Source organism: Uloborus diversus, chromosome 10 (genome assembly GCF_026930045.1).
Source record: "Uloborus diversus isolate 005 chromosome 10, Udiv.v.3.1, whole genome shotgun sequence".
Lineage (NCBI taxonomy): Eukaryota > Metazoa > Arthropoda > Arachnida > Araneae > Uloboridae > Uloborus > Uloborus diversus.
Window position 1 is genome coordinate 52,264,583 of NC_072740.1, and position 288,358 is coordinate 52,552,940.

Below are 288,358 nucleotides of genomic sequence, written 5' to 3' on the forward strand. Positions count from 1 at the left end.
AATATAAATCATATGTTATTGGAGTCTGACTGAAGACTACCTCTGTCAGACTAGAAATATTAATTCGTGAGCGGTAGGGGAGGGTTTATTATTATTATTGTATCAGAGCATAGGATGCATGACTGTGTTGATTGTTTGCTTATTAGCTGCCTAATATTCATTCCTTCACATTAATATTTAAAAATCGCATCTTTGTTTGCAATAATTAGACTAGAATGTACGAATTATATCCCTCAAATGAATGTATATATTGTATAATCCAGTTACAAACAACAATATATCATCTATTATTGGAGTCTGATGAAGACTACCTCTGTCAGATCAGAAAAGTTAGTTCGTGAGCAGTGGGGAAGGTTTTTTTTAAAAATTATTATTGCATCGTCGTGTGTGCTTTAAATGAATGCGTATATATGTATTTCAGTTTCATAATACATCGTTTGTTTTTGGAGTCTAGTGGGAACTAATCTGTCAGCCAGAATTGCTACTGTGTCCAGCGGGGGGGGGGGGAGGTGAGCAAGAAACTCAAACTACTCTAACTGTCGATAAACTCTATGAAACTAAAGTTTCTATTGAAGTTCTAATAATTATGACGCCTTGCTTTCAGTGTGAAAGCTTTTTTTTTCGGAGTGGAGGAAAACTGCCTATTTTCAAAGAGCTATAGCAAGCTTGTTATTTGTGCTACAAAAAAGATGTAAATACAAAAGTTGTAGGAAATTTTATGTTCTTTAAACTTTACATTTAAAACTTTTTTTCTAAGTTGAACCATTTCGGAGATATTTTGGAAAAAACAGAAAAAGTCATAAATTTTTGGGGGTTTTCGGCCCCCAAAAGTTCTTCCGGGGTCTTTCGTGTTGGATAACTTGGTTTTGCCATGTCGGCACCAATATGTACAAATTAAAAAAATAAAATCTTTGACCCCATTTTTTTGCAAGGTAAAATGTATCTATTGACTGGACTAACAAACCTCTTCAAAAATGATGTTGTTATGTCCAAAGCCTTCAACATAACAACATAAACGTAACTTGGTTTACCAAACCTTTGGCCTATATTGTTTTTGGCTTCTCTTTGATTCATATGATAACGCCACACATATTATTTGCAACTTCACCATGCTAGTTCTCAGTGTAGCTAAAATAGTTTTAGCAAAACTACAATTTTTGGGCGCATGTGTTTTGGGAACACCACGGATCAAAAATTGTTTTTAATGTTTGTTTTGTTGTGTTTCAGCTCAAAATATACGGGTTTTCTTGTACAGTAAGTTAAAATGTTTACAAGTTTGATGATAACATGTGAATAAAATGGTGCTAGGCCTAGGCTCAACACTAGGCCCGAGTTGAATGAACCTTTTTCTGTAGATGATCAAGTTGGTTTTCAAAGAAATAAGTGAATCTTGAAGAGGTTGGAGTCACACATTTAGTACCTAAAGCAACTATAACTATTTCCGTACTTCTTATCATTGCATTAGCTTTCAGAGCAGAATATTAATTGGACCAGATACATTGAACGAGCTGTTTGATATGCGCTTGTAGTTATACCCTGACATCTGTAGCTAACTCTTTACTACGAAGTGAGGCTAACTTAAGTCATATTCATCCTTCTTTGTGGGACAGCCTGAAATCGTTTGTCTGGTGCATACAACGATTGGATTTCACGCTCTTATGACATGGATTTTTTTAAATAAATATGGTTATAATGATCTAAAGCGGAATAATGTTTTATAAATAATGCAGTAATAACCCTAAATTTGTCATTTTTGTACTTATATAAGTCTGGCTCTGAGGTACTGATCTTAAAGCTTATCAGGATTGGATCTCCTTATCTAAGCGAGATGCGTTATGTATGGGATATGGGGTCACTTCTAGTTTCTGTAAAAATTCTTCGAAAAAGTATTTATCTTTGGTACTAATCAAAATCAATAGTGAATCAAGCAATATGTTAAAATTATTAATTTTCTTATAGCAAGGATCTGCTTGAAGCACAGTTTAAGCTTTATTTTTAAACCAGCTATTAGTTAAACTGCACATCTCTTTCCAGTGCGTTATATACAAATTGACTATTAATTTAACATTTTTTTTAGCTTTGTTGTTTTTTAAAATGCAATCATGCAATAAAAATTGATGCTGTTGAATGGGACGATAAACATGATAATAATAGTGACACGCTTTTTCCTACACAGAGAAAATGTTTTTTTTTTTGTTATTTTAAATTTAAAAAAAAGCACTTCTCTATTCTTTTGAAGTCATTTTATCAGAACTACTTACACAATTTTTATTTATTTTAAAGCAGTAACTAATATTCTTAATAATTCTACTTAATTCCAAGTTCCTGTATGATTACTCAGCTAAAGATAAAAATCTAACTAGCACAACAATACGGATGAATGTATCTCAAAACATGCGTTTCAAAACGTTTCCAAAAATGATGTCAATTTTAAAGTTGTAGATTGTATAAAATTTTATTTTAAAGCATAATTTCGGAGAAAGCTTAGGCATGGTAATATATCAAGTCATTTTATGCTTTTAACACTACTATCGAATACATAATTTTAGTTTTCACCTTAAGATGATCAATACATTTTAGTTACAATCTAAAATACTTGAAAAAATAAAAGGTGTAATCAAACACTTATAGTAACATTTACAAAATTTGCATACATTGGCTGATAAGTAATACAATTATCCTGAACATTTGGAAAAAAAAATCTGGTAAACTAAAAAAAGTTAAACAAATAAATAAATAAAAAAGTGTGTCATTCACTAGTAGTACTAGCCCCTACTATTGCCCTACTGTAAGAAGTGCCATATTTTTTAACGCTATAAACTTCTTACAGTTTACAAGACATAACTTCGTCCCTTGTCGTGTAGCTCAGGGTTCCCCAACTATACTTCCGCAGTTACCTTAGCGCTCGCTGATCGTTTAAGTGTGCCAGCTGCTGTGCAATTGCGATACAAAACATTTCAGTTTTCAATAAAATGTCGTGTACAAATTATCTCCCTTTTAATGATTAATAGCTAAATTTAATTAAAATTTAAATGTCATCAATTCAAGTGTCACATTTTATATCAATCATTTTACGTACCAAGTACATGTAAAATAGTTAGCTACTTGCATTTAGAGCTAGTTGCAGTAAAAACAAAATAACTGGAGATTGAAATGTTGGCCATTTAGAGTGAGGCGACGTAACCCACAAATGGTTGAAAGAAATGTATTTTCATTTTTATATTATTGAAAAGAGCAGCAGAGAAAAAAATATCGTTCTTGGGTTCCATATACGTGTATGAATCATAGTTTTCAACTATAAACATCGTAAAGTTTTAAGCACAGATCACGACTTATAGATGAGCTCTTTGGTGATTGCTACTCTCATATTTGCGAAGTGTTAGACAATGAAATGCAATATCGAAAATCATATTGACTTTGAAATTTTTTATTACTATTTTTTTATTGTAGTGACTTTCATTCAGAGAGGACTTGCCCAAGATCAATGTTAGAAAAACTATATTGCAGAATATTTATTAGGTAATTATTTGAATGTTTTTTAAATATATTTTTAACAAATACAATTAATTTTTTAAGCTTGTTTACAGTTTATGAAGAAAAAAAATACGATTTTTTAGATACTTTCTAGAGACTTTCCAGTGACCTCCTTGGTTTTATTTATATTTTTATATTTTTCTGTAATTATTACATCCAAAACAGTTACATCCAAAAAATATAATTTACATAAAATACCAATGAATTGAATGATTTTTTTTTTTAAATTGTAATGTCTGAAAATATCAAATTTGGGGCGTAAAAAGTAAAAATAGTTGAGAAGTACACCACCTTAACCAGCAATGTACTGAAATTTCATATACGAATATAAAAAAAAAGATATATGTAGTTAAGAAAAAATTACTTTTGCTGATAAAATAGTGCTTACGAAATAAAAAGTAACTTAAATTTGATAAATTATACTTAGCGAAATTTAATTAGTGCACGGGAAAATTGATTCTTTGGCCTAACATCTTGTTATTTACCTTTATTGATTCAATAACAGAAGAATAACTTTTTGTCATTTAAAGCAGTGAGATTAAGAGTGGTTTGAATAAATTTTTCTCGCAATTTTAAAAATTTAATTATGCTTACAAAACGGGTACTATGCTACTCTTATTCCCATTTGCTTAGTTCAGAAAAAAATGCATTTTATGCGTAACTCATTAAAAAAATGCAACTTAAAAGCTTCATGTATTAGTACTAACAAAAAAGATGTGCTCCAGAGATTTTTATTTCAAAGGGAAAGTTTCTTTTGTTCAACTGAATTTTCTCTTAAAGTATAAAAGAAATTTCAGTATTTGCTCTTTCACGCTTTAATGACTTCTTCTCTAATAGCCAATTTAAGTGCATCAAGGCGTTTTTTTAGTGTTGCTCTGGGAATTGTCCGACTAACCTTGAAGAACTGATCTGAGTTTGAAGAAGAGTCTTAAGCATATATACGAATGTGAGTACTATTTTCTCTCGATTTTATGGATGAAAGTAGTCACAATTACAAAACATTAGAGAAATTTCAGTTCCGAGTCAAGTTTATTTTATATTTTTATGCTGTTTTGTTTCATTTGTAGAATAACTTACTCTACGTAAAGTAACCGATAATTTAAAAGCATTCCCATTAACAAATAGGTATGATGAATTTTCGGGTAAAAAATTCGGGCAAATAATAAGTTCAGAAGACATTTTACTTATCCTGGCACGTAACAGGCTGGGACACTCCAGAAGTATTAATTGCAAATGTTAGAGAAAACGTATAGTGATAAAAACAACGCTATTCAGTAACAACTTTGGGGCTGAAAGGAGCCAACATCAAATTTAAAAAATGGCAGTTTTCACAATCATTAATTTAGCATTGTGCCGAAGATATTGCCCTGATTTAATCGGTTATTATTTAAATACATAAACATAAATGAATATGAATTTTTAAAAAGTACTAAAACAGTCTCATATAACACGGTTTCGATATAGCACGGTACAAATTAACCATATTATACGAGTGGCACCTGTATACCATAGTATACATGCAAATATGTACGGTAAGATATCAGCTTTAATCGATAACCCATTGAGTACTTTAAGCATTTTCCAAGCAGAGAACACCTTAATTTCAGGTTTATATAGATATTTCATATTTTATGAATGTCATAGATGAAAATCACCACAGAGAACATTTTTCAGCTGCGAAAACTTTTAAAATCTAATAGTCTATTATAATCCTGTGTGTGGCAACTAAAAAACAATTCTATGATACCCTTTCTGGAGGAAAAAAAGTAGCAATCGGTGCATGAACATTACATTTTTTTCACATATATTGAAAGTAATTACTTAAATGAAATGGACTAAGTCGGTAAAAATTAAATGATCGTAAAAAATATATCGGGTTATAAACAACATATTTTAACTTTAGCATTTGGTGAACATATTTAACCCTTTAAATGGTTATAGTCACCATTTTTCTAAACAAAAATCTTTGAATAATTGACATAAATAATAAAAAATATGTCTTGTTACATTTATGAAAAAAAAATATCATCCAAAATCAATTAACTTGGCCCATTGGTATATTTCTACAGGAGCATATAAAAAATGCGATCATATTACGAATAATTACTCCTACTAGTGTGTACTAGTATTAGTAATTATTTCCTGAAACCACACATTATTTTTTCATTAAAACATGTTTAAAATCATACACAGGGAAAAAATCATAGATCACTAATTGATTTACAATTTTTTTAATGTTATTCGAATAATTACTTTGTGTGTGTTCAGATTTTGATAGAAATAGAGATCTTAAAAGGACTAGCGAATTTCATCGTACACATATGGTTACCTGGTATTTTTCATTTCTTTTCACAAAATCAAGTATTCATTGAAAGCCAAAACATTTTTTGTTTACCATTTTCTGCAATCCCGTTCAATTACTTTAAAGATTAAATGTTTATAATAAAATCTTTTTTTTTAACTAACTGCTAGAGTCTGTGGAAAAAGAGCAATTTCTATGTAAACAAGTGAATCAATTAATCTTTAAACGACAGTGTCTAATACGTTTATGCTAAGCAGTTTTGAATAAAATTTCCAAAATACTTAAGAATTGTGTGTTTAAGAATTCTTGAAAAATATATTTTAATAAATCCATAAATGCTCTTTTTTAATAGTTTAAATTAAAATTTGCTATAAAACTGTTTACTGTACCCCGTATATTGTAGAATCTTCGTAATCTTAAATTAATTAGTTTTCAAACTCAAAAAAGAATGGAACATTTTTGTGCTGTTGGTGTTTTAAAATACCATTTGCATATTTTTAGATGTAGTCATGTTATACTCTTAAAAGATTCACTTACAAAGCGGGGCAATGCATGAATAGTTGATGTCAATGTATTTTTCTAATTAATTTATTAAACTACTAATAAACGTTTTTAAAAATTCGGCTGATATTTTGAAAACGGTTCAAAAATTCTTTTCAAAATGGTATTAGATTTATCTGAAACTAGGAAATGAAATGTAAAGAAGTATAAATTCTTACATATCATTTGGAAGAAGTAACCATGCGTACCCGCTTAGTTCAAACACAAATTAATTTGCTCATTTACGAGCATACAGTTTTGTACATTAAAGTTAATACCTTTAAAGAGTTGCATTAAAGAGTTGTTTCTTTATTTATTAAAGATGTTCATGTGTTCGAAAGAAAAACACCGTATGAAATGAGCGTAAATTTAATTACAACTCTAATTGATTCATAATTTATATCTAAACATTAATTTGCTGCGTACCTCAAACAATGTTAAATATATTCTATTCGATTCAGGATCTGTAGTAGCACTTTAATTTTAATATTAAATTATTCTGTACAGTGTTCAAGGCAAATTCTGTGCGAAAAAAAAATAATTGCTGTAAGTTCTGTTTAGAAGCTGATGGAATGGTTGTGGCTCTTGTAACAATGAAACACTTGTGTTGTCTATCCTTTTACTTGATGTTAGTAAAAAATACTATCATATCAATTTCAAATATTTCTATTTTTTAATTTTTTTAATTGATTTTGATTTTCCATGAACTTATTATTTTTTTTTACTTTTTTGTTCAGGAAAATACGAAAAACAATATAATATGGAGCATGGCCAATGAGAAACACATTAACTGTATTATAGCTCCATAGACATGACTCCATAGACACGTTCTGAAATTCACGAAAGTATAGATAAGGAATAATAGTACAGGCGTCCCTCGTATAACACAGTACTTCTACAACACGGGTTCGATATTGCACGGTACCAAATTTGCGATTTTTTAACACTGTTTCGACATTACACGGTACGAAACTTGAATTTAATGCTTCATAGTTTTGGTAAAACATGGATGTTATCTTTAAAAAAGATGGAATTTCATTTTTGTTTAATACATTCTGTTAATTTTTGTTAATAACTCTAATACTTTACTTTCTTTTTATGAAACTTGGTTTCGATACCACACGGTACACATCCCTAGATTTACATTATTTCTAAGTCTCGTATAACACGGTTTCGATATAACATGGAACACGGTTTCGATATAACACGATACGTCTTAACCTGATTTTTCTCATGCACATACATGATGAGTATTAAAAAAAAGTTATTTAAAAAAAAGTATCTTATAACACGGTTTCGATACTACACAGAACGAATTAACCGTGTTATGCGAGGGACACCCCTGTATACCTGTTTGATGAATTAATTGTACAAATCGAATTTCATGGTAAACAATGTCAAAAAAAAAACTGCTTTAAAACAATACTTTTAAGTTAGGAAACTGTAAGAAACATAGGCGGTGCGAGATTTTTCTTTCTTTTTTCGTTTTTTGGTAGAGGAGTAACTAAAACCCTCAGAAGTTTTTGTCTTAACTCAAGTTACAAATACTAATACGGAAGTTTGTATATAGTAACCGCTGTTATGACTGAATCTTCCTTGTGATAGTTTAATTCAAGTTGCGTTAGTACCTCGAGACCAGTTTCCTAAATTGTACCCTCTCCAAAATTGTACCACCTATGATTTCCGAACAGAAATCGAATGTACAATGCCCTCTAACAAATAAATATGAGAGTTTTGTTTATGTTGAACTGTATGCTAGCAGAAGTAGTTGAGTGTATGCGTTACATTTTACGTTCCATGACTTTGCACACTGAGGGGACAAAAATCATATTGGATAAGTATATAAAACGTGTTCCACGTAAAAAGATTAGCTACGTGTGCGTATAGTTGCCAAGATTGACAGACAAATAACTCTGCATAAAATACGCGCAAGAATATATGTACGATATACGACGGGCATGTCCGTTAGAAAAGGACAGCGAAATTTGGCCTTCATACGCTTTGGTCTTCCAAACCAGCATGATATCTCCAGCAACACTTCACTTGGGCTCATTACCGTATTTGCAAGAACCTAGACGGCAGGAAAACCAGAACTTGGTCAGTAGTGTTGAATGATTTATGTTGATATGAGTTGATGAGTGGGTATGAGTATGATGCAGAGTATACGAAGCCATGAACCTAAGTCGTCAATGAGGCACTTCGCAATCTGGTGTGTGTGGGCTGTTTTGACATGGCTTGGACTGGATCCTCTGGACCAGCTAAACCTACGGCTGACTGAAACTGGTTATACAAGCAACTTTAAGACCACTTACAGACTTTACAGAAAATGATTTCTCCCTCTAGATCACCTGATATAAACTCCATTCCTCGACAGATCAGCTCGTGCAAAAAATTCTGCAACGGCAACATTTTTGCAATTATAGACGCTTATAGCGGCAGCGTGACTCAATATTTCTGTAAAGAACTTACAACACCTTGGTTAGTCCTTGCCATGTCAAATTATTGAATTTCTACGAAAGAACTTACAACACCTTGGTTAGTCCTTGCCATGTCGAATTATTGAATTTCTACGTGCAAAAGGAAGTTTGACATAATATTAAAAAGTATCTGCTGACTTCTGTCTCATCAGTGTAAGTTTTCCATGTAGGGCAAAGTTGAGCACATTGTTACCCGGGACACACTGTTGCAATACATATATCTCCATATATGTCTTTCATTTATATAATACTGGTATTCATGTTTATCAATCTCACAAGCAGCCACTTTTAAGCAGTTGTCTATGTTGCGGTTTGTATCGCGTTCAAAAAATAACAAACGAAAAATGTTTTTCTGTGATCAAACGACGAAAAAGTAGATTTTAAGTTTTTAATTTTTTTCTGAGCGTATTATATTTAGGTAAGTGATATGGATTTTCTTCTTTTTTCTGTATATTTAGTTATAAATTACCGTTAAGTAGCTTTTTGTAAACGTAACCTATAACCACTTAAATTTTCTTTTTGGTTTGCCTCTACGGGACTTCTGTGTGACACTGTATTGACACATTAATGACAAACATTGATGATAATATAAAATTGACGTTAGCTATTTGAGTGGAAATGGCAAAGTTGATAATCAATTTGACTTTCCATTTGAATCCAGTATGGCTCTTGTAAATGTTACAGTACGAAAGACCAAGCGTCAGGCAGATGTTTATACGTTTCCCAAATAATATTTTTAAAAAAATGTTAGAAATGTTTACTTTTCTCTTATTGTTATTTGTTCGATTATTTTTCTGTTGTGACATTCTGCAGCTCACCCCGTAATAGAGTACCTCAGATACGGGGGCTATCGACTAATTTTATTAAAAAGCAATTTGACTTAAGTAGTCACTAATAATGTTCATGTTAAAATAATTTTCATTAAAGAGAGATTGTTATAGTTTATATTCATGCCAAGAATGAGCCGATTATAAAAATATTTTCGACGCTACATTCTAGTTTTTTTTTTTTTTGTAACACTGTACCCCACCTTAACCTAAATCTTGAACAGTTTCGTTTAGGATCCATAAAGAATGAAAGACATCAATTCCGTCACAGTGGATCAATATTTCTGTCGCAAACTTCTAACAACTTGAGTTCTTCCCTCTGCTAGTTGTTGAATTTCTCCGCCAACAGTTTGAGGTAAGTTATATATTTGTTAGTCAACGATTTATGTTACCTAATATGATTTATTTCTATGTAACATGTATTCATTATAAGAAGCAATTTTCTGTTCTTTAAATTGATTGGTTTTCAAGGCTGGTGCGGGTTAGAGTACCGCCACAAATATATTAAATGGATAAAATATTATACTTCATTATAAAACTATTTCAAATACTATAATTGACAATATATTGGGATAGACAAATATTTAACGTAAAAACTGGTATTATTCAGGCAGTATTATCTCCACACTAGGAAGATTGCAACCATTTAATAGAGAGCTGAACATGTTTATATATTATTTGACCAGCGCATGTGTCCTTATGATGGTCAAAGCTTGTTTTTGCGGCTATTCCAAATTTCGAAAAGGCGCAGCAAACGGATATGGATCGAACCAATATTCATTCCTGTTCTATGTAATTAACTGGTTAGGGCTTTCATCGAGAAAATAAAAATCCTTAATCAATTTACACCATGGGTCACGGCTTAGATTTTCCCTTTTGCCATGACACCCAACCAGAAAAGTGGGATGATGGTAAAGAAAAAAAAGGGTGGTCGTGAAAACACATTCATATTAACTTTGATTCTCAATCTTTGGGCCCCAAAACCTCAAAACTGAGCAGTTGTAACAACTGAGCCGCTCTCAGTTCTGTTTCTATATTTAGCCGAGATCTATATTTGTCTTCAAAGAAGCCACAGCAAAAAATCCAGTTTCACAAAGGTAGGATGTTGAAAATGGTAATAGAATGAGAAATGCCCTTGTTTTTAGTGCGAAAAAAGAATCCTCTGCTCCTGACCAAAATTCAAATCGTGAATTGTTATTAAATTGTCTTTTGGTCTCGCTACTTGTCTTAAAGTCTGGGAATTTTTCTTCCTCATCAATGGAGAGCCCTTCGGAAATCTTATGAAATGGACCGCTAACCCACTCATAACTAGCTATCAGTTTGTTGTCAGCAAGAAAATACTTTTGAAAACCTTTGCCAGCATGGTTGATAAAATAACATTTTCAATGGTTAAAAAAACAACTTTTAAATGTTCTTCATCTTCGAAAATTTTAGTAGTTATAAGAGGTTGATAATCAACCTCATCTAGGTTCTGGATTGCTTCCGATTTATTTGAATTCAGTTCTATAATTTCCTATGTTCTAATAAGACTATGCTCAAAACTAAGTCATTCGTAGTAATATTAAATTTGTTTACGAAATTATCAATATTTTTATTCATTTACCTGCTTCAACTATCCCAACTAGGTTCAGTTTCAATTTTCGACTGTGCCCCCGTATTGATGGGGGGGGGGTGAGCTCTCGTTAGTGTTCAACGGGGGGCGCAGAGCCTAAAAGGTTGAGAACCCCTGTATTAACCCCGTCACTGGTACCAAAAATTATTCGGAATTTATCAAACTGTTTATTGTATTGGGGAGACAAATTGTGTATCAAATGGTCAGGTCATGGTCCGGAAAGTTTTATTTTACAATACGTACTCTCACATTGTAATAATGTATAAAAAAATAATATTAGTAAAAAAATTAAAACACAAAACATTATATAAATAAGTAATAGTTATTATAATATACTCTTACGCAAAGACGTATCAAAAGAGCGATATGAGGTTTTAAACAAAATCTATTTTTTACATGAACAGTTAAATTTCATTGCACTGTAAGGTAATCAAAAAATTACTTCATGTCTCTTAGAAGAAAAACACTTTTGAATAAACTCGTGGACTAATAAATGCAAATACAACGCCATTGCAATTCTTAGTCTTCTGCGATCAATGAAGCTTTTTTTTTTTTTTTTTTTTTGCTTTTGAAATGTTACAATGGCCTTTATCTTTAACAAAAATGCATTTCCGATAAAATTGATTTTAATCTGATTTTTTTTTCTACTGAACAAATCTTTCTTTTTTCGAAAGTTAGAAAAACCTTACACATATTTAAAACGTAGGAAAACATTCATTTAATTTTAAGGTTTGCGAAGATTTGTTTTTGCTTTAAGTACTCTATTTTTGAAGTGAAAAAAAATTAAACAAGCATCAGTGCTTTATGAGCTACACTACATTATCCGAAAACATGTTTATTCTTTACCTTCAATGCAACAATAAAATGTGCTAAGGGCAAATTGACTTTCATGCTTTATAATGCATGCATCAAAAGTATATTTTCTTTTTACTAATTCAAAATTAAACAAGCAACGTAAGTTTGAGTACTCTTAGAGTATGCCGCAGGTTGTAAGATTCGATTAAAACACTTTGTTTTCCAAGAGATTACTTTATGGTGGAATAGTTTGCTTTGTTTGCGGCTTTATGTATGTGTCAATAAAACACTACATGATGTTTTTAATGTGACAACACTGCATGCAGCTTAGGTTTTATATTTAAGTAACAGATCGGTTATTTTAGGCTAAAGTATTTTAGAAAAAAATAATGACTCAAAAATACCATTGATGTATGATGTTTTTTATAAAAAAGATAAATCGGTATATATGAATTGGAATCTACATTTTTGATGCCTAAGGCAATGATGTGATAAAGAAAGTAGTTCTTGTAAAATAATAGGTTCTTGACGAATGGTCATTAATGCGAAAAACATCAATGGAAGAAATATTTTTAAATTGTGATTATTTCACGCTTGAAAATAACTTTAAAATTATGGAAATTTAGTTATATGTCCCTCGCGCATATTGTTTTAAAGATACGTGTTTTTAAAAATGGTTATAAAATAGCTGAACGCAAAACGACTAAAATTTTTAAAAATATGTTCTGGAGGCGATTTCTTCGGGAAGGAGGACTTTTTTTTTCAGATGTATTTTTTCAGCTGAGTACTTGGATGGATTACTATAAATTTTACGTTAATAATTACACTGGGCATAATTCACCCCCTTATTTATACGTTTCGCTATATGGTTTAAATTTTTACCAGAAAGGTTTTATCGTCCGGCATATTGCGAATAAAATGCCAGGTTTAGTCAAAAAAAAAATCCCATCTGCTTTATTCATGTTTGTTATAAAGACTTTACATCTCTCACATCCATAACGCTTTAATGTTCAATGTTCTGCATTTGTTTGCTTGAAAAACAAAAAAAAGTTGGTATTTGAGGAAAACCTTTTTTATTCTGTTCAAAACTTTTTATTATTGAACAAAAAAATCTATAATGAAATCATTGAATAAAGAGCATCAAAAAGAAAAGAATGAAGTAGAGCGTGATTAGTCTTCACACATTTCGACCCGTGAAGGAAATTCCTATTTTAATGCAGCATTCTCAATGACGAGCGAAAATGATCAATAGGTTTTGAAGACACGATATACCTCAAACATACTTATTATACAGGGTACTCCGTTTCAATCTGCAACACGTTTATTTTCGCAACCGTTAGTACTAGATGTATACTTCCAATTGCAAAAATGTTCAAAATCAGATGCAGGGTTAAGATACTGAAAGTTTGAAGCGAAAATAAAAATGAGTCAAAAAATACAATATTTAACATTTTATACGGACCCCAGATCCCCTAACTTATGTTTAGGGAAATAATCTCCATTGAAAAACAATTCCAACGCGAAAACTTTGAAAGAAGTACAATAGTATCCACTGAGATATGAAACGCAGCGTTTTTTGACCTATACCACTTTTCACTCGACGTCAAAAACAAGTGTTTAAAATTATATGTTTGTATAGAGTATGGTTTTTTAAATTGTTCCAGGTTTTGTGGTGTACTTTTGCGTATCACGGTATAACATTTGCCTTTATTTTGATTAGCAATGAAAAATATGAACACCTTGTTTGTCCTACTTTGACGACCTGTCACTCTTCTGAAAAGGCGATAACTTCCAATCTCATCTCCTGTATGGTCCCTTAAAACTTTAAATTGTAATATCTCCTTGAGTTTTGGTCGCACAAATGTCAAGTTTTTTGTGTCAGTAATAGTTTTCAACAGAATTATTTATCTAAATATTCGTTAGAGGATCTAGGACCCGTACAAAAAGTTAAATTTTGTACTTATTGATTTTTTTTTTCATTTCAAACTTTCAGTATCGTAACTCTGCATCTGATTTTGAACATTTTTGAAATTGGAATTATACATCTAGGACTAACGGTTGCGAAAATAAAGGTCTTGCTGGTTGAAACGGAACACCCTGTATTCATTAATTTATTAATGCAATAAAATAGAAGGTTAGGTCTGTTTCTGCAATATTCGTAAACTATTAAACTTCTCTCTCCCTTCTTCAGATCAGTCATCTGTTTAGATGTACTGATTTATGAGCATTCATACACTGTAAAAAATCTCGGAAATGTCTCTGAATATACAAAAAAGCTTTCCGTAATAAACAGATTCGTACGCCCTCAGCAGTTTTCTGCTCTTATCAAATACCTTTCCGTTTAACAAGAAAGTAAGAGTCGACGCCTGCGCAGCTCACACGGCAATTTTATAGTCCAGCACCAAACCCAAACTGAAACTCGTGAAAGCACGCAATGAAAACAAAGAATCTTACTGCGCAAGAAAAAAAAAATCTGTAATTTTTTTTTTGTTTCAGAGAAAAATTCTTTGGAATAAACAAAATCCTCCTGTCAAATGCATTTTTCTGTTCTAAAGCAATAAGTTGTTCTTCTCTCTAGAAAGATGACTCATGTGCGAAGTAATACTCAGCAAGGTCATTAGTAGAAGTTTTGTTCCTCGCATGAATTTACTGAAGATAATTTTAAAGTCCTATATTTTCTTGCTAATGTATCGTCATGAGATTGAATTTGAAGCTATGTCACTTATTTTTAAGTACGAAGTGCAACTTCTCAACGCATGCTCGCGGAAGGAATACAAACTGAAATTAAAAACCAAATAACTGCCGAGAGGACGCCATGTAAATTCGTTGCGTCGCATAACTTGTGTAGGTAATTTACTTTTTTCTTGGATACTTTTCTTCTTTCTACCAAATGGGTAATTTTTGTAGGCAGAATTTTATTCTGTCATAAAAATCACCTTTTTGGTGACCAAAGCCTGCAAAAGACCACCACCGACGAATAGGTAAGTCGCTTTGCAACTCTATTACTTTAAAGTGATTTAGTTCATATAAATCTCGTTAAAAAAACTATTTTTCCTCAGTATCATTTTTTCGTTGTGAACTATTGCAATTTGAAAATATTTTACATTACATAGAACACATATTTAAAGTGCAAGTGTGTCTAGTTTTATTCTGTAAAATTTATGAATTGAAGATTATAAAAAACTTTAAATAAGTGTTATTGTGTACTTTGTTTTTATGTGTCAATCTCAGTTAATATTTGGCTGAACATTTATGTATAAAGCATTATGAATTAAATGTTATAATATGCAAATTGTCAGGTTTGATAGTTCGTCTTTAAGGTTGCATGTTTTCATTCTCTTGTAAACAGTGTAGCTAGATTGTAAAGTAAAAAAAAACTATCTCTTGTAATTAGGAACATAGTGCTTCAGTATTATCTAAATGACGATATCTCTTTAAATATTTGCATTAGCGAAACGCTTTAAATTAGTTAAATGTGTATTAATTTCTTTAACAAATAGATTCATATATGTATTTAAAAGTGTCTTCATTTTTTTCGTTTTACGAGCCTTAATTTTACCAAAAGCAAAAAAAAAAAAAAAAGACTTAATAAAATAAATATTTTTGTATTTTTACCCCATATTAAAGTATTTGACTTATAATTTATATGATACTTTGATTTATATAATGTATATGATACTTTGATTTATATAATGTATATGATACTTTGATTTATAATTTATATTATACATGAAATATTATTTATCTCAGCAGAGCTTCATTAGTACGATTTATTTTAGTTGCAATGTACCTGCCCTTAAGGGAAAGAAGCTGCAAATATATCAAACAAGAATTATTTCTCAATAATATATTTTTGTATATATATGAAATACCAAGCAATGAATAGCAATGAGAAAAAGAAAATTAAAAGTAGCAATTATTAGAATAAAGTTGAAAGGTTGAATTCGGAGCTCATCAGCCGTGGAAGATTCGATAAATAACGTTTTCAAAACTTTCATGAACCACAGCTGCACAGAATACTCAGAAACATTTCTGGAAATTACGGAAAGAGGATTCCGAAATACTCAGAAACGTTTCTGAAAATTACAGAAAGAGGATTCCGAAATACTCAGACACGTTTCTGGACATTACAGAAAGAGGATTCCGAAATACTCAGAAACGTTTTTGAAACTTTCATGAACCACAGCTGCACGATATACTCAGAAACGTTTCCGGATTTTTTTTTACAGTGTAAGCTTAAAATAGTGAATTATATGAAAAAAAAAAAAAAAAAAAACCACTAATGTAGGGAAGTCAAGCCTGGACAGAGATCCTAAGGTAACCTCCCCCCCCCAAAAAAAAAATAAAACTATTTTTTTAATAAGAAAATGGCTGTACTGCTTATAACACATGTATCTGAAGTGCAAAATGGCGTAATTGGCACGGACTACCTTGATTCGTTCGCCATAGCTTACATTAATTTACCTTTTAACGAGGACTAGTTCTAAATTGTAGGTCAGAAGGTATATTTATTTACATTGGTTTAAATTTTAGAGCTTTGAGTTAAAGTACGTATTATGAAAGCTTATCTCCTTCTTATTAACCAATTTCACTTTAATTCACTTCAGTTTAAATGAGTTTAAAAAAAAAATATTTTTCGTCATGTAAGTGGTGCTCATATTCATGTCCCGATTGAGAAAAAAAATGTGTAATTCAGTTCGGTGCTCCAATGTTTTATACAGAGTGTTCATAATTAAACGATCCTACTTGAAAGTTGTCTAGCAGCGAAAATAACGTTCAGAAATTAATGGCATTTTGTGTAAAACATAACGAAGAGATAAGACTTTGTTTGAGCAAATAAGAAAATACATGATTGAAAATTTCACTACCAGATGGAGAACTTTTATGAGTTACAAATTTATTACACATTTACGATGGTTTTAAAACTAATCTTGCATTAAAACAACATGACGGCAATTATTTTTTTTTACCTAGTAGAATCGGTAAGGCCCTGCACTTGTAATCGGAGGGTACCGGGTTCAATGCTAGCGGGGGTCGAAGTTCCACCTTCTTCATTAATAGTGACTAGGGGCAATTAAAAATAAGCTCGTGATCACCTTAAATTCAAAAAAGAAACGAGCGAAATGACTATCGTAGTTTGTAGATGAATGATGTCAGAATAACGTAATATTATTAACAATCAAAAAAAAAAAAACCCTGGTGTTCGACTAATCACAAGTTACAAAACTTTTTTTTTAGTAATGTACTTATCATTTTTTTTATATTTTAAGCCCGTCTGCGCCATGTCGCTTCACTGGGACTAATTAAAAGTCGGAGGCGTTCATGTAAACACGAGTAAATGTGACATAGGTATGCATCGCCGCTTGCACAGCATGGGGGGGGGGCATACGAAGGCATCACCCGCTTTGGACGACCTACCCACTTTGGGACACCCTCCCCTGCTTCTCATTAAATAGAGAAACCTTTGAGTGTTTAATTTCTTGATTAAAATGCATTCAATATGCATCTATGCACCTTTAATAAGTTACAATAAATGATCTAGTGACACACTCTCTAAACTATAGAACATATCTTTTACCATCTTTTATTAATTTCGGAAAAAGAAGATATTTTACAAAATTCTATTACTGTGTCGATTTTCATCACACTTTCCTTCTGAAAAGCTTACTATAGGAGAAATAACCTCAATGTATTAAAGAACTTTGCTGCATGGCGAGAGAAGAGAGTACCAAAAAGACTCGTTATCAATTTTCTATTGTGCAAATTTTTCCTTTGAATATTCTATCAAGGTTGCTATTATAGCAAGCTATGGTAAATCCAACGAAGAATCGAAAAGAATGCTTCTTAAATCCCCTTACACATATTTCTTATCCCCTTTCTCTTTCTTCTCAATCAATACTTTTTGATCCTGAAAAGGAATAGGGAAAATTTACTTCTTCATACTTCTTAAGAAAGTTTATACTTTGAGTAAAAATCTAAGAGCCAAATTCAAACACAGATGTTGGGCGTGTGAAGGTTTGGTAAATAGATTTTATCTTAGAGACTAAATAGAAACTTATGTATGTGGAATGTTTTGAGGACAGGGAGAGGAAATAATACATAGTAGTTAAGACTCTGTACTCGATGTAAAGTTCTCGAATTATATTAAAGTACAACTACGTTGCATTAGAAGTAAAGATTTATCAATGGATAGGAAGCGATTGGTGCGCAACGTATTTAAAGTGGAAAAAACATCTACGCACATGTTTCATTACTGCTTAAATCTCTAAAGTTTATCTTTATATAAATAACACACAAACTGAAAATTTGTATGTCCGGGGTGAATACGAAAACTACTGGACTGATTTTGTTGAAAATTTTAGTTCTTCCAGGTTTTTGCTGGGAAGATTTATAGACCAATTGGAAAAAAAAAATCATTCTTTTTTTTTTACAAAATTTAAATTTTTGACTCGAAAATGAATGTATCTACTCAAAATGATTTTCGTATCGACTCAAATTTGGTCTCGTTGGAAAGAACGGTAAAAATTAATCTTTTAGAATGTTTTTCCCCCACTGTAAAAAATAATGTGGTTTTACAGGTTAAAAGCAACGAAACATAAGTCCTTTAAAGAGCAGATATTGTTTCTGGATGGCTATGTTGGTAAACATACAACAAAAGTTACTGTAAAATAGTGAGTGTCCTTGTGCAGTGCATTTCAACCGGTGTGCCTCGACAAGGTCCTTGGTGCGCCCCGGTATTTTTTGAAGTTGTAGAAAATGGAAGATCAGAGATGCATTTTACATTCAATATACCGACAGCCCGGTTATCAAATTTAGAGACCGCAGTTTTGTCTTGTTATGAACTCATCAGTCTGGAATAGGGAATAAGCGAGCTGGAGGCAAATATCATGTCATCATGTATCTCTGCCTTAGCTCTATCTTAGGGGCGGTAATTTTCTGCATAGAGACGTTTTTTTTCTGACTATAATCTTGCTAGTGTAATCAATTACAAAATCGCATTGAAATATACATACCAATGGTGAAACATTTATGTTACCAGCGTGTAAAGAAATAATACGGGGAACAATAGGTTCCAATGCAATGAATGTGGTGATTAGAGTGCCGATTCCAGACAATGTAATCAAGCATCGAATTAATGAGATGACGCGTAAAATCAAATAAATCTTGGTTCATATAACATAAATATTAAAATTTTTATTTCAAGTGGATGCCTCTTGCTAATAAGGACCGCATTCAAGATCAATATACTTTCTGGATTTTTTTTTCTCTGCTTGCAGTTTGGTAATTAAATGTTCAGTGTTACAGCTAAATAAATAAAAAGCAACAGGGTCCAGTATTACAACTGCATATGCGCTTGCAGTGATGGAGCAGTTGCTATGACGGGGAATGTCGAAGAGTCCATATTGAATGCAAAAAATCGAATTGCAATTTTTAAATCAGTTTGTGGCGGCAGAACTTTTGGTCATGATTAAAGTTTAAGCAGAACTTCTAGTTGACTGGCATAAAACAATATGGGTGGGTTCATGATCTGTTGACGCATCAGCAAGAAAATTTCTTAAAAAGCACGAGATCAAGTTATAGACCTCAGGTTCGGCCGCTACTTAATACTAGGGTTTAGCCTTTGTTCGCATATTGGATGTTAATAAACAGTGTACCTAAAAATCTCTGTTTACGTTATGCAAGACCTGTTACTGTTTTCATTTAAAAAATGACATGGGATTCTAGCATTGACACTTTCAGAGAACTAATATCATGCCTAGATTCTCGATTTAAAAACTTCGTGTAGCTATTCCCAACATACAGCTGGATAAAAAGTTCCACTGTGCCTCAAGACAAGCACAAATGTCTTAATCGTGTTAAGTGAAAGTTTTGGATTTTCGCGCAGTAATAAGCACTAAAATTCATGATAAACTTCAATTACATTTTTAAAAAAATTGAAATATTTAAAACATATTTCATACATTTAAAAGAATAATTGTTATATCCTTATGGACAGGGTTTTCTTTTTCTCTTTCTTGTCTTGTCTAGGAAATGATGAAAGCATTGTTTATATTGACACATAAAATTGAGTTCAGTGTGCCGCAAGGATTGAGACAACTACCAAATGCGCCGTAAAGTGAAAAAGGTTGAGAAGCACTGTCCTAATGCATAATTAATATAAAATATAGACCGATCAGTGAATAAATAGCTCGTATTTAGCAGTGAGTTACCGCCCCTAAGCCAGGGCTAAGGCGAAACTGCATGCAATATACCAGATACCCCGGTTATCGCATCCAGAGACTGCAGTTTCGTTCTTATTAGAACTCATCAGTCTGGATTAGTGAATAACCGAGCTGGAGACAGATGCCATCCTATTGAAGCAAAGAGTGCTAAATACCCAAGCTTTGCCTTCAATTCAATAGTCGAACTGCACCATGCTGCGGACACTCGCTGGTGAGATAAATTCTACCAGTTTGTTGACACTCTCAGCTTCAATGAGATGACATCTGCCTCCAGCTGGGTTATTCACTAATCCAGATTGATGAGTTCTAATAAGAAGAAAGCTGCAGTCTCTGGATGTGATAACTGAATTATCTGGCATATTGCATGTAAATAACTCGTAATCTGTTGTTTTTTTTTTTGTTTTTTTTAAACCGATTTTTCACCGTTCAATTGCACTTTTTTTAAAGTGAAACGTTTTAGGCAAGGGCTTTGAAATTCTGATCCGCCATTTTTTTTGTGTGACGGAAGTGACGCAATTGTTTGTGCAACGAGGAGTCGTATAATGCGCTCTTTTCGCTTTATTTTTCCTCTCGTTGTCCGTGGTTGCGTGTACTGCGCTGAGATGACAGGGTGATCACGGATCACAGCTGTGATCACAGCAGGGTGCTGTACTCTGATCTGTGATCACAGCAGGGTGATCACAGATTAGAGCACAGCTGTTGGTTATCAGCAGGGCATTCGCTGAAACACGTGTGTATAAGCAATTCTTTTCAAGTATTGATAGTGTTTTCGTTGTATTATAAACTGTTTTCCAAACTAAAATGAGCAATTTTGATAAAGACATGCTGAAAAGTCTTGGCCGGGACCTCATCAGGTGTTCTATTGGTATAAAGCTTAGCGCTCGACCGACTGAACCACTGTTATCGTCTCATATTGCGATGTACGGTAATATTAGTATGTGTACGAAAAAACACGTTGATTTTTAAAACAAGTTAGGTATGAAAATTGGGTTCTTAATGGGAAATAATTCTCGAAAAGCTGTTATTTACTTTAAGAAATAAGTAACCTTGCCATATTTGCTGAAAGTGCATTTTACTCAACCCTACATCAGTTATTTTTACGACACAGCAATTAACGATTATAGAGCTGCCATGGGTGGTAAAAGTTTTTTTTTTTTTTTTTTTTTTGCATTTTTATTATCTATTGTATGCTAGCCTTATAGTACAAGCTTGTTGTTTGGGCTGAAAAAGAAAGCCAAACTCCAACATTTAGCGCTCTTGTAACTAAAATGAATTAGCGATCGGCCTAACCTCTGGCCAGTTTCAAGGACGAGTCATTGCTTCGTCAAATTGTCAGAATATACAATACTTCTTCTTATTTAGTAACTCCCTGTAAAACAACATTTTTGCTTCGATCGTGTGTCTTTTCAACACACCGTAGTTCTGCAGTTTTTTTGTAATTTTAATTCCCTTCCACTCAAAAAAAACCTAATCTAAAACCGTAAAATAGGTGCCGATCATTTAAAAATAATATCATCAATTAAAATGTGCCAAGCTTCTTGTACCAAATTTGACACTTCTTAACGATGTTACGATTTTTTGAAAATGAAATTGAACTTGAGTGATCTTTCATTTGTCGATCGTCCCAACACGTTGTTTAAAATTATTAAAGCAATATTAAAATAAGTAATAGTATAAGGTTTCAATTAATATTTTTTTACTGCTACCACAAATGTACTAATGATTCTTAATTTTTGAGCAAAAGTGTTCCTTCCAGAAAATGTTTTAGTGAATCTGCAGCATTTTACTCAATAAGCAAACAAATAAATAACTAAATAAATAAATGTACTACAAATTATCAGTTACGTCTCTCTAATATTAAAAACAAAATGTATTAAAACACTTTTATAACATAGAATATGATAAAAAAAATGGAACAAACTCAAGCAATCGAAATTTTATTTAATTTTCATTGGAGTCTTTATTGCTTTGCTGAAACAGTATCATTCAACTTGATTAAAATGGAGGGTAATTTAACCCGTAAATTAATTGCATGAAGTTGAACTAAAAGTGCGGGCTTCTTTGTAAAAGGAGAATAATGAGCGTATTCAAACACTTTCCAGGGTAAGTGCAGCAATAATGAATAATATTCATTAATTTAATAGGAGAAAACTAGGCTGTGTCGTGAATGATAAATTTTCAAGCTTAGTAAAATTAAGTATAGGTGCTTCTTAAATTTTCATTTATTTGTTTAGTATTGAAGAAAACTTGAGTTAAACGATTTTTTGTTGCGTATTAAACAATACTTGACCAATTAGATAAAGATAGTTATCACAGAGGTAAAAAAAAAAAAAAACAAAAAAAAAAACGTTATTTGTTTTTCAAAAACAAAACAATATAATAATAATAAGTAAAATTTTGTACTTTCCTTTATTGGTTTAAACTGTGGATAACAACTTGCAAAATTTTGTCTTGCTATTATTTAAAAAAAAAATGTTGGCTTTAATCATATGGGGAAAAATAAAATCCAATTCTAATCTACATTGCTTTAGAATCAAAATTATTACCGATCCTTTGTTGTTGTCAATGTTATACAAATTAATACAAGTTAAAGGGTATTGATTCGAATCTGTCTTTGAAATTATGTCCATGTAAAATTAAAGTATCAAACTGAAATTGTTCGCTGTGAAAGCATGCAGGAGACCAAATAAATAAATAAATAACAAAAAAAAAAAAAAAAAACCACCTCAAATGATTAGAAAGTGTAATTCAAAATAAGAGAAAAACTAATATATGCTGTTGATTTTCTTCCCTTTACTTAAGAGCATTGCAAATTGAGCGTATTTAAACGAATTTAAGATTCTGGCACTTTTTATTTCAGTTCCTTAATTTGTCAGTAAAATTACTTAGATTCTTTCAGAATTAAACGAGCCCAATTTTGCGTTGCTTTCAACTCAAAACGATTTCAAATACTATTTTTCCTCAGTTAAAAAAAATATCAAACAATTTGTTAAGTCAAAAATTTTTGATCATACTTTTATAAAAGAATTAGTTTCTACGTTCAATTAGTTATTTTTCTGTGAGTTTTTAAAATGTGTCAAGGACTTTTGGAACATATTTTTATCTTAATATCCTTATTTTATGCAATATATTAAGGAAATATCTTATTTGATGCTTTATTTTTCTAATTTGCTTAGATTTTTGCTGGAAAAAACGTAAAACAGAGTTTTTCAATCAACTCTTCGAACTTATTATAGATTACACGTTCAACTAAAATAATGATTTTTTTTTTTGCTTTTATTAGACCTGGGGTTAGACGAATTGATATTCTAAAACAGAACTTTTAACAGTAAAAAAATAAATTACCAGAAAATGTATAAAAATCTTTTAACAAAATGCTCTACTTTTTCCTCCGTTACAAATATACAACGCATATATAACTTTAATACATATGAACAAAAACATTTTTGCGAAAATTCTCTTAAAATAGAGAATTTTATTAACTCCTTCTAGCGAAAGGTTTTCCATTTTCTCTTATGAAAATCTGAACATGTTGAGCCAAAAAGAGAGACTCAATATCCTATTGACATACGATATGATAAACATATTTTATTTAACTTGCTCCCACGAAAAGCAAAAGGTTTTGTTTTACACCCGTAATAAATTTCTTGAAACTTCACTCCAACGAAATCATGAGAAGAATGCCATAGCTTGGATATAAAACGAATCGGAAAAAATCCGCATTGACATAGGAATAGCAGCGTAGAAATAGAAAGAAAGGGGGAGGAATGGGGAACTTTGCTTTTACTTTTCATGGAGATCAGATGAATATCATTTAATGTTTGGAGTATAATAAAAAGCTGGACTACTTCTTGAAATTCCAATATGTTTATTCTATTTTTTTTCTTGCATAAAACGGGAAAAACCTATATAAAATGAAAATTGTCACGTAAACACGATTATCTAAGCCAAATGATTTGGCAGTTCTCAATACTATTCCATATTAATAAATATTGATGCTAAAATTTCGGAAAGAATATAAATTTAACATTCAAATGCATATGCTCGAACTAATTACTGTTGTGTCATTTGTACATATTTTAACACAAAACCGCTACCAATAAATAGAATTTGCATGATTTGCAAAATAATTTAGAGTTAAAAATTAAAATTGTAACTATTTACCGAAAAATGAATTTTTTGTGCACATTGTATAATAGAAACAAGCGGCAGTTAAAATCGAGATATGAAACTTTAAATGTAGGATTTAACTTGTATTCAGTGGTAAATTGCTTGGATGTTGCACTTTTTTCTGAGGGAGATCAAGCGGGCACCAAATTTAGTTCGTGCTTATGCTTTTGAACGGGAATTCTGCTTTGTTTTCATGCAGCAGATCATGTGAAAGCGAGCTAGAGCAAAATGTGCAAGTGATTGCAAACCAAATCACGCCAACAAGTCCGGATAATAGTGTATGCTATGCCAAAGTATAATATCTAGCAAGTGTAAACTTGCTCAATATTCCGTCAATGTTTTCTGAGCTGTCCTAAAGGGACGATTTACGCATATGTCATCATGAAAAACCAACGTTATAATGGAAACTGGAGGTCATATCATTAACTTTTATAACAAATTAGAAAATTATACACAAAGAGCTGCAACAATATTTTAAAGCTTACTTTAGATCTGTAAACGAGGAGGCATTATTCATGTCCTCACTGCAAAAAGTTAATCACGGAAAGGAAGATGCTAATTTCCGTCAGCCAATCTGAAACTGCAATGTAAGGAATTCGAGAAGGACCTGTTTTTCAAACTCAAATTCCAATATCTAAAAATTGTAAGGAAAAGGCTCAACATCTATAACATTACCAAATATCGTCTACAACTCCGTTTTTGAAATTACAAGTTCAATTAGAATTATTTTTTCAAGTTAATGCTCCCATTGTCCCTCTGAAGCATGTTATACCAAAATGAAAATGTCATTCATTAGTTAGTGAATAGTAGAAATCTTAGTAGTAAGGAAATGTTGGAATTTATCGTTTTTTTCATGATTTATTTTTAGTGGAAATCAAAACAAATAAGCAAGCTTGTACAATGAAGCTAAAGTACAATAGATGACAAAAATGCAAAAAAAAAATAAATAAATAAATGAATAAATAAAATAAATAAATGAATAAAATGCAAATACTGCTATTTATTTTTCCACGACAAATATTATTTCATGCTGTTCTGGCAGATTTTCAATTCCTCTTTTTTATGTTTTGCATTATGCTTACATTTTTCTTAGTTCTTTGTTTAACTAGTTTATGCATAAAATGACATTAGTTAAGCCAATCTATGTAAAATTTATTCTCAACCCATTGAGTTAACCTCCAAAATACGTCTCTACCTACACACAAAAATACACAGAAAGAAAAGAAAACACTAAATAATTACTCTTTCACACTTCTGTAAGTTTTCACTTTGTAGTAAAACAAAAATTTGACACATTTTTATGAACAATTCATAAACAAGCATCAATAATCTTCAGTCTTTGATTACTGCATGCTTTACGAAAAATAGTAATCGCTCCTCAAAAGGAAAACTTCTTTATGCTTAAGACCCTGCCGCTAATAAATTAGTTTAATGTAGAGGTGTGCAAATCCTTGACTAGCTTCAAACTTACGTCTAATAAATTATGCATTGAAAGAGCTAAAAAGGATAATTTTGTCTTAGTTTAGATAAAATATTCATAATAAATTGGACAGTTACTTTAAGTTTTTGATCATAGAATCAGTTGTTAGTGAAGATGTTAAGAATGAGTTATTTAAAAATTCATACTTTCAATGGATAACATAATATTTGTTTTATATTTTACAAAATGTTCGCCCAGAACTGAATAAGCATACTTTGCTTAATACGAAAACTACTTTTTCGATAACATTCTGATTTTTTTAATATCTCAACAAATTCAAATATTCAATTATAAGTTCTGTATAAAATATGTTTCCTATAATATATGCTCTTAGATTTTAGGGAAGTTTTTGTAGAAACGAGCTGGTGCGCATCACACAACTTCCTTTTACACCAATTTAATGTCATTTCCCCATTACTGGCAATTTTAATGTGATTCAATAGTTTACTCTCTAAATATCACCACCAGTGGCCAAATTAAAACAGATTTTAAAAAGAAAATCGCCAAATTTGTCGTAAAGTTGGCGACAAAGCTTGGAGACCAAAAGACTGGCAATATATCGCAAAGTGTCCGACAAATTATAACACCACTTGAGTTTACATCGAAATTAACAATGATTTCCCCCCCAAAATGAGCAAAAGACCCCTTTGGAAACACCCGAATGCAACCAAAAAGGGAGGTGCACAACTAGACCCTACTAGGAGTCTACGTACCAAATTGCCACTTTCTAGAACCTGCCGTTCTTGAGTTATGCGACATACATCCGCACATACATACATACGTACATACAGACGTCACGAGAAAATTCGTTGTAATTAACTCAGAAATCGTCATTACGGATATTTCGCGTGTCTATACGTTCTTAGGCACTTATCCACTAGGGTGGGCCGAAAAAAGCCGAAAAAATTTTTTTTTCGAAATCAATTTTTGGATAGCGCGCAAAAGTTGCGTGATGAGCTAGTTAGCACTCACAAAAAATTTCTTGGATATTAAAAAATATCTAGCCGGCGCTATTTGACACTAAAAAACCGAAAAAAAATGAGAAAAATGAATTTTTGTCGAAATTTCTTTTATAAAACTAAATTCCAAATATATTGCTGGAATGCACCGAAAATGTTATATAATGAGCCAGTTCGAGCCCATAAAATGTTTCATTGATTTTAAAGAGTATTTAACCGCTCCTTTCGGACATCAAAAAATTGGAGAAAAATGAAAAAATATTGAACTTTTTAAAAACCATTGTGAAAATTATTTTTCAAAATTAAATCATAGACTAATTAATTAAATAGCACTATTAATCTTAGTAATTATTATCACGCAATAATATCATACATTTTCTAGAATTACATATAAAGATAGTAAAATTTTGAAAAAGAAATCTTCAAGTTTGATTTATAATAACTCATGCATAATGAATATTAATTTTTGGAATAATATTGTCCCTTGTTATCAAATGATGGAATTTCTTTCCTAGCTTGAAGTTTGGGACGAATGTATCCATCTCGTGCAGTTTCACCACGAACATTTATTGCAGCTTCGGTTTTTAGTTTCACACAACGTTCCACAGCTTCCGTGTGACAGGGAAATTTCTCGAAAGTGAACTCTGTAGGCTGTTCTTTGCACATTTCTTTCAATTGTTGGTCTTTTAGATGCATTGTAAGAGGTGGCTCTGTTGCAACACAGTTTGCCCAATGAACTAAATCAACATTATCAATGGCTTCAAAATTGAGTTTAGGACGCTTAAAAAATCGTAACCATCCGAGCTCTTCATCTTTTTATTTCTAGAGTTCAGAATGCACCTAACAGCTAATTCCCGAATGTATTTTCTTGAGTCAAACAACATTGTCAACAGTAGCTGTTCAGGATGAGCGAAATATGCATTATTTGTTACCTTATCCACTTTTCCAATAGCCATTTTTCTTACTGTCCTTTGATCAATTAGAAATTGTTTTTCTCTATCAGGGACTTATGCTTTTTTTCTGCAATTACACGAATATAAATCTGCGCATTTGCAGGCACAAACGTCAAACAAAGTCGTAGCCTCTGCTTTAAATTTGCCTAAGCTTTGATTGTAAAAGTTGCGTCTTTATATTTTTAGCATTTTTTGTTGCGCTATTCGCTATTATATTTAGAATAATAAGATAAAATCATGGTAATCACTCTTCTTATCGAAACAAGGGGAAGGGAAGCACGCCCCCAAATATTAATAACTTTTTTTGCAACTACAGCGGCCACACTTGCTGAAGATGGTTGCTTACTTCCTTCTCCCTTTATTTGCATCTTAGTGATTTGATAACATCTGATAATGTCCTCATATGTTGGAAGAAATAAAACATCGGGAGAAGACAAATCTCTTCCAGGTCCAAATAGAAGACTACTTGTGCTTGCTCGCGTTATTTTCTTTTTCGCGCGTTTCTACATAACACTCGTGTTGTATACCAAAACAAAGATAATAATGCAATGACATTCGAAATGTCCGGCTCCCGTTTAAAAGACTTCAGAGGATTCACATTTTTTTAATACTCAAGGGCTCTATTTGTCAAACATATATAAAATATTTATAACATAATCTTAGGAATAATAGAAGCAGTTGAGCGCCGTTTATTATCCAGGAGAAACAATTGGAACCGAAGATTAAAAAATTAGCATCTTATGTAACTATTTTTTATTTGAGTGTGTGCATTTTTTAAAATTGGCGTACAAATGTCGCATAAAATTGATTGAATTTTCACTGTTTTTTCTAAGTAACGTATTGCGTAACATTTCAGTATTTACTTATTTTGAAACTACTTTAAATTTTTTTTTTTCCATTTTTCCCTTGTGTCAGTCTTAAAGGAGCGTAGCTAAATATTCTACGAAATGTATAAAAGTCTTTGAGGATTTCAACTAATTCACTGACAGATACTTCTAATGTTTGCTGAAACTAGCTTCAAACTTTCATTTTTAACCCCCCTCCCATTTTATTTATTTATTTATTTTTGAAAAAAGTGCATTTTTGCTCTTTTTTTCAGTTTTTCAAGGTCAAATAGCGCCGGCTAAATATTAAACAAATTTAGCGAAATTTTTTATGGGTAATAACGGGCCCATATAGCAACTTTTCCGCACTATCCAAAAACAGATTTCCAAAAAAAGCTTTTTCGGCCCACCCTATTATCCACGTCTGGTCGAGTCGAAAAAAAAAAAAAAAAAAAAAACCTCAATATTCATTCGGGGGGGGAGTAAAATATTTTAAGACTGTCGAAACTACTTTATACGTCAGAAGATATTTATGATCTCTACAAAAAAAAAATTCTTTATCATCTGAAATGCACGGGTTTAAAAATGCGTTAGTTTAGTATTATAAGTGTGGCGTTTCTTTACAAATTTTCAATTGCTTATTGATAATGATGTGTTAAGTTAATTAAAATATCGTTATAATAAACACTGTAATATATTATCTAAATTAATATGGAGGGTGGACCAAACTTTACTCTGTGTATCAATAAGACTGACCCCCCATTTTTCAGAGTGGGAGAGCAAAAATTCACTAGATTGAATTTACCGTTAGCAGAAAGCTTGACTGGTGATAAACCTTATCAATAAGCAGTTTGATATTACCAATCAAAAATGTAGTAAAAGTTACTGCAGAAGAGTGTAGTCAAAATTTCCTAACCTTATTTTGCAAGGAAGTTTGTTTCTTCATGATTCACTGTAGTTCAATGATGTAAAAGTGCTGTTAATAAATTATTCTACAGAACCAAAGTTTTTGCAGTTGACGATTTCAAACTGAAAAATAGTTGTGTACCGTTAATTTTTACTTTGATTTGAAAACCCTACAAAATTAGATTGTAGCCCAATAATTCCATAATTGGTTCTATTAGAACGACGGCGTCCTTATTAAAGGGCCTGGTAGATCCGACCCAAAAGCAGAAAATATAACTATGAGAAACCGAATGTGACGATTATTTTTGTTCCTTCAATTGAAGCATTTGAGGTTTTTTTTTTTAGTTTGATAGAAATTTTAGGCCTTTTTTTTCAGATTGAGTCTTGCTAGGGTCCGATTTCCTAATAACAACAAATCTTCTTCTTTTATTTAAATTGCTGAGAAACATAATTGAAAATTTTTACCCGGATTTTTTTTTTCTAATTTTTGTTGGTCATGTGTGACCTTAGGTTAGCATTATTTGGTGCACTTACCTTAATAAATAGTTTGCAAACCGTCATGAAAGTGTTTTTAAAGAGGAAAGCCCTTATTCGTATTTAGCAATCATAATAATTTATAACAATAATTTTATATCTTCAAATATGCAATCGACTCACAAACGAGATATATATGATAGTGTTAATGCTTAAAAATACTGCAATATTTTTGCAATAAAATGATGCAGATTGATGAAGCCATCTGAATCTAAAAGTATTCTTAGGCACTAACTATAACGTTAAAAGCAATATTATCGAGCGGATTTTTTTTTCTTTCGCTTCGTTACACCTTATGTGTTTCGGAGAAACTGCTTTCCAATTCCATCACTCTCTCTTAGTAGATTCATTGCTTTAGCTTTTATATCAGGTACTCGTATCTTAAAGTGCTCTTAGCCTATTATGTTTAAAAGGACAAAGTTGTCCAAAAGAGTATTTTATACCTGATATTGGTAAAATTGATGTAATGTATACAAAGCAAAGTAGGACCGTTTTTGGTAATTATTAATCTTTATATAGCCGTTTTCTTTCGGTAGCGATTTCTCCTCTGTTTGTGAACCGATTTCTTTCATTCTTTTTTTGTTCGGTAGTTATTGCCGAGTTTTAGTGTGATCAATAAACAATTTTGAAATCGAACGCTAATTAACGGAGATATTAATAAAAAAACGCATTTTCGTCCTGAATGGCTCTTTCTACGCGAACGGATGGTCCATTTTTTTCATATTTGATATGGCTGGAAAGGTCTTTAAAAAATACACCTAATGAAGAAAGTGTCAGGGCGCCCAAGGTCCAATAACCTAAATCCACTAGAAAAAAAGTTATAAGTGTTTTTTAATTAGCAAAACTAAAAATTTTTAATTTTATCTCTTTTCCATTGTTGAAATTCATTGTTGGAAGCGTGAAACATTAAGTTTTAATTAATTTTTTAAACCGCTTTTTCTACACGAAAAATGCATTTTAATACTTCGAGCTTGGTATGGTTGGAAAGCTCGTGCACTGTTAAAAATTCAGGAAGACTTTGAAACACGTTCTACCCGGTTTTACCGAGCGAAAACGCCAACCGGCTAGAAGCGCTAGAAAAAGCGCTAGAAGCAATTAAAAGTTAGTGTGAAAATTCATTTTTATTTGCTTTTTCACGCGGCACAGCTAGCGTGAAGGAATTGCTGGATAATATTGTGGTGTTGCCAATTCTCGCTTGAGCATAAAGAAATAAAATACTTGCATTTGTTTTTATTATTGAGGCTTTTTGGGTAACTACGGGCATTTAAAATATTTTCATTTTGATTATGTTTTCGCGATTTTAATATTTAAATAAATTATTTTACGAAGTGAGGGCGAGGGACGACTTTCAGTTCTAGTTCCCAATAATACCTGCATTTGCTATCACTACAAACAGATCTCAAGGTGAAACTTTTGATAAAATTGGCGTATTATTACGACGTCCAGTGCTTTCGCATGGACAATTACATGTTGCCATGAGTAGAGTTTGTTCATTTGATTGTTGGAAATTTTATATTTAACGGTAAGATTATGCCTACTTTTGCAAAAAATATTGTTTGTACAGCAGTTTTACGTATTATAGGAGCTTTGCGGCATCATTTCATTCAGAACGACTTCTATAATGGGGTGATTTCCTTCAGTCAAAAGTACTACTTTTAGTCATTGAAATGGATAGAATAAGCAAAAAAAAAAAACATGAACCCAGAAATTACTTTCATTTTCCCAACAGGTTTTTTTAATTATTTTTTTTTTAATGTCCGATTTTTCAAACAAGGCGTGGTCTTTATGACGTCACAAATGATGTAATTTGGCGCATCTTTCTACTACGTTTCCACGTTATGATAATCAAGCAGCGAATTAAAATTGCACTCTACGCTTGCTATCAACCATATCGCTACCAATACACGTGAGTAAGGATGCGAATTAAATATTTTGTTCTGTGAAAATGGCAACATGAAATGGCATTTCATCATTTGTGATGTCACACGACAGAAGTGTAAACAATGAAAGCGCAACGATTTAAGTAATTTTTTAAAAATATTAAACTGAAATAAATTATTTAAAAAATGATCAGATCCTATGTTTTTAAGCATGCTCTTACAGAAAAAAATACTTTAAAATTTTGGAAACGACCCCATTGTGAAATTGGCGAACTTTATACATTTTGGCATCAATGCCAAAACGAAAATTCTTTTGCATTCGTAAAAAACGAGTACAGATATGTCTATTTGCAAGGAACTGACTACGAATGAAGTCCCTCTTTAAGGTGGGGTTCATTAAATTGTAACCGTTCGTGACAAGGCGGAGGAAATAAATGACAAGTGGAACATACAATGGGGAGAATGGGGCATCAAGCTTTTTTTTTTTTTTTTTGATAAGAACGTTTATGAAAAACAGTGTGATATGTGGCAATGGTAAGAGGGTGAAGTGTGAAACTGTGCGACAAAGAGGAGAGAGATCAAAAATTTTGAAAAGTGCATTTGTCAGTTTTCCCCTAAACCGTAAACAAATCACAAACACGATTTTTAAAAAAAAAATACACTATTATTGCGACGTCCAGTGTTTTTGAATGGACAATTTTCAATGTAGCAAGTAGGATTCGTTCATTTGACTGTTTGGAATTTAATAATTCTAACGGCAGAGGTCAAGGCAACTTACTCAATAATATTAATCTTATTAAAAGAAGCATTGTTCACGCAGAAGTTTTACGTATAATCTGAGTTTTGCAGGGTTATTTCATTCGGGAAGATTTTGATAACTGTTAAATTGGCGGGCGCTCTTCATCTATTGGCGTCAAACTTTTGGCACCAATTGCAGCTCGAGAAATGTTTTTACTTTGCGTACGAAAACAAAGAGTACGGAAATGTTTATTTGCATACGGTTGCCACAGAATAGGGGCTGTCCACGAATGAAGTTCCGCTTTAAGGTGGGGTTCACGAAATAGTAACAGTTTGTAACAAAAGGGAGAGAAAAGACATTACAAGAGGGGCATACAATGGGGAAGAACGTGACAACAACCCTTTTTTTAATAGGCACGTTTATGAAAAACAGCGTGACATGTGACAAAAGGAAGAGATGGTATAGTAAAGTGCAAAACATTGTGACAAAGGGGGGAGAGGGTCGAAAATGTCGAAAAGTGTGACATCGGTTATGCACCGCCCTTAACCATAAACAAATCACAAAGTCGACCTTTTTTAAATATTGTACTATTATTACGATACCCAGTGTTTTTGAACGGACAGTTATATGTGTACACGAGTCGAGTTCGTTCATTTGATACCTGGAAATTTATATTTCTAATGACGAAGAAGCAACTTACTCAATAATAGACTCAATAATAGTATAAGTAACATTGTTCACACAGAAGTTTTACGTATAAATTGAGTTTTGATGCATCATTTCATGTGGGAAGATTTCGAAAATTGGATAATTGGTGATTTTAATCCATTGGCGTCAATTTTTTTGTTTCCAATGCCAGAGCGAAAAGTGTTTTTCCTTTGCATTTATAAACAAAGAGTAGGGAAATATTTATTTGCATAGGGTTAGCACAAAGCAACATGATATCCAAAATAAAATTATTCAAGCCAACAATTTGTCGACCACACCAGTTTCTCAATGGGGTTGTTTCCTTCAATCAAAAGTACTACTTTTAAGCACTGAAATAGATAGAATAAGAAAAAAAAATGTTGAGCAAGAAAAAACTTTTTTTTCTCAACAGTTGTTTTTTAAAAACCTTTTTGAATGTCCGATTTTGAAATAAGGCGTGGTCTTTATGACGTTATAAGTGATGTACTTTGACGCGCGACTCCATTGCTGGGCTAAATATTTACGATTTGCTCTCAACCGCGCTTTCGGGTTACGATAATTTGCGCTGTGCACTAATGGCATCAATGAGAGGCATTTTATCGCTTTGATGCCAAAAAAATTAATTTCAATCTGCGCACCGATTAAAATAGTTGTTAAAAATATTAAATGTTTTCAAATTATTTAAAAAATGGTTAAAACCATTGTTTTTAAGCATCTTCTTTCAGTACAAAATACTTTGAAATTTTCGGAAACGACCCCATTACCGAAAGATCCCCTTTCATCCATTTATTTTGAGATTAACAGATAAAAAGTAAAATTGGAATAAATTATTACTGCGGTATTGTGTGTCCGTATAAAAATTGTATATTTTCAGATATGCAGTAAACATGAGTAAGAGTAGAAATAAAAATGTTGGAACTAGTTAAATTCATACAAGTTTTCTTAAATATTCATTTATGAATGTGGTCGAATTTGGACCCCTGGGCGAACACTAGTAATGATAAAATTTGTAATGCTACACATCTTAAAAAAAAAAGGATGCGACGGTATATTATAACTAGAAGATCAATACATTTTCTTACTTTCAATTGTTTAAACACATTGCATTGTAAAAACACATTCGAAAAGCTTCTGACATCATTTTTGCTGATTCTTATGAAAAACGATCCCCTAAATCCTAATATGGCCGCCATTTCCCACCTTAACGTCCCACATTTTGGAAATTAAAGCCCAGATTTTTTTTCAACTTTTAACAGTTTAGTTTCAATTATTTTTTTTCGAAGAGAAGGAAGACTTAAATTTACCATTAACATTCTTGCAAAGGGCTATAGTGGTGAACAGCTCAAAAACATGAACAGTTGTAGAAAGTTTTGAGAATGATACCTTCTTTTCCCTCTACTCAACGTTACCGAAAATTGTAAAATTGCGGTTTTTGAAATCAACTTTGAAAATATCACTTGGAAGGGAACTAGAACCCCTTCTCCCGATTCTTTTCTCCTTATGCCTTTATGGATCCACCAATTGAAAAATTTCCGGGGGAACTAACGAGATTCCTCCCTTTCCTCGTGAACTTCTTATGTTGTCAGTATAGAAGCCTAAATAAAAAAAGATGTGCCGTTTCAGACTTATAACTATTGGTATCCTCCTTTGAACGCCCATAAAAAATGTGTAAGTGTTCGCTTTATTTTACATTTCACAATTTTCTTTTTTTAGAGCTTTAAAGTGCGCAAAAACTGATTAGATCATGGTGTGGGTTACTGGTGATGGGACTCAATCCGGTCCGCAGTCACCTGGGAGTCTTTTCTTCGGACAGCATTGTCGTTATAGTAGACCTCTGTTGCAAACGTCGTTCCAGCTCCAAAATGCAGAGAACATTTGAACAACGTTGCACGATTTAGTTTTGTGTGTAATTTGTTAAATTGGCCTCAAAGGTGTCAGAGATGTGTAAGCAAGTGTTCGGAGGTAATTGTCTGTTAAAGGCACATGTGTTTCGGTGGCACAGGTGTTTCAAAGATGGCCAGGAGAGCGTCGAGAATGAATCTCAAACAGGGTGTCCTTCAACCAGCAGATTGTACGCAAATGTGGAATGTGTGCATGTTGTGCCAAATTCGGACCACTGGTTAAATGTGAGAACGATTGCAGATGAAGTTGGACTCGATAAAATGAGAGTTAATCATTGCTGAAAACTTGAGAAATGTTGGAAACACCTGCTTCATTCTCCAAGACTTCCTTGTCAATAATGCTATCTCTACGCTTTTCCCATCCCTCCTACACCCACTATTTAGCTACAGCCGACTTTTTTCTATTCCCGAAGATGAAAATATCACTAAAAAGGCATCACCATAGAGCTCTGGAGGCCGTGAAAGCGCTGGTACAAGACTTTTAAAGACATTTCGGAAACGTTCTATAAAGCAGTCTTTGAATCTTAGAAGACTCGCTGAGATAAGTGTGTGCTAGGCCAAGGGACTTCTTTTGAAGAATTTTTATTAATATCTATATATATGTATATTATTATATTAATATCTGCAATAAATTCTTGAAACACAGCTCGGTTTCATTACTTTTTATACAGACATTATATATATATATATATATATATATATATATATATATATATATATATATATATATATATATATATATATATATATATATATATATATATATATATATATATATATTATATATATATATATATATATATTATATATATATATATATATTATTTTTCGTAGTGAAATATAATGAATCATGTTCTTATACTTTCATTTATGTTGTCTCGAAATTCTGTAAGATAATAGAATCTATCATTTTATAAAAAAGGTTTAAACTTAGTGTCCTAGATTTTAGCCCTGAAAAACTCATGAAGAGTTTGATTGTAACAAAAGATTGTTTTTTTAAATGGAACTACATTTAGTTCTTCAGAAAAAAAAATATATTACCAAAATTTCTGTATAAAATGAAGAATATGAGCGTTAAGGATTGTAAGTCATCATCGATTTTGCTGTAGATGACGTGCACCACCGTGTAGTAAAACTATTTCGCGGAAACCTGTCATTTAAAGTTTTATCAGGGCTGGAATTTACCGAGCAAGTTCCCATGTAAGATGTGCGAAACACGGAAAGGGTTGATATAGCTCAGAATGTATAAAATGTTTGACCGTTGGCATTGTTTGCTAAACCTTTTATATACATACATTTGTTTATCCAGTTTGTTTAAGCCATCATATTCGCTTTGTATTCCTGACAACTTTTAAAATAATTTAAAGTTTCAAAATTTTTTTACTGGAAAAATGAGAGGATCCGTACATTTTAGTATTTTTTTTATTTACTGTAAATTATTATTAAATATAAGTTTACTAAGTTATACGTTATATAAGTTATATAAGTTAACTAGAAAATTCCTCATCAATAAATTTTCCAATTTTTTTTTGCTATGGTCACATACAACGAGGATGTCAGACGACTTCCTCTTCCACGTTATCACCTTTTTGGCCTGCTTAATCCCCTGATTTGTCTCAGATGAGGTTAAAGGTTACAGAAACACTGCAACACAATTTTTCTTTTAATTGCATATTTTAGAATGCATTATCTAAGAGAAAATACAAGAAGAAATAAATCTCTGTATACTTAATTTATGAGTTCAGTATTTTTTGAAGTAAAGTCATGTTTGAATGACTAAATTTATCTATCTTCGACCGAATGACATTAGTAAGTTTTTTTGAATTTCCTATTTTTTTTAAATGAAAAATATGTGTCGTACGGATTCTGTGCTTGTATACTTGAAATGCTAAAAACGAATCAATATCAAATTATCATCATGATTTGCTTCTCTTTTTTTTTGTTCCTTTCGACAATTTCGAAAAAAAAAAGAGGTCAAAAAAAAAAAAAAAAAAAAGGTTTCCAGTTTACTCTGACACAAAGAGAAAATATGTTCCTACTGTGTAGCGCAGAACACACATTTCAGTAATTGATGCATAAGGTTTTATACAACATACTTCGTAATATACATATTTTTCATATAGAGTTTTTACCCTTTTGCTTCACTCATTTTCATCCACATTTATGCTAGTTCTACCGCTTCGCTTCTCTCAGTTTTGTGAATTTTTTTTGCTTGCATGTAAATATAGCATTTTATAATGAATACCTGAATCATTCCCGCGATTGTAATCAGTGTCCTATTCAGCTAGTTTTGCGGTTGGGTGCAGAAATAAAGCAGTATTTAGTGCAGTCATTAAGAAAGTACTTAACGCGAAAACTGGAACTTTGTCCCCGTGAAGTGCATTGGAAAGAGAAATGTACATCCATTTAGGCTGATAAAGATCTAATGGCAAAGGTTTTGAGGTAATATATAGTGAGAGAAACCCAAATACATAAATTTTGACTTGCGTGAGTTTAGCCTCTCAATTTTCTTTCAAATCTTTCCAGTGATGTAATTACGAACTTCACGACAACAAAGTTCAGTTTATTTTGCTAGAACTATTACTGGTGAGGTTTTTTTTCTAAATTCTACTTTTGTGAATTTACCCTTAAAAGTACTTAAAGTATGTATACTAGAAAATTCCTCATCAATAAATTTTCCATTTTTTTTTTTTTTTTGCTATGGTCACACACAACGAGGATGTCAGACGACTTCCTCTTCCACGTTATCACCTTTTTGGCCTGCTTAATCCCCTGATTTGTCTCAGATTGAGGATATGTGGAATCACTTTTGACACTAGTTTGGACGGCCTACGAGCTTGCTCGAATTAGTGGCAGTAAGGTAAACCTACGAACAGTGGCTAGTGCTTCAGTTGTGGTCACTTCAAGGTTCTTTATATACTTTGAAAAAAAGAAATTACCAATAATATTGCGATTAATATATTGGTATTTAATGTATTTATTGTATTGAATCAATTTTATTCATCAGTTATTTAAATACGAAGTAAGTCATGTAAATTCTTTGGAATGGAGAATGTCAGATGGCCACTACTGATATTTTCAGATTTTAGATAAATTTGAACAAATTGGAATTCTATCATTTTTAGAAATGGGGACGATTAAGGAAGAGTTCGGCTATAATATGCTCATCGAGTTTCAAGAGGGGTAATTAATATTGTAGAACCACAGTTGAAATATATACTTCACTGTGACTACTACTAGTGATTGAAGTGGCCACTACTAGTGTGTTTACCTTAAATGTAGTACGAGATGACGTAGGCCATCGTATGATACTTTTAAGTCTCAATCTTCCCTTGTATCACATCGTGCTTTCATGCAGGGAGCGGCCCAACAGGGTATTAAAACCTACATTCAATTAGATATTTTCCTGTAATAAATGGTCATTTTACTTTTAATTTGGAAACACTTCCTTATATCAATTTTATCTTCATGTAAATAACATTTCGTTTGATTCTAAAAGCTCCCCTTCGGTTCATCGATTTTTTTCTATAGTGTGTGTTTTAATAGTGATTTTAATTGGTAACAGCCAGTAATTTCAACATTTACTACTCATTATATCGCCTCTGATGTAGTGCAATATGGCAATGCACCTTCTATTATTACGTAGTTCCTAAGTTGTGTCTGATGAATTGCAACGTGCCTAGGTAAATCTTGTTAGACATATTTGTAAAGGATATAGATTGGCCTCCTATGTTGACTGATTCAGACAGTTATATCATCCCATTCTAAGCAGTTAAATATTTATTAGTCTTAACCTAAGAGGTGAGATCTTCACTTATAGGCAGTTGCGCGGAACATTTAGTATAGATTTACATATTGAATTTCTGCAACTATTGTAGAAATGTATGTACTTTTACTAAGATTAGAAAGGATTTTTTCTAGTAGTATAAAGACAAGCATTAAAACACGTTAGAGGGAGGTATAATTATTGAACACAATGGTTATTTAGAATTATAACAAACCACTCTAGAAATGGTGGACTTTATGCAATTTTCATTGTATAAGGATGCAGTTTCTTACAGGCATTAAACGTTATGTCCTAGCAATAGGAATGAAAGTTGTAATATGTAACGACAATAAAGAAACTGTGTAGAAGGTGGCTATTTTCTTCACATGGATTTTTTTTAAAATTTGAAAGAAAAACTTCTTGATTTTAAACTTAGCAAAATATATTTTGGTTTTGCTAAGTTTGTATAATAATTTCTATTTAAGTATGTACGATAGTACTTATTTTGACACATTCTTTGAAAAATTATGCAATTATATAAAATAGGCGTAGTTTTTAGCAAATTATGTTTTTTTTCGCATTTTGTTTATGATGTTTTTGACGAAACTTTTAATATATATATAAAGTTTTTTCTGATTTACCAACTTTTACAAATATATATATATATATATATATATATATATATATATATATATATATATATATATATATATATATATATATATATATATATATATATATATATATATATATACATATATATATATATTACGGTGGTCCTTATTTTTGAAGTTGTAGATATTTTACGCGACGCCCCCTCAATTTGTTCCATTATACAAATAAATGATCCTTGCAAAATTTTAAGACAATCCATGAATATTAACCCGTGTCCCTAGGGCCCTCTTTTTTGAGTTTCGAAGAAAAAACTGAGGATTTTCTTATTTTTATGTAAAAATATTCTTACGTTTCATATTTAAAGCCATTAAAAACCTCTTGCTACTTCCAGACCAACCATTCTCTCACTTTCACTCTATAAAATTTTACATGTTACAGAGGGTGCATGTACACCAATGGCCTTGGGTCAGGCATACCGCTATTCTGTGCTCGTTTCAAGCCAAGCGGCAGAGGAACATTTCTTTCCACTAAGATGGACACAAAAGATTCTAAAGGCCATTAATGAATGGCCCAGGTCTTTAATGAATGATCTTTGACAACAACAAATTGCCTCCTCTAGGCTTTGGAGGTGTTGATTTACAAAATTTTCTGTTTATGTAATAGATGTAGCAAATAGGGTCGCTAGGTTTCAATGCTATACATATAAGTAATGGCAATTATATTTTAATTCGTTGTACTTTAGTTATAAATATACTTAAATGTTCATGCAACTTTTAATTCTTAAAATAAAAATTTTGAAAAATCCTCGATTGCTCTAACATAAAAATATACTGTATTTTCCATACCTAAAATATAAGTTAAAAAAATTCCAGATCGGAATAATGTAAAAAACTATACTTTAAATTACTTTTCTTCTATTTCAGTACATAGTCCTTTATTGTGATGAAATTCTCTTTGCAATTCACAATATTTATAAATCGAAATGGGTTTATGTCCTAACCTGTTCGACCTTTTTTCTATATCTGCTCTACCGCAAAGCAAAAAAGCTTGACAACTAGTGATATCTGCTCGCCTTTCATCACTGTTAAACAAATACCACATTAGAGACAAAGATGCTGTTCATTTATTAACAGCCTATGTAGATGCAGTAAATTTAAATAAAAATGACCTTGTGATCAATCGTACATCCCTGAGATATTTCTTCAGTTGTATATGATATCTTAGATTGCTCTTTATTGCTAACTGTTCAAGCTGTAGTGTTCGATACAACGGCTTGCAATACCGACCGTATTAGAGCAAAAACTGAATGATGATTCATTACATTTGGATTGTCATCATCATGCACTTGAAATCGTTCTGCGGAGTATGTCTTAAAAGAAATTCTTGCCTTTCTTAGTTCTTGACCCGATATTCTATTATTTAAGGGCTTCAAAATTTTGTGGAAAGATCTCCATCATTCAGAACTTATAACATTTCAATTAAGTACACATACCACTTAAATTCTAAAAGACGAAGTTGATGACATATTATTGTTCGTAAAAAGCGGAAGTGAGAAAGATTACAGAGAATTCTCATAACTTATAATAATATTTCCTGGTGAAGTCCCTCCTACAGGGATATGTTTTCTGCAACCTGGAGCTTATCCCTGAACCAGATGGGTGGCAAAAGAAATTTATTGTTTGAAAATTTATATATTTAGGTAACAATTTAAATTGACCTTACATGAAGAGAAAGCCCGTAAATGCTGTTTTACATTTAAATGCTGTATGAAAATATGGTTTTTCGCAGCAACCCAACCTAGGTTCCTTTAAATATTATAATGTGTCTAAAAAATTAGCAGCGTACAAAATGATGACAAACATGCAGCAGAAGCAGTGATTGGAAAATTTATAAATCAGTTATGGTATTTAGGGGATTAACTAGTAGCTTTCTCCGTATTGGATGAAGGAAATAACTTTGAAGATAGGAAAATACTACTCCAAAAAATGCAAGACATGTCTGATGACTGAATAAAAAATTTCAGATAACAGTAGATGATTTGGAATACTTCCTTAGCAAAGATTTTCCTTTTCATAGAATCAATTACGTCAATAAAACTATTTGATAAGTTACAAACATCAAAAGATGTTTTCCTATTTGATCCTGATTCATAGCAAAATAAAGGAAGCTATTTAAAGTGAAGAGATATGGTTAAAATGCTGGAAGCTGTGAATGATAGTATTGAAAGAGGAGCACAACTCATCGAAGAATTTCACAGTCAATTTGCCAAATAGGAGTCACAAATCTAATTTATTTTACAGACAGTCCAAGATTATCGGAAAAAAATGCACACGATTGAGATATATTGAGAAAAGCGTACGATTGAGGTAAAGGTTCTAAAGTACTATTTAATTCTTATTCAGTATGAAAAATGTTTAGATGATATGAAGTTATTAAAAAGATCAACTTTTGTGCTAACTCACTGTAAAAATATTTTTTAAACTTAGGAAAAACGATGTACGGGGTTTGAAGTAAAAACTCGAAGATTTGTGGGAAAATTGTCAAAAATGTTAAAGTTCAACGCCCTAGGGGCACGTGCTATTATTGACCGATCGAGTTCAAATTTTGCACAGATTACTTTTTATTATAGTGTCACAAAACTAGGGGGAGTCACTTGTTGAATTCCGAAAAGATATTTTCCCTATATAAATAAGGACCACCCTAATAAATAAATAAATAAATAAATAAATAAATAAATAAATATATATATATATATATATATATATATATATATATATATATATATATATATATATATATATATATATATATATATATATATATATATATATATATATATATATATATATATATCATTTGGAAGAAGAGTGCCACAATACGAACAAATGAAGTTTTATAGAAGGAGCGCTTGAAGTTTAACTCTTCCGGCAATTTGCATTAAGAAAAGTAAGTTTGCTGCGCACTCCAGTGGTTAATATTCGAACAAAAAAATTTGTCATTATTTTTCAAAGAAGAAAACGTCCTTTGAAGGTCTTTAAGAGAAGAAATAAATAAATATAAAAATTCGTATTTTGGCACTCTTCCTCTAAACGAGCGATATGTTTTTTTTTTTCTAGAAACAAAAAAAAAAAAAAAAAAAAGAGAAAAATATTTACAAAATAACAGACTACCTTTAAACAGTCAATCTTCAAAATGTGGTACATGTTTTCTTCATCTTTTTGAATTTTTGAAATAAATTTGTAGATTAATTTGAGGCGATAGTTTTTATAACATACTGAATCATTCTCAGAATGCATCAAAAATTATGACGTTTGTATTATTAAAACATTGAAAAAAAGGTGTTGGATGAATGACAGAATCGGAGAGATATCTTAAAGAAAGGGCGCAGTGTCTACGAGTCTTTAGGTCTTTAGTAAAACGACTATGACAGCAACATCCTAAAAGCAGTTATTTACATTTTAAAAATAGAAATAAATGCAGCTTTTTTTCTTTGTACCGTTTTTAAACACACGCAACTGAAAACTACGCATATTCTTAAGGTACGCCGCGCCGTGCCCCTTAAAATAATCAAACTAATTTAAATTTTATTTACTAAGTTAAGCTTCTGAATAGTAAATTGTGTATCTTCAGTTCACGTGGCTGACGTTTTCGGTCGTTCGTCCGTGCATGTAGTGTTTTCCTTTTTGTAGCTGCTTTCCTTGTAATAAGGTATTTACCTTGTATTCATATTACAATTACTTATGCATACATTTTCCGTGCTTTTAGTTTTAATAAGATGACAGACTTTTTTTCCTACTATAAAAAATTCAGTTCAAAAAAAAAAAAAAAAAATTGAATTTTGACATCTTGAATTCAAATTATGTTTTTCGCAATCACGAGTGTGTGTATGTAGGCGTGTGTGCTTGTGTGTGGGGGGGTATGTGTGTTTGTGGGTAGGGTGTATGTGTGTGTAGGCATGTGTGTTTATGTCTGTGTGCTGGCATAAGTGTGTGGGTAGTTGTGTGTATGAATGTGTGTGTGTGGGGGGGTTATGTGTATGTGTGTGTAGGCATATGCGTTTGTGTCTGTGTGCAGGCATGAATGTGTGGGTAGTTGTGTGGGTGTGTGTGTATGTTGTGGTGTGTGTGTGTATGTGTAGGTGTCTGTATATGTGTGTATTCGTTTGTGTGTGTAGTTGTGTATGTATGCGTGTGTGTCTAGGATATGGATGCAACCTGGAGACGGCTTTCGCTATACGAGCAGCATCGTGAGGAGCCGGTCGACGGTGATTTTGCGGAGGGTGGGGGTGGGAAAATAAAATGATAGAGCACGCCAAAAACAGTCAAATGAAAGCAATAAGCAATCGTGATTGCTCAAAAAAAAAAAAAAAAAAGATTAACATTACCTAAACAAATGACAGAAAGAATGCACATTAATAATACAGATGGAAAATAATGGAATAATAGGCAGGAAAGCGTTTATTAAATGCTGAACACAAGTATTTGAAAAGTGGGAATTTGAAAAAATTTAATTTCCAAAATGTAAAAATGGGAAAGAAAAAGAAGTGGTAAAAAATTGACTCACTGAACAACAGATTCAAAATTTCAGACTGAATTTTTAGAGTAGAATTTGGTAATTACTCTATACTCTAAAAATACTGTATGATTCCTTGAGAGGGGTAGTTATTGTAAGAGTATTGTTGAGAAAGTTATTGTAAGTTCCACTCTCATTACCAAGTGCGTTCTTCGGTGGAATTTCTCTCTTTCTAAATTTGTCCATTTAGTGCTAATATGTGCTCTGTGACACAATTTACTTGTGGAATATACTAACCACAGAAGCCGCCTGCCTTGTCTAGTGGTCAGAGAAGTCTGACTGCGACAGGAAGGTGCGGGTTCAAATCCAGTGTCGGGAATGGACGTACTTTCTCTTTCCTGTCCTTGTCCTTTCTTTGTGTGAATGTGTTAGACTGTGAATGGTGTCCTCATGGCATGTGTGTACTGTAGAAGTCAGACTTCACACCAAATTACGGAACAGTAGAAAGAGTGAAGCAGCGCACCCCATATTGCCAGCTTAGCTGGCACACGACAACAACAACGTCAACTACAGAATAACAAAGAAAAAGGCGTTGATAGAGAACTAATAAATTTTATTAATTTTTTATTTAAACATTTCTCAAATGCATTTTCCCAGTACGTAAATAAATCTTTCTTTAAAAACAGTTTCTTCATAAATTCGTGTCTTTTACAGTTCTTCAAAAATGGTTTGCATGTAAATCTACAGTCATAATATGCATAACTTTAAAATGAAAAAACTTACAACTAAGTATGATTCTAAATATGATTTTGAATTTAGCATTAAAATACTTATCCGTACATCTGTTACATTTTGGGAGAAACTAGTTTTAAAAAATACTGTCAAGACAAATTCAAATGAAAAAGTAAGATAATTTTGCATGTTTTTCTTGCTAAAACGATTAACTTTTTGGTCGCTTATTTAAATAAATCAGTTGAAGGGATGAATGTTAACTATGAAGTTAGAAACATTTATTTTCCACTTTTGGATATGTACTTATGTGACTACTGAAGATATGACTTTTTACTATCACATGACAGTATCACTTGACAAAATACAGTTTCGGGTATATGTAACGAATGACAGGAAAAGTTACTTATTTTAAATAATACACAGCACATAATAAAAGTAAGGCTACATTACCAATGCTTTGAAAAAGGCATCGACACTTGATTTTGCAAGAAAATAAAAAATAAAAAGTGGTGAAAATTAGTGTGAATTATAACGTTATTGATTCATCTGTTAGTGACAATTGTAGAGTTTTTAAAATAGGAGAAAACTATTTTCTAGGAATATATGAAGCACTTTTTCCATCATTTTATAACTAAATAGTTAGTTATTTCAAATTCAGCCAATCAGTCTTTTCGAGTTGAAAGGAACAATATCACACGAAGTACGGAACGTGTACAATAAATTGTATTTAACAAAGCAAAGTTAGATGTAATATGTTTTAACAAAATTAGTTGTTTGACTTCTTATTCGATTTCATTTTATCTAGAACGCTAGAATACCTTAAAACTACTTTATCATATTGGACGATAAAGATGTGTAATGTATTATTTTATGATGAAGCACTTGAAGTTCCTTTTAATAGCTTAACCTAAGCTGTTTGGGTTGTAATACATAATTCTTATCTTTGGTTTTGACCACCGTCTATATCGTTTCTTGGAAAATGGTAAAACAATTTACTAACTAGTTATATTTGTTCACTTCCAATGCATTGCCTCTATCTGTTCAATTTCTAGCTATTATTTTTTTCCCTGTTGATTTTTTTTCTTGTTTATTATTCGACTTATTTTTTATTGTAATCATTATTAACTTTTAAATGGTTTTGCTAATTTTAAGCAAGATATAGGTTTACATTTTTTTTATCTGATAAATATGAAGAAGACTAAATGAAAACTTTGCTTATGCAAAAATTTAAATAAATGTATTTATCATACTTTAGTTTTATAAACAAACATAACTGATGCAAATACTATACAATACAGGATTCGATAACATAAATTTCTTGTTTTAAAATATTAATAAACCTACTTTATAAATCAGAATGCTTTTTTTACATACTTTTTTATGTAAGATTTTATCTAACGTTTTTATTTACAGTTTAAAAAAATAACTCCTGATAGGTTACGCCCCCCACTCCATGAACCTTGAAAAAGATCTTTTTCCCCACAGTTTGATACATTTGCCTAATGAAAAATTTGGTTCTAACACGAAAGAGAACGGTTTACACTTCAACTGCATCAATAGCTGTTATAAGAAAACATTTTCTTTAGTTTGTTATGTCAATAATGCAACTATATAAGTACCTAGTCATCTTTGCCGATTTGGCACCTCGCCGTTTTTTTCCCGGCATTTACGACAACCGTCTAAGTACTCCACAATACCTATAGATTATCCAGGGAGAAATTGTAGAAGTCATGCGAAACGCAAAAAATTGGGAGTATTCAGTACAAAAACAACAGCTGAATTTGTGTGTAAATATGTAGAGCAAAATTTTAGATAGGTACTTAGATTAATAAACATATAAAAATATTCCGATTCACAAATGGAGTCTTAATGCGTTTTAAAATAAGAAAGTGCAGTAGGGGAACACATGGGTCAAAGTGAAATAGTGAAATATTTACTCTACTTCTAGCTCCACCTATCTGTTATTATTTTAACTATATAGTACCGTATGTAGTCTATTCCAGTCAGAAAAAATATACCGGCGAAGATTAAAGCATTTGGTAATGCAGATCTAATATTCAATGCAGTATTAGCAAAGTTAATAATAAGCTTATTTTCATTTTAAATAAATTGTAAAAATAGTCAAATACATACGGGGAAAGTGGAAGGGATAAAGTGAAAAAGGTTTTCATTTACTTACTCAAGGATTTAATATAAATCTCTTACGTTTTCATTTATTAATTGATTCATTGCATTCTTTCATTTAGTAATTAACTTATTCATTCATTCATTCACTTATTTTCTTATTCATTCATTCCCTTACTTGATCATTAATTTTTGTTCACATATTAATTGATTTATTCATTTAATTATGTATTTATTGTTTCATTATCTTTTCATTTATTCCTTTTACCTTTTATTTACTGATTTTTTTATCAAAAATATATTTTATAATCGAATAAAAAATATTTTATTAGAAAAAATATTTATTTTTCACTTTGCCCTAAGAAAAAAAAAGTGAAAATGTTCATTTCTTTTTGAAGACTTAAATTTACTGCCAAAAAAAAAAAAAAGAAAAAAAAGAAAAATACTGTTTCAACGCAAGTTTTCTTATAAAATGCAATGTTCTTTCTTTATGTAGTGTAATTTTCAAAACAATTTTCCGATTTATTCATTTTGAAAAAAAAAAAAAAAAAACCTCAGTGATCTTAACCATTTCACTTTGCCCCACATACCCCTACTTATTGATGATGTTCAGAAAGATATGTCTTAATCCTACTCTGTCCTACTCTGATGATAGTCACTAAATTGTTTAACGAAATGGAATAGTATTTATTAGAGTAGATGAGTGACGAAAACTAATGGTCCATCAAAATCAATGCTTATCATTGAATTGAAAGAGATGATCATCTTCATTTTATTTTTGGACATGTCTAATGATGCGGCGTTTTAATAGAGTTAATTTTTACTGTTTCATACTGAAATCAATATTTTTTATAGCTTTTATGCAACTATTTTTAAACATAATATGTTTGGACTGCTATAAAATACAGCATAAAACAAAGTGCGCATAAAAGATGGTTGAAGTGAATGTAAAAGAAATGTAGAAATAATGTGTTTAATCGTAAAATTAAATTTTGTTAAACAGAAACAGACAAAAATGTTGCGCATTGCTTCATACACTGGGATATTTGTTAATAAAGATGTTCGAAGATCTACTTTTCGAGACAAAAGTTCTTCCAATCTGATCTTTTGTTCCTTAGTTCAAAAATATTTCTTTACATATTCTTTTTTTTCGTCGCATGCGTATTTACATTAAACTGTATATGTAAGTTGCGATTATGTTGTTAAACCGTCAAATCTTGGAAACTTATTTGATATGCAATGTAGTGACTTTTGATTTTTACAGGCATTTAAATTAAGTTAAAACTCAAAGTAACAGAACCAATAACTAGATATAGGATTGTTAAAAATAGTTAAACGTTTTAGGATTAAATACAGCATAAATCTATGTCCCTCTGTTAAAAAAAACGGACAAAGTTCTAAAAAACTGCAAGCAAAGAAAATTTAATAAAAAACTATGCCCTAATATGTTTTTATTAAGACTACTGGAATAGGCACATATCGTCAATTTAAAAAAAAAATAGTCTAAATCCCCCCCCCCCAAAATGGACTGCTTACATAAACTTGCTTGAATGCTGCAATCGCCTTCAAATTCATACAATTCTTTAGTCCTTTCAAGTTAATTTTTACAGTTAAACGTTTTATTATCAAGGTTAATGTTTAAAAAAAATAACACCTTAACATTAATAATATACAGTTTCAGTTTTAAGACTAAACTTACCGAGTAATAATGATTAAAATAAACGACGGGAGGAAAAACTAAATATTTCGGGATAAAGGGCGTTTGCGTATGGCCATTAGAGCTATCTCGTGGCCTTGAATGCATCGTCAAAAATATTGATTTTCAAAAATGCTTAACTTGGTATAAGTCGCTGAAGAGAAGTCGATTATTAACATTAAGACATCTTTGTTGATTCGTTAATCTGTTTGGAATATTTTGTTCAGTACGTTTGAAAGGACCACGGATTTGTACAAAATTCAGATTTCGTGAGTTTTGGTAACTTTGATCTGATAAAGTCTTGCATCCACCTGTCACGAAACAAATGTTTAAAGAATCAAAAAATGCGATTGGGCTATATTGAGCTGCTAAGAACCTAATAGTCCATCTCTTATGAAAATAATTCTCACCTAACCGCAAAATAGTTCTTAGATTAGGTGACCTTCTCATTACGTTATATTTAACTCTCATGATAAAAATTTATACAATATAAACTACATGAAACGTTAAAATGTAAAATAAGTGTTTTTTATTTAATTATTTTAATTCTTCATATAAATCTCAGGAATTGCTTAACAAATTCTGACAATGAGTATCGCTATACTTAAAACATAATAGATTCCAGATGAAAACTAACTTATATGCCTTATCTTAAGATTTTTTTAAAATTTCAGCCATAACGAAAATATTTGCATTAAGTATCATAAAATTCATATTAAAGATTAAAACATATCATTAAAGCGTCCAAAATCTTCAACTTTTGAAAACAGAGTTTTTTTCCAACAACAACATTAACATTTTAATCATCACATTTTTTTTTTCTTTTTCTCAAACACCAAAAGCATTGGGGAGATAACACAAACAGCAGTATTTCAGCAGGAATTATATATTATATCTTTTTAGCACATGAAATACAACCAGTAGACAATATTGAACCCAATGAAAAGAGCAGGAAATACCACGCGGCTCATCTTGTCAATTCGTTTGGCATGCAGCTTTGTGTCAAATCTTGCAGTAGTTTGAACTGGTGACACCACGCCAGTACCATCAGCCTTTTCGGAATCCACGGTACTCTAAAAATAAATTGCTGACCTGTAAACTTTGTTTCTCAAAAACCGTTTTTTTTAATTAAGTGTTTTTGTAACTATAATACAAATTATCTGATTCTGTCAAAGGCACAAAATGTTATTTATAATCAAACAAAAAATCATTTAAAATGTAACACAAATAGCAGCAGTTTGGTAGGATAGATAAATTTAATACTCGAAATACAGCCAGTATACAATACGGATTCGAATAAAAATATTGTTATACTAAGTTTAATTTGCTAATTTGTATTGTAACTTGCAGCTTAATGTCAATTCGTTTACGCTCGATTGACAATACCATGTCTGTACCATGAGGCATTTAAAAAAAATCTCCAGTAAGGGGAAATAGTAATGAATGACTTTTTATCCTCTAATTCATATAGCTTTTTACATTGAACTTTTATTTTTATTATTCAGGATAATTTCGATACACGTTATGAAAAAAAAAAAAAACAGAGAATGTTAAACTTGAATGAAACCTATTTGAAATGAGCAATAATTAAAAAATAAAGGTTCACTCTCGCCACATTCAATCCCTCGTATGGGATGAATGGGTCACTGGTGGCAATGAATAGGTCGGGAACTATAAGTGAAAAAACGCTCTAGAAAATAATTATTTCTCTTGTATTCACAAATTGTGGTATGAATAATTAGGAAAAAGATATTTTGCTTATAGCTCAAGATGGAAAGAAATCCTAAAAAATATATACGTAAGCCATTGATTAGCATAACTAGTAGTTCTCGAGTAAATTTCATTGTAATCTCTAGCTGTTTTCAACAAAACTTGAGCAACAAAAAGGTATTTTCATAAATTTTTACCTGGATTTTATAGGAAACAAATATCCATCTACCAACATTTAGATTTCTTTCCATTTGAAGTTTTCGATTGACGGATTTTTAAATACATCCAAATCGACTTTTCATTACTTTTATAGTGCTTCTTCCGCATTAATATCATGATGTTTGTCCTGAAAGCATATTTGCTTAATCGCACCTTCTTTAATTTATTGTTCGGATCAACTGCATGACAAATCTGTAAAGTGTAGGGGAAGCTGCTGTACCCACGGACGGTTGTACCTACAGACGTTGGTCGGGACATTCCGGGTATCGTCGAGAGAGATCATAATTGGGGTTCAACGTGTGTGTCACAGACCTCTCCAATACCCCAGAAAGTTTCAACCCCATCAAACGAACATTTAAGATTCTATCACATTTTTTCGGTTTTTGTAGGATCTAAGTAAAAAATAACATGAGCATTTTCTTATTTTTTTTTTCGTCCATCGTGTATTGTATTATTCATTTTTGTTGTAGTTATCATGATTCCCTATATTTTGAAAGTTTTGTTTCTGATTTTTAATGTTGAAAAACTGGTCCTGTCGATGTGACTGGCTTGCAAAACCAAAATGGCATACCTTTGTACCCAAGGACACACAACCATGTGTACCCACGGAAAACAATTTTCAGTCTCCTTGGGTCACACTTTAGTCTCCTTACGATGTGAAGTACCTCAAAATGGTGCCTTGTCATCAATGTTCGAAATTTGCTTTTAACAATAATGATGAATTTGAAGTAGGGCTTGAAGATATAGTGTTGAAGTAACCTCTCCTGTTGTTGGATCTTCAGACGGTCAATCCCACCTGTTTTCATTTGATATCGACTTTTCTAGGTTTTTGTTGATTCAATCTAAACTGAGTTTTTTGTGATGGGTGAATTTTAGTTAAAGGTTTCAGTTTGCATATAAATTGAAGCTATTATGTAAGTACATCAAGAGTCATACTATCATGAATCTAGTTTTTTTTTATTTAAAAACATCAATTATGCCTAACATCATTAACTCTCCTTAAGACTAATGACTTTTTTAAAGACTTCAGCTATTGTACCCATGAACATATTAAAAAAATAATAAATAGGTCTGAGGAACTAAATTATACTCAATACATATTCTTAAGCCATTTTATATTGAAATACTTCAAACATCCATTGAAAATAACACTAAACAAAGAAATTCAACAGAAATCAAACTTTGAAAATTAAACGAATAGCTAAGGTTTTTTCCATTTTTTAAAAAAAATTATCCTTAATTTGTAATACCAGTGAATTGTTTAAAAACTATATTATTCTTAAGATAGCCTAATATCTTTCTAAACAAAAACCAACTAATACATGACTAGTACTATGGCTTTGTATGTACCTTTATAATGACTTCAATTTATATGAAAATTGAAACCTTTAACAAAATTAACCCATTACAAAAATCTCAGTTTAGATTACTCCAAAAAAAACCCGGAAAAGTCGACTTCAAATGGAAACAGCTGGGATTGACAGTCTGTAGATTCTACAACACGTGGGAGTTACTTCAACTCTATATCTTCAAGCTTTACTTCAAGTTCATTGTTGAAAGTAAAATTCGGACATTTAAGACAAGAAACCATTTTGAGGTATTTCATATTGTAAGAAGACTCAGGGGCGTCCCAAAGACACTAAAAATTGCCGTCCATGGGTACACATGATTATTGTCCTTGGGTACAAAGACAGGCCATTTTGATTTTGCAAGCCAGTCACATCGACAAGACCACCGTTTCACAACATTAAAAATCAGAAACAGCATCTTCAAAACATAGGGAAACATGATACCTACAACAAAAACGAATAATACAATCCACGGCACACAAAAAAAAAGAAAAAAAAAAGAAATTCTGCGATATTTTTTTTTACTTAGATCCTACTGACACCGAAAAATTGCGATCGAGTTTTACTTGTTCGTTTGATGGCGTTGAAGCCTCCTAAGATACTGGAGAGTGCTGAGACACACACGTTGCATTTCCCATCTGATTTTTTGTGACAATGCATTTAATTTCCCGACCAACATCCGTAGGTACAACCGTCCGTGGGTACACCAACTTCCACTACTTTTAAATAATTACTGGTTTTGAAAGAAAGTTTAACTTCTTTTTCAAGCAGATTTTTGTTTACTCTACTCTCAGATAAAAATGGATAAACTCTAACAAACATATTTTTTTCTTTTTTTTTGTTCAGATTACTAAAATTGTTACTGCTGGAGATCAGCACAATTTTTTGGACGCACCATTATACAAATTGGTAGTGGCCTCAGTAGTCCATGATTTGTGTTCCAATTTTATAGAAAACCTGCAAGTATCTCATCGAAAGAAAAGTCATATTTGTTTGATTCTTGCAGCAATTTAAAGCCCCTAAAAAGCTTTGACCGAAAATGAACTTTATCCGAATTTTGAAAGATAACCTGAACACTCCGTAAACCTTCATATTAATTTGATTTAATATTAAAAATCGAGGCTTAGCTTCATTTTTAAAGTTTCATCTGCGGTTTCTGTTCACAGAATTAAAACTAAAGTTGAATTCCTGATTCGTAACAGACGTTATTTTTGCGAAGAAAAGTAGTAACGAAAAATAAATATGAAGAATTATATATATATATATATACGGACCCCAGGTCCCCTAACTTATATTTAGGGAAATAATCTCCACTTAAAGATATTACTAACACAAAAAACTTGACATTCATGCGACCAAAACTCAGGGAGATATTCCAGTTTAAACTTTTAAGGGACAATACAAAAGACGAGATTGGAACTTACCACCCTTTAAGAAGAATGATAGGTCGTCAAAGTAAGAAAAACTAGATATTTATATTTTTCATTGCTATTCAAAAATAAATGCAAATGTTATGCCGTGATACGCAAAAATACATGACATAACATCGAACAATTTGAAAAACCACACTATATGCACACGTATATTTAAACACATGTTAACTGCTATATTTTCCCGCAAAAGGCGTTATTGACGGCGAGTGAAAAGTGGTATAAGTAACAAAAAGCTGCGTTTCATATCTCGATGAATATTGGTCGTACTAATTTCACACTTTTTGTGTTGGAATTGTTTTTCAATGGAGATTATTTCTCTAAATATAAGTTAGGGGCATGAGGCCCGTATAAAATGTTAAATTTTGTATTTTTTGACTTATTTTTATTTTCACTTCAAACTTTCAATATCTTAACTCTGCATCTGATTTTGAACATTTTTGCAATTAGAAGTATACATCTAGAACTAACGGTTGCGAAAATAAAGGTCTTTCAGGTTAAAACGGAACACCATATATATATATATATATATATATATATATAAATATAGTTATCATTCGTAATAAAACATTGTCTGTTTCGTAATAATAGTTATTTGTAGAAAAATGAGTGAAAACTTTTTATGTATTCAAAAATAATGATGGATTTAATTTTAATATATATTTTTTAAATATGTATTGCACTTTCTATTGCTTTGATTTTAAAAGCTTTTGTGGAACACAACAAATTGGCAAAATCCTGTTAAGTTGATGTACGTTAGTTTTAAAAGTACTTTTTGTCTAAGTATTTAAATATTTTTCTGAAATTTTCCAAACAATGCTAAATAATACATGCGAATTCATCTAACTAACAATCATAATTCTTACGAACAGGTCAACGTGGAAAGATCACGCCTGATGCTAGTTAATAAATAAAGATGAATGAAATTTTGGGATTTGAAGAATTCCAATGAGTTCTAAATTTAAACGTTGAGTCGGAAAATTGATTTTTTCTGCACATTGACGGGAAAGTTTACTTTTTGTTTTGCCTAAATTGCTGAACATGCGTCACTTGACACATTTTTTTTATTTTTGAGGTAGACCGTGTAACGCCGGGAAACATGGTGACTGGGGGGACGTTAAATATGCTAATGGTCACAAAGCCTTCAAGTGATACCTCTAGGGGTGTTGGACAGGGATTGCTTGGTTTTTGGTATGAATTAAAAAACCAGAGCTGTCTTCAGGATTCCATCTAAATACAAATAGTGGTAAGAACGGGGGACCTGGAGTGAGAAGGGAAAATTCCGGGCCAATGCAGCAAGTATTGTATAAGCCAGGGTTGCCAACCTTGAAGGAACAATTTGAGGAGCATGTGTGGTGATTTTGATTAGCAATTTGAAAATTTGAGGAGCAGTTCGGTATTTTGTACAAAAATCAATAAAAATAACTAAAATCGCTTATCTAAAAATGTTTTAGAACTTCATTAATCATTTTAAGTACTATTATAAAAAAAAATATTTATAAAACAGCTTCAAACACTTTCTCAATATTTGAGTATAAGCCTTTTCAATTTCTTATATTTTCATTTTTGACATGATAATAGCTAAGTATAAAGTTGAAAACGTTCGACTGGGAAATGCAGATCAAAATAACTTCTTTGCGGAGCCGCAGAGTTTCGCCATGTTTGCGGAGCAGTTGGCAACGCTGGTATAAGCCTTTGACTTTTTTTTTAATAAATATTCTTGATCAGTGCACGACGTTATGGAAACTCTGTATATTTTATTGAATGTATCATTTAGAAGGAATCATTTGCTTCTGAAATCGGTTAAGCCTTTCGTGTGTTTTTCTGTTAAATTACTTTAAAACTACACTGTTAAAAACTCAGGAAACTTTTATGGCAAATATTCTGTAAAATGGAGTGCCTACAGTATAGAATAATTTACAGTAAATTGGCCAAAAAAAAAAAAAAAAAAAGCAGCTCCAATTGATACACCGCGTGACTTACAGCGTGTAGCACATAACACTCCCTCACGCGATGTGTCCCAAATGGTATGGTGGGCAGCAATGCCGCCTGCAGTACGAGGGTTCCGAGATCGAACCTGCTGCTCCAATGTTGCGTTTTTTCTCTCGTTTGTTCTACCGTAAAATTGACCAGTAAAATAGGATTTTACGGTAAACATTTCTGGCGACATGGATGCCAGTAACTTTTACCGTAAAATTTTAGGATTTTTTTAAACATTGTATAAGTCTCAAATTGTATTACCAAGGTACCACTGACTTAAAAGCAGCCATCTTTTTACTCAACTTGAATTACCTTTCAATTAAAAATTGCCATAAAATACCATGTAGAGCATTCAGTAATAAAACATCCAGTTTCGAGATTTTGCAGAAATAATAGATGCAGAAGGTGACATGTTTTCTTTTGACTAGATGCAGAATCTAATAAGCGCTTTTGCGCTTTATCACATTAAATGGGAAATTGCAATTAGCCAGAGTAAGCTTCCTTGTTCTTCTTTCTCAGAAAAGAAAATCACTAATAACCTTATTTCTCCCTTTATGTATTTTATTAAAAATATAATCAGAACTATTTATTTTAATCGTCTTAGCCAGATGAAAGGGGATAAAAAAAAAGGAAACATACATAGCGAAAAAAAAAAAAAAAAAAGAACCGCCAATGTCACATATAATTAGTAATTATTCTATTGTTTTTCTTTGAGATTTGGGAAAAAAATACGTTAAGAATATGTAAATAACGCAATGTACAGCAATAGTATACTGGATATCAAATAATGAGTTAAAGAACCCTTCAGTAATACACGAACTTAATTTAAAAAAAAAAAAAGGCATAAACTAAAAAGTTAACAAAAGAAATATTTGCCAGATATTTTCCAAACTTGAAAAAAATGTACATTTTCTATTGAACGTGCATTAAAAAACAAATTAAAGAGTGTACAAAAGAAGAAAAGGATAACTGTTTTGTACGCTATTTTCTGTATTAAGGCGCAGTACATGGTCTCTCGCTATTAATGCAGCAATAAATTTGAATAAAATAAATATAATTAATCTATTTCTACAATTTTTTATGCATCGCTTGCCAAATAAATATTAATGCAGTGAATAGAAAAAATTGATATTCACTGTTTTTTTTTTTAAATGTATAATGGCGTTGTATTAGAAACGTATAGTAGTTAATTCAACGCTTATACCGTGTGATATAGAATCCGCGTTATTGCAACGCCAAATTTTATTCCGTGTAAAATCGAAACAGTGTAGTTCAGGTACTGTGTTATACGATGGAAGCCTGGATATTTCAAATTTATTTCTTTTTTACCAAATAGTGCTAAATTAAACCAGTTGTATAATATACATCACGCGAGAGACATAAACTGGTAGCTAAGATAACATCTGAATTCTTAGGGCTGAACTACATTAAATAACTTTTTTGCTACTGGAATAGAAACGGTTCAGCTTTGGATTAATTATTGTAATCGAGATGATGCACTTTGTGCTTTTCTTTATTAATCGCACTATAATTAAATGATAGTTTTCGTAATCTTAATGATTTTATGCATTATAATTCTGTTATAACATTTAAATCATATTTACTGCTGTATGAATGTTAAGCCAATAAAATTAAGCCATGTTAGTACATTAACATTTTATGACTTAAACATCTAATTATTTAAGAACGCGACACAAAAGGGCAATCTGGCAAAAAAAAAAAAAAAAAAGAAATGAAAAAGGAAATTGCTAGCATTTTTTTCCTTATCTTCACATGCCGAAAACAATAGATTTATTATCACAGATTCAAGTTGCATTAAGTTTTGAATTGATTGCTCATTTTAATACATCATACGTAAATTATCATACTTGCAAACTCCAATAGTGGTTAATAACGACAATTGGCATTTATTTATGACTAGCGGTACCCGCACGGCTTTGCCCGTAGTAGAAAAAATGAAAAGGTCATTCGGTTCGCCTGCATATTTACAAATAACAGATGATAAATTTCTTGCCAATAGGGAAGTTGCAACGTATTAAATGTTCATATTGGATTCACTATTGCATATTGTTAATTGACCCTCAAAACTAAAAAATTCACCATCGCCGAATTTTAAAACACCGTGATTGATTTTTAATGAATTTTTAAAAATCTACGCGCAAAAGTGCGCTCTTCTGAAACGTCACGAGCTTACGTCACAGGGCACTAATGGGCAGCCTTCCGCCGAAGATGCCTTGTTTTCGCTACGGACATTTTGAGCGCGCTGATATTTTTATTTTTTAGAAATTTAATGATCCTTTTGAACATACTATGGAGGCCGGATTCGTTAAAAAGCACGATCTAACAATCTTCCTCAAGTAACATCAATGATGGTATTCGAATATTTCCGAGAGGGATGAGAGGTTTTATGTTCCAGAAACGCGAGGAGTTAAATGCGAAGAGGTAAGCCTTACGCTTCGTCTTCGAAGTCAACTGCATGTCCTTTGACTTCTCCCGCGGCGGAAGAGCGCATGACATCACTTCCTGTGCCATTTGACGTCACAATCGCTTGAACTTTAAAAATTAATTAAAAAAAAACTACTTATCGTATCGCAAAATTTTTTTCACCTATGATGTTCATACATGTTACTCTATCATATAAAAATAAAATTGAAAAATAGAAAAACTTCCTTATTTGCTGTGTTCATTTGCTCGCCCGTTATGACAATTTGGTAATTTACTCATCCACGGTATGATAATTTGCTCGGTAAAATGTTCTTAAAATTAAAATAGAAAAAGAACAAAATCGCATTTTCGAAAAATCACTTCGAGGTGCGCACCCCGATGCTACGAACTAGCTCTGTGCCAATTTTCATGAAAAGCGGCCGAACGGTCTAGGCGCTATGTGCGTAACAGACATACAGAGATCCAGACATTCAGAAACACAGGCATCCAGAAATCCAGACATCCAGAGACACAAACTTTAGCTTTATTATTAGTAAAGATAACTGATGAAGAACTTTATCATAGCACATTCTTAAAAATACAGTTGGCTCTCTGTTTAATTACTTTCCAGGGACCATAAAATATCGTCCTTAAATAGAATGCTTTTAAAACTATAGTGGACCTTCTAAGACCGTGAAAAACCGTCTTTAATTAGAGAAAGTCGTTAAATAGAGCGTCGTTAAACAGAGAGCCAACTGTACAAGTATCTTTGCATAACACATTACATTGCAAATTTTACCTTTGATTTAACTGTTATAATTGGTGTTGACCTTCCAGGAAGTGTCTCAGGACGTTTCCTCCACATGTAGTTTACCAAAGTAAATTCCAAAAGAGCAGCAAATACAAAGGTGGTGCAGGCGCCCATCCAAACGTCCATTGCCTTCACGTAGGACACGGGAGGCAAATTGCTTTGAATGCCAGCGCCTTTGGAAGAGATCGTCAGCAAAGTGGTCACCCCCAGGGTGATACGAGCTGGAATGGCATTGACATCCAGCCAGAATGACACCCACGAAATAACCACTATCAGGATGGTTGGGAGGTAGGACTGGACTAAATGGTATCCTACAGAACGCCTCAAGTAGAACTCAGCTCTCAGGCAGCTGTACTCTCCTAAGAAAAAAAGATTTACTGGGAGAGAGTTAGTATTCCTTGTGACTACTTTGCTACAGTTTCAACATTCCAATTACATACATAAACTACAAAATTACGAGAAAATACACTTGTCTAAAATTAGAAACTAAACAAAATGAACTTGCAGAACATTAATAGCCTTAAATCGTTTCAAGTTATTTCTGTGTATAAAAATAAACTATAAAACTACTTATGAAACAAACATGCATTTTTATTGAGCAGTAATATTTAAGAGATAAATGCTAAATTTATAAGATAAAACTATTTAAAAAGTTTTTAAAATAAATAGTATGTAACTCAGATAGGATCAGTTGGTGTAAAAGGAAGCATTGGGTAAATGGAAACATGGAGTAAATGATAATCAGTCAAGTGGAAACATGGAGTAAATGGAAATTCGGGTGTCCACGGGAGGGGTTCAACTATGCTGCCTGGAAAGACATTAATGCTTAGAAATACGTCATGGTCAGCAACAGTCAATGCCATAGAAACCAGTATCGATGTTAATACACGCGGCATGTAATCATATCCTAGCTATTTTTTTTTCAACTGAATGTGGTTTGCAATTACTTCTAGGGGAATCTTTGCTCTTCTTAACGCTTCTCTTCATCTTACGCTACTTGAATATAATAGCTTGCATATCGTCGCCTCAGAGCCACATTAAGACATCTAATCCCGAAAATAACACTAATAAATCCTACTGTTGCTTTGAGGCGACGGTATATCATAGTACACGTGTTCATGGACATAATAGGTACTACAATATAAATGAAAATTTTGCTTTTGCTCGAATTTTGCAAAATGAAAATTTATAATTTTAAATTAAGGGTTATATTAAAGGAATAAAGTCATACACATTTCTATATTTTGCGAGACATTCCTTAACTTTCTAAACCATCAAATCGAATTTACTGCATCCGGTCTCTCACCGCTTCTACTTTTATTCTCGCCCCAAAGAAGATTGAAATGCCAGTGTGTAATGTTGATACCTGTAAGTAGTTTCAGTACGATACATATTCATGGTGATTTAGCTTGAGCCGCGCATATTTATTTAGCCAGAACGCATAAGGCATTGAGACTGAATATTTAGTGTATGGGGACATAATTTCTATCAGGATTCAAATAGGTCAATATGAAAGTTTGTGAATAATTGGAGTATTGCATTGATATCGCCATTTATCAATAGCATAACTAAACTACTTACGATTGAACGTAGATTATGAAGGGGACGTGAGATATTTTAAAGTATATTTGCGTTTTGAGCTCTGGTTTGTAGTTTCTACAGCTAAATGTTTCATTACATCCTTTTCGTGTTTAAAACTAAAAACCACAAAACAGTAATTGTTCAAAACTATTTTTTTTTAAAACTGTTTTGGAATGACCTACGTTCATCCATTTTCCGGTTTTAATTTTCTAAAGAAGCTTAATTAAGATTTTAGCAAAGCAAAATAGTCATTACTTAAGTAAACATGATGCTGAATATAAGAAAGAAGTCAAACTCATTTTTTAATACAAAAATTCTCAAACAAATAAGTAAACTAGTACACAAACAACAAGTAAAAAAACAAAACAAATCAAGTAAGATAGAAAAGATAAAATATCAAATTGAGAGGAAGAAAATGCTAAGTATATCTATCGCTCTACGTAATTGCATATATAAAACGAATCGAGATGGACAATATAATATAGATTCAAAGATCTTTTCTAGGACACATCATGCGTTTAAGAAATCTTCATTCTCTATTGATTACTTATTAAGTCAACATTATGTAAAAAAAAAAGAGAAATTCGAACCCTAGATTAATTCAAATCATAGAAATAATTTCCTTCCGACAAAACGCATTTGAAAGAGCTTTTGACGCAGACCAGGAACAAAAAAGGATTTTTTTTTAGATTTCTTATTCTAATACCGAGCACACACATTACTTTTCTTTCAAGAAATATAAGAAAATTGGGTACAAAAATCAAACTAAATTTCTTTGCAGACTAAATAGTGACGAAGATTTCAATAATTTCTTTGACGGTTTTATTCAATTCAAATAATGCGTTTCATGTTTCACACAAAAGAAAAAAAAACTGCACACGCATTTATTTTTGGTATTAATAACTATTAATAGGTTAACAAGTATTGCCATTCGTATATTTTAATTTTGTTTTGTTTTTGTTTGTTGAGTTAGACGGATAGATTAACAATACTACAATTTTTAGAGTTTTATACCTTAAATAATATGTAACATTTAGTTTTGGAATTATATCATTGAAACCAAAGCACATTCCTTAAAAATTGCATTTTGAAATTGTTGCAAAAAATAAAATTCCAGTATTTACTATAGGTTAGTTTTCCAATTTACAATTATAAATTTTACATAACGTAAGATAAATTTTACATATTTCTCTTACGCTTTAAAATTTAAATACCGAAACCATCTATTAGAAAGTACTGAAACATCACGTTTTACGCTATATATATATATATATATATATATATATATATATATATATATATATATATATAGTAAATAGCTAATGTTAACAAATTGATGTTGAGGTAAGGGGCGGAAAAAGGCCGTTTAGTTCTGAGAGATTTTTTTTTTTTTTAGTTTCTCTCTCAACTTATTGGTAAAACTGATAACTGTTATTGTTTTTGATATTTCCTTAACAATCATTATAGTCATTTAAGGAAAATTCTTGAGTTTCTTGATATCAATATAAGAATTTTTTTTTATCTAATGACCTGGCTGCTTTAATAGTCAAAAAGTACTTTTATAATAGCAAATTTACAAGAAAGTAATTAATTTTATTAAGTATTATGACAAGAAAGAGCTTTAAGTTCAGATTTTAAATCAATATTTTGTATGTTTTTTTTTAAAACGTTTGCCAGGGAACGCAATAAAAAAAAAAAAAAAAAAAAAAAAAAAAAAAAAAACTGGGTATGTTTAAAGTTCATATAAGCGAAATGAGGTTCACATAGCATGTTAAAATGTTTTTATGATTTTGAGACTGGCAACTAGTAACTTTGAAGAAATCCACTCTCTAGTACACTCCCCAGATTTCACAAATAAAAGAGAAAAGTAAAACTTCAGCTGTCTTTTTGTCTCTTTTCCATGCCCTTACAATAATAACAACTCAAGAATAATTAGATGTTTACCGATGTGGAATTTCTCCCGGCATAAAGATGTGTTCACTCTCTCAATCTCAAATTGCGGTAGCTTCAAATTGTCATAAAGCATAACTGGTTGGACATCTGTCCACTTTAGGTGAAGTTCATCAGTTGTTTTAGAAACTGAAACCAGAAAAAGAGTTTCATTACTTTATTAAAATAAATTTTAGCTATTTCAGAATCTTTAATAAGACATGCATGTATTTCAAACAAATCAAATAACATCACTGATGCTTAAAAATTTTGCAAATTTGACTTCAATGGATCTTTAATAATGATAAGTATTAACGAAGTGCGCTTTATCAATATAATATTAAATTGTGCACTTAACAGTTAGCTATCGAGAAATATTAATACTATAAACTGAAATGAACAATCCTATTCAAATCTGTAAAATGTATTTTTGTGAGATATTTAGAAGCATTAGAAGATAAACCTCTTTTTATATTATAAATAATAAAAACTAATCAAAAAATTAAACATAAATATTGAATCAGTTGTTCCCGCGGTCCCCAAACGTTTCTGTTTCGCGAACCGCTTTCTAGAACTCTACCTTTTCCCACGAAACCTTAGTCTATCTCTATCATACGTTCGTTAATGGAAACCATGGACACATCATGAAACCCTTCCTCTTATTCTGTGGCAGTCACATTTGAAGCCCTTGAGTTATTCGATAATTAAAGTATTAAGCCTAACGAAAAGTGATATTTTCTATTAAAGGATTTTGTGCAACGTTTAAGAAGTAATGCGAGTGAAGACAGAGAAAAAAATGAAAAAAAAAAAAAAAATATATGCCGAGGTACACGTTAAGGTTCTTCAAAAAAAAGGTAAATAATGTTTTTATTTCTTAAAAAATGGAATACTAATAATTACACCGACAGTTTGGTTGAAGTCTTGTTTGCGATACACTATATCGTTTAGAGACAACTTTCATCTTAATCTCCCTGTCCTTCAATCCAATACAGTGGGCATTAATTCCTAGATTGAGACCAGATGCTTCTGTCTGGAATTCGTATCAACGGGGATCAACATGTCATGTTGCATAACTTTATCGATAATTACATTAGTTCTCCAATCATCACCAGGGTTCAGGAGCTCGTAAAGATGATAATTCGCATACTTTTTGCCAGCAAATAGTGCTTTTTATGTACAAAGCTTTGTGTGCGATTTGAATGTGGGATAAATTACACCCTTGTGCAAATTAATTGAAACAAATTCGAAAAATCGAGAAAACTAAGAAGAAATGGTATTTTACTTGAATGTATATAAAACCAAAACTTTTTTGTGCACAATATGATGTCTAGGACTTTTTACTAACATTTAGACATGATTCCGCGTGGAATCCGCCATTTTTTACAATCATTTATAATGTTTTAGTCCTTGTCCCAAACATGAATTAGAGCAATTTTTGGCTTATCCATAGTTGAACAGTTCGTATGTAATAGACAATTCTTGCCTATATCCCAAAGATTTTCAATTGGCTTGATATCAGGAAAGTTCCAAGACCTTTCCAATGTTTCAATTTAGTTCTCAGACATAAACTTCTTGACTATTTTGGAAGAATGGAAACGATTTAAATCCTCCTGGAAAATCCCCGTTCCATTTGAGTATCGTTTTTTCAACTCTTGTAAAACCTTTTCTCCTAGAATGGTAATGTATTGCTCAGAACGCATCATACCCTAAACAGGCTGCAAAGAACCAACCCCATCGTAACCGAAACAACCCCAGAACATAGTATTTTGAGGATTGTTTTAGAAATTGGACCATGTTCTTTCGCCCGGAAATCTCTGCACTTGTTAAGTTCTCTGGCCTAGGGCAGTCAAATTGCTTTCGTCGCTAAATAGTACTTTCCTTCAGTGTTGGGCATCAACTAAAAAAATCAACTAAATTTGTAATTGATTGATTAGTTGACTAAAGTAATCTGACTCCCATTTAGTTCAGACTAATATTTTAAAAATTTAATTCAATTGCAGACGAAGATTAACGTTAGTTTAAACTAACTCGTTAGTTGATTAAAAAAACTAATTTAGTTCAGATTGATTTAGTTCAGATTAAATTAATCAAATTGAATTTAGTCAGATTAAAAGTAATCAGATTAAAAGTAATCAAATTGATTTGATTACATTTTAAATTCAGATTAAATTCGTAAAATATGAATGTCACATGAACAGAGGCACATTTGTATTTCTACGTGTATGTACATATTTATGCAAGCATACACGAGTTAATACGTGTATATACGACTATGTGCGTGACAATACGTATATAAACGTGTTATCCCGCGTATATTCGTGTACGGAGGTATATTTGAATTTTTAAGTGAAAATACATATTTATGTGTGCATATACGAGTAAATACGTGTATATACGAGTATGTACGTGTATACAAGAGAATATGCATATAGATACGTGTTACCCCGAGTATACTCGTGTACAGAGGTAAATTTGCTTTTAATTGTGTATACACATACTTATGCATGCACACAAGCGAAAATACGTTTATATACATGTATACATGAGAATATGCGTATAGATATATGTTACCCCGAGTATACTCGTGTAAAGAGGTACATTTGTATTTTGACGTGTATATACATATTCAAGCATGCATATACGAGAAAGTACGTGTGCATACAAGTATGTTCGTGTACACACGAGAATATGCGTATAGATATGTGTTACCCCGAGTATACTCGCGTAAAAAGCTACATTTGTATTTGTACGTGTATATAGATATTTATGCGTGCATAAACGAGAAGGTACGTGTATATAAAAGAATGTTCATGTACACACGAGAATATATGTAAACATACGTGTTACCCCGAATATACTCGTGCACGAAGGTAAATTTCTATTTAAACGTGTATGTACACATTGATGCATGCATATGCGAGAAAATACGTGTATATACGAGTAAGTACGTGTAAACACGACAATAGGTATATAGATACTTGTTTAACCCGAGTATACTCGTGTACGATGGCACATTTATATTTCTACGTGTATATGCATATTTATGCGTTTATAAACGAGTAAATACGTGTATATACTAGAATGTACGTGTACACATGAGAATATGCGTATAGATACGTGTTACCCCGAGTATACTCGTGTAAAGAGGTACATATGTTCCTCTTTACACGAGTATACTCGGGGTAACACGTATTTATACGCATATTCTCATGTGTAGACGTACATACACGTATTTTCGCTTGTGTGCACGCATAAGTATGTATATACACAATTAAAAGCAAATTTACCTCTGTACACGAGTATACTCGGGGTAACACGTATCTATACGCATACTATCGTGTGTACTCGTACATAATCGTATATATGTATTTACTCGTTTATAAACGCTTAAATATGCATACACACGTAGAAATATAAATGTGCCTTCGTACACGAGTATACTCGGGTTAAACACTTATTTGTCGTGAGTACACGTACTTACTCTTGTATACACATATTTTCTCTTATATGCATGCATCTATGTGAATATACACGTTTAAATAGAAATTTACCTCTGTACGCGAGTATACTCGGGGTAACACGTATGTTTACATATATTCTCGTGTGTACATGAACATAATTGTATATACACGTACCTTCTCCTATATGCACGCACAAATACGTATATACACGTACAAATACAAATAAACCTCTTTACACGAGCATACTCGGGGTAACAAATATCTATACGCATATTCTCGTGTGTACACGAACATATTTGTATATGCACGTACTTTCTCGTATATGCACGCTTGAATATGTATATGCACGTCGAAATACAAATGTTCCTCTTTACACGAGTAGACTCGGGGTAAAACTTATCTATACGCATATTCTCATGTGTACACGTATATGCACGTATTTTCGCTTGTGTGCACGCATAAGTATGTGTTTTCACAATTAAAAGCAAATTTACCTCTGTACACGAGTATACTCGGGGTAACACATATCCATATGCATACTCTCTTGTGTACACGTACATACTCGTATATACACATATTTACTCGTGTATGCACACATAAATATGTATATTCACTTAAAAATTCAAATATACCTCCGTACACGAACATACGCGGGATAACACGTTTATATACATATATTTACCCACATAGTCGTATATACACGTATTAACTCGTGTATGCTTGCGTAAATATATACATACATGTAGAAATACAAATGTGCCTCTGTTCATGTGACATTCATATTTTACGAATTTAATCTGAATTAAAAATGTAATCGAATCAATTTGATTACTTTTAATCTGATTTCTTTTAATCTGACTAAATTCAATTTGATTAATTTAATCTGGACTAAATCAATCTGAACTAAATTAGTTTTTTTAGTCAACTAACGAGTTAGTTTAAACTAACTTTAATCTTCGTCTGCAATTGAATTAAATTTTTAAAATATTAGTCTGAACTAAATGGGAGTCAGATTACTTTAGTCGATTGAGGATTTAGTTGACTAATGCCCAACACTGCTTTCCTTCAATATTCAGCAGTCCAATTCTTATATTTTTAACTCCCATAAGTAGCACTTTTTCTTCATTCGTTGGGTCAGAAGCTGTTTCTTCATCTGCCGATAGGCTGCAAAAAGGTTCCTCCGAACAGTAAAGGGACTAATATTTATTCCATTCTCTTTTTAATCTTTATTAAATGCTGCGCTAGTTTTTCGAGGGTCTTCTTTTGCTATGAATAAATAGAAAAGAGTCATCTATTGGTATAAATTTCGATTTTCGGCCATATTTCCCTCTCCGTTTCGGAAACATGTATCCTGTTTCTCTATTTTATTTTAGAATTCGGTTAAAAGTTGCAATACTAACGCCAACTACCTTTGAAATCTCTTTATAGGAGTTCGGAAAGAGTAACAATCTTTGTACGCTTTCGCGGTGTCACATCAATCGTAGATGATAGTGAAATCTGAATAAACGTGATCATAGCTGCAGCTCTCATCTTCAGAAATTATTGCACATGCGCTCTCAGAACCCCTCTGATTGTTGTAAATCAATTTCAGTTAAAGGATTTTTTCATCCCATAAGTATTTTTACAAATTTTAGTTTGATTGGTGAAAAATACTTGGAATAATTTTAAAATTAATGAAAAAAACTATTTTGTTTCAATTAATTTGCAAAAGGGTGTACATGCATAAAAATATATTTCAACTAGAACATCACCCGTCAGCGTGAGACGTGTGAAAATTGCTTCTACATTTGAACGAAGCAATTGCCTGTTTGGTAGTTGAAATTTTAACCCTAACTCCAGTGGATTAACCCTAAATTTCAGTAGATAGCTTTAATTGCTGAGCCAGTAAAACAGTTAAGTTACCGGATCCAGTTCTTTCTTTTGTCAAAATAAACCATTTCCCTGAATGTCAAACATTACCACAAAATATTATCAAATTGTCATGCCTCGGCGCGAGTTTCATTGTTGATGACGTCAGGAGCGTTACTCGAGCAGTAAATTCGCTATTATTTATGTGAGGATATCAAGAAGCATTTGAATAAAATAAGAGAGCGATCTGTCGAAGGCTTTGTCGTGCCACAAGCTGTTTTTAAAGTTTTATATGTATTCTTTTGTATAGATAAGTAGCTTTTTCAGAGTAATACTAGAAAATAAAACTTATATTAACTATTCTACACTTACATGATTCCAGCTCTATTGTACAAACTTGAGAATCCATGGGATAACGATAAAGGTCCATCATGCATGAAAATCTCAGCTTTAATCTGAAAAAAAAAGATCATGAAATTCCCTTGATACAACATTGTTTGGTTTTTAGTAAACATTAAACTGAGTCATAAACTCTTATGCATTAATTAATTCATTAAACATTTTTATAAACAGTAAAAAAAAAAAAGTAGGTTTCTGTTAAACCATATCCTAGATAAAATAATTTAATAACGTTGCGTACGTACCATTGTATTTCACGCAGTGAACAGTAACAAAGAATGACACTGTTGCATTTTTGATATGGGGGGGGGGACTCTTGTTTTATTCTTTTCTTTTGTTTAGAGGCAACTCTCCTAAAATATAAGTAACACAAGACTGTTGTGTGGAAAACGCTAAACAATTCGTCTTACCTTTTAAGGCTTCTAAGCAAAATGTTCTTGAAACAGTGGAAAATAGTGTAGAATGAGCTATTCCTCAATAAAATTTCGTCAAAATAATACTTTTAAACATGACGGAGCTTATTGGATGAGACATAGGCACAAAATGGAAAGTTAAATTATAACGAAAATACTTAATTGATATATAATTTTCAAAGAAAATTTGAGCTCATGCTAAAGAACTAATGTAAATCTTAAGATTCATTTCTACATACATTGTCTACAGGTGTGAATGTGGGAATTCAGCCCAATTAAAACGAAGAATAATGGACGAAACACATTTAATGATGATTAACGGTACATATACGAACATAAACAGGAACACACACATCACAAATATAAGAAAAACAATCATTACAGTTCAGTGTCTAGGGCCGTCCTTACACTACAACATCTTCTTCGTTCTTGTTTTTCTCACGCTCCACTCGAGGCGGTTTTGCGGTGCAGTTAATGTTAAGATTATGAAGCCCTTGGCCCATATATATATATATATATATATATATATATATATATATATATATATATATATATATATATATATATATATATATATATATATATATATATATATATATATATATATATATATATTTGATTATCTACATTACTGATTGCTCGATAATGAAAATAATAATTACTTTAAGTTAAGTAACGAAATCAACCCAAGAAATATGTGTCATATAGAATCGTTGCACGATTTTCATTTAATAAGTATTTCTGTAAGCTTGCATTAAAATGTAATTTTACTTTTGAATCTTTTCGTTATTACATTTGAATATGGAAGCATTGATTCGTTATATTATTTTACGTTGGACATATTTTTCCAAAGATTGTGTTTTACATACACATTTAAAAAGCTATCATAGTTGCGAAAAAAAAAAAAAAACACATTAAATGAATCTTTTGCTTCTAGAATGATAAAATGTAAAACTGATATCAATTGACAGGCATTACAAAAAATTGGATTAGCACAAAATGATTGGAAGTTAAGCAAGATGTGTGATTCCGGCCTAAAAAAAATGTACCTTATTTTTAAAATAACCATAAGAAGAATATATCTTAAATTGATTCAAACGTTTTTAATTTTTGAGTAACAGAAACCAAGTTGTACAAAAGTGTCTCATATAGTTTCAGAAAAAGCAAAAGGGCACTTTTTCCCGAGTTTTATTTAAAATACAGATTATTGAATGTTGTTTACTATCTAAATCCATACACTATAAAGCGCTTATAAGTTAAATGCTTCAGCACGCGATTCGTTTTTTGTGCATTGAATGCTACAGTTTTTCAAATTAAAAATATACTTTTTATGGTTCTGGGGAAAATATTTCATCCAGTAAAATAAATCAACCAGGTTATTAAATATATTTTTAAAAATACGAAACAAATTAGATGATAATCAAGGTTAACGCTTATAATAATAAAAAAAAAATGCTGCGACTATATCCGACGAATTCGTGACGCTATTAGAATTAAATAAAATCACATTAGTGGAATGATTTTAAGTCATTTTTTTTAAAAAGGGAACGGAAAGTTTTTGACAAATTAGTGTAAATTATATCAGCTCGTAAAATAGTTTCGAGTTCAACACTACTGCAATGTGTTTTTTTTTTTTTTTAATAAAGAAACCTTGTATAAATAAAAAGAAAAAAATAGAGAGTACAAGCAAAACTTCACTTACCTGAGCATATACAGGATTTCTCCTGAAGGCATGATTCTCACCAAAACGTTGGGGACAGTTACATATTGGAACTCCGCATGTTTAGCATTGGCAAAAAATACTTCTGGTTTCCATATTCGTTGAACAAGTTTCGGATCGTTCAGATCAAGCGGTTTCACCAAATGTGGTTGTTTTAGGCGATGATCGTACCAGGTTTGGCGTAGGTAAAGATCCACCTCATAATCCTAATAAGAAGGGGATTGATATTTGTATATTGTTAACTTACAGTTTGATAATCTAGATAATTACTTATTTTGGCATGTTCGCATCTATAAACGGTTGAATTATCATCAATATAAAATCTAAATTACAAGGATTTCTGTCGTCGTAATGTTTTTAATGATTTTGTGAATTTCTACTCTCTCTCTCTCTTTGTGTCTGTTTGTGTAAAAACTCTAAGGATAAACTAGGGAAAGCTTTAGGTTGAAATCTTATTACAACGGACATAATTTAAAAACAAATGATATTAAGTTATGCAAGTAATTCCTCTTAAATAATGTATGCAATTTGAACGAGCAAATTAAAATATTTTAAATTGTTTGAATTGTTTCGAATTTCGTATTCACTCAAATATAAATAAAAATAGTTATCTGTGATTTTTTTTAATATTTATCACAGAAAATGTAGCAAATGTTGCCAATACTCTTTCATATCATTTCCCCTAACAAACAAATATAGAAACTTACGTAGTAAAATTTTTTATTCTTTGTTTCATAAGAATATAATTTGGGCTTTAAAACGACGATAATAAACAAGATAACGATTTAACCAAAAATTGAAAGAAACTACCTTTTACTAGAACAATTATTAGTTTTTAGTTAAAATGCATATTATTCATTCGTTGATAAGTCCAACAGTTTACCTCACATTTGTAATGCAAGTTGCTTACACGTTAAAGAGCTCTTTATTTCTGAGCAATAAAAGTAAATTATCTGAATATTCTTGCCATAAAGTAGATTTATAAATCCAAACGAAAGGGTTTACGATTTCATTGAATTGTTTTTTAAATGACAATCTTGATTTATAAATGTAAGTAGCCGTCATGATGATTATAGTTTCAAATAAATTCTACTACGCTTAAAAAGTATTGCTTAAAAAGTAAGTTTTAAAAGAAAACATTTTCTTCCTATTTTTTTATATTTTTTTTTAACTTGAAGTATTTCTTATCATATCTTAAACTTAAATCTAAAACCTTATAATTACCTTAGCTATTTTTGCAATATTTAGATGTAGAAATGCAGTTGAAAAAAATAATTGAGAAGAAAATTGCTGTCATATGTACACAAAAGTAACCAAGTAGAAATGGAAAGGTCGAGTTTCATTAACATTTAAAAAAACTCTAATGTATCGTTTGCTTCATTCGTATATTTGATTAACTTGAGTCTATTCATTATTATTTTTGTAGGATTTTCGTCACTAAAAAAATCAACATCAAATTAATAATAATTTTCAAAAACTGATTGTGGAAACCTATTCCCGAACTCTGCCTTGGAACAACAGCTACCAATGCCATATCCTGACAAAATTTAATTAAAAATAAAAAAATGCGACAAAACTAGCTGACATCGAAAAGCATTCACGCAGAAAATTTATAGCCCTGCTTAAAAAATACCATGGTCAAGTAAAAGCACCATAAAATTTTAAAATGTATTCCCTACTTCTCTAAAAAAACTGATAGGCTTTCTGAGTAAGAAGCGTATATATATAATTTCTGTTTTTTTTTTATTTATACTAAACATCAAAAGCGCAGTTACATGGAAAGTATAAATTTCAACATAAGCAGGAATCATGATCGGAGTAATGGAAGTCGTGACCATTCCCCTCAAAGAAACAAATTTACTCAAAAGTAGCAATTTGAGGACTTTTATTTCGAAACATTTGCCCCAGACTCAATATTTGTGCCCGAAAGTTTCACTCTGACATTAAATTCAATTTTTGCACATTTAATCTCATGTAAAATTATTCGTTCAAATTTAATAAAAAATATCTAAAAATATTTTTTGAACATGGCCCTATTTTTACTAAGTCTTACCCTTCCCACGCAGAATATTTTCCGTAGCTTTATGAGATAGGGTTGGTTGGCGGAAGTGGGTCATTGGGGTAAGTGGGTCACCCCCTAAAACTGAAATAGGGATATGGTTTTTGTACTTTTGTATACACTGATTATGTCATACATTACCACATTGATTGGTTTTGCATATATTTGGGCTTCGTGGATTTTTTTTCTAGATCATAGAACTTAGTCAAAGAAAATTCTGAAACATATTTTTTTGCGAGTTCAAGCAACATTTTTCAAAGAAGTGCTTTCAAGTAAGTTTTTATATTTTTTATGGTCATTAGAATTTCATATTAACTTAAAGTGAATACTGCATTAAAATTTTTCGCATAAACTAATCTTAAAAAATGTTTAAGAGGCGGAGTTCAACTTACCCCGTAAACTTTCGCTATACGGGGTAAGTCGGTCCGCCTTTAAGTGAAGATTTTAAAATCAAAAGCAACTGTGATGAAATATTTGTATAAGTGAAATAAAAGACAAATATGATGACCTAGTAGGAATTGGTAGTTCAGCGGCAAAAACTGCTAAAACTGGTGATTATGAATTTGTGAAACTTACATCAAAGATAATCCTTAAGTATTATGTAGGTCTAATGCTAGAAATTGATGGTACAAATTTAAAGAAAAAAAAACTGCTAAATTTGCAAGAACGAATAGAAATAGTGACACTTTTTATTGGCCAGGTTCAGATGATGTTGGAATTATTACTGAGGATGAAGTACTTTCTTAGCCAACTTTAAATAGACGTAGCCATTTAGTGTTTCCAATTCATTTGCAACTTATAGTTTTGCCTAATTTACCAAAATTGATCTTAATTAACTTTCGATACATTTTACAGATGTATTTTTTTTTAATTTTCCGTCATAAAGATTTAAAAGACAGTAAATCTCACATAAATTGATGCATTTACAAAAAAATAATCCAGACTAAAAATGTAAACTTTATCAAGAAAACCTATTACCCTTTTTTAGATTAATTTTATTTATATTAACATTAAGAGAGGGTGACCCACTCACCCCTTATTAAGGATTAAATGGGACACCCAACTGATTTTAAAAAAAAAAGTAATCGTTAAGAATATTTAAAGCATTGTTTTAGAAAATAATGAGGAACTAACTTTTATTTATTAATAATGTACAAGATGAAAAAAAGACAAAAGTCTATATTTGCTTTGTTTCAAAACTTTTGTAAAATGTTTCAAAAACGAACTCTTCTCAAAAGGGGTCCCACTTACTCCAACCAAACCTACATAAATTTCTTAAAATGTATTTGGACAATTCTTGAAAAAAAAAAAGTCCCTTGCTTAACGCTAAGTTTTTTATTTTATTCAAGTAACTATGAATTCAATATGGGATTAACAGTTTTTCTTTGATAGCATATTAAAGCATGTATTATTTTCCAACACCATATATCTTTGAAGGTTTTTGTTAGCTGGAAAAAATAAAAAAAATTAGCGTTACGCACGGGACATTTTTTCGAGAATCGCCCATTTAATAAACAATAACTATTTTTCATATTAAAAAACTATGTCTAAACATGTATTTTTTCTCTTGTAAAACAAATTCATATTAAGCAAAAGGCTTACATGGCACATTTTATGTCATGGCACATCGCGTTCTTGCATCTTTTGTGTTTATAATACTCCACATTTTCGTCTTTGAATACGAAATTTTGTGTACATGAACACCAATACCATTAAAGGATACTTCGGACTTTCTTCAACCTAAAAGGCAGCGTTTACCCAATCCATTTAACATATTCTACAACGCACTTCTATATCCTTTCAAAAATCCTACCATTTAAATACGCGACTCTTGATGTTCAAATATTATAAAGAAACTTTACAGTTTCCAAAGTGTATTTCAATAAAAAAAAAATAATAATAGAGGCACCCATATACTCAAAATTTAAAAACCCATGCATTTAAAGCATGGAATTTATTTTTCTTTTTTGCTGTTAAGCGTAAGGATTTTTTGAACTTTTAAATAATAGTTTTCTATGTTTATAGGTTTTGTGTGAGATAAATGTTTGTTTTAAGTATTAAATTTAGTGGTTTCTAGAAATACTATATTTTATGAAATACGCTAAGCCGATTGAAACGAAAAATGATCACGTTTACACTGTAAAACAAATCCGAAACGTTACCGATTACTTCCGTGGAACGTTTCGAGATTTAACAGGATTTTTATTCAATTACTCTGAAAATCAAGTATCTTAATCAACATTTTTCTAAATTGCTACAAGTGACACAAATGCAAACTTCTCACTGTTGGAAAAACTATTTTCAGCTACCAGTTTAAAAATTACCTGAGCATATTTAACAAGAGCATCGGCTTCAGTTCGATTGCGGCCCGTCCAGTTGACTAATCTCCCAATGAGAGTGAATAAGTCTCTGGATTCCGTAGCTTTGCCAGAATTGCAAGCGAGTAAGATTAATGGTGCTTACTTGTATTTCTAGCTTAGCTTAGGCCATGTTTGCAATACCGTTTTCTTAGCTTTCTTCACAAATCAGGAAGATGTTAAGTTATTATAGGTAGAATCCATGACAATTCAACAAGGGTTGTGACATGATGGTCTCGGACTTTTTTTAATTTAACATAAACTAAAACTCATAAAAATTAATAAATACCTTTTTTTTGCCCAAAAATTTCCTGGGCCGAGATACAGGCCGCCAAAGATGGCGCTCCTGTCATGATTTCTCACTTGGGAGTTTCATCAAAATCTTTAAAGTACATTATCTCAGGAACAGTCGAACATTTTGTTGCAGTTTGTTTTATTTAAAAGGATATTTTTTCTTGTTTAAAAACATATTCAACATTTTAAAATATGTGCTTTAGATTTTTTTTCCACAATCTTTTGAAAAATAAAATGTTTAAAATAACGTTTTTGATTTTTCTCAAATATGTCAATTTCAAAAATTTTCATTTTTTTTACAGCTTCTTAGTAAACCTACCCACGTTTTCTCGAATGGTTCCATAGACATGAATGGCTTTAACTGGTGAAATTACTGAGTTCTTCAAGAAGATTCCAGAATAATTTAAGGAAGGTTACTGAATTTTAGCGAAAAACATTCCTGTTTTTTTGCAAGATATGCTACTTGCAGAAATTGGGCTCATTAGCCCAATATCTACTATGATATATTTGCCCTATAAATATCAGTTTATTATGCACCTTTTTTTTTTCCTGGTATGGCAAATTTAATGGCCAGTATTATACGTTATCGTTCTATTTTATAAGAGATAATGTTATTATTACCATTATTGTTACTATTATTATTAAAATTATTATCATAGTTTTTAGTTTATAATTTTAACTGGTAAACGTAGATATAAAAAGTTTTAAACACTTAAACTGAACTAGAAAAATGGAGAGCGACAATGGCGGATAGTGTAACTTAATTGAAGTTAGCGCAAAGAAAAGTATGACATCTTCGATCTGGAAGTACTCCTTTTCAAAATTGCAATGTGTAATAATGCGTCAATAATTGTATGCGATATATGTCTTAAACGGATATTTTATGAAATTCTATGTTTATAATTAGTTTTTTTTTTTTTTTCGTTTTGATACTACACTGTAAAAAAATCCGAAACGTTACTGAGTATTTCCGTGTAAGGTTTCAGAATTTCAATGGTTTTTATACACTTCCTGGAAAAATCAAGTATCATAGTCAAAAAGTTTCCTGAATTGCTACAACTTGAAAGAATGCAGACTTTTCACTGTTGGGAAAAATATTTTTACCTCCCAGTTTAAAGATTAACTGAGCGTATTCATAAAGTGTATCGGCTTCCGTTCGATTACGGCATGTCCATGCTATTTAAGCTACCAAAGGGAGCAAAAAAGTATGAACTGCGTTGGCTTCGTAAGAATTGCAAGCGAGTAAAATTCTTGATACTTGCTTGCAATTCTGGCTTAGCTTTGGCTGCCTTAGCAATACTGCGTAAGGAACTTTCTTAATAAATCAGGAAAGTGCCAAGGAATTATACTATACCTCGCTACGTTTACTCTAAAGTTACACAGAAACGAGTGGCTTAAAACAGGATGATTTCTGGACTTTTCAGGAAGTTTCCGGGATAATTTCAGGTAGTTTACTGAGTTTTAGCGGAAAACATTCCTGGTTTTTGTAAAGTATTTTACCAGCAGAAATTAGACACATCAGCTGCCCATTATTTTCCAGGAACGTTTCTGAATCGTTTTTACAGTGTAAGACATTTGTAGGTCTAGCTATAATTATCAACAATACCTGTCCCGTTGCCTTTTCAATGCATTTTGTGGTATCATGTATCTGGTATTTTGAAACAAACAAAGAAAAATCACTAAGAATGAAATGATTACTATAAAACAGCTAATATGAAGTAAACTACTCACTTTACCGATTACATTTTTGAAAATAATTGAATTAACTGAGAGAGGATCGCTCAGTTTTACTTACCTTTTGAAAAATGTCATTATCAAACCTGAGCTATTATTTATAAAAAAACACTTACTTCAAGGTTATTTTAAAATGTTTGCCAAGCCATCCTACTCATTTGAAATATAAATGATGATAAACGTTTATTTGATTTTTATATAAATATAACAAGCACCGCAAGTTCAAAAGAAGAAGAAATTTACCACTATTCCGTTATCACATTGAGTAAAATGCATTGAAATAAAATATATTTAAAACTTTTTAAATAGGTTAAAAGTATTGATCTAATTTTAAAGAATTTGACTACTTAATTTCATAAGGCATTTTTCTTCCTAAACTTTAATAACTGTTTTAAACTAATCCTTAAATAACATATTATTTATTGTAACGTTAATGGTTTAGTGGGGTGCATGTAACTTGAAAATTATCCTTCTTGAGCACTCTATAAAATTTAGCAACACAAAGTAAGAAAATGTCGAATTATTTTTGTGTTATTTAACTAATGAAAATACAACAGTAATAAGTAACATACATATTACAACGCAGTGTGAGAAATATAAAGCTAAAATAGTTAGAACAGGTGGGTGAAGAAAAGTTGTGTACCTATACCACTAAAAAAAGTCTTAAATTTTAGCAGGACCTAATAATATGTTTTGATTCCAACGGCTTGATAAAAATTCAAGATTTTAGAAAAGAAAAAGTTTTTTTTTTGCTTATTTTTCTCAAAAACAGAACACTGGAATAAACAAAATGCCGGACCTAAAGCGTTTTGCAGCTGTACTGCCTGAAAACGTGTACAATGTAAAACTAATCGTTCCATATATTTTGCCTCCTATGACGATCGGCGGAAAAATCAGCAATAAGAAGAAAAAAAAGTTAGTTTCTGATCAATGTTCTCTATGCCTTTCTAAAACATCAACATCAATTAAAAAGGAAATTATTTCTCCAGAATAAGTAACAACTACATGAAACAGAGCCAGGTGTACTCATAAAGCCTTGAAACTCTGCTTAAAACATTTTCTTGAACGACAAGTCAGATTTTTCTGTAGATTTATAAGCTTATCCATTAATTACATGAGGGGAATTTCAAATTCTACACTCTTAATTCAAAAGAGCGAAAAAATAACTCTTAAAAAGAGTGAAATCTATTGCGGGTGCATTCATTCTTTCTGAGTGCTAGCTTTATCGAAAAAAGACGCTTTACGAAAAAACCAAGACTAAAACTTTTCTTTATTCGCGTGAAATTCGGAAACACTCCGTTTGAGGAGCGAAATATAAAAACATTCTTTAAAAGAAGGACTCAAAAACATTTTCATTGGTTCGATTCTGTCACGTGATTTTGTTTAGGGAGAATCTTCTATACCTCCACGTTAGGCTTACCCAACGTTGGTCGCGAGTACCAAGTGGATGCCGCTATCTAAATGTCTTCATTTAATGAATTTAAACAAAATTTGTTGCCGAATGAGGTTTCTGAAGGCAGTGCACAAAAACTGCATGGTAAGTGCGAAGAATTTTCTTTTTTATTAAAACTTGTAACTGTTAATATTTCTTGAACTGCTCGTATATCATTACAAATCATCCACGTGCAATGTTACGGCGAACTTTTTCTTCCAAATGAATGAAACTTTCATCAACAATTTTATTTCGATCATCGAATCAAAAATATGACATTTGAAACAGTCGTTACCATCTTTGGTGCGTGTGTAATGTATATATATTTTAGGCAGGTGTTACAGACCCGACCATGCGCAAATCTATAGGTCGGATACCGAATCCGCTCCCGATGGTCGGAGCTCCAACCACTGCGTATATTTTAAATTAATCAAACATTGTTTTTGTGTATAATAAACTTTAAAGAGTATCATAAACTTTGTATAATACACTCATTCATATGTGTAACGGGCCATTCATTAATTCAGGGTCCTGAGGGGGAGGGGGTGGAAAATTCTCTACATACCCTTGCTTGGAGAGGGGGGGGGGTAGATCCATTCTTACGTAATATTTTCCAAGCCGATATTTTATATTAGAAATCCGCGGTCAAGTGGTTTGGCAAATATTATATTTCATTTGCTTCAGGAAGGTAAAAGTATGTATTATAGGATGAGCTGTTTTTTACTTGTGTTTCAAAGAATGAAACGTGTAAAATATAATAAAAGAATCGCACTGTGTTTTGCATGTCTTATTTTTAATTATTATCGCATCATATACAAAAATTATTTGTCAAAAACATTCGGTCTAGATTCCTTACAGAAAACATTTCTTTACTCAAAAATGTTTTTAAAAAAATTTAAAAAAAATGATAGTTAATTTAAGAACGATCCCAGTGATGTAATATTTGTTATTTTATTATTGTGAAGAAAAAAAATAATCTTACCTAAGATGGGGGGGCGGGGAGTCTTACATACCCTTACATAGGTGGAAGGGAAGGTCAAAAATTGCCAAAAATTGTCCTTACGTAATGAATGGCCTCGAAGAAGCAAAATTGAATTCAAACGTATCTTGTCACAATTTATGAGTGACTTTTTAAATTAATTTGAACTGATGTAACTTTTAAAACATTATTAATGTTAAAAGGCACACCGAGAATATCAATATAGAGTTTCAATATTTTAAATCTATTTATTTGGAACTGTGTGGGTTTTTTAGTTTTATTTCTATCTTTAGATTCGGAAATGTACGTAATATTGCACGTGGGTGATTTGTAACGATGTACCAGTAGTTCAAGAAATATTACCAGTTAAAGTTTTAATAAAAAAGAAAATTCTTCGTATTTGCCATACAGTTCTTGTGCATCCTCTTCGGAAACACTAAAAACATTTTTTTTTTTTTCATTTTCTAAATTAAAAAACTAATTTTTTTTTCAAATGAAATAAGTTTTAAAAACAGTTTTAAATTCAAATACACAGCATAAGCACATGAAAACACGTTTAAAAAACAATTTCACCAAAGGAGAGTGAAATGATTTTACCTATTTTATTCTAAAAAAAGAGTGAAATAGCGGCTTTCCAAAACAGAAAGCAACCACTCATTTAGGATATTAATTTAGTCTTAAAAAGAGTGAAAAACACTTATCAAAAGGGAGTGAAATAAGCTTATCCAAAAGGAGTGAAAATAACCGCTCCGCAAAAGGAATGAAATTCACTCCTATAAGGAAAGTGCGTTTTCGACACTGGAAAGGAGTGAAAATTTACTCAGTCTGAGTTAAAATCGCTGGAATTTTTTAAGAGAGTAGCAACTTTTCTCTCACCCTTAAATGAATGACTGTCTCTGAACTTTACACAAAAGGTAATTTTATAGTGAAATAAATTTAAGCTGAGAGTATAAATGGTTGTTAAGGGACGAAAAATTATTATGTATCAATAATACGACATCTAGACTGTCTTCTAAGAATAAGAACACTAAACAAAACTGCACTTTTCCTAAAAATTGTTTAACTTTTCTGCCGATTGTAGAGGGCAAACGACAATGACTAATAGGTTAATGGTACTTAATCGGCGGGTACTGTTAAAAAACTTTGTAACATCTTGCTATTTTGATCCTTCGAGGTTTCTGTTTTTTCGGAAGTTATAAGAAACTCACTTTTTTTCAGAAATCTGTATTTTTAATCAAGCCATCGAACGATAAAGGTATTTTTTGATCGTGCAAATTTTTTTGATTTTTCCTAGTAGTATGGGTACAAAACTTTTTCGCATCCGGCTTGTCCGGTCCTTTGAACTTAGACGGGGACGCTAGGAACTTGTTTTTCCATAAGAAACATTTGTAAGATTCTTTTCCCATGTAGCGTATCCCCGTTTCACCTGCAAGGTACCCTTTGATTTCGCAACCGTTATTCCTAGATGCATATTGCATACTTCCAACTGCAAAACAAATCAAAAAGGGATGCTGAGTTAAGATAACAAAAACAAATAGAGAAAAAAAAACGAAATCTTAATTTTTATACGAACCCTTAGTCCTCTAACTTATATTTCGGGAAGTAATTTTCATTAAAAATAGTTCCAGCGCAAAAAAAAGAGAAACATTTTCGACCAAAACAAGATATGTAAAATTTCCAGAAATTTTGAAATGGTGAAACAAAACCGTTTTTCTTTCCGGAAAAATTGGAAAAAAATGGAAAAATTGATTTTTTTATGAATAAAAATAGGGTTTAATAGCTATGTGTTCCTTGGAACATATAAAGGATTAAGCATTAAAAAATATATGCAATCCACACATCTTTTTCTGCTTGACAGAAATACACATAAAGGTAAGTTTAATTAGAAAAAAAACTTTTTGTTTTATAACTGAGAGCTTATTCAAAGCCAGAAATAAGTCAAGTCGTCGTACAACCAATAATATTGGAACTAACTTTAACTTAAAATAATAATTGTTGTAATTTTTGACTCTCAAACATAATTGATATTGTCTGAAAGAAAATTAAGTATAATTTCCCTTCCTTGTAATGTTACTTTACTGTCTGAAAATGAAAACTATTCAGTTTTGATTTTTTTTCAATCCAGTCTAAGTCCAAATCAAAACTAAAATGTTTTTTTTCTTTCCAACAGAAACCGCAATCCAAAACTGCGTAATGGTTTCCAAAGCTGAACCAAAACTTAAACTGGAGTTTCAGTTTACTCTTACCGCCGTGTTAAGCACAGTAGTAAAAGCAGTCATTCCTGCTCTTTGAAACAAAACTGAGTTATTATAACCAAGTTTTTCAATGTTTCGTATTTTACTTAATAAATAAAATGTTTTAGTGTTATTTGTTCAAGAGCTATTTGTTTAACAAATTATGAAAAAAAGAAAGAAAAAAGACAGATCTGAATCAAATATATGGAAAAGCCAAACTTTAAAACACAATATCTCTGCTTGATCTTAACTGCATATCCCACTTTTGTGCTAAGCATGACAGTATACAGGGTGCGGCAAAAAAAAAAAAAAAAAAAACTCGGATAAAGGTTGCATCATTGAATGGAAGTAAAGTACTAATTTCATTTTAATGAGTGTCTTATTTATTTTTCTCTCTCTCTCTTTATTAGAAAACAGTTTGCAATATAGCTTCTAGTTTGTGTATTGTTTTTCGGTTTTCTTACAATTTTAAGCAAAAGACTTGCTGTTTTAAAATTTCTTAAGCAAGTAGAACAACAGTTCCATTATTTGTTGTGCCTCGGAAAACAGTATTTGATGCGCTATGCAGCTTCAAGTGGCTTGGAAATGATAATCAGTGTCCACAAAGTGTACAAAATTTAACAGTGAACATTTCAGTTAATCCTCAGGTCATCCAAAAGTGAGTTCGATGAAATCCTTGGGTTTCCACGTGAGATGTCGCTCGTAAGACGGGGGGAGAATTAGTGACTGATAAAAGCGACTAAGGGTAAAAACAGCTCAAACAGAAATTTTTCGAGTTCCTAAAAGTTCATGCTTTCGTATGACTCCGAAGATCCCGCTTGAGACGGGCCACAAGTCGACATTGGAAAGAGATACCTTTTACTGATTTAACCGCTCAACCAGCTCATAACCCCCAGAACAATAGGATTCGGCCTGTAGACACTCCAAGCACCTTAGAAAATGTTAAATCTAGCTACATCATCGCTAAAATCTGAAGCCAGGCTTTGTCTGTGGTGGAATGAGCACAAGAGACAAAAAATCTCTGGTTTTTTATGGATGAGGGCCATAAAATGAATCAAAAAGTGTACCAAAGGACATTTTAGAAGCTGATGTACTTCTGTGGACCTAATGGTAGACTGGAAATTTAAAATTGACTCCACACCAATTCATACGGTCAAAAAGACAAGAGTTGTGCAAAGGCGTATTGCTTTGACATGATATCATCAATGCAGTGGACGCTCTACTCGCTAGACTTCAATCACATTTATTACACTGTATGGCCTGTTTTAGTGTCAAAAGGTCTACCCTAAACTACACATAAGTTTGGACTTTCTAAAACAATTTCTTTATAGGGTATAGGATTGATTAAAGGATTTGCGGCCCTTAAATGAAAATTGCAATAAGCAGTTGCACCTCTGTATTACTTCAAAAGGCGACCAAATTGAAACCAATTAATTTATTGGTTGCTAAAAGTCTTCTCATATTATTATTTTGGGTGTTTTGTTAATTTGTTTATTTTAAATGAAGTTCCATGGAAAATTGCTTGCCCGGGATTTTTTAAAAAAAATTTTAATTGCCTCTCCCTGTACATTTGGTTCGCACAGTCAGCAGAAACATATTCATGTGATTAAAGTTACGCTTTTTTGTTTTATGAAGACGGAAAAGAAATTCTTCACTAAGTATGTTGGTTATTTTATTTTATATATGCTTTTTTTGCAAAAGGTCTTAAATGTTTTTTGATCTATATGCTAATTATATTGTCATACAACAACTTGCATTATCAAAGTTAGACAGTATTTTAACATACAAGGAGGGAGTGGAGGGAGGAAACTGCATCAGAATTTAAGTATGAGGAATTTCTAACCGCTTTTTGCTGAAAATTTCAATTAGAACTTGATGAACATTTGAAAAAAAAATCTTTTTTCAATTTTTCCATAGTGAAAATTTACTCCTTCGGAAAAAAAAAATCAGTTTTTTTCCGAGTTTTTCTGGTTTTCATCTCTAACCAAAACTCAAGGAACCAAATTTCAAGAGAATGTAAAGATGAGGTTGGAACTTATAGCCTTTTGAGAAGAATGGCTGGATTTTGAAGTAAAGTCACAAACTATTTACATTATATATTGCTATTAGTTGAATTTCTTATTTTTTTCACTAACTTTCTTTTCACTACAAAATTTCAATATCATATCCCTGCAACTTATTTTGATCAATTTTACATTTGGAGGTATGCATCTAGCACTAACGGTTGCGAAAATAAAGATCTTGCAGGTTAAATGGAGCACGATGTCTCTTGAAGGAACTGAACCCGATGCTGTCCTTTTAATTTTTTGCAGTTGATTTTTATTAATGATTTTCGCTCCATCCTGCTACAGTGGTGCTCAGAATTATAAGGACACACAGAAAATTGCATAGAAAAAAATATTTGTAAAATAATTCAGTGACATTTATACACAAAATGCCTTTTTATGCTAGGAATCATTATGCAATGCATAACATTTGAAAATACAAAGTATAAATGTTTTACCGTGATTTATAAACAAAATTATATTGATAAAACTAAGCAAAATTATAAAGACAACAAGCGGTTTCCCGTTAAAACCCCCCAGTAATCATTAATATCAGTCACTTTTCAGTCTCTTTTATCAGTCTTGATATTATGGAAGTTGAAGAACATTTCTGGACATTTTTATGCTGACTTTTTCGATGGTGAAAATAAACTATTGCTTGTTTCGATATTGAACACCATTTTTTTATCATACTTCGGATGCCAAAATGCCTCACGCATTTTCCATTCAGCTTCAATCGAGCCTTTTGTCCGGCTAGTAGAGTAATTTATCGAAATAGTGCAAAGAAATCATTTTGAGGTTTGATAAACATGTAATTAGGCATTATTCTGCTGGAACAAGTTGTTTAAACACGTAATTAACGTTTTTTTTTATATTGTTCAGTACATCAACATTACCCTCAGAATTCCTTCTGATGTGCATAAAAAAAATTGGTATAATTTTTCATCCGTTTAGAAACTTCGTCAGACCATTACGGAGCCGCCTCCATGTGTACGCTTTGAGATTTGTTTTTTTCCTTCACCGGCATCGTACCAGAAGCAGCAAAAACCATATAGTCCATCCTAATTAAACTTTTTCTCATCAGAAAAGATTACATTATTCCACTTTTTATCAATTAAGGCCATTTTCGGCACGCTCAAACCTTGGTCTCCTATGAACTTTTTTATGAGTCGGTCGTGACATACACTGGTGTGCAAAAATTAAGGACAAAGTCGAAAAATTAGCATATCAGCTGAACGAAGAGGCAGAGTGGACAGAAAGACCAATCTGGAGATTAAGTAAGGTGATGTACAGTAGCACATGCGCAGAAATGCAGGCAGACGTAATGGGGGAGTGTCTGAGTAGTATAAAGCATGTTTTCGGTGTAAAATCAGTATTTCTGGCAAAGAGATTGCACGCCGTATAGCAGTTAAAATCGCACCGAGTTGCTGCCTCAGCGAGAAATGGCGAATAATCAATCTGTTAGACGACATCTGGATGCTTTTACCCGAGGTCGAATCATTGGGAAGTTGGAGGAAGGCCGCAGTGTGACAAGTGTGGCTGCAGAGTTCGGAATTGCTCACAGCATCGTTTCACGACTTTGGAGACAATTTCAAACTACAAGAATAGCTATCCGGGGGTTCAGTCGTCCACGAGGAACCACACCCGCAGACGACCTATATATTGTCTTACAGGCCAGAAGAAACAGGCGGCAGACAGCGGGAGAAATCGCTAGACACACGACACAGGCGACTGGACGACCGATATCGCGTTTTCCCGTGGCCAGAAGACTGCACGGTGGTGGTCTGTTTGCACGACGCCCTATGCGGTGTGTACCTCTAACGCCAGCCCATCGGAGAAGGCGTTCTCTGTGGTACCGGGAACACCGGAATTGGAGAGACAATGAATGGGGACGAGTACTCTTTACGGATGAGAGCAGATTCAGTCTGAGTAGCCGCAATCATCCCTCGAACATCATTGAAAGGGACAGGTATGGAGGTCGCGGTGTTCTCGTTTGGGGTGGCATTATGCTTGGTAGTCGTACAGACCTTCACATCTTCGACGCAGGTTCAGTCAACGGCACCCGTTATTGTAACGAGATTCTTCTTCCATATGTGCGTCTTTTTAGAGGCGCTATGGGTCCGCAGTTCCTTTTCATGAATGACAATGCACCATGTCATCGCACAATAGCTGCCGAACAGCTCTTAGAGAGTGAGGATATTGAACGTATGGATTTGCCGGCACGATATCCGGATCTCAATCCCATCGAGCATGTACGGGATTTTCTAGGCAGACGCTTGGCAGCTCGTACCTTACCACCAGTAACGATTTGGGAGCTCTGATTGGCGCTGCAAGACGAATGGGCAGCAATGCCTCAACAACTCATTGACACCCTCATTCTCAGCATGGGCAGACGCTGTGAAACCTGCCTAGCAGTCGGGGGAGATCATATCCCCTACTAAAGACCGGATGTTTCTTGCTGGACACCCATCACAGGGATGTTTCGACCTTCAGTCGCATTGTGCTCCATGCTACTTTTTCAATAAACCTTCTTTTTATCCCTCTGATTTCTCTTTTAGTAAGTGTTGCTTACATTACACATGTCCTTACGTATTGGGGATCTTACAATATTAAATGTGTTGATTTGGAAAGCTTTTGTACAAAGTTATATTGAAAAAACCGTCTCGTCCTTAATTTTTGCACACCAGTGTAGTTTCACATCATGAAACGTTTTCTCTTTTCGTAAAACATGTTGATCAGTTCGAGAATTTCATTGTAACTTGAATTCCCATCTAATACCTCATTATGTTGCTCTTTAGACCAAACTCGTCTTATTATCATGTGTTTCACACACACAGAAACAGAAGATCTCCTATCTGTTTATTTTTGTGTACTTATTTGCCGTGATTTTTCAGAAAACTCTAAATGACCTATTTCTGTCTATTCAGATTTGTTGTTATTTGACTTACAGTAAGTCGTGAAGTTTGTCAATCAATCACTTTTCTTTCTCAAACACTTTAAGTTTAGTACCTAGCGGCATTATTGTAAAAATAGAATGCGCAGTCCCCAATCACTTAATAAGCATTTAAATCGCTCTGTAGTGCAGTGTGCAGAACAAAAAACAAGCAAATTTTGCTTTTTAGAACACAAAATCTGATTGTCTCTATAATTTTGTTCGCATGATAGGGATATCTTAATTCAAACTTAATTCTATGAATATTAAATTCCTGTGTATTTCCAATAAATTTAATAAAAAATTTCTCTTTTGACATTAGTTTCCAGTCATAAAATCTGCATAACTTTCTCAACCAAATGCAGTCAGGATTTTGGGAATCGTTTTTTTGTTTTTATAATTTTGGCCCCCACTGTAGTTATGCATAACAAGCAATGACAAAACGTTTGAATGCAGAAGTCCAATTTTCAAGAGTACAACAATGCCCTTCTCACCAGTTCATAGTTAAATAGGAGTACTTAAATTAATACGAGGATTGATAAGATTGGAATTGACATTCGAGGTCTTTCAGCTGAACGTTTCAGGACTTCTAACACGGTTACGAGACACGATGATGGTTAGGAATCACATAGCATTGCATGTTGAAAAGTAGTTATTTATTCGGTTGAGACCATCGGGCAAAACCCAGGTAGAAGAAACAGCAAGACTTTACTACGTGCGGTAGCATACTCTTGAGAACTCTGCATACCATTTCATAGTTAGTGGAGAAAAAAATCTAAAACTTCAAAAGGACGAAAATTCTGATTGCCAATTAATCAAGATTTGCACCGTATTTTCTAGGATGTAATACGCAAGTAGTATGTACTTATATTTAGCATTATGTTTTCTTGTTATAAAGCTTTTTCCGAGCTGATTTAGATTTTACGGTTGATTTACCTGGAAGACTGTTTTGTTTCTTTGACTTGTGTCACAGATTAATTGGTAAAAATTCTGCTACTAAGGACGAGACTTCGAAACTCTAAAAACTTTTTCTTTGGGTTATATTTTATTTGAAATACAGGGTTAGCATAAAAGAATGTCCCGGTTTTAAAAATTTATATTTCATAAACTATCACACTTAACACTATAAATGATACATAAAAATAAAGATAAACTGTGCAAGTTTTTTTGAACGTACGTAACTACTTAAAAATGAACTTTCCGCACTAGTGGAGCCAGAAATTCCTTCTAAAGGGGTTTTTTTAGTCACAAAAATCCTTACACGTGTATTAAGTATTATATTAGGATTGGTAACAATGTTAAAATCAAGACCTCTGGGGGGGGGGCTATCCCCCCTCCCCACTTTGCTGCGTCACTGACGTTCCACAACGCTGGCTTGGCCGTGCAGGTGATGATGATTTACCCTTGATGAGTTTGCCAGATAGAACCCCAAAACTAACCCCATGTATTTTTTTATAAGGTTTCGTCAAAGACGGTGTTTATACACCACCATTGACTACAACATTGCAAGAGCTGAAAGATCGCATTTGTGTAGCATTACGAAAAATTTACAGTGAAACACTCCAAACTGTATGTCGGATGTGCGTCGCGCTAAGAAAGGCGCATACATCGAACATTGGTAATTGAAAAGAAATTTGGACGGTTAATCGTTATATTTCTGTATAATTCATAGTGCTAAGTGGAATAGTTTATGAAATATAAATTTATAAAGCTGATATATTCTTTTATGCTAATCCTGCAGTTTATTTTATTCAATAAAGTCAACATCGTGAACACACAAGAGCTGCAAAGTTGCTGCATGCGCAAGTATTTTAACAATGATGAACTATTTTTTCCATGCAGAAAAATTCTTGAACTGAAGACGCTAATTTACAGGACTACGAACGCAGTAAGTATACCTTTTGTTAGGTGTTTAGTGTTCGAAAGGTAAACTTTCCGAAAACTAAGTTTCCAAATGGTACCTAGAAAACGCCAGCGTCCATGGGTGCAGAATTTTTTTATCACCAATTCGTGCAGGCTGAATACTTTGACGTGGGTTTAAAACCAACTACCAAAAAAATACGAGATCAACACCATACCACTACGCGACCCAGCCGTCACCTGTTGCTATAAGACAGCAGATATTAGCTATATCCAGTCTTTCATGCAGTGGAAATACAGCGTCAGTTATCTTGAAAACTGTTTGGTTCTGGACTTAAGACGCTAGTATCAGTCTTTAAACAGCTATCCGATTTCTTTTTTTTAACATTCTTACCACCACTAAAAGCCAAAGACAATAAGCTAGAAAAAGCAACAAGTCTTTACCCTCGCTTTCCTTTAGACTAAATGCTATAATGGTAATTTTTTTTTTGATTTGGGGTCCGTGTAATTATGAGCCTCTTTTCATGCTACAAATAGTAAGAATGTGCTCATATTTAACTTTTTCTTCTAAATTTAAAAGTAATAATTTGTTAAAGAAAAAGAATGAAACACTTACCATGGTGGAAGGGTTAATTGATCCAAAGCTTCTTATAAATATTCCACAAGAGACCACCGTAGGTACTCCTAAGGGAAATTTATTTATTTTTATTTAGGAACTTACTATAAGTCACTCATATGCAAAAGAGATAAATATATCTACGCTGCCGTGGGAAGACAAAGGGCATTTATCAGCAAATTTTTCTACCCTTTTTTTTACATTTTTATAATCCATTTTACCTTTTGCACAAGATTGCTTATTTGGTTTCCGCCGAAAATAAAGTGCGAAAAAAAAGTCTAACATTTCCTTAGTGTGTGTATGAATGCTAAAATGTGTTTCTTGAAGCATCTCATAAACTCATTTCTGCAGATGCTGCCGTTTACTTTCCTATAGAAGTATATATGAGATGAATAAATCAGCTGAATCCTTTTTTTTTAATTTTTTTTTCAGGGATGCAAAAACTGTTTCACGCTTAAACTTAATTTTTGAAAGAAATTTATCTTTAAATAACGTTTGGTGTACTACTTAATTTTTTTTCAAAAATAATTAGCAGTACTGTGGAGTTAGCTATGTTAGTATTAGAAAAAAAAAGATAGATAAGATTTGGTACATTTGTTAATCTGTGGAGAGTAAAATCCAGAACTACTGCACTTATTTGAAAAATTATTTCACTAATTAAAATGCTTAACATAAAACATCTAATATGAAAAACACATAAACTAGAACATTGTCATACTATTTCTTAACTAAGACCGAAAAGCGATAATTTATAACCGATTTTTTTAATCGTTGCCAAAAACAAAAGGTGAAAATTAGTAATTTAAAGATTAAAATAGTTAATAAATTTAGCAAAGTAATTACAAGGCCGAACTTAATCAAGCATAAAAATGTATAATATGGATTTATGAAACTCTTAATGCTTTGCAAATAATACAAGTTCTAGAGGATTTCCATCATTTAAGTCTTGGTGCCATCATGTTCAAAACCTACTGTCTATTCTTGACAGTCTCCTTTTCCAACTGAATAATATTGACAAAACCTACCAGAACCAGGAAGCCGCTTGCACTTAGGCCGTTAAATTAGGCCCTGATCTCCACGCTTCCATCGAATTATTATCTCATTATTGCTAAAATATTCATTTCGTAAATTTTACAAAAATTTCAAAATTCATCTAGAATATTTCTGTCCCAACTTAAGAATCATGTATACTGCTGCAAAAAATTATAACACTGAAGGGAAGGTGAGGTCTCACAGACCGCTCCTTAATAATGCAATAAAATTTAAACCAAATGCACTTTCCAAAAATATGCTGATAAGCAAGTTCAAGGTCACAAGAAATATATAAAAAAGCGATTGAGAAAAACCATTTATTCTGACTAGACAGTATGCCTACTAAAGTCCCTTGTCACACTTTCAATTTCGGGGAATGGCCTTCTGCTATATTTTTAAACGTGGTGTTTAGGTGTAGTAAATCGGATGTGCGCTACAGAATGAGACGGCTCACAGTGCCACCTAATGGAAAACTGTGGAGTTAGCTTTCGTGTAAGATAGGGAAAAAATGAATTACAAAGTTATAGAGCGTTATCTATGTAGAACTGAAAGGAAACTCATTGAAATGGATGTAAAACATAGAACAGTTAAAACGCGCATTTGTGTTTTCGTGATTACGTAGTTTGCGAAGGGGACAAACAAGGAAAGAAAAAAGAAAACAATGATTTATAACATTATACCTTTATTTGAGATGTTCAAGCTTATCATCGTCAGCTGCAATATACATTTGAATTCTCGTTTAAAGTTCACATTTCACGCGTTGGAGCATAGAGAGTGATCACGACAATTCAAATGCAAGTTTTAACTGTTTTATTTTTCACATCCATGTGAAGGACGTGTATTTCTGTACAAAATCGATAACCTTCTGCAAATTTGTAATTTACTTTTCTCTCCTATCTCGTTGCGTTTTCGAGACACGAAAGCTAACTCTGCAAATTTTCACCAGGTGGCACTGTGAGCGGTCTCATTCGGTAGCGCATATCCGATCCACTAAATCTAGACACCACGTTTATAAAGAAAGCAGCAGCCGTTTCGAATTTAAGAGGGTGACAAAGGGACTTTAGTGGCTTTCTGTATATGGAATGGGGTGGTGGAATGAACTTTTGAGAGGTCTGTGAGACCATACGTTCCCTGTTGCGTGTTACTGTCAAACAATTTTAGGTACTGAACCTCCAACTCTCCTTTGTTGCCTGCCTTCCCCAAAAGATGCTTTAAAATATTTTTCTAAATGAGAAAACCAAGCTAAAAATTGGTCAATTAGTTCCTCCGTTAGTTAGAGGGAAAAAAATCAGTACAAATATAGCTACTCAAATGAAGAAAATTTTGGACAAAAAAAGGCAAATGTTATCTTTGAAAGTGCCATGTTACAGCTTGTGTGAGTGGGAAAATTACTAAAAAAATATAGATGTATTTTTTACATGAAAAAATACTTATGCGTAGGGGACACATACCTATAACTACTTTTTTACTTGTGAAGTATTTCGGAGAACATTAAAAAACAACCGAAGCAAGATATGCTTTACGTTAAAGCAAGAATTCTCTGAAAAAATGATGGTGTGTTTTACTTTATCTGAATGATTTGTATAAAACATTTGGCCCTTAGATTAATTATGATCCAAAGCATAAGCTTACTAACACAAGCAATCTTGTAGAAAGCAATATATATATTTTTTGAATGTACAAATATAGCGGAGGGTGGCCCAAAGCGGGTAGGTTTTCGAAGAACGCTCGAAAATTGTAGTTTTTGGATTTAAATGCAACAATTTCGGTTTTATTTTCTAGCAGGATTCTTGAAGTTTAAAATAAAAAGCGATTTTTGCGTTATTTCAAACCCAATATTTATTTATTATCAAACTTAACAAATATGTGAAAATCCCGCTTTGCCCTACCGTTGAGACCAAAGCGAGTAAGCTTAACTAATTGTGGTTTGGTACATTTGCCAATCAAATATGAAGTTATAAATGATTAAAATAGTTGACTAGCTACCTGCTATTATATAAAACAATATAAAACAGTTGTACTTATCCAATTTAAAGTGAGTACATTTGTTTATAAAACATGAAGAAATAACTGAGTTCAGTAATTAATTGCCATTCTAAAAAATAACTTTTGAAAGTTATACCTATCCTATTTAAAGAGAAAATCTAAGTCAACACACGAGTCAAGAAATTTTAAATAAATATATGATTAAATCCTATACCCGCTTGCCCAAAGGCACGTTTTCTATTTCAATAATTATAATCTTAAATTAATTATTAAAAAAAATAAAAGACGGAATGACCATCTTAGTGTATAGGTGGTTAGTGTCAGAATAAATTAATATTGTTGGCAATCAAAAAAATTAGTTGGTCTTCGACTAATCACAAGTTAAAAAACTTCATTTTTTTCAAATGTATCATTTTTTTTTTATTTTAAGCCTGTTTGCACCATGACGCTTCACTGCTGCTTCACTGGGACTGATAATAACTCGAGGGTGTTCGTGTAAACATGACATACGTATTCATCGATGCTAACGCACCATGGTGGGGGGGGGGGAGCATACGATGGTCGCTTTAAGCGACCTATCCGCTTTGGCCAACCCTCCCCTATATTATTTAATATTAAGTAAATATTATGTTTTTGTTGTCCGAATCACAGTAAATTCACCCTTAATATTTTTTGGCACTGTTTAATAATTACACAATAAAGTAAGCCCAGTAGGTTAATATTAAACCTATAAATAAGCAAATAAGGGAAACATTCTTCGAAAAATGCTTTAAAAAATATGAAAAACATAGTTTTAAGCTTCAATCGAACTCCAGTTAAAGTGCCACAAATTATAGATTCCAGATGCTTTTCGAAACTATTTTCAACTCTTTCCTAGCTTGCCAGCTATAAAGGTCAACATGTTGATAAACAAGAAATCTTTTCAACAAGTTTTCTCCCTCTAAGCAAGGAAGACTTTCTTTTTTCAAACGTAAATGGGACGTAGCAGATATTTTCTCCCGTTCGTGAGCACTAAGCAATTGCTATAATGTAGATAAATGATATTTTTCTTGTAAACATACATTTGTTTAAAAAGAGGGAATTGGTAAGGTAAAATTTTCAGGTTTTTATTCTTTTAAAAATTTACTAATTTAAATGTGAAAAAAAAAATGCACACTCAAATCTGTTTTTGTGTGGCGGATAGGAACCGCATAAAAAAATCGCATAAAAAATCGTTCGTTTTAAATTTAACATCGTTCGTTTTAAACATAACTTCGTCTGTTTTATAAATAATTTCATTAGATGAGTCTTAATCTGATTGAAATGTTCATATACCGCATAAAAAAAATTCGTACAAAAAAAAAAAAAAAAAAAGCTAAATCGTTTCAGTCGTTTAAACGAAACAAGAAATATTTATGACAGCATAAGTAAAGCAACTAAGTGGATAAATCTTCATTTTTAAAGGCATAATCACTCTTTCAGAGCTTTGAAAGAATATATATATATATATATATATATATATATATATATATATATATATATATATATATATATATATATATATATATATATAAATTTTAGGTTCTTTAGCTTCAAGCTTAAGCATTTTTCATTTCTATGACTGTGCGCCATGTGATCATGCTGTGCATGTAAAGTTAATGATGTCTACGGTCTAAACATTGCAAAATTAATATGAGTACCTACCTTAACTGTAAACAATAAATTTTGAAGTTATATTTAGGTAATTTTAAGCCATAATGGCACTTAAGTATTTATATTTATTAAGTTAAGTGTAAAGTTGCGGAAACATTTCTTAACTGTGTATGGGAGAAACTCAAGATCGTGGGTAAAGGAAAAAATTTAATATTAATATTTGTATGATAGACGTTTAATTTTATTCCATATTTTTGATATGTAATATTTAGGCAGTGGTGTTTTTTTGGACAAGTAGTTTTAAATGGCTGCTTATTATTTTTATCTTTTTTATATAGCTTGAATGTTTCATATATCAATATGGTTGCGTTTTACAATTGTTTACTCTGCTTTTTATTTGCACCAACTTCTGAAAACTGTAAGTGCAGTTCAACTGTTGACTCTACAGCCACTTCGTTGGAATCCCCCCACCCACCCCAAATACCACCACAAAAAATCAAAAAGACGTATTATTTCTATCTATTTAGATATATTCAAACAAATGTGTCCACGTATTATCAGTGAAACTAAATAAATTCGCTTTTAAGCATATTGCAGAAAGCACAAAATTAGTTGAACTTTGAACAAAAATGCATAACTTCACAAATTCAACTACTTCAGTCCAGCGTAATTAAAAGTACGAAAATCATTTTAAATAAATAATATGGCTAACTCTAAATTGGAAATTTATGACGTGCGAAAGGAGGAAAAATAGTAAGTGGAAGAAGATTCAATAAATGAAACTTGATTTGGGACAGTTTAAGAAAAAAGAAAGAAAACACGTGCCTTGATTTTAAACTTATAATGACGAAAAACATTCTTTTACACTTTTATAAAAGTTGCCCTGATCAGAATTTAAACGACCCCTTTTTACACTCTATCAACAAAAAATATTTGCACCCAGATGGAGACGAGCTATCTTCACAAAAATTTACATGTATGTGGTCTATAGAATGATTACAAAATCGTAACCACAATATCTTTTTATGAAGAAGGTATGACACGAAAAATGTTGCATAACCGTGAAATGTATAGCCTCCTCTGGTTGCTATACAAGGGAAAACACAGCGTTACATGGAATATGAGGTAGTTCTCCTATGACCCGTGCGGAGGATCATGCCATAATACTTGCAGTTGGGCTGTTAACTAAGCAGTATTATGGGATGGCATTAACCTAACCTCCTCTACACGCTTGTGACTACTTCATGAGCACTGAGAAAGAATCGGTATTTATTGTTGAAGATCACATGCCTCCTGTCAGACACAATCCAGCTTGCCAAGTGTGGCAAAAATGTAATCGACGCTACCTGTGATGTGGGTTCAAATGTAGGTATCATAATGGACACTATCTCGAGTTACCAACGTCTTCCAGTCATCTTCGGAAGTTTTCCCCAGACAGAAGCCAGAAAGTTTTTAAATGGCTTCGAAATAATATTAGCAACGTTGTTGGTATGAAAGTGTCTGCACTTAAAACAATTCGATCCTTAGCGTTCATTTGTATTCCTGGAACGCCCTAAACATTTGATTTTTTTAAAATAAAAGCCTTAATATTTCTGGGTACAGAGTCCCTACTTGCTCCCCCTTCTTACAAAGAAAAACAACTTATTTTATCATTTGTATGGAAGAAGAAAATTAGATTCCTAACAGGTTTTATTATCTTTTAATCGGAAGACAAACTACTATTGTAAAAATCACCAATTTGCGCTCTTTTTAATAAACCACGTGAAATTGCTTGGTTAAAAAGATGACACAAAACTAAAAACGTCACGAATACTGAACATATTACCGTGAAACACATATGTAGATAGATTAATTAAAGCTATGTTTTAGTGTATATTTGATATTGTTTAGTTGAATATGGTACATAAAATCTTACTTTAATTTTTCTGTTACATTTGAAGAAAAGTTTTTTTCTTTCAAAAAAAAAAAAAAAAATGGCCACAATTGCAGCTTCTGCGGCATTATTTAAAATTATGTGAATAACCCAATATTTTCCTGGTATTAGTTTTAGACTAGTTGTAAAAAATAAGGGGTAAGACAAAAGAATATTACAACTTTGCAAGTTTAGGAAAACGGAACGAACTATAACGAAGACGTTTGATTAGCAAAATAAGCTCGTAAAAAAGCCAGATTTGTGTTAGAGGGGAGAAAAAGGAAAAAAATGTAACAGGTGCAGATCACAAACGATATACAATGTAATGGTCACTAGTAAGAATCATTCATATATTCTTAAATGTTAGTTGTTTAATATGACTTCCAGAGCACTGTTCAACGTAACTAAATAAATTCATGGCGTCAATTACAGTTAAATGCATTACATCTGAATGTATTGAAAGAACGCCAAAGACATATACAATGTAATCTTTTAGTTTAGCTAATGTTGAAGGGGATCAATAATAATCAAGTAATTTCAAATAGCCCCACAAGGCAGAAGTCAACCGGTGATCTTGGTGGACATGTGTTCTTGTAGTTCCGGTTTATCACCATGTCTTCACCAAAGGCATTCAATAAGACGCGTTCACTAGATTGACAAACTGGTGTTGCACCTTCCGGCATAAGACGTACTATTACAGATAGTGCTCCTCTTTAGTTTAATTCAATTACGACTTCATGATGCAAAAAATGCATAATTGTTTTAACTCTCTCACACGACCAATGGCATTTTAAACTAAAAAAATAGATAATAATAACATTTCAAAATGTTTGCTGCTTAAAAAATCTGACTTTCTAGAGAGCTCATTTTTGCAAAATATGATTTTTGGAAATTTTTATTTCCAATATGGTGCCTTGCCTCATCTCCTTACTTCCAACTCACGGAGTTAACTTTACGTCGAATGGTTTAGTTCGCTCTAACTCCGACGATAACTTTTCCCTAACCTAGCTTAGTTTTGACTCGAGTCAAACTACACTGTAAAAAATTTTAGTGTACGTCAACACCAAAAATGGTGGCAACTACTTTACACCAAGTGTCGTGTAGTGAAACACCACAGATAATTCTTGGTGTTTGCTAAAAAAATTTTACAGTGAACATATTATACAAGTTTTAATTTCCCAATTGATTATTAACAACACAAATACACATAACTATTTTGTATATGAAGATTCTCAACTTTTATTTTTAATACGAGGAATGGACATTTATGCCTATAAGTTGTTCAAAAAGGTATCTTTCAAAAACACTTAAGGAAACTAAAATTATCTGTATATTAGAACAATAAAATTAACACTTTTCAAAAAACAACATAAAAATGGAACAGTTTAAGATTTCAATCCAATTTATTCAAGAATATTTCTTAATCAGTCTTAAAAGTCTGGTATAAATAAAAACGAATTACAAAAACAAGCAGAAAATAAAAATTTCAAAAATCACGATACAATAACGATAAAGTTTCTCGCTCCTCAAAAAAAGTTATATTACAAAAAAAAAAGTGTTTACTAGGCCTTACCGTTTTCCCGGAAAGCGCGCCACACACATACACACACAAACATGTTGTTTTATTATGAATTGATATACCGTAAACCCAGCCGTAAAGCAGCCATGATGAAAATGGCTGCTAAAGTTGTAACGATCATTCATAAAAGAGTAGATTCGTTAGTTTATCTTTCGGATGGACTAAAGACTTTTCTAACAATGGTGCAAAGTAGCTTTGATTTACGGTAATTGACATTTCATTACAAATAAAATTTAACATACCTTTTGAAAACTTATATCCTGTGCACACGACGATTGTGTGTTGACGACGTTGCAACGTCCTTGAGACTGATTAATGTTTGGTAAAAACCGGCTTTTTTCCAATCTTACACCAAAGTTGATGTCAACGGATCCTCAAATGTTGTTTGCGCATGCGACGTAAGTGTAAAAATTCACCAATATCGGTGTTTGGTTCCAGTTACACCACTTTTGGTGAATAGGAAAGCTAGATATGGTGTTGACTTGAAATAAAGCGTTGATTGGACAACTTTTGGAGTTGCTTAACACCAAACTCGGAGTATTATTACACCTCAGTTTTTTGCAGTGTACTTAGTACTGTGTTATGATTTATGCGTATTGTTAATGTAAAGTGTTTGTAGATCGGACTGGTGTCGTAATAATCAAAACTAAATGTTGTTAAACATCAGCCTCGTTATGCATTGCTGATAGTTCTTAGAGTGACACGGTCACTACATATAAACAAATATCCTCTCCTCCAAGTAACACTAAGAATGCATTGGCGACTAGTTCTGTTGAAAAAATAATCTATCAGAGTGCCCATATTGCTCTAAATGTTTCCATAAATTCTGATAAATAATTTGTCTGGACCTTTTTTGGGAGGGGGGGGGGGGACAAGATTTACAATCGTTTTGGTATCTGGTTATTCATATACTTAACCTTTGATAAGGACAATTAATATATATGCACTTAATCATTAGAAATAATTTTCAAAAAATGTCATCAATAATTAATTGAATATTTGATTCAATTAATGACACGGTTATTGTTAAGATTTCCTTCGTTTAAGAATTTTTTTGTGAAAGTTGCATACCTTCTGTACTAGTTGGCAGTGCCCTTCTGTCATAGTGCTTCAGAACTTCGTCAAGCATATCAAGATCGTGTATTTTGCTGCTGTTCATGATTCTGTAAGACAAAATTCAATCATTTTAATGACAGCAATAAAAAGATAATAATAATAATAGTATGAAATGAATAAAAAGCACGTTAATAGTTCCATAAAAATTGTACAGTTTCACCTAAATTACCAAGGTCGAAATTGAGGATCGCTGGCAGCATGCGGTACAAAGCAAGTACCGAGGCGTCATCTTATTTTTGTGTAAATACCGTAGCTTAAAGATATCGATACGCAGAGTTCTACTATGCTCAACGAGTCGCGTATCTAGTGATTTGCATAGAAATTTCTCAAGGTACGAAAAGTAAGGTACGATTGGCACTGATAAAAGGGAATTGGGGCGTATATTAGCAAAACTGACCATCTACATAATGGCAAATTCTTCTGATGCTCGAATAGTGCATACCTGATGACTCTCTCTGAAAGTTTTTTTTTTTTTTTTAATTTCTCAAGACATTATTTACAGTAGATGCGTGCGTAATGCAAAGAAAATCTAAAATGTTATGTATAGAGCAGCAGTTGGCAACTGGCGGGCCGCGGTCCAGATTGAGACCGTGAAAGGTATACTCTGCACCGCCAAAAATGTTTTGAAAGTATGAATTACACAAAGGAGGCAGTGAGAAGCAAAGGGATGTAAGTGGACTTTTTCAAGTTTTAAGTAAAACGTGTTAAAAGATAGGGTCCTAGGTAGGCTTTCATTGAATTTTCTCTCTAAATCGTGCTGTATAACGCACCTACCAATGCTACTAGTACTATATCTTGCATTAAGACAGATGAGAGGTTAACCTACCGTTTGTACTGGTTATCTCCAAATTTTTAATTTTGTGACTTACATCCTTTTTGCTTCTTAGTGCCTCAAATGAGGTATTTAAAAGTATTTTTATCTGAGCAACTTTTTCATTAAAGCCGCAATTTTATATTATTTCTAGTATTTTCAAAGGAATTGAGTAACGTATTTAAGTTTTCCATGGTTAATATGGAATATCAGCGCTCTTTTCCGAACCTTGATGAAAAATGTTTAAAACTACCCTGATCCCAACAAATAAAATGGCTAGCCCTGGTTCTGATATAGAGTTTCAAGTGTGACTTATTTCTTAAAAAATATATTAAAAATGATAAATTAGGACCACGTCTAGTTTTTGGACTGTGGTAAAACGTATCGGTCAGAGACAAATATCATTCGGTATACAGTCACGCGTTGTTTATGTTGTCTTTTTTTGGAAGCAATCAAATTCCTAAATTTTTCTCTTGAGATATATAAGTGAAGCGGTTATGAAGCTAAAGAAATTAAAACATAAATGCCAAATGATAATTTAAAACCATTTTTTTGAAAAAATCATTCAATCACTTCAATGGAACCAGATATTGACGTACTGGCGCTACAATGCAATTTTAACGTTTTTACATACATATCAATTTAAATAAAATGTATTTATTGAAATTTTTTGAAATACTTTAAATTTGGCGTACATTCAAGTTAATTAAAACAATTTTTAATTCAAATCATATAAAGTATTATTAAATATACATCAAGCAACGTTTTACTTGATTGCGTATTAGCAGTTTTCAACTACGTTAAGGAAAGTGATATTAACATTATTAAACCTTTTTGAAAAAACTGGAGAACTAAATGAGAATTAAATCGCCACAAATCAACGATTATTTGCTTCTAGATAAAGAGAATGCGATACATTATTGTCTTTTGTATATATAATTATTCATTGTATAGACCTGTTTATTGCATCAGAATAGTGAAAGCTAAAGTCATTTCACATCCTATGTAATGTTTATATTTCTAGCTCTTATTGCTAAATAAGCTGGACATCATGTCTGTTGATGATCTGGACGCAATCATGAAGCTTATAAATCTGTCAACAGAATTGGCAATGAGATAATGGAGAAATTGTGTAAAAGGACGCAACAGTTAAGGGATACATTCATCCAGTACAGGGACGGATTATACCAAAAATAATTATTGTTCGCTATTTGATATTCAAATTGACTTTTAATTAAAGCAAAACTAATAGGTAATGTATTTCAAAAGTTTAGATAATTTTTAAACTATGATAATTACATTCGTAATTACCACATTTTTGTAAGTAATCATAGTTGTTTTGTATTTCACCAATACAAATATTTAATCAGAGCTGCTTTTGATTTTGAAATCCCCATTATTAAAGGGGGACCCACTTACCCCATAGTGAGGGTAACCACTTACTCATATAGGAAAATTTACGGGTCTAAGTGGTACTCCTCTTCTTAAACACTTATTAATAATATTTTATGGAGAAATTCTTGTTGCTGTATGAACTTTAAGTTACACTATACGTGAAAAAATAATTATCACAAAAAATGTTGCTTGAACCCGTAATATATATATATATATATATATATATATATATATATATATATATATATATATATATATATATATATATATATATATATATATATATATATATATATATATATATATATATATTGTCTAAATACTATGACCTAGAAAAAAATTCCAAGAAACCCAAATCAGTGCAAAAAAGTTTTAAACCTTTATCCATATTTCCGTTTTAGGGTAGGTGACCCACTTACCCCAGTGACTCACTTCTCCCAACCATCCCTAAATCAAAATTGAAATAGTGAAGTTTTCACAGCTATAAAAGTGCAATTTCTAAGCTCTCACACCGCGAAAGCAGTTTTTTCCATTAACTAGAACTGCAACTTCACCGTCCAGCAGCAGTCCAAATGGAATAAAAAATCCCTAAACCATGCCCATAACTAGTCATTTACCCTATATACCTACTTAACAGAAGAAAAGACCCACAAACCTTTGATAATTAGAAAATACACAGCTTCTGCTATTTTTTCATTGAAATACTAAACCATATTAACTGCTACATAATGATAAAAACCGAGCCAAAGGGATAATAATTATTTTAGCTGTAGCGTTTAAAGCCGTCTGATTTTGTTCTAACGTATTTTTCTTATCTTATCTCAAAAGTTATAAAATATAAAGACTTTTGCTTCGTTAAGCAAGGAGATAATGGTCGTAATTTATGCTGCTTAGTTTTCGGGTCCTTAGTACATTCAGGTGATTTAAGAAATTCCTTCAAATATTCATTGATGAAATTTTTATTTTGTAATCACTCAAAGGAATTTCAATTTTGAAACTTATTTCTAGTTTAATCTCTTGATTTACGGTGAACTATCTTGCTCTAGTAGCTTTCAAAAAATCCCTTGAGAGCTTCTCTTTTTTTCTCGGATTAAATTATTTTTATGTTCGTTTGGAGTTTACAGATTTATTGTAAAGAAATATATAAAAGTATATACAGATGTACTATTATTACGGAGACATTTCTGGGTTCTCTCTGTAAGCATTTACGTCACAAATAATGTTATTTTTCTCAGATAGTATATAACTATTTTGAACCTGAAACTATATTACTGAGAACGCTCAAGCAGTTAAGTTTTAACTGCTTGCGTAATCTTGCCGATCATCTAAACAAAATGAAGAACAGGGTGTCCGAAAAGTCCTTAACACATTTTAAAATTTCTAAGAAAATCAACAATATATCGTATAATTGTTTGTGCCATAATACTTTACACGTTCAAAAATTTTTTATCACATCGTAAAAAAAAGAGGACAACAGAAAAAGGAAGAAAAAGTGTAATTATAATTAAAAGCTATATTTTCACATTAAAAAAAAAACTGTCGAAGATTTAAATTATTCTAATAAACATAAAACAGTTATTCTTTCGTCGTTTGTGAACAGGGTCTGACTTACGTATAACTAACATGTCCTTGCTTAGGGCCTCTGCTTTGTTAGAGGCTCCCAACTGTTTTATTTTCTGCTGCTTTTTAATTTTGAAATCTTTAAAATTTGGAAAGGTGTGACTACAAACTACAAATGGGAGGAGATTAAGGGGATGGAATGCCAAAAAATGTTAAATTCAATTCTTTGCTACATCCTGCATCAATAGTCTCAATATCATGGTTCTTATGTTTCTGAAACATATAATTTGGGATACTATAATGTCAGAGAGTGACTGGTAAATACACATATAATTTCATAAATAATTTTAATTGTTCTAGAATTCTTGAAAATAATTATGTAAGTCTTTGAAAATCCTAAGCTTTCTTATCAATTGTTCAATTGGGCAGTATGTTACTCTCTTGTTATCTATTTTCTAAATTTTTACACCATTTGTTTTAATGAAATTTTTACTATTAATCATCTACTAATATATTGAATACTATTACTATTATCTACTTATATTGAATTCATTGTTGTATTTGTCTGGGGATTTAACGGGTAATCAAAACCTAATTGTACTAAAAGTCGATGTGAGCAAGTAACAAATGTTTGCTGTCACTGATTTGTCGAACAAACGAGCTGATGTGTGCATCACATGACTTCCTTTTACTCCAATTTAATGTCATTTCCCCATTATTCGCTATTTTAATGTGATTCAATATTTATTCTCTAAATATCACCAACAATGGCCAAATTGAAACCAAAAAAAAAAAAAAAAACACTCCGCCAAATTTGTCGCCAAGTTGGCGACAAAACTTGGCGACCAAAAGACTGGCGATATATCGCCAAGTGTCCGACAAATTATAACGCCACTTGAGTTTACATCGAAATTAACAATGATTTCCCCCCAAAAAGGTGCAAAAGACCCCCTTAGGAACATCCGAAAGCAACCAAAAGGGGAGGTGCACAACTAGACCCCACTACGAGTCTATGTACCAAATTTCAACTTTCTAGGACATACCATTTTTGAGTTATGCGAGATACATACGCACATACGCACATACGCACATACACACATACGCACATACATACAGACGTCACGAGAAAAGTCGTTGTAATTACCTCGGTGATGGTCAAAATGGATATTTCGCGTGTCTATACATTCTTAGGCACTTTTCCGCATGTGGTCGAATCGTAAAAAAAAACTCAACATTCATTTGGGGGTGAGCAAAATGGAAATTAAGGGCGATTTTTGAGTGAAAATTTTTTCGCGAATACAATACTTCCTTTTTTGTAAAAGGAAGTAAAAACAATTTTTATTATGTAGGGTAGACCTGGGCACGTTTACGCAGTGCCCTTCTTTCAAAACGAATTATAACTGGAGACCCAACAGAGTAATCACATATTGAAGCTAATCCTTAGCAAATATTCGCACAAGTTTTTGAGCATTAGTCAAACTTCGGTCCAGCATGCAGAAAGAATAATCTGTTTTCTATCAAGTTAAGTAAATTTTGTGTTGAACGTTTTTCTGCTTATTGTGCATAAATAATGCTTTGTTAAAATAAAAAAAACCAAATATAAAATTAAGCAGAATTTTATTCTTTTTTTGAGAATTGTATTTGTATGAACTGAAATGTTATTAAATTTTTTTGCACGTTAAAAATAAATCCAAACTTGGCGATGGGGCAAGTTAACGCGTTGAACGTAAGAGCACCTTTTCGATCGTTCTTACTGTAGTTACTTAAACGTGCTCCTGACACTTTTTTCGCTCCAAACTGTCTCAAACATTTTTAATATTTTCCGGCTATTTAGTTTTTAAAATTATCATTTAATTTTTAATTAAGTCACATATTCGTATCTTATAGCTTACGATCATATAGTGCTGTCTTCATGCCTCTTCAGCTTCAACTTTATACACACTTTAATTTTGTAATAAACTTGTTTTATTTTAGCAGTGGTAAGACATTATGTTCAAAACACTAACAGAATCCTGTTAGGTGTCAAAATAAATCTGCGTAAACGTGCCCCGTGTTCGGGGTAAGTGTACGCAACCGACTTGGACTCAAAAATATTTTTTTGATGGCTAAAGACACAAGCTGAGCAACAACTGAATACAATGAAACCTGTGTAAGTTGACCACTTGCGGTGCACTACTTTAGTGGTCAACTTAAACAGGTGGTCAACTTATAAAGGTTGATTTATATGATAAGGGCTAATTATGTGCCTGAAAAAAGCGGTCAACTTAGACAGGTGGTCAACCTACAAGGGTGGTAAACTTCACAGGTTTTACTGTATACCAATTTCGACTCCATTAACTGCTTCATAAAATCGTCATGTCTAAAATGTATTTAGTTAAAACATAAAAATTAGAAAATCCATTGAAAAAAATCGACATAATCGTGCCCCGGGCTATCCTACTATTTCAGTCGTAGTTGCGGGCTAAAGTGCATAATTTGCTGTAAAGGTTATAACATTCCATCTTTCTTAGAGTTTCGTATGAGGAACGTGCATGACGAAATAATTTATATTGAAGAATATATTCTTGTTTTATATGTGGCTTAATCTTATTCCTAATTTAAGAAGTTGTTCTGTTAATTATAGTTGTAATACATGCATAAACAAAAACATAATATTTACATAATTTTACACAGAGAAACATTCATTTTACTAGCATACGAAGTCTAGTGCACGGAAATGTAATTGAATTTACTGAGATTTCTATGGGGTTTGGATCAGCATGGTCGAATTTAAGTCAGTAGAAGTAAGTTGCGAGTATATTTATTATTGGTAAGTGGTGCATTAAATCAAAAGAAAGTGCTAAATGGTTCGTGTGACCTGGGGATGTAAACCTAACCATGGTTTACATCCCCAGGTAAAAAACCGCAATGTTTAAAATTTCCTAAGTTAAAACATAAAAATTAGAAAACTAATTGAAAAAAGTCCTCGTAAACGTGCCCCGGTTTTCCCTACTATCTTAATTTCCGAAAGAGTGTAACTTTAAAAAATCTTCGTTTGCTATTTTTATCCTGATATTTTCGTGGTTCCAATTACCCGTTTTGGGACTTAAAAATGCTGAATTTAATATATATATATATATATATATATATATATATATATATATATATTTCAAAATTTCTTCCGGTAGAGAAATCCCAGGGTTCCTAAAACTGGGGATATTCTATTATTCACTTAAAGGGGAGCCCTGCATCACTATCTTGATACCATTACCCCTCTTAAGATCAATCCAAGAAGGATAGCAGGAAAAACACATTAAAAACGAAAAAAAAAAGTAAATCATGGCTGTATGTATCAGAAGAAAGATACAAACATGGTAGGTAAAAGATTAAAAAAAAAAAAACCTTTACACCTCTTTTTAACCCTTTACGACTATTTCGCCACCGAAAGAAAAGTTGTTCAGATTGCCAAATGGTCCCATACCTGAAATGACTTTGGGTGCCGTTAAGTCTAAATCCGACGTTCTTAGTAAATATGGGATGAACGTAAGTACCTTTAAATGTGGTTCAAGCAACATACAGTACAAACATCGATGTCTGGTAATGAAAAGTTTTGCTTTTCTATACATATAATAAAATAAGATGTTTGTGTGTGTGTGTGTGGCGCGCTTCCCGGGAAAACGGTAAGGCCTAGAAAGATGAAATTAGGTATACAGGTACAGTTTCTGCCGGAGATGTGCATCTCGGGCTTCGATTTTTGATATTTTAATTAGAAAAAAAGTTATTTAATGTTTTATGTGTCTTTTTGCACTTTTTACCTCACAGACCCCGAACCAATCGCACGACACAAATATTTTTTGTACTGTAGTGTTGGAAATTTCATTTTAAATACGATGAATGAAAGAATTTTGAAGATAGAGCAATTTTTGTATTTTTTTTGAATTTTTGAAAAAACCTTCAAGATGCATTTTTTCCTGGGTTTTATATTTTTCTAATATCATCCTGCGAGAAGTATCACAGCCTCATTTCTAAAATTTAAGTTGGTAACAGTAAAAAGATTTCGCCCTCTTCAGAAGGAAAAAGTTCTTAAAAATACGCAATAGTTTTTTTTTTTACAATTTTTTTAATGCTGAACATTATGTCTTTCTACGCATCGGTCGAAAAAAGCGTTCTTCAATCTTTTATGCCTCTGACGTCACTACTTGGATTTCGATTCGATATTTACGACGGAATCTTAATCGGAAACAATGTTATTTTTTTTTTTTTACTATATAGCTTACTTCTACATTTTATGACGTGATGACCACGTGTTTTTTCGGCAGCGCTTGCTTTTTTTCCTTCCTTTTTTTTTCTTTTGTTTAATTTAGGGATTGCATTTATTTTTTTTTTCCATTCCCGCCCCCCCCCCCCAAGCTGGACTTTTTGCTGTATATTACGTTACATTTCATAGATGTGCGCATTTAATTCAATAAAAACAGCGATATTTTTTTTTTCTTCGTCACTTACGAGTACTTTACTTCGTTACTTTTTGCACACTACGGGAAATTTTGGAGATAACTTTTTTTTTTGCTCTATTTAAATAAAAAAGCGGTTTTTTGAGTGATCTTTGTTTTTATTAGGAAATGAGCGGGGAAGTTAAAATAAATAGAGATGGATAAGAAAACTTAGAGATAGATCGTAAAGGTAGATAGCCGCCGAAGGCGGCATTAGGTAGATACAGAGATTGAGATGACAAAATTTTTTTTTTTTTCGAATTAATACTTATATAAATAAAAAGGAATATAAATAAAAAGAGATTGTTAATTACTGTCAGAGATAGATATGCATAGATCGTATAGATAGATAAACAAATATAGAGGTCGATACAGTAAATGGACAGCAAAGAAAGAGACATGCCCGTCATTTAAGGAACTTCAACGACGTGTCAATGCCCCCCCCCACACACACCATGACTTCGAAAAAAACAATGCTTTCACATAAAAGTGGAAGTGCTTTTTGTTATTTTTCGACAAAATTTGCAAGAAGAGTACGCCGTTTGTGTCTCCCATCCCCCTCCTTTAATAATATTCCAAACAACGGAACTGGAGATAGATCTAGAAAATATTTTATTCAAACTACTAATGATATAGATAGATATAGATTGATTGATACCGCCACGAAGTTTATTTAAGCAGCCGCCGAAGGCGCCAACCCTGGCACAAAAAGGCGAATGGCGTAAAAAGGCGGACCAGCTGGTCGCCGCAGGCGGCTAGTTGTTTAATAAAATGATCAAACAGCTGTTAGGGCGGGTTTTTTTTTTACTGTTACACACCGATTACTTATCTTTATGCTTTTTCTTTTCCTTTTTTCCCCCCTTTTTCATTTTTTCAGAGAAATACAACAAAATCTGAACCTGAAAACTATTATGGCTTTTTCAAAATTTAAGTTTTGTACGCGTCAAAGCAAAAAGTACCCATATTTGGCGATTTTACTTTATACGTATTATTTTTAAACATTTTAAACTGTAACAACTATTGGAGGCTTTTAACAAAAGTGAGTTATTTTACAGGTGAACACGGTGAACATAGATTCATGAGAAACTTAAAGGTAAGTATTTTGCTAAATAAATGCTTTTGTCTTCCTAACGAAAAATGACCAAATCTTAGATTAGACAAAAGAACGAAAGAATAATAGATTATAGAAACTTTGTTCCAATTATTCAAATGTTTGTACAAAAGATGCTCTACTTAAAATGTTTCTTTTTTCTCTGATAATGATGCAGAACATTTGTTGCGCCAAAAGTAAAAAGTACTTGAATGGTCAGCAAAGAAAACTTTACTATATCTGTAATTAGGTAACGTTCCCATTGTTTTTATGGAAAACTAATAGTCTTGAGACAAAGCTGTTTTATTCACTCTCAGTACGTTTTTTTTTAACATTAGATATCACCAGGGAACAACGTCGCCAGTAATCTAATTTTTCAAAGTATCTTGAGACAAGATGAAAATTCCTTTCGATGCCGAGGTCAACATTATGAGCAAAAAATAATGATAGTGTTTGCTTTTGCTAAATCAATGGTGGCTTAGCTTTAATCATTCACAATTCCTGTATTTATTCTACCATTTATTGCAGTCTGTAATTACGTAATGAATTTTATTTTATGTATTGCAAAAACATATGACAATATCATTTAGTATATAATTACAGACTGAGATAACAATCAAGAAATAGGTTGCAATTCAATTACATTTTTATACTAAGCAAAGCTCTTGATAATTGTAATGATTATAATCAAATAAATTATATTCGATTTTATTTTTACTCCTTCTTCCTATGTTCCATTCTATTACTCCTACGATTTTATATATAATTTAAGTTAGTATCTTGTGATAATCTTATAAAGGGTGTCCCAAAATTAACGCAAGATTTGAATTTGCCGCCATTTTTGCAATAAATGGTTGGCAACCCTGAAAAAAGAACAATTTGACAGCTGAGAGTTTAGGGTGATCAAAAATGGAGCGTTATACGATACAATAACGCGCTTTCATTATTGAACAATTGTTTCAAAAATAATGAAAGTTGAGGCTGGTCAAGCAGTTACTGTTATTGGCGCTCGGTATCGCAACACGGTAATGCACGGGTGGTTGTGGGCTTGTTGACATATACCTTTGAATTCAAATAACCCCATAAGAAGAAATTTAAAAATGTTAAATCACACGATCTAGGGTGCCAATTCTGATCACCGAAATGAGAGAGTACGCGACTAGGAAATGCCTTATGCAGTAATTTAAATGTTTCACTCTCTCTAGCTGTATGGTACAATAACACCCTATTTTTACTAACCCTAAACTCTCAACTGTCAAATTGTTCTTTTTTCATGGCTGCCAACAATTTATGGAAAAAATGGTGGCAAATTCAAATCTTGCGTTAATTTTGGGACACCCTTTATTTAAACGGTATTAGTCCAATATTAGTTGATTTGTTTTTAATAAAAAATTTAGGTTTAAAAAAAATTGACGAAAACATACAAGCATTAAAAATGTTCGTGTCTTTATCAATGATTTGAATTAAAACGTATTGATCATTATTGGCAAATTATGGAATGCTGTTTATTTATATATTTTTTTCAGTTCATTTCAATGAAATTCTCATTGCAAAAAAAAAAAAAAAAAAACCCAAAATCAAACAGGCTTTTCGTCAGATAACAAACTAGTTATGTGACATACGCTTTTCATAAATAATGAAAATGTTAAGATGTCTTTGAATAAGAACTACTTTTATACGCTAAAAATAATATTTGGTCGTGAAGTTTTGTTTTACATATTGAATATTTTCACTCGCTTAACAATTATTTGCCTCTAATTAAAAGCGTTTGCGAATACCATAATAAATATCGAAATTTCATAAAATAATTTTAACTTGAAGATATGTATACTTTTCTCTGCAGTTCAATACCATCTTATCTTAAATTGAAATGGCACTATTCTTCGAATTTCTTTCAAATCCACGACGGTAGTTTTATGTATTTAATATATAAGAAAAGAATGCTATGAAACGAAAAATAAACTTGAGAAAAAGAAATGAGCTCCCAACGTTTTCTATCAATGTGATAGAAGATATTTTTTAACTTGATGTTCTTCTTTTACTTCAAAATCACGTTTTCAGCTATGCATTTTAAAAAGAGTAACGAAATGAAGTGATTATTTGTTTAGATAAAACTTTCTTGGGATAATAAAGTATTTGACATTTAACGACCGGCACTGAATTGGATTTCGTATATTGATCCGTCTGCACTACTTCAAAGACGGTCCGATAGATATAAACAATATTTAGAGTTTAAAAGAAACAAAACCCTTTAGGGCCATAACTCAATGTTAGCAAACAAAAACTTACTTTCTTGGCTAAATTACACTATGTTTATTGTTTGGACATTTTTCTAGTTATTCAAGTGAATGTTATAAAATTTTACTTTAAATATCGTTCTTGAGTAGCAAGTTGATAAAATTTAATTAATAAAGCGAAAACTGCAACAGTTGAATGAAAAAACAATAATGCTTCAAACCGGCTTATTTGCACTCATATATACCTACTGTTCATTTTTTTTTAAAGATTGAAGCAGCGCTTTTGGGGAACATGTGATTGATGTTAAAACCAATATTTTATTTTATTTTTCTTATTCGAGTATTAAAAGATTTTGTTGTAGAGGGACAGAAAGTCGCATGTCTTGTAGTGGTATTTTTAGATCTATAAGAAATTATCTGCCACAAAAAGAGCGAACCTATCTATTGCTGTCATGGTATGTATTGAAATATCATTTAAGTTCAAATACTGCATTTGTTACAGGTAACTTCTTTATACATTGAAGGTAATATATGCATTGAGACAGTATCGATGTAGATGCTGACTGCTTTGAGTTTTAAGAACTGCACACGTAAACTTACTTATTTAACTAGAAGGCTAAAATATAGTTAAATATCCTGGATTGTTAATTAAGCTCTGATTCTAGTTATCAAGTTGATAACTAGAGTATATAGTCAGGCTTTGGTAAAACGATGCACGACCTTGCATCATTAATGTTTTTGTTGAAAAGAAGAAATTCTTAGATTGGAATAACGCATAAATACATAAAAATTGTACTCATAAAAAAACTCAAGTCATAAAATTGTAGTTGTAAAATGTATTTCCGCAACCCTTGTTTATCAAATGAAATCTATTAAGTTTCAACTTATCGGAAGTGAACTTATCAGAGCCAAGCTATAGTAAGATGTACAAATAATCACTTCTCGGTAAAAATTCGGATCAACTTCGGTGTCGTTTTCGACTCGATTGCGTGCCGAATTCGGTATCAGATTGGTGAATTTGGTGTAATTTCGCTCTAGCGGAAGATAACGTGTAGAAACGTGACCGATATGAAGACATTTCTGAACTGTTGGAAGTTGTCAAAAAATAAGACAAGGGGCACTTATAATTATCTTACAATAACACACAACATTTGTTAGCCATTACTCATGCAGAAATGAATAATCACGTAGAATTGTTAAGCTTTGGAGTTTAAGCCTTTTTCATTTAATCGGTACACTAATAAAAATACTACCAGCTCAACTCCTTCTTACTTATCTATACTTTTTAAATACGTGCTATTAGCTAACACTGCTTGCTAAAATATTACATAAAACTGGTTTACTAATGGTTTTTAATTCAAAAGCTAATTAATAAAAGCAATTAAGACTTCAAAAGAGGCCAAATTGTTGGAGCGGGTCTAACTGGAGCAAGTGCAACTGAAATATCTCAACTTTTTGGTGTTTCTAGAGGTACAGTATCTGAAGTCATGACAGCATACTCACAACGCGGTACGACAAGCACGGCAAAGTAAAATAGTGGACGGAAAGCGAAGCTCAGTGAAAGTAACCGACGGGTATGGAAGCAAATTGTAATGTCTAAAAAGCGAACACAACAGCAGCAAAGGTGACCACATAACTCAATCACCATCTGGATTCACCAGTGTGAGTGATTGCAGTCAGAAGGCAACCTTATTTACCGAACATTTACAGCAGAGTAGTCATTCCCAACATACTTGTCACAAAGTGTTTCCATTATTTTGATATTTACATGTATGTGCTACACGTGATGTGTGACGAGTTCCTTCTTTGTAATATGATATTTTCAGGGCCCAATTAATATAATGGATGAATCTAAACAAACATTTTCCGGGGATCCTATGCTGTCAAACCTTATAAACGTAAGCATTAATGGAGGACCAGGAGTGGTGGTTTCAGGGATGTTGAGGTGCTAAACCAATCGTTATTGGGCCGAAAAGTTCGGCTTGTACACCTAAAAACAAGTAAAAAAAAATAAAGGAGAGTACTTTAATTTTCTGTAATTATCTTAAATATTAGACTCCTACAATTTTAGTCTTTTGGGGCCCTTGAAAATTCGGGATCCATGGCCGAAGATCCATAAGTCTAGATGGTCCGTTTGGACATTGAGCTCTATTTTATTTGTAAAATACAATAGAAATAAAATTTCCACATTCCGTTTTTAATTTTATCTGTGGATGTAACTTAAACCCATGTCACATATATTTCAATGTAATATCTTAGAAATGTGAGCTCTTGTGCAAAAACTGATGTCATATGGTACTCAGGGTTCCAAATTCATACGAGATCATCTCCAAATACCCGTGCACCAAATGACTGTTCCCCTGTGTAACCATCATATATATAATAGCGAATGATCGAGTAACGCTCCTGACGTCATCTACCATGAAACTCGCGCCACGGCACGATAATTTGATAATGTTTTTTGGTAATGTTTCACATGCAGGAAAATGGTTTATTTTGACAAGACTGAACTGCATCCGCGGTAACTTAAGTGTTTTACTGGTAAAACTGTAATTTAAGGAGAGTGAAAAAACGAAAAAGTGGTCAACAATGAACGCTATCTACTGGGGTTGGCGGTTAATCCACTAGAGTTTAGGGTTAAATATTCAACTATCAAAATATCATCAAACATGCAATTGCCTTGTTTAAAAGTAGAAGCGATTTTCACCCGTCAAACCTTGATGAGCGATTTTCTAGTTAAAAATAAGACTGTAAGCTATCTGTCAGAAGCAACTCAAAATTATTCTGACGCCATTTTTTTCCGATGCGTCCCCCGATTTTTTTCAGTTTTATATCGTTTCATAGCCATTATTTATGTTTGGAAAGACAGGGAGAGTTATATTAAACATTAACAATCTTCTGAATGGCTAGAGCTGTGAAAAGCTCGAAAGCATGTACATTTTCAGCAAGAAGAGAGACTCGTGGGGATATTCACCCTTAAAATGTTTTTTAAAAAAATCAAAAACGATACTTTTCTTCTGATTTTTTCCCCATTTCTTTTTTGGTGAAAAACCAGAGTACCTATCGGCCTTACTCCTATGATTCTCATATTCGAAACAATTCCGGGTTGTAAGATTAAAAAAAATAATAAGGCTTTGACCATGCTGGCTTGTTGCATACAAGACGCATGCCAAATCTTCAGTAAAACTCTTTCCGTATTATTTATACTAACTCCAGTTATATACACAGACATATTGAAATAAAAACGCTATGTAGCTTACTTATAATATAAAATTAATTCCTCTTTATAGTTCTGAACCCCATTTTTATCACTTCTTGATAAAGTGATAAGCAAGAGTTTTGAAAGGTAACTTGTTAAAACGACTGCGGTTTGTTTATGATTATTATAAGGAGTCTTAGACAGATAAATTAGCATAACATATGGCTTTGTCTATTGCCTGATTAACTAAGATCTTGAAAAATAGGGTGGTTCCTTCTATTTTTCTACCTAGTGACAGTTATTTTGGCTATCAGCAAGTGTATCTACAATTTCTGTCCATATAGTTTATGTCTTTCCTAATTCTACGTATAAATATAAACCTCTAGGTTATATTGCTTTACAATCAGAAAAAGATAATTAAACTATCTGTAGCTTTTGAAATGATTTAAGTTACAAATATATGAAATCACCATTCTCTAATTAGGTAAGATAAAGTACGTTTATATATTTAGCTTGTACCCAATACAATCAGAAGGATACTTTGCCCTGGGAAGCAGCCACATACGCACAAAAGTACTTTTATCCATCGTAATTTCAAATGTGTGCTAATATGTGAAACATACGTAAAATTAGCAAAACAAAATTTTAATACCTTAAAAAGGGTCAAATTTAAATTAGCATGAACATGAGCAGCTCATTTACTTTAATTCAATCCTTAAACATCATATGAGAATTCTTCAAAACCCAGGGAAGGCGTTTTTACTTTAGTCTCTCAATACGTTTTGTTTTTTACAAAAAGTTACCCGGACAATTTTTGTTTTGCCAGCCGTATTTGGATCATGTTTTTCTAAAGAGCAATTCAAACATTTTTGAACATATTGGATTAGTTTTGCAGCACCTTTTATCATTTTTTATAAAAATATTTTTAAGTATGTTGACTGAACATGGTGTTGTTATCTTTTTCTTGTCACCAAACCCCTTTCGCTTTGCAGAAATTGTGAAATTTATATCGAAATTAAGTTATATTTTCTTAACAGCTGATTTTGAAACACTTGAAATATTTGCTATCGTCATTTTGAGTGATCTGTAAGCAATAGAATCGTTTTTATTTTGTGTACTTTCTGATAAGAAAGATTTGTGCATCGACATATAGTTATTGAGCAATAAAAGTTCTCTAGGAAAAATAATATTTGCGAGAAAAACCTCTTATTGGTTGACTAGTATGCGTGGGAACACGTTGTGAGTCTAGGAATTTGAACCAACAGATTGATAGGGTATGAATTCCGTCATTAAGTAATTCGGAAATTTTACGAATTTTACAACAAAAATTAAAATCATTATTGTTTCAAAAAATGTAAACTCAAAACTAAAAATAAATATTTATTTACCTAAAATATAATATCCGTTTTCGTACTAAAATAAAGTTTACGATCAGTCAAACCACTAGTAATCACAGGAAATGTACATGAAAAATAAAATCATGAATTTTCATGGAGCTCACAATATTTTGGCACACCACTGTAAATTCTAATAAATTATTCTTCATCCAATGATGGCAAAAGGATAAATAAGTACTTTAGAATAATTTGAAATTGAGGTTATACATTTATGGTATTAATATATATTTTTAAATTATGCAAGTTTTTGTCCAATGTGAGGGTATAGATGTATTATGAGGATTTGATGCATAAAAAAGTTGGTTATAAAATCGTGTATAAACCGAATTGATGAAAAAATAAAATCTTAATCAAATGAGTAATTTTTTATAGTCGAGAAACCATACATGTAGCTAAAAATGTAAGAAATGTATTTTTGAGTGAAAAGAAAAAAATGGAGGAAGAAAAGTAATTGCAATGAGTTACATTTAATTTTGTGTATAGCGACTTCAACATATTCATCTTTAAAAAGCTTGTGATCATTAAATAATAAAAAGCTTAGTAATTACATTATTTATTCTTTATTGATGCAACGCGATATTTTTTTTCAATTAACATTTAAACACTGCAGCCCTAAAAGCAATAAATTTATCAAGACAAAGTTCTTTCTTCAAAGCGGCTTGAATACTTTTGAAGCTATCTTTCTTTAATTAGTAAAGTAGAAATGCAAATGAGTGCTCTAAAGAAATGAAGAGACGTAAGTGCCCCCTGTAGACCCATTCCATTAATGCGTAATCCTGATGAAATGGTTTCTGTACTACCCAGGAAACGTTTTGCTGATGGATCTTCAACGGAGAAAAACCAGAAGCGTTTGCACTTTTCCCCATCTGAAAAATTGGAGAAACTTTCCAATGGCCAAGTGGAATTTCTTTTCCAGTATGGTTTGAGATTTAATGTGCAGTCTAATTGTTGTGTGCGAAGCTGTCTTTTTCAATTACTTTTATTAATAAAACCGAAATAAAAGTCCATTTTCCACTGTCAAAAACTCGAGGAGAAACATGCCTTTATTTCCTTTAACTTGCAGCGTTTTATACATTTTTAGACAATCTATTATTTCACTTTTAGACGCTCATAAGGAACTATTTTTAGCCATGATAAATTGTGTGCATTGTTATAAAAGAAAATTAAAAGTTTTAACATGCGTACGAGTTTGATTCTGAATTTAAATGTGATTTAAAAGACTCTGTACAAGTGAAATAAGTCCATTTTAATCATACTAAGCGAATTTTTTTTCCAAAAAAAACTAAAGATCCCTTCGACTAATTTCCTCACTGACAGCAAACACACAGGCGTACATACACATACCTATACACACACATACCCACACTCATGCCTAGCACACAGACACACACGCCTACATACACACACACTCGTGATTGCGAAAACATAATTTGAATTTAAGAAGTCAAAATTATTTTTTTTTCTTTTTTTTTATCGTGCAGAAAAATCTTCACTTAATGTAGAATAGCGATACTTGATCGACTTACTGACGTGTTCTTGCTTTTGAAGCTCGACGTTGTTATAACACACAATTTTGATACCAGTAACATTCTGAGCCTGGCACTTACCTGGGGATGTAAACCATGGCTAGGTTTGCCTCCCCATGTCACACGACCATTTAGCACCTTCTTTTGATTTTATGCGCCACTTACCAAAAAAATATGCTCGCAACTTACTTTTATTGACTTTAATTCGACCAAGCTGATCCAATCTCCATAAAGATATCACTAATTCAATAAATTTCTTAAATTAAAAAAAAAAAGTTAAGTCACATATCAAACAAAAATATATTATTCAATATAAATTATTTTGTCTTCCTTATACGAAACCCAAAGAAAGATAGAATGCTATGATACAGCAAATTATGCACTTTAGCCCGCAACTACGACTGAAATAGTAGGGTAGACCGGGGCACGTTCACGCGGATTTAATTGAATTTTCAAATTTTTATGTTTTAATTTAAGAAACTTTAGACATGGCGATTTTATGAAACAGTTAATGGAGACAAAATTGGTGTATTCAGTTGTTACTCAGTTCGTATTTTTAACCGTTTGAAAAGTTATTTTCGAGTGCAAGTCGGTTGCGTAAACTTGCCCCGGACGCGGGGCGCATTTACGCATATTAATTTTGACATCTAAAGTGGTTCTGTTAGTGTTTTGAACATATTGTCTTACCATCGTTAAAATAAAGCAAATTTGTTTCAAACTGAATAGTGTATAAAACAAAAGCTATATGGGTATGAAGACAGCACAGCATGATTGTAACCTATAAGGTACGAATTTGTAACTCAATCAAAAAATAAATGGTGATTTTCAAAAATAAATAGCCTCAAAATACTAAAAAGGTTAAAGACAGTTTGGAGCAAAAAAAAGCGTCAGGGCACGTTTAGAAGTAAGACACCGTAAGAACGTGCGTAAAGGTGCCCCGTCGCCAAGTTTAGATTTATATTTAATGTGAACAAAAAATTAGTAACATTTCTGTTCATACAAGTACAATTCTGAAAAAATATAAAGTTCTGCTAATTTATATATTTGTTCTTTCTTAACTAAGTATTATTTTATTCACAACAAGCTTCAAAACGTTGAACTCAAAATTTACCTAACTTGGTAAAAAACAGATTATCATTTCTGCATGCTAGACCGAAGCTCGAATGATGCTCAAAAAATTGTGAGAATATTTGCTAGGGAGCAATATCAATCTATCATGACTGTTGGTTCTCCAGTTATAATTCGTTTTGAAAAAAGGGCACTGCGTAAACGTGCCCCTGTCTACCCTAGTATTTCTTTTTTTTTTGTCTGGTTTCTTCTAGCACCCACATTTTTTTCTAAATTCTTTAAAGTATGCACATGATTCTTTAAAACGCGAGTACTCCCGACACATGCAACTAATGCATTTTTACATAGTTCTCTCTCACCCTAGTTTAGTGCTTAAATCCAATTTCTTACTTAAAATGGGGTATTTTGGAAAACCCTTTTATTTTGCATTGTATCATTTTTCAAGATCCTCATACATTCATTTGCTACATACAGTGGTCTGAAAAACTAATTTTTTTTGTATTGAACTACAACTACAATTACTTTAGCACAAATCGAGTTAACTACAACTACAACTACTTTTTTCAAAATGTAGCAACTACAAACTACTTTTGAAATGCAGTTGCTACTTCGCTACTTTTCAAAAAATAAACAAATAAATAACATACACATACACACCGTTTGAGGATTGAATAAAAAAATTCAAAAAAATGTTTGGATTGATATATTGGCTTTTTTGAACGTGAAATATTACTATAAATTCTTTATTCTTTCTTTCCTTAATGAAACGATTCGTCAATCCAAACATTTTTTATGATTTGCACGAATATTCCCTGCAAGAAAGGATTTAACAGTGGAAGGAATTCAACCTTCAAATTTTTAATCCTTTCCTGACTGTAAATATTTCATTCAAGAAGTGTAACTCGGCTTCTTGAAATTGAGATAAAGCCAGTCATAATTTAATTTAAATTTTACTTATACATATACATAAAATTGATTTCGATGATAAAAAGTATCTTTTAAACCAAAGAGAAAAACTTTAATTTTAATTATATGAGTTAATATTGAACATTTAATAATTGATTTTTAATCTATTAATATATCAACACTCAGTCAATAAAAAAGAAAATAAATAAAGAGATAGGAAAAATATCCCAAACGGTACTACTAAGTATCCGAAAAATGAAACATAACTAAAAATGCTCACTTTACTTCAATGTGCAATTTTTACATCAGTGGACTCGGGTTACAATGCAATTCGACTAACGGCTACACTACAAACTACTAAAAAATGTAGCTACTACAGTAGCTTCGCTACTGTAAGCGCACTACTTCCATCCACTGGTTACATATCTACTTAAACTGTAGTGGAAACTTTATTTCTAATACTAGGAACATTGAAAAAGCTCTTTTAATGAGCATAAGCTTGAATTTGAATAACGAGAAGAGACCACGTTACTTAACAGTTTTTTTGAAATCTATTGAACAATCCAAAATGCCTTTCAATGCTGGATTAAGATACTGTAATTTCATAGTATTTGAAATACTCTTGTTCTGATGAATGCTTGCTATAAATATGTCATTAAACAAAATAGATTTGTGCAAATTTACGGAAAATAGAGGTAAGTTCACTCTAGGCAGCTGTACTGCATTAGATATAGAATAATGTGCGGACGTTGGATTTAATTTAAATTTTGGTTTTGACTTCTGAAATTCGAGATAATTTGACGTAAATCAAATGTAAATTCATCGGATGTAGCGGACAAGGGGTCACAATGGGACACATTGCATTCTATTATTTCCCTTTTCTCATCCTTGCATTTTTTTTTAAATGTTTCTTCATTATTTTTAATGAAACAAACATTATTTTACAAATGGTTTTTCAACTCTCACATTAGAACTGTTCTTAAGCATTGTTCTTTGAAAACTGCTTTTATGCTTTGAGCATTTATGTTTGTATACCTCAACTTATGTTTAATAGTAATAATAGGTTTTTATTAAGGGCTGATTTTTATGAGTCTTTTTCAATGTCCCACCGTACCCCATACCTAGTTCTACTGTGCCCCCACACGGAGCATAGTGTGACAAGTAACAACTTGAGAGATTTTCGAAAATCGATTTTTTTTACGGAATGTAATAAGAAAATTATTAAAACAATGTCAGTTATAGCTAAAGAATTCCACATTCAAGTTTAGTTCTAAAATTTCTTTAGAACTAAAATTATAGAAGTTGTAAAAGAAACCGTCCCCATAAGCCCCCCTCCTTTGCTATCATTCATTTATTCTTGCTTTTAATACAAAAACCAATATAATATTTACTGCACGCAATATATACTGAACTAAAACATAGTTTAACTCTAGTTACATATATTTACAATATCGCTCTAAAAATTTTGAGTTTTTTATTTGTAATATAGTTTTAAAAACCTGTTGCCTTAATTTTGTATGTTTAGTTTGAAGACATCGTTTGGGGATCTTATAAGAATACGCATTACACTGACTATCAGACATACACATTCGGAGTGTAGCACTGTCAAATTTAACTGTTTCATAGAAAGGTATACCAACTGCTTCTACGAAACAAAGCATTATATGGTGACAAAAAAAAAAAAAAACCATAATGTCGATAACTATTGGAGTGACATTTATCAATTTAAGACAAGGGTCGTACAACGACAATCAACAACAATTATTCAACGTAATCTATTATCCCCGGCTTAAACCTTACTGTTTAATATCCTTCCTATTCTCCCAGTTCCCCCTAGAACAATGATCAACAACATTTTTTTCTTCTTTTTTTTTCCAAACAATTACGATTGCTTATTGTTTTCCGTTCCAAATAATGTTTTTTTTTTCTATGTTTTATATAAAAATTCCTCTGACCACCGCCCCTCCCCCTTTTTACACACCCACTTTAGAGAAAAACAGCAACCAGCACACATTATCTAGCATCCACCCTTAAGCATCTATCTCTTGGCATTCATTTGAATTTTCATTTCTTGAATTTAAATTATGTTTTTTCGCAATTATGATTGCAATTGGAGCCATTTGTAGAAACCAGAATCTTAACAAGCAATGGTTCAAAAATTGGGAGCAATGATACAAAAATGCAAAATATTAACATTTTTTAAATATACAGGTAGTTATCAAAATAATGGGAACACTTTGTGACAAATATGTTGGGAATGACCATTCTGCTGTAAATGTTCGGAAAACAAAAGTGCCTTCTGACTGCAATCACTCATACTGGTGAATCCAGATGGTGATTGAGTTCTGTGGTCACCTTTGCTGCTGTTGTTTGCTTTTTAGACATTACAATCCGCTTCAATACCCGTCGGTTACTTTCACTGAGCTTCTCTTTCCGTCCACTATTTTATTTTGCCGTGCTTGTCGTATCGCATTGTGTGTACGCTGCCATGACTTCAGATACTGTATAGCTTGACCACGAAAAGAAGGCGGATGACCTTGAAGCGAAACATCATTTGTATCATTTTTTATAGGTAGAATCTGCCAGAAAGCTCTAAATAGTAAGCGGCATGGTCTCGCTAATCCTATCTATTCCAAAATAATAACAAACAGTCTATTACAAATGATACAAATGATATTTTTGCTTCAAGGTCATCCGCCTTTTTTTCGTGGTCAAGCTATACCGCTAGAAACGCCAAAAAGTTGAGATATTTCTGTTACACTTGCTCCAATTAGACGCGCTCCAACAATTTGGCCTCTTTTAAAGTTTGAGAGGTCCGATATTTCACGCGCTTGAAAAAAATCCAAGTCTTCCAGAACTTCAATTAAGTCACCCTGTACTAACAGAATATGTACAATGCTATTTATTATTTAAAAAAAACATACCTAATTTTGTTCTTTATTACTTACGAAGAACATTCAAAAATGTCACTTTTATTCATAGGTGTTTCCATTATTTTAATAACTACCTGTAAATATTCAACCTTTTAGCGGAGCTCACTTCAGAATCTCCTTTTGCTATCAGTTTTCTTAAACGCGCCAATAAATAACCCAGTGATGATTTCCCGCCATTTCTGATAGCTCTTGTTTGTGCTTGAATTCTGTATAGAAGTGTGCATAGCATTGTTTAGACGTTTTATTTAGGATGGATTTAATCCATTTAAGAACATTAAGGAAACGCAGTGTTACTTCAATATCTATATTGTAACTGTTTAAATACAGTATACTATGAAACATTGATTAGCTTCGCTTGAATAATGGTGCATAAAACAAATCTGAACTTGGAGAGCGAAAAGCTAAACTTACGCAATTTTGAACCCTATCTTTCGAAATGATGCATAATTAGGAGTTCGATAGAACTGAACTCGAAGATTTAGTCTCATTGAAGGAACTTAAAAGCAAATTGAAGATTCTTCAAGATAATTATTATTTTTATCTTGGTAATGATGAACTTACCTAGAAAATTAGGAAGTGAGAAGTATCTACTTTTGCATAACGGATTTAAAGGTAAGAATCAGAGTTCAGTTCATTTATTTTATGCGTATAAGTTTAAATCTGTATTGCACATGTTTAAACAAAAAGGAAAAGTAATTCTATTTAGTTATGAAATTACTTTATGTACCTTTACCTAATTTTAACATTAAATATGACTATATGTTTGTTTCTAAAAACATTTTCTGTGATTCATTTCTGAAAGTGATAAAACGAAAAAACTGTAATACTTAACAGCATAACTTAACTAAAGCCAAAAGGATGAAACTTAAGATTTATCGTATAAATCTCCTATAAAGGCGTTAAACAAACGGAAAAACATTATATTGTAAGCAAAAAATTTATACAAAACGCTTAACGAATCTGCAAAAAGCTAAGAACTCTTCTTGATAAGTTATTTAGACCGATAATTTGTAAGGCCGACTTAACTTGAAACTCCTAAACTTGAAAAAAACTGTTGCTAGAATTAACAAATCCTGTTGATTAACATTGTTTTGTAAAATCTTGACCACAAAATAAGTAAGCAACTTAAACTTTTAACTGTGAAAAAGTCTGCTTTGAATAAATTTAATTTATTTTTTAGAAAAAAAAAAGGATCTCATATTCTGAAAAGTTTGTGTGGCAAGATTTATAACGTTCTTAAGTTATACATAAATAAATGTAACGGATCATATGAAAATTAAATGAAAGGTAAATGCACCACCAGTAGTTGACACTGTACGAGTAGTTGGCACTCATACAAAAATAGTTATTATCATCAACAAGATATAATTTTAAATTGTACAAAAATTACTAAGTTTTAAAATGGTGTTCAATTTGGCAATGCTTGTCATTTAGCAATTTCTTAACTTATCTTTTCTTGCCCGTATTTTTCTTGTTATTTTAAGTTCATACTTGTCAACTACTAGTATAGTCTCATCTACATAGTTGTGGTTTTACCAGTAAAATCAAAGTATATTAAAATGTCCTTAACTTACATTGCAGTTTACTTTATCTGATTGATGATATTAATAAAGTAGATCCCACTTTTAAAGTCTCCTGAATTAAACATTTTTAATAATTGACTTGATTTTTTTTCAATGCTATTAATGTGATTTCTTTTCGTATATTACGATTTTTATTCACCGTATTTCTACTTTTATTGTTTTACCCCAATTATAGAAACTTGATTTTGCTCCTTTTGACATGATACATTCGAAATTAATTTTCTTTTCAAAATGGAAACATGATTATAACCATGACGAATGATCTATTTCCCAATTAAACTTATTTCAAATGGTATAGGGAAAAAATAATGTGTTCGAGGCAATGCTTTTCATTTTTTCTTTGCGTGGAAAAATGTAAATTAACACTGCATCAGTCATTGCTTCATGAAATGGGGATTACGCTGTGTAAAAATATCAATGTATGATAAAAAAAAAATTAATGGATATTTCGATGTACTTTTTTTTTCTTAAAATATCGCATTTATGATCTCAAACAAGTAACACGAAGAAGAAATCGCTACTTAATGCCAAACCAGTTTTCAAGAAAATATCAAGTAATTTAAGAAAATTGTTTCGTGATGATGATCTTTGAGCTTATATGGGATGGTTTAGAAACTTAAGGTGTTAGATGTTAAAAGTTGTGGATTAGGTTTTTTCCTTTTCTTAGGTTAACTTTTACTAACATTCTGACAAATGGGTTAGAGCTTTCACGCTATAGATTAAGAAATGCACATATTTTAAGTCTCATGTTCGTACATTTTAAGCTAGTGGTTATTGAAATATTTTTTAAGAGTTTAAAAAGCAACACGATAGATGTCGCAGAACAAATTCTGTCGTAACTTGATTTGTCATGCAACGTTTATTCGAAATATTTGAATTTCAAACACACTTTTTTCAATTACAGAATTTACACTTCGCATGCCTGTGAAAAAAAATGGCTTACTTATTATAAAATACGACCAGCGATGACTTTAATGTATGAAGAATGTAAAAAAATTCTTTTTTTTGGAATACAGCGAGATCCGGTTACAACGAATACCAACTGAACGAAACAATACCTTGGGGTGTTTTTTTTTTTTTTTTTTTTTTTTTTTTTTTGAGCTAAAGTCCAGGACACCCCGTATTTTTTTTTAAATTTTTTTGACTGACTAATAGTATTATGCTATAAAAGTTTTAGCTTCTTACTCAAATTTTAAGAGGGGGCTCAATGACTCCGTCATTTAACATTAGCCGCAATGTAAAAAATGCGACCAGTTTAGAAACATTTAATTTCCCCAGTTGTTTTTTTTTTGTAATTATTTTAATGCAATGTATATGCATATTACTAGTGTATATTGTAATGCGTAGCGTTGTTTTTTTCAGTTCAATGCATTTTTTTTTAATCCCATTTCCCAAAGATATGAAATTTTAGGGATTTGGTTTGGCTCCCTCTTTCAGTTGAAAAAAGAAGCTAAAATTCTTCCAGTATATTACTAGGCACAAGTCTAAAAATATTGAGTGTGCCCCGTTATCTAGGAGATTTTGTTACAGATTTTTTTTAAACCACCCTATAGTACCTGTTTATAAGAAACACATTTTGAATGTCAATTTAAGTGAAACTACATGGTTTAAAATCCCTTCCAATGAAATTTCCTCTGTAACGGACAACATTTGCGGTTCATGGAAGTTTGTTGTAACGGAGATTCGCTGTATTTTCTGTTTTAACACACTTCGTGCAAGAGTTTCTTTGCACCAGCTTTTTTCATATATTTTGAAGCAATATTTCAAGTCCTAAAAAAATGGCTTTACGACATACGATCAACCAAGCATAATACGAATTACATCAAAAACATTTTTCACCTCAAATGACCACTGAAAAAAAAATCTCCTTTCACTTCTTCAGTTGTATGAGCGTGACATCTGATAAATCGGCACTAGACAAACAAACTTATGAAATACAGTGGAATGATTTTCCTTATTCTCTAAGGCTAAATTCGATTTTCCTTGTTACGGAAAGACTATCAGAACTAGGAGATGTTGAGGAAAATATATTACTCACGCTTTTCTAAACCTTTAGGAGTTCCGAAATCCTTGATTACAAGCGGAACACTTGAACCGGAAACTGCCTTTAGATTGCATTGCTATTTCAAGATAGCGATCATGGTCGAACTATAAAAGTGTACACTGAGAATCGGTAATATCACGTACAAATTCTAGCTTTAATACCTCTCTAATGGCTATCAGTTGTATCAAGTGCACTCTACTGCTTTAAATATACTGTTTTGTTATAAACTTCATTTCATACCAGATGAATTATGTTTGCATCTTTCTTTTCAAATATTAAGAAACACATACACACACACACACACACTTATATATATATATATATATATATATATATATATATATATAATTTAAATTAATTAATTAAAGTTTTTAAAATATCTTTATGACTTTTCTGAGTATTTAAGTTAGGAGACTGTATTGACCTTTTTTATTTTTCCATCTAATTTTAAGTTAAAACTCATTAAACTTAAGTTTTTTTTTTTCGTTGCTGATCATTTATTTGTGCTCCCAAATGTATTGTCTTTATATAGAAATTAACAACTAATAATGTGAACTAATAAAGAGATACATTTTGGCAAAAGTTAACGTGTTGAGAAAATCACCCATATACTATCTAGTCTTACCCATACAGACTTACATGCTCAAACTACCCTTGTTCATTTACTTAACATCTATTGACATATTAGCTTCGTCTCTCGTGTTTGCCCGATCTCCTTCGAAAATAAAAGTTGTGTCAAGCGACAACCACCAGGCATAAATAAAGTGGAAAAAATCATATTTAAAAAAATTCCGTCACATTACTGACGTCAGATTTCAATAATCCCCAATTAAAGTTTGGACGATAGTCCCTAAACACTCCCATTCGACTGTGAAAACTTCGTAAAAAAGTTAACAATCCCCTAAAAATCCTTAATACCCGAATGAATAAGGACAAATATAGCTGAAAGGGCCAATAAAACAAAGGCAAGGTTCTTACAACTGCATAAGCACGCCTTAGAAATCCTTATTAGAATAAGGACATCAGGGCCTCAAAGTTCCCAGTACAATCCCAACGTTCGTCCCTAAAAAATCCTAACTTGAGTGAGGACAAGATCCCTTAAAAATACGTATCAGAGTAAGGACATAAGAACATTCGAAACAGAGTAACGACATTCGAAAGTTAGCATCCTTTGCTTGCAATCGTTCAATATGCAATACGTATGATTCATAATAAAAACAGATTATTTGTGAACGATAACTCGCAACTTGCCGCCTGTCCAAGAATTGTTGAAATTCGAAACATTAGATCGCTGATAACTTTCTGAATTTGTAAGATATCGAACTGGAATTTTTTTGTGAGTTAAGAAATCTAGTTGGGTTTTAGATTATGAATGTTATAAATTGTCATCTTTTGCACATACTCAGTGAAAAATTAATTTCTTTAAATGTCCATATTTTATCAAATTTTCATTTCTTGTATGCTGTTAAGTTTTCTAAAAGTTTGATAAGCTTTGACGGAAAACTTTGCGTGTTAGAAGCTTCAAAAAAAAAATGTACTTAAAAAAAATTCTCATATCTTCGGGAATATTGGTGATACTTTCTCGAAAGTTGGAAAATAGTTGTACATAGTAAGCTAACTTTGTTCTGAAATTTGCAGCTATTTACGATGAATGATGATGAAAAAACATTTTTATTTTCTCAATTTGTGGCTGTTCCCTGAAGTGCGAGGGTAATAGAATTTTTTTGGAAAATGACAGCTAGATCATACTTCTTATGTGACAAAAGTTACAAAGCAATTTGTCTTTTATTTCCTAAGAAATCATTAAAAATTTGTTTTTTCGAAAGTATCCCAATACCTTTTGTCATGAAGTGCATCTATGGTTTGTTAGAGGGCTAAAAGCAGTGATCTAGGTATCGAATGTAAATCTTAAAAAAAAGAGCCAAATATAATTACTTTTTCTTTGAAAATGAAACGCAATGAGGTAACCTACTGTAGTTGTTTTTTTCAAACTGATCAATTTCCTTACAAAGAGCTCAAATATAATCTATTGAATTCATAGTGTTTTTCTCTTTGTTAATTTGCTAAGAAATAGACAAGTTTGCTGGAAGCACAAAGTGCAGAGACTTCCTTTGAGACTTCCGAGGAAAGAGAAAACTTAGCGAAATGTAATTAACATAAAATGTAAACATTAATTTCAAGTTTTCGTTTATTTTCCTAACCTACTCAACTTCACGATCAATTCAGCAAGGTTTTTCTTTTCTTTTACTTCCGTTGCAAATTTCGTAAAAAAACACCATAAAGTACAGATCTCGTATATTATTCAGAAAATTAGATATAAGTTAAAGGAAATATGGTGCCAATAATAAAACAAATGCAATCGGAAACATCATATCTGTATTTTGGTTTTCCAATACGTAAACAAGATAATTTACGAGAAAGAACTATAAATGTTGAGATAAAACCTTAACAGGTTTGCTAGTGTTATCAAAGCACTAAAAATTAGAAATTATGTATATATATATATATATATATATATATATATATATATATATATATATATATATGAGATATCGTGAATTATGTTAGACATTAAATTATAAGCAAATAGTTGTGTAAAAAAAAATGTGTACTGACTGATATTTTTTCAAAGATCAGACTTTCAAAAGCTAAGTCAAGCAGTTAATTGTAAAAAACGAAACTGATTCATCAAATGCAAAAGAATGTGTTTTGTGTTCAGTTCAATAGATAGCTTTCCCTGCTTCAGAAAGCAGTCGCCTGTGAAGATTAAACAAACGTTAGGCTGAAATCAGGTCGCGTAAAGAATAAAAAAGAGAATTAATGTGGGTGAATAGTAGAACTTGCATTCCAAAAAGATGTTACCGAGAGCTTTCGACTGTAAATCTGATGGTACAGTGTAAAAGACTGAGAAGGGTAAATGTTTCTTAGTTTCATATAATAAGATTTTTTTTTTTTGCTTTTGAGCAAAATAATGATACGTTACGTTTCTAGTAGTGAAACCAGTACCATCAACACATATTTAATGATGGAGTACTTAGCAAACACTATTAACTACTGGAGTTATATAAGACGAAAACACTAATTCGTTCTTTTTCAAGTCAAGAAAACTAATTTTATCATACTACAACTAAATACATAAAATTGAAAATAATAAAGTTTTTATTAGATTCTATTAGTTTAATTGGATCCCTAAAAGGTGAAATATGTCTAAAAAATGAAACCAATCTCAATTATAATGTGCAATGCTGAAGGAACAACAGCTGTGATACATTTGCTTTTAACTTCTGCGATTATGTATACCTATGTTAACAATAGAACGTGTGAGTACTTCAGAATTAGGAAAATTGTTCAAATACCATTAAAATGTTCTCTAAAATTTAATATAACATATGATTTAAAGATCGGGCGATTGCTAGATTTTCATAATAAGCGAGCTTAGATATCATATTTAGAAATTGTCCGACTGAAGACTACAAAAAAAAGGAATAAATAAAAATAAAATTAGTATTTATGTTAATGCTTTTCTTGTAAAATCTTACACATGATTCTCAGGATGATGTCCTTAGTAGTAGTCAGAGTGTGCACACTTCCGTTGGTTAAGAACCCAGCATGAAATAAAACAAGAAATAAGTCGCAATTGCAAATCTTCAAAGATCGAAGGTACAATTTATTAGAATACTTGCGATTCATAGGTTTCAGATTTTTTTTTTATACACACCCAGTTGCATTTAATTCGTAGTCTATGCAAGTAGAAACAAGACATGTGTTTGTGATTCTGCTGCTTTCTCAGAGGATGATAGGTTCGAAAGGACGAAATTTTGGATAATGGAACCTTGTGTTAGGTCGTAATGCAACACGAAGAGTGTTTTCTAAATCTCGAATATTCCTTTTCTTACTACTATTTTAAACTAAACAAATTGTTTAAAAGTGCTCTTTCTATGCGGCGGAATCACTGTATTTTTTCGAACCTGTTGCCATTTAACTGCCCATAAAAATACTCGGTTCAAAGAATTTTCCGTAACGCCGAAAAAGCTTCCATCGTCCCTAAATCAGGACTTTATACATTTAAAAAAGTATAACAGTGTTTAAAAATAATCTCTACTACTACTAAAAAACTCATTCTTTTTTACAGTATGAAATCATCGTGAAAAAATGCAGACGAAAAAAAAGAATCAAAATGAAATGTTTTCATTTATGTTAAAGTCGTCTGCTTTTCTTTTTTAAACATTGATGGAATTGTGTGTTATGAAATACGAAAATAAGTATACCTATTAAGCGCTATTGCGGATTTAGTTCTTTTATCCGCCATTGCGGAATTAGTTATTTTATCCTTGAAATAAAGATATTTAATACTGGAAAGAATTCGAGTTGATAAATGTTAATTTTCGTATGAACGGCGATTGATTTTCCACGTAAATTTTCCCTCAAAGAAACGCCAGTTCATTATCGACGACAAGTCAGACAAACAGTCCCGATATTTTAATAAGTAAAGCATTTGCAATACTGATGTTTTACTTTTTAATCCACGGTTTTGGCGCAAGTGTACTAGGAATACTGGTTTGATTGACGGATTAAGTTACATTATTCAAGAATGATGTGTTTATAACGCACTTTAGTTGTCATCAGTTTTGAAACTGCAACATGTGTGAAATAGTTGTATTGTGTATGGCCTGAAGGGAAAATATTTTTAATGTTGGCATGCCATTTTGTTTCCTTAATTATTTGCTATTTTCTTCAAGTCAACATTTTGCATTAAAAGCCCAATCATAGCCGGTTATAATAGTAAGTGTTTTATTTTCTGTTTCGTAAACATATAAATCAATCTAAATGGTCAACCATATACAGCTTAGGTGCCAATTAATAAGTAAATGATATGATGTCAATATTATTTTAAGATGAAAATATATAGGTTCAGCCAAAACTGGTTTAGTGGGATTTTTTTTTTAAATTTGGGTGAGGAAATTTTGTTGAAATTATTCATAGTTCGCAGGCTGGAAAAAATAGTGACGCGACTCAAAAAAGCAACTTTTTCAGGAGAACATTTTTTAAACTGTTACAATTTATAATTTATTGTTGTTTTCTTCATAACAATTCCTAATTATTGTAATGCCCCTTAAAAATTGTTAATACTTTTCTTTTTGTTTATTTCATGTAGTTTTTGTGCTTAAATAATTGGATTCCTAGAAATTTTAATCAAATTTAGGTCAAATTAGGTTTTAATCAAAGTTACCATCTACCGGCAACTTTGCTATGAACAACTTGCGTCTTTATTTCATATAAAAGATAAATTTTTCGAAGTATTATCAATTAAAATATCATTTTAGGTATTTTTTAATTTGTGTCACTATTCTTTTCAAGCGACGATATTTTGTAAGAATTAATATTTATATATGTCGGTTCAGTTTAGAAAATTTACATTTTATACCCAAGACCATTGCCCCACATTTAGGAGAATGTGGGGCAAAGTGAAATGGTTAAGATCACTTACTTTTTTCAAAATGAACAAATTGGAAATTTGTTTTGAAAATTAAGGTACATAAAGAAAGAACACTATATTTTATAATAAAACTTGCACTGAAACATTTTTTTTGAAAGTAAATTTGTACCATAAAAAAAAGATTTTCCTCTTCCTTTTTTTTCATGGGGCAAAGTGAAAAATAAAATATTTTTTCAATGAAATATTTTCTATTCGATTGTTAAAGATATTTTTGATAGAATAAATGAGTAAATAAAAGAATGAATGAGGAAATAAAAATAAAATGAAACAATAAACGAATAAATAAATATGTAAATAAGTTAATACATCAGAAAAATTAAATGAATGAATAAAATAGCGAATGAAGAAGAAAATAAGTGAATGAATGAACAAGTATAAGGGAATATTTAAATGAATGAAAGTGAATGGATCACTAATTAACAAATACGTAAATGATTTTAGAAAAGCTTAAATAAGTAAATGAAATGGACTATATTTCACTTTTAATGTTAAGCAAATAAATACTGCACCGCATATTAGTAGGTCTCAATTAATATTTAAAATATTAATAACAACAATTTTAGGATTTATTAATAACAAAAATAATTTTTGACTTAAAACAAAATATTACAATGTGAGTATCAATTTTGGAAAATTGCTTGTATTATCATATTCTTTGATTTTTAGAGGTAATATTTTCTTGAATGAAATAGACTACATGTGTTATTACACAGTTAAAGTATTACTAGGCACTAAAAGCAGAGTAAATATTTGAACATTTCACTTTGCACCGCTATTTCACTTTGTCCCATGTTTCCCTACTTCCCAGCTTTGAGATAATTTCCGTGTCATTAAAAAGTATTAATTCATATCGTCACTGATATTACGAAGTAATTTCCCATATTTAAAACTGATAACATAAGAAACTTAATGAATAAGAATGAATTAATTCAAATACATTAGACATAAACTGAAGATAAGTTTCAAAAAATTCAAGTATTTTAAAAAAACATAGAACAAATTTAAACTAATAACAATAGACACTTCCATACTGCGTTGCTGAAATTATTAGATGGCTTCACCATGTAAGAACATGTCATTCTTCTAACGCATATTCGTCGGATGAAACTTCAGTCAAATTTCAGCCAATGCAGTAATGACGACAATGCATTTGTAAACGCTAACTTTCTAGACATTTTGATTAATGTTCGGTAATAAAAATTTAACCTAAATAAATATTTCAAAATATTTTCAAACAAACTTTTGAATATAGACAGCATTATTGGGCAGAAAGTCCGAAATGTTGAATAATGTGCAGCAGGGAAAGCTTTTGTAACGTTTTATGTACAGGAATTTTAGCTTGCGTTAATAGTTCATGCGTGTGTTTCAGAGCGATTCGAATGAGCTTATTTCAAATCCTTAAGTGTATGCAAAATCAGGTACTCGACCTAGGTTTTCTATTATTAATGTATCAAAATATTATACCAATGTATATCATTTCCTGAATAACTAGGGATGAAATCTTTTGATGTAAGTTCAGATTTTGTTTGGTGTACCATGCGGGACATTCATTGTAACCTGAATTCCATTTTCACGAGGAACTAAATATTACATTACAAATCGGTGTTCCATAAGGTTTCATGCGAATCGACAACCGTTTATATAATTTCCTTTCGATAACGGTGGTAGCTCTCCTGCCTACAAGTAATCAAAGAATTGAATACTTAATTACAAATTGGTGAATTCCTGGCAGTTTCAGTAAATAATTTAAGTAAATGCAGATTTTGAACACTTTTTTTCCATTGAAATTTTTACTAAAAGGTTTGTCCATTTTAACTAACATTAGGCTCAAAACTATCCTTTTTTTCTGTCACACGTAATTTCCATGCACACAGAAAAATCCAGCTGATCGCAACTCCACTTATCTAAAAATCCGAAAATCTAATTTTCAAAATATTTTGACATCTTTAAAAGAAACAAGTACAGTTTTAGTAAAGTTACATTGACATTAGAAAAACTAGTGCAGTTGTTTAAGGATACTATTAACGTGTAATACAAATATTTGTAAAAAATGCTTTAAAACTTTATTTAACTAAAATTTTTGGGATGAAAAAATTCTGAGAATTGTTTTTGTGTTATTATTCTCGAAAATGAAACAATATTATGCGTAATGTTCCATAACATATTACCTGCTCATGTCACATTTCCACTATATTCTACATATCGTAGTGCTATAGTATTTCTAGAATTTATTTTCTTTTTATCAATTATAAATATTTGTTTTGAGTTTTAGAAGACAAACACTTAAGTAATCAGTTGAGTTTTTACAGTTAGTGATACGTTCCTCAAATTCGTATTAAAAGAGGAGGCATATCCTCTTTTTATTGCTTCTTAACTAAAGAATTTAAGAATTAGTAGTACTAAGTACTGAACACATTTATTTTTCATTTTTTTTCTTAATTTCGGGAAATCCTAACAAGCACTGGTACCAATTAGTTCAGATTAGCAGGATTCTACTGTAATTAAGTTATTTGCTTCAAAGAGTATAAGAACGAATGGAGGAATGCAGTTAACACAGAAAGACGGTCTATAATGATCCAGCCTGCTTGTTAACACAAAACATGTAGAATCTTACTTGAAGTATGACATACATTATTATTTGAAGTAGTAGGCGAGAGTATTGTACTTTGGGACACTTTTCATATTTTAATTTTTAACGTTCATTATTTGAATCAAATTTAAAATCTAAAATTCACATTAAAATACCCCAACATACTTCTATCAAATATATTTTTTAAAATTCAGAAAGTTTGAAAATAAAATATTGCCAGCCATTAAAAGTAAAAGTTCCTAGCTGTCCCGAGGTACAACATTCTATTGTATCTTGAGACACATAATGTTGTACTATGGGAAAGTCTTCATAATTCAGGAAACAGCCACATACTTGAACCAATTTTCACCAGACAAGAAAAATTTCATGGTAGTGAATTAAATCATGAATAATTAGTTATGAATCATGAATCATTATCTAACAGTAGTTGTGTAAAAAAAACTGCATGAGATTAGAACATTGTTCCGTATTCCTAAACATATCTTAATTATTAAGAACCATGCGTATGTTGTTACTTGGAACGTGTCCTGAGGTGCAAAATGTTTGGCTGTCCCAAGGTACAAACACCACGTGGTTTAAGGAAAAACAAAATGATGTTCAATCAGGATGCACTGTCATTATTTTCTCAAAAGCAAAATATTTAAAGTACATCTCTTTTATAAAAAAAGAAAATTCAGTTGTTAAATTTACAAATACAAAGACAGAAAATGAAATAAAAGTGAAGAACATATTTACTTTAGAGTCATAAAATTTTCTTTCTCTCACAAAATTGTCAATTTTACTCATTTCATGCTGATTTGTGCTATGGTAGCATTTAGTGGTGAAGGTACTATTAGAGATAACAAAAACATGCCTCCTAAAAATAGATTCTTAGAAAATAGCAGTGTCTCAAGGTACAAACATCCCAAACTACAACAATCTCCCCTATAATTGAACTCGCTTAGTGGAATTACCAAATTGCCAATAAAAATGGTTCTAACATAAGCGATGTTTCATTATCCAAGATCAAAACAAAAGATTACAATAGTCCGGTACATAGAAAGTCTTTTTTACACTAAATGATTTTCTTTTAACAGATATTCAAATAAGTGAGTTTGACTGTAAAATTATTATAATCATTATCAGCATGTTATTATTACTATTATTGTTACTATTGATTATATTGTACTAATGATTACTAACATTAATATTGTAGTTACTTGGACTTTAAAAAATAGCGAAAAGGTGTTTTAAGAGTTCTAAGGATTTCAGTTCCTGCCCTGTCTTAACCCTATATGTCCTTCATTTGCATATCTGCAACAAACACAAAAAGTCTATTTCCTTCATCCAGCAAGTTTTAAATGACTATTACGAAGAACTTGCTTCTATTTTCGGCATCTACTTTTCTTTTTTAATGTTGTCAGGACCAGATATACTCAGAAATAGTTTTTTCGTTAAAAGCAAAATAAAACTCTCTAGAAGCAAATTGATCATCAAAACTGAAAAGTTGATAAATTTTGCGGATTTCCGTTGTGTTTGTTTTTCTTTTCCCAAATGCTCAATAAAACAAAGTTTTTTTTCTACCAAGCAAATGTCGTTTCTATCTTATACTGTGCACTACGCCTGTCGTTAACGCAAGAATGATCCAAATAATTCATCATGAGCAAAATAAACCCAAAACATCAATATTCTTGAATTGTTTTTAACAGTACATGCAAAAAGAATAAATACATTATATATATTTTTTAAATAAACTAATTTATTTCTTGTTGGAAGTACGTAAAGTTTTGCTTACATGAGGATTCAAAAGACGTCTTCCTAAATTTTACATATCGATACATTCAAATTGCTTTTAAAGTATTTTTCTTTTGTTGAATTTCACTTCAGAATATTTAAAAGTAACTAAGGTAACTTTTAGTCTTCTTGCACACAAGTGTTCTATTTTTGCTTGTTCTTTATTTGATATTTTTCCAAGCTTCTAGTTGACTTTATTATTAAGCCCTACTGGAAAGATGAAACTCATGTCTTAATTATATGTTGGGTAAACGTAATTATGTTGTTTGAGCAAAGAATATTAAATTCTCGTTTTGGATATAACTGAATCTTTGGTTAAAAAAAAGCATTAGATACGGTTTTAAAATAATCATTAATAATTGCCGTAGTTAATGATTTATTGTTAAATAATGTTTCAAAAATGTACGGAAAAATAAAAAGGAAAAGCAAATTAAAAGTGAATTCTTGCGTATTAAAATTTTTTAAAGTAGACATTATTCAGAAAAAAAAATCATTCATAATTACTGTGATCGTCGAGTGGGGGTGATTTTAAAACTTTTGTCAGTTGACGTAGAATGACTTTATGCTTAACGAACGTCTGCTGAAAATGGATAAAAGGGATGAATAATAAAATATTGATCACAGTGAAAACTCGTTATTTAAAAAATTGTGGAACAATTATAATTAGGAAGAAAAGCGGGTTCAGAAAAAAAAAATCTGAGGCAACGGCAATGTCGCTTTTTCCTGCAAAACATTTGGGCTACCCTCAGTTGAAAGGGGACCTTGGTAACCATCTTGGATTGTAGAGAAAATTAGATCACAAATTGCAGGAATAGTTGAGTTATTTTGCCCCTGAATAGAATATTGCTTTGATTATTAATGCCAAAATTGGGATCAATACCCAATTATATGCAATGCAAAGTCTTTCAAGATGAACAAAGAATTTTATGTGAGAGTTTTACAACCCCATCTTAGAAAAAAAAACAAACAAACAAACAAATAATGTTAAGAAAAGACAGTCTTATTTGAAATGATAAAATAATCTTTTGTTTCAGATAGAAAACTGAGTTACTCCCAATAAGAGTCACAATTTTATTTTAAAATTAATTTCACTTTAGATCATCATGAAGCTCATTTAAGTAGATCATATTTATCAAACAATTTTAATCCGTTTGAGAAAATACAAGTGATAAGAATTGAACAACTTAGCTTCAAAAAAGATCATTTCATTTTTCTCTGTGGCTTGATTGCTTTTCAGATAACCCAGAAACGCAAATGAGCTAAGAGCTTCTTTGAACAAGACCTCAAAAAAAGTGGTATATTTTCGGAAAAAATGAGGAATGATAATGGTTATAGATTGCTGGCGAAATATTGACAGAAAAGTAATCACCAATATAGAATGACGCGCATTTTTTTTTCAAGCAGCAGAAGATTATATTTGTTGTAATCTGTATGCTTACTTTTTAATTCTTGCTTTTCATGTGAATGCGCAACGTTCCGATATTCTTAATAATAATTAAACTGTTTATGTTTTAAGTGAAAATCCATTAAATGAGGAACAATAAATTTGCAGTTAAAAGCCCTATAGCTTTTTGTTTTAGTCTTTCTCTATCATTTTTTTGCATAAATGTTTAAGATGTAAGAGCGTTTTGGTTGATGAAGTTATGTGGAACACATTCAGAACACGTTTTAGTGCACTTTCAGATAAATGGAACACTGTTTCTGAATTAAAGTATTACAAACGTGCTTGCAATATGTACTGAGAACTTGCAATGCATATAAATAATAATATAGCTATGAGATAGTCCCGTTTATTAACAATGACACCTGGCACACGTTTAACTACAAAATAATAAGGAATCACTGGTATGACCAACAAATCATGATGTCAATAAATACACTTATAAACTCCTTTTGTTTCCCTTGATTTATTACATAGAAAAATCGCAGAACAGGAAACCTATTTAGGAGTGTCAAAATTTTAATCATTTTTCCATTTTAAGTATTCTGAAAATCCCTGCACTGCACTTTATTGGGAGTTCGGAAAAACATGTTTACGAATTTTCCGCCAGTGCTGTTCTTATTTATTTGAGCATCTTTGAAAGAAAAATCCCCGAGAGGAAATTTGGCGCTTTTCAAGGTATGAATCGATGCAGTAAGATGACTGAAAAAGGCCATGCGTGTTTATTCTATGAATTTGATGACACAATGAAGTGCATTTAGAAAATCTTAGAGCAGAGAACTAAATCAATCTGAGTTAAACATAAAATTATATGAAGAGAGACAGGAAAAAAAACGCTCGGAAAAAGCTATTTAATTTCGTAAAAAAGCAAAATCTACTGGAAACCGATGTTTTTTTTCCTCCGTATTTTTTTCTTTCAATGTAAATAAAAATGTGCCAGTAATTCAGCAGATTTTGAATTTTATACTCTAGATTATTTTCCTTGCGTAGAAACAATGCATCTACAGTAGAAATTCTTCTATATTTGATAACGTGTGTATCCATAATAGTCTAAAATTAATACAAACTAGCTGACCCGTACAAAAAATTCCCGCTCGACCGCAGTGATTAAAAAATAATAATTAATTTAAGAATAATTTTTCGAAAAACATACAATGTAAATTGTTTGTTTACCGGCCATGTTTGTACACCAATGTCGATTAAAAGTAAAATAAAAGTATGCATTTCTTTTGTAGTTTTAGGAAGTACAAAGGAAGTACAAAAAAAAAAAAAAAAGAAAGTAGAAATGTTGTTCATGACACTCTGATTTACCATGCTAAAATAAACGTTTTCTACCATGATTTAAATGCAACACTATACCTGTGGTTCAGAATCATGCAATGAGTTTAGATTATATATTCTTGGATATTGAGATCAAACTTAACCCAAGGAAAATAAGTCATTTAAATCCCATCGTGGAATCGATCCTACGACCTCCGCGTTGTTAGTACGACGCTCTAAGCAGCAGAGATACACTGTCACATTCAATAAGCGCTATACTTAAAATCAATATCTAATACAAAACAGATTCTTTAAAAAAAAAAAGTTAAAGTGTCAGCCTTTTACTGTTATTGTCACCGAAAGCAGTGAAAAAATCTTTTAAATGATGCCTTACATGTGAAGTTTAATGAATTATTGAGGAAGTTATGGTATGTCACGAAAACATAGAGACACCTTTGAGAAATGAAATATATGATGTTATAGAAATACTGGCTTTTTTTAAAGGAATTCTGTAAGCTTGCAGAAGCAATTATATTTCTCGAAGTTATGACTTAAAACTTCCAAAATAACAATCAATGCAGTAAGACTGTTGACTTCCCTCTACTGTTGGTATTCCCAGAGTCAATAATCACACGGAGTAAAATCAGGTGACCTGAGCAGCCATACCGGATGAAAATTGCAGCTCTTTTTTTTTTCTTTTCAACACGAGATTATTACCAAACAACGTGCACAAGGGATCTGGCAATATAAGGTGAAAGACACTTGGTCAATGCAAGATCTTCTTGCATTGTTAAACGGCGTCAACAACCTCAATCTGTAATGGCTTGGGGTGGGATATGTGGTAGTGGAAAACACCAATTGTTTTTGTTGGTCAAGGGATAAAGATTATTCAAGAAACATATCGCAATTCATTTTGGATGATTGTTCTTATCTGGGTCGAAAAATGTTCTTTGAAAAAAAGAGAGACCTTTCATCTCAGGATTCCGCACTTGCACACATATCTAAAGGCACTCAAGATTGTTGGAAGACACATTTTCCGGACTTCATTAGATCTCAAGATATAGCCTCCGTATTCCACAGATTTGAACTCCATTGTCAATGCTGGAGACAAGGGTGTGTGCTAAACCTCATAAAACATTGGCCTCTCTAAAGAAATCGTCATGCAAGGAGTGGGATAAAATGTCAGTGAGTTGCGGCCCGTAGGCAAAAATTTTGTGACAAATTTTTAAGCTCTGTAATTTATGCTATCGGTACCCACTTTGAAACTTTGTAAATATATTGAACGAAATAATAAAGTCATATTTATTTTTAAGTTTGGTCGTAATATTTTAAGTAAAATTAAAATTATAATGTATCATGTTTGTTCAAGTTGTTGCTTGTCACCTTGTATTGTATAATATTTATTTATGTTTTTATTTACTTATTTATTCCTATTAATGTACTGTATATTGGAAAATATAACACTGATTACTGTCATAACCACTTATAGTCACTGATGAGTTATTAGTGGAAACAACATTTTCAAATGTTTCTATTTTACGAACTATTTCTACAATTAATGCCTCAAACTCTTGAAAAAATATTAGCTGCTTTAATTATTACTATACATATCATCAATTTTGAGTTGCGTTATTAAATGTTTGCGAGAACCATAATTACTACTATTTCATTGAAAATCGAATTCAGGAAAATGCATTCTATAGCATAAATACTTTTTTTTTTAAAGTTTGTAAGTTTGCCGTCAAAAGCTGGCTCAAAGCCGAAAATAATTTAATCGAAACATAAAATGGATGATATTTTCATGCTGGTAGCGATATACACGTGTGTAATATCCAGTTATAGCGATGATAGTGACACTTATGCAGACAATGAAGATGTAGTGTCATAATCAGTAGACGGAGGTTACAAAATACTTAATGCACTAACAAAGCAAGTCATTACATCGATAGTGTAAGCACGAGAAGTATCTTTATAAATAGCTGATATTTTAAACTCAATAATATATGAACAACTTAAGATACTGACAAAGACACGTTAAATTTTGCGAAACGAAAGCTCCATTTTTCAATTATTAAGTAAATCAGATCAGTCACAGATTATTGACAATATTTTGAAATGGAAAGAGCGTCCCAAAATCAAAACTGAGTTCAGAAAATTAATTTAAAGAGAATAACGAAGAAGAAAAAAATCAAAGACGTGACCAGAGATATAATCCCGCTGAAAAAAAGAGAGGAGTTGCCTTTTAATTTGTGATGCTTGGTATATTTATCTACAGGCACATGTTTCAATACATATTTGCTCTAAACACTATTGTTCTCCTAATTGTTTAATCTAACATTAAAGGAAAAACTTGTAATGACACAGAGAAATTTCGTTTTTTAAGTTTATTTCCGAGTATTGCTTTTGTAGTACTTATTTTATGATTTTGTTTTTTAGCGTTTTGTTAAGATAAAATTTTTCAAATATTATTTAATTATTTTTCCCCTTAATGTCCATGTAACGGGAAAAACGATCAAAAATGAAACACAAAGGCCATTAGTATCAGTTAATAAAAATAAATAACGTTATTAAAAAACATACAAGTAAAACGACAACTTTAATTTTATTGACATTGTTCATATCTGAATTATGTTTAACGCACTCAAAATGTTTAACGCTTCTCTAGTAACAGATTAACTTTTTCTGTTTAAAAATAACTTTTTCTGTTTTTTTCCAACTGAAATTATTTACACATGTGTAAAAATGCAAGTTGAAGTACTTTTGTATCCACACAGTATTACTTCTCTTAAACAACAACTTTTCCTATTAGCTAATTTACCAAAATGATTTTATGCATCACTTTTTAGGAGTTTTCCAAATTAAAAAAAAATAGGAAAAATTGATTTTACTAAAAACCGTGATTTATTGTAACACAATCGCGTAACTATAACATAATTTTATTCAATATTAAAAAAAATAGATGAAAAACAATTATTTAATTGAAAATTGCAATAATTGCCTGAAAATACTAGCTGCTAAAAGACATATTTTCCTAATTTTTGAGAAAAGAACCCCCTTCACTTTAAAATATTAATTGATATTTAACAGTATGAGTTAGAAAAAAAATCTAAAATAATGAATAGGAGAAGTTTGAAGTTTCTATAGATATTTGTTTTTTAAAAAATCGCGCCTCAATGAATATTGTGCACAAAAGCCATTGCGCTTGCTTGCAGTTACGCGTGGGGTAAAATAGTAATTTTATCTAAAATTCACTTGAAAATTTCAAAAAATTGGACTTTAAAAACAATTAGAAATAATTTAGTTATACACCAAATTGCAAAATTAGTAAAATTGGGAATGTGGCATTTTGCCGTATGAATTGATAAAATTCACGAAAACAAATACCATACTTATGAGACATGAATCATGAGTTTCCTGTGAATTTATTTTCATTTAATTTTCCACCAACGAAACAGAAAAGTGAATGGAATAAAAGGAAAACTGTGTGCAAACAGTGATTGTGTTTAAAACAAAACACAAGAAATGTTTGTCTATCAATAAAATTAACATAATCGTAAATTATTTATCGTGTTATATGTTTTAAATTATGCATTGTTGACATAAACAACCTTTAAATACCACAGAGTAGGATAATTTGCGTATCAAATAATGACATAAGTGTGTTATTGCGTTTAGCCTTAACTATTTTTAAAGTAAGAATAAAGTTTTGCAAAATAAATCTCTAAATAATTGTAACATTGTATAAACAAAAAATTAGTTTCATTAACCTTGTTGGTCAAAATACTTAATTACTTTCAGTCGTTGTTCTGAATGAAATAAATTCCATACATACGTAATTAAATTGTTTTGTTTCGGTCATTGCTGTATTTTCCTTCTCTGCTTCAAATGCATTAACTTGTACGAGAAATCATTTAATTTGTTTAGAAATTACCAATAATTCGAAGTAATATTCATTAAGACTCAAAATATCCGAATAATAGGAGGACTAAAACGATTCATATATGCAGACATATAAATGATGAATTTTGTTAAAAAACTAAGAAAAGTAATTTATAGAGAAAAATGCTTGTTTTAATATTTATATAACTGGATATTTAACATTTATAATAATGGATATAACAAAAAATGCGGTAATGTATGAAAATTTAAAGTAAAAGGAAGCAGTCAAGTAAATTATGATCATTCTCATTGCAACAATTTTGAATTCATGTGTTGGTTCAGTAGTTTTCTAACAAAATAAGTATAATTTTTCTGGCAGTGTTTACCGTTTCAAAACTTTTTTTTTCCTTTCTTTCTTTTTTTTATTTAATTATTATTATTATTATTTTTTTTGTTATTTTCAGAGTTTCAGAAGTAAAATTGTAAATTACACGCATGCTTATTCTAACATTTGAATATCTTCGGATTTTCCAACTTTTAAAAGTAAGTAAGGAATGTCAAACTTTTGAGTTTAGCATTTCACTACATTCTAATGTGATACTGATTTATTTTTCGCTTTAAAAAACTAAAAGGATCAAGTTACAACAAATATATACTTCTGACGTTTTTTAGAATTGTTTTACTCTTCAAATCAGTTTAGGCAATTATCTTAGTTCAATCTATTGATGTTGATGTTTTTTATGTTCTACTGCATTGCTTATTTGTCGTTCATTATTTAAAATTGCAAAAAGTGGGGTCTTATTTCTGACGATTGTTTGAAAATGCAAAAGATAGTGCTGAATCCTAAGCCTTTGGCGCAGCATACAGTTCAATTAACCTAAGCATCCAACATAAACTTCATATTATTACAATATTAAGCTTGGGTGAGCCCTTCCGTTTTGTGCGGGAAATATATCGTATTAGTTATATTTAAGATGTTGGACAGCTCGACAATTAAAGTAAAATTTCAATTTCCAAACATCAAATCGTTTTACATCTGCTAAAGCTAACAACAGAAAAAAAAATATATTGTCTCTAGTGCAATCCTTCTTTGCCATATAATCTGTCAAAAATTGATTCAAAGTTGTTATTTTTTATACGGTTTTATTTTGTCTCCTTCAGTTTTCCCACAAGTTTAATGCTTTGAGTTTTAGCAGTACGATTCTGAGTATTAATCACTTAGTAGACTGACGATCGTCTAAATGGTACTTTTATTGACATTAAAATTTAAAATTATTTTTTTAAAAATCACCAATAAATGTACTGACTTGCGCTGAAATTAATAACGAAAAAAGTGTACATAAGATTATTAATTATTTTGCGGTTTTATTCTAGAACTAGTGTAGTTAACAGATTAAAGATATTTACAGGTGGCTAATTGAGGAGTTTCTATGCAAGGAAAAAATTAGAGCTCCGCTATGTTTCGAACAGAACCGGAGTCACGGTGAAAAGCATTGCAAGAAACTCTAAATTCTACAATTAAAGTTTCCTACTTAGCTTTAAATTTAGATATTTAATAATTTAAATGATACAGCTTTATTTAATTTTTAAGACTGTTGGGGTTGGTTTTAGGAACAGCAACATGATTTAGTGGCATGGCTCACAAATATCCTGAAAAAAGTCACACGACGTTTAATCAGTTGATACGAATAAGTTCATTTCCACATTACATCCGTTTTGAATAAAAGTCTGTCATTGAATAATTTTTTCAAAAGCAATGCTACTGCTATTGAACGATTACAATTAGTTTTTCTTTTCATTTTGACACCATTTGTAGGTTTTTTTGACGAAAAATGGTGTATAGCAACTGGGAACCTACTTCACAGTGCATTCTATTTATTGGTAAAAAGTTTGAATTACATTTGTGAAATTTTAAATGATACTGCTTTATTTATTTTTTAAGACTGTTGGGGTTGGTTTTAGGAACAGCAACATGATTTAGTGGCATGGCTCACAAATATCCTGAAAAAAGTCACACGACGTTTAATCAGTTGATACGAAAAAGTTCATTTCCTTATAAAATCCGTTTTCAATAAAAGTCTGTCCTTGAATAATTCTTTCAAAAGCAATTGTACTGCTATTGAACGATTACAATTAGTTTTTTTTTTCATGCTGACGTCATTTGTAGGGATTTTTCGACGAAAAATAGTGTAGAGCAACTGGTAACCTACTTCACAGTGCATTTCCTTTTATCGCTAAAAATTTTGAATTACTATGGGAAATTTTAATTGGCTATATTTTTCGTATTATGTACATTAGATGTTTAGTGAGGTTCACCTGTTAATATTTACAAACCCTCAGTAATGGTAGTAATGGCAATGACTCTAGTGAATGGGGATTCGTCCTTGTAATGGACAGTTATAGAAATCATTACCTTCATATTGTTAGTAAACAATAAGATGAATCAAAAGGCATACACTGCAAAAAATAATTGTTGTTTTTACAGTAATATACTGCTTTTTCCTACAGTTTAATACTGCTGTGCTAAATAACAGAGAAAAACTGTAAAAATATTTTAGATTGCGCAAAACGATGCGCAAAAGGTGTTTCTTTCATACGGGAACAGAAACTAATGAATTCAAGATATTGGCAGCCATGTTATTTGATGATTCGGATGTGCTGAGGCAGAACTGTTCAACTGTAATTCAAGTTAAAGGTAAGTGCTGGTTATATTATATTCATTCCCTTTTCCTCAAAATATAGTTTTCTTTATCATCGAAAATGTATGTAAAATAACAGTTTATTTTGAAATCGCAATTCGTATCCTAATATTCGTTGATGCTGACTTTGCAATTTCTTATAGTTGCTAAGTTGTAGCGATTGCTTTCTAGCAAAAATCCGAGTAGTTGTTGTGATTCTGAATATTTTATTGCACGTGTGATAGTTTTTAAACATTTTCTGAAACTCAAATTTTATTTAAAAATAAATCAATTCCTTTCTTGATCGTATTTAAAGTTATTAGAACATTAAACTTTGTGTACGATTACATTTTGTGTTATATACTATGTCAGTGCTTAAAATTTAAATTTTTATTTTCTCTAGTGAATTTTTAACGTATCGCGATTGACTTCTTTCTTCTGTTTTTTTTTTCTCATGTTCAGTTTTAAATTCTTTAACATTTTGCATTTAACCATTTTATTGAAAAACTTTACGTTATAGCATCAGTAGCTTTTATACATAATTCGATGAATAAAATGAAAATAAATAAAATAACAACGTGACAGAGAGACATGCAAACAGTATACAATTTACTCATATTTTTTGCTGAAGAATTTGTCACTGTGGAAATACAATACTCTGATGTCTGAACGACTCAAAATTCTCTGAAATCTGGAGCCAGCTTTCATACTTAACGGTCGAAAGTAAAATAATAATAATTGAAAAAATCATCAATAAAGAACTCAAAAAAAAAAAAAAAAAAAACTCAAAAAATAAGCATTTTGAAATACAAACACGAAACCCTTGTGTTTTAAAAGTTTTATATTTGCGTCAGCAGGAAATTAAAGTTTTACTTCAGGAAAATTGCACTAGTACCATTGAAACTTGGGAACGTAAAAATAATTTTAGAAACTATATTCAAAGGCACTCGATTGGAGGTCACGGGAAATCTCTATGACCTCCCCAAAAATGCCATACTGGGAAAATTTTGTCTGGCTATTCTGCAAATTTGGGGACATAATTGTAATGTTGCAATTTTTAAATTCTCGAATGTGCAAATTTCATTAGATATTGTACTTAATTGTGCTTACTTAATGTGTGCATTTACCAGTATTTTATTAATCGGCAAATATTTAAGTTCCATTTGGCAAATTGAGATTATACGCCTTCCCAACATATTTAAGTTCAGGCCATGCCTGGCTATATTTTAAAATTTTCAGCTTTTCATTTCTGATCTGGCAGTGTTTCGTTCTCGTCAAAATTACAGCTTTGAAATTTAAAGTAGAAGATTTACATTATTATGCATTGTTTGTCATATTTTATTCGCTTTGAAGGGCATGCTCATTTAGAAAAGTAGATGCTCGAGAAACTACAGTAGAATTTGAAACTCTTACAACCTTGAAACTCATCAGTTTCCTTACATTTTAACTTTTAGAACACTTTGAGTCTTAAATTTTGGCATCAACATGTTCAGGATGAAGACAAAAAGTATATTATAAATAATGAAAAGTGTGATTCTGTACTTCACTGTCTTTCACTGCTTATCAAAAGTAAAAATGTGTCAGATTGTTATCCGTGTAAAATGAAAAAATCGGAGAATTTCGTTTAAACCTGTAACGGAGATTCAAGCCAACACCCGGTAAGACCTTTTGCATTTGAATACGATGGGTTCCTTAGCAGTTGAGTTCTTTAAAGCGGGGGGGGGGCGATTATTTTCACAATAATAGACGATTTTTCAAGAAACTCTCCAGTTTATTTCTTTAAGAAGAAAAGTGAGGTTTAAGAACATTTTGTCAGGTTTCAAAAGATAAGAGAGATTTGTGGCAAAGCTCCGATAACGGAAAGGAATTTCTGAACTCCTGGTTTGAAATTTACCTTAGCGACCAAAGCATAATAATCGAAAAAACCAACAAATCCTCTAGTTAACAAAGTAGCGTCATAGAACACTATAAGTCAACATTAATTGAATGGAAACTTTGAAATGAATCGGGTTTGCCTCAGCAGTTCTGAGCCGAAGCAGCTATGTACTTCCACTGCTTACGGACTAGAGCGGCTTTAAAAGGAAAAACCAAACCCTTTTTTGAGCTTTTTGGGGGAAGAAAGCCATCTATCTATTAAACAAAACCTATTTTGAGCTATTTGGGGTAAGAAAGCCATCTATTAAACACTCCCGGAGTTTTTTTGGATGCATTTCGTATATTGGACTTCCAAAACAGAAAATAAACAAATTGGATATGAGAACTCAACAAGGAGTCATGGTAGGATATGCGTTTCATACGAAAGGTTACAGAATTTGGGATCTCAAAAATCGCGAAGTGACAGAAACGCTGAATGTTAAATTCGATGAAAATAAATTCTGGACGACCCCCCCCCCCCTCAGGAACGAGAAACAGAGGGACACAGTTTTATTTCACTACTGAGTAAATCTGAAGTAGCAGAAGAATATCCTGAAAATCATAAAATAGCATGTTGAGAATTAAATGGGTTAAAGCAAGTCCAAGGCAAAATAAAGAATACAGGGATAAGTATTATTCTATTGACACGACGGTTCTAAAGTCCGAATCGTAAAGCCGAGGTTTATTGTTCTGAAAATAACATTGAATATGACACAAAATATTTTAATTTCACTTGTGATGATAATTCAAGAAAAGTATAGGATTTTTATGAAGATGGGGGGGGGGGGGATAATTCAAGTATGCTAGAAGCTAACATTTCCGAGATTTAAATTTGGCAAAACGGAATGGCTCAAGAAATTCAGGTGATATGAGAAAGAAACGTTTACGTATTGGTTCCACTGAATGAAAGTTTTAGAAAGAAAAAAGGGTACAGATGTTTTTTTTTTATTTAAAAACAAATGAGCAGAATGAAATAATGCGCTTCAAGACCAGACTGGTAATTTTAAATACCCACCAGGTGGGGGGGGGGTACTTTTCGAAAGTGTTTTCTCCAGTAATTTCCTTTCCTTTGATTGAGGCTTTCTTTTCAATTTTTGTGTATAAGCTACATTGAGTCCATTTCCATGTAGATGTTTGCAATGCGTATCTATATGCGGATGTAAAAGAGGAGATTTGTGAGACAACCTGAAAGGTTTGTTCGTCCCTGAAATCTAAATTTTGACGAAAAGAGTTCAGAATTTTAGATTGTCACAGTACAGAGTACTATTAATCAATCTAGTTGCAATCGATTTTTCTAGTTTTGCAATAGAAAATTGCAGAACTAAGCAGATTGATGTGGGGTACTATTTCCTAAGGAATTTGATTGATAAAAATGAATTTGGAATACAATTTGATGAAACTAAAAAAAATGTAGCTGATTGTTTTACAAAACCTTTCTCTAGGGAAAACTTACATAAAGCTTGAATTGCAATGACATATTTTTCTAGGGTTTTTTTTTTCTTTTTTTTGAAATGTTTCAATTATTCCATTATGTTTAAGTTATAATTTGTGCATACAAACGGATGGCCTGTAATATATTTCTATTTTTTTTTATTCATGTCTTAAAGTATTTCATTCCAGCTGCCTGAATTTCCTTCATCTAAATTTATTCACTAATGCAATATTATTTCTATGAGTTTAGTGGTACCAGAATTGAATGGGTGGTCTCATTTTATCAAGATGGCAATTCGTGGTTGTGTTCCGCTTGGAATTTCAAAGAAGCCTCTAGTCTGAACGATGTTGCAATGATTCCCTTAGTGACATGAATGCCGGTAATGGAAGTTTATAAGTACCTTTTTCATTTATATTTTTATGTTTTAAGATGTAATTTGTAATCAAAAATGCTTTTGAGCTTTAGAGCGTTCTTAGCCACTAAAGCCTATCCTACGGTCTGTGTGCCATATTGGGCCCCTGAAGCTGATTTTTGTGTGCCCGTTGTCAGGTTTTATGTTACAATCAAGAACTATGTATTGGAACAAGATAAACTAAATTTTGTTTTGATTTAAATGTGACGGATCATACAATTCATTTACGTCTGGGTTTTTTAAACTTGTAATTCAATATTGGTTTTTATGGGTAGTTGAAAAATATCATTTCAAGAATCACCGGAATATAGAAATTTCTGTTAGTGCTAAATTAAACGTAATTTATTTCATTATTTATTTATTTTTTTATTTTTATTTTCCAGTAAATTTTGGAGCACTGATTCTTTGTTTTTACATGTTAGTAAAATTGAAGGAACCAAATCAGAATGTTAAGTTCTTTATTATTTATTGTACGTATGTTTGTAAAAATTTAAAGGAACAAAATTTAAAGTCAACTCTATAATGAGAGCAACAATAAAGATTAGAGTTTAAAGTACGATGTATTACAGCGTATGAAACTTTCTTCGTATATTCAGACTTGTGACACTTATCAAACAAAATTATAGATTATTTTTATTGTAATGTAAATAAAAAGCAGTTATTTTGAAAATGTGAGCATATTTAAATTTACAGTTAAAAGAGGTGCGGTCTTCTGGCAAGCATTTCCAAGAAGGGAAGCATTGTTTACAGCAAGGACGGCGGGCCAAATGTGGACTTACAATTTCTTAATAATTAGAACTGGCAGTATCAGATTTAATCTATTTCTTGACATGTTTGTCGATTTATTCTTCTGTTTAAAACTTTCAACTTTTCTGATCGATTTTCACTTTTTACTGAATTGACTTTAACTAAGTCATCTTGATTTTGGGAATATAGAATTGTTTCTTCCGAGTTTCAGGTAAATTCTGAAAAACTTAAAGATAAATTGTCTAAATCCTATCAAAAGAAGTAGCACTTAAAAAAAAAAGCCGCCGGCGGATTAAATGGGGATATCGATAGCTGTTCAAAACGGGGGGGGGGGGGGGGGGGGGGTCCACATTTTAAAAGACATAAAATATAAATGAAACATCTTAAATTATGCTTAAATATTAAGACAGATATAAGATAGAATGCTCTTACGGTATTATTTTATTCCAACTCAAATGATTTTTTTATGCAGTTCCTTAGTACTTAGAAAAAAAGCTCCAAAAAATTAAATTTAAACAATATAATAACACAATTGTGGAATAAAATATATGAAACAAAAATATTTTTAAAAATTACAAGTGAAATATTTCATATTAAGTACAGAAATCTAAATTATTTTACATCACACATTATTTCATATTCAGATTTCTAATAATGGGCAGCTGTCGAAGAAAAAGAATATGAAGCTGGTATCAGTTGAACATAGCTCGAGCTGTTAACAAGTGTTGGAATGGAATATGAGTTAAAGAAAAAGAAAGAAAAAACATCTACGGTTTTCAGTGCTACTATAGCAACTCGGGGAGGGGGGGGGCTAAAAGAGGCTAGATACAGTATTCATTATTTTAAATGAATACCTCAATATTTCCCAATTGGTTGTCCTAAACGTCGACCTTGCTCCATTTTCTAAAAAAATAATTCTCTACCGCATCCTAATTATTGCTTTGAAGTAAACATATTGCAATCCAATAATCTGGAGCCTATTATAAGAAGAAACTAGTTTAAAGTTTTATTATCCTTAAGATATATATTCTAACGATCACCAATCACTTCAGTTATCCGATCGAAAAAAATAAATATTACTCTTAATCAACGGTCTCCTATGTATTACAAAATCCTTCAAAACTACCGAAAGTTAAAAGGATTTTTTTAAATTGTATTTCAGAAACCAGTATAAGTCTATTTCTTGACATGGAAGATAAAATGTAAGATTATGTTCTTTCTTTTTTCTTTTTTGAGTTCTTATGTAAAGTATTCAGATTAGGTCTATTTCAATTAGACACTAATAAACCACCGTTTCAATTGCGTAGTTTCCAAATTGCTGCACAGCAGTTTTTTTTTCTCCTTAAAACAACATATTTCGCGCTTACTGGTTCCTGAAATAAACGATTCAATTACAATTTAGGTATATGTTAAGCGGTTTCAAAATAAAAGCAACTCCCAAGGCAATCTTAATTTCAGATCATTCAGAGTCATAATTTTAATTATTTTAGGGCGTATTTTTATACCTACGTAATTTGATTTTTCCATGAATGTTTTTTGGTGTCCACAAGTTTTATGAGATTCTAACAATTTTTATTTTGACAGATGCTTTCATGATATAAGGCCTAGTGATGGCACCTAAGTCGGCAAAGATGTCACAAAGAAGAATCAAGTTTGTAATGGAAAAATATTGGCCTTGAAAAAATTAGCATTCGGTTTTAAATGAATTTCTGCAATTTCACTGTAAAAACTACTAATCGATATTTATAGGTGATGTATACGAAATAAAATAATTTGGCAATTTTTAATGGTGTGAATGTTTTATTTTTTCTCATGAAAACAGTATAACATAATATAAAGTTATATAATTTTTGGAGTAGTAAAACCAATTTTTAACTTTAATACTAGTACTCATAAACCTGCAGATTTTATTATACCGAGTGAAAAATTGTTTCTGTTTAGTAGCTCTGGAATTTTAAACCGTCACATATTTATAGTTTTCATCTATGTAAACTTTAAAAGGTTAATAGGATATAGTATTATTTAATCTATAATAATCAGTTTAGAATAAAAACCATTCTGTGCAGTCTAAATGCTGTATACTGCACATATGGTGTGAAATAAAATTAGTTTGTTACTAGTATTTCTCAAATAAAGTAGATCCAAATGCAACTTATAACATTAAAAAAAGAAGAAAACCATGAAAATATTCTGTTTTACCATAAAAGAAAAATAAATGCATATAATTGCATGCATCAAGTTAAAATAAACTTAAAGGTTTAATGGATTGCATATTGCAAAACATTTCTCACGTTATGCTGCACATTTTAGCATTACAATAATGCTGGAAGTGAAAAAAGTACTTTTAGTGAAGATATGATGTAGTATTTTCAGTTATATATAAAAAACCTTTCTCATTTTTACTACCTCCATGGATCAAAAAGTTTTGTATTATGAAAAAGCTATAACTGTTCTTAAAATAAAGCTTCAGACCATATTTTGCAATTTCCTTCAATTTGAAAACTTTTAAGTCTGCAATAGAGCTAAAAGTTTTTTGTAGAAATGAAAATGCACCACTTTTTCTTCTTTAACATGTGTTTATAAAATATTGAGATGGGGCATTGATTTATTTTGTGTACAAGGAAATTAATATCAATAAAACATATATTTAGCAGCAGTTAACTATTTCTATGGAAAAGTGTTTTATATTTCTTTATTTGTCGCTTTTCATAGCCTAAAACATTATTTTTTTTGTTGAAAAACTTAAGAAAAGGAACAGATTTCGTATGTAGGCTGATTTATACAACGTACATACTGACTCAATTGCTTTACTTTTCGATATTGTTCTTCAGCTGTAAAAGCAGTGATTTCGGCTATGAAAAGAAACGATACGGTGAAAAAACCCTTTTGCATAAGAATTGATAACTTCATTTTATGGTTTACTGCTGTTAATTTTACTGTACAAATCATTTATAAAACCGTATACTACTGCTGCTTTTATGGCACAATTCAGTTGATTCCGCAGCATAATACTGCGAACTTTGCAGTTTGATACTGTTGATTTTGCAGGGCAATTCCGTTACAAAACAGTATATAACTGTTAATTTTACATATTATCTCTGTTAAATTTACAGGTCAAGTCATTCCTAAAACAGTATATTACTGCTGATTTTACAGTTTGATACTGTAAGTTTTACAGGGCAGTTTTATTAAAAAGCAGTATATTACTGCTAATTTTACAGTTTGATACTGTAAGTTTTACAGGGCAGTTCTATTAAAAAGCAGTATATTACTGCTAATTTTACAGTTTATCGCTGTAAATTTCACAGTAAAAGTCTGCTATAAAACAGTATATTACTGCAAATTTTACAGTTTAGAATTGTAATTTTTGCAGTTTTTCTTTGGAATGCGAGCTGCCAGTATTTTACTGTAAAAACAACGGCTTTTTTTTTTTGCAGTGTATAGTCGTTAAACGTTAGTTTCAGGTAAAATACAATGGAAGTAATGCATCCTAGACAAATGTTTGACCTTAGGTGCTTCAACTTAACGTAAGTACTGATATTCACTCTCGATTGTAAAACATAGATCCATCCTATACGTCTCTTAGTCTAGGATGGATTGCCCAAATCACACCAATGCATCTTTCGGTAGCAATTGTAAACCGTTATCAACCCACTGGCACAATGCATCATTTAGCTGCGTGCAAAAAATGATGCATCATAGCATTATAGCTTTTGTTCAGATTAAATTCGCTTTACATAACTCATGCATTGCTATTGTCTCAATCTTCTATCTATCTAGAGTTATCAGATTATTACATACCAACTTCTTAGTGATGTTCCAATACTTAGTATTCTTGCAAGAATAGCTATAAATGTACAAGATAATTCGGCTTTTTTTTCTTATTGTTTGGAGGATTATCATACTTAGATTGCCATATTGAGATGCTCAAATTTACAGCATAAAATGTCTCATATTTTTTCTGGTTGTTCCTATAAGATTCCTGGTACACGACTGATCCGCTTGAAATGTTTTGTTACGTTGTAAAATCTGTGTAGATATACCTTTTTCTATTTGAAGCAAAACCCACCCATAAAATAATATTAGCTTGTCTTTTCAATAAAAATTACTCTTAAAAATAAATATCAACTTTTGACTTAATTTGAACTTTTATTTATTTTTTCATCCTCTTGCATAATATACACTGGTGGACAATTGCTAAGGATGGATGGCAATAACAGCGTTGGGAAAATGGAAAGCAAGGAAACATGGAAATTAGTTTAAGTTCGGAACACAGTAAGATGTGTTGTGAGTATGCAAATTTTAGACTTCCGACGTTGCTGGTCACATGATAGCGCTGATAAGCGATTTAAAGGATTGGGGACGGGATGACCATTGTTGTTCAAAAGCAAAGTTTGACCGGAAAGATTCAATTGACGAACTTGCATTTTTCGGTATGTATTCCTGACATCCCTTGAATGATTTTATGATTGGTCATGTGGTTCGCAACATCGAAGAAGGGCAAAAAAATTTAGATGTTGCCAGGGATTTCGGCGTCAGCCACAAGGTTGTTTCTAGAGCTTAGAAATCATTTCAAACAAATGGAATGTGTAGTAAATGTCACGGAGGGAGGTCGAGTACGCAGTGCGACGTCAGCAGAAGATTGGTACTTAGTGCTAGCAACAAAAAGAAACTAGCGCAACACAGCTACTGAGGTAGCAAAGCAGTTTCCTGCTGCGACTAGCAAGCAAATATCCCGAAAAACTGTAGCCAGACGTTTTAATGCAGTAAAACCATACGCCCGTTAGCTTGTTTTGTACATTCCATTGTCTACAAATCGGTGTTTTGCTCGTATGTATGGATGTCTTCAGCATCGCATTGGAGAGAAGTCGACTGGGCTTGTGTACTATTCTCAGATGAAAGCAGGTCCAGTCTGTCGTCTAATTGTGAACGACAACTAACCTGGCATGAGAGTTTTACAACATACAAGCCGGAAAACATAAAAGAAATAGACAAGTATCCTACAAGTTTTGTCATGATATGGGTAGGGTTATGATCAATGGCCATACGTCGCTCGTGTGCTTCCAAACAAGACTATGGCGGCTAGAGATACATTAATGTTGTTCTACTGCCTCATGTGGACGTGTTCTGTGGTGCTGTGGGCGATACAGTCGTTTGCATGGAGGGCAACGTAACATGTCATTAACAATCGTCGTCCAGGAGTGACTAACTCACTCAAAATATTCAACCCATCGGATGGCCAGCACGTTCTATAGATCTGAATCTCATTGAGCATGTTTGGGATGCTTTGGGGAGCAGCCTTCTTGGTCGACAACGCCCTCCAATAAGCAAGGACGCTCTTATCCGTGACTGACAGAAGAATGGGATGAATTACCCCCAAGAGCTACTGGATAATGTTGTGCAAAGCATCACATGGCGAGTGGAAGCTTGCATTGCTCTCCATGGTAGCCATATCCCATATTGATATCTTACGCCTTGGGCGCCTCTGGGCGGTAGTGACATTTATTCATTTTTACGTATTCAGCCCAAAATTACCGTTTCGTCCTTTGAACAGTTTTCAACCCCTTCTGGATTCAGAGCAAAATAAACTATCGTCATTGCAATGTTCTACAGTTATGGCATTAGTTTATAATTTATTTGGCATAGAATTACACTTACTTTTTTACGCGTTACATAGCCCATTGGAATCCGTCCTTAGCAATTGTCCACCTGTGTAGAATCTAAATATGCTCAATCTTTCATTACGTAATCGATTTTTAAATGAGAAAATTAATGCGACAAAAAAACTATTTGTACAGGAAAAAATAACTGTAAATTACTTAATTCATTTTAGAGGTTTAAACTGGGGAGTTGAATGGGGTTATCTTTAGTTTTGTCGAATATCTAAATAAAATTTGTGTTACATGAGGTAGAGTCATCTTTTTTATACATCTTCTAAAATCTTAATAACATGATAGTATGTAAAATGTACGTACTTCTTTAACTTGAGCTTCTTAAAAATTAAAACACTGCTTTCTTCAACATAAAAGTGCTCTTTTAGAGATTTTTTTTTTGTTTGTATATATAATACAAAATAAAGGTATAGAGTCTTAAATAATAAACATAATGAAAAAGTACTGCATAGAAATGCAAGTTAAATATTTCTGAATCCTTGATAATTGTATTTTTATATAATGTTTCAGGATATCATGGGGGTTGAACTAAATATACGACTAATACTTTAAAAATATTAGAACTCACTGTCATCATTTTCTCATTTCCTTAAGCTGCGAGATTTCATTTGAATGCCAGATGAATAAAAACTTCTTTGAAAGAGAACATGTTATTAAAAAAAAAAACTTTGACATTCTAATTTCTCTCAAGTGAAACGGGTTTTCAAGTAACGGTGCGAGAAGTCATGGTTGAGATCGTCGTATTTAAAAGTTGTTATCCTATTTAAACTTTAATTTTGACCTTTGACTAATTTTTATAATCTTGAAATAATAGATATTGTATATATCTCTTTAAATGCGTATCCTATTTTAAAAGTGTGGAAAATGAATTCAAGTAAATGAAAGAAAAGCTTATGCGCAATCTATCAAAGTTAAATGCAACTTTACGGCTGAAAATAATATTGTGATAAATACACATTTTTGATAATCTAAAGTGGCATATTTAGCAAAAACATCGTACTTAAAAAGAAGAGAGAAGTGTTTGAGTAATGAACTAAACAACTGGCTTCCAAGGGGAATTGCGAACATTTTTCTTTTGAAGTGTTCAATGTATTATTGCATGCACTGATTTTCATTTAATCTGAGAATCTCAGCAGGTTTTATTTTTAAATAAGTTTATAGGTATTAATCAAATTAAAAAAGAAACTTGCATACTTTCATATTACTCGATTGAGGCAAATCTTTTCGAAAGTTCTGTAATATTTTTAATGGCATTAGTTATTTTAATAGTACAGCGATAACGATAGAATAACTTATCGATTTATTTTTTTGATGTTTTTACAACTGTTTTTATTACCGTTGGTGGGAATTATATTCACAATAGGTATACGCTTTAAAACATTTTTGGATGTCATATTTGAGGGTAAAAGTTTATGAAACGAAATTACTTGAGCCATTTTTGGGAAACCACGTCTTGGGAAAGTATGCGTCTCAGAGATAGTACACAATTTTGCTGTTGTCATATAAAAATAAATAAAATTGAAGGAATGTATGCTAACCATGGCTTGTTAAGAAGACAAACCAATTTTGTTTTTCCAAAAAAACAATTTTCATTTTTAAAAATATATTTTTAAATAAACGTCTCTTGTTGCATTAACTACAGTCATTTAGAGTATTATTGCGCCAATATTTCTCTCTTGAAAACTGATCCACTGTTTTAATAGTTTTGTTGTATTAATTGATAAAATGCGTAAACAAACACTTGTTTTAAAAATTACAGTACAAAATGAAAGAATAAATCATTTTGTATTTAACATTCCAACTAAACACAATCTTTTCGTTTTGGCAGTGAATCTGAAACCCTAATAGAAATAAAGTTCGAAGTGTTACTTTAAAAATGTATGAGCAAAAGTGAAAAATAAATTTCTAATAAAATATTTTCTATTTGGTTACTAAAAATATTTTTCCTCAAATGAATGAATAAATAACAAAGCAGTACAAAAATGAGTAAATAAAATTGCAAATGAATAAAAAAAATATAATCAATGATTAAAAAGTGAATGAATAATAAAAAAAATTAAATGATTGAATTAATAAATGAACACGTAAATCGTTTAATAAAATGTTGAATAAGCAAAAGTGAACGTATTTACTTTACCCAGAGTGTACCAGACAAATTATACAAAACATTTAAAACCAAATCAAACCTATTATTAATTAAACTAGCACTGCACTGTACATTCAAAGATAAGAATTAATATTTAAAATGTTAATTACAAAAACTTTATCACTTAATTGTACAATCAAATCTCGTCATCGTGACATCCAGAATACACGACACTCTGTATTTCACGTTACTGTTTTAAAGCTCTGAAATTAATTCATATTATCCTTGCGTTAAATGGTGATATAATGCATAACTCTGGTGATCACGATACTTACAGTTATTTAGACACTGTAGAATTTTTCTTATAGCTGAAATATTTTCAATACAATGATATTTAGTAACAAATGCAAAGCAGATGGATTTGAAAACTGGTTTAGGAAAAGAGCAATATACGAGAAGAATTGAGACGCGTTGTTCGAAAGTACGGGATCAGCTGCGAAAATCTCACTCATTAATTAACTTTATTTTTGAATTGTTTAGTTTACAATTTCAAAAGTTAGACTACAATCATTAGAAAGTGATTTACAGTAAAATTAAAATGTGCGAGTGAAGGTTTTTTTCCTTTTGATTTTTTTCCTTGTCTACCAAAAATTCAAGACTATGTTAGATGATTTTTATTATGACCAACATAAATTTATTAATTATGTAATTCATTGAATGCGTTTTTATTGACTATTACTTACGGGTATACTTTAACGTATATTAGTTAATACTTCGCTTCGTCCATGACGACGCACTGTCGACAGTCCGAAGGGTAACCTAATAACAAGGTTCGACTGTAAACACAATTTCTTTTTTTTTTTTTTTTTTTTTTTGCTAATTCATAAAATTTACAATATCCGTAACAATTTTTTGAACAACTTGAAAAATTATGAACCTGGATCCTTCAATTATCTTGACAATTCATTTTTTGACTACAATGAATTCTATGTTTATAAGTATAGTTAAAATATTGATCGATTGGGGGCGCTGCCAACCGAATATTTTTTTCCATTCCTTTTGAATTCGTTCCATCTAAAGTGAGTTATGAACCCAATTTAAACTTATCCTGTCATTTTGAGAAATATGTTTAAAAAAAAAGTGAGAAATTAACTGTCGCAGTTAACCCAAAATACTGTACTTTTCTTTTTTGTCCCGTAAACGCTTGTTGTATGTAATTTTTGATTTCTACAAGAAAACCCAATGAATGAACTTTGTTGTCTTACGTGCGCTCGTATTCACTTTTCCAGCGGTCTGCTAATCAAGACATTTTCATTTTCAGTACGACATAAAACATTGATGAAGCAATGTCGAATACAATTATATCATTTTTCCTTTTGTAACATATGAAGTTATCTTTCATGACAAGTAGAGAATGCTGAATTCCTCCAGTTTAATGAAACGTGTTCAAAAAAATTATTGTCATTTGTTTCTCAAAACGTACTTGAAAAGTACTGACCCAAAATTCATTATCTAGTTACACAACTGGCAATGATAGTCGAAACAGTTTTAGAAATACAAATTTCAACTTTCTTGAAAAAAAAAAAAAAAAAAACTTCTGCATCCATAGTAATGCGAGCAATAAATGCTCTTTGATAAATGGCGTAAAACTTTGAGGCTATTACTTTTTACGTTGAATAAGTTACATTGATAGATTTTTTTCATTCTTCTTCATATTTTTTGCCAATACAGCTCTGAAACAAGAAAGTTGTATTTTTTTAGTTTAGCAATTGGAAAAAGTTTTCTTCTGAATTTTTACTGCCGAGACGAAGAATGATTTATTTCCTCTAAATATTGATGATTGTTTTACTTTCAGTCCTCCTACATGTAATATATTTTGCATTATAATAATTTATTTAAAGCTTGTAATGCTACATAAAAAAAAGGGGAGTGTTTAATGTAGGGGAATGTGGTTATTTTAAATAGTTAAAATAACTGAGTTTTTTCAAGAACAAATCGGAAAACTGTTTTGAAAATTACAGTACATAAAGAAAGAACATTGTACTCTATAATGAAAATTCCGTTGAAACAGTATTTTTTATTTTTGGCATTCAATTTAAGGCTTCAAAAAAAAAAAAAAAAAAAAAATGAAAAGTTTTGCATGGGCCAAAGTGAAAAATAAAATATTTTTCTGATTAAATATTTTCTATTTTATTAAAAACATATTTGTATCAAAAGAATCAGTACACAAAATGTTAAATGAATGAAAGAAAAGATAATGAAACACATAACGAATATTAAATGAATAAATCAAAATTAATATATAAAGAAAAATAAATGAGCGAGTAAAAGAATGAATCAATAAGAAAATTAGTGAATGAATGAATAAATAAACGAATTAATAAGTGAAAACGTTACTGATTCATATTAAATGTTTTAATTAATAAATGAAAACTTAACTGATTCATATTAAATGACTGAATGAGTAAATGAAACAAACCATTTCACTTTGCCCCATCCACTTTGTCCCGTATGCACTCGACTAGTTGTAAAATTTATTTAAAATACAAAAAACTTAATATTAACTAAATTAATGCTGCATCGAATATTAGGAGGTCTCAAATTATATTTAAAATGTTAATAACAATAACTTTATCATTTTATAGTTGCAAAAATAATTTTCGACATGAAGCAAAATATTACAATACAAGTATCATTTTTTAAAAATTGCCTGTATTACCAAACCCTTTGATTTTTGGCGTCATATTTTACCTGACTGGAATAGAGTACATATGGTACTACATAGCTGACATAATACCAGATAGGTTAAGCTAGAAACAGAGAAAATATTTTACAATTTCACTTTGCCCCGCTATTTCACTTTACCCCATGTTCCCCTATGTATAAATCATATCTTTGTGATCCAAAGTTTTACAACTGTGGGCGTGGGATATTTAAAATTAGGGAAAGTAGAGCTATGCTACCCTGAATGAATGTATTGTTTTATTGATATTTTACAGTGCATAAAAGCTAATTTAAATATTCATGCACAAATCACAACATTTACTTACTAACCTGAAATCAATAAGTGAAAGAAATTCCATGTCTTTTCCCTAAAGATTCCTTCATTTAAGTCGGTTATATATCATCATGTCACTCTCAACCTTCCATTCGAATCTTTACACGCGGAACACATTGCTAATTCGTCTTGCGAAGGCCAGACAACGTGAGAAATTGTTTTAGTGCTTGTCAGGCTTACTTTTGGTTTTTCGCTCAGTAGAAAGGTTCGGAGGAAATTGAAGTATATTTCTAAGAGCAGAGATAAAGGAAAATATAGAGCTCAATTCTAATAAATCTCTAGCCCAGTCTTTATATCCTAGCTTTCCTTTAACATATGCTGGGTAATACTTTTATAGTTTAAAAAATTTATTGATTTTCGATTTTTAAGAATTATTTTTCTTTTAAGTTGGACACTTGTGATAATTGATGTCTCCAATTTTCGTAAAATCTTAAGGCTGTGTGAAATTTCTTGAATAAAAAAGAAAAGTGATTTGTTTGTCCTTAAGAAGAGGTCAAAGTTTAAGGACGTGGGGAAAAAAAGAGCTTAATATATTATTGCTTTGCTTCAAAAGCAATGAGTGAACCATGTCAATTCTTTAAAATGCGGATAGTACTTGATACTAGGGACATGTTAGTATAGCTATTTTGGTGGCTCACTTATGACTTTGAGGGCAAAGGTCAATTAAAAATGCTACTTTTGTTACTTGGTTTGCCTTGTTTGTGCCCAGATATCTGCTAACGCCGTGAATAACCCTCGGAAATAAGTATATGATTGACTACTTATCACAGTATCGTACTAAGAAAAACGTAAAAAAGCATTAGTTTCTCTTCTATTTAGTAGTTAAACGGTCTCAAAGTTGATGTTTTTTTAAAAATTGCCAAGTTTAAAAACTTTGTGCGCGACGGGTCAACAACTTTGGGATACAGCTGTAGTTATAGCCCGAGTGGTGTAGTTAAAGGTCTAGAATAAAAACCGGGGCAGTTAATCAACTTTCTTAAATACACGGTAAAAAATTGATTGTTGTTTCTATCACTCGTTAAACTAAATTTCTCTACTTTACTAAATGTTTAAGAGGTTGAAATTTCATTTTGACTGGATGCTTTAAATATTGGCTTTCCTTCCTATTACTACCTTATGCCAAGTACTCAATTTCTAGATTTTTTTTTCCCTAGACTGAAAGATAGAAGATACGACGATATAAAGAATTTAGATTTATTTTGCAACTACTACTCAAATAATTAATTTTGCAAGTATAATGATGTGTTTTAAGTTTGAAATTTATTTTATTAAAATTCAATCACTTTTATCCCGTCAGATTGATGAAAATGAAACCGCCGACAACTGGGATTAGGCAATGGATTTCAAAGGCTATCTACTGGAGCATTTGCTCACATTAAAAAATGCTAGATTTTAAAATAAAAACGTTGCCATTTATGGTAGACTTAAAAAAAATAATATCAGAAAGATGCTTTTAAAAATTTTAGTGTTATTATTGTACTGATTACTGAAATTTATAGTTGACAAAAATAAGCAATCGAGATCTTAAAAAACCGACTACTAAGGCTCTTATCCTATTATTTATTTCATTTATTTTTAAGTATTTAATTGTAGTTTATCTGGGGTTTGTATTTTAAAAAATTAAATCCAAAGATATATTTACATGAAACGGTACTTCTTTTTTTCAGCGAATATATACTAATGTTCAGAACAATGTAGAGTAAATGTCAAGTAAAGTGAAATAGTGGACTAGCAAAATGGTAAACTATTTTCCGATTGCATCTCCACCTTTCTCTCAAGATTAGATCGTTCAAAGAAATGAACAAAACTAAAAGATGCAATGGAATTCATATTCTAACTATAAAACAGGAAATGTTTCAAATATCAATTTAAAAGTTAATTATTTTGAAATTCTGTACATTTTGTTAGATAAATGTTGGTTAGGCATTATTGGTAAAATATAAAGATGATTACGAATGAGGAAACATCAAAAGATAATCGCTTTGCAAATTAAATATACAAACTCGACATCAGTATGGAAAGTTTTGTTCGTGTCGTGCGAATCATAAGATTCAAAGATACCTACCAACAGAGTAACGAATATTTAAATTGAGTGCAACATGAAAAGAAAAATCTTGAAAGATAATTTAAACTTTGAATTTGAAGTCAACAAATTCAATTTAAAACGTTATACATTAAAATAAATCTTTAAGTGATAACATGTAATTACTTTGGTATTGTAAAAGAAATAAAAAGTCATGTTCTCAAATGAAAAATTTAACTTGAGAATGAATGTGCTTCATGTTGAATTAATTAATTCAAACAATGTCTTTTATTAATCTAACTTAAGACACTTCCTAACTAAATTAATCATTTACTAATTTTGTTCGTAAAAATGCATAAAGCTACAGCATTAAGAAATATATATTTGAGGACTAAATAAACAGTTAAATATTTATGAAAGAAGTACCCTTTATTTTTTTCATACATAAGTAACGTAAAAGTTAAATATCTAATTTAGATAATTTTCGTGATGCAGTTATTATATTCTAATAAGAACATACCTGACAGATTAACAACTGTATATAATATGGCTTATGCTGTCCACAATCACGCATTGCAAATTCCGTCCTTCAAAGTGCTTTCCAAATTTCACCACTACTTAGAAATATGTTCATTTTAATAAACTTGAATTAAACTGCCTAATCTTCACTGAAACTGAAGTTTACGTGTCGTCTTTGACATTCTAACATGCACGTTAGTGTAACGTTTCAAGAAGTGTATTTTAGATGGATGAAGTTAACATATGCTAGGGATGAAGCTTTTATTAGCATGCTGACAAGCGCATAAATTCAATAGAATTGAATATTTTAGTTACTCATTAGAAACAAGCAATATTTGCATTTCTCTTGCGCATGAATAAACTCTTAGCAATTGGTTATTTTTACAATTACACTGTAAAATTGCTTCATTTAATTTACTAATGCTTTTCCGTAAATTTACTGTACAATTTCCCCTTATAAATAGAAAAGTTCCGTTCTGGATTGAAAACGGAACTTTTCATGGAATTACTGGAAACTTTCTTTTACTTTAGCGCACTAACAGAACATGTCCGTATGCGAGCGCTAGAGGGAGCCTTTATCCGTGAAAAAACGGAATATCTCCAGCGTAGAAGTTTTTTTTTTAGTAGTGAGTAATGGCGGCGAAGCACGTTGTTCATTTCGTGCATGGAGATAGATGTATACTAAAATACCAAATACTGAACATTTTTCGAACTTTTTTCTTCTTCTCCATCAACATCAAATTGTTTTGAACAAAAGCAGTGATTACTGCATTAACTTAAACGCTTAGACCGTTTGTTCGTAGGCTACGGTTTGTTTATCTCTCAGCAATGGCGGATGCCGTAGCGGTCAGAAATCGTTATCGCCGAAGACGAAGTTTTTGGTATCTTCTCACCCGGGATTGATTGCTGGTGAGTGTTTACATTTTTACTGCAAATAAATACTTCTTGAATTCTGTCGCGATGATTGCTGCTTAAAGTTAAGTTTTATCTAGTTTGAACATTCAAGTTCTCGCAGACCTTTGTTTAAACTTTAAAACATCGTGACAAGTTTTTAAAATGAAAAAAAATCTATTAATATTAAAAAAATTTGTTTGCTAAGGGAATATTTTACAAAATTGTCTCGAATAACTAAGTAATTGTTAGATGGGACACCATTGAGTCTTGATTGTTTTGTTAATGTAAAGCTATTGCTTATTGCTTAAAATACTACTGTTTTTTTATTTTATTAATTTATTTTAATTTCTATGAATAACAACTATGTATAAACTTGCTTCTTGCAATTGATTAGATTTCAATCAACAAGGTGAAGCATCTAGTATTAGTTAACTTCTTGGGTTTTCAAGAAAACAATTTTAAATATTGATTCTCCCCCCCCCCCTCTCTTTCAAACTTTTAAATGCTTGTTATCTACATTAATGAATGTAATACATAATTTTTTAAGGAAATGAATATAAAAAATGTATCAATCATTAAAAAAGCATTATTTTGAGAACTTTGAATCATATTATTCTAAGAACTTTATTTAACATTCCAGATGCTGTCCACTTTGCACCCTCTCAGCACTGGAACCTTCCAAAGTGAGCCGGAGAATTTATCGATGGAATGCGGATTCAATTGTGCAACTGAGTGAACAGAACTCCTTGAACAGAAAAGGGAAGTTCGCTGCGAATATGCAAATTGTAAGTATAAAACATGTTGTGTTACATATGCATTAGGGCTGAGCGAAATTTGGCACAAAGTTTGTTTGTAGCATGGGGATGTGCACCTCGAAGCGATTTTTTAAAAATTAGATGTGGTTATTTTTCTATTCCAATTTTAAGAACAAAAAATATCATAAGATGGACGAGCAAATTACGAAATTATCATAACGTGGAACCGTAACATGGGCACAAGCCAAGTGGCGAGATACGAAATTATCATAACGTGGAACCGTAACATGGGTACAAGCCAATTGGCGAGAAAATTCATTATACATTATTTGTAAATATACAGGCGAACCAAAAGACCTTTCAATTTTTCTATTACGGGCAAAGCCGTGCGGGTACCACTAGTAATTGAATAAAATATTTCATTTTTCACTTTGCTCCATGAAAAAAAAAAGTTGAAAAGTTCCACTTTTTTTTTTTTTTTTTTTTTGAAACTGCAAATTTACTGCCAAAATTAAAAAATACAGTTTCAATATTAGTTTTATTATAAAATAGAATATTCTTTCTTTACGTACTATAATTTTCAAAATAAATTTGTAATTTTTTCATTTTGAAAAAACTTAGTCATCTTAACTATTTCACTTTGCCCCACACTGCCCTACTCAGCACAAATGGCTCGCTGTTTATCAGTTACTAGATTACTATGAATTATGACGACAAAATTTACACACATGAAAATTTTCTGCTTTAAGTCTCACAAAAGTAATTTTTAATTATTGCAGCGTAATCTAGTTTTAACGACAAAGCTGCTTTAGCAAATAAAACTAATAAAGCAAACAATCTATCCTAACCCAACACACTTCACAATTTGTTCTAAAATTCAGAATGTCTGTAACCCGAATTCAATGATAAATTAAAGAGTAACTGATGTTAAACAGAAGTCTTTCCGCTTGCGGAAGGATATACTTTTAGTTTAAAAACCCGACTGGTCCTGAGAAATAATGCCTAACAATATTTTACTGTTTTAAAAATAATTTTTTTATGCAAAAAAAAAGTTTCCATGAAAAGTTTTTCAGGTGTATAATACCAAAGTTGAAATTTGACTCAACTTATCAGTGCACCGACGAGAGGCCATGTCAACCTGATCACTCAGAATCGGAATAATACAATTTTTACAGTTTTATGTGGGGAGGAGTTAAGGCGTCCAAACCAAGGACTAACCTTGGCTCTCGTTGACCTGAGTTCAACTATAACATATACATTGAAAAAATTGTCTTCTCGTATTTAAAATTATTTCCGCACCTGCTGCAATTTTATACGATTTTGTGGAATTGTGCATTATTGCATCCTTCCACATAAATGCAAAAGGAGATTGAAAGCACAGTACAAGGACAAATATTAAACATAAAAAAATAATGATTTTTTTTGTGTGTGTGGGGGGGGGGAGAGAATACAGTAGAAAAACATCCAGGTACAACTCTATGATATTTATTGTGATTCACAAATTCATGATTCCTTTCATGACAGTTCTTTTGAAGTTATTGAATAATATGCTCGAAACAATTCTTATAACCTGCTAAAATATTATTTTTTCATGGATAAGTTTTTTTTTTTTTTTCTTGAGAGTCATGTAATGAGGTTCGGTACAAAAATTGAGTTAGCAAATAAAATGTTACACTTACTATAGTTGGGGCAAACCTAACCTGGAAGCCTTGTGAAAGCTAAGCACATTCGAAGCTCAGTATTACTTGGCTGCCAGGTTAGCTTCGCCCCAAAATATAGCTAGCCGAGAATTAGAAGAGATCGAGAATTGTTTTTGAGCTATTGGCTGGCACGTTCAATTCTAACATATCTAAAACTCCACACTGCCACTTTTAAAATTGAAAGTATTAATCTAAAAAACTGTTGCAAAAAAAAATATGCATGGGTTTTTACAAATTAACTGTTTTTGAAGTAAGATGCATAATTTCTCTCCAAATTTCGACACAAAGCTGTTGACTACTTTTTTCGCTTGCCGTCAGCGTATTACCTCGTTGTCAAGAAAAATTGTAGTCAAATATCCTACCGTAGGTAAATGATGTTTTCATCTGCATGTTTATGACATGACACTTGGTAATTTATTCAATAAAAAGTCCATGTGTTAAATATTTTTGATATAATGCATTGATACATTTTTTTCTTGTAATTTAGATTTGTGACATTAATTGTGAAAAATTGGAATTGTCGAAAGATGGCCCAGTTGTACCTACAAATCTTATTTGATCTCTATATATGAGTGCAGAAATAACAATGGTACTGATGATGACAGCAAAGCAAACTATTAATTCGACTTTGGCACAAGCAAATAATGTTAAAAATAGTGTACCACAAGATCTGCAATAAATGATTTTGTACTTGTAATAAATATTTTGTTTGATTGAAAACAATGTGTTAACTATGCACAGTTTGATAAAGTTAAATTTTATGGCAGGCAGTTATTGTTAAATAAAACATCGTACAGTTAATTACAGGAACTGTTTTTTTGCCGGTGGGGGAGGGGAGAGGAGGGTGTTTTTGTGAAGACTGATTTAAAAAAGAAAAAAACAGTTGGTATGATTTGCGTTTATTTCATATGTTTTGCAATTGTTGATAAAAGATTTCAATACAATAAAATGCAAAACAGATACATTCTCAGATTGCTGTTATATCTTCCCTCTATACCTTCAAAAGAGAACTAGTTTCTGTATAGTAAAAATATATTTCCTCACTTTTAGGAAGTTTCACAAATTTTTGGAAGTTAATGAAGAAATTCGTGTAAATGCTCTAATAAAACTGCTTTTTTTTTTGCTGTTTTTCAAAAAAATAAATTATATGGGCTTTTAAAATCTGCAAATGTTAATTCATTATCTTTTAATTGCCCAGCTATATTTTCAAAATAATGGTTCTTTAAACTGAAAATATACGTGCATAAAACGGAAAATATTTATATTATAAACTGAAAACATCAGTTCATAAAATGGAAAATATTTATATTATAAACTGAAAACTTCAGTTCATGAAGCGGAAAATATCTATATTAGAAACTGAAAACATCAGTTCATAAAACGGAAAATATTCCGATTGAGAACGGAAAATAGCAGTTTTAAAACGGAAAGTTTTCGTGATAAAAACGGAAAGTGTCAGTATGAAAAAACGGAAAGCATCCGTGATAAAAACGGAAAACACGACTTATGTAAAAAAAACGGAAAATTGTCGGCAACATTTTGCCGGTACATTTTCCGTTTTTTGAGGGAATTTTAAAATACAGTGTATGTCATGCATTTAACATTACTCAATGACTAGGGAAGAGAGGGACCCCTTTAAACTGAGGGAAACTTTGAACATTGTAAATATTCTATTTAAAATTTATGTTATTTTTATTTATACAATTTATTTGTTTATTTATTTTGTACTTCAAATATAAAAAGTAGCATAGTAGTTTTGCTTCATTGCAACGAAGTAAGCAACGCTTTACCCACGTTACATTTACACCATTGCCTAAACAAAGTTTGCATTTTTTCCTTCTTGAAAATAAAATTTTTAGGTATTTGCTGATAAATTTCTCTTAATATTATCATAAGAATGTTTTAATATTAAAAGGAAGGTGTTAGATTTACCTAGTAAGAAATTAAACAGATTATAAAATACCACATCATTGAATGTAGGGTTCACCGGGCACGTTTACACGAATTTTTTTTAAATGAATTTTCTAGTTTTTATGTTTTAATTTAGGAAATTTAAGACATTGTGGTTTTATGAAGCTGTTAATGAAGTCAAAACTTGTATATTCAGTTGTTGCTCAGTTTCTGTTTTTACCCGTAAAAAATATTTTTAAATCCAAGTTTACGCATCGAGTAGGGAACGTTTGCGCATATTATAAGTGATGCTAAGGAGTAAGTGAAATAAATATTTAATTAAATTTAAATGTTAAATTTATCTTAAAACCCTGTTTAAAATAAGAATTTTAGAAGTAATTAATTAAAGAACATTTTATTGGTTATATTAAAAACATAGGGCTTATTGCTAGTTAAAAACAACAAAAAATATTCAGCCACCTTCATCATCACTGTTACCAACAAAAAATGTACAGGTACTTTCTTTCTCATACTTGTCATGGAACCGCGTTTTGACATTTAAGACAATGTTCCCGGTCTTGACCTGTTTTGGATTGGCAGTGTGTTTTCAAACAATAGATGCGCACACAATTTTTTACTTCGTGATCAAAGTCATTCACTAAATTCCTTTTTACAGAATGCACTAACTTTTTCTCTGTCGCAGGTTTTGGTTTCATACTTTTTTCTTTGCTGTCTTCTAGTTCTTTTTCAATAGAAACTTGTAACATTTTAGGTAATTTCTGTTTTTGTTTTGTTCTGGCATATTTTTTTTAGCTTCTAACTGCTCTTGTCTAAGGGCTTTTTTAATCTTTAAAATACAGAATTTTATTTCTCTCTTAAAAAAAACGAAAATGTATTACAAAGTGAATAGTATATAACGATCAAATTGAACACGCATACAGACCACTATATGATTCTAAGCTATGAGATACGAATCTGTTACTCAATTAAAAATTAAACGGTGATTTTAAAAATGAAATAGCTTGAAAATACTAAAAAGGTTTGCGACAATAACGGAGCGAAAAAAGCGTCAGGGGCACGTTAAGAAGTAAGACAGAGTAATAAGACACAGTAAGAACGTGCGTAAAGGTTCCCCGACGTCAATGCATAAACTTGCCCAGTTGTCAAGTTTGGATTTGTTTTTAAAGTGCGACAAAATTTAATAACATTTCTGTTCGTACAAATACAATTCTCAGAAAAGGATAAAATTCTGCTAATGTTTATGTATTTATTTATTTTTAACTAAGTATTGTTTTTTCACAACAAGCTTAAAAACGTTTAACCCCAAAATTACTTAATTTGGTAAAAAACAGATTATCATTTCTGCATGCTAGACCGAAGCTCGAATGATGCTCAAAAATTTATGAAAATATTTTCTAGGGAGCAATATCATTCTATCATGATTCTTGGCTCTCCAGTTGTAACTTCTTTTGGAAACAGGGCACTGCGTAAACGTGCCCCGTGAGTAAATTTGCTCCGATCTACCCTAACACAATATTATCATCAGTGATGTTCCCATCAATTGTTCTGAGGGTATACCCCCATTAATCCATTACTCACAATGTGTGTATGCGATCATATGCATATGAGGCAGTGAGAAGCAAAGGGATGTAAGTGACAAAATTTAAAAAATGGAGATAACCAGTACAAATGGTAGGTAAACCTCTCCTCTGTCTTGGAGCAAGACACTAGTAGCTCTGGTAGGTGCTGCTGTACGGCATGATTTGGAAAGAAAAATCAATGAATGCCTACCTAAGACTTTATCTTTATAGGCGTTTTACTCGAAACTTGAAAATGTCCACTTACATCCCTTTGCTTCTCACTGCCTCATATGTCATAATATGAAATTTTTTGAAGCCTGAAGGTATACGTTACATGTCAAAAAATGTTTGAGAGTATACGGAGTGTACCCCATGGGAACACCACTGATTATCATACTTAAGAACACTCTCAACTAAATAAACGTTCAAACAAAAAAAAAAAAAAAAAAATCAAACTCAGTTCATCCGTTTGGCAGCAACGATGCCACATACATATTTTCAGATACAAAAGTATACCTGTTTCCCTATTATGAATATAAAGATATCCAACCACATTATCATTTGGTAGGAATTAACGTTTGCTTAAATTTTTAAACGCTGACCAGAGTTTTGAAATTAAAGAAACATTTCCAAATTTAGGAGGGATATAGATGTTAGCTTTTTAGCGTTAGTATAATCCCAACTTTTCGTGTTAACACGATGAAAATGATGTATTATTATTTTTTCAAATTTTAATTCCAACTATCGTAACAATATATTCATAAAAACAAACCAAATTTCAACATATATATTTTTAGTTAGGGGGAAATTTACAAAGGTTGCTAAACAGTACCAAAATAGGAAATTTAACTTAGCACTTTAAATACACACATGTCTACTCAACAAATTAAAGCATTTTTTAGGACTCTGATTGTTTTTCATTAGAGCTATCTCAATAGAAGAAATTTTGCGGCCGTGAAATTTGCAGAGTTATAATAAAAGAAACTGTACTACTCAAAAAAAAAAAGCTTGTTTAAATGTATGAATTAACGATTTAGTCGCTTCATATGAAGAGTAAAATACTTCGGTATTGTTCCCAGGTTTAGATAAATTACTAAAGGGACTGTAGGGACGATTTAATTAGTGATGTTATGTGATAAGCTATTTGTCTTACTAATCAATATAATATTAAATAGTTTTAAGCCTGTTCGTAATAGCCTCTCATAGCCTAACTACAACTCTTGCCTTCGCATTCTTAGTTAAATATTTAAAATTGTGTTTTATGGTAACTAAGAAACTATGTAATAACAGCATACATAGCACTAAATCTTTACAGTTTGACAACATATGGATTGATGGATTGCGTAGAGCGCATCTGTCGTTGAGCTGACAATTTCAGCGTTATATTCGAAGTGCATTTCGTAGTAATATTCTAAAATTATGAAGATCAGTTTATTCTACCATCTTGGGTGAGTGACAATTTCAATCATAATCTATTGTAGTGTCAAATATCGGATAGGTTGTTGATACCGTGTAGATAATTGGTTAGATCTTCTGCTTGTTGAGACTGGTATGTTTTGAGAAGCTGTCTAACTTATGATCAAAAAAACTGTTTTATCGTTATGTTTACTTTTTGTCGTATTTGTGAGTTCTTAGTTTTTAGTTGTTAATTAGTCGCTTGTTCATTTGGCATGTAGATTTTTGCTTGTTATAAGTTCTTCTCTCAGATTTGAAGGTTAAAATCGTAACTCTGATTCAATGCATTTATACCAAGTTAAGCTTTATCCAATAGTTGACGCTAATTTCATTTTATTCTGCTTGGTTGACGCTTTCATTCAGTTAAAAGCTTATTTAGAAACTTAAAGGGTGAAGCATTGGAAGTTGAGTTGCTGAGAAATTTGCTCAATACGTAACAGAGTTTGAATTCAAGTATTCTTTCCTTCGCATTTGTCATTTCTATAAGCTTTCTTTTTGGTAACCTTTAAGAATATTTAGAATTTCCAATAAGACTGCAAAATAAGGAAAACTTAAGCAGATATACATTTAAATCATAGTTTCTCAAATATATATATATATATATATATATATATATATATATAATGTGTCGTTTTATTATTATTGTTATTATTTATTTATTTATTTATTTTGACTATTCGTTCTAATATTTCAAATGAAATTAACTTCTTAGATATTTTTCTCACTCCATTTTTTTGCTTATATTTTGATAAAGGAAGCCGATTGGTAACTTAAATGGGGATTTTTTTCAAGAATTGACGTAACTGGATTCGATTTTTTTTTTATATTTTATGTCCAATATTTCAAAAAAAAAAAAAGCAAAATTAGCTAATGTTGTTGCTGGTAATTACATAGCTAAACTGTCAAAATTTAAATATAAATAGAAAATTAAATACATCAAAATTAACTATTATATTCCATATATTGTGTGCATTCAGAGGAAGAAAATCACTAAGTAACTCAGCCAAGCTGAAAAATCATGTTGCATAAAGAGCAATTTTAGAGAAGAAAGTAACAATGAATTCTACTCGTTCTAATAAAGAAACGTCATTTCTTGAAAAAATCAACTATATTGAGTTTTCAGATGGAACAAGTTAACTTCTAACTTTCTTCACGATCGAAAAAGAATAACGAACGAGTTTTTAAACAAATCCTTTAATTTGCATAGCTGAATAAAGCAATGAAATGCATTGGAAATGGAAATTTCTGAAAATCTATGTTATTTGTCTGCATAAATCAAGAAAAAATCTTTAAAACTTTAAGAATGGGATTAAAAGGTCGTATATAAAACTTATTTTCTAGAATTCAAAAGTGCTTTTTTCTCCTTTAACTCAAACTATTCTCGATGCTTTTTCCTTCTTGTACTTTCTTTCTGACGGATGAAATATTTAGTCGGCCAAGAAATAAGTGACTTTCCGAAATTTAATTGTCATTTTCCACTAGAGCAACTTATGATACTTCATTCTTTCTTCATTACTTTTTACGTAGAGTAACAGCGCCATGTTTTGTCCCTCTTAAGCTTTTTGACTTTTGAGTACCGTTTGTTGCAATTAATTGATCCAAAAGAGTTTATATAACACCACCTAGTAAGCCTAGTATTTTTATACATAATTATGATAAGATGAATGTGTTTCCGCCTTCTTGTTTGTCAAAATGTGGCCGAAGGAAGAGGAAACTCGCACCACTCTCTTGAATTTTAGGTGCGTTTTTTCAGTCTTCGTTTTATATCGCAAAAACTATTTCATTGCGGGTAAAATCATTTTTTTTTTAGTTAAAGAGCAAAAAATTACCTTAAAAAAATATTTTTAACTTTTATTGTAGCTGTAAAAAGTGCGGAGATGTTTACTTTCAAAGTCTGGTGATTTTTTGGAAAAATGACTAGTTTCCCCGCCCTTCTTAACTTTCTCGTGTCGGGGAATGGATTAAATGTCACTTTTTGTTTTAGCTCGAGCTCGGTATCAACTTTAAAATTAAATATCTCTGCGCCTATAACAGCTACAATAAAGATAAAATACCTTTTAATGAAATTTTATGCTTTTTAGTTCATCATAAGTTGTTTTACCCGCAAATAAAACGTTTTTGTGATATGAAACGAAAACTGAAAAAAAAACGCACTTATAATTCAAGAGAGAAGCGCGAGTTTCCCCTACTTCTAGCCATATTTTAACAAACAACAAAGCGAAAACATAATCATCTTATCATAATTATGCACAGTTATTTTCAAATTAAAAAAAAACGACTTCAAAAAACAAAGAGGAACTAAAAAGTAAAAAATAATTGGTCATACTTACATACGATTTCCTACCCAAACGTATAAATAAAATTTATTTTATAATTCCAGTAAAAAAATCAACTAAACTAAACACTCAATTATAAAATAAACACTGATTTTAATTACTATACGATGAATTATTTTAATACCTAACTAATTATATATGATCTCTTAATTTTTAATAACCATTTGAAGTCGAGGCCTCCCAGAAACTACTACCTAACTGAGTAGGTTTAATTTTAAAGACATTCGCGGTTTGTTAAATTAGTGTTCAACTCAGGATTTGGTGGGTTGTCAGTTTATAATTTCATCTCCTCTGCCTCCAGAAAACGGTGGGTTCTAGGAAAAAACGAAGATCATATCAGGAGGTAATTTTAAATAAGAATCAGCAGGAATGGTATTAGAAGCAATTTTCTTGCTACACGACGTAATCATGCTATGAATTACGAGGAAGAATTATTATTTAAGTATCATAACCGCATAAAATACGGTTAAAACTGATGCATTTTTTATTTATTTTACATGGCAATGCACGTGATCATTATATACATAGAAACATCTTTGTCTGAATTTGATGCTTTTGTTTTTCTGAACGCATGTGAACACGGTCATTAATAAGAAAAAGAACTAAATATGAATACTTGACAAAATAAAAATTAGCTTTTGCTCACGTTTAAAACAAATTCACAAAGGAAAAAAATCTTGTGAAATTCAAATACAGCTCATAATACAGTATTAAACTCGCAGAGAAAATAAATTCACACTAAAGTTAAGAAAGAACTTAGGTTCTTATAAAAATATTCGTTACACACACCATTTTATAAAATGACATAAATCTTTTGTTGGTGAAGAATTACGCACAAGACTGACAACCAATGATTTCAGGGCGGCAGATGGTAATATTGATTATTGGAAAACATGCAAATTGCTTCTTCACGCAAGGATACTAATGAAAAGTCGCGTCTTATATAAGTACCCAATAACAGTTAATTTGATTTTTATAATGAAATTCTTGATTTCATATGAATTTTTTGGATTGTAATTTCTTATGAAAATAATAAATTATTCACACTCAAGCAAAATAAGGAATGCTTGCTCAATCAATGTACGGTAATTAAACTGTACACATTGGGTAATATGCTAAGTTAGAATTACTTTGCAAACTGTATTTCCTTTCCAAGAATATGCAGTTAAGTTACAAAACATCGTGTGATTTTCAAAAGAGAAGAAGTGATGGCTAAAATTTTAAATAATGTCCAAAATATATAATTTATGTGCGTGTTTTTGTTTTCACTAGCAAAACTCAATATCATTCTATTCTAAAATTATTTTTTAAAGCATGGAAGTTAGCTAAGGTTTTTTCCCGATATTTTTTCGTTTTGTTTTCCAAATTAGAATTTTTTTGTAGCTCTATTATTTGTTCGTGTTAAAATGAGATTTTGCAAAATGCAGTCCTACAAATTAACTTAATTAATATACTCGTATGAAGAATAATAAATGAGTGAATAATAGAGGGAGTGAATAAGAAAATAAGAAAATGAATGAATAAATAAGTGAATTACTAAAGAAATTAATGCAAAATAATCAATTAATACATGAACACGTAAGTGTTTTAGTGAATGATTGAGTGAGTAAACTAAATAAACTATTTTGCTTTGCCCTGCATGTATTCGACTACTTGAGCAAAATATTCGAAGCACAAATAAGCTTAATATTAACTAAATGAATATTGCACTGCATATTAGAAGGTATCAATTACTACTTAAAATGGTTATAACAAGAACTGTATCATTTTATAATATAAAAATAATTTTTGACTTTCAACAATCATTACAATAAGAGTATCAATTTTTGAAAACTGCTTGCATTATCATCTGCTTTATTATTTGGTGGTATTAGTTTCTTGGCTGGAATAGACTACGTGTTCAACTACATTGTTAAAATATTACCAGATAAAGAAGGAGCTAAACGCATATCAAATAGTTTACCTTTTCACGTTGCCCTGATATTCCCCTTTGCCCCATATTCCGCTACTTTTAGTTAATTTTACTCTTACAAAACGTATGGATGCTTAATTAAAGCAACTCAACTTAAAAAGGGTGATACGAGTATCTTAATAACAATCAAAGTCGAATAATAAAGTTTAGCTTTTGTAACTTTGATTTTTTTTTTATAACCAACAATGAACCAGTCACTTTTAACCCGAAATATGTGGAATGCTAGTTCCAATTACCGTTTTTTACTTCTAAAGTAGCTCAAAATAAAAACTTACGAATTGATTGTTAACTTTAGTTTTATGTCCATCATTTTGTTAAAGTACCACAGCGGTTCCGACTTTAGCAGGTTTCTCTACGGCTCGTTCCTACAAGCGTTACAGAGACTAATACAATAGCCATTAGTTTTTCACGCATCGCTTGTTCTATAACTTTGGTTGGACCATCTGCGTGTCTTCAATTTTCTCGAAAACTTCGGAAAACTTCTGGAGTTGTTCAAAGACCGTTACACATTGTTTTAATTCTTCATCCTAAATATGGGAGGTGTTGAAAACCAGAATTAAAACAAACTTGAAAGGGGGATCAGATTTATCTACATTACGAGTGACATCTAAAGCTGTTGTTAATATAATTTATATGGCTTTAATACCTGTCACAGTGCTGAAATAAGGAAAACATACGCCCGGAAACATTGTAAAAACACAAAAGCTATTCACTACACTGGACCTTTGAATTCTTGTTTTCAGGGTAGCGTGGGCAGAGTTATCAAAAGCAATAACCAAAGTGTAAGAAAAATTCCATGAAAAAATGACGCTGCTGTCTCGAAGTCAATTGACGTGATGCCGAAATTTTTATACAGTCGAACTCGCTTATAACGAGCCCTGATTTAGCGAGAACCCGGATTTAGAGAGGAAAATAGATATATTTGGTTGGTACAATGTTAAGTCTATGGGAGAACAGCTCGCTTTTAACGAGACATCCCCGCTATAAGCGAGTAACATTTTTTGCGATTCATAAACTTTCTACCGACTTCCAGCTCAGCTTACCCTTCCTTGGGGATTTTTCTTCAACGTTACAAAGTTAGTAATAAATCATTTATTTCTGAGAACAAGCGATGACAGGACTTTTTTTTAATTTTTAGAGCAAAAAACATTTAAAAGGTACATCTGTGTAATTATGTATATTCCTCAAAAACAATGACATAAAAACAGACATTCAGACAGTTCAAAGCAAAGTAACTAACTTCTTTGGAACACAGTAATTAAAAAAAACGAAGAAAGAAAACCACTGTGATGATTTTTTATGTTTTTTTTACGAACTCGTTTTTTACGAGGACTCTGTTATAACGAGCAAGGTCAACTGTAAAAACCGTAGAATGGTTAAGGTGAGGACGAAATTTTATTTCAGATTGCTCAGAAACGGAGGAATGTAGTGTTCTAAAGAGAACATTGCATAATTTCAATAAAAAAGAAAAAAGAAGCATTAGCTGGGGGCATTTAAAAAATGAAGTATTTCTTAATCAGTGAAAAATTGTGCTTTGTATTCACTGAAATAAGTAATGGTAGAAATATCGATTGACTTAAATACTTTACTTTAACGTAAAATCATCTCGTAAAGAAAATGCTTATTTTTTGCTGGAAAAGTTATGCTGACAGACACTAACTTACTACACTCAAACAATTATTAGGGTAGTTTGTGTCCAGATGATTTAAAGGCAAAAAACGTCAAAATACTGTTGTTTGTTTTTTGCGACCCTGCTACTGAAAGAAGCATTCAAGAATTCAAATCTCCAAATTTTCAGATATATCGTCGCCTCGGAACAACAGTATGGTATCTAACCCCAGAAATAAAACTTAGATATCTTACTGTTACTCTGCAGCGACGATACGTTGAAAAACTGAATTTAACCACAATAATGTCTCACTTATAATTTTTTGAAAGATTTCAAAAACACCTTATAAATTCAAAAGATCTTCCATGTATCAAAACATATCCCTCTCCAATGGTCCTCTGCTCCTATCACCAAAGTGACAACACCATTGCGGATCCCTTGGAATGTCTCAAGAGACGGTGTCAAACCTATCTGTGATTGATGTTCACTTAGACATTTGGATAGGAACAGTCAAATAAATTATTTTCTGAGAGAGAAGCAGAAAAAAACTTCTATCGTCAAATAATTTAAATATATTTCGCAGGTTACTTTCTAACTTCTCTTCTGATATTCGTTTTTTTTTTATATTCCTACTTCAATATTGTACGTAAAGTTTGTTTTAAAACCTACCATTCTGTTCAGTTTCCAAAATAAAAAGAGATATATTTTTTCGTAATGAATTTCTTTTTAAAACGTTTTTTCTACTGTAGTTAATGAAAGTAATTTTAACATGCTCATTAGTTACATATGTGTCTGAAAACTACTATTTAACTATATCATGAGTGCGTTAAATTATTAAAACTGTACGACTACAGGTGTTTCTAACAAAATATCTTGTAAAATTCTTTGACTTAACTGAAATACTATTTTTTTTTTAAATTTTTTGAATTAAATAGGACCACAAAACCCAAAATAGAACAGAAAGTAAATACTACTAAAGGGTGATTTTGGAATGAATTAAGATTTTTTTTTTTTGTCTATTGAAGGATTAATAACAATATAATGTCATCTATAACTGATATGTTTGAATGATAGAGAGAAGTAGCTCTGCCTATTTGTAATAAATAAATAAAATAAAAATTAAAGCAAAAAAATGCATTACAGAACATTAATTACAATGCATTATTTTAAGTATAGTTAGGAGAAGCGCTATTAAGAGAAAATTAAGTTTGTTAACAATATTTAAATTCATTTAATGACCTTATTCAATACATTTTCTGTCAGAAATGGAAGTATTTACAAATTTTATACTGTAAAATCTTCGAACGGCTCGAAATAAGCTTCTCTATTTTTTTTAATACGCCTAAGTATAATAAATAATTTTCAATCATTAAATAAAGAACAGCAGTACATTTAGCGTTTAAAATAATTAGCATCAACAGAATAAAAACAATATGCTTTCCTTGATTTCTTTAAAAGATTTATAAGTAAAACCGTAAAGTCGCATGTTTTAAAAAGTTGAATGATATTAGTAAACTTATGAGTAATAAAAAAATGCCGATTTAGAATAACTGAAGCTGCAATATAAGCAGAATTAAACAATAACTTTAGAAAACCGTAGCAATCCTTTCGGAACTAGCTCAATGGCAAAAGAAATAGACGAGAGAGGTGTTCGATAGGTTGTATTTGCTATTTTTGAGTATATTGAATTAAATTTTGAAGTATTTTAAAGCAAAAATGATTTAGAAGAGTACTCAGTTCATCAAAAAGAAAACCAACAAAAAAAAGCAGGAAGAAGAGCCACTCTTTACGAATTTATTGGGTAGAAACCTTTGTTGATAATCGGAGTAACGCGAAACTGAATTTGCCGATATTGGAATGTTTCAGCAAACACTAAGTCTTAGGTAGTGGTTTCAAATACCCAAAATAAATAATATTGAATTTCTCAAGCTTTTCCTATAGCTTTCCGTCAAAATTCACCACCAGTTTTACCGAAAATCAAAATACGAGAGAGAAATTTTATATCATTTGTTTCCATAAGAACAGTTAACTTATACAAATTTTCCTTCATATTTGCACGATTTTAATAATTGGGTTCTGATAAACTAAGTAAGAAATATTAAAGCGCATTTATTGAAATCTGTTTTAGTTGTGATTCATCATTGTTAAATCTTACCACAAACCAAGAGAAAAAAAACTTCAATACAATGCTAGCTTACAAGCTGTATAAAAGTTTCATCGAATTCGTACTTGATTGCTTAAAGCTAGAAAATTGTAAGTATAGACCGAGATCCCTCTCCCTTTTTCGTTATTCATTACTAACAAGCTAGTTTTTCGTTAGTAGCTTCATTTTGTCGAGACGCCCAACATTAGCCAGTACAGAAATTTTGTAAGTGGTAGCTAACAGAGGTAATGAGGACATAGTTTGTTGATTTGGCGGTTGTCAAATGTTTATAACTAACTGGTTTATTTTTTTATAATTCTCATAATAATTATCTTAATTAGCAGAAACAAAATTGACCTACAAAATGCACGACTTGGTTAAAAATGTCCCACTTTTGCAACATGTACTATTTACGAAGACATGAAATATAATTACTAACCAGCTGATTTTTTTTTTGGTCAGTTAGTTAATATTTATATAATTTAAGACACACATTGTCCTACAAATTGCGTGGTATGCTTTTCTGGTCCGACACTCCAAAGTTGTAGTACAAATCCCAAATATAAAAATAATTACTATCAAGTTGAATCTTCGTGAGTAGTTTCGTTTCAATGAGACGCCCAACAGTTTCCTTTGCAAAAATGCTCGATTGTGGTAACTAAGAGGAGGATCAGGTATATAATATGTTGATTTGATGATAGTAAAAAATTTATTACTAACTGTTTTTTTTTAATTCTCAAAATAATTATTGATATTAGCCGAAAAAATATTTGTCGTACAAAATTCACGATTTTATCAACGAGGTCCCCCCTTTCTAACATGTATTATTAACGAGGTCATGAAATATAATTACTAACCAGTTGAATTTTATTTGATCAGTTAGTTAATATTTATATGGTTTAACACCCACATTGTCCTACAAATTGCGTGGTACGTTTTGCCGATCCTCCAATGTAATTTGAAATTCATACAACTGAAAATAGATTCATTCACTACATTTTGCTATTGGAGTTCAGTTATATTAGTACGCATGCGCACATAATTGTTTACTGTGTATTAGGTATTTCACGTTGGAGCCGACCATAATCGTGCTGAGTTATTTTATGTTGACCATGTGTTTATCGCTCAGAAATAATTTCAATTGCTTTGTGAATTGCTACAAAAAAATGGAATGTTTTTTGTGCAATATATTGTGCGACAACCCTTTGCTTTCAAAAGAAACGCGAAGAAATCAAGAAATTTTCTCAAGATATTTTGCTTTCTTGTCGAAATTTTCTATTAGCTCGAAAGCATCATAATCACAAGTATTGTAATGTCGTACCACCGGAAAATTGGAATTACGAAATAATCGGGTATCATTCCTCTTGCTATAAAGAATTTAGAGTGAAATCAAAATATTTATGTTATGAAAGGTAAGTCGATTGACTATTTTTTCATTTTATTTTTAAAATATATGAAAAATAATTTATTAAGTAAATTTTCACGCAATTATGTAAAATAAATTGAGTATTTCCATGATAAAATTATTGCTATTTTTTTTTTAAACAATCATTTTAGTAAGTACGTTATACTTATACATATGTTTCTAAAAAAATGGTGTATAATGCATATAGTACAGTAAAATTAGGCCAAAAAATAGCCAAACCCAAGCATCCAAAAAAAAAAAAAAAAAAAGGTGAAACCTGTTGCGAATTACTTCTTACCTTTCCAGCAAAATGGGTTCCCAGCACTTTTCGCGTCGGGTTTTGGGGGAAAGGGGGAGGGGAGAAATAATCCTCTTTTTAAATAAAAATAACTCACAGAAAAAAAATTCTAATTAACTGGAGTGCACAGACGGGGGGGGGGGGGGGGGGGGGGGGGGCTCCATGGCGCAAATTGCGTCATTTGAATTTTTAAGGCAGTTTTTTCAAGGGGTATTTTTTTCCTTCTTTGAGGGCTTTTATTCTGGATTGGTACTCCGTCACACTTAAGGGGTGCGCCATCGTTTGGGGGTTTAATTTTTGCATGTTATTACAGATTTAGGTATCACATACGAACAAAATGAAAAAGATATTGATGAAGATGAGAGTGAGACTAGCAGCGACGATGACGAATATTTGTCTGATGAGTCAAATGAAAATTAATTTATTTTTTGTGTAAAAGTAAAACTTTATTTTGTTTATATAAGAAATAAAGTTGATTTATTTCAATAAATATATTTTTACTTTACGTTATGTTTCACATAGGAAAACGAAAATAATAAATTATTGTAGGACTAGGGATATATACCTGCTTTCTTGTAGGACAGTGTTTTATTTGGGCACAAAACACACTAATCTATCACGTGTGATTAGTGTCCTACGGTTACTAGAAAAAAAAAGGTCCTGTGGTATTGACAACTTTCGAGTGTCGGACCAGAAAAGCATACCACGCAATTTGTAGGACAATGTGTGTCTTAAATTATATAAATATTAACTAACTGTCCAAAAGAAATTCAGCTGGTTAGTAATTATATTTTATGTCTTCGTAAATAGTACATGTTGCAAAAGTGGGACATCTTTGATCAAATTGTGCATTTTGTAGGACAATTTTTTTTCGACTAATTTAGATAATTATTATGAGAATTGTAAAAAAAGAAACCAGTTATTTATAAATATTTGATAACCGCCAAATCAGCAAATTATGCCCTCATTACCCCTGTTAGCTACCACTTACAAAATTTTTGTACTGGCTAATGTTGGGCGTCTCGACAAAATGAAGCTACTAATGAAAAATTAGCTTGTTAGTAATGAATAACGAAAAAGGACAAGGAATCCCAGTCTAGTATACTCAATTCACAAATTTCAAGTGACATATCTGCCAGACTAGCGAAAGTCATATAACAGTTTTTTCAAAGGAAAGCGGAAAAAAGATGCGACTCTCGCTCTTTTAACACTGGTTAAATATTGCAAAGAATTTTGTGGGTAGAATTACGTTCATATGGCTCGATGCGGAATGTGATTCTGCATGCAAATGCACTAATAAAGGGAAAGTTTTTGGACTTAGTTTTGCACGCTAGTCTAGCTCTGAGATGCAGGTATGAAATCACTGAAATTTGAAATACAAAGGCAAACGATTAAGTAAAAAAAAAATCAAAATATCGACATAAAATTATTCTTCATCGACGCGCAGTTTCATTATAACTCTTTTTCTCTATCACAAAAAATTATAACTGTTATTCATATTTTTCCAAATGATTTTCAAGTTATTTTTAATTTTAAAATGTACTGCATTTTACAGGAATTTTACTCAATACAGTAAACACCCGATTATCCGCAAACGGATTATCCGCGACTCAATTAGCAATCAAGAACATGTATTTTCGCAGTAAAAAGCAAACACCAATGGCTGTTTTTTGCCGAAAATTTTAAACATTAAACTCTGTTGTTTTTGTGATATTTATTTATTTTGTGCTTTCTTCATCGTAAATACGCTTATTCTTTATTGATGTTAAGTTCTGTAGTGCAAAAATACAAAAATCTTTTACTGTACTGTATATATTCTCACTGTTTGAAGAAAGTATTATGCATCGATACAGCTAAGTTTTTGAGGAAGGACAATTTTAACCTTGTTTGTCCTTAATTTTAGCCTTTTTGCGGTTTATCCGTTATTTATAATATCCGCGGCACTTGTGTCTCTCACTTCCGCCGATGATCGGGATTTTACTGTATTGTAACAAAGAAACGATATTTAATTTCGATACGATTTTTAAATATATTTTTTAACCTTGAAATATGCATCATATGTTGTTTTTTATCGCATTTATTGTAGCTACGACATTGAGAAATTAATGAATTACTCTTTGGTATTTTCATTTTGTGGGCATTGCTTGTTAACCTTTCTGAAAGAATTCCTTAAAAATAAAGTATTGGATTAAAAATAATAATAATAATTAATTTGAATTTTGGCATCTGGGAATTCAAATTGTTTTTCGCAATCACGAGTGTGTGTGTATGTAGGCGTGTGTGTTTGTATCTGTGTGCAGGCATGAGTGTGTGGGTATGTATGTGTATGTGTACGTCTGTGTGTATGTGTGTATATATGCGTGTGTTGGTGTGTATGTATTCGTGTGTGTAGGTGTGTATGTAATGCGTGTGTGTAGGTGTGTATGTAATGCGTGTGTGTAGGTGTGTATGTATTTCGTTTGTGTAGGTGTGTATGTATGTGTGTGTGTGTGTAGGATATGGACGCAACCTGGAGACGGTTTTCGCTAGAGGAGTAGCATCGTGAAGCAGGTCGATGGTGGTGCTGCAGGGAGAGACGGGGAAAAAATAAAATTATAGGAATTCAAAACAGTCAGACAACAATAAGCCATATAATTGCTCAAAAAAAAACAGTAAAATTGCGACGAGTCTAAGCTTTTTAAATTATTTATAAACTCATCAAATGTTGAATATCAATGTTTTCTTAAATAATTTGTCTAACGTTTTTGAAATTCCAAATATTCATTCAATAAGATTTAAGTTTTTTGCGTCTCATTGTGTGAATAGTTTTCTTAAAAGTCTTACTCAAAGACCTTTTCACTTGTAACTTGTAAAGTTCATGCTCCAATAAATTTTCTTGTGTTTTATTCCTTTCATGTATTCAGAAATAATTCATTTCTGGTTGAGGAGTATAAATAAACCTGAAAAAAAAAATGATTTCCTTTCAATTCTTTCACGCTCTCTTTCAATAGAACGTTTCTAAAGAGTTATTTTTGCTTCGTGATCACATCAATTGAACATCTTGTTTAAAAGGAAAGGACATAAAAAAGCTAATTGTTTATACTACAGTTCAGTCGCTTGTTTTTCAACAAAAAAGTTATGTACATGACAGTTTTCTACAGATAGAAGACATAACTTGTGAAAATGTGCTCCTATAATTATAACGTACGAAACATAAAACCATTCTTCATCTAAATGTTTAAATAATCTACTTGAGTCAACTGCAGAATCTATCTATGCCTTTTCAACACATTTCAAGATAAATAGTAATCAACAACATTTTAACGCACAGAAATAGCATATTACTGCATACATGTGCTTCGGAGTTACAGGTAACTCTTTTTTCAATGCAAAGTAGTGAATTTTTTGATGTAAAGATATCCGGTAAAAGCAACAAGAATGACCAGCAAGTAGTTTAAATAGTAAAAATAGCAAATTAACAAAACTTAAATTCTTGTTAATAGCAAATTAACGAGACATAATGGAACTCAGAGCCGACATTTAGTGCATGATTCCATTCAAGAAAAATCCGTTAAGCAATACATTTTTCAAAACATCCCATAATAAGAATTTGTGTTTACAAAACGAAACCGCTAATTAATAAATTAGAACTAAATTTCATGTTAGAAAAATTGTAGCGATTTAGTGTTGAAACATTTTAACGGTTTAATTTTGTCAACAAAATTTATTAATACCTGATTTTTGGAGAAATTTATTTCTCAACGGTTTTTTCTTGAATGGAATCGTTTAATAAATTTAGGCTTTGAGCTCCATTTTGTCTTACTTGTTTTAGTAATTTGATATTTTTACTATTTAAGCTGTCTGTTTTTCATTCCAGTTGCTTTTACCGGATATCTTCAAATCCAAAAGCTCACTACTTTGCATTGAAAAAGGAAATCCCGGTAACTCCAAAACACGTGTGTGTGGTAATCTGCTAGTTTTGTGCATTAAAACGTTGTTTATTACAGTTTACTTTTCTGCCCAATGGTATTTATTTATTTCGTATTTCAAGATTTTTGTCTTTTTCTCAAGAGAAAAAAAACTACCGTTAATATATATTGTTGTATTAAATTATTTATTTTTCTTTTTAGAATCTCAAATTATTTGTTTTCTGACAAAAACTGGTAATGTTTTTCTGAAACTTAGCACTTCGTTCCTCACAGTTATTGATGTTTAGGATAAGTGTTTATTTCTTAAATAATAAATGATTCATCGAATGCAGAAATAAGAACATATTGAAACTTAATTCAATCCTAAAGATAACTTTTATTTTAAGATGAGCATTTATATCTTGCGCACATTAGGAGCTACACTGCCGCGGGAAGGTAAAGTGCAGTATCTGAAAATGGTTTATTAATTTATTATTTTTTTTCATCTTTGTTATATATTGCTTTATTGTACAAGCTTGCTTATTTAATTGAGGATGAAAATAAAGTACGAAAAAAAATGTCAAACTCCAACATTTCACAATCATAAGGATGGAATGATCTTCAAATATCTGACGTACATTACTGTGATTTACTTTCATACGCTGTAAAAAAAATGTATGACCTACCTTCGTAAATACGGTGTCAGCATTCTGTACTTTGTGTAACCTTATTACGGCGGCTAGCTTTCTCCGTAGAAATGGTGTAACTAAACTGATAAAACTGGTGTAACGTTATGAGCGATGCGTTACGTTTCACCAGTTTTATCAGTTGAGTTACTCCACTGCTACGGACACAGCTGCCTGCCACCGTTTTTACGGAGTAAGGTTACACATCTTTTTAAAAATGCACGGTAGTATATAGTATATCGTTGAGAAAAAGGTGTTAAAGGTGGACATTTAAGATATAACGTGTATGAATAAAGAAGAAAAGGAAAAGATCAGCCATATAGTATCCCGGTAGCAGAAACATAATGATGCTGTGCCGTACGTCGAATATTCTTCATAAAGGTTGCAGAATATTTCTTAGTTGGGGCGGAATTTAACTAACATGTTTGAAAAAAAAACTCTTAATTTTCACCGAATTTTATTGTATTTCCTGGGTTTTGGAATATAATCCGCAGGTACATGTACTTTTAAGATTTCAATCTTATTTTTATTTATTTTACGATTTATGGAATATCGATTCATCTTGCAGAATGTTTTGATGTTTCTTAATCTGCGTCAGAATGGTTTAAAAAACTCTTCTTCTGAGCGAAATCAGCTATTTATAAACATGTATTGTTACGCTAACCATTCTCTTGGGAAATTCTAATCGTATTTATTGTTTGTTGGGAGTTATTTGATTAAACACTATGTTTAAAACATACACATAGTTTCTTAGAAAGTATATTATTATTATCTAATTAATACTATCTAATGTAGATGGAAAGCAATATTCAACTCCTATATCAAATCAAATGTAAAAGTAAGCTGTTAAGATTTTTAAATATTAAGTATTGTACGTTTAGAAAAGAAACTCTGATGTCGGTGCGCTTGCAATAAATTTCGCAGCTTGCTTCTTTTTTTTTGATCTGGGCAATTCCACAGGTAACTGACTGACATTTTTCATCAAAACAGTAAGTATTTTGTAATGTTCGACGCAGATAATACGTTGTACAAACGATCTTTTCATGTTTATTATTGTATTTTTAAGCTGAATTTAGTGGTTGAATTGAATTTTCGAAATACATGTTGGTTGATTTTTAAAAAGTTTGTTAAAAACAGGGTAACTGACTGACATTTTAAATATTGGCATGTCAGACAGTTTCCATGCTTTTAAAACATTTTTTTTTTAAATCATGCAAAATGTTTTCAAGAATTCAATTAAACCCTTAAAAAATACCTTAAAAATACAGTATTCCAGGAGAAAAGATCGTTTGCACAACGTATATTTTGCGTCAAATGTTGCAAAACACACAGTTTTGCTGTACCAATGTCAGCCAGTTGCCCTTGGAATTGCACATCAATTAAAATTGATTTCCGCTTCATTTAAACGAATATCAGTAACTACAATTTAATGCTAGCACATGAAAAACACATTTCTAAAAGTTTCATTTTAATTTAGCTTAATTTATTCATTTATTCATTTAGTTTTGGTCTTGAACAAGAATAAGCTTACAGACAGACCTAAAAAGGATGTTTTCAGAATGACTTATTGCTAATGTCACCAAGTTATCCATGTTAAATCACTGAAAGGATCGTTGTTCATGAATAAATTGCGAATTTCAAAATGAAACGAATCTATTTATAATTGCAAATGAGCTTATGAAATAAAATCTTATTTGCTTTTCAACATTAGTTTTGTCATGTAGATGTTAAGAGCATGTAATTTTTGAACTTAAAAGTCATATTTCAAGACGTTCATATCAATCCGTTTCTCACTTTGAAGTTTGATTTTTTTTATACTTATGCAAGAAAATAACTCCATCATTTTGAGTTTTTAAAATAATATTTTCTCTTCGTCAGTTTCTTTTTGTACTTATTTTCCAGATATTTCTTATTTGAATTTTCTTTCGTATGTTAAATACCGAATTTTTATACGGGAATTTGCATAATCAATACTTTCCTCTCAACAAGATGTGAGGCATTATTTCCAGAATATGTTGTGTAAAAATCCAAGAATATATTATTTGTTTCTAAAACACAACTAGAGACATGAAAAACAAGTACAGATGACCAAATGGATTTTACTTTTATCCAATTCGGAACGAAAATCTTCCATCAGAAACATTAATAATAGCAAATTTTATTTTTTCTAACTAGGCAAAATAATCGCTGATTCACGATTTATATTTATTCGCCGGTTAATATGATGTTATACGAATAATAATAATAATAATAATAATAATAATAATAATAATAATGATAATAATAATAATAAAACGTCGGGATTGAAAGGTAATTGAAATAGTTTCAGATTTACATTACAGTAGGATTTTGTACAGTAGTGTTTAATATATTTTTTACTGGTATTGTACTAATATTTTACGTAATATTGTACTAATATTTTCTATTGTATTCAACAAGTTTGTTAAGAAGTAAAATTTTGTGCAATATTTTTCATGTCCGGTTAAAATATAATTTGAATCATTTCTGAACCTACCCCGAAAACGTTCTGCATGACAGAATCAGGGACACAATGAACATAAGCTGGGGTTTTAGAAAACGTTCTACTTCATTTCGCACATAATGATTGATTTTTCGTTTTATTGGAAAATATATACCATTAATCGATCCAAATTCGTGGTGTAGGTCGGGAACTTTCAAGTTTAAAAAGATTGTCAAAACCTACTACCGGCAATTAATGAAACATCGCTGTTAAATGAAGGGCTAGCTTTTCACTTAGTACCGGTAACAATCGTAAGGCAACTTCCTGTATGTATATATATATATATATATATATAGGACAGTACGAAACAATAAAACAAAAATCATACATATTATAAAGCATTTGTAACTAATATCGTATTATACATTCTGTTCTTTTTTTTTCTTTTGACAGTATCATAAATGTTTTTTGCGTAACAACTTGAAATACACAAACATCTTACTTGACTTCCAAGTGCAACTTAGAAATTTTAAAATATATATTTACAATGATTTTTTAAAATAAAATACTAGTGGTACCCGCACGGCTTTGCCCGTAACATAAAAAATAAAAGGTCTTTTGGTTCGCCTGTATATTTACAAATAATGTATGGTGAATTTTCTCGCCAGTTGGCTTGTACCCATGTTACGGTTTCACATTATGATAATTTCGTATCTCGCCAATTGGCTTGTGTCCATGTTACAGTTCCACGTTATGATAATTTCGTAATTTACTCGTCCATCTTATGATATTTTTGTTCTTAAAATTGGAATAGAAAAAGAACCACATCGAATTTTCGAAAAATCGCTTCGAGGTGCACACCCCCATACTACAAAAAAACTTAGTGCCAAAATTCATGAAAATCTGCCGAACGGTCTAGGCGCTATGCGCGTCACAGAGATCCGGACAGACATCCTGACAGAGAGACTTTCAGCTTTATTATTAGTAAAGATAGTGTTTTTTGAATCTTATTACAAATCAATTTTAAATATTAACTGTGTATTTTGATGTGTAGAAATGATCATAATTTTTTAATGTTTTATGCGGCAGGTACACAATTAACATTAAAACTGTGCAAACACCTAACTAGCGTACTTAGTTTTCTCTCTTTAACGGCTATTGTGAATGTAATAATATACTTGAGGACACAGCTACGATCTCTATAATTTTAGAACCCATTAAGCTAAACGATAAAAGCGAATTAAATTTTGAAAAAGAGAAACAGTTTTAAAGTTTCATATGCTGTTCGTAAAAAATTTATTGCAAGTTTTTACTTGCTATCTTATAATTACAAAGCAATGTTTTTGCAATGGTCTGAATTTTGTAAATAGTATATTGCTTTAACTGCAAAATATACGTTATTAATCTCATATTTACAAATGCGTACATATGAATAAATAAATAAATATATATATACATAAATATCTACATATATATTCAGGAAAAACATGACATATGAAGAAACAAAATATGTTCGTCATTTTTTTTCCTGTTTCTTGATATATCATGTTTTCTCTGAATATGTTTGCATTGTTTTTGTTTGTAGCAGCTCAGTGCTAACACTACAGCACATATTCGCATTTTTAAATTTTTGGAAGAACTGATTTTTTTTTTGTTTCAATATGTATGCATAAATTGTTTATTTGCAATATCATAAACAGGTTTGAGACACATTTTTCACAATGTTGTGACATTCAAAATAAAGAGTTGAATATAAACGCGGAAATTATTTTTATAGCACAAAATACATATAATTTGAATAAATTGATAATAAAATAAACCACTTACTCGGGAGAACACGTGGTTAGAGTAAGGAGGATGAGGTATATATAAAAGAATGCAAAACAATCGATTCCATTTCTCTGCCGAAATTTACCCATTCTCATCAAACACGCGCTCTTTCTGCAAAAGCCACGGAAATGTTCTCGCGTGCTCTTCCCGGATAAAGTTCAGGCAGAGAGTGGCCGGATCTCAGCTGTGTGTTGTCACAAAATCTGTCTACCTTTCACTCTTTCTATTTATATAAAGAATCCGGGTGTTGCACCTCCCTGCGCGTCTCGCAATGTCCATCACGAGGATAAGCAATGTGCTGATTTCTGTTTGAAAATTTTCTACGCAGGAGATCTTTTGCCCATGCGTCGTAAAGGACGAATCCTGATTTGAGTGAAGATGAAGATGGCTAAGAATTGTTGTTTTTGTTGTTGCACGTGCGGAGTTCGATGAAGTTGGAGTTCATCCTAATTTTTTTAGTTTGAAATTGAGGTGAGGCCTCAAACAAGAAAAAATATTGAAATCACTTAAAAATATTTTATGAAAATAATCTTGCAGTTAGTAGTCATAACGTTGATAGAAAACTAAAATAATCGAGTTAATATTGCTTCCTAAAAACATGAATGAAAATTTTTATGCTGAAAGGTTTTGTCGGTAAATAACTTATACTTTTACAAAAAATACTGAACAATTCCTAGGGAAGGGATTTCTTTAAAAATCGTTACATAATAGAGTATGTCTAGGAGTTTTCACTTTTGAAAATGAGTTAAACTTTGATAAATTTTTCGTACCTGAATAGTCAGCTCTAAATTGCGGACTTCTCTACTAAATACGCAGTCAAAGCTCAAGTAGTTGTAAATGTTTCTGATATGTTTTATCACTGCATATGTGTACACTGCAATTCACTAGAGTCTTTATATTTTCCCCTAATTTTATGCAGGATATAGTCCAAATGGAAAAGTAAATCAGTTTTACCTGTTTTGTGTTTGGTTAAACAATTTATTACCTTCTCTATTAATCATCGAAACTGCTGTCAGCAGCAGTATCATTTTTGACTTTCAATCTTTAAAAAAAAATCGTATGCAGATTTTTTTTTAAGTGTAAGTTTTATTGAAAAGTATGATAAATATTGGTTTATATCTTTAAAATAATGAGGTTTGTTATTATCTTAAATCAATTTCCAATAAACGTAACCTGTTCAGGTGGATGCTAAATATTAATGTGTATAATAAGCAACTAATGCAGCCGAATAATTTTAGTTTGATGTAACAGTTTATATATTTACCTGTTGATTTAATTTTTAATTTAGTAATGAAAAAAATGTTAAGTTGTAAAAAAGAATACATCGTGAAATAGGTATTTGCAGTGTTTTCTTCAAAACGTAATCTTTATTAAAATTGCTTTTTCCTCATATTTTAGCACGAGGGCAAGTTCTGACAGTAAAAGACGAACTGAATTGAATTTAAGATTTTTGTCACAGAAAATTCAGTTTCTTGCCTAATTTGAATATAAAAAACACAGTATGTTAGTGTTTACGAGCTTTTAAAACATTGGGGGAAAATATGATAAATTTTAACCTTAAAACAAATCTAAACGCTTAAATAAAAAAAGAAACTTTTGTATCTTATTTCTAAAAAGGAAGTTTTATATAATTTCGAAAAAAAAAATTCTGTGTAGATTTAAGGTTTCTTTCTTTTTTTTTTTTTTGATTAAGTTGCTCTGAATATTCTTAAAATTCTATGGATATATAAGTATATATACATAGTAGTCTAGATATTATTCTTAAAATTCTATGCTATTCTTATATCTTTATGAAGATGATATATTGGCGTAAAATTAAGGTAAACATAAATATATTTTTCTTTAATAACCGTATTATCTCCTTTTCTTTGTTTAAAAATATAAACAAACAATTATTAAGCCATAGAAACTGTTCGATTTAATATAATTTTTACCATCTATACGCTCGAAAATAATGGAAAACAAGGTAAGAATTTTCAATCTTAAAAACCACCTTCTCAAAATATTAGCGATTGGAGAAATTTAAAATCATTGACAAATCATATTCGCCGTAGAAGAAGAGGAGAGAAGGAGGGGGTGAATTGATTTTCGTAGGAGAGAGGGAAAGTCGGTGAGAGTGGGTTTTAAAGCGCTTGATTGGTGATTTAAGCGAAACTTTGAAATAAAAATGTGTGTTTAATCTTTATCAAACATATTAAATGCAGATATGCATTTTGTCAGAATTTCAAGTTGTAGAAAGTTCTCTTCTTATGTGCGGGCAGTTGTAAGTTTATAATAATAATAATAATAATTATTATTATTATTATTATTATTACTATTAAGATAATGATATTAGAATTTAAAAAAAGTGTGTTTTTTCGCACAAATGTGCACGTAACGGCTAAAGCTCACTTAGCAAGAGAAGAAAAACATAGTACAATCGAACTCGCTTACAACGAGCACTAAGCGACCACGAAATTTGCTCGTTATAAACGAGTGCTCGTAAAAAACGTGAAAAAAAAAAGTTATTTTTATGTTTTTGTATAGTACCAAAGAAGTTGGTTACTTGCTTCCAACTGTCTGATAACGTCTTTTTTTGTTGTTTTTAAGGAACACGTAGCTCACATCGTCATTTGCGTCCGTAGCTTTAAAATAGTTTGAAGTTCTTCTGCATTTAGAAGCCATTGAGTGCGTCGTGGGCTTGTCCTCAGGATTTATATCTTATTTATAACTTTCGACTGAATTAAAAATGTTTATGGAAATTTTTCCAATATTAGGATAATCTTTTCTGAGGTCAGCTGAAATCAGCAAAACTTTTATGAAATGCAAAAAATTTTCACGCTTTAAGCGGAGTTTGCTCGTAAAAAGCGAGTTATGTTCCCGTATGCTTAACATTGTACTAATCAAATCTATTTGATTTCTTAACTAAATCCGAGTTTTTTTTAAATCAGGGCTCGTCAAAAGCGAATTCGACTGTAATTGTTATGCTGAACAGTAAAAAAGTAAAAACTTTTTTTGTATATGTTTACATAAGTTCAAACAAAAACAAAAACAAAAAAAAAAAAAAAAAGATTATCATGCAGTTGAAGATTTAAATATAGCTTCCATTATATCATACCACCTTATTTTGAGCGACATTAAAACAATCCTATTACTGACAAGGTTTCAAATAGACAATCAAATCACTCATATTGTGGTTAGGCAATAAGACGACGTTAACTAAAATATTGTACTAACAGAAGATTAATGCTTCGGAAGTTCCTCTACTAATGGATAGAAACCCAGACCTTCGACATAAATAATATTCGAAAACAAACATCATAAGAACAAATAATTAATCAGAACAAGCCATCACTATCTTCACCACTAATACCTTGCTTCGTTGAAGAAACCAATAAACTCAAAATAACTACTTGTTGATCTGATACTTCTGGAGTTAATGATATCTTATCGAAATCATTCAATTTATTGACCTATCTTAATGTATTCTGGCTGTTCAAAGTGAATGCAGTTGGTAATAGCTATTTCAGTGACAACAAGTGTGGAATACGAAACAGACCATTACAGCTTCAACGACCTACATTTCGCTCTGTGGTGTTTTTCAACAAATAATGAGTAATTATTTTTGTATCAGGAACTCTATTTAAATATGGAACAAAGTAACATTTTTCATTTATAGTCCTCCTTTAATAATGTTTTGATTTTTAATAGATTTAATTTGCTCTCTTAGGACCTTAAAATAAAACGAGTTTCATGGTTAGAAATGCGTGATAATTTGCGGGAGGTAATGATAACCGAAGTAATTTCTAAATAAGGCAACTTTTTTTTATGGTAAAAGCTTTATGATTAAAGCTATTACGTTATATTAAAAATCAAGGAACAGTTATTACTTTTTCATGTTTACATCAAGCAGTAAATTAACAAATATATTCTCAGAGATACGCTATGAAAGAAAGTTTTAAAATATAACTACTAATTAGCAAAAGTCCTTCAAAATAAAAAGAATATATTTTAATCTTTTTTAAAAAGATTTTTTTCAATCTTTTAAAGCTTTTTTTAAAAGTTGAACTGTCATATTTGTTATGCTCATCTTCAGGTAGGGATAAATCTGTTGTTGGGACTTCTATGATTCTCACTACGCAAGTGAAGTTACATAAATCCAGTTAAAACATGATAAAGTAACATGTGTCCATTTTATAATGCTTTAACCTCCGTTTTTATTTGGGGAAATAATATATCAAGTAAAATAAACTTTTTTTTTTTTTTTTTTTTTTACACAAAAGCCGTGTTTTTCAGTCTCAGTACGTGAGCGTAAAAGGCTCAAATGTTCTTTTTATTCTTATTAATCGCAAATATTTTTAAAATGACAATAAAATGATAAACCACACACACATTATGCATGTATAGTGTAAAGTATTGTAAAAAAAAATGAAAGTTAAAACCTTTAAAAATATTTCTAAACAATAGTAAAAATATTAATGAAAGCAGAAAATTAGTTTTGAAATGTAAAAATAACCGAAACGGCTGTCTTCACCGAAATTGCAGTGAAAATTCATTTTTTTTTCATGTATAAAACAATTAAACAAAATCTGTGATTGTTTTTTATAGGTTGCGCGGTTTTTAGCTGATCAACATTTAACCTGAGTGAGTGTTTTGATGAAAATATTTCTCCTTCGGGGATGGAGAGGGGGTTAATTTTCATTTATTGTAACTACATCACATATTTCAGTTAATTACTTTTTCCTTAATAGGAAGCACGGATTTGTATTTTGTTGCAAAGTATTTGAATTAAATTCTTTATTTTTTGGGTTGGGAGATTTATCGTCTGATTTTTTACATGCATAAAAATTGTTTGTATTTTTATTGATTTCTTATTTTCAGACCATAAATTTAAACTGAGTGATATTTATTATTTCTTTGCTTTTTTGTATTGAATTTGATATTATATTCTTATTATACTTTAAACGCTAATCTATGGCGTCTTTGCATGAGTTTAAAGGACACTTGAATCAATTTATTCAGAAAGGACATAGGTCCCATTTTTTGAAAAATTGAGTTAGATGTGGTTTTACCATATTTGTATGTAGAGAAATCGACTAGTGTAGACCATACTTGTTTGCTTTCTGATAAAATTTGCGTTGCGTCTACACCCTTTACCCCCCCCCCCCCCTCCCTCCGGTAGAATTCGAAATCACGACCTGGATAGAGATAAGGCAGAAAAGTAGCAGAATTACATTTGCTAATTTCTCTGGGAATTTATTTGCATCCCTCTAGGAACTATAAAAAAAACTGTACGCTTTCAGCGAGATATAACTGGTTAAAATAAGAACAACACTACTACAGACTTTTTCTAGAAAAAACTCTGAAGAAATTGAACATGATTGCTCATGATTTTCCTCTAAGAAGACATTTGTTTGTCCATTGCGCTCGGGATTTTGGGACAGTTAAACGAATGTTAAACATATATGATAGAATATTACCTTATGAAATGTGACTTAGCTCCTAAATTGAGATTTTGGAAAAAGATTCAACTGGGTAACAATTGTTTTCGATTCTCAACATACATGATGTTTAAATATTTGATAGAACACCAAACGAACGGTTTCATGTTAGCTATTTTATAGACGGTTTTTAAGAGCATACTGCTAAGTAACGGTGGAACTAGACTGCTGCTAAGTAAGTTGTAGGCTGAACTAGCTTTGCCATTTATTGAATACAAAGAGAAAATTTCCGTAATGTAGGAATAAATAACAGATACCAAGGTGATCATTCAATGTAATTTTGAACAACACTGTTGTTTGAACACAAAAGTAGACACGAGAAGGATAGAAAAAGATTTCCATGGAGGATATACTTGATGAATAAGAATAGTTTTAAGACACATGTAAACTTAAGCTTTTTTTTCTCAGTTTCTTAGTTTTTAACTTTTTTTTAAATTTTCTTACATCAGACTTTATTATTTCATACAAAAAAAAAGGAAGGAAAACAAGACGAGAGAAAGAGGGAAATACAAGATGTATTTTCTTTATTGAAACCTGAAAAGTTTCGTTACAGGGACTTATGCCCTTTCTGAAAAAATCGATTCACTTAAACTAGATGCTTTTTTCTTTGAAAGAGTGAGTTTTGATGGGCAGTCTAATTGAAGGTTTTGTTATTACTCCATGGAATATGCTTGGTAATGATCTGCTGAAGTAAAATAATGCGTCCACATTTTAATTTACGAAATATATATATATATATATATATATATATGTGTGTGTGTGTGTGTGTATATATATTCTATTTCACAGTGGAAAAGGAAATTTACTTACGCTTAAAGGGTTTTTCTCAACCTTATTTCACGAGCACAATGAGGGTAAATCTAGTTTTAAATAAAACGCGACACGCATCCATATTTTCTGGGATTTGATTCAGTGTTCAATACATTAAAGGTCAATTAATTTTTTTAAACTCAATTAGGACAATAGCAAAAAATAGCAGCGATTAAAATGAGTATCGACCATAATATACAGGGTGTAACAGTACAGCGCTTACAGATTTTCAGTGCAGATAGAGTGCGCATAGATGATGGAAATCACCAAGCAATGCATGGTCGTAAACGCTTTCCTGGCGCGTTTGTGACGACACAAATCACCAAAAAGACAAGACACGAACAAGAGAAGAAAACATGTTTATTATCCTTAATACAGCAAAAAACTAAAAAAAAAGAGCAAAGGAGACAACGATCGTCATCAAAGTAGATGTTCGAAACTACGACCTCAGGCCGTGATGAATGAATGCCTCACATCGCCGTCGCATTGAAGATCGAACGAAAAAGCAAATGCGCCAACAAAAACCGCATGTGCGCATGCACCGTTATCTGACGCTTTGGTTTTTGTAACATCTATCGTGTACACCAGACAAAAACTTACCAGCATTTTTGCTGTATTAGAAATAACAAACATGTCTTTTCCTCTTATTTGTGTCTTCTTCCTTGTACTTTGTGTCGTCACTATCGCGGCAGGAAAGCGTTTCCGGCCATACATTGCTGTGATTTCCCATCGTTTAGGTGTACTCTATCTGCCCTGAAAGTCTGTAAACGCTGTACTGTTACACCCTGTATATAGACAAAAATCAATGAGCGCAGTGCATTAAATTTATGTGGTTTGAAGAATAAAAACGAAAAGAGAGAACTGAAAATATTGCAATAAATATGAGTAACAAATTACATAGGGTTATAAGGATCGATACAACTTGTGCACTACTGTCACATCATTAATTCTTTTACGTCCGTATATGATTACTGTCACCATTTTACTTTTGGGGGATGTACATTTTGAAGTTTAAGTTCATTTGCTGAAAAACAAAATATTGACCCTTTAACCAGAAATATAAGGAGAAAGTGTTGTTTAAACTTAAGATTTCTGCAGGTCTCAAAATAGTGCTTTCAGCGATATCTCTTATAAGCAGTTTGAATGTTAAACAATCTCCAGCAGATGTCGATGGGGTCAATGTTGGTTTTTCTCTTCGCGGATTTCGGGGAAAGAGAGAATTTCTTGGCCTTATTCCAAAACCTGATGCATAGTTTTTCGCTATGTGTCAGAGTGATACAGCTTAAATGTTAACTTTTCTGTGAGCTTTGGAAATGCAGAATAAATACCTTTCACTCTAGAAGCTTTGTCAACTTTTCTCAAAAGATGTTCTTGAACAAGAGAAGAAAACTTAAAAAGATCAGAAGTTCGAATATATACCTTTAAATGCGAACATTTCAAAATATATCAACAGTTAGCACATTATTATTTATTCTCCAAACTTTATCTGATAAAAAAGGTTCACGCTTTAGAAAGTAGTTTGTCAAAATATAATTTGAAACAAACATTTTCAACCGTATTTGCGCAACAAGGTTTTCTAAACGTTGAAACGAAAGCTTTTGAATTACTAATAAATGAACTAAAATGCTTCGACAGGCTTTTATAGACTTTTATCGCAGATTTTTAAAAAAAACATGTATCGTAAAAGGGTTAATTTTTGGCGATACCTATTTGGAAATGATCTGTTTGAAATGCGCTCAAAAAAAAAAAAAAAAAAAACGAGGCAATTATGATAAGTATTTTTATGCAAGAAAAGGCATACATTTTCTTGTTTTTCATTGCTGACAGTATCTACTTACGAGTAAATCAAAAGTAAAGTAACTAAAATGTAGTAGGGCAATGTTGGGCAAAATTAATTGGTAAAATATTTACACAGTTACAGATCCATTTATCTAGCGATATCTTAGCTACAGTCGAGCCCGTTTGATGGAGTAGTTGATATGTCACGCAAACTTATTCGAATATGCAGGATATTCAGGATCGAAATAACAAATTACAGCAGTTTCGCACTATTAAAACTTATACCATAAAGCTAAACATCCTTATTAACACATTTTACAATGAACGCACTCTACTGTATTTTAACACATAGTTTATTACAGTTACTAACTATAAAAAAATGAGAAGATGTATTAAGATGAATTGAGATAAGGATGATATATTAAAAATTAAGATGAATAATAATACACGTCATTGTCAAAATTTCAAACACATTTTGTAGTATTTTATTACGTATGAGGCAGTGAGAAGTAAAGGGATGTAAGTGAATATTTTCAAGTTTTGAGTAAAACACGTTTAAAGATAAGATCCTAGGTAGGCTTTCATTGATTTTTTTTTCTAAATCATGTTGTATAGCAGCAACTACCAGGGATGCTACTACCATCTTTTGCCAGAAGACAGAGGAGAGGTTCACCTACCATGTGTACTGGTTTACTCCAAATTTTTAAATTTTGCCACTTACATCCCTTTGCTTCTCACTGCTTCATTTTAGAATAATTTTTGGCATTGTAAAATGATAAAGTTTTTCTTAGTAGGATTTTAAGTATTAATCGTTGCCTAGTGATGTCCAGCGCATCATGCAATTAGTTCATATCAAGCAAATTCAAATGTTTAACAAAGTTAGGGAAGTGCAATCATCGCAAAGTGAAATAGTTCATTTCATTTACCTCTACGTTTATTAATTGATTCAAACACATTAATTAATTTATTAATCCACTTATGTATTCATTCATTTTCTGATTTTTTCCTTATTTCATTCGATAAGTTATTTTCCTTATATATAAATACACGTACTGATGTTTTAATTTTTTTTTCAAATGACTAATGACACGCATACTAAAATGCACACAGTAAACACATTCTTATTTACTAAAATAAGGCAAATTTTATAACACTACAAAAAAAAAGCATTAAAAAGAGTTAAAAACTCAGGAACAGCTGTTTCAGGACAATTAAAGACAGTCCTCTTCATCAGTGCATAAAAAGAAATTGGTTCTCAAAATCCGAACTGACGGTCAAGTGAAGGAACAGCGGTCGTCTACTAGACCGTTAGCTCGAACTCCGTGAACCATCCTTTCTTTTTATGCACTGATAAAGTGGTTTGTTTTTAATAGCCTCGAAACAGCAATTTGCTGAGTTTTTAACTAAACTTGAATGATCTGATTAGACTGTTATACAAGTTGCCTTATTTTACTCATTTCTTGGTGCAAACTTTTTCGACTGTTTTTTTTTTTTACAATTTGTAATTTTGCTAATGATGCTCTAAGATATGAGGCCCATTGCACCATCTTCGTCTATTTTTAACCATTATGCTACTATCTCTCTCTCTCTCACTGATTTTTCACCAATGTCATCTTTAAAAGGAACTCTAATAACTCAAACCGTTTCTACTTCTCAACGAGGTATTTAAAAAAAATCAAAACTTCATTGCTATTATTTTAATTTCTTACAACGTCAACTTCCCGTATGTTTCTTTGTTAAAAATATGAAATATTGCATAATCCTTTAAAATACATACAAATCGTCATTAAAATTTTCATTCACACTAAGTAGATTTATGAATTTAAAGAAAGATGATGTATTATGTTTTTATTTCCAAACTCGCTTTGAAATTAATAGAGCGTTTAACTTTTTTTTTCTTCAAACCTACGAGTGCTTCATTGTTCTTGCGGCACTATATCTTGACAAATATTTTATGAACCAAAAAAAGAAAAAAAACACACACACACACACAACACACACACACAAATAAAGTAAAGAAAACTTCTATTTGCAGACATTTAGATAAAAATCTGTACCACAAAAGAGAAGAAAATAGGTCTGCACACATTTGAATGAAAATAACATGCTGAAGTTTATAAGCTTTCCAAATAAAATTACGGCCAAAGCACTTTTCAAAAGGTATGCTTCTACTCCTCAAGTTCCTTAACAAGAAAATGAGAAATCTCCTAGCTCAACAGAGTCAATTATTTCTATCATGAAATTTCAGAGCACTACTTTCTCTCTAATTGGGCATTTGATCGTAGAAAGTTCATCTTAAAATGAGAATTCCCTAAGTTTGACGCTAAAGAGTTTTCTAAAACCTCTAATTTGGCATCACATGATTTAGTTCAAGCTTCCATTTCAGAGGCTTTGTTTGGCATTTAAGTTAAAGAAAAATCCCTTCAGTTAATCTTGATGAACATTACGTATTATTCAATGACATTTGTGTGATTAAAACAGTAGTATTAAATTTGTCTGGTCTTTTTGGGGGTAAAATAAAGAAATTTAGCTAATCTAGTCCATAAAAGTTCAAAAAAAAAAAAAAAAATAATAATAAAATAAAAAAAATAAATAACAATAATAATACACTTACGCATTTGCAAGTAACAGAAATCCTTTTGTGAATGTACTCCTAAATAGGAAAAACATGGGCTTGCTTTTTAATGGTTTGTAAAAAATAAATAAATAAATAAATAAATAAAAGCAGAGTTAAATTTACTCCAATAAAGCACCTACTTTTTGTAGTAAGTAATTCTGTATTGTTTTGTGATTAACTTATAATTTTTGTTTTGTGAAAAAAGGGCTTATCATTTCTTTAAAATTATATCATGAGATAACTGGGAAGATTAATATATTTTAAACACTTTGCAGTTTAATCCAATTGATAAGGATATTCAATTGAGGTTAGAAAATATTTGTCTGCATTAGGAGATTTTTTACTTTGGATGAAATTCTTATTAAATGTAGGACAGAACTGCCCCTACCAAAAGGATAAGTTGAAAATTAAAACAACTTTTAATAATGGTTCAATAGAGTTTACTTTTTTAGATTGCCTCAAGTCCAAAATAAATTATCAATGTCAGTACCACTAAAATTAGCCCCTAAATTATATAGGTAAACATTTTCTTAAAGATGACATACCCATGATTTCATTACGGTGAATTTATAAGAAAAGATCATCCCGTATTTAACGAAAATTGTTTAAAAAAAAAGAAAGGAAAAAAAACCCTTAGTTTGAAGAAAATTCCACACCTACATCTTTTTTTTTCTCACTATTGACTTACCTCTTCTAGAAACTGACACCTCTAAATTCCAAGTACATTCAGTTTGTCTTCCAACGTATTGTAAACTTATACAGTTAAAGTTATTCTTCTTTACCGCTTTCTTCATCGGTGGTTCTGCTCGTGATCTTAATTTCCTCTAAATCTGGTCGTATAATGCTTTGTTGCAATCATCCAAACAAATGACGTCAGTTTGCGTTTCATTTTTATTTTAATGCTTCAACCAATAAGGCCTATGTAAAACCCATTTTCTAATGAAAGATAGACAAGCATTCGTAGGAATCTTTAAAATTTTTCCTTTAAGTAATTAAGATAAGAAAAAGCCCTAACCCCTATTTAACAATCTTCAGCTGAAAGATATACGAGTTATTTTAACGGAATGGGGTCATTTCCGAAGTTTTAAAAGTGTTTTTTCTGAAAGATCATGCTTAAAAACATAAGATTTGACCATTTTTTAAATCATTTCACAAAATTCAATATTTAAAAAAATATTTTATCGTTGCACAGATTAAATTTCCTTTTTACGCTTTTCATATGACATCACAAGTGATGAAATGTCATTAGCGCAGAGCGCAATACTTAATTCGCTTCTTTACTCACATGTACTGGCAACGATATGGTTGATAGCAAGCGTAGAAAGCAATATTTAATTAGCTTCTCAATTATCATAACCTGGAAACGCGGTAGACAACAAATGTAAACATTCAGTGTACCAGTGGAGGCCGCGCCAAAGTTCATCACTTGTGACTTCATAAAGACCACGCACTATTTGAAAAATTTGGACATTTAAAAAAATAATTAAGCGTTTTAAAAATAAAAGCTTTTCTTCGCTTATGTTTTTTTTTATTGCACATTTTATCAATTTCAGTGACTACAACAATTTCAACTCAATTTCAGTGACTGGGGGTGTAAACAACCCCATTAACAAAATTATTTACCTCGACAGCATTTTTTTTTTTTTTTGATAAAATGAAGCAAAACGTTGTAATAATTTACTTACTTTAGTTAATTTTTTACTGTAATTTAACATATAATTATAACTGTCTGATTTGAAAGCTCAGAAAGTTTTCGAAAAAAAAAACTTATATTAAGTAAATAATCATACTAACTACACAACAAGTATAATCGTTCTACAACTGTAACAACAATAAACTGAACCCTAGTAGCAAGAAAATGAATGTTTTTATTAACAAAACTAATGTATCATTAGTTGAACTCACAATTTTTGAAACGTTATCATAGTTCAATTAACAGTATTCATGTAATTGGAAATAGTTTAGGAATATTATTAGAGATTCATATTTACAATAATTACAATGTGGTAAGGTTTCTAATTCATAATACATAACAACGTGATTGAAACGTGATTTAACGAAACATTTAATATTTCCAATAATTTTATTCTTAGCTGGTTCCGCAGCAGTCGTAAATTCAAACGAATTTGATTTGCATAGGGAATTGTTAGTAAGTGATAATTACGGATAAAATTTTTTAAGTGTATGTAAATAATTTTAAGTGCTTGTAGCAATAGCGGACTATGAAGCTCAGAGCTGATAAACTAATGAATTAAAGTCTACATTAAAACTATTTTTTTTTTACTTCTTAAACCATTACAAACTAAAAATAAAAATATTGCAGTTTAAAATAAGTGCTTTTCAAAAGCTAAAGTTTAAATTAAGTGGAGGATTCGTTTTTATACATTCAGCTCTGCTAAAATTTAGCTGATTGCTATCCTTTTTAAGTTCAGAAAATATATTTTCATATAAGTTGAAAATAACTGCCATATTAATATATATATATATATATATATATATATATATATATATATATATATATATATATATATATATATATATATATATATATATATATATATATATATACACAGTAGGCTCTATGTTTAACGACGCTCTGTTTAACGACTTTCTCTATTTAACGACGTTTTCTACTTAAGGACGATTTTTTGTGGTCCCTTTAAAGTCGTTAAACAGAGAGCCAACTGTATATATATATATATATATATATATATATATATATATATATATATATATATATATATATATATATATATATATATTCCTAAATAATGTACTTTAATTGCTTTTTTTCACTATTCATTTGCGTACACATATGAGTTGATTCCGTAAATCGTTAAATTTTAGCTGAACATTAAAGGTCAATTAATAAATTAATATTTTATGCAATCATTTAGGAAAATAGTAAAACAATCATTTCGATGAGTTTCGACCATTATATATAGAGACAAAAAACAATGAGCGTAGTGTTTTAAATTTATGTGCTTTGAAGAATAAAAACGATAATATAACTGAAAATGTTGCAATAAATATGAGTAACGAATTACATAGGATTATAAGAATCGATAGTTTTATTGCAATACTGTCATGTCATTAATTATTTGACGTCCGTATATGATTAATGTCACCATTTTACTTTTGGGAGATGTATTTTTTGCAGTTTAAGTTCATTTACTGAAAATCAAAATATTGAACCTTTAACCAGAAATATAAGGAAGAAGTGTTGTTTAAACTTAAGTTTTCTACAGAGTCTCAAAACAGTGCTTTCAGCGATATTTCTTATAAGCAGTTTGAATGTTAAACAATCTCCAGCAGATGTCGAGGGGTCAATGTTGGTTTTTCTCATCGCGGATTTCGGGGAAAAAGAGAATTTCTTGGCCTTATTCCAAAACCTGGTGCATGGTTTTTCGCTATGTGTCAGAGAAATGCAGCTTAAATGTTAACTTTTCTGTGAACTTTGGAAATGCTGAATAAATACCTTTCACTCGAGAAGCTTTGTCAAAATTTCTCAAAAGATGTTCTTGAACAAGAGAAGAAAACTTAAAAAGATCAGAAGTTTGAATATCTATCTTTAAATGCGAACTTTTTTTTTTTTTTACAATATATCAAGAGTTAGCACATTATTATGTATTCTCCAAACTTTATCTGATAAAAAAATGTTTCACTGTCAGCAATGAAAAGTCTAACAAACTGCATGGTAATGATTGTTTTTCCCCTGATTGCTTACTTGAAGGAATTTAGCGAAAATAAGACACAAATGTGACAGAAATGTCGTAAATGGGTCATTCCATACAAAATGAGCAAAATTCGCAAAAAAGTGGTGGCAGCATGGTAACAGACTTTTATGAAATTTGGTATACAGGTTCCTTTTATGCCTATATAAAAATACCTAAAATATTTTTGTTTAATATTTTTTATTTCAATAGTTACATGCGATTGAAAACTGGTCAAATGTAACAGCATTCTCATAAATGCTAAATGTTGCATTTTTGAAGGCTTGTATCTTATTAACTATTGAATGGAAAACATAAAAGTTACATGTTGTTGCAATCTATGGAGTAGGGTAATTAATCTGATATCAGTAAAATTTTCAAAGTTATTGTAGTTAACTTTTAACCGAGTTTCAAAAACTGAAAATATTTCAGTTTTCTCATAATTAAGCATTTTATTTTTTAATCTCAATCTTTAAGGAGTGCATTAGCTTTGATGTAATTTATACCCAATAGTGAGCTAAAAATCATAAAAGAAATACCTTACTTTTGAAGTTGTATTTTAACTCCTTTGTCTTCGAAATCAGTTTTAAACTTAGTGACATTTTGTAAAATGATGATTTTCCCCTTCACATAGACACAAAAATTCAAATGAGGGAAAATTCAGACAACTTTAAAATGTTACAAGAATATAGAGCTATGTTTCTACTATTTGTTTGAAGAAACTCGAAATCGGTTTTTGATTTCCAAACGTAAAATAAAATTCAGAAAAATAGCATTTTCTTTGTGTTTTATGGGTCAATCCATACAAGTTTGACGGATGGGTGCGCTCGACCATTTTTTATGTTTTTGAAATTCGTATCCCTAAAAGCTGCATATGAAATATGTTAAAAATTGTTGTCATCAAATGTGATTCTCGTAGTCAAAAGTGGGACTTTTAGACCTTTGCATTTTGGCCAAAATCTATTTGAATGACATTTATGACAGTTAATTTAACGCTTTGATGTTAAAGTGCATAAGTTGATAGTTTTATATGCTGAGTTACGTAGCTGTAAGTTAATAATTAAAATAATGGCAACAGGTTAAAGTTCAAGGTGAAATGTAAAAATTTTACTCATTTCAAAGGGGGATAACTCGCGTAGCGGACGGAAACGAAAAATAAAATACGGCAAAAACTAATCACTGGAACCATGCTAAAAAGAATATGTAGCTGTTGCTGTGTGTTTTTGTACTCGATTACAGCCCCTCAAAAATTGGAAAAATAACAAAAATGACATTTTTAGACGCCTGTAAACCAAAAGGGGATGGAATTAAAAATGAAATTTCTTTGCAATTGAATATTCCTTTCAAGTACTATACTTGTTAAACATATTGTTTTTTTTGTATTTGGTTTGGAAAAAAGATAGTGTTTGAAATTGAGCAATGTTGAATAGTCAATTCACACACAAAAACAGAAATAAAAAGTGAAATTTTTATTGCACCTTCTTAAATTACGTATATTGTGCCCTATATAATACATTATGCTGAAAAAACATATAGTAATTTTCAAAATAATCATTTTAATTTGATAACTTAGAAATATTTGGACATGAATGAGTAGTTTATGCTGTATGGAACCTGTATGGATTGACCCTTATGTGAAATTACGAGAATTCAAAGAACTAGATAAACAACTATATGATGCAAAAGCAAGTATATCTAACATTTATTTCAATTTTTTAAAAAAAAGTGCATTTCAGCAAGTGCATCATAAACATGCTTTTGAGAAAATGAAGCACGAAAGAAATGGTTAGTTTTGCTAAACTTACAATAAAAAAGAAGTATCTAATGAAATTTGACATTAGTTCAAGTTACTCTAGTAACAAAAGTACGCTGATTACAATGATTAAAATTTAGTAGCATCTAAAAGACACTTCAATATGTTACGTAAAAAAAGTTGAGTAAATTTAGAGCATTCCCTCATCTTCAAAAAAAAAAAAAAACATCTGAAATAGAGGAAAAAATTAAATTTCCGGAAATTTTTCGATTTTTCAAAGTACGATTTCATCATCAAGAAATTCATAAACAATTACTAAATTAGAGCAGATAGTTAGTTCTAGATAGTTTTTCAATCTGAATCATTTTTGCTGTTATTTTTTTACTAAAAGAGCTAGAAGAGTGATTTCAAATCTGAAGTAAATTGGCAAAATTTCAAACTTTGTTAATAACTCAGATTCAAAAAAAGATCCGAATAAATTTTACTTTGCTTTTTCCCAATACACTGTTAAAAATTTCACTGAAAAAATGGTTAAATAACAGTTTATTTTATTGTCATTTTACCGTATTCAGCCTCAACAGTCAAATAACCATAAAAAAAATGGTTTTCAAACCATTAATCGAAAGAAAAACAGTATTTTCACCGTATTTTGAGAAAGCGGTTATTTCACCGTAAAGTTTAGCCAATCGGATCGACTGACAGCCAATAGGAATTCAGCGCGCGCAACGCCATCTTCCGGAAATGGAAAAGCGAGGGTGATGATAGCAAACATGGCGGCCTCTATTGGAAAGGTAAATACATTTTTCATTTATTAGATTTTTAGTTATTTGTTGTGTACTTAATGTTATCTCTACTAACACTTATTTTAAGAGCTGAAACGCACTTATAACATATCAATGAGTGCCACTGCACCTATTCTTTTCTTACTTTAGATTATACATATACGTAAGCAATGTTGAATGTTGAATGCATTTACAGTAGTAAATTTGAAACTTCGACTCTTCCCTCTCTATTTCCCTGAGTTTATTATCCCTTCCAGGGAAAATACTGTTCAAGTTGCAAAAAACAATTATCTTTTAGGAATTGTACCATATTTTGCGAAATACTGAGTATTTGGCCGAGAATTACAATCGTATACGGTTGAAAATTGTCTTCCATATTGCATGTAGTATGATATGTGTCGAATTTGGTTAGTTTATCTGCAATTCTGCACAAATTTAAATTCCTTTATTTATTTGAAAATCTACTGCTTCAGATGTATGATTTTACAGCGTACAATCATGCTAATGTTATGTAAATAAATCTTGCAGGAAACCAAATGTTTCTGCACCATGACTATTATTAAACTTGGATCACTGTGATTAATTAAATTAGATTGCTTTTTAGCAGTATTTATTATATTGTAAATCAACTTTTAGATATTTGAAGTATGAAAAATCAGTAATAAGCTGACTTTTCATATTTATGACCACTTAATATCATGATGTCTTATTTTTTTACTTTTTCTGTTTTATGTGTAAATGAGTAAGTAAGAGTAAGGTTAATGTTATGTGTCGTAAGATTTAAGAAATAAGTTATTAGGTAACGGATAAACTAAAACCCCCACTTATACGAATTTTAAAAATCCTCCCGGAACCAAATATTTCCACTTAGACGCAAGTGTTCAAGTTCCCAGCTTAATCGAATAATATTGTTTAGCTTTCCCAATATTTTTGCAGAGAAAATTTTCGAATAAATTAAGTCAGAACTAGAGTTTAAGCCGAGTTCAAAACTTTTTAGCAAAAAAGCTAAAATGTGAAAAAAAAGCTTTAGCGAAATGCTAAAACATCCAAAGTTAATGAATATCTTTCCATAAGGCAAATTATGGGGAAGGTGTTTCTTTCTAAATGCCTCAATGCGTTTCACCTGCAATTGCAAATTAAATTCCAAATTTAATTTGAAATGAAAAAATTTAGAATTAATGCAACTGCAAGCAGAAACACTGGTAAGTACAATTATTGACGTAAGATATAAATTCATATTTTTTTGGCCAATAATGGGGGGGGGGGGCATTTATATTTTGTCAAAACATTTCCACTAACTCTAATTTCTTTTGTCGTTCCCATTGCAAAAACCAACGCAGTATAAGTTAATAACACTGAAAAATATTTACCCTTTTAAGATGAGTATAAATTGATAAATACATCCTAACCTCTTTTTGTGGTGGATAGGGACCACATTAAAAAACTCGCATAAAAGAGTTCGTTCGTTTCATAAATAACTTCGTCCATTTTATAAATACTTCCCAATCTCAAGCTTCAAAAATTTTCATATTGTGACATATTATTTATGTAACGCTTACTCATTTTGTGTGTAATGGATTACTGGGAGTATACCCTCAGAAAAATTGGTAGGAACATCACTGATCCAAATAACAATCAACAGCAAACAGAAGAGCAATTACGTCATCAAATGTATTTCATTTTAGCAGTAATTGCTTTTAAGCATCGTCAAATTACGAGGCTCTGTTGTTTTTAAGTAATTGGCCGAACAGAATATTCGGCTTGTCTGCAGGCAGGGCCGCCAAGAGTTAAAGGGGGGTCCCCTTGTCAGTTTGGTTGATGGGCCCCCATTCCCCCATACTTTATGAGAAAGTAAGTGTAAAAAACTAAATACTTATAATTAATGTCCTATAATTTTCAAAATCTCATGACTCCGAGCAATGCCATGAGAGCTGTGTATGCACAGTTAAAAAAGTAATTAAAAAAAAATTATTAAAAATCAGTTTTGCTATCTAATTTTTCTTTTGTATTTGTATTACAAACAGATGAAGCATTTTAAAATTATGAAAAATATGCTTATGATATAAATAATTAAAGTATGTTTTTAATCCTTATGTGACTTACTAGTGTTTTTCTTTTCACCTAATAGACCTAAGAATTTGTGGACAGTTGATGGCATTGGGAAAAACTCATCAATGATGCATTTGCAAACTTTAAGAGGTACTAAGTATTTTCATTTATTTTTTGTTTCCAATTAGTCTCTTTCTGGATATCTGTTTGACAATCTTGTAGAATGCCTAAAAATTTGGTATTATTACTCTTTGAATTAAAATATTGAAAAGTTAATATCCAAGTGTTTCGTTGTTATATATTATTAATCACCTATTTGATTAATTTTTGAAATTATATATTTTTAAACACTTAATATTATGAAGTTTTTTTTTCTGGTTACTGTTTCATATTTAAATGAGTTTGATAGTAGGGTTGATGTAATGTGCCGTAAAATTTAAGCAAAATTAAAAAGCAAAAATAAAATTTTAATTTAACATTTGAGGCTTTTCTATTACAGAAAAATTACTTTGAATTTGATAATAGTAGTTTGGCTATGGTTTTCAACTGCTGTAACTTTCCTTCATTCCATAGAGAAAGATGTGTTTGTTTATCAATTGTCAGATATTTACATTTGTTTGCTATTTGATGGTAGAATACTGAAATAATTAGCCGAATCAAATATCTGGTTTATCTGCCGAATAGGCAGTATACTGAGTATCAACTGAATATAGTTAAAATGTTATTTTAACATTTTTATAAAAACTTAATATTCTGAGTTATTTTTCTGGTTATTGTTTTGTTTTTAAATTATTTAGTAATTTTCAGTAAATTACTGCCCTAGAGCCAGAGCTAAGGCAGAAATACATAAAATACACCACCAGCTCAGTCATTCCATTCGAGGGTTGTAGTTTCGTGCTTATTAGCACTCATGAGCCCAGATTAGGAAGTGACTGCGCTGGAGGTGGAAAACAACTTAAGAGAGCCAAGAGTGCCAAACAAACTGGTAGCTCATATAAAAGAAGTGTTTGGCACTCTCGGCTTCCTTAAGGGGGTTTTCCATCTCCAGCTCAGTCCCTTCCTATTCTGGGCTGATGAGTGCTAATCAGCACGAAACTGCAGTCCGCAAATGGAATGACTGAGCTGGCGGTGTATTTTATGGATTTAGTAATAGAGTAAGGTTCAGGGGCATCAGGGCAAGAAAAATCTTTAAAATTTTACATGCCCTGCCGTTTATGTTTGTCTAAAAACTACATGTCCGAATATAAATTTTACATGCTCGGTTGTTTCATAGTATAATAACAAAAATATTTGAATTTGTCGTATAACATTAATCAGACAAAAAATTCAACAGCTTTATATCTGAACCAAGAATTATTTCAATATAAAACAGAAATACTAGAATAAATAGAACATAATAAATCGTCATCAAATACACCAATACTCAATTTAAAAACTTATATCATTACATGCCCAGCCGGGAATGCAAGGGTAAAATATTCACGCCCAATCGGAATTTTTACATGCCCCGGGCATGTCGGGCAATATAATTTTCGAGCCCTGAGGGGCATGCACAGGGGGAGGAGAGAGAGAAACACCTGTTAGCCTGAGCATGAAGGGTGCCTGAGATTTTTAAAATGAGAGATGAAATATGTGTAGTGGACATAAGAGTAAACAATATGGAGAGGGCCAGAAAAAATCATTTGTGACGGGCCCCAAAATTTCTGGGCACGTCCTTGGTAAGGTTAATGAGGTGTGTGATAAGATTTAAGAAAAATTGAAAAAGCAATACAACTTGAGCTTAGTATTTTCTCTTGCATTAAATTTACTTTCAGTGTGATAATACTACTATTAATAAGAATTTGCATACTATAATTTTCATTCATTGTTTCAAAAAATATGTTTTTGGTCTCCATTTGTCAAATATTAAATTTTTTCAGTATTCCGTTGCTGAATATTAAAGTACAATCGACCAAACTGAATCTTCGGTGCATCCGTAATTTGAATTATATCTGTGACAAAGCCAATTTAACTTTAACCAGGAGTTTGCATTTTTTTTTTTTTTTTTGCATTAAAAAGTTTAACAGTTATTTTTACATTTGAAAAAAATCATTCAAGGTAAAACTAAAAACAATTCTTCAATTGAATAGGCTAACTCTTTAGGATATTATATAAATCTAATAACATAAATCTAATAACATTCTATCCAAGTAGCAATTTTGTTTTTATAGTGATTAATGTTACTTTTATATATTGTTGCAAATAATGCCAAAAATTTGAATATGTAAAATCAGTTTTAAAAATTCAAAATCCAAGTTTTAAAACCATTGGGAAAAAGTTGGATCACTGTTTAAATGTTGTTTTCAAAAATGTCGGGGTTGGGGGGGGGGGGGGGAGGGGGGAGTGAGAGAGAGCTATTTTCAATGGCTTAAAAAGTCTTGGTAACAAAGTTAAGGATCTGAAATGAAATTACTTCATAAATTATTCGAGATTTTTCTTGCTTTGTCATTTGAAGTTATTGGGCATTTTATAGAATATCCTTGTGGACTTAAAAGAGGAATTAATGGTGTCAGTTACAGTTGTATACTCTTCAAACAAAGGACAAAAAAGTTTGTCGTAAGGTTAGTATTTAAATTTCACAAAGTGAGGGCTTTGTTTTTTTAGCAGAATAAAAGATCTGTTATAGGATTTTTTTTTGATGAATAGTTAAGAGGAAATTTTATTAATTTTTATTTGTTCTATTTAGTATATTTTCCAATTTTTAAAATTATTTTTTGCAAGCAAGGTGAAAAATAAAGTCTGAGGCTTTATTATTTTTCTCAGAAAAAAATTGCATAGCAAACTTTTTTTGTATATACAGTTGAACTCGGTTAATATGAAGTATCAAAAAGCTATGAATTCGTTTGTATTAGCAGTTATTCGTAACTACTGTGAATGAGTGATTCTGTGGGGGGGAAAAAAACATGAAGAAATGCTGCTCTACATTTAAAAAATATTGCTGCACGAATTGTACATTTAGCACATTCATTTATAAGAAACGAGATATTTATTTCTGAATATATTTGGAAAATATTGAAAAAGGAAGATGGTATCGAAAATCACGGAATAGGTTGTAATCCGCAATGGAAGACGAACAATTTTATCTCTGTATAAATTGCAATTTCTGCGGGTCAACAAATGTACGGACTGTATTTTCTATGCAAAATAATCTATATTTTCTTGATACACGATGGGACTTCTACTACCAAACGAAGTAATGAATAATTTCTAGAAAAGGATACTACAGTATTCAACCACAAACGTTTTTAGTAAGAGGTCAGGAATTTTTGTTCGTCTTAGCCGAGACTTGCAATTATGCATTATGCGTGAAATTGTAATTAGATAGCGAACCAAACTTAACGAATAAAACGTTCATTTTTGCCGTGATTTCATATTAAGAGAGTTAAACTGTACATATAATGAATGTACTTTATTTGATTAGCTTTAATATGCTTTAAATGCAACTGAATTTTTTAATAATGCTGCAGATGTATTTTAGCTTGTAAGTTATGCCTTAAGAAAGCATATTTAATTTGCTACGTTCTTCCTAACGAACCAGTATGTTCTATTGTGTATTGAGGTAAATATTGGAAAAGATGAAAAGTGATTTTGCTGTTGCATTTAATTTAATGTTAACAGAAACTGATTTTGTAGTTTCAGAATACCATAATATTAAGCTTGTGTTTTACATGGCTAATTTTAATCTATGTTTCAGGTGCTTTGTGGAAATAAATCCAATGCCTGGGTCCAAGACATAAAAGATGATTTTTATTATTTGTAAATGCTGCGATTTGTAATACATTTGTTATGTTGTATATATGTATTTGTGAATTATTTTGTATTGCTCAAATTCTAAAATAAACAAGATCTCCACGTAAGGTTTCTTATTTTTTCTGTGTTTAAAATATTTTCAATAATAGAGAGCTTGGATTAAATTGTCGTTTGGGAGGTAAAACTCAGTACCAGCAAATTTTACATTATTGTCATCTACTGTACTTAAGTTTTTTTTTTTTTTTTTTTTTTTTTTTTTTTTTTTTTTTTTTGTACAAGCTTGCTTATTTGGTTGGAACTCGAAAAATAGAGCTTGAGTAAAATGTAAAATTTCAGCATTTCTCTAATGCTGGTATGGAATTCAAAAATTATTTTTTCACATAGCTCAAAAAATCATTTCTGCAGGTATACCTTCCCATAGTAGTACATTCAAATGCATATGCAATTGCAGATTCTTACTTCTTTTTTTTTTTTTTCATGTTAGTGCACTTGAATGCATAAATGTTTATTGCTGGGTTTTTTACTTGATTTTAGGTCCTTTTTTATCTTTGAAAAAAATTTAAGAAGTAATTTTTGTTTCGCCATGTCTCATAGAAGCCGACCTTGAAGAACCATTGCTTACCATTTTTTGTGTGAATGATTGGAAAGATCCAATCGTTTTAGTTCAGAAGTAACAAGTTTTCTGGGCATTTTTTAAAATATTGCTTGTTTTTTCATTTTTGCTGCATATTTTCATAGTTTTAGTGCATATTTCAATCACTTTTTATTGAATATAACCACAGCTCTAATTATACATTAAAAAATACTGATAATCAATCTTGTACATTGTGTAACAACATGTAAGTACTGTGTAGTGTATCTATTGGGTTTTTACTTATTGATTTTTAAAAAATTGAAGTCAATTAAAATATTCTCTTAATTCCTTTATTTTTAATATTCCGTAACTGTTACAGTTGAAATGGTAAGCCTTAATTCTAAAAGGAAACTCTCTCTTGAATTAATTTCTTACCTGTATTTATAATTTATAGACTAAAGAGATCCATTCATTTAATTAACATACTATAAAACCTGACCAAATGGGTTAAATTACTGTGAATACTAGTAATTAGGTGCCTGTGCACATTTTAAATGGTTACAAAAAGTGTTTCATTAAGAGTTTTTCCACGTGCTAATCGTATGTGGTCACAATACCGTAAAGTGGTCTAGTTACGGTCCATCAACATACTAGTCCTATATGGTAACAAAACCGTAAAATGTTACGTTGTGGTATCTTTACGGTTTTTTTGACGTACTAGTGGAATATGGTTACAAATCCGTAAAATGTTGTATTTACGGTTTTTCTCCGTATTTTTTGAATATGGTTACAAAACCGTAAATTGTGGTTTTTACGGTTTTTCACCGTACTAGCTGTATACGGTAGAAACCGTAAAATTACATGTTTACGGTTTTTTAACCATTTTAGTTGAAAATGGTTTTGAACCCGTAAATGTGAAGTATCAACCCTAACCGTAAACTTTACGGTTAATCAGACGGACACACTGCTGCCGTTTATTTCACCGTAATTTTACGATGAAATTTCTAACAGTGTAGAGATTTGTTTATAGTATACGGAAGTATTTATTTTTTATGTGTACGTTTATAACTTATGGAGTTATTGAGTCACAAACTGGCAGCAATGAACTCTGAAAATTTAGGCTTAGCGTAAGCATTAACTTCTAATTTCAATAACAAAGCAACAAACAGTTTTTAAACGTCCATACGTTGCATTCCCTCATAGATATGCATGGTTTACCTAAATAAAAATTTTCATTGAAATCTGTGACATGTCAGCCACAACTGATTTGCTCATTTCGCATGGAATGACCCAGGTGCGTTAAAAAATAAAAAGTCAATAACGTTCTTGGAAGCTAATAAGCAGCTAGTGTGCTTAATTTTCCGTGGAAAGGTAAAGCACATTATCTGCAGAAATGAGTTTTTGTGACATTTGAAGAAACGCGTAAAGAAACGTTAGAGTTTTTGGACACGTTTTTTCGTGCCTTATTTTCAACAGAAACATTGGCTAACATTATTAGCATCAATATTCTTGGTGGAGTCGTACACTTTTTGTAGATACCTCTTACTGGGATTAAACAATATTTTAGCTACTCGTGTAAAGACGTACTGCTCGGCATTGGCTACCCTGGATTTCCAACAATGGTAATCACCAAAGCGAAGATTTTCCCCTCATCATAATATCTTGATCTTACACTAAAATTCTGCTAATTTTTGTTTTGAAACATAGGTACACAATTTTCGTTGGAAAAATGTGTTTCATTCATTTCGGTGTTAGAAAAATCTCAAGACAATGCTCCTCAATGAATAACACATAAAAATCTAATCGGGGAAATCTCAGAAGATACGGTTTTATACCCAACTTATTCTGAAGATATGTGCTCAAATTTCTTATATCTTCAGCAATTTGAAAACGATATAACAATTCAGGTCAATATTAAATTTGAACAAAGAAATAAATATGTTATATAGCTACAAAGTCATTTACAGTTTTCCAAACTTTTAAAAAGTCGTCTTTAAAAAAGTCCCAATAACATATTTCTATCACTTGAGCTGATGACTGAGCTACACTTGAGCTACACTGATAATCATCTGTGTAACGATCTTTCAAAGTACAGTTGTTCTGTCGAAATACCCTATCTGTGAGCATTTTATGCTGAAAAGTGACATGTAAAAAATTTATTAGTCTCTTTATTACCATTGGTGTACTTAAGTACTATTTTTTAGTACTTGTTTTCCATTTATATTTTAATTTTATAAAAGCATTATCGTCCATTAAGCATAATGCTTTGAGATAAAGTTAAAACAATAAGATTTCGAAGTTGTTTTTTCACTTTTTGATTGAAAGCGTTTGATTTGTATAAAGCACGCTTATGTAAGAAATGATACCTACCAAAGTTTTATTTTTCTAGAAATCTCAATATATTTTCAAGATTTAAAAACGTAGTTTTTCTTTCCTTTGAACAAATAAATGAGCTATTCCTTCAAAATTACAAATGAGATTTTCCCGTGTTGTTTCTGGTGCGTCTTTCCACACAAGCGGTATACGTGCATAAAATCACAACGAAAATGGACTGCAAAACAGTGGAACAGTGTAATATGGAGTAATGAGACCAAAATCTTCCTGTTTGTTAGTGATGGCCTAAAATACATATGGAGAAGATGTCCATCCTGAGCGCATTAGTTCTGCCTTAAAACACTCAGTTAGTATTATGATTTGAGGTTGCATGATATTATGAGGTGTGAGCAGAATTGGCGTGATCAGTGGAAATATAAAAGCTTAAAGATGTATAAATGAAATACTTAGGTAAAAACTAGTGCCTCCTGCACGTGATCATTTTCAAGATGAAGCATTTATCTTTCTACGGGATTTCAGCATCATGTCATGTTGCTAGTATGTGCAAGAAGTGGTTTCAAAATAAATATATTCAATTGATGAAATGGTGTAGAAATAGCCCAGACCTTAACCCAGTCGAAAATCTATGGACCCGCCTAAAGAAGCTTCTTAGGCAAAAGCAACTCAGCAATAAAACTCAATTAACAGAAGCAATAATTCAATCTTGGTTTCATGTAATAACAACTGAAGAACTTGATTCCCTTTATGGGTAAGCGATGTGAGGCCGTAATTCAGGCTAAAGGTTTCCCAACTAAGTATTCACTGATATGATGAAAAGGTTTTGAAAATCTCATTTTTTTCTATGTATATCCGCTTTATTCATTTTAGATGTTGTTGTATTAAAAAACTATTCTCAAATATTATTGCTTTGCAATCTTGATTGAACTACTTTACCAATGATATAAGGGTTTCCCAAATGAAAAGTGGACAAGTGCAATAACATCAGAATGAATGATTCAATTAGAGCGCCACTGAACAAGTATATGAAAGGTGGAATGAGGTATGCATTTCAAATGCCATTTAACGGTTAAACCTGATTGCAGTACAGGAAATTGTACAAAAGGAAAGTCGTGCTATCCATGAATGCGTCCGGATCGGAAAGCGCGGTAGTACGGTCATGGGCAGCAAACGACATCAGATCTGCCGAGACCGGGCCAAGCAAACATCGCAATCACCAATGATTCCATTGCCTTCGTTAATGAAATGATCCGAGCAAACCGAAGGATAAAGAGACCCGTGAAATAAGTGACGAACTCAACCTGAGAAAAGGAACGGGTCACACTATCATCCACAAAGGATCCCTAGGAAACCCACACAACCCTAAACAAATTTCCCTTTGGCTATTTTTGAAGCACCCCCGTAAAACGTAGTTCTCACAATGTTGCTTCCACATCTTTGTGCCACTTAGGAGAGCATTACAGGGGAAACGTTTCCTTCTTACTTTGAAGTGAAGGAAGCCGTGCAGCACTTCCTCGGGAACCTCAGCCCCGATCTTTCTACAGCAAAGGCATCGACCTGCTACTGCAACGGTGGGACCTGTGATTCAACGCCCATGGCAATTTCTTTTGATTTACATTGAAAGTATTAATTTTATTCAACTTGTCCAATTTTCATTTGAGCAACCCTTATAGATAATTTTATAGTATTGATATTAAAAAAGTAGTCGCAAGTAGATATCAATCCACTAAATCAACTTTTTCAAAAGGTTTCCACAATTTTGTCTGTACTGCATATGTGTTTTAATTTGCAATGAAAAACGAATACAAAATCACATGAGAAGTTATGATGTACCTCTCAGAAGAAATGCTCTAGGAGATAAAAGTGCCAAGAATTACCAACGCTCTTAAATTTGGACCACTCTCTAAAAGACGTGAAATTAGATCATTTTTTAACTATGAAATGCTGCTTCTGGTTGGTAATGTCAGATGGTGTGTAGAGCATACATCGGTATGTTGCACGTGGCTGAACATAAGCAGGTCACCTAGTCTTTCTTATTTTCTGCTCAGATAATATTTAAATTCACCCCCCCCCCCGTGTATTAATTTCTTAAAATTCCCAATTAAAATCAACTGTTAAAAATATTTTTTAATTTTACGGAAGAAAGTACTGGTATCCATGTTGCCATTTTGCTGTAACATATTATTTTACAGTAAAAATGTTTATGTAGGGAAAAAAACAGTACGCTAAAGTTAATTGCGCTGATTGAAAAGAAAGACACACAAGCAGTGGGTTTTGAACATCTCTTCTCATTATTTATAAAACTGCGCTGACCTGTATACTGAGTATGACTCGAGGAGATAATGGAAAGGAGAAACTTTATGATTCGAACCATGAGAAACGTGATGTTCTAATTGGCGTTGGAACTGCTTACAGTGAGCGCGTTTCCTTAAAGTATTTTTCTTTCCGTCTAAATAATTTCGATTTCATTCTAAAAACATATGGCATTAATTGTTCAACTTTAGACAAGTGCATGTTTCATAGGAGGCCTTATACTGAAAGAAAGTCCATTTGCACAAGAAACATAATATGATAAACATCTAATGCTTGTAATAAATGAGTCATTCAGAAAGCTATTTTTCCAACGCCGTAATTACTCGGTGATATTAAATGCAAAACATACAACAACATTTCAGTCACATCTCAACAAAAGTTTTCACAGCGAGAACAAGTTGGTTTATCCAGTATTCTAGAAGTTGACAGCCATGGAATGGAGCAAACGTCTTTCGAGTCTCCACTCGCATTCAGCGAATTTCACAAATAAACTTTACATTTGAAGTTTCGCTGTAAGGTGTTTCGGTAAAAGGATCATAAGGTCCCGATCCCCTTTCCACATATTCTTGCACATATAGAATTTGCCATGTGGGCGTGACTTCCACAAACGAAGACGTGCCGACAACTATGACACGTCGACTGATTTCTCTGATTTTTTTTATTTTCTCTGGTTTTTATGTGAAAAAGAAATTGGAATTTCGTTGACTTCTTTTTAATAAATCGTTCCAGGCAATTATGTGTCATTTTTTAAGACCATGTGAGTCTTACTTTTCGAATAGCCATGCATGAACAGTAAAATAAATAATAATAATAAATTTTAAAATAATAATTAAAGAAAACTAAAACATATGTATGAAAAACAATCAAAAAAAGTATATATTTCACGAAAAGTATGTATATTACTTTTCTGCATGCAGTTGTTCTGTGTCCATGAACAGTATCCACAAAAGGGAAGACATTGCCCTATAAGAATAACCATCTTTATTATACCACCAGAATTTGGACCTAAGCAACACAAGAGGCATTTACTAGTACCTCCACAAACCTTTATACATCTGGTCGACTTTATACGTGAGGGTTTTAACTTGAACCAGCCCTCTGTTGCTTACACGTCAGGCTTTGCTCTGGTAGAGGCCGTTTTCTTAATCCCGAACCACGAATCTAGTTTTAATACGATCGGGCTAGCTCGCTTCACTTGTACTCTAATTTTAATTAAACACTAAATTGAAATTGAATATTATAACACATTTTTGAACGAAAATAAGTAAAAAAAAGCATTCATAAAATTTGTTTCTTACGTTTCACCACTATTGTAGGGGCCCGCTCTGAATTGCTAAAAATAAAAAATGGTCCACAAGCTGCGATGTAAAAATGATATTTCACAGATCATTAAATTATAATTTAATAATAAATGTGCGTGCGCTTCAGAAGAAAAACTATCCCGACCAACGGAACAGAAAATCGCGTCCTAAAAGCTTAAGCATGGAGACAATTGGATTAACTATTTACTTTAGGCTAAAAAAAGCCGTAAAACATATATTGAATTAAATAATAAACACGTTAAAAATACAAAAGGATGTGAAAAAGTTGAAAATACATCGATATTTCTAATAACATCGAATGGAAAAGGAAATATAAATCTAACGAGAAGATATTCTGTAACTTTTTGAGCTAAATTCTGTTTATATATTTCCAGAAACCGGAACTAAAAGAATTGAAAAAAAAAAAAAAGCTTTCTAAGAAAATACGATCATTTACCAGAAGAAGGTTCCTGACGAAAAACTATTTCAGAGTGTTTATATATAAAATATATCAACACTTGGCTAAGAAGTAGCAATAAATTACCTCGTGTAATGGTTACATAGACTACAAAGAAAAATTCATGGAACAACAATAAAGTTAAAGAAGGAAAATACACACTCCAGGGATTTTGATATTTCTGTTTTTCAAGAATTTACAGGGAAAAGTTTAGATAAGAAAATTTTAAACTTACGGTTGTGTGAAAAATAAACGAAACTAAACAATTGATGTCAAAAGACCTGTCTCACGTAGATAGTTTCAGAAGGAGAAATGCTAAACTTTTGAGAAATTTCCGTTATGTTCCGTTATGTTATTATCTGGCATAGTAACTTCTGCATAAAAAGTGAAAAATGTTCTTTTTTTTTTAAATTTTTTAATGATTAATTTTTTTCTGCATGAAATCCTTAAACTTATATTTTTTTATACAACACATGGTATATTGTTAAGTTTCAAAAACTGTACTTAAACTCTTTTATAACATATAAATGATTTTCTTTTTCAACTAAAGGTATAATGCTCTCTTATCTCATTTAAACGCAAATAATTACTGCCGTCGACTTGTATACAACTAAATTAAGAAAAAAAAAGTTTTTAAATGTGTAAAATCTTTTACAGTACTCCATTTTATAAGCGGCAAAGCAAAGCTTTAGTTTTTCAGGCTGCAAAGATGAAGGTTGTGTACATTTTTTTTGCAAATTTATTTGTGCTTAACTCTTCTAAAATCGTATGTAGAGTTTCTATCTAACTGAACAATACTGACATTCGGAGCAATAAGAAAGTGAAGTAAATGATATTATTATAATATTACAAACGGTGTTTAATAGGCTTTGCAGTAATATACATATTTACGTACGTAGTAATGAAAATTGTTAGCAAAGTATGCGTATAAAAATTAAAAACATCATACCAGTTTCAGAAAGTTAATAAAAAAAAAGGTTTTTTGGTTTTTATATTCGAAAATTTTATAGGTTTAATTTAAATTTATCGTATTTGAGATTTTTATCAAGCAGATTTCCTATTAACTGCAATGCTTTAAGGGGTTTCGTTGTTATAATTATTTATTATTTTTTGGGAAAGGGAGCGTTAATTTTAGTTCTGTTGAATTAATATTTCCTACTTTTCTATTTGATAAACATTCTTCCTTTCTAACAAGACTTGTCGCTTGAATATTTTATTATTTGCATTTGTGTTTATTTTGATGGTTTCTGATTTTATAAGATGTTAAGAAGAGGTTAATATTGTTGCTGAGAGGCATTAATAAATGAGAGAACCTTAGTTGTTTGTAGAAATAATGGCATTAGGCTGAATTTGGCAGGTTGTACCATATGTACAACCTAAAACTACCTCAGAGACATGATGATGTCAATATTGATGTTCTAGTCCGTTTGAAAATTCTGCTTTCCCTACGTAATAAAATAATTTAGTTCAGTTTGAAAGACATGTTTTTTTTCCCGGACTGACAGGCATTGACATGCAGCTTTTTGCTTTCTTTATGCAACCGAATTAAAAAAAAATAGAGTATCAGAACTGTTTAAACAAAACTTGTCAATGAGTCGGGTAAAATGAATGCATGCTAAAAAAACAAAGTAAAACATGTTATTAATTTAAATGGGCAAAACAATTTCAACAACCTTAAAGGTATTATTTTAACAGTTTAATTGTCGCTAACACATTTGAAAATTATATTGACTTTTTATAAGGGTCAAAAAATTAGAATAAGCCATTCCTTTAATGTAAATTTGAAAAGTAAAGAAACTATTTGCATACCAGTTAAATGCGTAGGTTGAGACAAGTATAAAGCTTAGCACCCGGACCATTTGGCGTTATTATTTTGCTGAAAATGGGTCGTCAACGTGATAAAATCGGAAGCAAAAAAAAATATTTATCGTATCATTGTTATTAAAAAACAGTTAAACTTGGATTAAAAGAACGATTTTCTATCTACGTTCTCGAAGCTTTTGAAAGAATATCGAAGGACCGACCAATTAAAAAATTAACCGAAATAAATGAGGAAGAAAGCTTGCAACAACTGGTAGAGATAAACGCTATTTAATAATTAAAGTGATTATTAAGATAATTAAAGTGATTCGTCCAAAATAATCGTTACAAAAATGCCTCTCACATCCTTTAGTGTTTGAAAGAATCTTTAGATGTCATGTTTAAGCCAGCTACACTTGGACGATTGTATAAACTGCAGTTGAAATTTCGGGTCCTCAAAGTAAAACCAGTGATGAACATGAAGCAAAAACTTGGCCAACTCTCATGGTGCAAACGGAAGCTTATTTGGGTGCAACAAGACAGAGAAAATATTTTATTCAGTGATGAATCTTTGAAATGTATGTTGAAGAAAGAGGTGTTCCGGTTTGGCATTAGAAAAAAGAAGCGCATGAGAAATCTTGTGTAAGACGTTCTATCAAATTGCGACATCTTTAATGGTATAGGGATGCATGAGAAGTTGCTGGAGCTGGGCAATTGTATGCATCTTAAAACAACGTGTGAATTTCACTGTTTATCAAGATATACTGGACTACTGCATGATACTCTTTCTGAGGCTCAGCAGGGACACATTCAATGAAATATTTATTTTTCAGCAAGATTCCGCTTTGCGTCACATTTCAAAAGCGACTCGTAGATTTTAAGCAGAAAGAGGGATCTCGGTTTTTAACTATTTTAGCAAATCTACCGATATTAATACCATCGATAATTTGTGGTATCGTCAAATCTAAAGAAAAAGGTTCAAGGCCTAAGTCCCGCTAACAAAATTGAACTCATTGCCGCATTGAAGAGGGAACGGAAACAGTATTAGTAACCTTGAATGTAAATAGCTGGTGTATTTTATATCTGAAAGGATTAAAGATGTGACTCTTGCAAACTATGACTCAAAAAATATTGATATTGTTTCGTTTGAAAATGTTTTTAACCATTTAAATTTTAATATTATATTTGTTGACTCATTGTAAAGTATCATCACTATAAACGTTTGGATAATTCTGTCTAAGAAAGGTGACGCGTTCATTTAAATACCCAATGTGCTCTTATACTCTGTTAGTTAAGCTTTTCCCCCTAAAAATAAAAATATTCATTTTTTTTTTTTTTTGTTTCTGAATTTGGATTGTAGCAGAAGAAAAAAATGTATCGCATAGGTTTAGCCGAGCGTTGAAAATGGAAAATGGGAGAAGAATGGCATTAAATATTATTTCGCGAAAACGATTTTTGATGAAAGTTATTTTGATGCAACTAGGGTTTATAAAGTAGGTTAACGTGCTTCTACCCTGAAAAAAAGCCCTAAAAGGAATTAAGTGTAAAAGGGTTTAATTAAAGCACTGATAGTTTTATAAGAGAACATTTAATGAAATCCATATTTCAGTACCATATATTTGCAAACGTGGTTAGTGTTACAATTGCTTTTATCAATGTGTGTTCAGACCTTTGGTCTTTTTTTCGTCATTAGCTGGCAGGATACGCTTTAAAATGAGAATTAAATCACTGAATTTGATCAAGAAATAAGGAAGTTCTCGCGTTGCGTCAGAAAAACAGGCTATAAAAATAATATATAAGGTGGTGTAAAAAAACAGTGGTGATATAAAACTGGTGTAACCCAAATATATATTGTGTCAAGTCAACATGGCCTTACCAAATTGTGATCCCTGATTTTTTTCATTTTGTAAAATAATTTTTGTATTAGTCGTAATTTACAGCATGCTGTAAATTACGACTAAATCAAAAATTATTTTACAAAATGCAAAAATCAGGGATCACAATTTGACAATTTGGTAAGGCAATGTTGACTTGTTACAATAAAAGTCTTTTAAAGTCAAAATCCTGTAATTTATGACTAAATCTACAAATATTTTCAAAATGCATTATAAGGGTTCTCAATTGGGAGGGGGCACTATATATGAATGTATATATATAGTGTATATATGAATATATATACACTGCATATTTAGTGTAGAAAATGTCTGTGTGTAAGACATACGTGAGCCTAGTGTTGGAGGATTTACACAAGAGCTTCTATGGAACTACTGTTACTAAAAGAAGCAAATTTTAAGCAGCGAGTACCGATGCCTAAGTTTCTAACAGAAAACAAGTAACATTTTCAACGAAGTTCTATACGGAAACTCTTTGTAACTATGGGAAATCAGTTTAGGTAATGTTTTGCCGATATTTTCGTTTCCCGGTGTCCATCTACTCTTATTTCTTACTAGTTTCTACACTGTAAAAAAAATTCGGAAACGTTTCTGAGTATATCGTGCAGCTGCGGTTCATGAAATTTTCAAAAACGTTTCTGAGTATTTCGGAATTCTCTTTCTGTAATGTCCGGAAACGTGTCTGAGTATTTCGGAATCCTCTTTCTGTAATGTCCAGAAACGTGTCTGAGTATTTCGGAATCCCTTTTCTATAATTTCCAGAAATGTTTCTGAGTATTTTGGAATCCTCTTTCTGTAATTTTCAGAAACGTTTCTGAGTATTTCGGAATCCTCTTTCCGTAATTTCCAGAAATGTTTCCGAGTATTCTGTGCAGCTGTGGTTCATGAAAGTTTCGAAAACGTTTCCGAGTATTTCGGAATTCTCCAAACAATTTTCAAAAACGTTTCTGAGAATTTCGGAATCCTTTTCCCGTGATTTTTTCTAAAAAATAATTCTTTACTATAGTATTGCATGCCATATCAGTTTCAATTCTTTCATATCTAAGAGCAATAAAACAAACAATTTTAGAATCATTCGTGGATTTTTTTTTTTTTCTGAATTTCTAATGACAAATAGCATGGTTAACAGCATAACATATGCACATTTATAAATTTTTGAAAATTTATGAAATAATATAGTAGTTTCATTCATAATCACAAAATCGTCGGGTGAGGGAAGGGGAGTACTTTCTCAAAAGTGGGATTGTTTGTTAAACAATATTAAACTTCAGTTTTTCTCTCAATATTTTCAAGACAAAATTATCAACATATTGTATTTTTAATGCAGAACTTAAAAACATATCTTGTATCAAACTTGATAGCTTTTATTTTCGGATAAAATTTGACAGAACTTACCTACACTTTGCGTTCCGAAATTCGTTCACGTCAAGTCAATTTCTTTGACGAACGAAGTGTACCGAAAAGTACCAACAGAGAAATTGATGAATTTAAATATGACACCAAAGTCCCCCTGCTGGAACCATTCGGGTTTATTCATTTGTTCTTGCCCTTTTCCAGTTTATCACAAATATAGATACTTAATCAAAATAGGTTACTGATTTAGAGTGTGCGCAAAATGCATTATATAATTTATTTATTAAAACATTGAACTCTATTACATGATTATTCCATTTCATATATACGCGAGTCCCCCCCCCCACACCATAAGAGTGATGGTGCACCCATAAAATGATATAAAGCGCCCCCCACCTTAAAAAAAAAGCAACCCCTTGAAAATGTCAATGGCACAGTCTGCGTGGTGAACGCCCCTCGTCTTCTCACCATATGTGCATTGCATATTAATAACATAGTATTTAAAAACTGATCACTTTTAAAACGATGACATGAAATAATATTACTTTTTATTTCAGCATGTAAATGCAGCTGTTCCATTTTTGCCACTGACTCATTCCTCCTGAGTGTCCTACGTTAAACTAGTATATCCACGAAGGAAATGTTATTTTCGGAACTAATGTCAAGGAATTTTTTTATTGTTAACCACATTTAACAAAATGAATAAGCAGATGAATTAATTTCATAACTATGTTCTTACTAATAGATAACATGGTCATTTTCTAATGGTATAAATATCTTTAAATGAATGAATAAATTATAATAAAAAAAGATAAATTATACCGGCACATTTTTTTGTGAAGCATATTACAATACTAGAAAATATTTGCATTACCATATTTCTAATGAATTAAACAATTGATTTTTTTTTTCTTTTTGAACCAAAATGTATGTACATCCAAGTATTTCGAAATAACTTTTCTGTGATTGCTTCTCAAATATAAATCTTACTTCTTTTGCGTAATTAATCAGTTTCAGTTAGTTACAACAAATAGTACACCGCGCACATAGGTATGTAGGATAACTTTAAATTAATTCGATAAACCCAAAAACAGTTACAATTGGAACCTCATCAAATGCAAATCAACAAAAATATAAATGTATATAACAACATGTTTTAAAATATTCATTAATACTTACAAGTGAACATGAGCGGAAGAAAATCTAAGTACTTCCATTACAACTGAATAAGTAATCCAAAGGGTTTCGTTTCATTAAGTACAAACACGGGTGTTGAAACTATTCACGCTTGAACACACAATATATATCTAATTATGGTCGCATTGGAAATTGTAAAGAAGCAAATGGTTATTAACTAACTTAATAGCTGCGTGCATCGTCTAAAAAATCAAGGGCAGTCCAAAATGCAAAGGCGTAAAATTAGTTTCGACACATTTTACTACTCTCTAGACATGAAATAACAAGCAATCCAATGCTAAACAGTTGCTGATTGCAGCAACCATAGATAAGAAAAAAAGAAGTTCTCGTTATTTCCGACTCATTGGCGCCTGTGTTGGAAGGATGAAATAGGTTTCGAAGCGTTGCGTCATCACTTCCGCTTCTAGATATCTTGAAATAACAAAAAGCTTTCTGAATATTGAGGAGTTCGCTATTGGATGAAGGATTCCTACTATTTCGGAAACGTTTCCGACATATCCAGAAACGTTTCCGAAATTTGTTACAGTGTACAATTAGTTGTTTCATGCTAATCTAAATTCAGTTAATAAATAAGTGATGTTTTTTCCACATAGAAAGAAAACACACATCATATATGACAAATGAAAGTATATATGCGGTTTAGATTTCGTTTGAACCTTCTTTTTTTTTCAACTGTTTCTGCAAGATAGGAAGTAATTCAGCATTTGATTTTTTTTTCAATTTGATTAAATGCAAGTATTAAGCATTATTATATTTCCATTCATTTTCTATTTAATTTAAAATATGTCGGAAATAAACGAATACACTTTAATAATATATATATATATATATATATATATATATATATAAAAGGGCGACCGGGACTAGTTGTGCCAGGGTCAGGTTTTGCCATTGAGCAACCTGACTGAAAAAATAGCTTATGGCATTTGTTGTGACATGTGAGTGAGCAAGTTGACTGTCTCAGTGTGTTTTGTGGAAGTATAGCGTTGGACCGTTTTCAAGATAAATGATTTATGAGAATATGAATATGAATTTTCAAGGTATTCTGTTTTCTATAGCAAACGAAAAATTTTCAAGATATGTTGGAATCGTCATTGTCCCTAAGGACACTAATGTATTTAAACTTTCAAAACATTATTAAAATACTTAATTTTCAGCTGTTATTACATGTATTTAATTTGCCAAGCATGACATTATTTCGGAAACTAATGAATAAATTTCAAAGTGGCGTAACTCGGGGTTAATTGCGAGAAAGTCAATCAGGCACATTGTGACGCGCACTATATGCCCCGGCAAAACTTTAAATGGAGATTTTTGTATTTTAAAAGAAATTGTGCAAAATTGCAATAAGAGAGATACTATGATAGTTGACATCAACAGGGTATCCACGGTAAGTGTTGCAGAAGTAAGACCGTTACTCAGAGCAGGACCTTGTAAGTCAAGCGCTCCACTCGTAGAAGTTTTAAATCTGCAGTTTTATAAGCGCACCTGTAAAAGAGAAATTTTGAGCAGAACATATAGCAGGAAAACGCAAGAAACGGATTAAAGAAGAAAGAGCAACACAAAAACTTTATAGATAGGCCAAAAACTGCATAAAAACGTGCACATACATTTTGAAAAAAATTAAAATTGCAATAACACCGGAAAATTCTGAAGATGATAAAATTTGCTTCTTTTTTTAGAGTTCTAGTTTGCTTGGAGCAATACAAAGTTTTAGAGCCGGAAAAGACTGCATGCAATGCATGACAAGTAAAAGATGGGCCCATGCCAAATGTACAAAAAAAACCTTTTTATATTTGTATTTGCTGCAAATCAGATGCTGAAACAAGTGATGATGATGAGTGTCTATAAAAATAAGTAGACGGGTATACACGTTTTGCTGAGTAGAACATAAAAATAACCAATAGTTAGTGCTGATCTTTGTTTTATTTATTTCCTATCAATACAGTTTTTTTAGGGTCCTTAAAAAAATTTCACAAGTGTTAACACTTAAACTATTTTATCTTCATTTATTTACAATGTTATTTAAAAAAAACATGGAACTTATTTTTGTGTTCAGAACTTTATAAATGAATAAATTTTTCCTTATGGATTTAAAGTTATCGTAAAGTGGGGCTACTTGAGCCTCCAGGAGCTACTTGAACCCATGAGAAATAAAGTGTTTAAAATCCGTCTTGCTCCTATATAACTTAATGTATAGACTTAAAACACTTACCTAAGCTTACACTTTCTCCATGACAGGTAGCAGTACTAGGTAGAGGCTGGAGCATGAAACAATGTTTCTGCTCTCCCCACCTTTTTCTGTTTGATGTTATGATTGCAAGTTGTCTAAACAGTTGTTTTTTGTGTCTGCAAACTTTCACATGTAAGTTCATGGAAACATCTGATATCATCAAGATCGAGATAGTTTTATGTTTGCATTCTATTTCTTAATAAAATACGTTTTTTAAGGTTAAAGCTACATAAGTAACACAGTAACTAATATGAGTTAGTAAAAGTGCACTGGTTGCCTTAAACTGGGGCTACTTGAACCCAGCGTAAAAACAGCCCCAAACCACATTTCATCAATACATTATGTTAAGTAACGTTTATAATCTTTTAAAATAAAGAGGTTGGTTACTATTTCTACACGTTTTTTTTTTTTTTTTTTTTTTTTTTTTTTTTTTTGCAGATCTGGGAATAAAAAGGATCTGAAAGTAAAAGAGAACCCCTTGAAGAGTAGAAAATAATGCGGATTATTAAGAGGGAAAATAACAATTGTGTCCAGATTCAACTGATTCCGGAGAAATGTCTTAGAGAGTGGCATCAGCCCATTTTGACTTGAGTATATCAACTCTAAAAAGGAAATGAAAAGATCGTTCACAAAACAAGACTGGGCATCCTGTAGTATTTAGTAGCTAGGAAGATCAGGTGTTAAATATTATTAGACAAAACAAAATCCACCCAAGCCATTAAATTGAGTGGTTTTCATTCTTTCTAATGTTTAAATATTGAGCATTTCAATTGGTTTAACTCTAGTTAGATTATGTTTCTATTTGAGAAATTATGTTTGCCTAAAAATGTTTTTTTGTATACGTTGATTTTATATTAACCTTTTAAACGCCGCTCTATGTTCCAAGTGTAAAATATTGAATTGCTTCATAAAAATAGGACTTTTAGGCATCCTTTTACACAATGGAAGAAGAAATTTTCGAAAAAAAAAATTTTTATCTAATATTTTGGGAATGTTCCCGCTTGGAAACATTGGCATGTTACGTTAAGTTTTTTATTAAGGCTTTTAATCTATTATGCATTACACTCGCTAGGGCTTCAGTTTTGTATTTTTGCAGAAATGCTTGATATACATGACACTATTTGTCACATTCATTTCAATTTCAAATATGTCAAAATATATAAAAATTTAAAAAAAATCGTATTTATAAACACATATTTATTCAAAATTTGATACTATTACATGAAATCCAAGAGTCGGAGTCAACCATTTTTCTCTCTGTGTGTAATTATTTTCCAAAGCTACGGAGTCGGAGTTGGGGAGTCGGAGTCCCACTAAGTTTCGGGTACAGGAGTCGGAGTCTACTGCTCTAAAATTTAAGGAATCGGGAGCCGGAAGTTAGTCAACAAGAGCTATTTCCAACAAAATTAGTTTCAACTAAACTTGCCTTTTAGTTCGGGATCAAGATTTACTTTTAGTTTCCCCGAAGGTGCTAATTTTAAGGGATTTGAACTGTTCAAAATTGAACAAAAAATTGTTCAAATAAAAAAAAAGAACTATGGAAATGAAGTGTCCTTGCCGAGATCTTTCGAAGGAAACAAATCGTTTGAATTGGACTGTTCACCCAAAAGTTATTTGAGGAACAGACAGATAGACCAACAGACACATTTTCCCCATTTCAATACCCAACTTTTAGGTTTCAATTTTTCAACTTTATTTATTTTATTCTTTTTTTAGACCCCCCCCCCCCTAGCGAGGGGCTACTTGAACCCAATTTTTAAAAATAGAAAAAAAAATACAAAGAGTTAAAAATGTTGTTTAAAAAAGGCTTTAGGTGGTAGCAGAGCGTTTGAAAAGTGATAAAAACAAGGTTATCAGTTCACATTATGGATTCAACGAAGCATTTAGTGTAAAACTCACAAAAAGTATGAAATTTCGGGTCCAAGTAGCTCCACTTAACGGTAAAAATTCAACTGCCTTTCTTGTATGATTTGTGCATGTCACAATGCATTGAAATGTTTTTTTTTGTCACAATGTGCCCCAAGCATGTCACTACAAGCCCCGCTACGGGACACGTTGTGATAAATTTCGATGTTACGCAGATTTCGTTTCATGTAATGAAAAACATTAACAATGTTAAAAGTTGTTTTATAAATACGTTATTCAAGATATATTTTTAATGACATTATGTACTAAATGCTTTAATTCAGTTCAAATCTTAGGCTAATATAGAAAACTTTGAAAATGTCACTGATATGGAGCCACACACACACACAAAAAAAAAAAACTAAATTTAAAAAAAATTAAAAAGTGGAAAGTACGAAATCAGACCAAATAAAGTGCATGATGCAAGGACTGAGGCGTCCCAATCCTTGCTTCATGTATGCATTTTTATTTTTTGGCATTTAATGATTTCTTTTTCATGAATATGTTTGAATTGTTTGTGTTTGTAGCAACTTAGGGCTGGCACTACAATACATATTCGGTTGTTTTTACGTCAGTAAATTTCTTCAATTTTCAAAAAAAATTGTACTTCTTGCGCTTTATGTTTATATATGTATATATTGCAACGGATGCATTTGTAAATTTTCTCCAAAAATCATTTTTTGAGAAGATCTCTTGTTGATTAAAATTCAAGAAAAACATGCAATCCTGGTTCTTATGATTAATGATCTTTAAACACGGAAGCTGGTTCTTTGAGGTTTGTTGAATGTAATTAGCACAAATAATAAGCTTTCGTAGTCAATACACAAATTTATCATAGTTACCTATCAGTTTTTGGTAGTTGAGTCCACTGAAAGAAAAACAAAACTTAGTTTAGAAGTAATTACTTGAAAGAAAATAACGTTCTTTTTTTCTTTCTGTCAATTGCTAATTTAAAAACACAAGAAAACAAATAATTTCACAAAAAACATACTTTAGAATCGCACGGTGGAAGAGAATACATTAAGAACTGACATGTCATTTTTTAAAATCAAACAATATGTTTAGTGTCATTTTTGAAGCTCCGAATATTTCTAACGCATAGAAAAGGGTCGCTTAGTTAAGATCGATTTTTAATTTTTTTTTTATTGAAAGATTAGCAAAATAAAGACAATAATTGATTGATATGCTTTTGCGAAACTATTGATGTTTTAAAAATATAATTAAAATCCTTAACAACAGCTTTTTCTTGGAAAACAGTTTGGTAAATTGGATTATAAGTTTTTTTTTAAATTAAAATACTTTCGAAAACACAAAAAAACTATAAAAAAAACAATAAAAGAGTTCCGCACAATTTTTGCTAATGTACATCTTTTTTTTTTTTTTTGGATCCACTAGACATAAGAATTATGTGGTACTATAACCGTAAGTTGCTATTCATAATATTATTTTTTTTAATGCAACATATTTTCTTTCTGGTTACCCAATTCATAAAACCTTTTAAATATTTAACATACGAAATTGATAACTGATATTATAGTTTTAAGTGTTGATTTTCAATTGATAATTTGTTTTTCCTTACATTTTATATGGTATTAAAAATAAAGCTTTTTGTCTCAAAAAATAAGCTACCTGCTGAATATTATTTAAATACTTCTTATAATAGGGATATAGCCTTAAAAGCATTGTGTGCCTAACTGCGAATTACTGCTGCATTCAACTACTACGTACGCCAGCAACGAGTTTCTGCCTTCACTGTTGCCTATTAGTGATGAATACTCTTTTTTTTTCTTACGTCGTAGCACTTTTAAAAATAATGCTATACGGAATTTGTTTAGGTGATCATTTTTATTAAATTATAATAACTGAGAAGCAATCGACAGAAAGATGGCGATTTATTTGAATTAAATGAGTAATGGTTTTGAAAGATTCTCATTGCTTAGGTTTTGTCGTCACTGAGGTAGAAATAAAAGACCAAGCAAGAATGGCAAAAGCTCATTTAAATTATTGAGTCCAATTTTCATATGAAAAAAAATTGCGAGTATCTTTCATTTGTCAAATTACCTTTTTAGCATGGGTAATGAATTTACCAACTGTTCAAGGATAGGGCTTCTACACTTTCATTTCTACATTACGAATTTTTCGATTATTTTTTTCTTACGTCGTAGCGTTTTTAAAAATAATGCTATCTAGAATTTGTTTACGTGATCATTTTTATTAAATTATAATAAATGAGAAGCACTCGACGAAAGCTGGCGGTTTATTTGAATCAAACAAGTAATGGTTTTGAAAGATTCTCGTTGCTTATAGATAGAGAATAAAAGATCAAGTAAGAATGAAAAAAGCTCATTTAAATTATTGAGTCCAATTTTTCATTGGAAAAAAACATTGCGAGTAACTTTCATTTGTCTAATTACCTTTTCAGCATGGGTAATGAATGGAATGAAGGAAATGAACATTGGTTAGCGCATAGATCAACGTCACTGCTTTTTTTTTTTGCACCAAAATGACGCAGTAGCACTCTTTAAAATATCAACTAAATGCTTGTTATATTATTTAGTTAATCTCATAAATGACGTATATTAATTTAATAATTATTCGAATGGCCATTTTATGATTATGAAATAGACAAATTATGGAAACACAGCCGAAAGCATGACATGATTACTTACCAGAATTGTAATCATTGCAATGACATTACCCTTTTTCAACGAAGTTTAGTTTAGAAAGCTATCTCTAAATTCAGTGTCAAACTAGTTGCAACTATTTATGCGCAGTTCATCAAACTTCATATTTAAAGAAAATCATTAAAGTACTAAGCATTAAGCAAAACACTACTACATTGACTACACTGGACAGAATTGATAAAAAAAAAATCCGCTTTATAAGTAAGACAGGAAGTATCACTTGTACATAAAATACACCGCCAGATCAGTCATTCCACCCAAGGACAGCAGTTTCGTATTTATTAGCACTCATCAGCCCGCTGGAGGCGGAAAAACTCTTAAGACTCTTAAGGGAGCCAATATATCCAAACAAGCTGGTAGTTGATATAAAATTAGCACTAACCAAAAACGAGTGACCGAAACAATGGTTCGGTTCAACTCGAAGATTGAAGGCAAGGCATGGTATTTTCAGTAAGTTACCGCCCTATAGCCAGGGCTAAGGCAGAAATACATAAAATACACCGCCAACTCAGTCATTTCAGTAGTCCTCGGATGGATCCAATGTTTTATGAGTCGTTTAATAGAACATAAAGGAAATCAAAATATTTATTTTTTTTAATGGAGGGGTAGTGTTCTTAACGTCAAATAATTTTGCGAATTTGTTATTAGAAAATTGTTTGAGTAAATTTATTAAAACCTTTTGTGTATTATTATGTAAGGTTTTAAGAATATTCTATGAATTTTTGATCAAAAAAAGAAAAAAAATCCACGGACAAGTCGGTGACGGAGCGTTTCTCAGAGCACTTTTGAAAAAAAAATGATTTGCCGTGTTCACTGTATCTAAGCTGACATTTTGAAATCAAATTTTGTTTGAATTTAGTCAAGGTATTAATTAATCCTCCCCCTACGATCTCAGATCTTTTTTGTTCGACTTTAAAGTTTTTGGCGACCGTTTGGAGTTAAATGTTCTACTTTTCACGATAAATGTAGCTATTTTGCTATAAAAAAAATCCCATTAAAATTTATAAAAACTGAAACTCAACGTAAGGGGTAGGTGTTTTACCTGCAGAATGTGTGTACTAAATTTGAAATGAATCGGTCAGTTGGTATAATCAATGGGTATAATCAATTGGTATAATGAATCAATCATATTGGTTTTAAAATGGGATTGAACACAGACTTTAAAAAGTGGTTTTGACACTTTTTAAACACGATTAAAGTTTTAGAAGCTGAAAAGCATCAATTCCAGCTCCATAGAGAACACTCCCTGTAGCAGCTTTGATCTCCTGAGCCTCTTCTTCTTTTTGTTTTTTATTTATATCATATTTAACTAAACCCCAGCAAGCCGCACTGACATTTTAAGCATCAGCAGCTGCCAGAACAGCTGCATTCTTTGGCAGCTGTCGGTGCTACAGTTTGAAGGAGCGGAGACTGATTTTTGATAACTTTGAGAATTTTGCTCGAAACGACTTGACATATTGGGAATATATTTTTGAAATGTTAACTACAAGACGAAAAAGTCATTTTCTTGAAACTGCAACCCCCCTCCTCCCTTAAGTTGACTTTTATTTTGTTCTTTTGGCATTTTCAAAATCTAATATTTGTAGCAAAAATTACTTCTCAGCTCATAGCGTAAAATTATGTTACAGCTGTAGAACGATCCATTGAAGTTTTTACGTTATAAATACATCTTTAGATAAAACGGAAGCTTTTGCAAAAGAATATTTAAAAAGAAGAGTTAGAGGTATACCAATAAATATTTAATTTTCACCATGAAATCTCGAAATTAAACGGAACCCGATATTTAATGAAAAGTTCAGATTTGCCTAAACCGTCTGCCCAGCTTTTATTGGAATTTAAAATGGTAGATATTTGAACGAAAAAGAAATCGATATCAGAAAAGAAGCATCTACTCTTAGAAAGAATTTTAATAAAAGAGGGAATTTCAACTATCTTTAAAACTCATAGTAGAGAGCTTTTTAAAAATTATAATTAAATTAAGGATTCAATCCATAAAGTAAATTCATTAAGATTCAATAGTGGATCACAGACAACGATGAATTTCTTTTTTATATTTAAAATATACAGGATGAGTCTGAACAAGATTTCAAAAAACACTGAATGAAAAAAAAATCATCGAAGCTAGTAAGAATAGAACAACATGGTCGCAAACGCAGTGCTGACTCGCAACGTGTACACAATGCCAGAAACTGACAGATGCGAAGTGGGTCACAAATTTGCTACACGAAAACTATTTTACATAACATTCTAGTTTTTAAGAAACTTTTAAAGCGGTTGTTTAAAGTTGCTGTTGGTGGGTGAAGCACACGCGACGTAGCGAATGCGCAGCGATTGGCGAAATCTTGTAAGAATGTCTTGTCGTGAAACGGTCGATGCGTTGTCATTGGGACACGTGCAATACAGCTGCAGGTCGCAAATGTCAACAACTGTTATAAACCTTTCTTGAAAACTATAATGTTGAGTAAAATCGTTTCCCGTGGGCCGATGCGCCTTCCCGTCTAGTCGCCACTGTGCCCTCAAGCTTGAACACCTCTTTTTTTTTCGTTCACCACAAACCTGTGAGATTTCGTTTTTTTTTTCTTTTTAAATACGAAAATCTGAGAACCGTCGTTTTTTTTTTTTGTTCTTTCTTTCGTCATTGTTTAAAGCTATTTAAATCTCAGGCTAACATGGATATTGGGAAAAATTATTATTATATCAGGGTAGTGGAACCTTGGAACAGCTTACCGGAAGAGGTGGTAATGAGCACGGGAGTAGATAGTTTTAAGAGGGCCATTGATCTTCACTGGGGATTGTAAATTGACTAGGACCAGTCTAGCTGGGCCCAGAGCCTGTTGCTGGTCGTCACTTTTGTATTTGTATTTGTATATTTTGCAGGTTATTTTTTCTTTTGCGCCTTTTTTTTTTTTTCTTTTGCACCTTATTTTCCCCAAAGTTGGCGCCCTCTCAAGGGACCCGGTTCACTTCTGTTTCAGTGCAATACATTTCTGACCTTTTTTGTACCCGCCACGTCATTTTCGATAAGTTGTCTCCTTATAGCCCAGTAAGTTTAGGCCGAAAATAGGGTCGATGTACCACAAATTTATAATTATCTGAATTTTTCAGGATAAGTTCCTGAACATGTGTAGAACGAATCCTGAGAAATCCCCTAAGTTCCCATGTGAGCTTCTACAAAAAATTGCATATCAAAAATGGCCGCCTGGTACATTTGTCTCTCTTACATCTGAGTCACAAATGAAGATTTTTCAGTTATGGAAAACCTTATAGGCTCTAGAAGTAATATTGTTTCGATACATAACCTAAAATAACCAATACAAATGACAAACATTTGTTTTGACACCAAAAACTGAAATTTCGGTGTTCTACACAATATATTGCAAAACACATAAGCTACTGAAATAAATAACATTTTGTGGTATTTTTTTAAAAATATATTCACTTATATCTTAGTTATTAGTTTTTATTCTTCGATTTTGAAAAATCCTACGCACTCTGTTTGAAATGATACTTGTGTTTTACCGACATTTCTCCATACAAAGCTATAAACGTATATGATCTGTAAATATTGTTTTTTGTCTTGAATGCAAAATTTTCCCTTTGAAAAATTCATTGTTGATCTGCTTAGCTCCTTAAAACTACCACAAATCAAAAAGTGGTTCCAAATTCCTTTTTTGATATTAAGTGAGAGTTAGAAAAGAAGAAACACTCACAGTAAGGATAAGAATTCCTCAAAAAGGGTTCAAAACTTCTATTTTTTATGAAAAGATAATTGTATTTCAACATCGTATTTTTTGTACATTTTACGTAGCAAAAAGTTAGTTAAGAATGACTTTTCGAAAATATATTTCCATATAATTATGTAACAATGGAAAAAAATGTCGGTTAAAAATTACTGTCTTCAAGTTCAAAAAGTTCTTTTGGGAGAGTTGGAAATTAAACTTCAGAAAAAAGGGTTATTATTGAAAAATGAGTGTTTTGCTCTGTCTTCCGTAGCTTTTCGCCAGGATTCCAGCTGTACTCAATAAAACGATAATTTACGAGATCATCTCAAATATGAATTTGCCCCTCAATTTCCCTCGTTTTTGATCGGGATTCTCTGAGAAAGGATAAAAAATCAAGAATGGCAGCTATTATTAAATTAGTAGAGCCTGTTGAACCGCCACCTTTCCATTCGTGTATTATTGAAGAAGGATTTTTTAAGCACACGTTGGCATGGGAATCGGACGAGTTAGACGTAAAAAGACCATATGCCTAAAATACGTAAGGTTTCTTCAGAAAAAAACTTGTCTTTATGTGAGGCTTTGGTTTTAATGGATATAGGGTAGACCAGGGCACGTTTACGCATTGGGTATGTTTACGCAAAGCCTTTTTTCAAACGCGAGTTATAACTGGGGAGCCAACAGTCATAGCAGATTGCTGCTGCTCCCTACCAAATATTCTCGCAAGTTTTTGAGCATCAGTCGAGCTTTGGTGTAGCATGCGAATTGAAAAATCTGTTTTCTACCAAGCCGAGTAAATTTTGTGCTGAACGTTTTGAAGCTTATCGTGAATGAATAATACTCTGCTAAAAACAAATGAACAGATAAAAAATAGCGGAATTTCAACCTTTTATGAGAATTGTATTTGTATGGACAGAACAGTTGTTAAATTTTTTTGCACGGTAAAAATAAATCCAAATTTGCCGACGGGGCACGTTTACGCATTTTCATCGGGGCAAATTTACGCACGGTCTTACTACTCTGTCTTACTTCTAAACGGGCCTCGGACGCTTTTTTCGCTGTGTACTGTTTTAAACCTTTAGTATTTTCAGGTTATTAAATTTTAAAAATAACCATTCATTTTAAATTCAGTAAAAGATTCGTATCTTATAGCGTACAATCATAGTGTGATGTCTTCATGCTTGCTCAGCTTTAACTTTATACATTATTCAGCCTATGATACATTTTCTTTATTTTAAAGATGGTAAGACATTACGTTCAAACAGAACCATGTAAGATGTCAAAATAAATGAAAAGATTATCAATAATCCAAGTATTTTTCCCCGTAAGCCTCCCATCGTCCATCATCACATATGGACTACTCCAACTGAGACCATTTGAAAAAGTTACACCAAAGCTTAGGAACCAGGAAAGGAAAAAAAAGAAGATGCTCACAATCCTAACTAATACTTCGATTAAAGAAGCCCTCAGACAGGAGTAGTTAGAAGCTACAAAGAAAAAAAAAAGGGCAGAGCAAAACAAAAAGGAGAAATTACTTTAAAATTTACAAGTTTCTATCGAAGCAGAAATAGAAGATATCAAAGAAAAAAGTATGAAACCGAAACCTGCGACAGGAAAAAGTTGATACACTCTGTAAAATGGAAATTAATGAACGATTCTGTTAGCGAAGTAGAGAATTGCGCTTACATCTATTGTTTGAAAGCACACAACCAATCGGAAAAAGGACAAGACAGGGTTCAACGTCTTCGATGTCAAAACGCAGTCCCATGACAAGTATGCGAAAAGAAATACTTTATTTATGTTAGTAAAATCTAACAGTGATGAAGAAGATGACTAAAATAGTTTATGTTTTTAATTAGCAATAAGTCCTATGATTTTAGTTTAGCCAATAAAATGATCTTAAATAAATTATTTTTGATCTTCTTATTTTTAAAGTGTTTTAAGAGATAAAGTATTTAATTTTGGTTAAATATCTATTTCACTTATTATTTGGTATCATTTTTCATATGCGTGAACGTGTCCCATGTTCAGGGCAAGTTTACGCAACCGACTTGGCTTAGAAAACATTTTCTTACGGTTAAAAACACAAATTGAACAGCAACTGAATGTACAAATTTTGACTTCATTGACTGCTTCATAAAACCATGTCTAAAATTTCCTAGGTTCAAACATAAAAATCAGAAAATCCTTGTAAATTTGTCCCAGTCTACCCTACTGGTTTTTACCATGGATGTTGCCAACAAACGTTGTGAAGAAACAAAGTTGGGTAATGCCGAAAATGTCGGAGAATATGGCGTTTTGAAGAAAATATTAAATAAAAGTTAATTTAATCAAATAATAATTGTTGAATTTTAAAGTGTCTTACCTTTTTGTGAACCGGGGCGCGAATCCAATATTTTTTCATGGGTTTCCAATGATGAAACTTGAAATTACCCTAATTATTTGTTTCCGTAACGGAGCAAAAAAACAATACTCGTCACCTGATCTAGCGGTCATCTACTCTCGTAGCCCTGTGGCACCCGCATAGTGCGGGACGGACCGGGGGCCTCCGCGGACGGTAAGAGGATTGGCGTTTGGTGCGTTTGTACTCGAACGGCGGAATGCCGTTCGAGAACATTATTTTAAGTCATGTATGTTCTTATTTAATTTCAATTTCTTGATTTTTATCCAAGTCAGACAAATTTGACTCTTTTTAAATCCGTGTCCTTCTTGATATTGACATTTTTGAAAGCTCTTTCAAACCATGTAATATCTTGCGTTATTCAATATCGTTTTGTTTTCAAAAAAAAAAAAAAAAAGATATATTGTAATTTCACTTTTATTTGATTTGAATCATGCACTTATATTAAAATTGATTTTCATGTCATATTATTTAAATAATACAATAAACAGACATTTTTTATTTGGTAAATGTTTCAGACGTGTTGAAATGCTTTTAAATTTCAATTTAAATTATCAAAATATAAATCAAAGTTCTTGGGGGAAAAGTTTTAGTTATTTATTACTGATTTAAATTAAAAAAACAAAGCAGTGTGTTTAATTTTCTGAAAACTGAAAAAAATATTAAAAAAATTTTAAATTGTAAAAAAATATTGAAGCAGGAACAATTAATGGAGACAAAAAATTAATATTTTTAATCTGTTGAACTTTAATTTTTCCATTTATTAGTATGATTTTTTTAACCTTACAAACACGTTTATCCACATATACCTACATGTTTTAAAGTAAATAAATGAAAAAAAATGAAAATAAAATAAATAAATATTGTTTTATACAGTATGAGAATGAATTTCCTCTTGTTAAGACACTAGTTACTTAAGTTTTGTTTCACATCCATTGAAATAAAGCTGCAATGAGAGAATATTGTAAAACATGTTCTTGCAGATGAAATGCAGACTAAAAATATCAGTTTCAATATTTCAAAAAAGTATAGAACAGTCAACTTTTATGCTGTGTAGTAAAAATTTGAATAATAATTTCAATTGAAATACAGATTCCTTTTTGATGACCATAAAATATCTGCAAGCGTGCAAACTATTTATAGAAAACTGTAAGAGAATTTTTTGTGTAGATTTTCTGTAGATCTAATTGAAGGCAATTTAGATTTTTCTTATCTTCAAATAATCTGCAGAATATGAAAAGAAAACTAAAAAGAAAACTTTTTTGTGTGGATTTTCTGCAGATTATATTGAAGACAAAATGTAGATTTTGTTTGTCTTCTAAAAATTTGCAGAAATCTTGAAAAATACTTCAAAAAAATGTTTTTCTGCAGATTTTCTGAAGATTATTTTTAGCTGGGAGAGCGTTTTCATTAATGCATATGGATATTTTTGAGCTTGACTGCCTTCTTGCGCGACCTGTTTATCACTTTTCGATAGTTATAAAGAGGTTTTTTTTTCACCTCTCAGGCACTTCTGATGAATGTTGATGGTAACTGTTGTACTCGCTTCCGCTCCAAACAAAAATATTTGCTATAAAACTGTTGAAAACTAAGGCGAAAACGTGGTGGGCGATGGGAGGAAAACGGTAGGATCATATTTGTACTTAGGTGATGAATTCATGTCAAAAACAGCAAAAATGGTGTCGGAAGCATTTAATATATATTTTTAATTAACTTCTTTTTCTTTTATTTTTTATTGCTGTATTTATTAGAAGCAGTAAAAATATCTTGCATAAAACCGTATTCGGGACGCCAGGTTTTATAAATCATGTTGCGGTACGAATTGTAGGAAAAAAATTATTACACACACACAAAAAAAACTTTATTTAGCAGTTTTATAGCAAATATTTTTGTTTGGAGCGGAAGTGAGTAGAACAGTTACCGTCAACTTTCATCAGAAGTGCCTGAGAGGTGAAAAAAAACCTCTTTATAACTATCGAAAAGTGATAAACAAGCCGTGCAAGAGGGCAGTTTGTTAAAATAACTGTTATTAAAAGCAAATGATCTTATTTTGAAATTGATGATGAATTAAGCATGGTAATAAGTGTGAAACTCTTTTTTAGTGCTAAATAGCTCTTAAATTATTTACGATTTTATCTAATTATGCTTCAGAAAATTTTAAATTTTTAATCTCTTCAGAGAATAAATGATTGATTACAAAAAAAAAGGACCTTCCTACTTTAGATAATTCAGAAGTTTTCAAAGCACTAGATATTTTGAAAGACAAAACTAAAAAATATTTTTTTTTCCGTTGAATGATTAGTATTTTTTCTCCTAAATACATGAAACACAACCTTTAAAATAAAAGAAACCGACACAAAAGGGTGCTCATCCATCTTCTTCAGTGTAAAATACCAAGTTTTATCAACTTATAATTATCCTTATTGTTGTGCGAGTTCATTATAGGTTTAGCTTTTCGATGTTGACAAAGAAATGGAACCTAGTGATTTCATTATCAACCATTTCAAAAAAAAAAAAAAAAAACATATATTGAGTTTCCGTCTCAGCGTTGTGGAATAGTGACAAGCAATATTTGTTGGTCCTTTCTTTTTTCGCAAGCAACTGATTTTACTAAATAATACCAACGAAAAAATTTTAGATTGCATTTTTGCTTTAAAGACATAGAAATAACAAATTCGCAAAACGTTTTAAATGAGTATTAATTCTTGTCTGAATAAAATTTTATCAAAAAAAAAAAATGGTTGTAACTGTTAAGTATTATTAAATCTCGAACTTGTTAAAAACTAAAAGTTTGCATATTTTAAAAGCTCTCGAAAAAGAGAAAAATCGCATCATATCTGTACCTTAGAGCCAAAAGCACGTAAGTCACATAATGGTAGTTTTTACAGGAGAGAGGAAAAACTTTTTTTCTGGCTCACATGCAAAGGATGGGACGAGCGCTTTTTAAACCCTGCTAAATCTTGTAAAGGATTTTTTTTCTAAGAATTACATTCACATCGCTCGATGCGGAAAAGGCTTCTACATACGATCCATTATTAACGAAAATTCGCAATTTGGACTTACGACAGTCTGGCTCTGAGGTAGAGACATAAACATTGCTTTTATAGACTAAAGAAAAGTAAAACTGCCTTTGTTGAAAGCTTAGATAAAATCTAAAACATCTAACCTGTACTCAAGAAAAGTGAAGCCCTATGTAAAAAAAAAAAAAAAAAAATATTGATAATATTATTTAGTTTACTTAAAAAATAGATAGTAAAACGTTTTAAAGGTAGCTCTGGTTTATAAAATCGCTCTCTGTATCTATATTCTGAACAAACTCCTTACAAGGTCCAAAGAGAGAAGGTGAAATGTTGTTCAACTACAGGCTGCAATGTAAACAGATGCTGTCAAAAATACCAGCTTACGGTAATAAACCGGGTCATTGTAATTTTCTTTCTTCGTAAGCACGCTGTCCTTAAATGCTGTCAATTTATGTATAAATACATAAACACTATATGACCAGAAGTATTCGGACACTTTCAAATATTCACATTTTTACGGATTACTAGAGAAATAAAATTCACCAATGCCCTGTAATTTTTTTCACATAAAAGGTATACTTCAGCTTTGATTTTCCAATAAACATTAAGTCTACTACTCATTTAGAGTACCAGCAACAATTTGAGAAAACAAAAAACGGTTTTTGATCACCCTTCATTGTAAATGGCTGGAAATAAGTTGTAAATTTCAGAAATAAGTCAACACACTATGTAGAATTTATTTCTATATTTTTGTGAAAGTATCTCTTATATCCTTGGAGATGTAAGCATTTCTTTCAAAAACACACATTTTATTTGAATGTTTTTGAGTCATAATATGCGGAGTTTTCCGTTATCTGTGAATAAATTTAACTTCTAACGGGACGTGAAATTAATCGGCCTGGACCACCGCCATCTCGATGGAGACGGCGGTGCCTAGACACCGTGATTTTGACTCAAACCTGGATAAGCGTGATTATAAATATCACATTCTCAGTGTTAGTATTGTATTAGTATATTAACACACAAAATTCTAACACAATATCATTAATCTAAAAAACATTGTAACGTGTTTGATTTTGAAATAAGTGCAAATGAGTGAAAATATTCCCCCCACGTGTCCTTATCATTATTTTCATACTGAAGATAATGCTAACTGTTTGAAAAGCCAAAAGTTGAAAGCTATTTAAAATTACATTCATTATCTTTCAATGATACAGTGATAAACACTCTCCAGTACGGTTGAAAGTAGACAGCGATTACTGTCCACTGTCAGCAATCTGAAATTCTGTCTTTTATGGTATGCCAAACCAGCAAAAAATAAAGAGAAACAGAACCATTAAATATATCTTTAAGATGTACTTTTAAAATGCTTGAAGTTTCTTAGTTTAAAATCAAGTTTTTTTATTGCCTTCATTGATATGTTTCTAAGTTAAAATTTGTCCCCAGCATTGTGTGTCATTACCATCCAAGAGTTTTAACAGGATTTCATTACCATTAGGGGCAACTGGCATCTCAAACAACTTTAAGTTTTAGTAGCAGTCATCAGAACGTTGTCAAGATAAGATAAAAAGTTTCTATGCTTCCTGATTAGGTGTATTTAATATCAAAGTAAATATTAAAAACGTTAGTTATTACCTTCCTTATTCATAATGAGAAAATTTTGACTACACCGCGCGATTGTTGCGGTTTTTTTTTCCTTTTTTTTTCGGGTTAAAAATTGATTTTTATAACTTTTATCCATAAATCTCGAATATCTTCCCATTACACTGGCAATTATCGCAAAACGCAAATTTTAGAGTTCGGAAATAATTGAAAACTTCTGAATTTCAACATTTATTAATGTTTTCTCTCCTACATTCCGTAACTAATTAAACGTAAGGCAAATGCCTTAAACTAGGCATACGTCTACTAAAAATCACCATAAATCAAGTTTAAATTTTACATTACACACAGTTTTGAGTTAAGTACTTTATATAGATATAAATTTTTTTGGATATATAGCATGCCTTTAGGATCTTCTTCGCCCACCCCGAATGACGTCACATGTCAAGTTCGTTCAATTTTAATCCATTTGTCGAAGTTTCTTCGAATGGATTTGAGTTCCTTCTTTTTTCCCTTTATATTCTTTGTAGGATGCGATTCCTTTAGATTTTTTAAAACATTTCCTTATGCTTGGCATAAGAAAAACACATCTTTTCAATTTATTTTCATTTTGTGCTATGCAGAGAAAAAGGACCCATACGTACAAAGAATCCTTTGAACTATAATCCTACTCTATACTAAGCTAAACAACAGCTCTAGAAAAGAGTGCGTCAGGGTAGGTTTCCAGAACTCAGAAAAAAATAATTTTGAAAGTTTTGAAAGGAATGTCTAATAAACTGCATGAGTAAGATATTGCTTAAATTTGTAGCACGTCTTTATTTTCACCAAGAAACTTGATTGATTTGTTAATTAGCGATAAGCATTGCACAATCGCTTTGTAATGTTCATGAATTGTTTGTATACACACAACGAAATTTATTAGTAAAGAACTGATGATTGAATGAAATTTTCAAATGAAAGTAAAAGAAAAACCATAAAAGTTGCACTTGATAATATTTTTTGGCATTTTCTCGGACAATTTTCCCTGTGGATGGATTTTTTAACGGGATAAAATTGTAATTTAGGCAAGTCATTTACTGTAAAGTGATTAGGACAAACAATCTAGTTGTCTTTCACTCTTCGGTTACAAAATAATCCGGAACTTAAATTAAGGAATCAGGTTAGAAAACAATATATTATATTATGAATGAAAATCGGTATACAAATCCCATATTTTATTGCTACAAAAAATACAGTATGCCCGCTAAAGTTCATTATCACCCTCGTAATTTCGGAACGGCTGCTGCTATCTTTATGAACATGGTGTCTAGGTATAGTAAAGTGGTCATGCGTTAGTGAATAAAACCACCTACGGCGCCACCTGGTGGAAAATTGCGGAATTGGAATTTCTATATCAAGTAAGGAAAGATATGGAGTAAAACAGTGACTCACATCATCTGTTTAGTACGAAAAGTAACCTTGTGAACATTAATGCCAAGAATAGAACGTTAAATGCGCATTTGTTTTTCCGTGATTTCCTACACTGTGACGTGAAAAAATGATCTGAGATAGAAAAATAATAATAAGGTGTAACAATATCCCTTAATTTGACATTTCGTTGTTATTTTGCTCCTGGAAGATTATTATTTCTTCTTCTGTCCAAATTTTGAGACTTCACGGGAACAACGTGAATCCGGGACGTTTACGTGAAATTACGAAACTCAAATGCACGTTTTAACCTTTCTATTTTTCACATTCATGTCAATGAGGTGTCTTTCCGTACTAATAGATAACGCTCTACAATTTATAGTTCACTGCTTCCGAGTATCTTGTTGCGTTTGATACGAAAGCTAACTCCGCAGTTTTCCACCAGATGGCGTTGTGAGTGGTCTCATTCGGTAGCACATATCTAAATTATTATTCCTATACATCATGTTTATAAAGATAGCTGTCAAAAACATCCGTTATGAAATTAGGAGGGTGATTAAGGGACTTAAGTGGGCATACTGTATAGAGAGAGTTAGTCGGGGTATTACGCCCCATCAACTTTTTTTTTTTAAATATTTTAACGAAAAATAAAAAATAATATCTCGTGCCTCTCTTAATGTAGGTCCAGATATTGTGTAAAATCTATCATGACCAAAAAATAAGATTTAAATTTTTGTTAAAAAAAAAAAAAACAAATCAAAACTGCAGCTTTTGGGCATATTACCTTGACAGTCCGGCGGTTCATCCCACTCTATCACGTTTAGTGATCCACTTGAGGTAACATCACCAAACTTTTCATAGTAAGCAAAAATTATTTAAAATAATTAAATTAATACCAATCACTTAAATGAGGTATAAAGGTAATGAAGGTAACTGATAGAATGAGCGTGATAGATATAATAAACGTGATTGTGTGCGTGTGTGTGTTAGCATGACCGAGATTGATTGATTAAATGAACTTAATTGTTTCAATGAATGTATCTCATTTATTATTGAACATGGTTTACTGAACGTAATTACTTAAATGTCTGAAGCAAAGGTTAACGATGGACTAGATATGAAAGATGGAATGAACATGATTGGTTCATTGAAAGTAAATGTTGTATTAAACGTAAAGGATTGATTTAAAGCAACTAGTTTGGAACATGATTGTTTGATTAAACGTGACTGCATGAACGTTTCTTTATACGAGATTGATGTATTGATTGAATTTAAATGAGGGGTTGAACGTGATATATTGCATGTTCAAGCGTGATTGATTAAATGAATGTGCTATATATTGCGAAAATGTCTAGTTTAGAACTGAATGGGCTTCATCTTCTGTAACTTCTTAAAGAAAATCTGCAAAATTAAATCGAATGAAATCTTAAGAAAGTTTTAAGATATCAGATCTAACCCTGAAACAAACCGGACATTTTGTAGAACTCTGCAGAATATCTGCGGAAAACTTGTGTTATTTACTGCCCGCTCTTCTGCCGGTCCCTTGCCCACCCTGGCTGACAGGGTAATAAATGATTGACCATATATGTACTCTTTTCTCAAGCAAAGTTTTTAAATGTTTCTTATGATCGCTTTTTTGTGTAGCGTGCTCTCGGTTTATGTGTTGACCAATATTCTTAACGGGATTTTTAGAAAATTAGATCTGAATTGATCAAATGCATAATTTTTTTGAAGATTTTCATAATTCATTTTGCTCCGCTCTCACAATATATAGCTGATAGAAAGTCAATACGAGAACAATTGTTTTAAAATCAAAAATCATTTTTAAGTAAAATTTTGAATTAATTCTTCATTACTTTTTGTTCGTTTCTGCACCTATTTTGTGCTCAAAAACATTATTTGGAGAAAAAGATCATAATCCGGTATTCCCAAGGGAATCATTTGACAACAATATCTAAATAGCTAAATTTGAAATTATAAAATGCGATAGAAATGTCATATGTCGTTTAACATAAAAATTAAATAAGAAAATAAATTTGACTGTATAAAATCATGAAATGCGCCCAAAAATTATTGTCACTCAACTACTTTCTCATAAAATTCTAGTTATAAATTAAAAATATTCGTAGTCTCATTTTGCATTAACGTATTTTTTTTTTCTTTCAAAGATAGCTGAAATTACTCTTACAGCGCTTGTTGATAATAAAACATATTTCTTACTTGAATTTATTTCAATGGATATTCTAGAACTTTTTTTTCTTCTTTTCAATTTCCTCTGAAGAAATTCCGTAAGGAAAGATGATGCATAACAATTTTTCATTCAAAATGCCAAATAAACTAAAGCTTAAAAAAATTTGAGCGATAAATTTATTTCTGCCTGTGTCTCCAAAATTTTTCGATATGTCTCATATTTCTTAGGTAAATTTTTCGAATTTAGAAAATTAATCAGGTTTGTTACTGAGGCTATATTGTTTCTCGTAATTTTATATTTTTAATTAAAGATATACAACACGTTTAAAAGAACCCAGTACTATGTTATTTTAAACTTGATCTCTAATTTCTTAAATGTCATTTCAGAGCAATACAGCTGCAAATAAAGCTCGTGTAAGAAGAGATCAGACTTAGAAGAAAAGAAAAAGTTTTAATGAACATTTTCTTAACTGAAATTTAAATATTTTTTATCGAATGAAACAAGAAAAAGCTACCACTTTGCTCAAAAAAAAAAAAAAAAAAAGACTTATGCTTTAAACTATCCGAAGGAAAAAAAATGATACAGAGAGAGAGAGACAAAAACAAAACTTCATAGTTAGTAGTTCATATTGGTTTGCTGTTTGATAATTAGGCGGTGGAGTGATCGACTTCAACAAAACGTAAATATGTCACACTTTATTGTAGGTTAGTGTCCCCACTAATGACACGAGAGGGTATCATGTCCCAAATTAAATACATTTTACATTGAGTTAAAATAAATTAAAGATTTAACCTTACTTAGTTTTTTGGAAGAAAATTCAAATAGCTATTGCTAAGGTACGTGACTGCGCGTTCTGTGGTTTTTATTCCTAAATACAAAAAAAAGGAAATAAAGTCCTCTACTCCACATGAAGCCTGTTCTATAATATTTTACTGGTCAGTGGTTAAGCCTTACAATGGGCATGAAGAGCAAAATTAAGAGAAATGTCACCCCCCCCCCCAAACAACAACTTCAAACAACAGAGAATATACGCTAGTGCTTTGGTTGGAAATGCATGAACTAAATCAGCAGGAGCCATATATGATTTAATGTTGTATGATTTAATAAGAGTTTCCCATTTAATCGATGTTCTGCCCTAAGACTTTTTTCCATATCTCACAATCTTGGTAACATTAATATCTCATAAAAATTTTACTTCAATAGAATAATTTCTTTAAATTTCCAAAAAACAGCAAAATAAACCAAAAATGCAAAAAAAAAAAAAAGATTTTTTTTTTACAAAATTAAAACTATATGAATTTAAAAATGTTTGAGGGGGTAAATGTTAACTCTTGGCAACATTAATATCTCAGACAAGTTTTACTTCAATAGAGTAATTTATTTAAATTTCCAAAAAAACAGCAAAATAAACGAAAAATCGACCTGTTTTTCGTCCCAATTTACACGATCTTCCAAAGCAAAAACAGGTTAAATGCACAACATATAAATGTTTAAACACAAAATCTAAACTTTTTTACAAATTATATATTTTTTTGATTTCGTATTTAGATAATTTATTGTAACATTATAAATGGGAAAAAATAGTATTTTGGAAATAAAAACATAATATTGCATTATTCTCACTTTCCAAGAAATTGGTGTCGTGTAGACCCCCCGAAGTGAGGGGTAAAATAATCGGACGGCAGCCGCATCGTATAGTGTGTACGTTGAACCCAGGCCGGAGTCTTGCAACCACGACAATCGCAAGGACTCCTCGACCAATGAAGCGAAACTCGTTAAGTGTGAGAATTATATGACGGGGACCATCAGACTTAAATGACATCATCATACTAGTCAAGCACTTTTAAAGATAACTAAAGTTGGCACTTTTAAATTACGTAATTACAGAAATAAATTGGAAGTGTCTCACCCATCATGTGATCTCGCCTCGAAGGCCCGCTGAAATCCAAACATGAAAAGTCCACACAAAAGTTTAGAATGGTAAATAAGGAAGTTTATTTTCACCGAGTTGAATGATGTCACAAAAATTGGCACACAAGCCGTGCGATGCCCGGTCGGCAGCACTGGGACGAAACATCATCAGCACACCATGATATTACATTATCAATTCCAATTTAGGCCATCATAATGTGCGAACTAACATCCAAAAACATCAAGCACACACATGCAGGCAGTTTGGGGACATAATGAACATCCCCGGCTCGAAATCGGGAAGTTTGGCCAGACATAGCGGGAAACGGCACATCCGCTAAAAAAACAAACAAGCCCCGCGCACGTCAACACAGCACGGAGGAAAATTATGAACTCCTGAAAAATCCGAGCAAATTACGTGGCAAGCGAAAAAAGTCCGTTACACCGATAACAAAACGGGTGATCGAAAAGCACAAATCAAAACTCTTAAACAAAATATTACCATATACGGCAGCCTATGAACACGGGGAAAAAGACACTGGCGCCACATACGAAATAACCGTCTGCTCTGACGTCATCACTTTTCTAAAATCACAGACCGGGTTAGATCAAAAGTTAGCTCTGAGGAAATCTGCGCGAAATCGAAACAAACAAAAAAATAAGGGAATCCAATGTGGATTACACCACATTTCCCCCCTTCGACAAAGTTTTGAAAAAAAAAAAAAAAAAAAATTGGTCAAACAGGAGAAGAAAAAAAATTGTCAGGTACAACTAGTACAAATAGGCACAGGCACACAGCAGATGCTGTAAAGTAGCCGAACACAACATGTGTTATCACAAAAAAAAATTTAAGAGGTTTCCAAAAAAAAAAATTTGTGCATCGAAATTCTACTCACGCCACGTAATTTTCAAAATGCTCCAAGAAGGCACAACACAGGGCAACTATTATGTACAAAGGCTCCAATTTGCAAACAAACAAAAAAAAAATTAAATTGGCACGTGCTGCTCAAAATTTTAACACTTCCGATTGAGCCTCAAAAACTTCCCAAAAGAGCATCAACAAAAAAAACTTTTTTTTTTCTTAAAATTGCCAAAAGTTTCAAAATCAACTATATACAATGGCATCAAGCATGTCAAACAATTCAAAATTTCAAATGCCAAAAACAAAAAGAGAGCAAAATGGCCAAAAATTTTCAATTAAAAAAAACTCTCTTTCAAAGGTTTTCCAAAAAGGCCAAAACATGCCAAAAGTATCCTGATCAGTAAAATATCTTTTCACTTTCATTCATCTCCATATATACAAGGATACTCAAACTTTCAAATTGGCATTTTACAACAAATATTTGATGCATTAAATTTTTATCATGTCATTTCACAAAATCAAATTCAAAATTTTTCATTTCCAAAAGCCCTGCATCAAATTCAAAAATTTTCTTCAAATTATTTCAAAATATTTACACATCATGCAATCAAAATTATTCATATGCAATTCTCTTTATACATACAGTGTTTCAGCTAACACAGAACATGGGTGCATTAAAAATTTCAATCAAAAAAAAAATTTCACTTCTCAAAATGCACCAGAAACTTTTTATTGGTACCAAAAAAATATACAAAATGGCCATATATCACTTTTTGCAATATTTACAATCACTAGTGAATCCGAAAATCAAAAATGTGTACACATGGCAACTGCAGCATTCATTAAAACGGAAAAAAAATCACACATGAATTAGCTCTGATCAGAGGAGATGTTAAATTTTCAGTCATCTCAAAAAAAAATTGCATGCTTCAAATTCACTTCACAAAACATGGAATTCCACAAAGAAACAAAGAAAAATATTTACATGTTGACACAGAATGCCCTTCATTCAAATCATTCATTTGAAGTTGTCACACATCATTCAATTGGTACTCCAAGAAGGTTACAATTTCGAATGAGGTACGAAGGAAGAATTTTCCTTCACATTACAACAACTCATTTTTGTAAAAAAAAATTCCAAATGTGAGAAATTTTGAGGTCGAAATGAAAAGAGGAATCAGATCTGAACAAATTTAGATAGCCAAAAATGTACCTCTACAACAAACAAAAATGGGGAAAACAGGGCAAAAGAAGTAGGTGATCACCAATTTCAACAGGGCTCAACCCAACCAAGAAGTACCATCAAATGAACCTTTCACAGTGAGCAAATCATTCCAATCAGTCAACCTGCAAAAAGGGCAAACAAACGTGACAACAAAGGAACTAATATTTACAACAAAAGGTATTTCACATATACAATATCAAGAGCAGGTATCAAAATTTTTCATTTTAAATTCACTCTTCCATTATTTTGATGCTTTCAAAGACATGTGACCAATAATTCAAGAGCATACCAAAATATATTTCAAATTCAAAAAAAAAAAATTGCTCCCAAATTTTGCTTTCGAAAGGGCAATGCATAGAAAAAAATTTTTGCAAAAATCTGCCATTATTTTTCAACATGTCACATGAGTCACAAACAAAAAAAAAAATCAAAGCAGTATGCAAGTTGAGTGAGATCAAATGCCTTCAAGTGAATTTTTAACTTCAATAGACAATCATCAAAAAAAAATTTGGCTATTCATTCACAAGCATATATTATGTTATGCATCAACCCCTAAAAAAATTCACTTTTCATCACTCAACATTTATTTTTGTCAAAAGAGAAAGACTAGAATTGTGTGACAAGGACAATTCCAAATTTCAACCACAAGCCAAAGGGAAAGCATATGCACAACATCAATCATCATTTTAAAAAGAATTTCAACAGCAAACATCAAAATTTTCAATCAAAATTCCGTCAAGAAAGAAAAATATATACAAGATACTTGACAGCATTTCATCTTGGAAGAGGTGACCAAGGTCCATGTTTCTTGCAGAAGACAACTTCTTCATGCACTTAAATTTGCAAAAAGTTCCGGCAGCAATTGCACATAAACTGTAAAAAAAAAATTTAAACACTTATCACCAAATTTCTGGAGGCACTACCACCTACTGATGAGATCACTTCATCATCAGGAACACTTGCACAAATCAGAGGTCCCTTCATGGCACTCGGTAGATAGAGACAGGATCATTAAGCACTATTATTTCAGAGGCCCAATCACTATCGCGGTCAGCAGAAGGAGCCACAGGGACACAGCGGCGGCAGCGCACATCCAGCCACTCAACGTCGCCGAAGCTGGTATGGGGATCTGGTCTGTTGCACCGGTACAGGATCATGCTGGGGAACAGGAGCTCCGACATCATTCTGGATGTCAGGCACGGGAACGGCGTCAGGACCCGAAGACGGTCCGGCGGAAGCATCAGGGCTCTGGGGTCTCACAGCAGGAACCACATCAGCATACACAGGTACCTGAAATGGGATAGGAGATTCCGGTCTCCCAACATCATTGTTCTTATTCCCAAATTGTTCACCACCCAAATGTGATTGTCTTTTTTGGAACTTCACCAAACGGTTTACATGTATTTTCTTCAATGGTGCCTGCTTGTTATTCAATTCCTGAATAAGACGCAATACGGGTGAGATCACTTTTTTAACAAAATATGGGCCATCATAAGAAGGTTTGTACTTGTTTTTCGACTTCAAGTACACAAGATGACCAGCTTGAATATTACGAGGTTTACAATTTTCATTATGACTTTGATTTTGTGCCAACTTTTTAGTTACAGAATTCCGGTAGACTTCACGATACACAAATTGAAGTTGCTCTAAAAGCTTGTGCAATTCAAAAGCGGAATCCAAAGATGGATTAATATTGAAATTAACAATGTCTGTTATCAAAGACAACTCCCGACCGAAGTGAACAAGATTAGGAGAGAATTCAGTAGTTGAATGTGTGGACGCGTTATAACAGGCTTTATGAACATCAACAGCATAATCAAAATCAAGACCAGAAGCTAGCAAAGCTTTAATTGAAGTTTTAATGGACAAGTTCACCCTTTCACTCAGAGTGTTAGCCTGGGCATTTGCCGACGTTGTATGCCTTAATTGTATATTAAAAAGCTGATTAAATTTAGCAAACAGTTCACAATTGAACTGACGACCAAGATCTGTCAAAACTAATTCAGGTCTGCCAAACAAAGTGACGTATTTAAAGAAAGACTTAGCAACTGACACAGCAGTTATATTATTCAAAATATACAACTCTAAGTGTCTCGAAAAGGCATCAATGACAGTTAAGATATATTTGTTATTGCCGAGAGGTCCAACAATGTCGAGTGTCACTAGTTGATTACATTTAACAGGTGAAAAGGTTTCCTGAAAGGGTGCTTTGTTTATCCGATGAGGCTTTGCCTGAATGCACTTAGTACAACTAGCACAGTAATTTAAACAATCAACATACATTCTCTCCCAATAAACATTTTTAGTTAAGAATGCATACGTCTTATTTATGCCAAGATGTGAATGATGAGCAATACTTAAAACTTTAGCTTTTAAAGAATCAGGAATGACAATTTTCAAATTTTCCTGATCATCATTAGATGAATTACTTTTGCACATCATTAAAACCAAAGTTTCAGGATGGATACAAAATTTGTTATGTTTTTCAAGAGCAACTCCATTAAGAATATTATTATAAATGACAGATAATTTAGGATCCTTTAATTGCTCTTTTAAAATAGTCGACTGAGTTACTTGCAACAAAGGATCTTTCTCTTTTTCTCCAACATCAATTAAACTCAACACATTAACACAATGTTGTAAAAGTGTACCAGAATTCTGTACATTATCAACAAAATTAACATTTTGATCAAAACCATCAGTGTTTACACAATTCCCAGTATTATCCTCATACACTTCAACAACTTCCGGTAAAGCTTCCCCCTTATCGAAAGTTGTGTCAACCACAGGGTTAATTCGATTATCACGTAACAAAGAAGGATCTGATACTATATCAACTTGATGATTTGTAAGGTCAGTGCGAGAGAGCATGTCAGCAAATAAATTTTTTTCACCAGCCAAATGTAAGAAGGAATAATTGTATTCAGATAAAGTCATTAGCCACCGAGTAGTTAAAGATGCAGGAGACGAGTTTTTACTGTAAAATTTCAGACTTTTGGCATCACACAATAAAAAGATGTGGCGATTAAATATGTATGACTTGAATGCTTCGAGAGTCTTCACTATTGCCATCAATTCTAGCTTTATAGCAGGATACCTTGTTTCTGCTGGAGAAAGCAATTTCGCGAAGAAAGAAATTGGGATAAACAAACCTTCCCTCTTTTGCAAGAGCACACCACTTATTGCCAGTCCACTTGCATCTGTGTTCACATAGAATTTCTCATTCCAATTCGGTTGAACAATATATGGATTTTTGAAAAACACTTCTTGCAATTTTTGAAAACATTCATTTACTTCATCTGTCCATTTAAAAACTGCTTTAGGATGGGTCAACTGATTCAATGGATGAATCAAATCAGAAAATTTGTATATGAGTGTTCTGTAATATGAGCAAATACCAATGAAACGCTTCAGCTGCTTCTTTGTTTTTGGCGGAGGAAAGGAAGTAATTTTCACAATATTTGACGAGATTGGCAAAACTTTATGTTGAGAAATCTGGAATCCCAGATAATCTATTTTGTCCATGAAAAAATGACATTTCTTTGGTGACAGAGTCAAGTTAAAGTCTTTAAGGACTGAAAACAGTTTCTGAAGCTTAACCTTCATCTCATCAAAGGTTCTGGAAGCTACAATCAAATCATCTTGATAGGAATACACTCCGTCCATGTTTGTTTGTTCACAAACAGTGTCAGAATAATGTTGTTGTATGCTCGCTCCACTGGCCACGCCAAAAGGAATTCTGTGAAAAGCATAAGTACCCCAAGGTGTTGTGAAGGAAAATTTGTCTCGGTACTCTTCTGGTAAATCAATTTGATGATAGGCAGCATGTAAGTCCAAAGTTGAAAAATATTTGTATTCTGACAATGAGTTGATCAAGGAATGGATCTTCGGAAGCGGGTAAGATGAATGAACAATTATGGCATTTAAAAGTCTTAAGTCTAAGGCCAATCTGTACTTTTGTACACCTGATCCATCATCTTTTTTCTTCACCAGGAGACAGGGGCAGCCGTAACTAGATAAATTCCTAGAAATCACGCCAGCCTCTTGTAATTGATTTAATTGATTTTTAGCTTCTTCTTGAAGACTCTGAGGTATGGGGAAAGGAAGCGCCTTAATTGGATAATCATGAGTGAATTGAAAATCAACTCTGATTCTGTCTGAATGACCGAGAGAGTTCAAAGAACTTGAAAAACACTGTGTATTTTCTTTCAACAAATTTTGCATGTCAGACAGTTGATTATCCTTTAAATGAGCCAAATTAAAATTTTCCAAGTTAAATTCCTTTTCCCTGAGTTGCACAACTTCATTAGATGCCTGAATAAAGTTCAGTGAATGCTCATTATTTTTATTCTCAATCTCCTGAATATGGTCAATTTGACTCAAATGCCCCAAAGTCATGTTTTTATTGAGATGAACTTTTTGGGAAGAATGGTTCTCAACATATAGATAAAAAGAATTTTTCTTGCACAGCTGCCCATTCGGATCCTCATCAATAGAAATTATCGACTCTTCAATTTTAACTGAATTAACTGAATCACAAATTGTAAACAAAAAATGTGATTTGTTGTCTAACTTCCCATGAGCAAAAACTTTAATGAGAGCAGTTTGTTTTGGTTCAACAAACTGTTTAGAAAAAACCTGAACTCTATTCATTGCTTCCAAACTGGGAGATGTGTAAGCACTACAATTATTACACAAGTTCACATTGTTGTCAAGTTCATGAGGGCTCCTCAACAAAGGAAATTTGTTACCGTCATAAAATAATACATTCTCTTTAGGGAGAATATACATGTTATGTTTAGTCAAGAAATCATAACCAAGAATTCCCACAAATGGAGAATTATCTCTAATATTCATCGTGTAGAAAGAATGACGAAAGAAATTACTTTGAATTTTAAATGAGAATTCTACACATGAAATAAAATCTACACTGGAATTCACAGTGGATACAGTTATTCTTCTTCCTAAATTTTTGATTTTGACAATTTGTTTAATTTTCTGGACAACATCATCACTCAAAATGCTAAGACTAGCTCCAGAATCAATTAAAAAAGGAAAAAACAAATTAGAAATTTGAACTTTGACCAATGGTAACTTATTTGACAAGTCCTCATGATGTGAACTTTGTAATCTTACATTTACCAGAGCAGCAGGAATAAATTCCTGAGCTTCAACCGACAATGAGGAATTATTTTTCACAGGAGAAGTTTGAGTTGCAAGAGTTTTACCCAATTTAATGACACCGGTAGACTTTCTAACAGGTTTCGAGCAACTATAACCACTAGAGCGAGTCACATCAGATACAAAAGCACTACGATTAACAGGATTATTGCCCATCACATTTGAATTTTGATGAAAAGGCATTAAATTGTCAAAATTAGGTGGTTGTGACATCACATCATTATTTTCAGGCAAAAATGACAAGTTAAAACCAGGAGGAGGTGGAATAACCCGATTGTGTACATTGTAACCAGCATTATTACCATTATGGACATTTTGTGTATTTTCATTAGAGTTCATAAAATTTTGTCCATTAACAACATTATGGTTAGCAAAATTTGCTCTGTGTTCAACAACTGGTTGAACTAATGAAGAATTACCTCCACCTGAATATGAATTATTAACCATGGGAAAATTGTTAGGTATGAAATTACAATTGTAATTTGGTAACAATTCAACAGTGTTATGAATAGGTTGTGGGAACTGAAATCTGGGCTCTGGATTTTGTACCGACAGACTTCTATTTGGAACATGATGTTCAAAATTTACCATTGGTGTCTGATTTTGCATTTGACACGAATTCTCTGATGTCAGTGGGACAGAATTTTGAATTGTGTCAACGCGAACAGTCTGCGAACACTGAACACTTTTAATTGGAGAAAATTGAGTTCCCACATCATTATATGTCACCTTATTTTTAAGAACTTCTGAATAACTCAAAAAATTAACCTGACTATTCTCCTTATTTTCATGCAAAGGAAAACGTTCATTTCTTCTCCGATACAAATTATCAAATCTAGCATTTGCATTATTAAATTGAGAAAAATTTCTCGACAACGACTTATTTTGAAATCTCACATTGTTATTAAATTGTTTCAAAAATTGAAAACACTTTGATTGAACATGCCCCAATTTACCACAAAAATTACATGTGATTATAGCACTTTCTCTATCATTACAAAATTTTTGTTTCCCATGAAACACACCATTTTGATCAGAACGCTTTAAAGGAATTTCATCAACATCAGACAAATCATCCACAGAGGTAAACAACTTTTTTCTAGGTAAACAATCATCAGAGTTCATTTGTGAATTTGCATTGAGATTTTCAGCATTTTTTAACTGCTCTTCTAAAAACACAATTTTTTTGTTAAGAGCTACTACCTGTTCATCAGAAAATTGAGGTTGGTCATAAGACTGAACATCTCGTTCTAATTGTTGCAATTGTTCAATTTTGTTTACAGCTGAATCAAAAGACTTTATGTTCAACTCCAAAATTTTATATCTGAAGTCTAAAGGGATAGTGGATAGTAATTTCTGCAACATTATCTCATTCTGGAATTCTGGATTTTTAATTTTGAAAACATTAGTGGTAATTAATTTTATTCTATGAGCCAAATTCAAAATTGACTCTGATTCTTCCATGCAAAGGGCATGAAAATCTTTCATAGAATAAATATTTCTGACCGGCTTGAAAAATGTCAACAAAGCATCAGTTATTTTTTCTACTGAATCAGAATAGCGTAAATCAGGTGTTTCCAAAATATATTTGAGTGCGGCTCCTGTCAATTTACTTTTTAAATATAGCACTCCCTTCTTATTTTGCCAAGAATTAACTTCAATTATATCTTTTACTTGCTCTACAAAATATTCAACCTGAGTGGAATCACCATTAAAATTGTTTACATGCAACATAAAAGGCGATTTGTTTACATTAGGAGACCTTGAAACATTTTGAGGGGTTTGTGTAACATTTGTGTTTACATTTGGATTCACATTATTTGTACTGTTAGAAATAACAGCACGAGGTGCACTATTTCTGCGAATATGATTTCTGTTTTTCATGATTATCACTTCCGAGAATTTTTCTTTTTTTTTTTACAATATTCACAAATCAAATATTTTTAGTCATGTCAACATATCAAAATGCATATTGAACATATCAAAAAAAAAATTTGCACCTCTAGACCCCCAAAACACATTTTGAGTCTGATTAACCCAGCAAAATTCTTCACACAAATTATTCATTTTGTTTAGAAAATTTTTTTTTTGTCACACCCCAAAAAGGGACTGGTCACGCACCAAAAATGTCGTGTAGACCCCCCGAAGTGAGGGGTAAAATAATCGGACGGCAGCCGCATCGTATAGTGTGTACGTTGAACCCAGGCCGGAGTCTTGCAACCACGACAATCGCAAGGACTCCTCGACCAATGAAGCGAAACTCGTTAAGTGTGAGAATTATATGACGGGGACCATCAGACTTAAATGACATCATCATACTAGTCAAGCACTTTTAAAGATAACTAAAGTTGGCACTTTTAAATTACGTAATTACAGAAATAAATTGGAAGTGTCTCACCCATCATGTGATCTCGCCTCGAAGGCCCGCTGAAATCCAAACATGAAAAGTCCACACAAAAGTTTAGAATGGTAAATAAGGAAGTTTATTTTCACCGAGTTGAATGATGTCACAAAAATTGGCACACAAGCCGTGCGATGCCCGGTCGGCAGCACTGGGACGAAACATCATCAGCACACCATGATATTACATTATCAATTCCAATTTAGGCCATCATAATGTGCGAACTAACATCCAAAAACATCAAGCACACACATGCAGGCAGTTTGGGGACATAATGAACATCCCCGGCTCGAAATCGGGAAGTTTGGCCAGACATAGCGGGAAACGGCACATCCGCTAAAAAAACAAACAAGCCCCGCGCACGTCAACACAGCACGGAGGAAAATTATGAACTCCTGAAAAATCCGAGCAAATTACGTGGCAAGCGAAAAAAGTCCGTTACACCGATAACAAAACGGGTGATCGAAAAGCACAAATCAAAACTCTTAAACAAAATATTACCATATACGGCAGCCTATGAACACGGGGAAAAAGACACTGGCGCCACATACGAAATAACCGTCTGCTCTGACGTCATCACTTTTCTAAAATCACAGACCGGGTTAGATCAAAAGTTAGCTCTGAGGAAATCTGCGCGAAATCGAAACAAACAAAAAAATAAGGGAATCCAATGTGGATTACACCACAATTGGGTACTTCATTATTCATGAATATATGTTCGTAAAAAACCTCAAAACCACTTTACAAACACCCAACATGAACCACTAATTTCATACCTTGAAGTAATTGCTTTTTTGAAGTTCTGTGTAATCTCTACAGTTAAACTTTAACTTGGGCACTTTAAACTGTCTAACTGGTGTAGTTGACTGTTCGCTTACCTGGTTTCTTATTGACAAAATCCTGCGGTAGGTCAGAACTTGAATATGCTTGAATCAGAGTAAAATGATCTTCAACAAAAGTTGTAATGGAATAATTTTTGTTCTTTTGTTATAGGTTATAAAAACTATGATACAAGAACCTGACTCAAACTATATTGGTCACATAACAGTTCCGCGTGGAGCAGCTGAAATTATACAGCATAACATTATTAATTTCTTCACATATAAAGAACGCACACTAGATAACTTAGGTCGGTCAATAATAACATGTGCCCCTAGGCCGTTGAACTTTAACACTTTTGATAATTTTCCAACTGATCTTCGAGTTTTTACTTCAGACCCAGTACATCGTTTCTCCTAGGTTTGCAAAATAGTTTTACAGTGAGGTAGCACTAAAATTAATCTTTTTAATTACTTTATATCATTTAAAGAATTTTAAGTTGAATAAGAATGAAATAAAGCTTTAGAAACTTTCCTTAATCGTACGCTTTTCTCAATGTATCTTGATAGTGTGTATTTTTTTCCGATGGTCTTGGACGGTCTGTGAAATAAATTTCCTTGTGAACCATATTTGGTAAATTAGTTGTGAAATTCTTCGATTAATTGTGCTCCTCTTTCAGTTGTATCATTCACAATTTTCAGTATTTTAACAATCTCTCTTCCCTTTAAATAGCTTCCTTCATTTTGCCGTGAATCAGGATCAAATAGAAAAAAAATCTTTTAGTATTTGCAACTTATCAAAAGTTTTATTGACTCGCAATTGACTCTATAAAGAGGAAGCTCTTTATTAAGAAAGTATTCCAAATCATCTACTGTAATCTGAAATTTGTTAAACAGTCATCAGACACGTCTTCCTTATCACAAGCATTTTTGGATTTGTCTTTTCTTATCTTCAAAGTTAATTCTTTCATCCAATACGGACAAAGCTACTAGTTTATCCCCTAAATACCATAAGTGATTTATGAATTTTCCAATAACTGCTTCTGTTGCATGTTTGTCGTCATTTTGTACGCTGCTAGTTTTTCAGACATATTATATTATTCAAAGGAGCCTCGTTTGGGTTGCTGCGAAAAACCAGATCTTCATACAGCATTTCATTGTAAAACAGCTTTGTAAAACATAATTGAAGGGCTTTCTTTTCATGTAAGGTCAATTGAAATTGTTTCATAAATATAAAAACTTTCAAACAAAAATTCCTTTTGCCACCCATATGGCCTTTGCCATAAGCTCCAGGTTGCCGAAAACATATCCCTGTAGGAGGAATTTCACCAGGAAGTATTATTACAAGTTATGAGAATTCTCTGTAATATTTCTCAATTCCGCTTTTTACGAACAATAATATGTCATCAACTTCTTCTTTTAGAATTTAAGTGGTATGTGTACTTGATTGAAATTTTATAAGTTCTGAATGATGGAGATCTTGCCACAAAATTTTGAAGCTCTTAAATACATGAATATCGGATCTAGAACTAAGAAAGGCAAGAACTTCTTTAAGGACACACTCTGAAGTACGATTTCAAGTGCATGATGATGGCAATCCAAATGTAATACATATATCACCGTTCAGTTTTTGCTCTAAAAAATTGCATGCACAATTTATACGGTTGGTATTGCAAGTCGTTGTATCGAACACTACAGCTAGAACAGTTAGCAATAAAGAACTATCATCTAAGATATCATATACAAAATGAAAACTTCCGAGGAGCTGTTCAATATTAGGACCTGAAGCTATCACGGTAATCATGTCGGCGTTCTTTTTTCAGTTACTCGTACATCTGGATGTAGCTTTGTATCCCAGTGAATAACTACAAAATCTAAATTTAAATTCCTAAAAATTTAATTTTATTTCTCGAAGAATTTCTTTTCCTCTCTTAAGGAACGTACGATTGATCACTAGGTCATTTGGATTTAAATTTACTGCATCTACATAGGCTGTAAATACATGAACAACATCTTTATCCCTAGTATGGCGTTTGTCTAACAGTGATGAAAGGCGAGCAGATATCAATAGTTGTCAAGCTTTTTTGCATTGTGGTAAACCAGCTGTAAAAAACAAAAGTTCAACAGGTTAGGATAGATACTCATTTCGGTTTCTAAATCTGGTGAATCGCCAGAATTTGGTGATAATAAAGAACTATGTACTGAAATAGAAGAAAATTAATTTAAAGTATAGATTTCTACATTGTTCCGATCTGGATATTTTTTTTAATTTATATTTTAGCTATGGAAAATGCAGTATATTTTTATTTTCGGAGAAATCGAGGATTTTTTGAAATTTATATTAAAAAATTAAAAATATCATAAGCATTTAGGTATGTTTATAACTAAAGAACAGCGAATTAAAATATAATTGCAATTACTTATATTTATAGCATTGAAACCTTGCGACTCTATTTACCACACCTATTACATACACAGAGAATTTTGTAAATCAACAACCCAAAGCTTGGAGGAGGCAATTTGTTGTAGTCAAAGATCGTTTATTAATGGCCTATGGAATCCCTTGTGTCCACCTTGATGGGAAGAAACGTTTCCAAGCCGCTTGGTTGGAACAAGCGCAGAAGAGCGGCACGCTTGACCCAAGGCCATTGGTGTACATTTTATTATCTGTAACATGTTAAATTTTACAGCTTGAAAGTGAGAGAATGGTCGGTCTGGAAGTAGCAGCACCTATTGAGGTTAAAAATTACTTGAAATATAAAAGGTTAGAATATTTTTACATAAAAATGAGAAAATCCGGAATTTTTTCTTCGAAACTCAAAGAAGGGGGCACTAGGGGCACGTGTTAATATTCATGGATTGACTTGAAATTTTGCAAGGATCATTTATTTGTACAATGGAACAAAATGAGGGGGCGTCGCGTAAAATATCTGAAACTTCAAAAATAAGGACCACTCTAATATATATATATATATATATATATATATATATATATATGTCAAATGCTTGGGTGCATTCCTTTTATAAATTGTAAACTGTCAAAAGTAATCAAAGTAGCATTTTCTCTGGAATTTAACTGCGAAGTATTTTTTAGATATGTAAAAGTCATGGATTTAACGCAAGTTTCAGCAAGGGAATTTTTGATCCGTTAAAAGCTTTTTTGAGAAAAAAAAACATTACGTATAAAAGAGCCGAAGGAGTTTTAGCGCAGACTAAAATATTCTCGGAATGACGTCGAAGAAAGTCGTAATATGTACCACATATTCATAATGTACGTAAATGTGTTTTTTTTTTTTTTTTTTTTTTCATATGTTGACATAAAATGTCAAGTAAAGACAAACAAAGCAGTGAATGCTTAAAACTTATGCTCTTTTGTTAGATTTTATAATGCTCCTTTTTTTTCAGATTTATTACTAAGAGAAGTTACTTGCTGGAAAGTTCATTCGTACTTTATTAAGTCATTAAAATTACAGTAGTAAATTATATACTTTTAACCCAGCTTCAACAGCTGTAACTTTAAAAAAACTGAAGCTCAGAAAATAGGGAAAAATATTAATAATTTTCTATGCCGGAGGTGTGAAATGAAGAAGCTTTGTGTTTTTATCCATCCAAATGGCAATTTTTTTTATATTTAAAGTCTATTGAAATTTGTTTAAATTTTCTATCTCAATTCAAACTTCTATAATGAGCCCTTAAAAACTTAGGTATAAAGAGGAAAAAATAGGAAGAGCGGTGCATTACTGATTCTTGTCAAATATTTTGGGTCGTTTTTGCTCCTTCTTAAGATTTTTTGCGTTCGGAAATGAAAGTTTTTTTCCTGTACACTTTCCAGGTTTTCCTGCACATTTTTATTTTTTTCTTACTATTTTCTCCTATTTGTTGTATTTTTGACAACTGGTTCTTATTATTTAATGTTTTACATTTACGGCTATTTTTGCATAAACTTTTTTTTTTAGTAAGAAAAGTCATTTGAGGCAGTGAGAAACAAAGAGGTGTAAGTGGCAAAATTAAAAAAATGGAGATAATCAGTACAATTAGTAGGGAAAACCTCTCTTCTATCTTGGGGCAAGAGATAGTATCAGTAGCCCTGGTAGGTGTTGCTGTATAGCATGATTTCGATAAAAAAATCAATGAAAGCTTACCTAGAACAGTATCTTTATACGCGTTTTACTCTAAACTTGAAATTGTCCACTTATATTCCTTTGCTTTTAACTGCCTTTGAGTGTGTCTTTTTTTTTTCTTTGCTTGTGTTCATTTATTTTACTTTTAAGCAAAACTTTCAATAAAATTTCCTAATATTTTAAATGAAAACTTATCTTAATCTTATTATTTTGTCCAAAATAAAATAGAAATTACATTACGACTTAAAAAAGAACACTGTCTGGTCAGTTTAAACCTGAAGGAAATAGGAAACGAAATTAGTTAAGTTTTAAGCAGAAACATTTATTTTATTTAATGGCTGAAATAATTTCTTGAAATCCATATGGGATTTTCGATTTTTAACTGGTATCTGAGTTGGCTGTTGAAACGTCAAATTTCAAACTGCGTAGACATAATAATAACTTTTTGAAATCTAGTTTTTCAGCAAACATCATGCAAAATGTGAATTCATGAACGATTGCAATGCTTCCTATAGTTTTAAGCAACAAACCGAAATATATGTGATGAAAACTAAGTGTGCCCCGATAAAAGTTTTAGTGTGTAAAATATCCCTTACTATGCTTTTTGTCTATGATCAATTCATTTATTGTTTATTTGGGTTAAGGTGACTTTAAAATCCCTCCCTAAAAATATTATAATATATATATATATAAATATATATATATATATACAGGGGCGGACTGGCTGACTTTGGCCCAGTCAGCAAAGAATATTTTGGCACACTTCTGTAAATTAGTAGAGCAAAGACATTAAACTACCACTAGTTCCTATTTTACTTTAAGTTCCTAAATTAAGATTTAAAGTTCTAAAGTAGAAAATTTCAAAATGTGTTCCGGACCACCTTAAATCGGTAATACACAATTTCCTTCTTGGGCCTTGATGCAAAAATCAAGGACCAGGTAAGTCCAGACTCACTCATTTTCGATAAGACCAATCAATAACATTAGTGTCCGATCGAAAGGTTAAAATTCAAGGTCAAATGTAAAATTTTTACTTCTTTTAAAGGGGAATAACTCGCGTAGGGGACGGAAACACAAAATGAAGTACGGCAAAAACTAATCACAGGAACCATGCTAATATGTAACTGTTGCTCTGTTTTTGCTTACCCTTTATTGGTTACAGCCCCTCAAAGATCAGAAAAATGACAAAAAATGACATTTTTAGACCCCTGTATATCAAAAGGGGATGGAATTAAAAATAAAATTTCTTGGCCAATTGAGTATTCCATTCAAGTACTATGCATGTTATATATATTGTTTTGTGTATTTGGTTTGTAAAAACGATACAAGTCTTTGAAATTGAGCAATTTTGCTAGTTAATTTACGAACTAAAACAGAAATAAAAATTTTCTTAAATGGCCTATGTAATATATTATACTAAAAAACATATTTTAAGTATTAAAAAAAAACTATTTTAATTTGATAACTTAGAAATATTTGGACATGAATGAGTAGTTCATACTTGATTGACAGCTTAAGTACTTAATTTATAGACTATCAGCACATCCAAATTTTCAATACACACAAACATATGCTCTGTACATTAACATATCTAAATTGCCTTAAACATATGCAAAAACATTATATATACAAAATTTAAATTTTAAGAAGTGCGTTTTTTATTTCTTATTTGAGTGTAGTTTTGAAAAAATTAACTCACCTAGTAGTCCTATAGTTGTAATAGTGACTCAAGTATATGGCGTTTTGGAATGCTTTACCAAGGCACACTCATAATTTGATACTTTGAAAATGTACTAGGAGCAAGACAATGACCGGGGTTCTAAATTTAGTGATCAACACAAGCTATGTAATAACATTTTTGACAATAATGGGTATTTTCTTTTAATAGTCTTTTTAGTAACACACTATTCTTCATACCTGCTAGGGGATAATAATTTTACAATAAATTCACTACAAAAGCATTCTTTATTGATATTCTAAGCTATCTGACACCTGATTGGTTAATTTTGATACGCATTTTTTTCCTGAAAACAATTTAAAATTTTTACTGCCGTGAATCGTTCTTTTTCTCTTTCAAAATAATAAGGCTGGTTTCGTGCTATCAATTATTTTCATAAATATTATTTTGATTAATAAATTTTATTTTTCAACTCTACGAAAGAACAATTAAGCATACATATTTAGGCTATGGATTTAAATTGTTTCAATCAATGCAGAACGCGTAGATTTTCACGTAGAGGGGTGTTCAGTCACTGGGTACGAAAAATTGCAAAAACCCAGTGAATGAACAATGGCAAAATTTCTTTTGAATTAAAAAAAATTTGAAGTTTCTTTGAGATATTTTCATTTTTGTACTTTTTTGTAATGCAGATAGTTTTATATGCTTATTTATTTATGTATTTCATTATATATTTTATAATTTCTTTATTTTTGTCTTCGCAAACAATACACTTTTTACTGAGTTTTATCTTTTATCTACCTATATCTCAATCTGTATATTACCCTACCTCTCTCTGCCTACATATCTATCTATCTATCTCTCTACTTATCTATTTTACCGCTCTCACTATCTATCTGCCTGTACCTATCTACTTATCTATCAATCTAACTATATATCTACCTATCTACATCTATCTATCTATATCTTTATCTCCCTTGATAGATAGGCAGGTAGATAGAGAGATAGAGAAATAGAAATATATATACAAAGAGAGAGACTAGATAGGTAGATACGTATGTATGCTTGTATATTGATAGATAGATAAATAGATAGAGGAAGATATAGAGATAGATATATTAAAAGTAAGAGGTAAATAGATATATATGTAAATAAATATAGAGATAGAATAGGTAGGTAGATAGATAGATCGATAGTTTATTGATAGATAAGTAGTGATTAATAAATAGATAGGTAGATAGCGAGACTGATATAGAGATAGATAGCTAGGTAGAGAGACGGATAGTTAGATAGGTGGATATATTGACAGATAGATAGACCGATATATATAGAGAAGTCGATAGGTAGATATATATAGGTATATATACTGATAAAGAGATGGATAGATAGGTAGATAGACTAATAAGGAGATAGATAGATAGATAGATAGATAGGTAGGTAGCTAGATAGACAGGTAGATCGACAGGTAAATAGATTGACAGGTAGATAAGCAGGTAGATAGACAGATAGATAGATAGACAAGTAGATGGATAGATAGATGGATAGATGGATAGATAGATAGATAGATGGACAGATAGTAGATAAGTATACAGATAAGTAGATAGATAGATAGATAAAGTAGATAGATAAGTAGATATATATATATATATATATATATATATATATATATAGATAGATAAGTAGATAGATAGATGTATAAATAAATAAATAGATGGATAAATAAATAAATAAGTAGATAAAAATAAGTAGTGAGATAGATAGATAGATAAATATATAGTGGCTAGATATAGATAAGTAGATAGATAGATAGAAAAATAGATAACTGCATAGATAAATAGGTAAATAGACAAAGAGATAGACCGATAGGTGTGTAGATAGAAAAATATGTTTTTAGGTTAACCGATAGATATGTAGATAGACAGATGGAGACATAAATAGATATATCGAAAAATAGGTAAATAGATTAGTAGATAGAAAAATCGAAAGATATATAGATAGATGGATAGAGATATAAAAAGATAGATATAGATAGATAGATAGATATAGATAGTTATATAAATAGATAGATAGATAAATAGATACAGATAGTTATATAGATAGATAGATCTCAAAGAAACTTAGTTTCTTTTTGAATCAAAATTTATCATGTCCATTCACTGAACCAATTTCTGTTCATTTACTGGTTGGAGGTGTTTATTCACTGGGTCATTGTGCCATTTTTTCTTTAAACACCTAAAAAAGTCGACAGCGGTACCATTTAGGTTCCCGGAATTTTTTCGAGATATTTACATAGATCAATAAAAATGTTCTAACAATCACGATCTGAATAGTATAGTATTTAAAATTACTAGGATTTTTTAAAAATGAAATTGTGCTTAAGTGTTCATTCACTGGTCAGTCTACCCTACGGTGGCATAAAACGGTGATTAAATGTTGTATTGGGAATTTTATTTGCAGAGTCAAACCTTTAAGCTGTCAATCATGTATGAACTACTCAATTAAGTCCAAATATTATCAAGACATCAAATTAAAATAATTATTTTTTTATACTTAAAATATCTTTTTCTAGTATAATATATTACACAGAGCACACTATACGTAATTTAAGAAAGTGCAATGAAGTTTTCACTTTTTTTATTTCTGTTTTAGTGTGTGAATTAACTAGCAAAATTGCTTAATTTCAAAAACCTGTATCTTTTTTAAAAACCAAATACACAAAACAATATATATATCATGTACAGTACTTGAATGGAATATTCAATTGGCCAAGAAATTTTATTTTTAATTCCATCCCCTTTTGGTTTACAGGGGTCTAAAAATGTCATTTTTCTCATTTTTCTGATCTTTGAGGGGCTGTAATTTATAAAGGGTAAACAAACACACAATTACAGCTATATTTTCTCATTAGTGTGACTTCATTGATCAGTTTTTGCCATATTTCACTTTGTGTTTTTATCCCCAAAGCGAATTATGACCCTTTGAAATGAGCAAAAATGTTACATTTGACCTTGAACTTTGGCCTGCTGCCATTATTTTAATTATTAAGTTACAGCTACATTACTCAGTGTGTGTATCTTATTTACTTTAACATCAAAATGTAAAATGTTCTGCCATGATTGTTATTCAGATAGATTTGGATCAAAATGCAAAAGTCTAAAAGTCCCATTTTTGACTACGAAAATGATTTTGATGACCTCTAAAAAAATCAAGGGTTAAGGTTAGAGAAAAAATAAAAGTGGTTTTAAACATCATTCATATGCATCTTTTTGAGATATGAGTTTCCAAAAAATTAAAAATGGTCGAGCGCACTCATCTGTTGAATCTGTATTTAATGACCCGTAAACAAAAAAAAATCTCCTAAATAACAGGACACTCCTTAATATTTTTATTAGACTTTTGGATAGTAATATACTGGAAGAATTTTAGCTTCCTATTTCTGCTGAAAGAGGATGCTCAACCCCCCTCCCCCAAACTTTATACGTATGGGGAGGGGGTTAAAAAGGTACATTGAACTGAAAAAATGATGGTACATAGTATAATATACGTTAGTAATATGCGCATACATTGCATTAAAATAATTATTTACAAAAAAATAGCTGGGGAAATTAATGTTTCTAAACTTGTAGCATTTTCTATACTACGAGTAATGTTAAATTAAGTGGTCATTAAGCACCCTCTTGAAATTTGAGTAAGAAGCTAAAATTTTTACAGCGTAATACTATTAGTAATTCTAAAATAAATAGGGGGTGTTCTGGACTTTAGTTCGAAAAAAATGTTTTGATCCACCCTTAGGTACCGGTTAATGTTCTTCAAAAATAAATAAATAAATAAAAGACTGGAAATGACTTATTGTTTTAGCTGCATATCAGTATTTCTACTTTTTAAGTACCTTGTTTCTTATACTGTCGTTTTAATTGCGTGCATTTTTATTTTGTTGGAAAGTATACCTTATATTTTCTAAGAGGGAAGATTTTCTGAGTTTATAACAAATGATTTCTTTTTCCTTAATTAATACGAAAACACTTTTAAAGTAAAAAATTATAAATAATAAAAAGAGATAGGTTCACTGAAAAATGCTAAAAATGTTTTAGTTACATATCAACAGTCATCCTTTTTAAGATAACAAGAATATTTTCAACACTATAGGAGTTAAAGATGCTATTTCCAAAAACATGTTTTTAGTTTGCCTGTGAGCTTTGCAAGAGAAACTATCAAACGACTCTTGAAGCATGCCTACGTGACATTTTGATGTGAATATCTGAATTATATCAAGAAACTCAGTAAAATAAAGAAAAAAGGAATAAAAACAATGGAAACATTGTTTGGAAAAGAAGTTTTTAGGTAGCTTGAAGCGGTGAACATTTTAATATAAAAGATAAAATACCATTCTGGAGGAGTTTATGCTGTTTGCAATTGGTAACAGGGAAAGAGAATTCTACTTCAATAAAATATTTAAACTTCAATTTTGATTTTCAAACGTTAAACTATTTCTTTCATTTTCTTTGATTGAAGTGGACTGTGTGGTCTAAGAGAAAAATATAGTTCAAGATAGAAGAAAAATATATAAAATATATTAGAGAGAAAATATATAAAATATATTATGTGATATTAAAAAATGTGCATTTTTTTCTTAAACCAAACTTAAATTTCAGTTGTAATGCTAATATGAATTTATAGTTCATTGCATTACGTACAATCAAGAAAAAATATATTATCTAAAAATAAACTTAAATTTGAAAAGCCTAGAGAAAAACCGCCTATATTGGAGCACTGCATAAATTGGACCGTAGGCAAAAAAAAAACCTAAAAAACTATTACAAAGCTATGTGGTACAGTGAAACCTGTGTAATTTGACCACTTGCGGTTCCCTACTTCAGTGGTCAACTTAAGCACGTGGTCAACTTGTAGAGGTTGAATTATATGATAAGATCAAATTCTGTGCCTGAAAATAGCGGTCAACTTAGACAGGTGGTCAACTTACAAGGGAGGTCAACTTTACAGGTTTTACTGTACAATTTATTGGTGAAAAAGCTTAAGGTTTGCAGACTACGAACAGGAAATTTCATCAGCGTTTAAACTGCGTAGCTTGTGTTAGATCGTGATTTGTGTTTAATACCTCTAAAATCTTTTTTATTGTCCTTCTACCTAGTTGAGAAATACGAGGACTAGTAAACCTAAGCAAGTGTTATTATTGTGTTGTTCACGGTATTTAATATATTTTACAGTTATGTATCTAAATATGAGATTATGAGTTTTGGTAACAAGGTATAAGCGGAAAAATAGCATATTTTCCTTTTTAGGACCGACATTTTTTTCCGAAATGTGGCTGTTTAAAAATCTGAAATAAAAACAAAGCTTTTTAGTTTTTAAGTGGGAAAATGTAATTGATGTAACTTAAATGCATGATATTTAGGATTTTTATCAAACAGATGTCCAACAAACTGCAATGCCATAACATTGCTTTTTTCCAGAAGCTTTAGTTCAAGTTTTGTGTAGTTCATTTTCTTCATTAATTTATTTGACAGGAATGTGCTCTTGCTAACAATAATTTTTAACTAATGACTACTTAACAGTTGTACTAATTTCGATATTCCTTGTTGTTTATTTATTTATTTTTTTGGCATACGGTAACCCTAAAACTTACCAAGAGTCTTGGGTAGATATTAACCTGGATGGTGTCGAATTTAATGCTCTAGAATGTTAACAGTTGGAAAATACTGATTTTAATGGGTAATGAAAATTATTTAGTTCATCCTGCATTACTAATGGAATAAAAGTTTTTTTTAGAGGGACAATCAACGGCATTCAGTATTTTGCTTTCCAAACAGCAGAATCAAATAATTTGTTTCATAGATTTAACTGCGAGTTGAAAATGGGAAATGAGAGAAGGTAAGAAAATTCATTGATATTTCGAAAATGATTAAAGATTAAAAAACTTTAAATTCGACTAGAATGTTTATAACATATAACACTTACTTTTACACGGTCAAAAAAGAAAAACAAACAAAAGATTATTTGTATATGAGAGTTAATCGAACATCTGATACTGTTATGTGAAAACATCCAGAAAGAAAGAAAGATCAATAATCAATATTCAAAAAGGACTCTTATGGGCCATTCTTCAAAAAGTGTAACGTTTCTGTCACACGACTTTTACATTAAAAATGTTAAGGGGCAATTCATTTAACGATGATTTTTAATTTCATCAAAAATACATCTACAATACCTGCCAACAATTTTTTAATAATAACTCTTATTTTAGAATATTTTTGGTTCACAACATGTGAATTCTCACCTTTGTGGCATGTCACACACCTTGTGTGACTGTTTATGTTGCTTAACAACTTATTTAATTAAAAGTATATACTTATTTGTTGATTATTCCTTTCACAAGTGTCTTAAATACTAATTGTTTAAGTATATTTAATTTTTTAGTACTGTGTTTTAGTTTGTTTTAGTAGGATGAGGAATTATGTCACACAATGAATTCTCACCTCCGTTACTTAAACATAAGATGTCATTCCTCATTAACACGTGGCAGTAATGACGTCAAATTTTATATTCCATGATACAAGTTAGTCCCCTTGTTTATTTTCAGTCGTAGTTGAAAGTGTGAGATTTTTGTCGAAAAACAAAAAGATAGATTTTGCTTTAAAAACTTTGATTTTAGGGATGTAATTTAATGTAAAAAAAGAAGTGAACATATTTTCATATGCTTAACATGTGCAGATTGTACCAACGAAGAAAAAAATTTCCCTGAAAAATGTATCTATTAGGCCTTTATTAATGGAAAATTCCTCACCTCCGTGACAAATATTATCAATGTCATTATTTCTGAGGTGAAAATAAATGATGGAGAGGAAATATATCAGTAATAGGCATTCTAATAAAATTATTAATATCTAGTATATCCTAAAATTTCATAAAAACTATTTTTTTACATACATTTGAAACTACCAACTAAGCCGTACTTTAATTAAGAGAGCTTAATATTATATTCCCACTAATCATTAAAGTAGCTGATTGTTTGCACAATTAACAAAATTACTACTTTGACATTAAAGTGGCCTTGATTTTTAAATATTAAAAGATTTTTTTCTTTTTTTTTTAATTTCTGTGAACAAGGCATTTTATTTTATTTTTTTTATTTATGAGTAAAATAACTGGAACTTAGCTGGGCCTTTTTTTATGGTTAGTTCTAGTAGGTAAGTCTTTCATGTAAGAATAGAAAAAAAAGAAGACAAAAGGTTTCGAAATTGAAAAATAGTTGCGTTCAAAAGTTGTGTTTTCTGGAGAATGACCCTTATAGGACCACTTTCCTTCTCCAAATACCACAAATTGTGATTTAAAAAAAATGTAAGAGTGTATCTTCAAGCCCCCAAACAAACGTCACCAAGGATTTTTTTTTTCAAGCCTGGAGCACCTTTTGTGTTTGCCCGAGATGCATTAAGGGCAACATACTCGTACATGCAACACATTTTTAAATGTTTGCCGTCACAAAACCGTTTTTGGCACTTAGGAAACTCTGTCTTTTACTCCAATCTCCGTACTTGATGAAAATAAGAACATCATATTTGACAATAAGGCGATTTCCTGTTTTACGTAAAGTGAAACTAACATCGAAAACGTTCAGATCATTTAGTTTACAGCTTATCCTTAACAAATATGTCAAACACCACTAAATGAACACATTCTAATAAATTAAAAAGAGCATTTAATAATTCGTATTACGATAATTTAAATTTTCAAAAATCAGATTAAGTGCTTGTAAATGGCAACGCAGAGTACTAGACTCTTAAAACTTCTACAAATATATAATATTCATGACTGCTTCCAAAAATAATATCAACAATGGCGACATCTAGTGTTTATTAAGAAAAACTGAGTGGGACGAAGCTTGGCATGAGAACGAAATGTGGCCTTTTGTGATGCCTCATTTTGTTAGAATACTTTTTAAAGCAGTTTGTCATGTTGAAACTATTGTCTTGTTTCTTGATTTTAAAAACATCCGCACCCTAGCTCAGAATCCTGCAATGAGTTAAGAGAAATATTGAGAAAAATTTAAACCAGAATTCTGCTGATTTAAATAAAACATTAAAAGCGAATTATTTTTCGGCCGCTGGTGATTCGAACCATCGCATTACTAGCACGACACGATAACGAACTGAACCAATGGTTCGCCATTTCGGTATGGTATGGGTTGAAGCAATGCGTATTTAAAAAGCAAAATCCAAAGTTTTTTTTTCGATAAAACAACCAAGTCGTAAATTGGCTCTAATTTTTTCACCGAAAATTGTGAAAAAACCTTTTAGATGATGTTTAAATTATAAACTTGAATCAAGTTATGAGAAAGTTACGGCATTTTCATAAAAAAAGACCTTTGAAAAGTATTATATATGGTAATAATAAAACATAAATAAATAAATATGTATATAAAGTATGTGTTTTTATTTATTTATTTATCTTTTTATATGTACTCGTAGGTATGTATGTGTGTTTACATGCTTGTGTGAGAGAGAAACACCAACAATATTTTTAGTACTTGATTTCATGTCTAAATATAATATATTCTTAAAGAAATCCTGGTTCTCTGAAGTAATCCCTCGTAAAAATATGTTGCGAATCGTTCGTTTGGATTGAATTAATTTAATCTACATAAAACTACACACTGTATTACATTTGCTCTTGAACATGCATGAAAGTCGTTTTGAGGGGATTCAAGTCTTTTTTTTTTTTTTTTTCTTTTTTCTTTTTTCTTTTTTTTTTTTTTTTTTTTTTTTTGTGGTTAAGCTTACGAAATAAAAATGTACTTGACTTCTTAAAACGTGGAGATTTTGCGCAACAGTAAACTTTCGAACAGAACTATACTAAAGCCCAAGGGAAATAATCCTATATAGTATTTCTCATATATCTTCAAGAAAAGTAGAGTGAACCGAAGATTCTTCAGCAGAATGAAACCATAATTTTAAACCAATACATCCTTTTAAAACGATTTTTGATCTTTAAATTACTGGCTTAAAAGAATAAAATATTTTTCTTTTATCCCCAGGAGAAACATAACTTAAGATAGAAAGAATATATTTCAACGGAAAATGGTCTAACCCACAGTGGGAAAGAATTGCAGAGATTTTCTACAATTTTAGTCTTATACCTTTATTTTGCCGTAAATCCTTCTTACAATTTCTGATTTTATTTTAAAATTGGCTCGACAGTGTAGAAAGGATAAATGCTGTCGTATAGGCAGCTGGATCAGAAAGGAAATAAAATACTTTTGGCGATATGAATCTTACGCCCAAAAATTTTTTTGATGCCTGATATTAGAATTGATTGCAAATAATTCACAAAAATATACCAATAAAATATTTTTTCCGTTTGAAAATGTGTGCCAGTGTCATATTTTACTTTACGGTGTTGTTGTTATTGACGTGTCCATGGTGTAAAAAAAAAAATGATGGAGTCAAGGGTACGAAGTTCTGCTTTGGCTACTTCTTCGGCATGATCAGAGAAAACGATGTCCTTGGTCCAGTTGATGTCGATTCTGAACAGGGTCAAAGCCATAGCTAGACAATAGAAGTAGTGATGGTGGTGGTCTAGTTGGGTGTAGATACACAGTGTGGACATGTTGAATCAAAAGTTCTGGACCCGTCTGGCAAGATTTTCATGCCTTTTAGGTGTCCAGTACTGAGTCTGGACACCTAAAAGTCATGGGGCCTGGAATGGTTATGGTGACCTTGTAGTTGAGCTAGGCAGTAGAGAACTTCTCTCACAGGCGAATGAACAGTCTATATTTGGCAACTGCGTTGGCGTCGGCAAGTGTGTTTAACGATTGGGTTGTGTCGAGAGTTGTCGCTTCTTTAACCAGGATTTAGCCAGTTCATTTCCGGCTATGTCTACATGGGCTCGAATCCACTGTAAAATGCACTTCTTGCCGTTTTCCACGATTTTTGTTTACGGTGCTGTTAATCTCTTGAGTTAAAGAAGTGTCGCCTGCCTGTATGACTTGTAATGATGCATGTGCGGATTTGAAATCTGATAGAATGACAATGTCACCAGACGGAAAACCTTGTGATGAATTATTAATGGAAAGAGCTTCTTTGATGGCAACGAGCTCACTCGTAAAATTTGAGACAATCTTCTTACATGAAGTTTGAGCTTTGAGCTGACGCCGTCGGGATTTAGGTAGTAAATGCCAGCGCCTTTCTGTCACAGTTTGTGTGATGAACCGTCCGTGTACACTGCCGCCTTTTCAGAAGTTGAAAGCCTAGTGATGCTCTTTAGGCCCCTTTTTTTAGATACTTTCTTGAGGTTATTTTTTGGTTCGCGACTCCAAGAGTTTCTTTACTGTAGTTTTAATATGAATGAACCTGTATCCTGAAACGCGAAGAGAAAGTGTGCAGATAATTCAAGACAGCGATTAAACGGACAAAATTGCTTGACACAAACTAAAACAAATTACCTACAGGAAATATATAATGCGTAGTAAAACAAGAGATCCATGAAGTTTCCACCAATGCCCACTTCAATATTAATAAAATGACAAATATTTATAAATTTTCTTGACTTCTTCATAAGTGTTGAATTGCTTCAAATGCTGAAGATCCATTCATTTTTCTCGAGATAAAATGTTTTGTTTGTTGCATAGCTTTGGAAGAAGTGTGAACTAACTGTCCATATGGCAGTTGTATCTTACGGTTTGAACGCGGTTGCCAGACACGATCGAGCTTCTTGAATTTCTTTTATTGTAGAAAGTTAATGATGATGACCTACATTAACTTTTGTAACTATATGAACTGTGTTTTTTTTTTTTTTTTTAGTGCGGCGATAAATGATAACGTTTGTTCATCGAAGACTTGGAAGAATTATATTATACTTTAAAGGATCTGATATTTTTAAAGTACGCGTGTAACACATAGTACTTAAGGTGACGGCTACTCAATTCTCAGGTGAATAAAAATTTAAGAATAAGTATATGTGTCATTTCACATTATTTGGATGTGAAAGGTCCGTAAATGACACTAATTCTCCAAATAGTTTTCTTTTCACAGTAAAAATAACCTTTTACAGTGAAAAAATTATAAATAATTCGATGTTTAACGTTTTGTACGAGACATTTCCGAAAAAAATACTGGATAACTTCCCAAATGAATAGCGAAATGTCACTATTTAAATTGTTTGGAAAAAACATGTTTGAAAATTCAAAACCTTAACACACTCACAACTTCAGCATAAACTGGTTACTTAATGCATTATTTCGTTGTTACGAGTTCCGTGATTACTTTTAGGCAAAGGAGAAATGGGAAAATATTACAGAAATTACAATAACATGATTTATTTTATCAAATGTACAAACGTACAACAAAAAAAGGCTAAACTTCAGTCATTTCGCAGAACTTTCAACAAATGAGTTTCATTTCATTATTTGAAAATGCCTTACTCTCTTAATAAATTGACTATACGCTTGATAAACAATTCCATTCATGATCTAATCACCATAAAAAGTGAGAGTTAACTGCATCAGATGGGTACAAAAAACTGAAGAAACTCAAAATTGTTGCTTTTGTTTCCCTCTTTTTTTGTGTAGTGTAGTAAATATTATTAAATTTCTAGGCTTCCAAATAGTTGCAAAATTGCTTCAAATGCGGAAGATCCATTCATTTTTCTCGAGAAAAAGGTTCTAGTTTGCTGTATAGCTTTGGAGTAAGAGTGAACTGTTCAACTGGCAGTTGTATCAGATAAAGTGTAAATAATGGAGGACGAATGACAGAAAATACTTTCTGCCCTTCATACTGCCGTGAAAAGGTAAAAGGCAGGGGTTTTTTTCTTTTTTTTTTTTTTTCATTTTTTGGCAATTTTTTCATCTATTGTACATTAGCTTTATTGTACAAGCTTGCTTATTTGGTTTCCGCTGAAAAAACAGCAGGAAAAACGTCAAATTTCAACCTTTCCTTACTGATAGTATAAAATCTAAAACGCGTTTCTTCAAATATCTCAAAAATTCATATCTGCGGATACTGCACTTTATTATAGGTATCGCTCCAGCTCATTTTCCGTGAGAGGTAGTTGGTTATAGTCAGCTCTGATCATCGTCTTTGATTTATGCGCGGATTTTGTTGAAGTACTAGTATCTGCGTGCGCTTTCTCATAAGTGATTGTTAATTTTCAACTAAGTTGAATGGGATTGGTTTACAAAGACATGCCTTAATTTTCGACTGCTAATATTCCGGAAATTATGTGGTAAGTTTTTTATTTAACATTCCCATATCACGGTCACATTTGAACCCTGCGAACTTCTGTCATTCCTCTAAGACATGACCTTTCATATTTCTTCATTCTAGAGAAAAATTTTGGGTGATTTAAGACGTTTTTCCTTCTTCTTCCTCACTTGTTTAAACAGGGCATCCAATTCTACTCCTAAAACACCCAATGTTGCCATATTGAGTTTAACACCGGAACAAAAAAGACATGTTTTAATATTTAAATATTTGCATTTTTTGGCTATTTCATCCCAATCGGAAAATGAAGAACAATCAATTACTGCATGATTTAATGAACGAAACATAGAAATAAAATCTATTTTGAAATGCTCTACGCCTAATTGGATGCCTTGATGCTTTTCAAAAAAAAAAAAGTGTATAAGGCTAATTTACCAATCCAATTTTTACTTTAGTTAATGAAGTAAAGTTAGTTACTTTTTCCACAACGTTTAATGAACTGTGGGGGTTTTAAATTTTAATTAAATTTTAGTAAAAGTAAACTATAAGTAATTTTTTTTCAGCAAAATTTAAGAATCATTTTTAAAAACGTAATTGAACATATTGAAAATGTTTATACAATTTTATTTTAAATGAAACGTCGAAAAGAACACCTGGTACACTTTTATTATAAAATATTTTACATGATTTTAAAAAAGCACAATTTTGAATTTCAACAAATCTGCATATGATTTCCTCACATTGAAGTGCATTAGATATCATCCACAAGGGCTTATCTTTGATTTCTTTTGCTTGGTTTTCAGAAAAAAGTAAGATGTCTGAGTAGTAGACAGAAATAAGCTCCATGATTCGTTGTTTTTCCTTTCATTTTCTGTGATTATTCTTTCGGGTATATTGCGCGCTAATGATTACTTGAATAAAACTAAAACCTATAAAAGTTATTTTAAGGGAAAATATTCATAGATATTATAAGAAACAAACGCTGTTCATTTGTTTGGTATGACAACTATTTAAGATTTCATTCTCGGAACATGGCATGAGTTTTCCTAGCAGATTACAAAAATAACAAAAATAAGATGATGAAAACTTATAATAAATTGAAAAAAAAAAAAAAAAACCTTTGCGGAGACTGATTGTAGTATATTACATATTATTACTATAAATCACGTAATGAAACTAAAGCTCAATGGCTCAATTTGAATAACGAATTACTATGACTTTATTACTTACATACTTAAAAATATATTTGAGGAGCTGAAACTAATGTCAGAGCTAAAATAATACTACATAAAATTTTATTTGCATATAAACTGTTAAACTAATTTGAATTTATCGGTACAAACGGTTGAAAGCTTTTTACGAGTTATTGAGATGAATCTTGTATAAATTATTTGAATAGCTTTTGAAAAAAAAAAGTTTGAATGTTCAGCATTGCGGATACAAAGAAATATAATTTGTCCTCTTTCCTCCTCTCTGCTATAATTTTTTTTTTTTTTTTTGTTTTATCATGATCAACTTAAACGCGGTAAAAATTGAAACCATATGTTTTCATTATAACATTAGGTAACAAAAGTTAGGTTAGGTATTAGTATATTACTTCGTATTTCCACGAGTAATTCAGCTCTCATTGTCCCTACAATATTTGTGTATTTTTTGCTAACATTTAAAACAACTCTCAACCTTATCTAGAATATTTTTCATCTCTTCCGCATAGCGCGGATCAGATAAAGTTAGACACAAGTTAGGTAACAAAATGTGGTTCTTAACGTGAAATATTTCTGCCGTGGGCAGATAAACGTAGTATGTGCAGAAATGCGTTTTAGAGATAGTTGAAGAAACGCCATTAGGATTCAGTACTAAGAAGGGTTAAATGTTGAAATTTAATTATCGCTCATCTTTTTCAGCGGAACGAAATAAGCAAGCTTATACACTAAACTTTAGGTACAAAAACGCAAAAAAAAAAAAAAAAAAAAAAATGCAGTTAAAGCTCTTTACCTGGCCACGGCAAATTTTTCGATGAGTTTATTTATTTATTTATTTTTTTAAAGAAATTAGTAACCTTGCTAGATTTACTGAAAGTGCATTTTACTTAACTTTTCATCATTTATTTTTACGAGATAGCAAGCAGTAACTATAGTAAAGTACATTTACAAGTATTTGAATCAAGTTCGGATTTAAAGTGTTCTTGGAGTCAAAATGGAGGAAAGATCAGCATGTCTTTGGAGGGGCTCTTGGGGAGATAGTGGTTTATCAAGTTTGTCAAATTGACAGACAATACAACCCTTCATTCAATTTAGTGCGTTCCTGCAATACAAAAGTCAATCAATTCGATCGCGTGTCTTTATCGACACACTACACTTAAAAAAAAAAGGGAAGTGTTTTTTTTTTTTTTTTTGCTCTTATGAAAAAAACGGTACTATCTCAAACTAAGAGAAAACGTATAACAAACGCACTATATTGCAGAGGCTCAAAAACAAACTTTATATATTAAATTAAACCAAAAGATTTGAAAAAAAAAATAAATGGATGACATTGTGAAAATATGATACTTATATCTCGCATTGTTTTTATACATATGTTCCTAAACATATGCAATTATTTCTTACCTTCAAAATATGTTCAGTCCTGAAACTATTCTTTCCTTTTTTGTTAACATTTGCTGACAAAACGGCTGTCCCATCGACTTATATCCAAAAAATGAATTTATGTGACAGTAATCTTTTTCATATTCTAGAGTAAAATATTTTTTGTCGTAAGAAAAGCACGGTTCATATGTCAAGTTCCTTGTTAGTTTAGGATTTACAAGCGAAGAAAGTAAAACATTTAAGCATTCATCTTTATTCGACGGAAAGAAATGAAGATCATTTTCCTTCTTCCCATGAAGAATAATATAGTTTACAAATAACGATAAAAATCATGCTCATTATTTTTTAGGTTTATAACCACGCAATACATTATTTTTTGGTAATTTTGAAACTGTAAAATTTATTTCAGGGTGTTTTGCATTTACTTTATCTTTTCCTGTACATTGATCCATTTCAAAGCAGCCCCCAAGCATAAGGTACAGTGAGACAACATTTTATGTTTCCTTTTCTTGATATTATTTTTTAAACTTTAAGCAGTAATGTTTTTTTTTTTTCATCTCAAAAGATACGATACTAATGTTATATTACAAATCCACCTTAAAAAATTCCTTATAGAAAAAACGTTTCCGAATCTCGGGAATTCTATATTTTTCGTGTCACTGTAGAGTATATTCTGAATCATATCAACAAAATGTTGCATATTTTTTCTACCAAGAGTTTAAAAAAAAGAAGCTAGCACATAATAAAAGCCAGCACGAAATATCTTTATAAGTGCAAGTCACTTCATTGCGGTTTGGTGACACTAGTGTAAAATGTGATCAGTATATGCGTGCACAAATCAGTAGTACATTCATTCAAACTTGTGTGTTCAATAAAAATTAATTAATTAATAACTAAGCCAATGTTTTGTGCTTAAATATACTGTAAGTCTTTTTTTTTTTGCACTATCACACGATTAACTAGGTTCCTTTTTTTAATGTGTCTGAATTAAAAAATGTCCTTGTGGATTTATGCATATCACGAGCAGATCAAGAAAAAAAAATCAAAGCAATAACCGCTTTTGCCGCAGCATAACCCTGCACTCTTTTTAATGATTACGTCGTGCAAAAAAGTTTTCTTACATTTATTTTTATATCATTTAGTTTCGGAAATTGAACAATTTTGTATTAATCTTTCCTAATAACGCACTTCTCAAAAACGAGAAAATCAATGGAAAACAATATTGATTACAAAATCGAATATGCAATGTTCAACTACCAGTGTCATTCTTTGTTTTGATCACAAAATATTGTCAAGAAATTTTACGTAGTATATATTCATTTCATATAAGTTCAGTTATTGGATTTATGTTTTAAAATAAAATTCAATTACTATAAATACATTTTGTTACGTGTATTTACAAAAAAAATGTATTTGGAAATTTTATTATGGTTTTCAATTTGTAAATTAGAAGTTGGTTTTTGAAACGTGTTTTTTTTTTTTTTTTACTTTATAACGTTCATCTGACGCTTTTTTCCTATTCTTAACTTTTAAATGCTATTCCGCGCAAAATTTGCTTGCGCCTTTTTAATAATACATGAGATACTCTAGAAAATTTTACTTCATAAAAAATAGCGGTTATTTTTGTCAAAAGGCTGGCAAAAATGTTCATTCAAACTTTTAAAAATGATTCAAAAATATCCGAATCAGACTGCCAAGAAAATAAGGTTTTTCATTCCACGAGGTCTAAAATTTTACGTCTGCCTTCAAAGGCTGCTAGAAATACTTAACTCTTCAGAAACGTACAGCTGATTTAATCAAATGTTTTCCTTAGAATAAAATGTCAACTCAAACTCACATATTTCCTTTCCGAGATTTTATTCATTTAGTACTATTAGTCAAGCTTTTATTTTGAACACTTTTGCTCTTCAATTACTTTGTTGGAGCAGAAAATATTAGATGTATTTTAGCCCTTTTTGTAAATATTTTCTATTTTTGATGTGAAAAATTTTACCTTTTGTTAGGCTTGCTCTCGTTTCAGACTTTTTTTTTTTATTTACAGTTAAAGCTTTAAATTCTTTAAAGCATTGTTTCAAACCAATTCAAGAACTGTTTTTGTGTTGTTGTTAATGTTACTTATGCCACTCGGGAACAAGAGCCAGTGCAGCAATGCTTCTCGATTTTAAAGCAGACATGTACGGCTTCGGTTTAATCGAGCACCTATTTTAGGTGGAATTCCGATTTGGCTCAGACAACACGATAGATGGCTGCACCGTCTGTGGATAGTTCGACAATTTAGAACCAAACCCGAAGTTGAATAACTTCTGGCCTAGCTGACCCAGAGGTATCGTTTCACTACACTGTAAAAAAAATCCGGAAACGTTTCTGAGTATATCGTGCAGCTGTGGTTCATGAAAGTTTCAAAAACGTTTCTGAGTATTTCGGAATCATCTTTCTGTAATGTCCAGAAACGTGTCTGAGTATTTCGGAATCCTCTTTCTGTAATTTTCAGAAACGTTTCTAAGTATTTCGGAATCCTCTTTCTGTAATGTCCAGAAACGTGTCTGAGTATTTCGGAATCCTCTTTCTGTAATTTTCAGAAACGTTTCTGAGTATTTCGGAATCCTCTTTCCGTAATTTCCAGAAATGTTTCTGAGTATTCTGTGCAGCTGTGGTTCATGAAAGTTTCGAAAACGTTTCCGAGTATTTCGGAATTCTCCAAACAATTTTCAAAAACGTTTCCGAGAATTTCGGAATCCTTTTCCCGTGATTTTTTCTAAAATATAATTCTTTATTATAGTATTGCATACCATATCAGTTTCAATTCTTTCATATCTAAGAGCAATAATACAAGCAATTTTAGATCATTCGTGGATTTTTTTTTTTTTTTCGGAATTTCTAATGACAAATAGCATGGTTAACAGCATAACATATGCACAGTTATAAATTTTTGAAAAATTATGAAATAATCTAGTAGTTTCATTCCTAATCACAAAATCGTCGGGGAATTGGAATGGGGGTACCTTCTGAAAAGTGGGGATTGTTTGTTAAACAATCTTAAACTTCAGTTTTTCTCTCAATATTTTCAAGACAAAACTATCAACATATTGTATTTTTAATGCAGAACTTAAAAACATATCTTGTATCAAACTTGATAGCTTTTATCTTCGGATAAAATTTGACAGGACTTACCTTCCCTTCGCGTTCCTAAATTCGTTCACCTCAAGTCAATTTCTCTGACGAACAAATTGTACCGAAAAGTACCAACAGAGAAATTGATGAATTTAAATATGACACCAAGTCCCCCTGCTGGAACCATTCGGGTTGATTTTTCTGTTCTTGCCCATTTCCAGCTCATCACAAATATAAATACTTATTCAAAATAGGTTACTGATTTTATTTTTACAGTGTGCGCAAAATGCATTATATATTTTATTTATTAAAACATTGAACTCTATTACATGATTATTCCATTTCATATATACGAGAATAACCCCCCCTCCCCCCATAAGAGTGATGGTGCACCCATAAAATGCTATGAAGCGCCCCCCCCCTGAAAAAGCAACATCATATACATTAAAAATCAAAGTATCATATACATTATAAATCAAAGTATCATATAAATTATAAGTCAAATACTTTAATATGGTGTAAAAATACAAAATTATTTTATTAAGTCTTTTTTTTTTTTTTTGCTTTTGGTAAAATTGAGGCTCGTAAAACGAAAAAAATGAAGACACTTTTAAATACATATATGTATCTATTTGTTAAATAAATTAATACACATTTAACTAATTTAAAGCGTTTCGCTAATGCAAATATTTAAAGAGATATCGTCATTTAGATAATACTGAAGCACTATGTTCCTAATTACAAGAGATAGTTTTTTCTTTTTTTTTTTACTTCATACAATCTAGCTACACTGTTTACAAGAGAATGAAAACATGCAACCTTAAAGACGAACTATCAAACCTGACAACTTGCATATTATAACATTTAATTCATAATGCTTGATACATAAATGTTCAGCCAAATATTAACTGAGATTGACACATAAAAACAAAGTACACAATAACACTTATTTAATTTTTTTTATAATCTTCAATTCATAAATTTTACAGAATAAAACTAGACACACTTGCACTTTAAATATGTGTTCTATGTAATGTAAAATATTTTCAAATTGCAATAGTTCACAACGAAAAAATAATACTGAAGAAAATAGTTTTTTTTTTTAACGAGATTTATATGAACTAAATCTCTTTAAAGTAATAGAGTTGCAAAGCGACTTACCTATTCGTCGGTGGTGGTCTTTTGCAGGCTTTGGTCACCAAAAAGGTGATTTTTATGACAGAATAAAATTCTGCCAACAAAAATTACCCATTTGGTATAGAAAGAAGAAAAGTATCCAAGAAAAAAAGTAAATTACCTACACAAGTTATGCGACGCAATGAATTTAGATGGCGTCCTCTCGGCAGTTATTTGGTTTTTAATTTCAGTTTGTATTCCTTCCGCGAGCATGCGTCGAGAATTTGCACTTCGTACTTAAAAATAAGTGACATAGCTTCAAATTCAATCTCATGACGATACATATGCAAGAAAATATAAGACTTTAAAATTATCTTCAGTGAATTCATGCGAGGAACAAAACTTCTACTAATCCCCTTGATGAGTGTTACTTCACATACATGAGTCAGCACTTGTTTTCATTGCGTGCTTTCGAAAGTTTCAGTTTAGATTTGCTGCTGGACTATAAAATTGCCGTGTGAGCTGCGCATGCGTCGACTCTTACTTTCTTGCTAAACGGGAAACGTTTTTGATTATAGCAGAAAACTGCGGAGGGCGGACGAATCTGTGTATTACGGAAAACTTTTTTGTATATTCAGAGAGTTTTCCGAGATTTTTTACAGTGTAGGAGGATTTTGTGACTAAGAGCATATTTATCACCCCCAGTCACCCTTAATGAAGACGGTGGATCTTCGATCGGCTAGGATTGTCGCAGTTTGATTCCTTCTAAAGGAACAACGATTTTGTATTTCTATATGACGCACTGGACAACAATAAGTGATGAATAGACTGATCCTAGATTTCCTGGCGTTAAGTTATATTCCCTTAGGTTAAAATTCATTCATATTTATGGCATTTAAAAGTGTGTTGTTTAACTTAGATGTATTTAAGTGTGTAAACTATAATTTGTGTGATAGATACAAAACCGTTAATATTTTTGAAGAAGCGTAAGTGCTCTAAGCTGATTGTATTTTTTTTTCAATGTGTTTCTCTAATAAATCAATTATAGAGCAGAAATATTTAGTAATCTTTGAATGTTGACAGCTTAATAGTTGTCAAAAATAATTACTTTTGCTACCGGCTTTTTGTCAAGTAAAGTGAATTCCAGGAAACAAATAATTACATTGTAGGATTTGTAGCAAATGTTCACAAAATATGTTTATAACAAAGCAAGTTTTCTTGTGACAACTCAATGTATGTCAACTACTATCATGCTTACGACACTCTTTCAGTCAACTAAGATAATGTACAGGAAACAAACATTAAAAAAAAATGCTGTACAATTTTATAACTGATGTTCGCAAATTATATTTGTGACAAAGCAAGTAATTTTTGAAACATCGGCGAAGTACAACGATATGTTTTTTAATGAAAACCTATTACATGTACATGTGCAAATAATTTCCATAAAAACAATCCAAAACGGTAAAAAAAATCATTCAGTAAATTCGCAAACTAAACAACTGAAACATAAATAAAAGAAAATGAAACAGAAAACACTAAGTTAATTTTAATGCAATAAAGATGAAACACTTAATGCGTGCTAAAATGAAATGTGTGGTCTTAGCAACAGTGTGTGGAAAAATCACTTTTGTAAATGCCCGTTTTGTTATTTTTTCATTGCCTAACTCTTCGTCTGAGTCAAATAATTTTATTTGATTTTATGGATAATACTATCATTCCCTCAATTTCATTTATAATAAATGTAATTAACAACGACAGAAGTTCAATTCAAAATGGAAATTCGTTTTATTATGGTCGCTATTAATAAAGGAAAAATTAGCTTTGATAAAAGTGTTTGCTTTTAAATCCGACGATTTGGAATGTCAGAAGATCGATAAAATGTTTCGAAAAAAATGGAAAATTAGCTCGAAACGCCTCCAAGTTCATTTGAACTTTCTTTTGTTGTTTATTATTTCAGAAGAAAAAATTTGTTAAAATGTAGCTTATAAAAATGTTCAAGTCTTCTAAATGAATTACAAAGCACAAAAGAAAATAAAATGAAGTTTCCAATTTATTCTGATTATGTTTGAATGAAACATATGGAATGAATTTAGTGAAAACTGCCGCTTCTGTTCAAATTTATTTCATGTATTTTGTCAATGCACGACTGCTGAAATATTCTTTGTAGAAATTTTTAGAAAATGTCTTAAAATTACGGCTTAACTTTACTTTGAGCTCCAATTTGACATTTAATTTAAAACATTGCAGAATGTGATAAGATTTTACAGTAATAGAGATGAACATTTAAAAAGTCAACGAGCAAGCTCTAAAATAGGTTTTCCTTTTAGAATCAAAAACAAAATCACCGAGAGCGTTGTTTTTTCTTGTAATAATTTTGGAATTATGATCTTTCAGATTATGACCTCTAAAATAATTTTTTAGAGTGGAATTATATCAGTGAAATAAATTCATCTGATTAAGCTTTATATAACATCAGTAAAATTAGTATAAACCAGACAATCAGGCATGTAATATAAGTTAAATATTTGTATGGTTTATAGAAATATATTTTTTACAACATTATCTTAATTACATAGTACACAAATTTGTAGTATTGAAACGCAAATTGGTGACACTGGTTTGAAACACAGGATGATCAAAAAGAAGCTTTCATTTTATATAAAGTTCTAGCAGCCTACCCACTGAACCAATAAAAAAATCAGACATGGTTGTTTGAACTAGAATTTTCCTTGCGCAAAATGATCAACGTATTGAGAAACTACAAAATGCGTAGGAGCAAATCACGTGCAACGGAAATTGCTCTTTGGTGCTCATTCGAACATTTGGCTGAAGAAAAAAATTCCAAACTATTTATTAAAGGCCGTTTCCCCAAGTGGTTCTTAGCACATGGTAATCTGTGATTGTTGTTTTTACTACTATCCAACAATGTGAATTGTTCTAAGTCAGTGAAAGCTCGTCTTCTGTAGTGCTGTCATTAGTCCTGCATAATGTTCTTTTTTACCATTGCTTCGTCGCAAATTTTGTCTCACACCCATCGTTCCGAAGTCTTTTGTAGGTTATTGCTATGCTGTCCAATTTGCGCAGTTAAAATTTTAGAAATGTCATTTGAAAATTTTAAAATTATTTGATGTAAGTAACCGTAATCGCGATATCTGCCTGGTTCAAAATCTTTACAATATCGAGCGCTTACCATTAACTTTTGCATACTTTTAACAATAAAACTTTTTATGAAATTCAAAATTTGAAGTTCCAAAAAAAAAAAAAAAAAACTAAGAATAATTTTTCTAGTTGATTGGTACACAACACAACACAACAGGCAATCCCGCTCTGCTATGCCATCTTGGGCTTCCAGAGTACTGACCTTTCGGCCGGGGCCCCCTAAACCCTTACGGGAACGAAATCCAACCACTTACGACTCTAGACACCGTGGACCCAGGTACAGACCTGACTCCGGTGGCGCCCATTGCCTACTCACTGTTCCACTCGATAGCCATTAGGCAGAATAAAATAAGTAAAACATTTTGTGATATGAAAAACACTTTTGACCGTATTCATGCTGATTTTTATGTAAAATGAACTAATGAATAAAAAAAACATGACCGCTGTTTTCCCGCATCGCCAATCATTTTTCGCACCCCCCCCCCCTGTATGTTTTTTCAACTGTCGACAGTTTCATAGTCATAATTTTGATTTGGCGAGGAAGGGAGCATTATATTAGCTGTTATCAACTTTCTGAAGGGCTTGAAAGGTGAAAAGTTCAAAAGAATCTTAATATTTTCAGCAGGAAGGGTATTTTAGGGGGTATTTCCCCCTCAAAGAATCATATCATTTTTGAAATAATCAAAATTACTTTTTATTTTGTTTTTTCATTTTTTTCTCAATAACTTTTCGGTTTGAAACGAGAGCATCGGCCTGACTCGAATGAATCTCGTATATAAAAATATGTTTACGTTGTAAAAAAAAGAAAAAAAGATCTTGAATTCGTCGCACGTTGCATACGAGTCGTATCGCTAATCTTTAGTGAAGAAAATTCCCGAATGATTTGCTTAGATCACATTCAATTATGTAATTAAGATTTAAAGCGAACTTAAGTGAGTTTTTAACATCGCATTATTATAAATGTATAATATTTCTGGTTTAGATGGTTTATTTCCAATCCTTGTGATTATATACTGCTAGAAATGGATTTTTTAGCTTCATATTTTCCACCATAAACATATTATTAACTTTTACTTATTTATGTAAATGTTTTTTTAAGTATTTCCATATAAACTATTTTTGATCCTAGTTTAACGTTCTTTTATGAAGAAAAATTATTTGTAACATTTGCGGGTTTTTTTATAGCAATGAGAAATATCTACTATATATTAAAATCTGTTCACGTCCGTCTGTCTGAAGATCGATCTTCTCGAGAACCGCTGCGAATGGAGGGTCAATCGAGATACCGATCAATTCGAAATTTTCCAAAAAAAACAATTGGACCAATCTCGTAATTGTGCGACTTTAATTAGCGGGGATATTAATTAAAACGTTAATTAACATGACGTTATTCAGGTATTCTTATTTCTTTCCTGTTGCCATTTTGCATATGCGTGAGCAAGTAAAATTCTAATAATTGTTTTAAAAGATATTTTTTCGGCTGCTGTCCAAATCTTAAAACAACGTTTCCATCTAGAATTTCATTTTAAATTAGTTTAAAATTGGTTGGCCTATTCGGACGTAGTCTTTATTTTATCATCTGTCCTTTTTTTATTTTTTACATTCAACGTTCTTAACTCTTTTCAGCATATGAAAATTGTTTCTTTAGCTATGTTTATCGATTGTAGTGTAAGTTTATCATTCACCGGCCTCATATTTTGGTACACTTAGGATGTGCGACTAATTATGTTTATTTTGTTGGACTTTTTCCCGTCACATGAATGAGTTTTCGAATTGTAACAAGTCTCTTTTTCTTTCCTGTTTCTATTTTTAAAATACAGTTTATATCGTTAAAAGAGCATATTAAATTAAGATTGTTTGGATTTCTATGTGAAACAGAGTTGAACAAAAAAGATTGTTTTTAAGGATTTTAACCAAAGCTAAATTGGAATCTGATGACTTGGTATTATATTAATGCTTATTAGTAGTTATTTAGTCTTAGTGCTTTAGTTTCACCTAATCAGCCAAAAAGTATGTGTCATTCTATGTAAAAAGCTGATTGTGATTGTACATAAATAGTTCAGATATAGTCTATCAGATGTAATTCATTTTAACGTGAGCACAGATTATAGTTGATAATGCATATATTTTAATCTTTTGTGCTAATTGAAAATACTCATAACTTGTATCATCGATAACTATGATTAACGTTAAAGGGATTTTTGCCAAAAATATGCTCTACTGGTGTTTTGCAAACCTTGCATTACGCGTATTTATTTACTCCTTAGCACTTTAGAAACTGATGTCAGAGTAATACAAAAACATCAATTGGCCATCTCTTTCATTTTTTAAGTAGCCCGTGCAACGCCGGGCACGCAGCTAGTAAATATATATTTTTTTTGCTACAACAATCAGTCATTCTTTTGAAAGGGCGAAAAACATTCCGCATGGTTCATTAAAATTTTTAACTCGAATAGCTCCTTTAATTTTTATAGCATATGTTTTAAATTTCTTGGGTTGATTTTTTTTTCAATGGAGATCATTATCCAAAATACAAGTTAGGGGACCTACTGTCCGTATAAAAAGTTACATATTGTATTTGCTCACTTTTTTTTTCGTTTCAAACTTGCAATATCTTAACACTGCACCATATTTTAATCATTTTTGCAACTGAAAATATATACCTAGAACTAGGATAGGATCATAAATAGAGGTCATGCAGGTTAAATGGGGACACGCTACATGTTTTAAATTTGCAAGCAATATTCTATCCATTGTACATTTTATGTATTTTATATCTACTATCTCTTAACCATATTTTATCTGTTTTAAATATTTTGTATATGTGCTTAGTCTTTAGAGAACATAGAGCCATCAATCATTT

General features: G+C 31.4%; 1 protein-coding gene and 1 long non-coding RNA gene across 3 annotated transcripts; one reads left to right on the top strand and one right to left on the bottom strand.

Moving 5' to 3' along the window:
* Nucleotides 1-49,438: 49,438 nt before the first annotated feature.
* Nucleotides 49,439-188,102, bottom strand: LOC129231472 (glycine receptor subunit alpha-2-like). 2 transcript variants are annotated; one of them, XM_054865798.1, is made up of 8 exons: nucleotides 187,958-188,102; nucleotides 97,816-97,907; nucleotides 88,604-88,671; nucleotides 70,044-70,267; nucleotides 67,902-67,984; nucleotides 62,236-62,370; nucleotides 58,699-59,069; nucleotides 49,439-49,860 (listed from the first exon to the last, which is right to left on the bottom strand). In XM_054865798.1, exons 1-8 carry the CDS (start codon nucleotides 188,053-188,055, stop codon nucleotides 49,687-49,689), a joined length of 1,245 nt encoding a protein of 414 aa, XP_054721773.1. In that variant the 5' UTR covers nucleotides 188,056-188,102; the 3' UTR covers nucleotides 49,439-49,686. The 2 variants fall into 2 exon arrangements, with proteins under 2 accessions (XP_054721773.1, XP_054721772.1); XM_054865797.1 differs by having other exon boundaries at nucleotides 58,699-59,087.
* A 16,753-nt stretch (nucleotides 188,103-204,855) lies between these two features.
* LOC129231518 (uncharacterized) lies at nucleotides 204,856-210,963 on the top strand. Its single transcript, XR_008581263.1, has 3 exons — nucleotides 204,856-204,903; nucleotides 207,023-207,093; nucleotides 210,677-210,963. It is a non-coding gene; the product is annotated as an uncharacterized LOC129231518 (long non-coding RNA).
* Nucleotides 210,964-288,358: the final 77,395 nt, after the last annotated feature.

Excerpts from the sequence above, each read along its gene's own strand:
- LOC129231472 (XM_054865797.1), bottom strand. The coding sequence starts at position 188,055 with ATGAGAATGGGTAAATTTCGGCAGAGAAATGGAATCGATTGTTTTGCA. Across the intron at positions 97,908-187,957 it reads CTAACCACGTGTTCTCCCGA|AATCATGAACAGCAGCAAAA; the intron begins GTAAGTGGTTTA and ends TTTGTCTTACAG. Across the intron at positions 59,088-62,235 it reads CCGGGAGAAATTCCACATCG|TAAATCTTTTTTTCTTAGGA; the intron begins GTAAACATCTAA and ends ACTCTCTCCCAG.